Source organism: Balaenoptera borealis, assembly GCF_965194805.1.
Source record: "Balaenoptera borealis genome assembly, chromosome: 1".
NCBI lineage: Eukaryota > Metazoa > Chordata > Mammalia > Artiodactyla > Balaenopteridae > Balaenoptera > Balaenoptera borealis.
Window position 1 is genome coordinate 179,848,935 of NC_138860.1, and position 202,964 is coordinate 180,051,898.

The window sequence follows — 202,964 nt, forward strand, 5'->3', positions numbered from 1 at the left end:
ATAATTGTTGAGCCAACAGGTGGCTTAAGCCGCCTGTAAGCCTGCAGATGTCCAGGAGGGATGAGGCTGGGCAACATGCTGCCGAAGTCGCCCTTTCTGCCAGCTTTTTTTTTTTTTGACTGTTTTTATTGTCATTATTGTTTTTGGGGAGGTGAGATGGGCCATCTCAAGAATTTCCCTGTGCCTTGTAAAGGATTAATTTTCACCTGTAGCATTATGGGGGACTAATAACCACTCCCTTTCCTCTGTGCCATCATGTTTTATTGCTTTCTTTCATTTCGCCATGAAGAAACCTGATGCGAATATTCTAGAAACTGCAGCCTGGGGGGTGGGGATGGGGGACTCAGGGGGAGGGCAGTTCATTCTCCCTGGCAACAGGACTGGGCTCAGATGCCAGAGAGGGCCACTGGGTGTGGGATCATGGGAGACGCTTATTTTTACCCCTGCTTCTTAAGACATTTATGGACTTTTCACACTGGCATAAGCAAAAAGAATGAAAAAAAATTATGGTGATAATAGCTAATATTTATTGAGCATTTACTTCATGCTGACTTTATATGCATTATCTCATTTAACCCTTACAACCACCCTCCGGGGTAACTACTCTTATTAGTCCTATTTCCAGATGAGGAACTGATATGCAGAAAAGTAAAGTAAATAAGGTAATGAAAAATTCAAACTACCAAAATTTTAAGAGATTGGCAATAGAAAGGAAGGTCCTACCAATGCCATAATGTGGATGAACTTCAAAAACATGATGCTTAGTGAAAGAAGCCAGACACGAGGGATCACATATTGTATGATTCCATTTATAGGGAATGTCCACAAAAGGCAAATCTAAAGAGACAGAAAGTAGATTAGTGGTTGCCCAGGGCAGGAGGTGGAAACAAGGAGTAACAGTAAATGGCATGAGAGATCATACCGGGAGAGGTGACATATTCTAAACCTGATTTATAGTGATAGCTGTGCAACTTGGTTAATGTACTAAAAACCGTTGAAGTGGGTGGATTGTATGATATGTAAAAAAATGCCTCAATAAAGTTGTCAAACCAAGAAATGTAATTAAAATGTGAAAATCTAACATTTATTGAACACCTCTTAGGCACTTTACAGGAATTTTTTCCAGTGCCAACAGCTCATTCAGTTGTTTACCTAAACTCATCTTTGTTGAGCACCTATTATGTGCCAGGCACCATGCCAGAACATGGGGGTACAGTGGTGAACTGGACCTGGTTCATGTTCAAGATCCCTGCCCTGCTGGAAATCATGGTCTAGCAGGCGTTGGGGGGTAGGGCGGGGGTGGGGTGGAGATGACAATGAAAAAGCCAGCAATGGCAAGAGAGTGTACCTGGGGCTGTCATGTTGTAGGCATGGTGCTGGTAAAGCCCAGAGGAAGCAACCCCATTCAGACCTGGCAGGTGCTGGGAGGACAGGGAGGCTGGGACCTGAAGGATGAGGGGGTAGTTAGCTGGTGAAATGGCAGAGGGGTAGAGTGGGGAAAATGAAAGTTGTTTGACCATTCATTCATTCATTCATTCTTTTGTTCATTCATTCAGTAACTGTTTATTGAGAGCCTGCCAGGGGCCTGGCACTTTGACGGGGCAGGTGGCAGAGGCAGAGGGTATAAAGGCCTTGTGGGTGAAGTCATACCCATTTCACTGATGGGCCTCAGAGAGGTAAAGTGACTTGCCAGTTTACACAGCTGGAGCAGAGATACAAACCTAAGCCAACTTTTGTTCAAAAGCCCATCTCTGGAAGAAGAGGCCAGGCAGGTCAGACACACCGCTGTGAATCTGAGGGCCATGGGTAGGTATCCTGCTAAGAAAACCCATCCTTGATCAGCAAGTGGAGGCTGGCATCCTTCCTGGGGATATTCCTTTGTCTGTTGGAACAACCCCTCCCCCCACCTGGTGAGGACCCATCTGTAGCCCCTTTGGATTATTGATGGGGGAGGTGAGGGTACCCAGGGCTGAAGGGAAGGGACCACTGATTTCACTGTCTGGCTTGGGGTGGTACCGAGCATTGGACAGGGAGTGAGGGCCAGAATTCTAGACCAGACTTTGCCACTAATTATCTGGGGCTAGTCCCCACCCCTCTCTGGGCCTCAATTCTCTTGTCTCTAAAATGGGAGCATTGGGCTTGCTGCACTCTGAGCTCTTTCTGGCTGACATTGATGACCACGACTTCTGGCTATAGAAGTCTCAGGAACTATATGGGCTGGAAGAAGGGTGACCAACTCATCCCGGTTTGCCTGGAACTTTCTGGGTTTTAGCATTGAAAGCCCCACATCAAGGAAAACTCCTCGATCCTGGGCAAATGGGGACAGTTGGTCACTCTAGCTGCAAGGGCATTAGGCTGGCCTCCCCTCTCATCTTGCCCACAAAGAGCAAGATACATAGCATCTCACTTTTGCACCTATGTGGCCACAGAACTACTTTCTAGCCACTTTGTTTGTACAAATCATGTTTCTAGGACTCAGTTGAAAAGCCCTTCAAGTCCAGGTACCACTTCCTCCATTTCCTTCGGATCTCCTGGCCTTGCTCAGCCATCTCTTCCTGGTCAGGCTTCCCTCCCCTGCACTTCTTCCCCCGTCTCAGGATGGTCCGTTGGGTTGTCTGTCTCCATTAGCTCCCCCAGGGCTCCTGGAGCTCTTGCATTGCTCACGGCTGTTTCTCTAGTGTTAGGCCAGGGTCTGTGCTAAAGCAGGAGCTCAAAAAATAATCTTGGAATGTCTGGGTCTCTCCAGGCCCAGGACAGGGCTGGGTGCCTCCCACCCCACCCCACCCCTCCAGGAGGGCTTCACACTCCAATTCCAGGGCAATGCTGTTGGCAGGACAGATCCTTCAGAGAAAAGACAGCAGGGAATCACTCCCCAGGTGTGGCTTCTTAACCCTTTCTGTGGGTTAAGGTCCCTTAGGCATCTGGTGAAGCCTGTGGCTCCACCTCATAATAATTTTTTAAAAATTGCATTCGGACAACAGTGAAAACAATTTTACTAAAATACAGCTATCAAAGTACTAAAAAATTTTGTGATATAGTAACATGTGTTAATACATTAAGTAAGATTTATTGGTGAGTCGAATATGATCTTAATTTCAGAGTGTGGTAGCTTAAATGATACTTTGAGATATATAGAAACTGAAGGTGATGTGAAAATACCTGTGATTTCTATTAGTGACAAAATCACAGGGACTTCTACTTGTTGCCTGCATTCATGATCAAGGGAAATGCTGAATGCCATTTAGGGATTAGTGAAAATAAAGATATAATTTTTGTCCATGGCATGGACCTCTCAGAATTCTATCCTCATCCCCCCCCAGGGTCCGTGAACTCCTGTTTTAAGGCAAAGGGTTTTGATTCTTTAGGTTAGATAAACAAGAAAATCACCAAGAGAGGAGAGAACAAAGAGTGAAGAGCAGTGATCACATTGGGTTGGGTTAAAAGAAATGTTTCAAGACAGGTGAGTTTCAGCTTGGAATGTTGGAAAGGTGAGCCTATTTTCGAAAGGGAGCAAGGAACTGGGGTTGAGGGAAGGAAACCTAGGGAGGGTTTGCTCCTGTGACTGAATCAAAAACAGCCGACTAACATCACAGCCACGACCTCACCCCAGAGCATGCCTGTGTCTCCTTTGTGTCTCTTCTGTCACTGAGAACACCAAGCCATTGTCCCTGTGAGACAGGGTACCTGCCCGCAAGCTTACTCACAAAGAAATGGAACAAACACAAAAGTTAATAACAAGACAAAAATTAAATTGCAATTCAAAAAATGCAGCCTGAAGAATGTGGAACATGCCACATATCTGGTTATGTGCACACAGTGCAAGCCGCAGGCGTTCAAAGGTGCGGGTTACCTCCCCTCTGAGGTTTGTGGTGAGGATCCAACGGGGAAATGGACAAGAGGCCACCAGCATCGGTAGGCCGGTTAGAGCATGTGTTTGGGGATGGATAGCTGTTCCTCTGGTCTCAGCGACCTCTGTAAAATCGGGATAACAACTATGGCACCTGACATATACTTAGCACTCAATAATGGGAACTACTATTAGCGTTCAAAAAATAACCATAGATGTTTGCAAACCGGTTTAAGAGACACCAGGAGACTGGAGAACTTCGTCTTTACGGTGGTAAATCTGAAAACAGATTTGAATGAATGAGTGAATGAATGAATGAATGCGTCCTCTGGTGGGCTCCGCCCTCTATACCTGTTCTGCCCTCAAGCTGCCCCCCCAAGCAGTTCGATGACCCGCTCTGGGGTCAGCTGCATCTCGGCGTATGAGTGTGCGGTGGTGGGGAGGTGGTCATTCAGGGTGGGGGAGCGGCAGTAGCCCAGGCTGAGCTTGCGGGTGTCACATTCCGAGAGGGTCTTCGCTCAGTCTCCCCACTCCTGTCCCCACCATCCGTGCGGCGCATCTTTGGACCCGAGGACCAGCGGGCTCGGCATTGCCCAGCCAATCCCGGGATGACGAGGCCCGCAGTTAGAGGCGGGGGGCAAGCGGTAGAGGAGCGCTCCCGGGTCCACCGCGTGGGGGACCTGCCGCTGGAAGCGCTGCCTTATCCTGGGAAGGTCGAACTAGGCCGCCCCAGGCTGGAGTGGGGGTGGGGTGCGGATGCACCTTCGGAGGCTCTGGTCCCCCGGCTCTTCCAGGCCGAGGTCTCCCTCACCCCGTGGTAATCTGGGGCCGGGGAGTTCGGGTGGGGTGGAAGAGAAGCGGGGTCTCCTTGACAGAGGACGTGGGGGAGGGGACGTCCTAAAGGGGGAAACGAGCGCTGCCGAGGCTGCTTGTCCCTTTAAGAGGCCGGGCTGGCTCTGCGGCGGTTCCGCCTAACCGCGTGCCTGGTGCAGCTCTGCGGTCTGTGTCCCCGGGCAAAGACTCCGAGCCGGGCTGGACGGCAGGACACGGCGCAGGGGAGGGAGTGGTCCAGCCCGGAGCTGGGCGGAGCCAAAGCTGCAGACAGCGAGTCCACAGAGCCGAGAAAACGGTGGAGCCCGGGAATGGGAGGAGCCACGGGGCCGTGGGCGGGGCCCGGCGCTGCGGGCCTCGGGGACCCTGCCTCCAGCTTTGGGAGCGCCGCAGAGGAGGGCGGGGTGGGCGGGGCGAACTTGGGGGCTGGGCCTGTGTCTGCAGTGGGCGGGGCCCGCCGCAGAGGGGCAGTGCCGGCTGAGAGTCCTCTGCGCGCTAATACCGCGGTGCCTCCACAGCGTCTCTGACAGCCCCGGCGCCGGGACCAGCGATCCTCGATACCTCGCGCAAGCCGCCGCGGCCTCCACCGCGGCCCGAGTCCAGTTCCTCGCCTCGGCGCCCATATCCGGGGGCGGTCCGGCTCGCCGTCTCTGCGGAGGCCGCATCTGGCGCGCATCTGGAACCGCCCGGCCCGTCGCGCTGGATCCCGCGCCCTCCCTGGCCCGGCCGCGCCGGGAGCCCTGCCCGGAGCTGGAGCCGCACTTGGAGCCGCGGGCCCGGGGCCCTGAGCCGCGCAGCCGGCGCATGGTGAACTCGCTGATATTCGGAGAGATGGCCTTGGCCTTCGGCTGCCCGCCGAGCGGTGCCGGGGGGACCTGCCCCGGCGCGAGTGGCGGCGGCGGGGCCGGGCCAGGGCCATCGCCGGTGACGGCGGCGCTGCGGGACGACCTGGGCTCCAACATCCACCTACTGAAGGGGCTCAACGTGCGCTTCCGCTGCTTCCTGGCCAAGGTGCACGAGCTGGAGCGGCGCAACCGGCTGCTGGAGAAGCAGCTGGAGCAGCAGCAGAGCGAGCGCGAGCGGAGGCTGCGCTACAAGACCTTCTCCCGCGAGCAGGCCGTGCAGACCGGGCCCGAGCTGCTGCAGCCACCCGCGCCCGGCGGCGGGCACGGCAGCGGCGCGGCGGCCGGAGCCAACGCCAACGCCGCGGCCCTGGGCGGCCTGCCCCCCTGCGGCGGCTCGCAGCCGCAGCACTACGGCCGCCTGCCCGGGACCATCTGGAGCTACACGCAGGTGCGGCGCACGGGCGGCGGCGGCGTGGAGACCGTGCAGGGCCCCGGCGTGTCGTGGGTGCACCCCGACGGCGTGGGCGTGCAGATCGACACCATCACCCCCGAGATCCGCGCGCTCTACAACGTGCTGGCCAAGGTGAAGCGCGAGCGCGACGAGTACAAGCGGAGGTGAGTGGGGCCCCGCTCTTGCCCCCGCACTCCCGGCTGGCGGGGGGGGTCTTCCCTGTCTCCGCGGCCAAGGAATGTGTGCGTTCGGGAGGGGCCGGGGGCGGCAGCTGGTCCTGGCAGGTGGGCTGGAAGCTGTGTTTGCAGAACGCCCTACACACGCTTGGAAATCTCAGTTATCTAGTTCCAAGAATGGGAGCGGGCGCTAACTATGGTGGGGGACACCTCCGCTCCGTCACTGGACCAGGCACGTTGTTTTCTAGGTGACATAATGACCATTGGTGTTTTGCGTGATCTCATCTAATCCTCATGGCAACGCAAAGTGTAGGGCATTCTTATCCTCATTTTGTAGATGAGAAAACCGAGGCACAGAGATGCAAGTGACTTGCCTAAGATGGCTTGGCTAATAGGTGGTGAAGCCAGGATGTGAACTACTCCCGGCTAGTCTGTCTTCCAGCTTAGGTATTTTCCCAAGGATGTAGGAGGTGGGCTCTCCTCTGTCAATGGGTGAAAAGAAATAACTCTTAAGTAATCCACTGGCTTCTTGTTCCTTGAATTAAAAAGTCATGTGTTTAAGAATGGTTGGATCTGTCCACTGAGGCCAGGGTCTGCTGTCTTGGTCTAGCTCTGTAAGGTCCAGCTGGCTGGGCTGGATAACCAGACCTACATCAGACTGGCCACGAGCTTTTAGAAACAGCTACCTTCACCTCTCTTCTCTCCACCCCCAATTCTCATGGTTTTTTGGACCCCAACAAACTCAGCCCTAAAGGCCCACAGAAGGAGATAACCTTAGGCTGGAAGACTGGGCACTGAATGGACCCAGACCACTGTCTCTGGCTGGAGTGTGGCGCAGACTGCCTGCTGAACTGGCTAGCACATTCCTGCCCAGCCCAGATTACCTAGCTGGGAAACTGACATTGCTTCCTGCCTGCAACCTGGCTGACAGTATTGTCAAATCGGCCTTCTGATAAAAGTAGAGGGGTCTATCTGTAGCATCTCAGGCCTGGTTGGGGGCAGGGCCCTCTGCTGTCCCAGGCATGGGCAACTCTGCATTGGGAGCTGTGGCTCTGAACTTCAGGGCTTGGAGGATGCACTGAGAAGCATCTTTCCTCCATTCCTCGAGTCCTAGCGCTCACATGAGCAGAGAGAGCTGGGCATGGGTCTCCTTCCTTTTCCTCTACTGGCAGGCTGGCCACTGGGCAGGATTCAAGTGCCAGCTCCATTACCTGCCCGTGAGAACCACTGGCTGAACCAAGTGGTCACTGAACCACTCGGAAGCCTGTTTACTTATCAGAGAAATGGGAATAATAAAATCCATCCACAGTTGCACAAGGCGTGAGTAGGCTGGTGATGCTTTTTGGAAGGTATAAAGTAATCAACTTGACATTATTAAAGATGATTGGTTTTGTCAAGCTGTCAGGGAGCAGTTGCCTGGAGAATCAGGTCTCTCATGCAGGGCCTGGCTTCCTGGGGGTAGGTCTTGGACCCTGCAGGGAGACAAGCTACTCTTCTGGGCTGGTTGTTTCTCCTGAGGACTTGAGAATGGCCTGGTGCCTCGCCATGGGGAGGCCACCTCTCTGCCCCTAGCGGGCAGCTTCCTTGGGGTGGGGCAGAGAAACAGGCACTTGCTCTCGATGGTGAAACTCGGAGGGATGGGCCCTTCTGTCTGCCACTGTTGATTGTGTCGTCATGCCCCAGGCTTGCGCTGTGTTTGTTTTACTGTGTGTGTGCTTTTTGGACCTGGCTACTAAGGAGATGAAAAAACTGTGCCCAGTCTTAGAGGGAGATGGGTCGGCATTGAGCAATGCCCTGTTCAAGTTGCACCCAGGGTGTGGGGTGTGATGTCAGCTTCTGGACTGGCCTGGAATGACATGGGCGCTGCTGAGACAGGTGGAGTGCGGCTGTCTCTCTTCCCGCCCTTCTGGGGTGTGTGTGCACCTTCTCTTCCCCCATTTTTTTTCTTTTCTTGTGAATTGGGGAGACGCATCTATTCTGAAGTTGATTCAGGGCTCAAGTTGGATTTTTTCAAAGCAAGTTTACTCCCTTCTTTGAGCCTCAGTTTCCCTATCTGTAAAAGTGGGAGGAGGGTGGTCTAGAACTGTCCTTGAAGGCCCCGGCTGCCTCAGAGATGCCTTAGGCAGTTCCTTGAATATTAAATAAAAGCTAATATTTAAAAAAATGTTAAAATGGTCATAAAAGCGTGCTCAGTCACTTTTAAGTTCTTACTGTTAACTCACGGAAGTCTACTTAACATTGATTTGTTAGTACTTGGCCTCAAGTTAGAGCCTTCCCCTGCCTTCTCTTTGTCGGAAGAGTACTCTGAGATTACAAAGCAAACTGCTAAAAGCTGGTCCCGTTTGTAGCTACTAATCTGTGTGAGTCAGGATTTTCTTGATACTCTGCAGCCAAAACCAGAGAGAGAATTAAAGCGAAGGTGGACCTGTCATCCATAATCCCAGTTCTAAATGTTAATGGATCAAAATAGCCTCATCAACCTCATGGATTGAATTTAGAATAGGTAACTGTTATATCGTTGAGCCTACAATATAAATTTATACAAGTAACATTCTGTTTTTACTTGTTTCTGTATTTGGGTTTCTCATAAGAATTTTCTTTTGGGAAGAGGGCAGGCATATGATCAGCTTTTTGAAAAGCTTAAGAGCCACTGGGTTAGATGATCTCAAAGGGTCTTCCCAGCCTTGACAATATGTAAATCTGAGTTTGAGCTCCCAGCGCACTTCTGATCTCCTGTTCATAAGAGAATGAGACCAAGGTGTTTACCTGGACTCTTGGCCACTGAAGCCTTCAGATCCTTCCAGGATGTCTAACACGGAGCCCCAAGCAGTGACCGACAGAAGGAGCCTGTGCCGGGAAAGGAAAGGTTCCAGGCTTTCCTCTGGTCCACCTGGAGGAACTCACAGCCTTGGAGATGTTCATTCTGCTTCTCCAAAGGGCAACCTGGGTTGTGTAGCTCAGTGTTCTCCAAGCTAGGGACTTTTGGGGTTCCACCTCCATGAACTGTGGCCATATTCATGTACCACCATCCATATTATTACTTATGTAAAATATTTTATATAGCCTTATGGGGTATAATTTACATATCATAAAATTCTCCCATTTTATGTGTACAATTCAATGATTTTTAGCCAGTCCACTGAGTTGTGCAACTATCAACACAATCCAGTTTTAGAACACTTGCATAATCTCAAAAAAGATCCTTTCTGCCCTTTTGCAGTGAATCCCCGTTCCCACTCCAGACCAGGCACCACTGATATGCTTTCTATTTCTATAGCTTTGCCTTTCCTGGGCATTTCATATAAATGGAATCATACAGTATGTAGTCTTTTGTGTCTGGCTTCTTTCACTTAGATGATGCTTGTGTGGTCCATCCATGCTATAGCTTATATCAGCAGTACATTCCTTTATAATGCTGAATAATATTCCACTGTATGGGTAGAGCACATTTTGTGTATCCATTCACATACATAGTCAATAAAATGTAAATTTAAAAAGTCACCTGTGTGCTATGTCACATCATCTTGTGTGCTGTCAGTGCTACGGGATCCGTGCTTTGGAAACACCAACCCAAACCAGAGCCCCTGGCCTGGGGTGACTGGGCCCTGGCCCTGATCACTCCTGCTTTGGTTTCCTTTTGGTCCAATCAGCTCTGAGCTCTTTACCATGAGGGAAATGTGGTCACTGAAACTGTAGCCGACAAGGTTGTCAAGCATTGATTTGAAAACCAAAACAAACATCTCTACCCTGTCACCATGCAGTCATGCCACCAAAATATCCTGTTCTGACTTTGCAAGCTGGGGGGCCTTTCCCTGGGAGATTCCTACTGAAACTAGATAAACTTTAGACAGGCAGAGAGTTTTCTAAATGGGCATCCTAGAGATCCAGACTCCAGGTCTGGCTCTACCATTAGGCGCTGTGTGACCTCAGGCCAATTCCTGCCCTCTCTGAGCCTTAGGTCCCCCACCTATACACAACACGTTTCCTTTAGGTGATCCCTGCCAGCTCACTCTACATTTCGGTCTGTGACTTGGAGGGGCCCAGTTCAGGGCTGCTCTTTCTGCTTCCTGGGATGACAGTTTGGCCTTTCTCTGTTCCGGGCCTCCCCCTCTCCTGCCTCAGGCCCCGTGTGGTTTGGAACCAGCTGGTTTTGTTCCCTCCCCTTGCAAGTTGCTGAGTGTCTGTGCCCCTGACTCCAGTCAGCCTGAAAGTCTCGGTTTGTTTTCCCTGGAGCTTTGTTTGAGAGCCAGGAGGACCACAGTGATCATTTAGCATAGTGGTTTTCAAGTGGACTCTTTGGAGCCCTGGAGTCTAGAAGAGGGTGTCTTGGGGTGATTCTGGGGATAGTCCGGGGGGCTGACTACCTAGGATTCGGCCAACATCAAACACAGCAGCTCCATTTTCATGATTCTCAGATTAATATTCTGAGGGAGATTCGATTGGAAACCAGGGTTTTACAGTTTAGAAGAAAAGAAAGAAAGAAATCGCTGATTCAGCTGAATACTTTCATTTTAGAGATGGGGAAACTGAGGCCCAGAGGGAGCTGACCCACAAAGCCGAGCCAGGCAGAACTTCTGTCTGCCATTGAGAGCTTTCTTCCCTGCCCTGAGATGATGCCCGCATCATTTGCCTTCCACTGGGGCTTGGCAGAATTCTCTCCACCTTTTTATGTGTCTGCCTTTAAGCATTTTTAAAAAAGCCACTTTCAGGGATAGGAGGGACTTTTGTCACAGCTATTTCTGATCATGAGCCGGAAGCGGCTGGGCTGTTGGCCCGAATGGAGGGCTCCAAAAAGGGCTGGTGGGTGAGCCAGCTTTAGCGTCCCTTGCCTTTTCCCATCATGCGCTGGGAGGCCCTTGAGCAGGTGGGTGCTGGCCCCTAAGTGCCCCAAAGCCACAAGACTGCCCTGGAAAGCTGGTCAGAGGGCTTCGTTCCCTGCCACTTCCATTGTTTCCGAAGCTGCTGATATGGATTCTTTATTTCTGATTTTCCTGGGAGGCAGCCTGGGATGGTGGAAAAAGGGATTGAATCCCGGTTCTGCCACTCTCTGTGTGACTATGGGCAGTTGCATGGCCTCTCTGAGCTGCCTGAACCACTGCTTTGTGTAAAAGAGGGAGAATAACACCCCTAGGGATCGGAAAGGAGTAAATAAGCTCTTGTGTTAAGACACATGAAGCTCCCGGGACGTCCCCCATCCCAGAGCCCTTCCCCCGTCCCAACCCGCCCCTGCAATATCTGTTCCCTTCATTTACAAGGATTTCTCAGCACAGCGCTGAACTGCCTGACACATCCATTTCAGGACCCGTCGTCGCTCTCTGTCCCGTGGAAGGCGCCTGAGATGGTGCTGGGGGCAGAGGGAGAAAGGGCTACTTCTTTGTCCAGCATCTAAGGAGGCTGTTCTTCCTACTCTTAGTGGTTGATTTGTGCCTCCGGGAATCTCTGGCCACCCTCCGCCCTTTCTTCCAACCTCCTTTAAAAGAAACACGCCCCCCGCCCCCCAACCCCGCCCCGCCTTCATTTAGCTCCTCAGTATTCCAAGTCTCTTGGGTTAGGCTGGCAGACTCTTTGGGAACAAATTTGGGAGGGCTTTTCAGAGCCTCAAGCTAGAAGGAGGGGGATGAGGTCCCAGAAAAGAAAAGGAAACAGGAAGCAGGAAGCAGGGATACAGCTGACACTGAAGATTCCTTCTCCCAGGAATTTGAGGCGGGGCTTTTGCCTTGGCCACCGGATACAGGCCCCTGGGCCCCACCAGCTTACATACACTTACACACACACACACACACACACACACACACACGCACGCACGCACGCACGCACGCACGCGCTCTCAGGCTCTCTCTCCAAGCCTGTGCCTGCATCCCCACATGTGTCTGTATTTGAAAGACATAGAAGGGTAGACCCAGAACTTGCACACATCCTTTGCTGCCAAGAGATGCATGAACTTCCAAGGGAATTGATTTGAACCATGCCACGTGTCAGTGATACCGGAGGCTGCGGACTTTGCATGTGGAGTCCCAGCTTTCGATCACATTGATGAGATGCAACCCGGTTGGCACTCCGTTTGTTTCCCAGGTCATAGATGGCAGGAGGCCCACGGCAGGGAAGGAGGCAGCCCTGTTGTTCCCTCAGGATCAGGATATGTTGCTCTCCCCTGACTTTCTTGCATCGGGCATTCCTGAGCACCCACTGCCTCCCCATCACAGGACCGTACACCCTGAACTGTAACTGCCTGGGATGTATCTGCCCCCTCCGCTGACGGTAAGCTCTCTGGGGGCCGGCTCCGGGTCTGTCTTCTTCGTCTTCTACACAGAGAACCCATCCAGGGCCTGGGCAGAGTCCATGCTGAGCGAGTATTTGTGTAGTGAGGGGCGCTCTGTGCCCAGCTGCTGCGTGCTGGTAGGCCCCAGTGAGGCTGGGTTGACACAGTAACCGACACGCATGGACTCTACATCCGGCGGACTCGCAGCTTGTGGAGGGCAGGGTCTGGACCTGGAGTCAGGAGACCCGCGCTCCGGTCCCAACACATCAGTTCAACAAGTTTGAATGAATACCTGTCTCCTGGTGCCACATGCTGGGCCGCCAGTGCAGGAGTTAAAAGCTGAACGAGCTTGGGCTATCACTTTGCCTCTCTGAGCCTCAGTTTCCTCATCTGGAAAAGGGGGATGCTGAGATCTGTGTCCCAGCATTGTGAGAGCAGTAAATGGGCTCACAGAGCTACAGTACATTGTAGGTGGTGAAGTTCCAAGAGTTACACAGCCAGATTTCACAGGGCAGAAGGGGTGAGCAGTGCTGGCTTTGTGAGGTGGGCGGAAGTCAAGAACGGGGCTTGGACCTGGGGAGAGGGTAGTCCATGACCTTGCTGGCAGCATCTGGGGGTTGTGAAGCCTCTTGGCAGGACTGGTGCTTAGAAGAGGTGCTTAGAAGATTCCAGGCCAGGTGGGAGGCTGGTGAAGATTTCTGATGCTGCCGCCTGCCTGCCAGGGCAGTGCCCTCCTAACCCCAGTGGGCACCCATGCTTGGCTTCCTGGGCAGGATGTAGTTTCTTGCTCTAGTTCTTGGTACAAAAGTAGTTGTCACCCAATACTAAATCTGGCAAATGCTTCAGGTTCCCTTGAGGGCCTGTGGCCTGGCTGAGCCCCCTGGGGTGTGGCAGGGGGCAGTTAGAGCCCTGTGGAGTCTAGGTCGTGGTCCTGGCTTGCCTGGGGTGTGAGATAAGCTTCCTGTTGCCCACCTGGGAATGGGGACACTGGGAAGATGGGCTCGCCCAGTGCCCTAGGAACGCTGTCGTCTCTGTAACTTTATTGGAGTGATCTGGATTCTGTGCACGCCATTTAATCTCTTGCACCTTGATGTGTTGCTCTATAAAATGGGGATAAGTTTTCTTATGCGTTCTGCTTCCCAGGGTTGTTATAAGAATCAGTTGAGGGGCTTCCCTGGTGGTGCAGTGGTTGAGAATCCACCTGCCAGTGCAGGGGACATGGGTTCGATCCCTGGTCCGGGAAGATCCCACATGCTGCGGAGCAACTAAGCCCGTGCGCCACAACTGCTGAGCCTGTGCTCTATAGCCTGTGAGCCACAACTACTGAGCCTGCATGCCACAACTACTGAAGCCCCGCGAGCCTAGAGCTCGTGCTCCACAACAAGAGAAGCCACCATGATAACAAGCCCGTGCACCGCAACTAGGGAAAGCCCGTGCACAGCAACAAAGAAAGACCCAACACAGCCAAAAATAAATAATAAAATAAAATAAATAAATTTAAAAAAAAATAATAAAATAAAATAAATCATAGTGAGTTCGTAGCCACCATTAAGTGAGTACCTACTACGTGCTAAGCTCTGTGATGAATTCTTTAAATAAGTGAGATTTAATTATTAGAGCAATTCCAAGAGGTAGGATTGATTCTGTTCATTTTACAGATGCGAGTTTCAGAAGGGTGAAGAACTCCGCCCCAGATCTCCCAGTGAGTCCAGCCTGGGTCTCCAGACCCCAAGTTCAGTGCTCTGCCCGGCAGAGACGCAGGCTGGCTTCGTCTCGTGCGGCCTGGAGGCTGGTGAAGCTGGCACAGGGTGGAGGAAGCAGGCGGGAGGCAGGCTGAGGTGTGGGTCTCCCCGGCGCCTGTCACAATATTGCCGGGCTGGTGACGGAACAGGAGGTGGCCACCATGCTGGGAAGACTTCCTGCTGTGACTTTAGAGTAATTATTTATGACGAAGCCAATGAATCACTGGCAACGCAAGCAGATGAGCCTCCTGGGCTGCCATAGAGGGCGGGCCAGCCCCCCTGATCTCTGAGGACTGAGCTCTGGGGATGGGGAGTTCCTGGGGTGGCAAATCTAGGCTGGGAGACCTGGGGGTGAGGGTGGGGGAAGGGATGGCGAGCTAGGAACACGAATTGTTACCTGTCAGGCACTTTCCATGTGATCTGATTTAAACCTTGTGACAACCCTGCACGATGGAAACCGAGGCTCAGAGAGGAAAATTAACTTGCCCCAAGTCACATAGCGAAGCCAGGACTGGATGTGGGTCTCAGACTCTAAGTTTCAATGCTCCTTTTGTCACACCCAGTGCCTGAGCACTCCCAGGGCAGTGGTCAGGGGCTCTCACTGCCTGATGACGAGCAGGAGAGAGCAGTAGACATTCTGGTGGCCGGAGGGAAGCTGGCCTCCACCCTGGGCTCAGGTCTGACTTTTGCTTTCGGTTGGTGCTGTGAACTTTGCCAGGGTATAGGGAACTTGTTACAGTCATTCTGTGCCTCTTGTTGGGGAAGATGAGCTTGCTGGGTGTGGGTGTCTGAGAAACCAAGGTTCTGTTCTCTGGATGGTGGCTGGGCACCCACCGTGTGCCAGGCCCCATGCTGGGCACCGGGGTGAAGCAGACACAGCCCCTGCCCTCAGGAGCTCGGTGTCTGGGGACACAGGCAAATGGGACAATGTCACATGACAAGTACCTGCCCAAGTAGTGCCTATGCATACTAGAGGCACAATAAATAGTAATTAATTTTAAAAATATTTATATACCATGTACCCTTTGCCAGGCTCCATTCAAAGCAGTTTACGAGTATTTAATTTATATGGCCTCATAACAACTCTATGAGTTGGAGACTATCATTAGCCCATTTTAGAGATGCTGAAACTGAGCCATAGAGACATTGAGGGAAGCTGGGCCAAGACAGGAAGTGGCGAGCCAAGATTCGAACCCAGGAAGTCAGGCTCCAGATCCAACCTCTTATCCTGTGTGGTACCCAGGAAGGGGCATGTGCATTGCAAGCAGCTTTCCTGCTCTGAGCCTCAGTTTTCCCTCTGTGTAATGGGGGTAATAAATCTGGCCTCATGAGGCTGTTTGGAAGATTAAGCTAAGTGATACCTGTGGAAGCATCTTATAAACTGTTGAGTGCTGTGCCCGTGGTGACTAAGTGATCGGAAGCCCTGGGCCACACCCACACTGCTGTTTCTTTTCCAACTTCCCATGCAACCTGGGGCTACTTGAAGTTCCATGAAAGGTCTTGTCCTCCCCTTGCCTTTATATCACATCTCCCCTAGATCCCAAGTCAAAGGACAAAAACCTTTGGAACTAAACAGCTCGGAGCAGAGCGTTTGTGTGGAACTTGGAAGCTGGGAAGAGAGGAGTCCAAGAGTGTCTCCACTGCTTATCAGCTCCGTGACCTTGAGAGAGTCCTTGCTTCCTTATCTGCAAAATGGGGATGGATAGGCATATTGCACGGGTGGCATGAGAAAGGGACTGAGGTGACGGCCCTCAGACACTGGCAGCTGCTGTGATGATTTTTTTAATTAATTTTTATTGAAGTATAGTTGCTTTACAATGTTGTGTTAGTTTCTACTGTACAGCAAAGTGAATCAGCTATACGTATACATATATTCCCTCTTTTTTGGATTTCTTTCCCATTTAGGTCACCACAGAGCCTTGAGTAGAGTTCCCTGTGCTATACAGTAGGTTCTCATTAGTTATCTGTTTTATACATAATAGTGTATATATGTGCCGTGATGATTCTTCAGTGAGACTGGGGGTCCTGGGGAGAGGAGCAAGGGGGCACTCCGGTGGCACTGGGGCCCTGGCCTGGGCTGCGCTGGGTCGGGGCTGTCTCCGGGGCGGCTCTGAGATGCTTGCTCAGCGCTCTCTGGCCTGCGTGCTCTGACTTCAGGATGTGCAGGTGCACACAGCCCCCTGCTCATCTGCTGCGCGATGGAGAGACACCCCCGCAGTGGAGACACTGCCTTCCACCCTCTTAATTGGCATTTTTATTACTTGGGTTATTTAAGGAGTTTCTTGGCTCGCTGCCATCTGTTTGCCGTCTAGGGGGAGGGGAAGAGCTGGGTCTAAGTGGACCTTGTGAAATTCCCCAGCAGACAGGCCTCTGTCTGGGCAGAGTTGGTACATCTTCCCGGGGCCCACTGGCACCCCCATTTTGTCCCCGCCTGCTGTGGTTAATGGGAAGAAGGCCATCCCGGGGCAGGGTGTGGGTGGAGACTGAGACTGGAATAGATGTGGGGAAAGCTTGTTGCAAAGTCAGAAGAACACTGGACCAGAGAGAGAGCCTTGGAGCACTAGGCGGGACCCTGGTGGGACCCTGTAGTGCCTGAAATCCAGGGATTCTGGAAGACAGCTGAGCCAGCTTAGGGCCAGTCAAGGAAGGCTTCCTGGAGGAGACATCAGCTGAGTTGTGTTTTGAAGGTCCAGTAAGAGTGGAAGAGAAGGGGGAAGGGTGCTGCTGGTAGAGAGAACAGCTTGTGCAAAGACCTGGAGCTGAGATTGCCATGCTGGTGCACAACCCAGGCCCGGGCCGGAGTCAGGACACAGCCAGAACCTGGCCTGCCTGCTCTTTCTTCTCCCCCTTCCTGGCCTACCTCCCTCCTCATGGCCTTCTTGGCTCTCTTTGCTCTGTTTTGCTGTCTCTCCTCCTCTCTCCTTTCCCTCTTTCCCTTCTTTCTTGTTTTGGTCTCTGTTCCCTATGGCTGGAGGCAGGGGAGGGCTGTGAGGGGTCTCTGTCCCCCACCCCCGCCCAATGCCAGGCCTTGGTGGGGGGCCCTTTGTTTGCTGCTGGGGCTTTGTGAGCCCGTGCATGAGCCCGTGGGTGTGCGCGTGTGTCTGTGAGTATGGGGCTGAGAGCCTCTTTCTACCCCCTGTGGACTTGGAGGCTCCGGGGTCAGGACCCCACCTCTGTCCACTGCAGACCCCTTGTACTACGGGCCTGGGGTCTTGACATCAGGTTGGGGGACAGGGGAGGTTGCCTGGTGAGAGGGATAGCTGCCAGGTTAGAGGTCAATGCCGTCATGGGGGCCTCAGCCTCCCCGACCCCCGTCAAGGTCTGGGCCTATGATTAGACACCGGTCGGGGAGTGAGCTGGGGAGGCTAGGCTGCTCACCTTACCTCTCCCGCCTGACTGCCCCACCTGCCCCTTCTCCCTCACACCCATGCCTTCCTCATACCCCCTGGTGGGCCCAGCGGGTTTGAGGCTCTCTCTGAGGTCATTTAATCCATCCCCCTGCTTCTAGGAGACGTCGTTCCCCTGTCATCCCAGATGACTAAATGTGCCTGGTGTCTTTTGAAGAAGACCTTCTGAGAGTTCGTCCCTCAGTGTTTTATCTTTTTCTCTCTACCCCCACCCACATACCCATGACCATTTTACAGATGAGAAAACTGAGGCCCAGGGAAGGAGAGCAGCTCCCTTGAGGTCACACAGCACAGTAGGGGCTAGAACCCAGGTCCCCTAAACAGGATTCCTTTGAAACCCTTGGGCTAAGGGATCCTTCTGGAGGCTGCTGGTCCTTTAAGGAGGGCTTTGGAAAACTTCCAGAGGCCAGAGAACGTAGAGTGAAGAGGCCTCGGAGCCTGTCAAAGTGGAGCCCACACAGACTGAGCCCTGCCCCTTGGCCAGACATCCGGGTCCTCAGTGCTGCAGATGAGGCTCTCTTGGCCGACAAAAGAGACATCTGAGGTCACCTTGGGTTTGTCTCCTTGTAACAGGAGGCAATCCCCTGAGCTCGGCCTGGCGTTGGCGCCTTGGGGTGTTGACTGACTGGCTGACTGACCTACTGTCCCTGTCTGCCAGCCGTGTGCTCAGCTGTGCATTTCTCTGTGCCTTGGTTTCCTCTTGTATAAAATGGGATGACGAGACCCACAGGGTTGTTGATGAGCCTGGCCCACTGAGGGCCATTCCCATCCCCTTTTCTCTGGGGTGAGCCCTGGAGTTGGAGGTCTGAGAAGTTTGCCCACAGTGAGGAGTTGGGTGAACCACAAAGACCGATCCCCCAGTCTTTACAAAGACCATGTTTCTTGAGTCCCCAGCCTGGGGCTGGGCCCTAACAAATAGTATGTTTGGATCTGTACACAGTTTTATATGGAAAGTCTTAATATTACATTGCAGCTGGTTTGACACTTGCCTTTAAAGAAAGTATTGATGTTTAAAACATCAGGACTTATTCAAGTTGGGAAAACTGGGGTCAGAGCTCACCAGGCTACTGACAGCCACGATTAACCTACACTGAGTTCAGGGAAGCCCCAACGTGTAGGTTGTTCCTTTCTGGGCCTTAAGGCATAATACATCCATGGGGAATTAAAAAGAAATTATTTGTTCACTCTTCCTCAGTTGCATTGTCAGCCTGCAGTCAGGGCCTTCACTTGGGTGGGAGCTCTGATCCTGGAGTGAGATCGCCTGGGTTCCCATCACCACCCCACACCTCAGTTTTCTCATCTGTAAAATGGGGATGACAACCTTAGCTCACGGGTTGTAAAGAGGGTTCAGTGCGATGGTGCATGCCGAGGGCTAAGTGTGGTGCTGGCCCCCTGAGCTGTTATTGCTCTGTCCCTTCTGTCTCATCCTGGCCCTCACCAGCTCCCAAGGCCCCACACAGTGAGAACTGCCTCTTCCCTCCCCGTTCGGGCTGCAGAGTGGCCTTTGTGTTCAGAGCACTTCCTTTCCCCAGCAGAGCTGCCTGCTTGGCTGGCAAGGAGGAGGTCACATCCCCTGTCCTCCCCAGCAGACTGTCAGCGCAGGGTCACTGGTAGGGCAAGACGTAGCATTCGAGGCTGTGGCCAGCACAGTGTGCCACCTGGAGCCTGTGGCTTCCAGTGGCCTTGCTGGAGAGTGGTCTTGAGTGGGGAATCTCTCTGTGTCCCTGCCTCCCTGGGGAGGGGCCCCCTAAGTCCCAGCATCCTTGTGCAGATACGGAGGCAGCCTTGGGACCCATCCCTGGCCTGAGATCTCACTGTGAGGCAGGGGCAGAGCTGGGATTTGAACCTGAATCTGGTGGACTCTTCCAGAATAATTCCGGCCGCACTCCCAGGCTCTGTCTTTCAGGTTGAGGAATGGGCTGCATGTTCCTGGCCCTGGCCCTTGGGCTGAGATACAGGAGTTCAAGTCCTATCTTACACCTCAGGGATCACCAGGGCAGCTGTTCTTCCTGAAGGCCATGGGAATATGGCTCCCGGGTTCTTGTCCAGCCCACTGACTATCTCTGCGAGGCCTTGTGGGTGAAGCACCCGCTCCCAGACCTTGGCAGAGAGGTGACGTTGAAGGCTGTCCTGGCATTGTTTTTCCAGAGTTGATGTCAAGGCAGCTGGTTTAGGGTTTCGCCTCTGAGACAAAGGCTGCTTTGTAGCTTCTGCTGGGTTTAAGTCCAGGCATATCACCCTCCCAAAGTAGGAAACGATGTGGAAGGGATTGCAGAGAAACTCTGGGAGGCTTCACTCACCCTCAGCTCCTCCAAGAAGGAAGCCAGGATCTCATAACCCCATTATACTCCTCTCACTGTTCCCCGAGCACATCCCATGTGCCTGATGCTGTGCAAAACTTCATGGATGTTTTGAACTGCACAAGAGTCTTGAACCTCGCAAGACTCTTGAAGGGTAGCTGTGGTTAACGCCTACTGTACAGATGAGGAAACAGTCTCGGCAGGTGAAATGACTTGTTGCTTGTCATGGCCAGAAAGTGGCAGAGCTGGCATGTGAACTTGGGTCTTAAAAGATCGTCCCTGGGGTTCCATCACTGTTCAGTCTCATTTCAAACCCAGCTTTGGGAGGGTGCTTCAGGAGGTTGAGGCGCCCCAGGGGGAGGCTGGAGCAGATAGGTCTCATGGCTTTGGGGATCCATAGCTTCTCTTCTCAGGATTCAGAGTTGGGTCACGGTGCTTGGAGCATGTGTTGCATATTTAAGAAAGTGTGTGTGGGTGTGAGCACAAGTTAGAGAAGGGGGTTGGACGCTGGAAGGTCTATAGTCACGGGAAGGTGATTCCAGGGAGCCCTTGAGGGCAAGTGTAAGGAGTCATCCCAGGGGACACCTAGGACCTTCTGCTCTTCTTTTTGAGGAATTACTTCGCTTGATCATTCATTCATCCATCCATCCATCTATTCATTCATCCACCTATCCATCCATCCATCCATCCATCCACCCATCCATCCATCATTTTTAGGGTGCTTGTGCTTGGCCCCATGCTTGGGCCCTGGGGATGATGCAGCATGGACTGGAAAGGCAGACTCCTGTCCCTAGGGAGCTCGCCAAATGACTGTTAAATCAGAGCTGCAAGAGTCCTTAGAGATGTTCGATTTCTCCCCCAGCACACACTTTTCAGAGGGGTAGTGACTTGCTAAAGGTTACACAGCAAGTTGGTGGAAAACCTAGGACTCAGAACCAGGTCTGTGGATCCCAGCCCCATGTTCTTGCATCTCTGCTGTGCTGACAGACGGCTCCACTCCTGGCTGGCAGCCCTCTCACCTGGCCCTTCCTTCCTTGGCTATTTTGATGTGTTCTTGGGCTTTTCTGGAGTCCTCTGCAGCCTCTCTCCTGAGAGACATCCAGAGATCCTGGTTGGACCAGCGTACAGGCCCCAGGCTGGAGCTGGGCCTGGCTGTGCTCTACCCTGAGATGACACCATTGTCCACTTGGAATGTCAGGTTGGCTGGGCACCCGAGTGCAGAGACTCTGAGGCCCTGCTTTGCTTGTGGACTCCAGCTTGCTGTCCCCAGAGGGTCTCCAGAGGTCATCTGTTCCTCCCTCGCCTTGAGGGTAGGACCTCTGCAGATCCCACTTAAAGGTTTTACTGCCTGGGAAGGACATTCCAGGGCCTTCTAGCATCCTTGTAGGCTTTTCCATTGGGAAATGCTTCCTGGTCTCTAGCCATAATCCCATACGCTGCATTTCCCCGTGCTTAGCCTTCCATCGAGTAGGGGAATGGGTGGGCACTGCCTGGTGAAGACCCTTCCTGAGTTCTCCAGGCAGCATCAGTCCCACACTGAATCTCAGAAGCTTACCTTCTTCCTGCCTGAAGTTCCTCTTGACTCATATACATGCTCTTGTTGGGACATGCTTTTTGTGTAGAAAGGATCTGGCTCGTCCCTCTAGGATTCCACAAGTTCCTGGGGGAGCCGGGGTGGGGGGAGGGGCAGGGGGAGGAGGTACATTCCTTCTCCTGGAGTCACGGAGCCCTCTGAGCCGGAAGTGGCCCTGGAGCCCAGGGATCACCCTGGCCCCACCTTTCCTGATGGGGAAACTGAGGCCCAGAGAGGTTGAGCAGATGTCTGCGGCCATTCAGACAGCCTTCACAGGGCAGTGCTGTTTCTGGGGTTTGGGTCGGGGAGTGGGTTTTCCAGCCTTCAGACCTGGCAGTCCCTGCCCCAGATGGGTGTTCTGGAAGCGAGGCAGCTGGCTTCATTACTCTCCGCAGCTGGGAACCAGTACCCGCCCCGCTCACTCTCTGGGTTGGCAGATTCCTGGCGGGCCAGGCCTCCCCTCGGAGCCGGACAGTGGCACCTCCTCCACTCCCACCTGCTCCGTGGTTCCCTCTCACCCCACTGCCTCGCTGACTCCCTTTTGGCCCCTGGGAGGCCTCTCACCTCCAAGGGTGGAGGGCAGGAGGCCTAGTGTTATGACAGTAATTAAGTTGCCAGGGGGATGTTAGCTCCCATGCTGGGGCAGGAAGGGTTAATAAGCAGCTCGGTCTGCTGGGGCAGGACTCCCAGCTGGTGTCCTGGCCCCTCAGGCCAACCAGGCCATCTGGCTTGGCAGACATCACACCAAGTTTCATCTGTCCCAAGGCAAAGTCACCAGGAGGAAGCTGCCTGCTGCCTTTGTGGGCCTGCTGGGGTGGGCGTGGACCAGCCGTCTGTCCCTAGGAGGCCAGGCAGGTTGGGAAAGGGCCCACCACTGGCAGGATGCCCTGGGGGGGTGGCTGGCGGAGGGAGAGCCTGAGCTCCCAGGGATGGTCAGAGCTTCCTTGTGCAGATGGGTCCCGGGACGGGCTGGAACGCAGGCAGAACGGGACTTGCACCCAGGCCTTGCTTGCTGCTCTGCCCCGGGGCTTCAGCTCACACGCTCATCCATTCATCCAGTGCATAAATACCAGTTGAGGGCCTGCATGTGCTGGGTACTTGGTATCCAAGTCTACCAGACAGCGCCCCAGTCCCAGTGTGGGGGAGAGGGACCCAGAGAATGAAGCCTCTGAGGGACAAAATGGCACATCTCAGCCAAGCCCAGGACCCTGGACCCTGGACCAACCCCCCAGCCCCAGCAGCTGGAAGTGGGGTCTGCTCACTAAGGTGAGCAAAGTAACATGAGATGCTTGGTACTCATGATCTTGTATAATCTTCACAACCCAGTGAGGTAGATACTGTTGTTACCCCATTTTACAGGTGAGGAAACTGAGACTCAGAGAGGTAAAGTCACTTTTACCAGGTCACCAGCTGGGGCATGGCCATGGCTGAGTCTGTCTCTCTGACTTGCAAATCTTTTGAGATAAAGGGGCAGCAGTGGGGCTGTGTGAGTGGCCTCACCCCTTCCCCCAGGCTTCTCCTTCTCGTCCCTCTGTCTTGGACCATCTCCTTTTTGGCTTCTTGCTGAGTCCAGGCCAGGGAGTGTGTGGCTGGAGGACCAAGTCTCAGGGGGAGAGAGGCCCCGATTGGGTTTGAGTTGAGAAGGGAATCTGTGCTGGTCCCTTGGCGGGGCTGGGATTGGTGATCCTCTGCCTCCTCCCCCTGGGCTGGGTACCTGGCAGGATCCAGGCAGCTTGGGGATCTTTAGTGTCTGCAGGATACCTTGCCCATCTGAGGCTCCTCGGGACTGAGCCAGGCCTAGGAGAACCTCACTTCAGGGACCCTCTGTTGGGGCCCAGTGGGGCCCAGGGTAGGGCCTCTGTGCTTCGCTCTTACAGTTTGGAGGTGATGCCACTTGGGGTCCATTCTGATCCCCAGGAGACTGAGGTACACGCTCCCTGACCTTCTCCATCATGACGCCACCTGGCACAGAGAAAGGAGCCTAGGCTTTGGGGTCAGAGAGACCCGTGTTCTACTGCAGCTCCATATGGAGAGCAGAGGCAGGCGAGTCTGGTGGTTATGAGTTTGGGCTCTGGAGCCAGACTGCCTGGCTTTAAGTCCTGGCTCCACCACTTCTGAGTTCTGTGACCTTGCACACGTTGCTTCAATTCCCTGGGCCTCAGTTTCCTCATCTGTAAAATGGGCATAATAATAGCACCTACCTCATAAGGCAACGTTGTGAGGATTAAATGAGTTGATAGTGCCTATCACATCCTAACATTTCATATTGTTAACTATTATGATTAGGGGACCTGGACAAGTCGCCTTACCTCTGTGAGCCTCAGTTTCCCCATTGGCAGAATGGGGGTGAGGAAACTAGAGGCTCCAATAAGGTGTTCTGCCAGGGGTGTTACTGTCGCAGAAGGTTCTCTGGGAGTCTGCTATTTTTGACCTCTCTCTCCTCTAGAGGCGTACCCCAGCCCTGTGGATGGATGGGAGGAACGCTGTGTGTGCGTGTGTGTGTGTGTGTGTGTGTGTACGTGTGTGTGTGTGTGTGTGAAGTGCCCTTCCCACTGATTCACATCACGTTGAATGTCAGGGCTGCGTGGTGGCAGGAGGCTGGTATTAAGTCATGAGTCCATCCCCTTGAGCTGTGTGTAGTCACTAATCCCGCTCGGGCGCGGGTGACTGCAGTCTAATTACCTGTCCCGCTGTGCCTGCAGCCTTCCCGGCCAGTTATGACACTGATGGCGCTCCACATGCAGGTGGTGCCTGCCATGACCCATCCCTTGTTGCATCAGCTGCACATATATTTGGTTCCCAGGGACCTTGTCACTCTTCCCTCCTTCCTTCCTGGTGATTGCTCAGGACTGTCCTCCTTCCCTCAGCAGCGGCATGGCAGGAAACACACAGGCTCTGGGCTCCTGTCCCTGCTCTGCCGCTGCCTGGCTGTGTGACCTTGGGCACGTCACTTCACCCCTCTGAGCTTCGGGCTTCTCATTTACAAATGGCCTGGGCTTCTGAGCATCCCCTTCTGAGGTCCTGAGGGCCCATGTTCTGTGATTTTTTTTTTTCCCCCATTACGCCTGGAGCCTGATGTGCTTGCCAATCCTCATTTAATCCAAGAGGGGGGCCATTCTCCTCCATTTCACAGATGAGGAGACTGAGGCGCAGAGAGGTGACCTGCTCAAGGCTGCAGGGCCTTGGTTTAAACCCAGGATGAGGTGTGTGCCAACCCTTGCCTGGTGGGGTCTGCTTGGTTGCCGACCCCTCATTGGTCCAGGTGTGCTTAGCTCGGAGTGAGTGACATGGCTGTGATGGGGAGATGGCGTTGAGCTGCTGACCAGCAGTGCCGTGCATTTACCTGCAGGGCGGTACGGTCACTTGAAATAAACAACAGAGAGATCCAAAGTGCACATTAGGTTTCCAAAATAGCCTTGGGAGTTGCTGTTTTTCCTCAAAGCTATAAACATATCCTTGGGGTGGGGCTCCCCCAGCCTCCTGGGCACAGACCCCCTGGACCTCCAGCTTCTTGGCCTGGTGTTCAGACCCCCTCCTGGCTTCTGGATTTGAACAAGAGATGGAGTCCCAGAGGCTGAGAGCTGCTGACACCAGGGATGGCGGTTGGGTGGAGGGTCCCCGGGGGCTTGGCCAGGCCTGGGCCGAGAGGCTAAGTCCTGGGGATGGAGAGCTGTGAGCACTAACTTGCCCATCGGGGGCCCCATGAGAGGTAGGCCCAGGCGTCAAGGTGAGGGAAGGGGATTGTTGGAGGAGAGTAGAAGAGCTGGCAGGGATTGTGGAGGTTGTCTGGGAAACTGAGGCTGACGGGGAGGGGCGGGGTGGGCAGGGAGGTCATGTCCAAGGCCACACAGTGAGTTGGTGCTACACTGACTCCAGATTGGGTCTCCTAAGGAAGGCCCTGGAGGGGACCTTCCATGGGCCCTTTATCCACCGAACATTTATTTGGTGCCTACTGTGTACCAGCATCTATACTGCACTCTGGAGTTGCAGCTGGGAGCCAGAGATGGGTCTCATCTTACAAGGGCTGAGTTAAGTAGAGGAAACGAACAGATGAACAGATAACCTCAGTAGCAAGTGACCAGTGCCTTTGGAGTACAGAAGAGGGGTGTTTGACCCTGACTGAGGAGCCAGGGAAGGCTTCCTGGAGGAGGGGGTATACAAACTGAGGCCTGAAGTTGGCATAAGCTTCAGAAAAAGCTTCAGAGAAAGAAATGACAAAGTGGCGTGTAGAGGGAGCCTTCCAGGCAGAGTATACAGCACAGGCAAAGGCTTGGAGGTGTGATGCAGCTTGTCAGGCCCGGGGCTGGAGGTGCCCTGGGGGATGCTGTTTTATCTTGCCCCACCCTAGCACGTGGCCACTTGCTCCAGGGCTCATCACACACCAGGTGGGAATGTCTACCCTTTTGGAAGAGAGGTGACGGGGCCCATTTCTCATATAAGCCTGATCGCCCAGCCCTTGCTCCTTGGGGAAGGCAGAGTGCCACCCAATGAGGGCGAGGAAGGACAGTATTTATGGTGGGGTCTTCCTCCACCCATGGGAGTGGCAGCCTTTTGACTAATGGGGAAACCGAGGCACAAAACAATGTTGCTGCCGAGCTGGAGTCAGGACCCAGGGACCCTGCTTTTCCTTGGCTCCCTGGGCGGCTGCTGAGCCCCATGAGAGTACAGCTTCGTCACACCCAGCGCTTTTGAGGGGCACAGAAGCCTTTTCCATGTCCATACCCTTGAGACAGTAACCCACTCCATGGAGGTAACTGGACAAATATGCAGATATGTATGTACTAAGATCCTCTTCGCAGTGTTGATTAGATTGCCAGGACTTGGGAATGACAGTGCAGGACCCATTAGATCAATGGTGCCACGGCCACCCGCTGTATCACCTGCTGGGAAGGGGGCTTGCTATGTGTTGTTAAGTGGGAAAAGCACACTTGAAAATCGCACATGGTCTGATCCCATTTTCACTATTAAAAGATCTCATACAAGAACAAAAAATCTCATAAGAAAACATTGGGAAGGGTGTGCAGCCAGTGTTAATGGCGATTCTCTCAGGGATGGAGGATTGGGTGGGTTTTTAAATTCTTTTTTTGTTTGTTTGGCTTACCTGATTTTTTTTTTTTTTTCTGTTTCTTGTGTAATCGTAAAATACTCAGGCAATTTAAAATAAGGGAAAACGAATGGGTATTTTTGTCTTAATGGCTTTGGTTTTTTTGACTGGGAGATACATTACATGATTCGAAATTTAAACGATACAGAAGAAATTTGGATGCATGCTACAACCTGGATGAACCTTGGGGACATTATGCTAAGTGCAATAAGCCAGTCACAAAAAGACAAGTACTGTATGATTTCACTTATATGAGGAAACTAGAGTAGTCAGATTCCTGGAGACAGAAAGTATATAGAATGGTGGTTGCCAGGGGCTGGCGGGGAGGGGGAATGGGAAGTTACTGTTTAATGGGGACAGAGTTTCAGTTTTGCAAGATGAAGAATTCTGGAGATGGGTGAGGTTTACATAACAGTGTAAACGTACTTAATGCCACTGAACTGTACACTTAAAAATGGTTAAAATGACAAATTTTATATTATGAGAATTTTACTACAATTTAGAAAATGGTACAGAAGGGGACAGAGTGACGAGTCTCCCTCCCACCCTGTCCCCAGCCACAAGGCTCTCCCTCTGGAGGCAACCGCTGTTTTCAGTGTGGTGGTGGAGACTACTTGCTTTCCGTCCTCCTGCCCTGGGTACCATGGGCAGGGGCAACTCGGATGAGGCCCCTTCACTGATGGGCAGAGCAAAGATGCCTTCCACTCCAAGAGCCTGGGATGAGCACCCCCTCCCATCCCCACTTCCAGGGCACGAGGCAGCGGTGCCCAGATCTTCTAGCCCTGTTGGGTTGGGGGATTGAGGACCCAAGGCTGTGGGGTGGGGCAGAGGTCCTGCCTGGGGAAAGCCCCGGAACTCGCTGTCCCTCTCGCGGTGGGAAGAGAGCGCTCTTAATTCAGTCCTGTGCCTCTAAGTGGGCACTTGGGAAGTGTTTGTTGAATCTGTCGTGGGGGAAAGAAGACGGAATCTAAGCCAACAGCCAGAGGGGTCGGGCTGGGTGGACGCTGAGGCTGCTGGGCTGGGCGTCCCAGAAACACCCCACACACACTCACTGGGGCGTCCTTGGTGCCGGGTCTCATGCCAGCGCTGGAATATGGCGCTGGATTGGACACGAGGGAGGTGAGACATCCTCCTGAGATGAGACAAGCCTCCAAAGACTTGTTTGACGGGCCCATGTGTCACCAGGTGTTGAGAGCAGGGAGTCTGGTTTGGTACCCGGGGTTGCTGCCTGGTGCCTGGGGCCCTGGCCATCCACTCAGCAGAGCTGCCACCCCAAGCTGAGCTGCCCATTCTCCATGGCAGGAGAGACAACATAAAGACCACGTTCCGTGGCTAATCAGTGCCCACCTATTGAGCGTTTACTAGGAGCTGAGCTCTGTGCTAAGCGCGTAACGGATGCCGACTCATTTAATACACCAGCCCCACAAGGCAGGTGCTTCCACTGGCCCCCACCTTAAAGATGGGAACCAGGAGCACAGGAGGTTCAGTGCTTTGCCTCAGCCGTGTAGGGGTGGGACGGGTGGCAGGGCTGTGGGCAGGTGTGTCTTGGCCAGTGGAGGTGCAACGCTAGGGCCTTTCTCCACCTGGGTTCTAGGGCCCAGGAAGTGAGTAAACAGGCAAAGCAAATGCCCTGGCTAAGCGGCTCTCTTCCAAGTCAGTGACTGTGACCCAGGGGTACACATCGGTGCTGACCCCGGCAGGGTAATTTGGGGGTGTTTCCTGAGCAGCGTACTGGGAAGCATGGTAGGCAGTGGGGTTTACGGAACCGATGAGATGCGCTGACTACCGCGAGGCTGCTCACACATGGGAGTCAGATGGACCTGGGCCTGGAGCAAGTCATTTCACCTGGGCCTCGGTTTTCTCACCCGTAAAGTGGGAAGGATAACGCCTGGTTCACAGAGCTGTGGTCGGAGTAAAGTGACTAGACTAGCACAAAATAAGCATTTTACAGTGAAAGCAAGTCCTCCCTTTCTCCAGGAGAGCAGAGTCTGATGAGAGAGGCAGAGAAGTGAATATTTACAGCACCTGGATGCCATGAGGAAGGCATGTGCTGGGGCTGGAAATACTAGGATGGGTGTAGTGACTCATCCTGGGGAAGTCCTGAAGGGCTTCCTGGAGGAGGTGATGAAGGTGTCGCAAGCCTAGAAGAGGTTGGAAATGGTGCCCCAGAAACTTGACGGTGGCCTGCACTTTGGGACACAGATTCCTCCTCACCATGAGATGCTCATTGAGCCACTTTCCTTCTCGGAGCGGCCTGCTTGGTGGGGGACAGTGCCCACTTGGGTGTGGTTTCTAGACAGAAGCACTGGAAGGATGGCAACCTAACCCTCCCCCCTCCCCACCCAGAGTTCTGGGTTACTGGCATCCACAGAGCTGCCGGGTCCCCAAAGGGGCTTTCAATAAATGACACCAAAGTGGGAGTGATGCTGGACACCTGGGCAGATATGGACACTGGGTAACTGGAACGGAAGACTGGTGTAAACAGCTGGAACCTCAGATTGGCATTGGGACAGGTGACCAGGGGCACCTCTGGGGCTGGGAGAATGGCCTTCAATGCCTTGTGCCTGCTGGGGTGGCCCCATGAGAACAGCTGGGCTCTGGCTGGCGGGACCCCTCCTGCCTTAGTCTCATCTGCTGTCATGGTTGCCCTTGTCAGGACAGACTTTAAAGCCTGAGCACGTGCCCATTCATTCTTGGGGCACGTCTGGGGGCATGGAGGGCAGAAGCAGGACACTTGCTGGGTTTTGCTGTCAGTGGAATCGGCGGTGTCAGCATCTGGCTCCCTTGGCCACCCCCACCCCCCTGTGCCCCTGGTCCCCCAGCCAGGTGACGGTGGCATCTAGCTCTTTCCCATCATCATCATCAACATGATGGTTATGGCAGCATAGAGGCTGTGGGGTCAGCCGGCCCTGGGTTCAGGTCTGGCCCTGTCACTTGCAGCGTGGTCCAGGACCATTCTCCCAGTGTCTCTGACCATCTGCTGTTGGGAGGTCACGGGGGCGAGAATGATGTCACTGACTGCACCTGTCATACACGAGTCCACTGACTATTTGCAAAATCCCTGTGAGGTGGGTGGTCTTACCGAGGCTCAGAGAGGGTCAGCAGCTTGCGCCAGGTCACAGAGCTGCAAGATGTACAGCTGGGGTTTGACCCCAGGACCTTGTGGCTCCAGAGCCCCTGCCCATCCCTCCACTACACACACTGGTTTGAACCCAAAGGGTGACGTCCCAGCTGGCTTTGACACTCTGTGGTTTATCAGATAGCTTTGCCGTCAGCATGGGGTGTTTGCCCAGGCACTGTGGAAATTGTTTTCTGGCCTGGCTGCGTGGGCCCTTCGAATTTATCCAGTTTGACACCATTGCATTAAGAATGGGAAAGTGATGCTAGAGGAGGGGAAGGGACTTGCCCAAGGTCGCACAGCAAGTTAGGGGCAGAGACAGGACCAGATACAGGGCTACCTGCACAACGCTGGCTGCCTCGTTGCCTGAGGGGGTGTGGGTCTGGGGAATGCGGTCCAGGGAAAGGCTTGCGAGTCTCTCCCTCCCTCCTCTCTCAAGGCCTGGTGGCTCCCCGCGGAGGGCCCCAGAGGCCAGCCAGCTGCCCTGTAAAGGGTACCCGTGGTCACTGAAACAGGTAGGGAGAGTGGGGATGACTTCATACAGCTCAGCCCCGCTGTCCATTGGCCAGGCTTGCGATCAGCAACTTGCTGGGAAAATTCATTCGCCACCTCTCTCAGTTGCTTCTAGATCCCCAGAGGGTCAGGATGGAGAAGTGTCCCTGCTTAGGTGGTCCGGGCCTTACGCACCCACCTGTTCCTGCCTCCCCCAGACAGGCGTAGGCAGGGCAATGCCAGTGATGAGAATGGCCGTCCAGCAAGGGCGCCCGTGTACCTTCGCTTGAGCTCGTTTAATGTCCATGAGCCCTGCAAGGTAGGATTGCTACCCCCATTTCACAGAGGAGGAAATTGAGGTTTCTAGCTAGTGGTAAGCAGGCCTTCCAGGGACCACATAGTGGCAGATGGCTTTCTCAGTTTGCTGCCCTTCTCAGTGGGGCTGGTGGAGGCTCCTGTAGCCTTTGATTCTATCAGGCCCGAGCAGCTCGTGGCAAGTGCTGCAGAACCAATCATGGAATGAGTGAGTGGACAAACGTTGAGTCAGTGCATGCTGCCATCCCACCCCCTGCTTGCTGGTCACTGGTGATGAGGGCCTGATGCTGTTACCCAGGGTAACTCTGGATGGCGGTGACGTCCCTGAGGCTGTCTCCTCTTTCGGGCTCCAAGGAAGGGCCACATCCAGGGTCTGCACATCACATCCAGAGGGACTCTTAGAGATCATATTACAGATGGGGAGACTGAGGCCCAGGTGGAGAAGGGTCTTGCTGGGATTGTGCAGTGAATTAGCAACAGAGCCGGGACTTGAACCAGGATCTCCTGCCCCCTAGCCCAGAACCCTCTCCTCCACTGGGTGCTTCCCCATGGACCTTAGACCCCCACCCACCCCGAGTATCCTTGCACAGACCTCTCCGCTGGGATCCCTGGAGGCGCCTGGTGTTTCAGGTTGAGAGCAAGTCCGTGTGTGTGCGCGTGTGTGCGTGTGTGTGTGTGTGTGTGCGCGCGCAGTGGCAGCATGCTGGGAGAGGTGCACACTTGGTACGGTGGCTGCTCAGCCCGGCCCATCACCAGCTCACAGCCTGTGCTCTGGCCTGCCCGGGCAGTTCCTGCCCGCCTGTAATGGAATCGGCTGCCCTGGTTAAGTGTTCACATTAAATTAATACCTCCTCTGCAGAGACAATCAGCTGGCATTTAATTTGTGTTTCCTTCTGAGCAACAAAGTACAGCTGGGCAGCTGGGCCTCTGATCGGCACGTCTGGGAGGAGTCCCTTCCCCGGATGAGGGGCTGGGTGCCGATGGGAGCACCGGAGTCCACAGGGAGGGGGCCGGGAGGTACCCGTGAGAGCGGGGCTCGGGGGGATGGAGGGCCTCTCCGCTCACAGGCTGGGCGGCCCGGCCCTCCTTTTACTGGAGAGAGAAGATACAGCAAAACAGATGAGAGGAGGCAGTCGGGAGATGAGGCTCCACGTGTTTCAGCGGTGGGCTGCCCGAGAGGAGGATCTCGCTCAGAGAAAAGTGGGTTCTCACCATGTATCCCTGGCTCCACCCCACTCCCACTGCCCTTTTGCTCATCTGTATTTTTTTATTCTGCCACAAACATGAATTGTTTGTGATTTTCAACAAGGGTGGTGGCGTGGAATGAGCAAGTTGACCCAGTTGTGATTTGTAAGCTCTCTAGGGGGGGCTCAGCAGAAGCTAAGGGGTGGGGGCCCGCCGAGTGCCCACTCTGATCTGTTACCCATCGGCTTCTGCAAAACTGCATTTGAAGAAGGGTCCCCCTGGTCTGCCTCATCCTCCAGCTCGGATGTAAGTCTAGAGAAGGACCTGCCAGTCAGGGCCCCAGCTCAGCCCCAGCTCTGCAGCGAGGGTGGGGCAAGGCACGTCCACGCGGGGAGGGGAAAGGCACCTCTGCATCTGTGGGTGGGCTCGCACAGAAGCCAGGGGCAGCGCAGAGCCCCGGGGACAGGTGGGCGGAGTGGCTCCAGCACACCCCCTGGCAGCCTGCAGCCGGCTGTGCTGCTGTGGGGTGAGATCCCCGTGCCCGGGTGAAAATTGCCCTCCGCCCATCTGCCCTCTGCCAGAGGCAAGACCCATGCTTGGCCTAGAATGAAGTTTTCCGCTGACAGCTCTGGCCTAGCCTCACCTGAGTTTGCTTTCCATCACCTGAGTGGGTCGGCCTGGGCGTGCCGGCGGTTCACCTTCCCTGGAAAGGTGCGGACCATTCCTGTGGGGCCCTCCCAGCTCTCTGTGGTCTGGCCACTGGAGCCAGCTGTGGGATTCTGCAGTTTGAATTGAACCTCGGAGCATCAGTTGTCTGCTATGTGCCAGAGGTGGGACTGGGTGTTTTCACCCACACCACCCCACTTCATGTAGTTCTCACAACCCACCCTCGAAAGGGGTGGTGTGCTTCCCATCTCACAGATGAGGCAACTGAGGCCCAGAGAGGGTAATTGACTTTCTCAAAGTCACACAGCTGGGAAGCGGCAGGGGCAGTATTCGAACCCAGGCTCTTGCTCCCCAGGAGTCTCTAGGACTTTCTCTTCAGAAGCCCCAGGGCTATCCCAGGAGCCTAAGTTGTCTTCCTGGGGCTGCACCCACTTTCCTCTGGAGCTACAGCCCCGGAGCTTCTTTCTGTGAGTGCACAGGAAGTGAAAAATCTGTGAGTCAGTCCCGCTGCCAGTGACTTCAGCTTGGCTTTCCGCCCCTCAGTAGGCCAGGCTTTGTGGCCCCTTTCCGGTGGGCTGTGTGTCATCCTGAGCTGATGGGGGAGGGGAGACACTGGCCCTGAGTGTTAGCTGGGGGTGGGGGCTGGCAGTGAAGCTGCCGATCCCCTCCCCCCAGTGGCTTGCGGAGACTTCTCGTCCGTCACGTGGTCCAGCGGTGGCTCCTCAGGAATGCGGGGAGACCACATCTGGCTGAGGCGGGGCAGCTACCTCCCCCTCCTGGCCACCTCCTCACACATGTGCTCCTTCTGCTAAGATGGTGGCTGAGCCCCGCCGAGATCTCGGCAGCGGTGTAGGGCTGAGGAGTCATTTCCTCTCCCCGCTCATTGCCCTGACATCCCTGCTTTCCCATCCCGGGCCTGGAGCTGTGGGAAGTGGGAGAGGGAAGCTTTCTCCTTCTCCCTGCCCGCTTCCTGCCCTGGCCCGCCCTCCCGCTGGCCTGGCCTCTCCCAGGGGAGGTTCAGGAGCCGAGTGGACGGAGCAGCGGAGTCCCCCAGCCGGGGCTGTGCAGATTGAGGATGTCCAAGGGGCCCTGGCTGGGGAGGGGCAAGCAGGGGGGCTGAGGAGTGATTGCTGCTTGGATCATTCATTCATTCAACAAATCCATTCAATAACTGTTTGACTCCTTACCAAGTGTGGGTGGGTTTAGGTGTAGGGAGAACAGCAGTGAGCACAGAAATGGTAATTATAACCGGTTCTCTGGCTGGGGGAGCGGGCAGACCCCCAGCTTTAGACCCGACTCCTCCAATGACTTGTATGGTGGCAGCCATCCTGTGCCCCTTTTCCCACCTAGAACAGGTGTCTCCCCCATGTTTCCTCTGTGCTCCAACAGGCCAGGGCACCTGGCCTGGGCATCAGGGTGCTACCGGCACCCACATTCTCATTCCCGATTTGTGGGCTCCCCAGTCTGAGCCCCTGCTTGTCCTTTGCATTGGCACAGAGGCCCTCCAGGACTAACCCTTGTCCAGCACTGCCGTGTCGTGGATCACACCCAGTGGATTTGGACACTGGTAAGCAGAGGGATTGGGGTGACTGAGTCCAGGGGCAGGAGGCTGGGCTGGGGCCGGGAGGTGGGCCCTGGGCTCCAGTCCAGCCAGAACCAGCCCGTGACTGGGGGCCAGTCACATGACCGTCAGAGAGTGCGGGAACAGAATGGCTTTTCTGGAGCGAGCCTGGGGTATGCTGGGCTCACACTGTGTCTCATTTACAGATGGAGAGATCGAGGCTCTGAGTGGGGGAGGCAGAGCCGGGGGTCAGACTCGTGTCCTTGCACCTCGCTCCTCATGAGCGCTGCTTGGGCTGGGGGAGGGGAGGGCACTCTGCTGTCCACTCCCTGGGTGACCTGCACCTCAGTTTCCTTATCTGTACACTCAGAGGCGTGGTCTAGGGGAACTCTGGTCCCCTTTTCAGCTTTCGCTTCTGGAGATTCTCTGAGTCTCTTGTTTCCATAAAATAGAAACAACCCCCCCTTGCTGGCTGTGTGATTTTGGGGGAGCTGCTTCATGCTTTTGGACTTTACCTTCTTCATCAACGACATGGAGGTAATAATAACCCGACTTAGAGGTTACTGTGAAACTAAAATGAGGCTCTGCCTGTGAAGCCCCCGAGGACGGTGCCTGGCACATCGTAAGCACTCAGTCTGTGTTAGCTGCCCTATCACATCATCATCGTCTTGGCATCAGTATCACCACCACCATCATCCATCCCACCTGCTTCAGAGGCTGGCGTGAGCATCCATAGACCGAGAGCATTTTGAGGAGCTGGCATGCGTACAAGGCTGTTGTTGAAGGGTGTCTGCAGATGCGGGGAGAGTGAGAGGATGCTGGGGGGAGATGCTGGGGGCGAGAGAAGGTCCCTGTGATGTGGTTGGGGCACGAGCTAGATCTGGGGCCTGAGCACTCTTTGGAGGTAGAGAAGATGGAGGGTGGTCCGTCGCTGTCCCTGGCATCGTGGGCCAGCTCTTTGGGTGAGAGCCATGCTTGATGAGATGCCACAGCCAAGCCGCCTGGGAAAGATGGCATCCTGAGGTCTGCTGCCTCAAGCCTGAGCTCAAGGAGGGAAAACAATGGAAGTGGCTGCGGAGGCTCAGAGAAGAGATGACATTTGAGACAAGCCTGGGAGAATGGATAGATTTCAGGAGGCTGAAGAGGAGGGAGGGAAAGGGGAATCGAGTTACCTCTGATTCTCTGTTTTCTCATCTGCAAAATGGGGACCATCCTTAGGGGAGGGTTAAGTGATATTTTATCTTTTTTTATTATTAATTAATTAATTTATTTTTGGCTGCGTTGGGTCTTCGTTGCTGCGCATGGGCTCCCTCTAGTTGCGGCGAGCGGGGGCTACTCTTCGTTGCGGTGTGCGGGCTTCTCATTGCAGTGGCTTCCATTTGTTGCAGAGCACCGGCTCTAGGTGCGCGGGCTTCAGTAGTTGTGGCACACGGGCTCAGTAGTTGTGGTGCACGGGCTTAGTTGCTCTGCGACATGTGGGATCTTCCCGGACCGGGGAACGAACCCATGTCCCCTGCATTGGCAGGCAGATGCTTAACCACTGTGCTACCAGGGAAGTCCCTTATCTTTTATATGTATATGAAGGCCCAACATGGTGTATACCACCCAGAAGGTGACCAATAAATGTCCCTCTCTCCACTCCCTTCGAGAGAAAAGAATCTGGGGACTTCCCTGGTGGCCCCCACCACCAGGGAAGCCCGCACACCACAATGAGGAGTAGCCCCCGCTCACCACAACTAGAGAAAGCCCATGCGCAGCAGCAAAGACCTAATGCAGCCAAAAATTAAAAAATAATAAAAATAAATTTAAAAAAAAGAACAGGATTTGGAAGTTTTATGAGCTGGTGGGTCAGGGCGGGCAGGGGTGGATCTAAGTGATTCAGGCTGTCTTGGCCTTGGCTAGAGCTGTCTGTGTGCACTGGGCCTTCATTTTCCCACCTGTAAAATGGGGAGGAGGTTTCTCTGCAGCTTCACAGCCGCTGTGTGAGCTCCTGTGCTCAGCAATGGGCCACACGTGAAAGTCAGGAGGGCAAAGGCTTAAAGGACATGACATCCACCAGCCCCTGACCCATTGTAGGTGTGTCCCCTCTTGGTGGCAGCTGGCTACTCCCTGGCCTTCCTGCTGGCCTGTCTTTGCTTATGTTGGTCCTGCTGCCTGAAACTTCCATCCTGTTGAAACCTTACTCCTGTGGGCAGATCCAGATCAGGAGAGGGGGCCGTGCCTGGGAAGCAGGTTTTGGAATGTCAGAGCCCACAACTTGGTTGACCAGTTTTTGGTTAAGCTGCATGCTCCCTCTCTCTGGGCTGAGTTGCAATAAATGCAGGGCATCTGGGGCGCCTTAAGAAACATCACTCATCCATCCTTTCACCCCAGTCAGCCAGAGCAGCTGAAGGGCAAAGCTTTTCTGCACTGTCAACATTGAAGCTGGCAAAGCCAAGCTTTCCCGCTGCGGCTGGGAGGGGAGGTCAGCGTAGGCAGCGGGTTTGGTCTGTCAAGCCAGCTGCTGTCAACACACAGGGGTCCTTCTTGGGTCTCCTGGGGGCAGGTGCACTGGCTGCCCACCCATCCAGCTCTGGTAATAAAAGGCCCATGAAGTCATTTGTGCAAGCTCATCTGGGGTGCAGCTTAGAGAGGCGAGGGGGCCACCAAAGTGCCTTCTGCAAGGGAGCTCATTAGAAATGAGCCCCACACCAGACCTGCTGAATCCGGGTCTGCACGTGAACAAGCTCCCCGGGTGATTCCCATGCAAATCACAGTTGGAAACTGGATGCTTTAGAGCATGAGCTTGGCTTGAGTCCCATCCTTGCTTACTAGCTGTGTGACCCTGGACAAGTTACCTCACCTCTCTGAACCTCAGCTCTCTCATCTACAAAATGGGTTTGGGGAAAATTTCTTTACCCGAGAGTGTTAATAATTCGCATGAAAGCCAATGAGATGTGTACAAGGCACTGAGCCCAGTGCGTGGGACTCAGACTGTGCTCGCCAATCAGTGGCTGCTGCTACTACAGCTAATGTGTCTGGAGATCCAAAGACGTGGCTTAAGTTCTCGCTCTGAGTTGACTTGAGACAAGTTGCTTTCCTTTGCTGGGCCTCATTTTTCCCGTCTGTTCAATGGGTCTGTTGACCCCTGCCCCACCTTCCTCACAAGAAGTTTGCTTAAAGGAAAAGTGAGGAGGGGCTGGGCCTTATCCCCAAAAGCCCGTCTTGGAAATGGGTGTGTGTGGGGGAGACATGTCCCTGGGTGCCCGCATCTTCAACCCTCACTGCCCCCTCCTCTGCTGCCCCTGGTGTTCCTGCAAGATGCAGTAGTGAGGCTGGCCTCAGGAGCCAGGCTGCAGCCAGCGCCACACCGGGCTCTCCCTTGTCCCTTCTCTGCTCAGCGGCTTTGGAATTGAGCCCCCTGCCCCACTCAGGGCAGCGTGGCCAGTAAAGATGATTCAGCTCGGGACCTGTGTTCTGGGCCTTGGCCTCCCTTGAGGGGAGCCCCAGATGCCCCATGCTGCTGGGCGAGGTGAGGGCAGCCTTGAACTTCTCCCCACCTGGGATTCCTGTTCCCCACACTGGGCCTGGGGCTGGACTCAGTTTTCCTATTTGTACAACGAGGGTGTTCAGTGAGATGATCCCACCTGGGTTAGATCCTTAGATTCTCTTGCTGCCCCTCCTTAGCTTCCTCTGTGTTCCTCATCCCTGCCAGGACCCCTGTCCCAGCCCCACTGCCCACTGGGTTCTGAACTCTGCAGCCCACAGAAGATCTAGGCCTGGCCGCCACCACTGGGGGCTGGTAAAGACCGAAGGGAACGGGGCATGGGGGGTGAGTGGCGAGTCTGTCCTCTGGGAGCCCTGGCCAGGGCCGTCGTGTCTCCTGTGGGAAAGAAGAGGAATTTTCCTCTGTGTGTGCAAACAGTATCCGTTTTCTCTTGCTTCCAAAAGCTGGTGACGTAACCCACTCTTCAGCCATCCCTCCCCTCTGGCCTATTTTTAGCTGGCCCCGACAGCATCCTAAAAGGCTTCCAGACCTGCCTGCTCTGAGGCCATGTAGGGAGGCAGCCGTAGGGTGAAGAAAGAGAGAAACTCCTGGTCTGTCTGTCCCAGGATGGGGGGTGGAGAAGGACCTGTCCCTCTGGGGAAGGAGGGGCATCTGGGTGGGAAGTGGGTTAGGGCTCTGATGGGTCCTGGGTCTACAGGAAGCCTGGCAGGGTTACAAGCACTCAATCTGGAGTCTCCAGCCTGGGTTTGAGTCCTGGCCCCACTTGTCCTCACCCTGACCTTGGGTACCTGACTCTGCCTTGCTTGCTTCACCTGTAACGTGGGGATCATGGTGGCACCTAGGCTAGAGGATTGTTTTGAGGATTGAATTACATCACGTAGAATGGTGCCTGGTACAAAGTAAGCACTCAGTTAAGGTGGGCTGGTATTGTTGTGGTAACTAATTATTATCATCCCATCCTGCCTCCGGTTAATGCTGGAGGTATACTCAGAGCCCCCATGTGCCTTCTCCCCTTTGTCCTTTCCTGTTCAACTTCAGCCCACGTATACACAAACAAGATGACATATGTAACGCCCCTGGAATAGAGCCTGGCACTTAATAAGCATTAAATAAGTGAGAGTTATATTTATTTTTTGTTTTAATGTAATAAAACAGACCTGGGTTTGAAGTCCAGCCCCACCCCCTAACTAGCTGTGTGTCTTTGGGGAAGGTGTTTAACCTCTCTGAGCCTCAGTTTCCTCATCTGTAAGATAGGGATGATAGCAGCTAGGTAGGAGATGTCTTTGTTGGTTAGGGTAGGTGGTAGGACAAATTGACTCCGAGATTGCGATGGTTGGCACGATGAAATTTGTTTCTTGTGGTTGCAAAGGAGAGCCTGAAAGTGGTGCTGGCTGCAGCCTTGCTCCTGAGAGCAGCTTCAGTACCATGTCTTACAGGAACGGAAAGAGCAGTAGCATTTGTACAGTGCTTCACAGTTTGTGTGGGGGGCTGGCGGTCCCTCCTGCCGTCATCTCCCGGTGGTGCTGTGCTCATGCCTGGAGCCTGGCACCCGTCACCACCACCTGGTATCATGGGTCACCTGGCTGTCCCACACATCTAGCTCCCTAGACTGGGAGTTCCCGAGGGGCAGGCAAGGATGGAGTCGCTGCTGCACCTTCCTTGCCCAGCCCGGGGACGGGCCCAGGGTGGGTGCTGGCATTGTGTCTGAGGCTGGACTGGCCTGGGGAGGCCACCCTCTGACCACCTGTCCCTCTTGACTCTTGCAGATGGGAGGAGGAGCTCGCCAAGCGCATGAACCTACAGACCATGGTGGACACGCTGCAGGAGGTGAGAGGTCCTGACCAGCAGAGGCTCGCGGGAGAACCACGTGGCCAAGGGGCAAAGCCGGGGGCAGTTCCCAGCACAGCCTCTGTACTCTGCTACCTCCTGCTGCCTCAGTCTCTCCTCGATGGAGCCGGAGGCCTCTCCCGCCTCCCTTCCTTCGGGGCTGGGAAGGCACCAGCACAAGAGTTGCAGAAAAGCTTGGGCACAGGAATCCTGGTGCTGCCCCCGGCATGCAGGAACAGACTCGGGGCTGAGTGCCCTGCACAGGGCGGGTGGCCACATCATCAGGTGGGCTCCCAGCCCTGGCAGGTGCTCAGCAGCGGGCATGAGGACATTCTTTTGCTCTTCTGGCTCGGTGGCTCTGTGTTCTGGGCCCTGCTTCTCACTCGCCTGCTGTGTACGCCGGGCAACAAACTTTACCTTCTCGGCCTCTGTTTTCCTATCAGCCAAATGGGCACAAGAATGGCAAGTCCATGAGAAGGCATGGAAAGCTCTTTTAAAAAAAGAGCTTTAAAAGCAATTTTAAAAAATTGTCTTCTGATATTTAAAGTATTGATCCTCTAAATAAATAAATAATTAATTAATAACACCCCCCCCCCAAAAAAAAGAAAGAAAGAAGAAAGAAAGAAAATAAACACTGATCTTCTAAGGAAGTTAGAGACAGATTAAAATAATGTCAATATGCAGAAGGAAAAGGATGAACGTCCCCCCACTCCGCTTTCTTTTATAAGAAAAGTACTTTTTGCTTTACACACATAACATGCTCATGGTCAAATACCTGGAAAATTCAGAAAAACACAGAGAAGAAAATAAAACTCTCCTCCAGTTCTCCCCCCTCCACTGTTGATAAATTGGTGTGTGACCTTCTGGTCTTTTCTGTGCAGACACACACAAGCCCGAGGTGGGGATATTCGGTTAGGCTGGCACATGTGACATTGCCATTCTGGAGATCGAAGATGGTCAGAGATTTTGGCAGTTTCACGTGAATTGACCTACTACTGGGATCCCTTTTACATCCACTTTTTCTCTTGATGTCTGCCATGGATTTTTCCATACAATAAATAATCCTTGGAGAAGTGTTTTAGGCTGAGCGATGCCCTGTGCTGAGCGAGGGCTGAGTGGGGACCCAGGCTGGGACGAGGTCTTTGGCACCCCTTCCTTCCCTGGCACAAAGGCACCCGGCTTGGTTGGATGTCAGGTGTCCGGGGCTCTGGACCCAGGTGTCCATTCCCCTCCCCTCCAACAGGGAGACCAGCCCCCCTAAAACCTCCCCCATCTCCATCCCCCGTAGGCAGCGCAAGAGGCAGAAGCCATCCAGGAGGAGATGAACGAGAAGATTGAGCGTCTCAAGGCCGAGCTGGTGGTGTTTAAGGGGCTCATGAGTGACGTAAGTGCCACCGACCGCCACCCCCAGGCATCATGACTTCCGCCCACAGCCATCATGCAAAACGCTTCATTCACTCCAAGGCCCCGGAGCTCGGCTTCTAGTTAGAATCCTGGCTGGCTGCGTTTGACCCGTGAGGATGGCGGATGCATCGGAGACCAGGCCCCCCTCCCTGCCCCCTCCCCACTTCCGCTTCCCTTGGTCTGAGTAGAGATGCATTAATCCGCTGCTTTAACCCATCCCGCCCTCCCTGGGGCTCTTCTGATGGTCTGTGTGCGTTTGCTCCATCTCCTGCCAGCTCACCACGGTGAGGGCGGGTGGTGGCCATGGGCCTCTGTGTCTGGGCACAGTGGCGGCCAATGGCAGGTTGAAGGAGACCCCGGGTCTGATCTGCGCCGGCCTGAGAGGCTCCCCGGGCCAGCGGCCTTCAGCAGGGTTTGCTTTGTAAAGTCGGGACAGGCCAGTGTGCGCATCCTTGGGACGATCGGAGTCCCTCTGAGTAACCGTGGGCAGGGGCAGCTGATGGCAGCAAGGGCCTCCTTCCTACTGGGGACCTGGTTTCCTGCCACCTTCAAGCAGCGGGTAGTATGTAGAGAGAGTCTCCACAAAGGAGAAGGAGCCCAGTACGGGTGACTCAGCCTGGAGCAGTTCTGGTCCTGAGAGGCGTGGAGCTGGGGTGGCTGGAAGAGGCCATGTGGCTTCCCCTCACCGGGGTCCAGGGGACCCCCCATCCTAGGCAGCCCCAACCATCAGCCGTGGGAGGAATCTCTGTGTGGGGGACAGGGGGAGCAGGCCCGGTGGGAAAGCAGGGGGGTCTTTCAGCAGTGGGACTTGTCTTTCTTTTTTCTCTGCTCTGACAAAATAAACACTGACGCTGTATCTGCTGAGAGGATGCCCTCCAGCCCTTAGGGTGACCGGCAAACACACTGTCCACTCGGCGCCGAAGCCCTAGGCTCCCACAGTCCCTCCGCCCCCTGCCCTGAACCCGAGCAGCTGGCCCGACCCTTCAAGTCCAGAAAAGGCTCAAGGACCCCCGTGGACTGCGGGGCCTCCCGCCCGACACCTGGGGGTCTCCCCACCCCTCTACCCAGTCGGAGCCTGGGAGTGCCTCCCCTCCCCCATGCTTGCTCCATCCCGCGCTCACGTAACCCCCTGCTGTCCTCCCTGCAGCCCATGACAGACCTGGACACAAAGATCCAAGAAAAGGCCATGAAGGTGGACATGGACATCTGCCGCCGAATCGATATCACGGCCAAGCTGTGCGATGTCGCACAGCAGCGGAACTCGGAAGACGTGTCCAAGATCTTCCAGGTGACTAGGGCTGCCCTGCTCACCAGCTGCCACTCCCAGCCGCCCACCGCCCTCCACCCCTGCCTGGCCACCCAACCCCCGTTTTCCTCGCACCCTGCCCACGCCCCTTCCCCCTACGAGGTAGCGTTTGCCCAACCCTCTGGCCTCCCCAGGAGAACGTAGAATCAGGGACGCATAGACTCATAGGCACGTCTGACTCCACCATCAAGGCTGACCGCTTCATCCAGTGGCTGAGGACACCGCTCACCCGGGCGGGGCGGTGGGTGTGACAGGCTCCAGGAAGGACATGGCAGAGCTGGGAGTAGGACTCAGGTCTCTGGACCCTCCAGGGCTCAGTCCATCCATCCACCCTGGGTCCACTGCCCTGCTTCCTGCCTCTTCCTCTGGGAGCCGGAGCTGGGTACAAATGCCATGGTCGGGGAGCCCTGGCCAGGCTTTGGGAGCGCTTGGTGAGCTGGCCTGAGCCCTGGTCCACGAGCCTCAGAATTCAGAAGAGGGGCTGTTGACTCTTTTTCAGTCCCACATCGAGACTCACTCCACCCCCCCTCCCCCCATCCAACCAGCAAGCGTGTGTGTCCCAAGCGAAGGCGGTGGGTTAGCACTGGCAAATGTCCTCCAGGGAGGGCCTGGGGGCTGGTCCAGCTGCCCAAAGGGCGTGCGTCATTCTCTGAAGGCTGCTTCTTGAGTTTTGGGTTGTGGTTTGGCTTTTGCTTGAGCCCAGGGCAGTATGGCGTGTTGTCGCTTTAAGTATGTGACTTTGGATGGAGTGGGGTGAGGTCTGGGCTTCCCTGGGGCCCATTGTCCACCTCGTGCCTTCTTGCTGCCCCTTTGCGGGGAAGCAAGGGACCATCTCAGCCTTCATCTGGTTTGTCGTGTCTTGTCTGCTTGGAGTGGAGGAAGCTTGTTGAACCTGGGGCTGCCTGCCTGTCAACTTTGCATGGGAGCAGGAGGGCTCTGGGAAGCGTGGAGCCGTCTGCGCCTCTGTAAGGGGTTCTCCGTCTCTCTGGCTGCCTCTGAGACATACCAGGCGACTCAGTGCCCCAGTCTGGCCCGCTCTTCTCCCCACATGATGGGGCTGCCTCTCTGGTGAAGGGGTGAGCTGAGCCAGCCCAACCACCAGGCGTCCCAGGGCAGGGAAGGGTCCAGGCCATCTGTTCCTCCATCCTGCATGTCTCCCCACCTCATGCTTCCTGCTAACGCCGCCTGCTTCTTAGAGGACCCGGCATCTTTCCAAGCAGTGGCTGCCCCAGCCATGCTCCATCCATCCTGTGGGACGCCGGCTCCCTTCCCCGTCCACTCCGCCCTCCATCCCAGCAGAGCCTCCCAGTGACCTTGATCTTTTCCTTTCCGGGTCAGGTGGTCCCTAAAAAGAAAGAGCGTAAGGTGGCTTCGGACGATGACATCTCTGAGCAGGACGGGGAGGTGAACCGGTTCTCAGATGACGAGGTCGGCTCCATGAACATCACAGACGAGATGAAACGCATGTTTAACCAGCTGTGAGTATCCCTGCTGCCTGGGGGCTCCTCTCCGTTTCCCCAGGTTGGGCAGGGCTGGGGTGGCAAACTGGTGACCTGGGCCGGAAGTAGCCTGCAGATGTCTTGTTTGGCCAGCACGGTGCTCTGAAAGAATTTGGATTCGGAGTTTCACATTTTCAGAAAGGGTCAAATTGGTAATGGTGGTCATATTTGTGGGCAATTCTATTTTTTTTAATTGAGATAATATAACTGACGTGTAACATTCTGTTAGTTTCAGATATGCAACATCATGTTTTGGTATTTGTATATGTTGTAAACTGCTCACCACAATAAGTCTAGTTAACATCCATCACCATACAAAGTTACAATTTTTTTTTCCCTTGGGCTGAGCTGCTGCCCAGGTTAGTGGCAGAGTTGGGCTGAATATGGTCCGTGGTGGGCTGGAGCTGGCTCGCACCAGCTTGTGAAAGCTGATTGTACGCATGTCTGCCCACTCCAGGTTTAGCGATGGCACATCAGTAGCTTAATATTTGCCACGATGGGAAATTGTCAGGTGCTACCAGTCTGGGCAGCCCTCTCCCACCCCTGCGGACAGCCGATTTACTAGAACCTGGCTGGGTACAGTCATCTGGGGCAGGGATGCGTTGTAGCCTTGGTGTACCCAGTGCTATACTTGCAATCCTGATCCATCTTTGGCTCTAATCCGTAGAGTATCCCGGTGTGGGCTTGGGGAGGGTAGGGGTGCAGCTGTGGGCATTGGCTGACTCATCTAAGGGCCTTGAGTCAGAGAGCAGGCTGGGACCGGGTCTCTGGAGTCCACCTTTCTCCCTGCCCCACTGGCCTGCTCTTGCCTGCTCTCTCCCCTGAGCCCTGAGGACTCAGCTTTTGCCCAGGACTGGAGTCCTCCCTCTCCACCCCTACCTCCCCCACCCCTTGCGTCTGAGTCTCAGGGCCCAGCACACTTTCTGGCCTGATGTCCGTTCTCTGGAGTCCTGAGTTTCCAGCAGCAGGGCTGGCTGGATTCGAGTGCTTGCCTCTGGTGAGCCATCACCGACCTTCCAGGCCCCTCCAGGAGGGCACCTCCTATTAGCAGGTGCTCCTGCCATCATACTCATTTCAAAAGCTAGGGGCACAGGCCTCTCCTAATGCTTCCTACAGTGCTCGGGACTGGCCTAACATGGTAGAGTCCCAAGATCACTCTGCCCAGCCCCTTCATTGCACAGGTGAGGCTCAGAGAGGGCTGGGCAAGTTGGGACAGAGCCGGGCCCCTGACTACCGGTCCAGCACTGTCTTCGTGCTCAGAAGAGATTTCCCTCTTCTGTTTCCTTGCCACACCATCCCCACCCTGGTGACTTGTCAGGAAGACGGGAATCGGACCTGGGTGGGATGGGTTTGCCCAGCACTTACCTCTACTTGCTGTTCCCTTGAAACAGCATTGAGATGGGGCTGTGTTTGGGACTTTGCTGTTTTGAGGGTGACAAGGAGATTCCTAGACTCTCGATTCATCTTTCACCATCTCCCCCCACACCCAGTTCTCATAGTCTCATCTTTCGTTGATGAGAGGGGCTTTGGAAGAGAACCCTTGGTCGGGTCTAGGTTTTCTGAACGTTGCTGTGGGCATTTCTGAGTGTAGGGCAGGGTTGTATGCCCCAGAGACCCAGGCTGGGTTCATTTGGTTGAATTAAAGGGCTTCTTTGAAGAAATTGTTGTCCCTGGTTTTCATAAAGTCACCAGGAATCCATAGGCTGCCCAGGAAGTGGGGTGAGCTAAAAAGCTGTGCTCCCAGGTGTATGAAAGGGCTTTCTTTCCAATGCTGCTAAAATGGGCACCTGAGCGTTGACAGGTCTGAACTGGGTTCAGTATCCAATTAGGTTGATCTGGTTGTAAAGTTGCCTAGTTCAAAAAAAAAACGGCCAACCTCTGATCACCCCTCCACCCTTGTAGTTCTAGCCAAGGCCACTCAGACGGCACCAGGGCAGGGCCCTGGCCCCCTCCCGCTGACATCTCCGCGGGCTACGGGCTGAGACCCAAGCCAGAGCCCCCACCGCCCCGGGCCATCTCCTCTGAACTCCTTGAATAATGCACCCGTGTCAGGGCTGTTTTGTTTTGATCAAAATCAGTTGCTTGGGCTTCAGGCCGAGAAGGGGAGAAATTTGCTACTTTCTCTGCACAGTGGCCAACCCTCCTGCTCAGCCCTGCCCTCCAGATCTGGGGGGAGGGGCGCGCCCTTTCTCTTGTGCAGGCAGCTTCCTATCCTTTCTAGTTCCCCATTACTCAGCTGGGGTTTCCTTCTTGTCCCAGCCGCTGGGAAGGAAGTGAGGTCAGCAGTCTAGTATGTGAGGTGGTGATGGGTCGACGACGCTTGACCCAGGGGCTCGCCCCGGAACTGTCTTGCTGGGGGGGTGGGGTGGGGGATGGGCAGCACCTCACCCTGCAGCCCTGCCCCAGCTCTGGTCCCTGGGTGCAGGGAGCCACCTGCAGGCTCCCGCAGGAACCGCTTCTTGGTGGGGAACCTGGCTCCCGGGGGTGCTCTTGGGCTCTGCCCGGTGGCTCCAGCCTGGTCCACTGTCAGCAGGTTGGGAGCAGTGTCCTGTAGGATCCAGAAAGTAGTTGAAGGAGTGAGCGTGGGCAGTGGGGAGAGCCCTGGGATGGGAATCAGGACATGGGACCCACATCTTCCTCTGCAGCTGATTCACTGGGTCAAGCAGTTTAACTCCTGCAGGCCTCAGCCTTCCCATCTGAATAATGGGCATATTGGGCTGAATGATTTTTACAGTCCCCTCCAGTTGGGGTAACCAGTACACCTCCAGAACCCCTTCAGTCCCAGGCACACCTGTATGGTCCATCACCCTACTTCCAGTTCTAGTGAATAGGGAAGCCCAGAAATCACTCAGGCTTTGCATTCAAATCTGATTTCCAGCATGTATTATTCTAGAAGTCCACCTAATCCCTCTGAGCCTCAATTTCCTTACCTGTAAAATGGGACTAACAATCATGCTCACCTCACAGGATTGTTGTGAGGATGGAATGAATTGCATTTTAATACATGCATGGTGGCCTGTCCCGTGCCCAGCACATAATAGGTGCTTGGTGATGTTTTGATGGGCAGGAAAAAGCCATAGGAAACAGAAAGATCTGGCTTTCAGCCCTAGTTTCTTTCTTTTTTTTTTTTTTTTAATTTTTATTGGAGTATAGTTGATTTACAATGTTGTGTTAGTTTCAGGTACACAGCGAAGTGAATCTGTTATACATATACATATATCCACTCTTTTAGATTCTTTTCCCATATAGGCCATTACGAAGTATTGAGTAGAGTTCCCTGTGCTATACAGTAGGTTCTTATTAATTATCTATTTTATATATAGTAGTGTGTATATGTTAATCCCAATCTTCCAATTTATCTCTCCTTCCCTTACCCCCTGGTAACCATAGTTTGTTTTCTACATCTGTGACTCTATTTCTGTTTTGTAGATAAGTCCATTTGTACCCTTTTTTTTAGATTCCACATATAAGCGATATCATAGGATATTTGTCTTTCTCTGACTTACTTCACTCAGTATGACAATCTCTAGGTCCATCCATGTTGCTACAAATGGCATTATTTTGTTCTTTTTTATCAGCCCTAGTTTCTGGTACAGCCTAGCTTAGTGTGGCTTTGGACAAGTGAATTATTCTTTCTGAGCTGCAGTTTCCTCATCTGTAAAATGGGAATAATAATAATACCCACCTTTCCAAGTTGCAGAAAAGGTTATATGAATCACCTCAGGCATAGCAGGGGCTCCAGGAATGAGTTATTAAATGAAAGGAAAACAGTCACAAGATTGGACTCGGGAGGAAAATATCTTTAGTCTCCATTAATGAAAGCCTGGCATCTTTAGGAATATACATTTTAAATTGTATAAATAATATGTAAATAAACTCTGCATTTGAAAAGAGTTAAACTCCAAGGAGAAGGCATGTGTCCCCTTTGGCCACCACCCCTGCCTTTTTGGATGGCCACCTGGCAGGAGCCCAATCATCAGGGCAGTGTCCCTTGCTCTCCCCTGTCCAGGCCCCTGGAGCCTGGCTCTGTTCACTCATGCCCTCCTGTGTCCCCCCCAACAGGCGGGAGACCTTTGATTTCGACGATGACTGTGACAGCCTGACGTGGGAGGAGAATGAAGACACACTTCTGCTCTGGGAGGACTTCACCAACTGCAATCCGAGCATTGACCTGCAGGGCGAGGTGAGCCGGGCATGGCTTCTTAGAGGCTGGGAGGTAGGCGCCGGGAGCACCTCCTTTCCACGATCCCGCATCCCCCACTCTTTCCCCGCAGCCCTCACCACCCAGCTAAGTTGTCCCCTCTGTTCTGTTTCCCCAGCAAGAGGAAAACCTGGGCAACTTGATCCATGAGACTGAATCCTTCTTCAAGACGAGAGACAAGGAGTACCAGGAGACCATAGGCCAGATCGAGGTGAGGCGTTAGCTTGTTCACATCACCCGGTTGTGACCCTCGAGACTCACGGTGATTAGGTGCCCGTGTGGACAGGGGCTGGGAGAGCGAGGCAGACACAGGATCGGAAGTCAGGAGATCTGCTGATTCCCTGCCTAGTGCTGGGCAAGTCACACCCCTCTTAGGGCCTCAGTTTCCTAATCTGTGAAATGGGGTTGGTGATCCATGTTTGCCCCAGAGAGGTTTTTTTTTAAAGTTACTGACTGAGATGATGATCTCAAAATAATGAGAACTGACATTTGAGTGACATCAAGTGACACTGGGCACTCAGCCCTTTAAAAATACACCCTCCATGGTATCCGCATACCCTATGTATGTACCTAGAGGGACCTGGGTGCCTCCACGCTATGCAGTAGGTACTGTGTGCCCCATTTTACAGAGGAGGAGATGAGGTTAAAAGAGGCCAAGTGACTTGCCCAAGGCCCCCCAGCCAGGAACCAGCCTGTAAGCCCAGTTCTCCCAGCTCTGGAGCCTGTGTGCTGTGCCACATCTATCAGTGAGAGTCACTGCTGTTGTCACGCTGGAGAAAGAGAAGGCCAGCTCCTTTCCTGGGGGATGTATCACTTGGTAGAGGAGAAGGGTCAGAAACACGAGAGACTTCAGGACTTTTCTAATCCAATCCACATAAAGGACTGCGGGGATGCCGGACAGGGTGGAGTTGCTAGGGCTGCCCCAGTGGTTGCTAAGCAACCATTCACCTTCCAGCAGAAGTGGTTCTAGGGGCCCTGCACCAGTATGTAGAGAGCAGAGAGCAGAGGGAGGGCCCTGAGGGCGTGGTGTCCTGGGGTGGCCCCGATGCTGCCACCGCCACTGAGGACGGGAGGTTGCTGAGTGGTCTGCCATGAGGGAGGATGCCTTGGCCTCCCCTTTATGCCATGTTGGTTCCTCTCAGCTGGAGCTGGCCACGGCCAAGAGCGACATGAACCGACACTTGCATGAGTACATGGAGATGTGCAGCATGAAGCGGGGCCTGGACGTGCAGATGGAGACCTGCCGCCGGCTCATCAAAGGCTCCGCAGACAGGTACCCGGCCTTGTCCTCCCTGGCAATGCAGTGGTGGCATCCTTGGGGTGGGTGGCGGGATTTGTGGGGCTGCAACTTATAGCCTGGTGGTTTCACCTGCCCAGGCCATTGGTCCATCCGTCCATCCACCTGTCTGTGCATCCGATGACTATTAGCCTCCTACTGTGTGCTAATGCCTTAACACATCTAATCTCACGTGACCGCTCACAACAACCCTGTCCCCATTGATTCAACAGCTACTGTTGAAGGCTTGCTCTGTGCAAAGCCATGGGGATACAGTGATGAGCAGAACATTCGCAGCCCCGGCCCTCCTGGAGCCCACGCCCCACTTCCTGCTGAGCTGGTGGGTGGAGGAGGTGGCCGGGGCTCACCTGTGTCCTTAGGAAGCCATTTTCCTTCCTTTCCCGTCTTCCAACGCAAGGCCATATGGGACTGTCCCCGGGAGACTGACATGCATCAGGCCTCTTTTATTTGCTGGGGGACACCAGAACCACGACAGAGCCCCTGCCCTCAAGGAACACTCAGCCTTTCGGGGAAGACAGATATGCTAATAATAAAATGAGATAATACACATAAAATGCTTGGCATGAAGCACAGATATATTCATTATAATTGTTTCTCTTATCATGACGATATTCTTGCAGGCTGTTGTTTGGGCTGTAAGAGAGGGAGAGGCAGGGGGAAGTTGCGTGTGTGTGGCCCTGGGCTTATTAGCATGTCACCTTTAGCTCATTGATTCCCAGAAGCCACTGTTGTTTTTTCCATTGTTTGGATGGAGGAGCGGGCCCGTAGGCAGGGAAAATAGGTTGCGCCAGGCCCCCCAGCTCAGCAGTGATAAAGTGAGAATTCAAAACCAGTGCTATTAACCACTGTCCTGTGTGGCCTCCCTTTGGGCTCTGAGTTAATTGTCCAGACGTGTGTCAGGTGATGGGAGTGTAAAAACTGAGCTTGACCCGTGGTTTCTGCTCCCAAGGAGCTCTCAGCACCAAGCAATTAGAGAGGCGGGTGCAGGGCCTCCCAATAGGTCTCCATAGCCACGTTCAACGCCTGGGCTTTGAAGATTCTAAGGCACGTGGTGCAAGGGCGGGCCTCGGGGCAGGATCCCCCTCTGAGGCTAGGTTTTCCAGGAATGGCTGCTCCGTCTTTCCAGCTCTTTGAATCCCTTCAGAGGTCCTCAGGCTGCCCTCTGATGTCCCCCATTCTCTTGTGCCTTCCAGGAATTCACCGTCCCCTAGCTCCATGGCCAGCAGCGACTCAGGAAGTACAGACGAGATCCAGGATGAGTTTGAGCGGGAGGCGGATGTGGAGCCCATGGTCAGCTGATGACTGATGTCCCCCAGCCCGTGCCTGGTGGTCTTGGTGATGGGGCCTCTGCCCGCCTCTCCCCACGGGGCCAGGAAGTGGGGCTCCAGCCCTCGCCACGCAGACTTCCTATGCCCTCCCTTCTCTGGAGGCCCCAACGGACCGCTGCTTCCTTCCTTCCTTCCGCCCACCACCAACCAGTGCCCCTTCTCCATCCACCCACCCAAGGAATGGTGCTGTCAATTTCTATTGTTCTCCACATTACAAATGCAGACTTCTGTCCGGACGATGCAGTGTTAACTGTGCCTTTTCCCTTAAGCTGAGCCACTTTGAGCTCCAAAGAATTATTCCTAGCAGGTGTTTTTATACAAAACTCTAAGGTGAGGGTGCGGGGTGGGGGGGGGGCCCTGGCGTGGTACAATGCCGTTTTCTACCCTCCCACCTGCTCCTCTGATTGGCCATAAGCTCTGCCCTCCCTCCTCTGCTGGAGTTGGACTTGGGATGGCCCACCTCCCCCCAGGAAGGAGCTGTTTGCCTTTGCGAGCTTTCCAGGCCTGGGTGGGGGAATTCCTGAGGGTTTTTCACTTACTGAAAGAGAGAAAAGATGGAAGGAGGGAGGGAAGACAAATTTTTCTTTTCTTTCTGGATCGAGTGGCAAAGCAGAGGGCCAAGGCACTGTGGGGGAAGGCGGAACCTCACTGTGTTTAAACTACTATGCAAAAAACAAAACAAAAAAAAAAGCAGCTTGCCTTATACCATTGTGGAAAGTAGGCCCTCTCCTAGATCCCTGGTTTTCCCCTGGAGCTGGGAGGGAGGCAGAAGCTAGGGCGATCTCTCTCGCAACCTCTGAGGGTGAGCACTGACTTGGGAGGGAGTTTGGTCAAGGTCGTTAGCGAGGCCTGGGCCCCGTAAGGCCCTCGGCCACCTGACTGCTTGCTTTCTTGGGACCTCTGTGGGTTGGGGTTGGGGAGCGGGTCTTTTATTGCCCTGATGACTTGATGTTTTTCCCAGCCAACAGTAAGGGGTTATAGATCTGTAATTTCTCTGTGAGAAAGTCTGGAGGGGGCCAGGCCTGGTATCTACCCCCTCCACCTCGGAGCTGGGTCGGTACCGCCCGCCGCCATCTTGGTTCTCCACTGTGCCGCGGTGGCCCACTCTTTGGCCACTGGCAGGCATTGGGAAGGGAAGGGGAGGGAGCCAGCGGGGGCTGCTGGCAGAGAGGAGGTGGTGAGAGTAGGAGCTCGAGTAAGAACCGTCCTTGTTCTGCTCATGGACATAAGCTCACCTTTTTCCATAATTCCCTGATTGAGCAGTTGGGGAGTTCAGCTGAGCCATATCTCCCCAGACTTGAGAGGGCCTGAGTCAAAGGGCACTGTGTGGCGGCCACCCCCAGATCTCAGCTTGGAGCCAGCAGAGCCAGCTTTGCTCGTTTTTTAAATTTCTTTTTGGACCCACTACTGTGGGTGTGATTGCTGATTTTTGTTTTGGTTGGCCCAGGAGCTCCCCCTGGAGGTCAGAGGAGCAAAATGTGCCCAAGGCCCAGAGCTCCTTGCTACCCACTGCTTGTGTCTGCAGGCAGAGGGGGAAATCTGGCCTTGTGTAGATCAGGCCCCCTGTCTTTCCTCCCAGGGTACCAGTGATCTGTAAGGACCTCCTCTCTCTTCCGTTTTCCCCCACCTGTTTTGCAGTCTTAAAATCATTGTACATAATATTCATATTATATAAATATATATATATATATATATATATGGAGAGAGAGGAGATTGTTAGTGATTGTGTGTAATTTTATTTATCAGAACTTGGTGGCCTTTATTGTGAGTTTTTTCCTTTTTTGTTGTTGTTGTTGTGGAGGAACCTCCTGCTGTTTCCCTGTGAAAGTCTGGCTGAAAGTCTTCCATTCCCAGAATCTCTTATTAGCCAAATAGTCCCTTGTTGGGTACGTGGAGGGACGAGGTTTTGGAGGAGAGATCACCCCTTCTCCTCCTCCTCACTGACCCTTGTTCTCAAGGTTACAGGGTTCAAACATATCAGATTATTATTGTCGTTATTGTTATTGTTGTTTTAGTTTTAGTTTTATTTTAACCAAAGGTTATCAGAGCCAGTTGGGCTTGGACCTCAGCTGCTGAAAAGATTTTCCGTTTCTGGGAGGCCGGGAAACTGGCCGCCTCTCTGGCCTCCTCTGCCCAGGGTGAGGGAGGCATTGAATGCCGTGGACAGGTAGGCAGAGTGGAGGCCTGCCCCAGGTTTTTCCTCAAGGTGGTGGGAGGGTGACAGACCTATCTTTAGAGTTAAGACAGTTAGGCAACAATGTAAGTATTTGGGGGTAACTAAGGTTACCATGGTGACTGCTGTCCAATGGTATTATTTTTGCTTTCCCCCTTGGATACATAGAATATTTGTCTCTGGGGACTAGCGTACTCTGAATTTATCTGGGGAGTATGGAAATGGCAGGAGCCAGAGTCAGATGCTGGCCAGAAAGATCCGTCTTGCTGGTTTTCAATAGCTGTTCTTGCTGGGGAGCAAGGACTTGGGGCTGTTGGATGGGGGGACAGCAAGAGTGTTAGTGACCTGCCTTCAGGGTGCGGTCCTGGTTTTGGCCTGGCTGCCTCCCTCCCCACCAAGTTCTTTTTTGAGTTAGTTGCCAGTGGGCCCCGCTTGTACCCTTGCCATGGGCCCACAGCTTGCCGAGAAAGACCCCAACGCTCGCTGGGGCAGCACCAGGTCCAGTTGGGATGAACTGGTCCATCCTTTGTAAAGATGTAAATACTGAATTTTGGTTTTCTATTTCTCAGCCCAGTGTCATATTGACATTGGTATTTTAGAATTGGTCTCAGATGGGCTCTCCTGTGCTGCCCTCTCTCACTCTCCTATTTTGGGGGGTTTTATAAAAAGAGAGGATTGGGGAGGGACAGGGAGAATAGCTTCCTTTGGGCTCCCTGTTTGTGGAACACACACACACACACACACACACACACACACTTCTCTGAGACTCTGAACAGGGAAAAAAATGATTGGCAAGTAAACACATTTTGTTTTCTTGTGGCAGTATGTCTAGAGGTCTCTGACAGGCCTGTCCATCATGGACTTAGCTCTATGGATGTAGCTCAGATGACCTTTGGAGAATCAAACCACTTTGGCTTGGGATGGGGGAGAGGGTGTGGGGCAGGGGATCATGTAAGGTGTAACTTAAGCTAAATGTAATCTATTTATAAAGCAAGAGACTCTCATCTATTTTTATGAAAGGAAAGTTTTTTTTTTTAAATCTAGGGTAGGCAGTTATGGTAGCCCAGCATTTTTCTGTGGACAGATGCATGTTGCTGCTGGATTTAATATAATCAGTACCCCTCACCTGTCTCCGCATCCTCACCACCTACTCATCCACACCCACGAGCGGCTTCAGCAGAGTGTAGGTCACCCCTCACCTCATTTCCTTGTCCCTTGATCCCCCAGCTCCTTGGTCCTTTGAAGTCCAGGGGGCTGGGCACTTGTGGGCGTGGGTGGGCAGTGGGGAATTCAGAACGGAGGTGGGTGGTGGGAGGGAAAGGGGGCACTAGGTAGGGGACAAGCTCTGCTTCAGAGGGTGGGCTCCGATTAGTTGCTCAAACTCTGGTCTGCCAAGATCCATTGCCAAGTCAGCTGTGTTTGGAGAGAGCTGAGAAGCAGTAGGGTGTGGGTGGCAATGGGCTGTTGGTTCATGGAGCCCACAGCTTCCTTGGGGCCTGGGCCTCAGTGGGTCCAAGGTTGTCAGGCAGCTGGAGCAGGAGTGCAAATGCCATGAGATGCCTACAGCCCAGCCCTGGCTGTGCCAACCCCAGGCCAAGGCCTGGGATGTAGTCCTTGCTGTGCTCTTCCAGGGACCTGGATGAGGAACTAGGGTGCTGGGAGCTTCCTGGGTCCTCCACCTTGAGACACTAAGCTCTGGTTCTAGAAGGGCACTCTCCTAGAGTGAGGAGTCTGGAAGCAGCCAGGTGGGTGTCGGTAAAGGCAGATTCTCCCTGGAAGGGAATTTTCCATGAGTGGAAGATTTCCAGGCTCAGGGTGGGCTGCGTGTTAGTCTCAGGCTAAATCCCTCACCATTCCCTCTGCCAAGCCCTCAAAGAGATAAGGCAAAGGCAACCCCACCCACAGACCCCTTCGTGGACATTTTAGCATCTACCTGATTTTTAGCCCCATCCAGGGAGACTTTCTATCCTGAAGTCCCATCCCACCCCACTGTTGCTGTTTGTCTGCCAGCTGGGTCTAGTGTCAAGGGGAAGGGGGGGTTTATATTCATTGAAAGACTACTGATCCTACCGGAAACCAACCTGTTTACTGTACTGTTGTAAATATCATGCCCTTTATATCCTGTATATTGGCTTCTTTTAAATAAAGTGAAATGTCTTAGAATTGATGGTGCCTTGTTTTTTTTTAAATTAAGGATAAAAAAATTAAGGATAAAGAGGTGATGGGGAGGGGCAAGAGGACGGTGGGCCACATAACCACTAAAACAATTAGCTGATTAGTGATCAAATAGGGAAATTTCACATCACCTGTTATATTTGCATCTCACAATAAAATCTTTGGAAGTAGTTAAAGCAGGAATTATTATACATATTTTACAGAAGGGGAAGAGAGCCAGAGAGATCACAGAGTGAATAACTGGCATAGCCTGGTTTGAAGTTGAGGTCCTGTTAATCACATCGACCCCATTTCATAAACCTCCTCACAGTGCCCTTGAAAGGCTACCTCCTAGGCTCTGGATTTGACACTGTCCAATATTCTAGTTTCTTTCTGTTAATGGCTGAATTCAGGGAGACATTGACCTGTGTGAACTGGGCCCATGACTAGGGTTTTCTTCAAGGATGAAGAAAAACAGCCACTACCAATTCCAATTAACTTTTTACCATCTCTAAGACTTGTGCTTAATGTACAAATGGCTCTCCGAATCTGCAAGTTTCTCATCCTTGGATAGGGAAGGCTGACTGTACTGTGCCATCTTATGTAAGTGACTTGAGCATCGTGGATTTGGTATCTGCAGGGGCTGCTGGAACCAATGCCCCACCAAGACTGGGGGACGACTGTAGTTTCCTTTCCCACTCCCCACTCTGTTTAAATTCTCCAAAGTGCCTTAAAGAGTGTGCCCTCCTGGAGAAAGGAGTAGCATGAAATAATGAGGGCGTTCTAAGGTGGGTATTATTACCCCCACTTTACAGACTTGGAAACTGAAGCCCAGGAAAAATTACGTATTTCGCCCTTGTCATAGGGAGAAACCATGATCAGCAACTGAACTCTGACTCCTAAGCAAGTTCTTGGTACACGCTGCTGGAGGAAATATAAACAGATATATTAGAAGAGAGCGTTAGAAAAGCTGTAACAGTACTTTAGGAATCGAATGGGTCCCTAAGATTCCATCCTCTGGAAGACTTCAGAATCTGAGTTTTAAATAACGTTCACGTGTTCATCATGCAGAAAACTTCCCCGAAAATTCAAATTTTGGTGCGGGGCACAAAAATAAAGCACAGGAGCAACTGGTTCCGCGTCCACAGGCTTTGAAGGAAAGCCTGAGCATAGACTGGCTCCGGTTTTATCTTTTATTGATCGTAATTTGCAAAGAAGCAGGCTGATTTATCTAAGCGCTAGGCCTCAGGAAGCTGGGTGGCCCCGCGCCAGGCCGGGAGGTGGAGGGCGGCTGAGTCCCAACCAGGAGGCTAGAGCCAGGGGCAGCAGGCTCATTCCAGGGGCTGCAGCCCCCGAGTTGAGGTAGGGGGCTGGCCGCTATGCGGCCCTGCACGGCCGAATATTCTGGCAGCCACTGGCCAAGGACAGCAAGAGTGGTAGCGCTGGGACTCCAGCTGCACCTGACTAGCAGACCCACTGTCCTTCCGTGCCGCCTCACACGTGTCCCATTCCCGCTCTCTTATTGGCTGCTTCAGCCCCTCTATCCCGGCCTAAGAAGGCGGCTACATGACCGCCCCTCTGATTGGTCCAGGAGCTTCCATGTATCATTCTGATTGGTCGATGGAGCTCACTCCCTTTTGCCCTCGGCCCCCTTTGGAGGGCGACTGGGTCATACCATAAAGAGAGGAGGGGGAAGTGTGTACATTTCAAGGCTTCTCTTTTGGGCAATTTTGCCCTATGTCACATAACATCCTTTATCATGCCCTCAAAAGGGAATTATCTTATTAGCAGAAGGTAAATACAGAGGCGTTTCGGTTGAGCCTGGCTTGGAGGACGGCTGGGGTGACATGTTCCCCCCGCCAGCCGAGGTGGTGCGCTCAGGGCGGGGCAGCGCAGTAGAGCCGCTCCGGGGGCGAACGGTCCAGCGAACAGCAGTGCCGAAAGCTCAAGATGCTGCTGCCGCCCCTCGCGCTCCGCGGCGCCCTGCTGGCTCGCCCGTGGAGGGCTGCCGGGTGAGTGAGCACCGGGCCTGGGGAGGCCCCTTGCAGCGCCTGCTGGCCCGGGGTCCCGGGAGTCACTGGGCGCTCCCTCGCCCCCGAGCCGGACTCCCTCCCTGCCATACCCTCGCCGGGTTTCCCAGGGTCTCCGCTCCGCCGGGGGTCACGTCCTCTGATGCCGTTCGACCCCCACGCAGGCCTTCCTCCCATTGCTATCCCCCCGTCTTCCAAAGGTCTTCCTTCAGCTAGGGGGACCCCCTTCCCGAATCCTGCAGCGGGGTGGGGTGCCTCGGTGCCCTGTTGGCTCCCACGCTTAGAAAGTAGCCGCTTAATCACTCGTCCTTCTCCTGATACTGGATCTTCGAAATTTGCCCACCGCCGGAGTGCAGTGCCTTCCTCCCAGGGCACCTCTTTTTAGCACACCCCGCTTCTCACCTCCCCACCCTCGGTCTCACATTCAGGACCCTACCTGGGTCTTCCCTCTCTTCTGTCCACCGGCATTTCTATTTCTCTCTTTTCTCCTTCCTCTTTTTTCAAGTTAAGTGTTGGGCAGAAAAAAGGACTCCTTTCTTCTGATAGGTGGAATAATAATACTTATGGAGTGCGTTGAACGTGCCAAACCTGTGCTACGCACTTGGGGTATGTGCCTTATTGTGATGATTAATAAATAAGTTGCTACATGTAAAGTGCATTGAACAGTGCCTGGCGCATAGGCAGTGCCGAGTTGCTATTAATCATGACCGTCATTATCACTCTTATTTAAACTTCTCCTGTGGGTAGCTGTTATTCCAAATTACAGATGAAGAAACCAAGGTGCAGTTTCAGAGTGGAGCTGCCCTGCAAACACAGATTTGCAAACCCCCGCACTGTGGAGTTGGGTTCCTGGACCCTTGCCCACTCAGCGACAAATGTTCTCAGAGCCCCTTTCTGCCTCTGGGCTTGGTGGAGAAGGTAGGTAGCACACAGATCCTGCCCCAGAGGGGCTCACAGTCTGGAGAGGCTGCACCCCTATGGACCCGTGTTTCTGTCCACCTCCCTTTCCGAACTGGGCAGCTCCTGCCCCCAGTGTTTGCCTGACCTCTAGGACTCAGCAGTTACGTCTCGCCTGCTGAGCTATGCCCTTTCTGAGTTAATCAGTGTCCTAAGGGATGGTGCAGGGGTGCCCTGGGCACGGATGAGTCCCAGCGCTGCTGTGTATTCTCTGTGGCGGGGTGGGATAAGGAAGAGGACATGGACAAGAAGGGCTCTTTTTCCAAACTGAGGACGGGGGCCACGCTCACTACACCCTCAGCGTGGTCCCATTTGCCGGCCTCTCCCTGCACTCTGAGACCATCCCTCTCAGACCCTAGATGGAAGCCACATAGATTCACCTGTTTACTGAGTACCTACCGTGTGCATGTGCTTTGCTAAACACTGCAGGAGGGGGGGTACCCAGGGGATTTACACGTGGATGGGAGCCTTCCAAGAGTTTTCAGTGTAATGAGGAAGAAAGCCTTAAACATTAAAAAAACAAACAAACCCTCTAATATCTGGTAGAAAGAAATCCCTATTCTGAAAAAAAAAAATAAAAGCTCATAACAGCAATAGTTATCAAGCAATCAAGTACCATAGGCCTGATTGTGCAGATAAGCCCTGTATTATTACCATTTTACAGATGGGAAACTTATCTGTCTGTTAAGACAAATGTGAGACTAAAATCGCAGTCAGACTCCAGACTCATGCTCTTAATTACAAAGCCTCCTGAGTGGAGAAAAAGCATTTTGCGATCAGAGAAAGCGTTTTGCAACCAGATCTGCCGGTTCAGGTTATTTCTTTGGATACAGCAGCTGACCCGCTGCCCCAGACCGGGTTTCCAACCTCGGCAGTATTAACATTTGAGTCTGATAACCCTTCGCTGTGGGGCACCGTCCTATGCATTGCAGGATGTTTAGCAACATCCCTGGCCTCCACCCACCAGATGCCATAGTATCCCCCAGTCGTGACAACAAAATAATGTCTGCAGACATTGCCAAATGTCACCTGGGGGGCAAAATCACTCCTAGTTGAGAGCCATGGTTCTAGGAGAACAGTTTTGGTGTTTGGTCACTTGTTCATTTAGTCGACAGATATTTAGAACACTCCTGTGGCATGCCATGTCTGCATTTATGGAGAAACAGCGTTAGGACGTTTTCAGTGATATCTCTCAGTGTCCTGCACGAGAAGATCTAGTGCTGAGAAAAACCATCTCTTGGGGAACTGGCATGGGTGATGTTCTGTAGTGTTTCCCTTTCTGCCTGGAGTGCCAGGAATCTCAACCAATTTTTAAACATACTCTTGATTGTGCATTTTCTTTTTATTTAATTAGTAGGTGTCCATTGTACAAAGTACAGATAAAGCAAAAAAGGGTTACAAAAAATCGCCTGGCAGCTCACCACACAGAGGGAACCACTGCTGTCACTTTGATTACTAGCCTTTTAATATTCTAGGAACATATATGCTTTAGAAAAACAACATAAAAATGGGCTCCCCTGCAAATCCATTTTTGTAGCTTGCTTTTTCACTTGAGACTTCTCTACCATGTTATATGTCCCCAGGGTCTAGAACTGTGACTGCCACCTGGGAAGCCCTCAGCAAACATTTGGTGAATGAAAGAATGATTACGTGATTCCTTCCTTGCCAACAGAGATTTATCACAACCAGTCTGGGAGACAGTCACGACAAACACCTGGCCTTTACGGATGGCCTGGGGATGGTCACTAATGGCTACCATTTACCTTTTACATGGATGATGTTACTTAGCTCCTCAGCAACCTATGCTGTGGGTGTTACTATACCCACTTCACGGATTAAACAGCTGAGGCCTGTGGAAGTTAAGGAAAACTTGTCCAAGGCCTTAAGCTGTAAACACCAGACCTCCCAATTGATTGCCTTTTGTCTCCTTTGGCCCTGACGTGCCTGCCCTTTTCTCTATTTCATTAACTTTGTCATGGGTGTCCTCTGCAAATTCTCTTTGGAAAGAGCCACAATACACATTTATATATAAATTTAATAAATAAAAGAACTAACCCAGGCTCATAGGAAGCTTACAATCAATGTTAATTTTTGTCCCGTACATACTCTTGTATCTGACCTCGCTGGGTGCCGGGGTCCAGAGGTGACTCCAGTTCAGCCCCACCCCCCAGTGTCAGGGGGCTTGCGGGCTGGAATTCCCCTGCAGAAATCCTGGTAACTTTGGACCCCTCTCAGCCCACCAGCCTGTCTAATTTTCCCAATTTCAAAACCCCCCAGTGCTTGTCCCAGCCTGCCCGCCCCTGGGATGGGCAGAGGCTGTGCTGGGCTGGGGCCTGGTACCTCCCACCATTCCCTGGACGTACTCTGCCCTTTCACTCCTCCAAGCGGTGGCCAGGGCAGTGCCTCTTGCCTGGAATGTCCTCCCCTGGTGAACCCATGCTCACCCAGCACTTTGTGGCCTTGCCAAGGCAGCTCTCCTTTGGCCCTTCAGTGCCCTGTCTGTAAAACGGGAATAATCCTATTAACAGGCATGTAGCACAAGGATTAGAGATGATGTGACAAGTGGCTTGGTGGGGGCCTGGGACTCAGTGTGCGCTCTGTGAATAAATTGAGTAAAAGAATAAGTAGAACCTACAATGATAATAATACTTGCTTCTAAAGGTGTCAAAATCCCCACTCAGGCAGCAGTCGGCACCAGCACACGGACCCTGGGGAACTTGGCTTCCGGTGCCCAGCACCTGGCTCGGCACACAGCAGGTGCTGAACAGTTGCTGTTGGAATGGCCCACAGGACAGCCTGGGGTGGATCCTGGCTCTACCTCTTAGCAGCTGTGTGGCCCTGGGCAGGTTGCTTGACCTCTCTGTGCTGCCTCTTGTTCCCACGTGGAAAAGAAAGATAATAGTCGCTACCTTGTGGAATTGTCTTGGAGAGTAAACGAATTCATACGCGAAAACCACTTTGAAGAGTGGCCAGCACCTAGAAAACTTAATAAGTGTTGCTTCAAGCATTATTTTGATCCCCTCCCCCACTAGCGGGTATTGTTATGCAGTGAAAGCCCTGAGCTTCACTTCCCACCTCAGGGTGGCCTCTTTGCTCAGGTGGGAAGAGAGGAGGTGTCAGCTGGGCGATGAGGAGGATGAACCTGTCCCATTCAGCTGGCCAAAGGTGTCTGAGATGCTCCCCATGTTTCTGCCAAAGCGTGTCTCCCAGGTGAGGAAACCTGGGTTCAGAGCCTGCACCGTCACTCCACCAGCTGTGACCATGAGCTCTTAATCTCTGAACCTCAGCTTCCTCGCTGTACAATAGAGGTAATAAGAGTTTGCAGGGTAATATATTTGTAGGGTGGATTCAATGAGGTCATCACTTAGCACTATGCCAGGCATGCCGTAAAAGCTTCAGAAAAGTTCTTTGAACTGGGCTTCAGGCCCCTCCCTTCTGACCCTGCCCTGGGCTCTGTACTTTCTCTCAGCTCACCTCCATCACTGGTCCCTTATCTCAGTGATAAGGAGGATTGGTCTTATCAGGTCCCAGATAACAGCCGAAAAGCCCGGAAGCTGCTGAACAAAGCAAAGGCAATTTCCTTTCTAGTCCTCTCCTTGGCCTTGGCTGCCCTGACCCCAGCCGCTGGGGACCTGCATCCAGCCAAAGAACATTGGCCTGGGAGTCCCGTCCGTCCCGGGGGCCTGGTGTCCACTTGTGTGTTATTGTTTTAAAGGTATTTCTCAGATGCTTACTGTGGTCTGGGCAGTGTGGGAGCACAGACAATCAGACCTCTGTAATGAGGGTTGTCACCTGTGAGATGATCTGATAGGGGTCCCATCCAGGCAGGGCAAGGCTGGTATCCCCTGCAGAGGGAGATGGGCGTGGGGTGGAGTGGGGAGACCAGGGTGGCAGGATTGCAGCAGATGAGGTGGGAGGGGGTGGGGGGTGATGGGAAATGAGTCTGGAGGCCTCAGTAAGGATTCTGATTCTTTTCTTTTTTTGGCTGCGCCACGTGGCATGCGGGATCTTAGTTCCCCGACCCAGGGATTGAACCTGTGCCCCCTGCAGTGGAAGTGCGGGGTCCTAACCACGGGACCGCCAGGAAGTCCCAGGATTCTGATTCTTTATTGTAGAAGAAATGGGAAGCCAGTAAGTTATGAGCCGAGCACTTACCCTCCGTCTCTCTGTGTTGATCATATTTTCATGTTAAGACTATGAAAACCAGTAGCTGCTACCTTTTAAGCTTCTGCCCTGGGTGGGACACAGGACTAAGTTTATTCCAGCAGTTTTGAGAGGAGCTTGGAGTCAGTGGAGCCAGAATGACTGTTGTAGTTGTCCAGGCAAAAGCTGATGGTGCCTTGGACCAGGGTGGAGGCGGAGGGGCGGCCTGGGAGCTCAGCCCCTGGCAGCTCAGCCCCTGGCAGCAGCCCCCTCAGTTTTCCCCTTTGTAAATTTCAGAGCTTGCAGGCTCTGTAAATTTCACACGTTGCAGGCTATGTTTTGGTGTTGCAGCCTTTTTAGCTCAGATCCTGGTACCTGCCGAGAGTGGGGAGGGGCAGCTGGGGTCTCAGGCCCAGGCCGTGAAGTCCCCAGGTGCGCAGAAGGGGCACCCCGGGTTGTTCGGGGAAACTGAGTCAACTTCAGACTCTGCCTTATGCTTCTTTCCTGAAGCGGGAGGGCTGAGAGCTGCCCTAAGAAGGTTGGGTTGCATTCACCTCTGTGTCCCAGAGCCAGGCACCTGCCAGGTGTGATGAACACACGGCTTGGGTGAGCCGTTTGACCTCATCGGAGCTATCTCTGCATCCTTGCCATGTGGGATAGATATGTGCTGACTGACTGACTGAATGAATGAATGGGAATACAGTCCTGCCTAGAAGGGCCTCGCAGATCCTTGTAGAGGCCCCAAGTCCTGCGAGTGGTTCACGCTGCCTTTCCCTGAGCCAGTGAAAGGGTGCTCATGTTATCCCAAAGGGCACATGAGCCAAAAAAAAAAAAAAAAAAAAAAAAAGAAAGTTTGTCAGGCATCCTTGGATTATTTTTGGCTCTAGTTGACTCAGGCTGATCTTTGAACTAGTCTCTGTTCCCTAAGCTACGTTCGGACTGGTGGACAGTGGGGCCAGGGCCTGGAGACTTTCCAGGCAGAGAGAAAGCCACAGGGGCATGTGATCCTGAGGTCACAGTGGACCTCTGCCCTGGGGAAGGTAGGGGGAGACCTGTAGGATTTCTGTTTCTGACGTTGCTTGGGAGGGAACAGGGAGAGGAGGGCTGGTAGCTGCTACCTTTTGAACTTCTGCCCTGGTGGGACACTGGGCTACGTCTATTCCAGCAGTGTTTGCTGAGCCCCCAGACCAGCCCCTGACCCTCGGGGGTGTCTGGGAACCAGTTTGCCTTTGAAAGCCTGGCCTGGTGGAGTAAACATTCTGGAAGACCTTTACAGTTTCTTAGGAAAACCTAAGAGCAGGAAGGGTGAGGAGAGGCAAGGCTTGTCATCCTTACAATGACCCTGTGAGGAACATGGTGTCACCCATTCTTCAGGTGAGGAAACAGAGGCCTGTGGAGTTTGTAATAATGTGCTGAGGTCTCAAGCAGGTGTGGGGGTCCGTCCGGGCTCTGTCTGCTTCCAGAGCCTTTGCTTTTCACACCCGCCAGGACATGGGGTCAAGAGAGGGCTTGGGCCGCCCCGCTTCTGGCTCCCAGCCCAGCACGCAGCGGCTCTCTCCTGGCTTGAAGAGGACCAGGTGATATGTGATTCACTGCTTTGTGGTGGTGTGCTGCTACTGAGGCAGAGAGAGAGGCATCTGGAACCTTCCAGATGGTAGGGGGTGGAGGAGTAGACGCCGCCCTCCCCTTTCCTGCCGGGCTGTTGAGACCTGTGGCCACTGAAATTTTCTGGCCTCTCCATTCTTCCCCACCGCAGTAGGTGGAAGGGGGCCGTGTGGATTTTCAGTTTTTGGGCACACGTGTAGCTTTGCGTTATTATTTCTTCAGATCTCCAGAATAACCCCAGGAGATGGGTGTCTCCGTGTTATACCGAGGAATCCAGCTGAAGGTCACACAGCTGCACAGAGGGTGAAGGAGCCTTGCATTTCTTCCTCTGTTTGGGGAAGGGTGGGGCCTGAGGCTTGCTGGCTTCCTTGGGTGTGGTGGGTAGGGCTGGGGTGGACCTGGAGGGAGGAGCAGGAGAAAGCCCCAGGGCTCACTTTGCCCTCCTGGGCAACCGGCCCTGCTCCCTCCCCCGTCCGTTCCCTCCCCTTCCACTGCACAGGCCCCTTTCTGCTCTTCCTGACTCAGGCTTCCTGCTCTGGGCCTTTCCCCTTGCTTGTCCCTCTGTCTGGAACGCTCTTCCCAGCTCTTCTCAGACCTCCTTCAGGTCTCTGGCAGAGGTCATCTCCTCCGAGAGGCCCTCCCTGACCACCCCCGCTGAAGCAGTCCTGCCCTTCCCGTTCCTCATTTTCCTATCCCCTTTGTCACCGCTGTGTTCCTTTCTTACCTGCGTCCCCCACTGGAGGTCAGCTGCATGCAACCACAGGCCTTGCTGTCTTGGTCACCGCTGTGTCTCCAGAGACGGAGCGGGTGCCCAGTAACCTTGTAGAATCAATGAAGGACCCGCCCTCACGGCCCCCGCTTTTGTGTCCTTCCTCCTGGCCTCCCAGGCTGGGTCTCTGAGCCCCCAGACCCGGTCTCAGTGAGAAAGAAAAAAAAGTGCCCAGTACTCGTAGCCGTTCTGTTTGGATCTCTTGGGCATAAGCAACCTCGCAGAAACCCAGCCTCAGACAAGGTCACCGGAGGCCATGATGAAATGGACAGAACAGGCCCTCTTTTTAGTTTTGTCTAAGCACAGAGGTCACCATGCCACCCCCAAAGTACCAGGCGTCCCCCCCTCTCGCCAAATGAGAAACTGCTACTCTTTCACCCCACCGTAGAATTGCCAAGCTTCCTGATCCAGAGCCAGCCCCAGCTTCCTTAACCCTCCCCAAATTACCCTACTATAACCCAAATCCTATAACAGGTTCTTTCCAACACCTTCATCCCTGGAGGTCCTATGGTCCCCCAGGTGTGTGTCCTCCCTACCTCGGCAACCAGTTATCCGACTCGACCACCCACGGGTGCTGCCCGTGGGGTGTTGACACCAGGGGGAGATAGATCTGGGTTTTTCTGGATTCACATCCAGGTTTCTCTTGATCTTGATCTTGACCTAGTCTTTTTACTTTTAGGATCAAAATTACCTTATTTCTATCACGGTGCCACTGGCGAGGCCCTTTGGATGCCACGATGGTGTTATCAAATCTGATGTGCCCTAGGTGGGCTTTGTCCTCATTATTTTCCTCATTTACAGATGGGGAAACTGAGGACTGGAGGGGAAGTCCCACCACTGGGGTTCCTCCAGTTCTGGAATGACTGACTCTTTTTGTTTTGTTTTGTTTTTGAAAAATTTTAAGGCTGTATTTACAACTCTTTTCATTTAAGTATATGTTATTTTGTTTATATACCATTTTCACCAGTATTAAGACAATAGAATACTGTGTGGCTTATTTGGGATCACTTGTGAACAATAATTCTTCATTAACAAAAAAATTTTTAAATTGAAGTATAGTTGATTTACAATGTTGTGTTAATTTCTGCTGTAAAGCAGAGTGATTCAGTTATACATATATATACATTCTTTTTTTAAATATTCTTTTCCATTATGGTTTATCACAGGATATTGAATATAGTTCCCTGCGCTCTACAGTAGGACCTTGCTGTTGTTTATCCGTATATCCATACGGTAGCTCACATCTGCTAATCCCAACCTCCCACTGCATCCCTCCCCCAACCCCCTCCCCCTTGGCAACCACAAGTCTGTTCTCTACGTCCATGAGTGGAATGACTGACTCTTACCCACCTGTCCTCCCACCTTGGGACCCCCAGACACATTAGGGGTGGAGGCCACTGGTGGGCACTAATCAGTGAGGTCATACAGGTTAAGATTGAATGGGGTCTGCAGAGCAAGGAGTTTTTGGAGCTCAGCACCCAGGAATCGGACCCCATACCCCAACAACATCTCTCCCTGTGTCTGTAAACCGAGCTCAGAGCACTCCTCCAAGTTCACGGCCCACCTCTTGGCCCTTCTTGCCCCCCCGGAGCTCAGCGCTTTGTGCCAGGGGAGTCTCAGCTGTTTCACATTCTGATGAGACTGAACTCTGGAATGCTCTGACTCTCCTGCTTAGAGAAAGAAGTAACTCGGGTCCGTTTGGAAGAAAGTCTGCATTGTGGGGAAATAAAGGGAGAATAAGCCTTCTCTATGTGCAAAACACTAAGCCATGGTTTTGCACCTATGAATTTAAACTTCAGGCAACCAGGGACTTCTCTGGTGTTCCAGTGGTTAGGACTCTGCGCTTCCATTGCAGGGGGCACAGGTTCGACCCCTGGTCGCAGAACTAAGATCCCATGTGACGTGCAGTGCGGCCGGGAAACAAAACAAAACAAAAGAAAGCAAAAAAACTTCAGGCAACCATGTGAGTTTCTATGATTATTCTCACTTGATAGGTGGAGAAATAGGCTCGGAGGAGGCAGGTCACATGCCCGAGGACACAAAGTGGCAGGATCTGGACTTGAACTTGGGTTTTGGATCCCAAGGCTGGTTCTCGTCTCCCAGTTCTGTAGTTGCCCTGGATTTCAAGATGCTGGGCCAACCTAGGACCCCCTGTCGGAGATAGAAGGGCTGGGGCTGGTGGTGGCCGCTGCTGACCTGTCCACCTCTGTTCCCCACCCTTGCTCCCCAGGCTGTGTTGGAAGCACGTCTCCTCCCTGAAGGTGGCCAACGAGCCCATCTTGGCATTCACGCAGGGCAGCCCTGAGCGAGATGCACTGCAGAAGGTAATGGGAGGGTGGGGGGCACCCAGTGGTGTAGGGCCTGGGGAAGAGATGGCCTTCAGCAGCCCCCATGATACCTCTTCGTGCCGACAGCCACCCACGCCTTCCTGCCTCTGCTCCCAGCCCCGGAAGGAAACTGGGAATCTGGGGAGAGCTGTGCATCTGGAGGGGGGTGGGGGACCTGGGAGCAGCAGGGTGGCAACCTGGGTCTCTTTGGGGTGCCAGGTCAGGGGTCATAGGTCCACAGATATTTTATGCTTAAACACATTCTCCCGGGAATTCCCTGGCAGTCCAGTGGTTAGGAATCTGCGCCTTCACTGCCGAGGGCGCAGGTTCAGTCCCTGGTCGGGGAACTAAGATCCGCAAGCCGCAAAGCCGCAAGGTGCGGCCAAAAAAGAAGAAAAAGAATTCTCCCATTAATTGCCAGTGTTCTAAAATTGTGAGATTTCACATAAATTTCAGACACAGGTTTTTAAATCTTATCTCTAATGGGAAGACCTGGCAACACTGGCCTTACGTTCCTGCAGGACAGGAAGTGACAGTGTGGGAGCTGAGTCTGCCCCTGCCCCTGGGGAGGAAGCACAGCGGCTCTGACCACAGACCCCGCCCGGCCCCCTCCTCATTTCTGTTCCCTCCTGGGCGTCCGCGTTGGCAGACTGCATCGGGGTTTTAGGCGGGAAGTAGAGGGGAAGGAAGTGCTCATCTGACCTCTCGTCCTCTCCCCAGGCCTTGAAGGAGCTGAAGGGCCGGACGGAAGCCGTCCCGTGTGTGGTGGGGGACGAGGAGGTGTGGACTTCGGACGTGCAGTACCAGGTGTCGGTAAGTCCAGTGGGCGGGCAGGGCTCAGCCTCTCCCCTGAATCTGGGGTCTGTCTCTCGGGCAGCACATAAGCATGCAACATGGGGTCTCTGCCTCCAGAAGGACTTAGAGTCCCTGCAAGGTTTTGAATTCCGTGCACCGGTATAAAACTTCCAAAGGCAGTCTTAGGGGACCCTCGTAAAAGGTGCCGACATCGCGCCTGCCAAGAAGAAGTTAAAAACAGCAGCTGCCCCCAGCTTTGCCATCGCTTTGGAAAAGTTGACCCACTCACCAGCCTAGGGAGTAGGAAGCAAGGATAGAATGTCAGAATCAAGGAGAATCCTTCCGTTAACAGATACACACTACTATATATACAGTAGATAAGCAGCAAGGATTCACTGTCTAATACAGGGAACGATATTCGATATCTTTTAATAGCCTGTAATGGAAAATAACCTGAAAAAAAATATGTATAACTGAATCACTTTGCTGTACACCTGAAACTAACACAATATTGTAAATCAACTATACTTAAAAAAAAAAGATAATCCTTCCAAAGAAAGTCACCAAAGTCCTGGTCTGTATTTGGGAACCAGTGGTCTAGCTGACAATGAGCTCAGCAGAGGTAAGCACCCAGGGCGTGGCCAGGTGTCACCTCCTCCTAGAAGCCCTCCTGTTGGAGCCCAGACTCCATCCACAGACACATCTGTTGAGACCCTGTCCCCTCTGCACAAGCTCCTCCCTCAGTCCCTGCCACCCCTCTTGGAGGCTGGAAGAGCAGGAGGTTAGCTGCCCATTTTACAGATCAGGGGAGAAGCTCAGAGACAATCAATGACCCTCCTGGGGTGGCACAGTTAGATACGGAACAGGGATGATGGATCCAGTTTCCCCAGAACCATATCCCCTTGATTTTGATTCAAATGAATTCATTCACACCCTGACTATTTCTAAAGGGGATTTCAAAGCAGAGTGTTAATTAGCATATGGCAGCAAGATAATATTCTTGCTGTGACCTGCTGGTCACAAAATCCTGAGGCCCTAGGTGCTTGCTGGAGATGGCCACAGATTTGCCTTTAGGCCTCCTGGTCTGTAGCGGAGAGGCGAACACATCACTTGCCCTAGTCAGAGTGTTCCTGAAATAAATCCCCCACTGTGTGGTAGGAGAAGCACAGCCATTTCTGATACTGGGCCCAGAGAGAAATTTCTCCTGAAAGTGTCAGAAGGACACAGTGATGTGACAAGTCCCCACAAGAGTCACACATCTCATGCACGGATGTTTCGTGGGGCTGCTTCTCACACACTGTCGTGTGGGCCGAGGATGTCATCAAAGCCCAGTGCCTGAGGATGCCCAGAGGTCGCCCTGCAGGCCCCATGTCCACTGCTGGGGTGGGTTTTCCATCCAGAGCTCAGGCTGCAAATCGATAGCTGGAAGCTTTGTTTCCAAAACCTAAACATGGGGTGATTTCATGTACAAATGCAAATGTCTGGCTTCTCTTGAGAGAAGGAAGATGTGGCCACACAAGTGGCCTTCCTATGAGCCCCCATGTGGGGTGACCCTCTAGCAGCTCCAGTCCCCAGCCCAGCCCTCTCCACTCATCCCTCTTGCCTCTCTGGCCCTGGCAGGCCTCTCAGAGCCCCGGCCAGAGCAGTAGCTGGTCTGCCTGTTCCTCCTGCATTCTCCTTAAGTCTTTCTCTCAGTGGGGATTTTGCTAGATAATGAGACAGTGATAAGACAGCCTGCCTTTCCTAGCAAGTCCCTAGGAGGCATCTAGTCTGGCTTGACAGTTGAGAAATGGCACCCATACCGGTGCCTCAACTGTCAGTCTGTTCAAGAGTGAGAGTGACATTCTTTGGTGAGAGTTGGGGATCTTGACCAGGACTCACGGCTGAATGGAAGTCTGCAGTGCTTCCCCACAAGGTGGCCTGAGGGTGAACCCCTGGGTCTGCTCCAGCCCCAGGCAGAGGCACCACCCCATCCCTTTTTATCCCTTGTTATGGCCATGACAATTTTAGCCCAGAAAGGCTTAAAGCAGATATGCTCCTTGGCTATGAACAAAAGGGAAGTGTATGTGTGTCTTTGTGTGTGTACACATATATATACGTTTTGATGTTATGGATACATATGGAGTTTCCAGCTTTGTGCAAATGCAACCAGTTGCAAAATAAATGCCACGGTATGTAAACGAAGTGGTTTACTCTATGGCATTATTAGCTAGAAACCTGTTTAAAGTTGGAAAACAGTTTCTAAAAGGATGACTTTAGCTCTTTCTAGGAGGGGTACTTGTAAATCATGATAGTAAAACCCACCCATCCATCCATTCATCCATCCAAGCCTCCTCGGCCCCAGACCTCGGGCTGGATGCTGGGACACAGCGGTGAAAATGGCACATGGCTCTGCCCTCACGGTGCTGACCTAGGGGAGAGTGAGATTGGTGTACATGTCAGCAAAGAAACAAACAGAATTCCAGATGGTGAGAGGGGCTGTGGAAGGCACAGGTGATGGGCTGGAGATGTGAGGCCACGTAAGGTGAGGTGGTCCACAGGCCTCTCTGAGGAGGTGACATCTGAGTTGAACCCCAGGGATGAAGATGGGCTGGGGACTCATCGCCAGCAGAGGGGTCTGCGGGTGCAGAGTCAGGAGGGGGCTGGGTGAGCTGCAGAACAGAGAGGAAGCCAGTGGGGCCAGAGGATTCGGGTGTGGTTATTTATTTATGTGTTCGTTTATTTATTTTTGGCTGCGGGGTCTCGTTGCTGCACGCGGACTTTCTCTGGTTGCAGAGAGCGGGGGCTACTGTTTGTTGCAGTGCATGGGCTTCTCACTGCAACGGCTTCTCGTTGCAGAGCACGGGCTCTAGGCTCGCGGGCTTCAGTAGTTGCAGCACACAGGCTCAGTAGTTGTGGCACACGGGCTTAGTTGCTCTGCGGCATGTGGGATCTTCCTGGACCAGGGCCCGAACCCATGTCCCCGGCATTGGCAGGCGGATTCTTAACCACTGCGCCACCAGGGAAGTCCCACGTGTGGTTCTTGTTGGCTGTGGTTAAGAGCCTCTTCCAAGAGCCCAGGGAGCCATTGGAGGGGGTTAAGGAGGGTGAGACTTTCCGAAAAAGCCCATTGCTCGCTGGAATGCTTTCTGATATCAGGATAGAGGAGGGATTAGGAGTGTGGGCTTGGCAGAAGAAGTGAGTCCGGACATAGATGTTTGGAGGGCCAGGTGCCCGTGGGCAGCCAGGGAGCTGGGATGGGAAGGTGGGTGGAGGGCCACGATGAGGAGTCCACAGCAGGTGGGGGGCCTGGGAGGCCGGGGAAGGTGTCGTGTACGAAGCCGTGGGAACAGCTTGGAACAAAGCACTGAGGATTCCATGCGAGGTGGAGAGGCACAGTGGGCGTCTGGGGGGGGGGGTGTCTGCTCAAATTGATGAGCCCCTCGCCCGCCCCCACGCGGTGAGCCAGGGCAGCCTTTGAAATCGTGTAGTGCTGCTCACTGAGGGATGCTGGGTCCAGGGATGGGCACCTGACCCCAGCTGGGCCAGTCGGAATTACCTGCCCTGGAACTTGGAACCGGCAACAAGCATCTTTCTTTGCGGGGCTGGGAGCTGTGGGGAGGGCATTGAACACCTCCCCACAGAGGACGAGATAAACTAAGGAAGTGGGTCTGTTGAAAGATGCAGGACACCAACTCTCAGAGGAGCAGAGGCAAAGGAGAAGGAGCCTCAGGGTTTTCAGGCTGGGCCTCTCGAATCTTCCTAAGACCCAGCTGCATCCCACCCTAGTCACCATGAGGAGGCCCCTTTCTGCCCACTTGCTGGTTATGTATCTTTGAGCTGCTTGACCTCTCTGTGCCTCAGCTTTCTCACATGTACAATGGGGTAACAGTCATGCCGTGGAGGGATGTTGTCAGGTTTCAACGGATTAACCCGTGTCAAACACTTGGTGCCTGCACGCAGGAAACTAATGTTAGCTTTGACAGTAACTATCACTGTTCCTTAACCAGGGGCCTGCAGCTAGTTCATGTAAAAAAGAGCTAGTTAAAAGAAGGGAGAGGCAGAACTGTTTTTAACCACTGGAAGTTGTTCACTACCTTGTCAAGAGACTTTCTGCTAACCCACCCCGGTTGTCACGCAGGTGCCATGTGGGGTTTTGTGATATCACTGACTGAGTCCTGCCCACAGGCAAGAAAGATCCTGAGGGGTCCACACAACATCTTCCGTTATTCCTGATGGATTTCTCCACAAGGCGGTTTAGGGGCTAACGGTGGGCTAGTGTGGGAAGCTGGGCTCCAAGCCCCATGATGACATTGGCCTAAGAAACCCACCTGCTTGGAGTTTAGGAAGCCGGGACCTGGCATGTGCTTTGGACGGATCAGGAAACTCACAGGTCCCTGATTTAGGGGAGTGAAGGGCTGGCCCTTTTGCAAATGGGCTGAGCACACATCTGTCCAGATGGAGCCCTGAGCAGCACGTGCAGGGTTAAGGGGGCGGGCCCAGGGCCCCTACTCTGAGGGTTCCGAAGATGGCCTGGGGCAGGGGTCACCCACAGAGGCATCCTAGAGCCCCTGCGGCTGGATCAGCAACCGGAGGGCCCACACCTGGAGTGTCAGCACAGCCTGGGGTCCGCAGGCTCTGCAGGTCTGCACAGGTGTGTGCCAGGTGTCAGCCCAGAGCGGCTCCCACGGCCTCGCTCACCTGGTCTCTGTAACCGCCCAGAGCCCGACCTCACCTGCAGCTCCCCCGGCCTCCATGGCCACTGCAGCACCTGAATATTTTTCCAGACACTGGGATTTTGATAACCCCCTGGTGGGCACTTCTGGTTTTCATTTCCCATACCACCTCACTGACCTGGCCATGTGTCATCCTTGGAGCCCTGGCATTTGGGGCCGTGGCGGCGTGAGGGCAGGAGCTCTGTTACCGGGATGTATTGCTGATTGGGGTGTCCGCAGTCCACTGGGATTGGATGTGCTGAATCGAAGGGCCCGGGTCCCCAGCTTCTCGGCCCCTAAGGGTCACAGGCCAATCTCAGGTATAGACAGGATACAGGTGACCATGCCAGGGGGGGCCACTTTGCACTCAGACCAGACCAGTGCTGCCCAGTAGAACTTTCTGAGATGATGGTGGAAATGTTCTGAATCTGCTCTGTCCTCTTCGGCAGCCACCAGCCCCACGTGGTTATTGAGCACATGAAACCTGGCTTGTGCCACGTGAGTTGAAGCTCCAGTAGGCATGTGTGACTAGCGGCTGCCTCATTAGATAGGAAGCCCCTAAACATTCCATTGGAAGACTTACAGGTGGCGAAAGTGCTGATAATTATGGTGTAAAAAATAGGTCGGAAAAGAAGTGGTGTTCCCCCCGCCTTGTCGCCCAGGCTGACGTTCAGCACTGCCGGGTTCTGTTTGTAAACGTCTGTTGGGCTTCATCCCTTTTAGACAAGTTAATCTGCGTCCCAAGCAAGAGGCTCGAGAAGCAGTTGCTCTGTTCCTTTAGGGCCTTGGAGGGTGGCAGAAATCCTGAGTGTTTCACGACGCAGTGCATCGCCTAGGGCCTCCCGTGGTGACAGCCCACCCCCGAGCCTCACGCCAGACCCAGGTGTAAGGGCAGGATCTATGTTGGGGAACTTTTCACCTGTGACCCCATTTGGTCCTCCTCTCCATGCTTTCCCTGATGGGGAGACTTGGAGAAGGAAAGTCAGTTTACAGAAAGCTGCACAGCTAGTAAGGAGGGGGCAGAGCCGGGATTCGAACCTGTGTCTGACCAAAACGTCCATGCTTTCCCTCAAAGACTGTTCTGTTCATACCTTTCTCCTGCACTGTGAACCTTCCAGAGCTCATCAAACAGCAGGTGCCCCCGTAACTCTCAAGGTGGAGAGGTCATCGTGGGCCCGGGCGATTGGAGAAGGCATCATGGGGATTGGAGGGCAGAGAGCGAGTGGCCTGGAATGCCAGCTCTGAGCCCGGCTCCATCCCCACCTGCCCTGGCACCTCCCTCCTGGACAGCGGCCTCACTCTTCTCTCTTCTTTCAGCCCTTTAACCATGGACACAAGGTGGCCAAGTTCTGCTACGCAGACAAGGTGAGTCCCTGGCGACTTTGGGGTTGGGGTGCTACCCCGTCTTGTCTGGTTAGTTGCTGACATGGGGGTAGAGGTCAGTCACTGCTCCCCTCTCGGGCCATGGAGGGTGGGGGTGTCTGGGGGGCGGCTGGCACTGAGGGCGTCCCCGGGCACGTGTCTTTGACTGGGCCAGGCGTGCCGGGGTTAACTTGAGCCTAATGAGAGCTGCTTTGGCCAGGGCTGGGACATGCCCGCACATGCCCCTTGTGAGGCTACCCTGATTTAGGGAGGGGGAGGGGGTTCTGGAAGGCTGAGTCAGGGAAATTGGAGGCATCGTGGATGGAAAGCCAGGCAGAGACTTGGCATCAGGGAGGGCCAGCGAGAGGCCACGGCGTCAAGGCGCTGGTGTCACGTGGTGATGAGGGCAGTTGGCAGCTGGGATGCCAGCGGCAGCTGTCTGTCTCTGGCTGCAGTTCTGGCCTGGCAAGGGCAAGGTCAGACCCAGACCTCAAGGGCTGGAGGCTCTGGACAGCGTGTTCAGGAGCACCAGGCCCCAGGAGTAAGAGGAGGCCCTGATGAGACCACGAGAGAGAACGGAGCAAGTACTTGGCCTGTTGCCCTACCTGGCAGGCCCCTCGGACTCCTCCAGACTGTAGCAGGGCAGGATCGGAGCCTGGGGCAGCCCAGCTGGCCATGGGACAGGGCGTCTGCCGCTGTAGGGGGAGGGGGCTGAGGGCCGAGGGAGCCAGGGGTCTTCCCTGGGTGAAGAGTGACCTCCAGATCTCTCCTCCCTCCCTCGCTCCTCTGGGACCCTTCCTGCTGCAGGAGGAAGCCTCCAACCTTTCCCTCTTCATCAGGCCCTGCTCCACAGAGCCATCGAGGCCGCCTTGGCCGCCAGGAAAGAGTGGGACCTGAAGCCTGTTGCAGACCGGGCCCAGGTCTTCCTAAAGGCGGCAGATATGCTGAGTGGGCCACGCAGGGCAGAGATCCTGGCCAAGACCATGGTGGGACAGGTGAGATGCCCACCGGCACAACCGGGGATGTAGGGGAGGCAATCGTACCCCATCCAATTCAGCAGGTGTCAGCTGAGCGGCTTCTGGGTGCCCACACCTGCTCTGCGTGCGGGAGCCCAGGAGGTGTCCTTGAGGGACCAGGCCTCAGAGAGGGGACAGACCTATATACTTTGTAGACAAGGTGGATTGAACTACTCTTGCGTGTCCTGCTCTGGAAATGGCCCCTCCCATCCACTTCTGTCCCTGCCCTGGACCAGGCCCTTGTCGTGCTTTGCCTGGACTGACAGTTGCCCTACACGGTCCTCCAGGCTCCATCAGACCTCTGCAGCCCTCAGAGCGGTTTCTGTGACACCTCCAGCAGGTCACTCTAGCCTTATGAACCACCGAGATCGCTCCCTCTGGCTGAGGGTCACGTCCCAAGTCCTGAGCCAGCCCCCAAGCCCTTCCATTCCCACCTCTGTCCAGCTCACCAGCCGCTCTGCCCTTTCCTGCCAGGCCATCCCGCCCATGATGTCACCAGCCTGGACCTAGCAAGGCTCCTGGACACCTCAAACATCCCATCTCCTGCCTCTGCCCCGGGTCCCCTGCCTGGAATGCTCCCTGTCTTCTCTGCCTCATGAACTCTTAACTGTCAAGGTGTAGCCCAGATAGCACCTCCTCTGTGAGGCTTCTAGAACCTTCTTAGTCCATAACGATCTGTCCTACCTTTGTGCCCGCCCCCCTTCCCCAACATGCTGTTCCTCTGTCGGTTATAGCTCAGATTCCATCGGGGTGTAATGACTTCCTTTGTGTTTGTTTCCCCTTTACAAGTTTTTTGGGCATAGTAATCACATGTTAGTGTTCTCTGTCTTTCTGCATCTTGCACCGTGTCTTCCTGGAGTCACAGAAGTGCCTGATAGATGTTTTTTGAGTTGAATGCCATGTTGAGCCAGGGAGTGGCGTTAGCAGTTGAGAGAGGGTTAGTTTCGCCTTAGGGGGTTTGGGTCACCCCAGCGCTCTTCCGGTTCGCCATCATGTAGTGAGAGCGCCCTCTGCTGCACGGAGCTGGTATGACAGCTCCACACCCGGCTAAGTGTCTCCTGATTCAGCAGAGCCCCTGGGGTGGGTGTCGGGCTCCAGAGTGTCCCAGGTGAGCCACACCTGGGCAGGAAGAGGCGCACACACTCCAAGACCAGGTGAAGGTGCCTCTTTATTTGCCTTAAGACTCAGGAGCTTGTCGGAAGCTGGTGGCCACGCAGAGCAGGAGGCAGTGCATCTTAGCTCAGCTTCCCCTGCTGTGCGTCCTGAGCAGGGTGAGCAGCTGCCAGTGACCCAGGAGGGGCCGCCCGATCCGAGAAAGCCCGATTCTTGCTGCCCAGAGTCCTTTCCCCACGGCTCACGTTCGCCGTCAGGAGGATCAGACAGTCTAAGGAAATGTTTACAGTCCTCAGGTCTCCTGGTTCTTGGCCCAAATGCACCTGCAACCCAGTGTCACCATGGGCTCAGGGTCCAGTGTCAGAAGAGGGCTATTGGGAGGCACGTCCTCCATCACTGACCCCCCGGCCCTCCCGCCTCACAGGGGAAGACGGTGATCCAAGCAGAGATCGATGCCGCGGCCGAACTCATTGACTTCTTCCGATTCAACGCCAAGTTTGCCGTGGAGCTGGAGGGGGAGCAGCCCATCAGCGTGCCGCCCAGCACCAACAGCGTGGTGTACCGGGGGCTGGAGGTACCCCCCGGTGGTGGAGCGGGCATCGGGGGCTGCTGGAAGCCCTGGGCTTGGCCTCACCACCTCCTCCCTCCCCAGGGCTTCGTGGCAGCCATCTCCCCCTTTAACTTCACTGCGATCGGCGGCAACCTGGCGGGGGCGCCGGCCTTGATGGTGAGCTGTGGGCAGCAGGCGGGCGTGGCGGGAACGGGTCACCACTCCCCTGTCAACAGACAGGAGGCCACGTCAGAGCCCCTGGGGTCCCAGCCCTAGTCGCGGGGAGAAGCACAGAAAGTGGAGGCAGCTGGGGGCTGTGGAAAAGGCTTGGGAGTCAGAGGCTGGTCTGGGTCCCAGCTTTGCCCCAGTCTGTCTGGGAGACCCCAGGCAAGTCCCGGCCCTCCTCTGAGGCAGTTTCCTCATCTACAAAGTGGAAATAAAAGAAAAACTTACATTACAGGGTCATGAGGAGCAAATGAGACCATGCTTGTGATGCATCTAACGCCAGGCAGGTCTGGCCCAGTGCAGGCTTAGCGTTATATAGGGGCTGCTACTAATGATGATACTTATAGCTCACCTTTGAGTGCTTGCTCTGTGCCTGGTGACTTATTTTTCAGGGTTGCAAGGCTAGCAAATGACGGAACAGGTATGGATTTGGGCTTGGTCTGTCTCTGGGCAGGTGGTCTCGAAGTCGATGGGCTCCACTCGTTATCAGGGGGAAGGTGGCCATCGGCTCCCAATCGATGGGGGAGATGCAGCCCTACCCTCAGAGGTCCTGGGTGGCTCAGGGCGCAGCAGGAGGAGGGCTGACAGCTGTCAGGGGCAGCTGGGTGATCTGGAAGGGTGCTCGTGCACAGGGCCATCCTCGTGCATCTGCACTCAGACAGATGCACACACACCTGGCACCCACGTGCCCTCGTCCAGGACACGTGCAGACAGAGCCCTGTGAGCACTTGCCCAGCCTCGCCCCGTGAGCACCCAGCGAGTTGGAAACACCCAGAACAGACCTGCCCGAGGGGTGCTGGCAGGACCGGTGGGCACAGGCTTCCGGAGGAAGGGAGCCTTTCGTAGCCAGAATGTGGGAGCAGACAGGGCAGGGTGTGAGCTCACTGACAAGGGCTTCTAGGGCCTGGGGTGCAGCACCTGGGCACCTGTAGGAATGGGGTTGGGTAGGGGACATTCTGGCCTGCATGGGGTCCTGGTGGCTCCAGGTGAGGGATGGCCATGCTTCAGGGTAGGGTGGGAGTTGGGGCTGGTGGCCCCTGACCTCATGAGTCATCACTGTGCCTCCCGGGCAGGGCAACGTGGTCCTGTGGAAGCCCAGTGACACTGCCATGCTGGCCAGCTATGCCGTCTATCGCATCCTCCGGGAGGCCGGTCTGCCCCCCAACATCATCCAGTTTGTGCCAGCTGACGGGCCCACGTTTGGGGACACTGTCACCAGCTCGGAGCACCTGTGTGGCATCAACTTCACAGGCAGCGTGCCGTAAGTCCCCGAGGTGGGATGGGCAGGGTGGCCTGGGGACGCTCACCAGGCCTCGTGACCCCTGTCCGGGAGCTGGGGCTGTGAGCCCAGAGGTCAGGTGCTGTGTGGCCCTGGGTGAGCCACTTCACCTCTCTGAGCCTGTTTCTTCACCTATATGACAGTAGTCATGATTCTTACCGTGCAGAGTAATCGTGAAGGCCAAACTAGTTAATGGACAAGAAGGTGTGTGACAGGCTGGAAGCGGCCTACAGGTGTTTGGTGATATGGATTTCGATGCCACCACTGTCCCTGGAAAGGGCACAAGGGAGCTTGGGATAAATTGGAGGAGGAGAGTCAGGAAGGCTTCCTGGAGGAGGTGGCATCTAAGCAGACGAGTAGTCCAGGCAGAGGTGGAGGAGAACGTTCTAGGAGGGGGAACAGCATATGCAGAGGCATAAGGCTGAAGCTGTTGGGCTCTGGGTGGTGGACGTGGTCCCGTGGGGCTGGAGTGTGGAGCTGGGGGCCGAGGGTCAGAGGGTGGGGGCAGGACATGGTTCAATCACAGCTGCTCATTCACTCACTCACTCACTCAGCTGGTGTTGATTGAGCCCCCATGTGTACCAGGCTCTGCCGGTGCTAAGATTGGGCAGTGAACATGTGGAGTGGACAAGGTCCTACCTCTTGGGGGATTTAGTCTTTGTGACTATAAGACCCCATGAGCCTGCTAAGGTGTCTGGACTTTATCCTGAGGATGATGGCAGCCACGGAAAGTTACATGCAGGGGGCGTGGCTTAATCAGACTTCTTTTGTTTCAAGCAGGGATTGCAGATGGTAGCTCTCCAGTGGGCCCTGGCAAGTGGCTTTGTGTTCTTTGACTCCTAATAGGGATGGACCAACCTTGTACCATTGGGACAGTTTCATGTAAAAATCCAAATATTGGGCCTCTTTTAAGAACCTGGTCCCACTGGGCCTGCATTTCCATGTGGCACCATTGGCTGGAGGCGGGCGGGAGGTCTCTGGTTCCCCCCGTCCTGACAGGCCCTGGGTCTCTGCCTACCTGGACGGCCTCACTCATTCTCTTTCCGGCCCCTCCGGGCCCCTGCGTGTGCAGCCTCTGATCTAGATGATCGCTCTGGCTACTCTGAGCACAAGTCTCCAGTGGGTGGAAGCAGGAGACGGGTTAGGAGGTGTCCACGTCCGGGGAGGGATGGCGGGTGCCTAAACTCGGTTGGAGTCGTGGGAACGGGGTGAGGTGGACTGATTCAAGTGAGGCAGTAGCAGGGAGACTCGATCACCTGTCCGTGGGGTCAAGGTCAGGGGGGTTCAGTGGGAACATCCAGGCTCGGGGCAGGAGGTGGGCATCATTCACCGAGGTGGGCAACCCAGATGGCTGGGCACCTGGGAGCCTTGGGAAGAAGGTGAATCACATGCTGGTCACTTTGAGTTTGAGGCCCCCATGGGTCATCTGGGTGGAGATGTTGGGGTCTGCACTCCGGGCCTTCCAGGTGTCCTAGGGACACCTGTGGTGGCTTCTCGCCCTCTCTGCCTGGCCTCAGGCTCCCCTGCAACAACAACCCCTGCTAAGGTTTGCCGGGTGGCGATGGCAGCGTTAGAATTGCTGAGGAGGGCTGTTTTCCAAAAGGCCTGCTCTGCCAGCCACGGGCCGCATGGGTCTCTGCCTGTTAGCGGGCGGAGCGGGCCTGGCCCCCATTTGCCATGCTCTGATGCGCAGCGGGCTTAAAGGTAGGAAAGTCATAAATTAGTATTAGCTGCTGTGTCGCCAGCTCCCTGGTGATTAGCATTTTTATTGTTTTGTGGTGCTGAGGTTGGTCACACTTGGAGCCCAGGGAGGAGGTAGGGGCCTGAGCTGCCTCTCCCAGGACCCTCCTTGGTTCTCTGGAGCCTGGGCGTGAGCTCGTGGTGCCCCTCGCAGACCACGGTGGTGCCTGTCCCCCATCAGGCACCCATAGCATACCCAGCACTGTCCTAAGCACTTGACTCACATTAGAGCCTCACAAAACAGCCCTGCCAGGTGGAATTGTTCTTTCCAGTTCCCAGATGTGGCACAGAATTTGAGGCTCAGAGAGGTTAAGCGGTGGGCGCAAGATCACACAACCGTGTATGCCTGAGTCAGGACTCGAACCCGGCATCCCCTGGCCTCAAAGCCTGGCCCTTCTCTGCACTGTCTTGCCACCAGGCCTCCCCTTGCTCCCTCCTTGTAGGCCCGGAGTGCAGCCCATTTCCAGCTGCTACCACCTACTGGGTTCCCCATCCCCATCACCACCACCACCACCGCTGTGACCCCTGCCCGCCTCCTGCGGGGCTGCTGACCCTAGCGCTCCTCCCTGGGCTTTCCAGCCTCTTCCTCTGGTAGGGCCTGCTCCCTACCCCCCAGGCCCCTCACCCTCTCAGGAGCCTGAGTCCGGCTCCCTAGTCACTGCCCTGTCCTCTGGTTTTAGCACCTTCAAACACCTGTGGAGGCAGGTGGCCCAGAACCTGGACCGGTTCCACACCTTCCCACGCCTGGCCGGAGGTAAGGGCCCCTCTCCCCGTGCCCTGCCCTACAGCCCTAGGGACCCCTCCCTGCCCTGGCCGCCATGAAAGAGGACGAGGCGGAGGTGATGCCCCCAGAGGTGGGGCGGCCCTGCGGGCGCAGAGAGCTCCTTCAGGGTGGAGCCCCTGCTCTGGCACTTACACAGAGCATTTATGCCTCAGAGGGTGCATTTTTTCTTTCATTCATTCATTCATCCATCCATCATTCAGCAAGTAAATTATTAAGTATGTTCATAGGCACTTTTTGGACACTGGGGATGCAAAGGATGATGAGACCCAGAGACCCAGCCGTTAACGAACCTCTATTCCAACAGCGGGAGGCAGACAGTAAACAACTAGATAAATGATGTCAGGGAGTGAGAAGGGCTGTGGATAATTAAAGGAGGGCAAAGAGGTGACAGGCAGGGACCCTCAAGGGCTGGGCGTGGTGGGTGACTGTGACTTAGGGTGGCTGGTGGGGTGGGGAGCCTCTTCAGGGAGGGAACGTTTGCGCTGAAACCTGAGCAATGAAAGGAAACCAGCTTCACAAAGGTCCGGAGGATGGACCATCATGGGCACCCATACTGTCCAGTAGAACTTTCTGCAGTAATGGACATGGGCTGTATCTGTGCTGTCCAATAGTATAGCCACTCGCCACGTGTGGCCGCAGGGCACTTGAAACGTGGCTGGCATGGCAGAGGAAGTGAAAGTTTTGTTTCATTTAATTTTAATTAATTTGAACTTAAATAGCCACGTGTGGCTGGTGGTTACCCTGTTGCACAGCCCAGATCTAGGCCAAGGAAATGGCAAATGCAGAGGCCATGAGGTGGGAATGAGCTTGTGTTTGAAGAGACAAGGCCAGTGTAGCTGGGGAAGGGAGGGAGGGGGGTGGCAGGAGGTGGGGCTGAGAGGTCAGCAGGGCCAGGTCTTGTCAAAATAATAATTTTCCCACAAAGAAACAGTTTCATGGTCAAGGACATTTGGCGTGCTCTGTGTTTAAAGTAAAACGGATTCCTCACCTGCAGGACTTCTCAGAGCCTTTAATGCACTAATATATGCATTGCTTATCTTCAAGAGCAAAGGCTGATGTGCAGTGTTTCCCAAACTCTTTGGACTACACAACCCTGTTTTGACAGAGGACCCCCTGGACCATGTTTCTCACGGAACACACTCCGGGAAAATGCTGAGACCTCTCGAGAGGGAGGGCTGTCCAGGGTCACACAGTGCAGTAATGGCAGAGCTGGAGCTGGTGGTTCAGCGTTCTTGCTCCTGGGGGTGAAAGGGGGGGTCACGGGGAGACTGGACCCCACGCCTGAGCGGGTGGGAACTTTGTAAAATTTTACTGAAGTATAGTTGATTTTATAATACTGGGTTAATTTCCACTGTACAGCAAAGTGATTCAGTTATACATATATATTTTCTTTTTCATATTCTTTTCTATTATGATTTATCATAGGATATTGAATCTAGTTCCTTGTGCTATACAGTAGGACTTTATTGTTTATCCATCCTATATATAATAGTTTGCCTCTTAAGCTGGTGGGAGCTGTGATGGGGGTGTCAGGGCAGGTGACGCTCCTCAGGGCCAGCTGTTGCATCTCCAATTTCCAGTTCCCCAGTGTGCCCCAGTCCAGCCTTCACGAGATGGGGGACAGTGAGTCCCTTGTGTGAGCTGTCCATGGTTTTCTGTTCTGTCTCCTTCCCACCATCTCCCTGAGGGAGAGAGACCGCTACTTACTCTACCACTTCCCCCCTTGAGTATGAGACTTTAATCTCTCTGTGCCTCAGTTTTCTTGTCTTTAAAATAGGATAATAATGGGAGGTTGCTGTGAGGCTTCAGTGAAATGGAGTTCAAAGTGCTTTGACCTGAGTCTGGCACTTAGTGCTTTGTAACATGAGCTGCTGTTAGCTGATGTTTAACTGAGTGAGGAAACCGAGGCCCGGAAGGTGGAGTGATCTGCCGAGGCTCCCTCATGCCAAGGAGATCGAGGAGGGGTGTCCCCACTATGGATCAGGAAGAGGGGCCAGCCCTGGCCGTGGACCTGGGGTGGCCCCCTCTCCTCTCGCTGGGTGGGGGTCAGGGGAAGGCTCAAAGGAAGCCGTGCCCACTGCAGGGAGTGGACCAGCTTTGGGGAGCCTTGGGTTCTGGTCCTTCCTCTGCCTTTATGTTGGGCAGCACCCCCAGGGCTCAGTTTTCTCATCTGTGAGATGGGGGAGCTGGTCCTGATGCCCCCTGGTACCCTTCACCCTTGCCTGGGCCTCCATTTTCTCATCTGTAGGGTGGGAGGACAGGCCTGGCTGATCAGTTTCTGGGAGGTTGTCGGGCTCCGACTCTGCCTTCTCATGCCCTTGTCCTCCCAGTACTGGGGCTGGTCGCAGGGCCCTGCGGACGGGTGGAGGCAGTGCGTTGGGCCCCTGGGCTGGCCTGGGGAGCCCACCCCCTACTCATGCTCCTCCACCCCCCCGCCCCACCCCTGAAGAGTGTGGCGGGAAGAACTTCCACTTTGTTCACTGCTCGGCTGACGTGGACAGCGTGGTGAGCGGGACCCTGCGCTCAGCCTTCGAGTACGGCGGCCAGAAGTGCTCAGCCTGCTCCCGCCTCTACGTGCCCCGCTCGCTGTGGCCACAGATCAAAGGGCGGCTGCTGGAGGAGCGCAGCAGGATCAAAGTGGGCAACGTGAGTGGCGCAGGCCTCCCCGCCACGGCCCAGCGGGGGGCTGATGGGATTGAAGGCTGGGGGGTGTGTGCGGGGAGGGCGCTCCCTTTGTCTCCGACTCTGTCTCCTCCCATGTCTCCCTTGCTTCCAGCCTGCAGAGGATTTTGGGAGCTTCTTCTCCGCCGTGATTGATGCCAAGGTATGAGCAGGAAGCAGGCCGTTCCCGGGGTCCCGTGCCTGGACTGGGTGGGAGGGGTAGGGACAGCTACAGGGGCGACCCAGACCTGCTGCTTCAAGCAGGGCAGCCTGATAGCCACGCACCACCCCTGCCAGCTCTGAAAAGGGCAGAGGCATCCTTACCCAGAGGGCAACTCGCCTCCCGCACACCCTGCCCCAGGCTCGACAAGCCCCCTTTAAGTGCCTGTGTTCACACGCACACATACAAATAGGCCTGGACACCGCATGCATCAACCCGAACACGCACGTACATGCACAGCCGTGAACACGTTCATTTAGATCTCTGAGCGGGAGCATGCCTGTAGATTCACCCACGTAAACACACGCACACCCGCATGCACACATATCCTATACAGAAACATTTGTGTACAGGTTCATACGTGTATATAGGCACGCTTGTGGGTCTGCATGCCCAAGCACATACACATAACAAACATCCATATAATGCAGGCATATGTGTGCCTACATACGTAAACCTAAAAATTCATGGCCATACGTTTATATGTGTGTTTGTGATGTTTGTAGTTCTAACACACACATACACACACACACACACACAAGCGTGCACATCTGCCCTTGTCTCTGCCCTGGCTCAGCCAGGCCTCGACTTTTGCTGTCAGGGCCCCCTCCCCCCCCTCCCCCCACTTCAGAATTTGGGCCCTTCAGGGACAGGTGTTTGGGGTGAGTGTGTCAGGGGGCTGCTGCTGGGAATGGCCTCCAGCCAGCCCTTGACGCCCCCTACCCCACCCCACCCCCCCAGTCCTTCAGCCGCATCAGGAAGTGGCTGGAGCACGCCCACTCCTCGCCCAGCCTCACCGTCCTGGCCGGGGGCCAGTGTGACGACTCCGTGGGCTACTTCGTGGAGCCCTGCATCATCGAGAGCAAGGACCCCCAGGATCCCATCATGAAGGAGGTGATGGGACGGGCGGCCCGGGGCCGGGAGGAGGCAACCTCTCCCCCGAGCATGGCACACGCACAGGGCCCTGGTGCTTCACGGGGCGTCATCCCATCTCGCAGATGTGGAAAGCGAGGCCCTACAAGGGGACCGTCTCACACCCGGTGAGAGCAGAGCCAGGCCCTGAGCTCAGGCCTCCTGACCCCAAATCCAGTGCTCTGTCTTCGACACTGTTGACCCGGGCTGGTGTCATGGCACTTGTGCTGTCCACAGCCACTGAGGCCCCTGCGGCCATCTCAGTGGCTGACACTTGTAGACTCTTAACTGTGGGCCGGGCATTTGACAGAGATGAGGTGGGCATATCGTTCCCATTTTACAGATGAGAAACTGAGGCTCCGAGAGGTCAGGGCGCTTGCCCAGGAGGACAGTGCAGGGGTGGGGGTCTTCCTCCAGCCCCTCGATGGCAGAGGGGACGGTGATACCATCGGGCAGTTCCTGGGCCGGCTGTTGCCAGAAGTCTCTCCTTTCCAAGGGCCTGGGCCCTTGGCTCTGGGTGTGGGTCTGGCTGGCAGGGAGGCCAGAGACCCCTTGGATCTTCTGCCAGGTTGGGGTGGGGTGGGCAGGGTGGAAGCCATCCCCGAGGGAACCCAGCGGGAGGCAGCGCCTGGCCCTTCCTGCAGGGGCTGAGGAGGGGGATGGGGAGAGGCGGAGGCCAGAGCAGGGAGATGGGAGGCCTCGGGGTGTTGGTCCAGGTGGGGCCTGACCCTGGGGCTTCTCTCCCAGGAGATCTTCGGGCCTGTGCTGACCGTGTACGTCTACCCGGATGACAAGTACAAAGAGACGCTGAGGCTGGTCGACAGCACCACGAGCTATGGCCTCACGGGGGCAGTATTTGCCCAGGATAAGTGAGTGGCCACAGCCCCTCCACTCTAGTCCCGGTGTCCTGTCCCCACAGGACCCTGCTGTCCCCGGAGACTGCCCTCCTGGGCGCTGATCCTAGTAATAATGCTGCCCTTGCTTCTCTCCATTCTCCTCACCTCCGCCCTGACCGGCAGGTAGACACAGGCAGTGGGCTCTTTGTTAAAATGCAGATTCCAGGGCCCCACTATTGGCTGCTGAATGTGGGTGTCTAGGGGTGGGGCCGGGGAATCAGTGCCTTTGACCTGCTCCCCGGGTCTGATGGCGCTGCAGAGTGGAAGACAGAGGCTTGGGCCCAGGTACACTGCTTGTCTGGCAGAGGCAGGATTCCAACTTGAGCACCGGGTCACTAAACCTGAGGCTTTGCCCTTTCCTTTCTCTGTGGTATTGCTTGTCTCCCCGTGTCTGCACTAAACCTGAGGCTAAACCTGAGGCTTTGCCCTTTCCTTTCTCCGTGGTACTGCTTGTCTCCCCGTGTCTGCACTAAACCTGAGGCTTTGCCCTTTCCTTTCTCCGTGGTACTGCTTGTCTCCCTGTGTCTGCCTTTAAGAATGGAGGTGGGATTGGAACCTGAGGGGCAGGCTGGGGGTCTGGAGGTTCCCCATCTCCCAAGGGCAGGAAAATTGGACCAAGATGGGCCACTCCCTCGAGTGCATGCAGCCTGACCCTCATCCAGCCCTCACAGATGCCCTGCGAGGGAGGCATGCTAACCCCCTTTTCAGAGGAGGGGGCTGAGCCTCAGAGACTCCCAGGAGCCTGTCAAGAGCCCAGAGCTGGCGGCTGGCCTCATGCTCACCAGGGTGGCCCATGTGGGCTGGGACGGGGGTGTTGGAGGTTGGCCCTGGGTCTGGAACGAGGGTGAGCTGGCTGCCCTCTTACCGCTGCCCTGCCTTGTAGGGATGTTGTCCGGGAGGCCACAGAGATGCTGAGGAACGCTGCCGGCAACTTCTACATCAACGACAAGTCCACTGGCTCGGTGGTGGGCCAGCAGCCCTTCGGGGGGGCCCGAACCTCTGGTGAGTGGGTCCCCCTTTCCAGAGGGGGGCCAAGTTCCTGGCGGGAGACCCTCGGTCCTTCATCTCAAGGGTGTTAAGAGGAATAGCAGTAGCACCATTTACTGAACACTGTGGGCCAGCCCTGTGCTAACTCAGAGTCCTGCCAACAGCCTCCTGAGCTCAGGTGCTGCCATTCTTCTTCCCATTTTATAGAGGGGGAAACTGAGGCCCAGGGAGGTGAAGTGACTTGCCCAAGGGCACATGGCTAGAGAGTGGTGGAGCTGGGATTTGGGTCCCAGCGCCCACACCTTTTACTGTCATACTCCAGGCCACCGTAGTCCATCCCCCTCCTGTTTACAAATAAGGAAACTGAGGGTCGGCAAGGGGCGGTGACTTGCCAGAGTTCCCAAGGGCCGGAAACCAGGTCTCCCGACTCCCAGTCCAGCGCCCTCCACGGTGCTCCCCTGCCTCCCGGACACCTCTTGCAGGTGGTGTGCAGGGACCTGGGGAGCATGGGCGTCCTGCCTGCTCGCCGGCTCCTGCCTTGCTCGACCTCCGGCTGAGTGCCCTCCGCACAGATGTGCTCGGGAAACCCTGGCCGCTGTGACTGTGTTAGGGTTAGTTTGGCAGTTTGCTGCCCATGCTGGTGCCCCATTTATTCCATCAGCTCCTCCCCACTCCTTTTCCCTCTGCCCAGAGCCGTTGTATCTTTCTGGAGATAAACAGAGCTGTCTTTTCCACAGGGACTAATGACAAGCCAGGAGGGCCCCACTACATCCTGCGGTGGACGTCACCCCAGGTCATCAAGGAGACCCACAAGCCTCTGGGGGATTGGCGCTACCCGTACATGCAGTGAGCCCTGCTCGGCGCCTCCGCCGTCCACTCGTCTGTCTGTCCAAACGACTGACCTCAGTGCACTGACCCCACCCCAGGCCCTCCACCCTGCTCCCCACGGGACGACCCCCTTTCTAGGGCCGAGGCCTGCCCCCTGCCCGCCACTGGCCTTACCCACCCTTGGAGTCAGATGCCGGGCTCTGGTTTGAGATCATGCTGTGGGGAGAACAGGGCCGCCACCCTTGACCCCATCGGCTGTCCTAGAAATTCCATCTGGTAGGTGTGACCTTGGTGCCCTGCTGGTTCTCCATCTGTCCCCTTCCCTTTCCTCTACACTGTGGCCCAGTGGCTCAGGGACCTGAGGAATGGTGGTAGAGTAGCTCACGGATCCGTGGAGGAAAAGGAGGCAGCTCTGGGGCCCCTGGCAAACCTCACCACCCACAGAGGCCCCCGGCCTTGGCCCCGGCTTCTCCGGGTCTCCAGGATTACGTGTGGCCACAATGGCCTACAGGGCTGGCAAGTCGTGGCTGCAGGGCATGGGGGCACCAGCTGGCCTTGCCCTCTTTAGTCCGGGCGGCTCACTAGCTCTTTGCCTAGATATGCCTGTACCAGCAGGTACCTGTGCCCAACCAAATGCCTTAGACCCCGTGTGCCTTGCTCCAGAGTGCCTGAGCTCACCTGAGACCCACGGATTCCTGGCTATCTCCATTTGGGGGTCTGGGGGGACTGCTGCAGGCCACCTGCCAAGGTGTGGGATGTGCTAGTCCTTCCTGTTTGGGCTGTGAGATTGGCAGACTTTGGGGGGCCCTTCCTGCTGCTTCCCTTAGCTCTCGGGTCCTGCCTCTAGAGCCTGGGGTTTCCTGCAGGAGCTCAGCACCCACTGGCTGTGGTTGAACAGGCCCGGGTACATGTTGCTCCCACCTTCCCCAGCACCCTGAGACCTCTCCTTGGGTCCCCGTCCAGCTCGGGCTGAGGCTTGCCTCTAGAATCATCCCTCCTTTGCATGTTAGTGGCTCTGTGTGGACTGGCCCCTAGGAGGCCTGTTCCTTGACGCAGCCAATCGGTGGACACTTGCAAATGCATCCTGGGTAGATTCTGGGTGGCCAGTGAATGAGAAGTGGTGACTTTGGAGGACAGTTTTTAGGGGGCCCCGGAAGGGCTGGGCCCTCCTCAAGCACAGCTGGCATGGGGCCCCTGCGGGGCTGGAGTCGCCATTCCTCAAGTGCACGGTCACACACCTTGGCCCCCGGTCAGGGGTGGGTCCTGATGCTGCCCGGGTTGTTTCCCACAAGGGGCCAGGTCAGGCAGCGGGGGCCGGAGGTGTTCCTGATTCTACTGGTTCTACACTGTGAGGTGGCAATAGGATCCGCCTGATGCCACCTAATAAAATGCCTCTTACCTAACCAAGTCGGTGGTCTTTCTGGTGGGGTTAGTGGGGACTGGTCACCTTCTACGTCCTACGGAGTTGCCAGTGTGTCATTAGGTGTCAGGAGGGCAGCGCCCTTGGTGTGATGGAAGGAAGGGTGAGCGCTGATGGCCGGAATCCCTGCTGTGTGTGGCAGGAACTCTGGTGCCGGAGGGCCTGGGTTCAAATCCCGGCTCCAAAAAGTTGTGCAATCTCTCTGACCCTCTGTCTCTTCATGTCTTAGATGGAAATAACCACACACACACACACACACACACACACACACACACACACGCACGTGTGTGCACTCACATGCACACAGGTTGTCTTGAGAATTCAATGAGTTAATTCATATAAGTGCTCAGAGCAATGCCAGCTAGGTAATTAATGATTCAACAGTGTTACCCATTTACCCATTGTTATAACAACCACTGTTATGTGCTGTGATAGTTAAGTTTATGGGTCAAGTTGGCTGGGCTGTGGTGCCCAGATACCTACTTAAGCATTATTCTGGATGTTTCCATGGAGGTGTTTTTTTGGATGAGATTAACATTTAAATCAGTGGACTCTGAGGAAAGCAGATGACCCTCCATAATGTGAGTGGGCCTCATCCAGTCAGTTGAAGGCCTTAACAGAACAAAGGCCGGTCTCCCCCAAGCAAGAAGGAATTCTGCCCGTGGCTGCCTTTGGACTCAACTGCAACTTCCTGCGTCTCTGGCCTGCTGGCCGGCACTACAAATTCTGAACTTACCAGCCTCCATGATCACGTGAGCTACTTTCTTACAATAAATCTCTCTCCCTGTGTCTGTCTCTCTCTACGCCTCATAGAGGTTCCGCTTCTCTTCAGAACCCTGAGTCATACACGTGCCAAAGAGTATGCATATGTTTTTTTCACTCACAAGTCTTATGAAGGAAGTACTGCTGTGCTCCCATTTTGCAGATGAGGGTACTGGGATGTAGAAAGGTGAAGGGACTTGCTGAGGGTATGCTATCTGTGGGGTGGAAACCCAGGTCTGTCTGATTCCAAAACCCATTCTCTCTCTTCCACCCAGATGTCCACACATGGCTCGCAAAGATCTGCTTAGTTGGCCAGGTGACATGGCAGGGAGCAACTGTGGCCAGTTAGCTTGAGCCTGGAATCCGTGGGTCCAAACCCACCTGGGCCAGCTGACTTGGAGGGGAAGACACGTGTGTCCTGACCTGTCTCCACCCACAGATAATGTAAACAGAGCTGGTCCTAAACCACACAGACACCACCCTGTCTGAGGGTCCATTGTTTAGGGCTGTTGGCTGGAGGATCTCAGAGCTGTGGGAAGGGGAGGGGACTCAACCCCGGGCAGAGCCCCTGCCCTGGCTCACCCAGGGGCTGCTACTGATTTGTGCCAAAGGGGGCTTGAGTCAGGGACAAAGGGCAGCACCCAGAGTGCTCTGACTGGAGCTCACGGAAGGGAAGGGAGGCAACTGCCTTTTGTCGTCGGCGGGGGGCGGGGTGGGGGGTGGGGGTGGTACATAGGCCTCGTTAACCTTGCTGAATGGAGTGACTTACTCAAGGTCACACTGAGACAGCCGCAGAGTTGGCTGATGACTGGCCAAGTGTTTTACCTACCTAGTCTCAGAGCCTTGACGTTGACCTTACCAGGTAACTATTACAGCATTCTATGGAAGGGCGAGTGGAGGTCAGAGGTAGAATGACGAGCCCAAGGTCACATAGCTGGTTAGTAAAGGGCCGGGTTAGAACCCAGGGCTGTGGGTGCCGCAGCCCACGCTCCTCTCCACCTGCTCCATCAGGTCCCCGACTCCCAGCTATGCCTCTACCAGCGTCATTTTACCCTGGTGCCTCTGACTCCACTGAACGAGGTCAGGGGGTGGCTCCAAGCTGTCGTTCACTCCGTTCTGTCTGCCCTCCCTTGTCCCCCAGGCTTGGGGCTGGTGGCTCCCGAAGGCCCAGTGCCCACCCGGGTGCCAGAGGCCTCTTTGCATGGTCACCGCAGTAAGTCCCCATGTCCACGGTGGCCCAAGGAGCCTCTTCATTTCCCTGCTGTGGCCGGGGGCCCTGCCACAGGTCTGGGCTGGAGCGTGAACCATTTGACTGAGGCTGGATGTCCCTGCCACCGCGGTGCCGCCAGTGGGGTGTGCACGCTAAGGAAATGAGGGGCCACCTGTGCCCCGGTCACCAGGCAGACCTGGAGCTCCTGGGGGGCAAGAGGAAGCAGCAGGGTGCAGACCCACGCTCTTCACAGAGTCACGCCTTCGTTTTCATTAATTCCCCTACCGACACATTCATCATCAAAGTTCCCGTAGGTCCTCTGTCTAGAGGCGCGTAGGAAATAGTAAGAGTCACCATTACTTGAACGCAGGCTGTGTGCCAGGCATTGCGCTAAATGCTTTGGACGTCACACCCTCAGATTCTCACCGCAACCCCCCAAGGTACATTCCGTTAGTCCCATTTTACAGATGAGGAGACTAAGGCACACATGGGTGAAGTAACCAGTGCACCAGTAGGAGATGACTGCCTGGGTTTCTGTTCCTCATGTCTGCCTGCCTGGGCACTGAGCACAGCCCTGATGTCCTGCCTTAACCCCTCTTACCTGTGCCTTGGCCTCCCCAATCTCAGAGCTGACGTTTCTGTGGGAGCTGGGGATCGAATGACATGTTTTAGAGCAAAGTGCCAGGTCCCGTGCCCTGCACAGAGTGAGATGCTCAGTGAATGAGAACTTACCTTCACCCACCCTCTCAATACCCTCATCCTGGATGCCTGTGCCCAGGAAGGAGATGAAGCTGGGCTTCCCTGAGCACCTATCCATGGGCAGGTGCTCCTGCTAATTAGCTTGGACCACACCAGCCTGGGAGGGAGGTAAGTATTATCTTGGCCCCATTTCACAGATGAGGAAACTGAGGCTTAGGGAGCCTCAGGGAGACTTGTTCAGTAAGGGACAGGTACAGGGGCAAGAGCTGGCTATACCAGCACCCCCTTGTCCTGGTCCCTCGAAGGAATGCAGCAGCTTCTGGGTGGGAGCCATCCAGCAGGTGGATGGGAGTAGGTATGGCTGACACTGGCTCCAGACATAGCCAGCCTTGTCCCCCTCCCCCGGGTTGTTGACAGCTACCCTGGATGGTGGAGCGGGTACCATATGACCCTAGGTGCCGGGGTACATGAGCTTTCTGTTCTGGGGCTCTGCCATGCCCTCCCTCCAGGCCCCAGGTGCCCGGCAGGTACTCCTCAGCCTCCCGAGCATTTAGCACACAGAGGCCTGGGAGAAACGAGGGAGCTGATGTTCTGCTGGGCACCTGCTTGGTGAGGTGCATCCGGGCAGGTGTTGTCGGAAGGAGAGTGAGGCTTGTGGAGAGATCTGAGTCTTAGGAAGGAGAGTCATACAGAATCATAGACCCTAGCCCTTTACTGGGCCTAGAATCGAGGGACCCATGCCAGTTCCATACTAGGACAAAAGCCATCAACGCTGTAACGTAATATTCACTATCATTTATTAAGTAGGTGCTTGATGTATCCATCCCATTTAATCACCCTTGTCTGAGGTGGCTGTGTGCATTTTACAGGCGAGGAAGCTGAGCCGAGTCAGGGCCTGCTGGTTGGCTCCTGTCCGGTGGTGCAGGCGGGGCCCTCCAGAGCCCCACAGAACAGGACCAGCCCCCTTCCCCATCCCAGCCCTTTATGCTCCCTTTAGCCACTATCACCTTTTTGGCTCTTATTGGGCTTGTGGTCATTTGGAATCTTCAGATCTTTTTCTGAATGAGACACAGCTGGCTTGAGTGGATCTCTGGACTCAAGAAGGTGTCCCAACCACAGCAGAGTCCCTCCTTCAGGCCTTAGCTGACCCCTAGTTCCCCAGCTTCTAGGGGTCACCCTACCCACTACACTTCTGACATCTCAGAGGGGTGACCAGTGAGGCTGGGTCCTCTGATAACCAGCTCTGAGGCCTCCCCTGTGCCCTCTTCCAAGGTGTCTCTGAACCAAGCCAGCTGGCTCAGGGGCTGTGCAGCTCCCAGACCCTCCTTGGGGAAGCCCTGCCTGCCTACCCCTGCTCTACCCTCAGCTGGATTGGAACTAGGTTTCCAGCTGCCCAGTTTTGTCCTGGAGGAGGCAGTACTGGTAGGAAAGAGACAGGGGAAATGGGGGGGGGGGGCAGAGAAGCAAACAGAGGATGTACAAAGGTGGGGTAGGGGAGAGGAGCCGATGCAACCCCCAGTCCCTGGGGTCATGCCCCTCTTGGGGGCTCCCCCCTGCGCTCCAGGCCCCTCCAACCACCATGGCAGGGGGAGGAAGGAAGTTCAGGGCAGCCCCCTCCAGCCTAGAGCAAACATGGCCAGTTCCTTTCTGTAAGCACCCAGGGAAGCAGATGTAAGGCAAATGGGCAGCATCTCCCGGGCCCCCATTTCCATGGCTCGCCCCTGCCCCATGAACTTTGCATAAGTCTGTCATGGTTCTCCATCACCTTGGCAACCAGTAGCCACACAGGTGTGATCATGGGGACCTCAGGCCCTGGACTGGGCCATGAGGATGGCAGTGTGTTCAGCCTGGGCCACCGTGGGGCATGTGCTCTGGGTGCAGCCCTGAAGGAGAACTGCAGGGCCTTGGTGTTCCTGGACATTTGTTCTCAGGGCAGCCAGTGCCCTAGCCTCAGCCACTTGCCCTTCTTAGGTGATGTCAAGGCTAGAGGGGACCGCGGAGATCATCCAGCCCAGGACATCTCAAGGGTCACGGACTGAGCCTTGTGTCATCCTGGATCTGGGCGCATGGCTGCATTTGTAGGCGTGTGCATTAGTGTCCAGGGCTTTCATCAGAATCTGAAAAGGATCCTTGCCCCTGAAATGTTAAGAAGCACTGAGTCCATTTTACAGGTGGGGAGACTGAGGCCCAGAGAATGGAAGCCACTTGTCTGAGGGCAGCCTTCAGGTTGGGGTGGAGCTGAACCAGAAGCCAAGACTTCTGACTTTCCATCCAGGGCTCCTTCTTCAGATTTTAGTCTTCAGAGAAGATCATCCATCTGGACTAATAGCCCCCACTAAGCAGGGGGACCCCATCATTCCTTCCTCATTGGAGCGCCTTGGTCAACACCATTCCCTGAGTCCCCATTAGGGTCTTGGATTCCTCCAATCCACATACTTGCCACGTGGCTTTGAATAAGTTACTGTCCCTCTCTGAACCTCAGTCTCCTCATCTGAAAAATGGAGAGATAATAACAGCACCTCAAAAGGTAGTGAGAATAAAATGGGATGGCAGCCTGGCGTAGAGTGAGCCCTCCAAACGTGTTAATAATAGAAATAACTTGTGCTCATTATCACCATCCTCCTCCCATGCTTCGTGGCACAGACGCTGCCTCCCCCATGGAGCTCTTGGCTGGCCCACGCCTTCCCTCCTCCTTACCCCTTCTTGGCGGCCAGCACAGCGTGGGTCATCATAGAGCTGTCCCGACATGCTTTTGACTTGATTGGAGTCCAGGGGAAATCCACCTGCTTTTCTGGCCCTTTGGCGACTGGCCCTCTCTGGGCCTCAGTTTCCCCATCTGTATAATGGGTAGGCTTGTGGAGCTCTGCAGGCCCTCTTAAATCTGATACAGTACGCCACACTATGGGTGGCCCTGGTGCCCCTGGCATCTTCCAGCATGTGCTGCCTTCACGAGGGCCCTGATTTCTGTCTCCAGACTGCAAGCCGTATCCCTTGTGTGTCCTGGCTGTGTCCCTTGTGCCCCACCCAGCCCTGGCACATAGTGGGCTCTGCTAGTGCCCTCTGGATGCATGGTTTTCTCAGCCACTCTTGTACTCCACAACGCCACACCCAGCAGGCTCCAGTTAACTTAGATGTTCTTTTTCTCTACCATCCCCTTACCCCCAAGCTTTGCTAAATAATCTGAGTTGACTGGGAGTCTCCAGAACATTCCAGGGCCACCCAGCAACTGGCATCTTTATTCTCTTCAAACTGACGCACACACTCATTGTGCCTGGAACTGGTCCTTCACCAACACCTTGGCCTTGAGGTGGGACCTGCATTGGGAGAGGGCGGCACCAGTCCCCACCCCCGTGGTGGGTGTAACGGTGACAGCTCCTGAGGGCAGAACACACCCGAATCAGACAGTACAGGGTTGAGAGCTTGGCAGCCTGGGTCTAAATTCTAGTGTCATTGGGAATTCCCTGGCGGTCCAGTGGTTAGGACCCGGTGCTTTCACTGCTGTGGGCCCGGGTTCAGTCCCTCGTCCGGGAACTAAGATCCCGCAAGCTGTGCGGTGAGGCCAAAAAAATTAAAATAAATAAATAAATAAATTCTAGCGTCACTACCTATTAAATGTGTGATTTTCGGCAAGTCGCTTAACTGTTCAGCCTCAGTTTCCTCACTTTAAAAATGGGAGTAATAATGGCTGCTTTGCAGGGTATCTAAACGATATGATGCATAAAAAGCGCTTGGCACCGTGCCTGGCACATAACACATCCCAGAAAAGTGCTGTTTAGTTACTGTCTTCACGACTCCCTAAGTAGCTGGCAGGGCAGAGGACAGTGGTCTCGGGGGCTCCTAGAACGCCACCAGGGACCGCGTTCCAAGGAGGCCAATGTCGCTGTAGTTTGGGGCACACAGTGCAGGAGAGAGCCGGGGGGAAGGATGGGTGAGCTGGGGTCAAGCTGGGGAGGCCTTGAAAGCCAAGGCCAGGGGCTCAGCTGTGATCCTGCAGCAATGTGGCGTCCCAGGGGGTGTTAGAGCCAAGGAATGATAGACTCAGAGCTGTCCTTCAGGGATTTAAACTGTCAACCTGAGGCAGACGGGGAGGTCCAGACCGGAAGGTATAAGGGTCTGAGCTTGGGGTGTGGCAAAAGGGGGAGGAGTCTGGAGAGAACCGATAGACACGGTGAATTAGCGCTGGGGCTTTTGACCTGCTGTCACGGAGGGTGAATAAGGGCAGTCCAAAGAGGACCTCCCCATTGTACAGATGAGGAAACTGAGGTCAGGAGAGGGGAGAGCTAGGACCAGAACCCACACCTCCAGACACCCTGTGCAGGGCTCTTCTTTTCATTCTATGGGTTGGGTCTCCCCCACCCCCCACTGGTTTACATACACCCAGAGAGGGCCAGGGCCAGGCCCCAAATCACGCAGCAAATCCTGCATCTTTCCACAGCACCCAGAGGCCTCTCCCTGTTGTTTTCAATGTCTGTGGGTTGACTCCACCCCAGGGGAGGTCAGGGGCGAGGGAGGGGGTGCTCCCTCTGGAGTTGCTAAAGACACAGCCAGTATCCTTCAGGGTAACTTCGAGAAGATTTGGGCTCTTTCAGCTGGGCTCAGAGCCTGGGGTGCCCCCCGGGGCAGTTCATTTCATTACAAGAAAGGACAATCTTGCACTCTGGCAAATTCACCTTTCTCCAGGGTCTGCCCTGCGCCCCGCAGTTCACACATGCCTTTTTATTTAATCCCCACACCGATCTCATGAGGCTAGAATTATTATTCCTATTTCAGTAGCAAACAGAGGCTCAGAGAGGTTAAGTAACCTGCCCATTCTCACACAGCACACAGAGCTGATGTCCAGTCCAGGCCGGCTGGAGTCATGCTGCCTCAATGTTCCTCGAGTGTAGACACACACGTCAGCAGGAGCTGGTCAATGATGTAGGTCCGTTACCAGGGGCGCAGTGCTGATACAGATGGAAGAGTCACTGCAGCGCAGAGCAGAAGTGGTTCCCGTGCACTGGGGTCAGGAAAGGGCTCTAGGAGGAGGTAAGGCTCCAGCTGGCCCTTGAAGGAGGATCAGGGCTTGGCAGGGGTGGGCAGGGGGACAGTACTGGATTTCCAATCCCCTTTTTGCCCTTGGAGCCTCCTCCCTCCATGAGCCTGGGCCCCAGGAGCAGCATTCAGGCCTGTGACATATCCACCTAGGCTGGGCATTTTATAGCAGGCCCCCAAGGCTCCTGCTAGGCCATATTGTTGGGGCAGGAAAGGACCAAAACAGCATTCCATGGACAAAGGTCTTTGATTAAAACAGGTCCCTGATTTGCTGGAGCCGTCTCCCTCCATTCCACTCCTTGGGGGCAGTCACCTTCAATGTTAGGAATTTTCAACTTTCCTTTCTGCCAACACCCCTGCCCCTGGGTCCTGGATCCAAGGGGGGATACCTAGAGGGGGCTCCCTCTGCAGAGGTGATGATGGATTATTGGGCTGACAGATGGCCCCCCTCCCCCACCCCCACTTCCCAATCTCTTTGCTGCTGTTCTGCTGCTTTTACCAAAAGCAAGGTGCTCGCGATGTAATATGGCATGGAGGTTAAGAGCCAGGCCCTGAGGTCTGGCTGTGTGATTTGAATCGCAGCTCTGCTGGTTGTGCAACAGACACTGAGTTTCTTAACTTCTCTGTGCCTCAGTTTCCTCACCTGTGAAATGGGGTTAGTAATAGTCCCAGTTATTGTGAGTGTTAAATGAGATGGTGAGTGACAAGCACTCAGCGTGATGCCTGGTTCTTAGTATCAGTGGCTGCTGTTTTGGAACAACTACTATGGGTCGGGGCGGGACACATGACCACGTGCCAGCCCCAACTTGGTCAGGCTCTGGAGTGTGGGCTCCATTTGCCCCCCGGCTCTGTCTCCTGATGGGAGCATCTATGTCCTTTACTCCCAAATGTTTGAAACATCAGGGAGTTGTGACCTGATCTCATCTAAGTGGCAGAAGGCGTAGGTGTGGCCAGGTTAGCAGGACATGCTCTGTCTACTGCCAAATGGGGTTCTCCTGGACCACCCAGGCTCAGCTGTATCCTAAGAAGGGATCATCCTAATTCCAGCCTCCTCCCCTTCCTCCAGAGCCCTCAAACCTCTCTACCTGTGCCAGGTGCTTTCCTGCTCCACGGACAGCGAAAGGACCCATATGTAAATGTCTGTGCAAATCCCCTGATGTTAGGTTGCCAGCTCTCCAGGGAGGCAAAGCCACCTCTGGGACCTCTACTTCCCAGCCATGGGAGCCCAGGGCAGGGTGGTCTGCTCCCTGATCTTCCTGCTGCGGGCCCTGGCTGAGCTGGCTGAGAACTCGGAGTTCTACTTGCTTGGGGATTACCTCCTGGGTGGCCTCTTCACCCTCCATGCCAACGTGAAGGGCATTGTCCACCTCAACTACCTGCAGGTGCCCAAGTGCAAGGAGGGAGTCTCCAGTGTGAGGCTGGAAGTGATGGTGTGGGCGGGGTGGGAGCCGAGGCTGGTCCTGTGGTCCTGGGGAGGCCAAGCCAAGCCCAATGGGTCAGAATGCGTCTCCTCATTCATTGCCAAACCCCCATCCTGGATGCACTCCACTGGCTCTCAGGGAGGCCCGGCACAGTCCGTGTTATTAAAATCTATGGCGACTATGTCCTGAAATTTTGAAACCTGGTGTCTCAATGTCACATCTCTTACTAAAGAGTTATGGGATGTTTGAGCCTAGAGGGGTCTTAGAGACCATCAAAACCAACCCCCTTCCCTCTGGCAGCAGCGGGACTCCCAGTGAGTCCATGCCAAGGCCCGGCTGTTATACCTTTGGGAGGCAGGTTCTCAGACTGGAAGGAAGGTTTGTATTTTCCCAGGGCTGTGGTTGGGTGGGCAGGGGTGTTTCCAGGACCGGGGGTGCTTTCCTCTGCACTCCATCCCCTGTGAACCCACTGGGGTGGCAGCATCATTCAGAGATTGAGTGGGCCACCTTCGGGCAGGCATGAAGGCTGGGATACTGGAGCCAGCCTGGGATTATAAAATAGTGATCTTGTGCAGAGAGGGCGAGGCATTCTGAGAAAGAGAGAGAAAGGAAGGAGAGTGCAAAGATGATTAAAGCCTGACTGTAAGAAATGAACCATTTATAAGATGTTGGGGAAGATTATATGTTGGCTTGAGAATGGTGAGGGTGATGGTACTAAGCATGATGTTGGATATTTTGATGCTTGTGATGATGGTGGAGAGTCTAGAGAAATGATGGTGGTGATAGAAGTGATGGTGATGTAGATAACGTTGGTAGTAGTAATACTGGTGATAAGGAAAATGGAGTACGGTGATGATGGTGGCGGCAGTGGTGATGGTGATGGTGGTGGTGGTGGTGATAGTGAAGGTGGTGGTGGTAGTGATACTGGTGATGGTGGTGGTGGTGGTGATAGTAGTGATGGTGGTGGTGGTGATTGTGATGGTGACAGTGATGGTGGTGGTGGTGGTGATGGTGATAATAGTGATGGTGGTGGTGGTGGTGGTGGTGACGGTGATGGTGATAGTGATGGTGGTGGTGGTGATGGTGATAGTGATAGTGATGGTGGTGGTGGTGGTGGTGGTGGTGATGGTGATGGTGATAGTGATGGTGGTGGTGGTGGTAGTGATGGTGATGATGGTGATGGTAGTGGTGGTGGTGATGATGGTAGTGGTATTGATAATGATGGCCACAGACATGGGGTGACTGTGATGGCAGTGGTGATGATACCCATAATAGGAATAGTAGGTTATGATGGTCACAGTGACGATAGTGATGATGGAGGCTATGGTGGGTAATGGTGGTCACATTGGTGGACATTGATAGAGTGATGACGGAGGTCATAGGGACGGTAGTACTGGTGGCAGTGGTGGTGACTGATGGTGGCCACAGAGATCATAGTGTCAGAGGTGGTCATAGGGACGATGGTGATCTCAGAGCTGTGAAAATGATGTGGTAAAAATGCCAGAACCCTCTGGAGTGGTTCCTTCTTGGGCGATGCCTTGGCTTTCCTACTGCAGGCAGGAGGAACAGGCTGGCTCTCCCCTCCCCTCCCCTCCCCTCCCCGCCACTCCCCTTCCCTCCTCACTCTGGACCCGTTGCTCACTCCACCCTACTGCGGCCTCTCCAGGTACGAGATGAAGGTGCTGGGCTACAACCTCACGCAGGCCACGCGCTTTGCGGTGGAGGAAATCAGCAATGACATCAGCCTGCTGCCCAGTGTGCTGCTGGGCTACGAGATGGTGGACACCTGCCACATGTCCAACAACGTCCATCCTGTGCTCTACTTCCTGTCACAGGACGACTATTTCCCGCCCATCCAGGAGGATTACAGCCACTACGTACCCCACGTGGTGGCCATCACCGGCCCTGACAACTCCGAGTCCTCTATGACCGTGGCCCACTTCCTCTCCCTCTCTCTCCTTCCACAGGTGAGGCCCCTGGGCCCTGGGAGAAGGGGCTGGGCAGGAGGGCAGCCGAGTGCTTTTCCTGAGGGCTCACCACCCCCACCCGTCCCGGGGGTGTTGGATCGGGGAGCGGAAGCAAGGTCAGGACATCCACCCCAGCCCTGGCAAGGTAGCCAGCCTATTGGTTCAGAGCTCAGGCTTCGGAGGCAGAAGGACCTCGGTGTGCATCTTGCCTCTGAGTCTTGGCCATTGTGAGACCTTGAGCCAACCTCTTAACTTTCCCAAGCCTCAGTTTCCCCATCTCTAAAGTGGGATGATAAGAGTCCCAGCCTTGGACTGTCTGAAGATGAAAGCGTTCAGTTTAGGTAAGAATTTCTAGTGCACAATAGGTAGTCAGTAATGTTCCTGTTGTTACGTAAAGCATCTTGCGCGAGAATAAAAACTCAGAAAGTGCTCAATATTATCCTGTATAATTGCCTAGCACAGAATCTGCCTCACAGCAGGTCCTCAAAAAAGTGCTATAGAATTACTGCTGCTATGCTAACTATTTTCACCATCATGATCAAAAAGGCGTAGTCCAGAACTGGCATAAAATATCTGCTTGTTAAAGAGCAGTTAGCACAAGACTCGGCCCACAGTGGGTAGTTACAAATACTGTAAGTTTTGCTGTTGTTTTTATTATATCAAGCACCAAGGATCTGACTCAGAGTAGGTGCTCAATCAGTGTTAATATTCTTATGTGAAGAATCTAGTCCAGGACTGAAGTAATTCTTTCATTCATTTAACAAATATTTATTGAGCACCGACGGTGCCAGGTATTGCTGTAGGTGTTGGGGATGCCGCTGGGGAAATGCACAGAAATTTGCCCTCATAGAGTTTATCTTCCAGTGGGGAGAGACAGACGATCAATGTAAATAAGTATGTGATATAGGATAATGGGAAGTGAGAAGTGAAATGGATAAAAGGAAAAGTCAAGTTAAGGTTAAGGGAGGTGGGGCGCGTCGGGGGACAGGCGGAGTGGGTACAGGGAGATTGGATGGAGGCTTGAAGGAGGTGAAGGAGGAAGAAGAGCACCCACGACAAGGGGTCAGCAAATGCAGAGGCCGGGAGGTGCCTGGCGTGTTCATGGAACTGGGTGAGCAGAACTGGGACTAGTGGGAGAGAAGGAGGTGAAATCAGAGCGGGAAGGGCTGGGGTCAGTGATGGCGCCCCTTAGGGACCACCGATGGACTCTGGCTTTTCCTGAGTGGCATTAGGAACTGTTGGAGGGTCTTGAATATGTGACTGGTGTGTATGTGTGAGCAGGACCGCCCTGGAGCCATGCTAAGTGTAGATTGGAGAGGGGCGAGGGGCGAGGATATTGCGGTAACTCGTAGCAGGAATGATGGTGGCTGGACTAGGATGGTGGGGGGGTGGTGTAGGCACTGAACGGACACACTGTGAAGGTAGATCCCATGGGGTGTGCTGATGGCTTGAAGGCGGCATGTTTGAGAGAGACGAGCCAGTGAGGACTCTACAGTTCTGGCCTGAGTAACTGGAGGGATGGATTCACCATCAGGGGAGATGGGGAGATTGTGGGCGAAGCAGGTTCAGGGGAGACAGGAGTTCAGTTGTGGCTACGTTAAGTTTGAAATGTCAAGGAGGCAGTTGCAGGTATGAGTCTGAAATTTAGCAGAGAGGTCCAGGGCAGGGCTATTGGGAGTTGTCAGCATGGATATGGTATTTAAAGCCAGGAGCCTGGATGAGATCACCAAAGGAAGGGGAGCAGATGGAGAAGACACAAGGACTGAAGGTTGAGCCCTGGGGTCCTCCAAGGTCAAGAGGTCATAGAGGAGAGGAGAAGAAGCAACCAGTGAAAGGGGAAGAAAACCGAGACTGTGCCATCCCAGAGGCTGCGGAAGGAAATGTGACTAATCTGAGGATGATGATGGTGAGGAGGAAAGCTTTATGCTCAGGGGCACACAGTAGGCACTCAGTAAATGTTACTAGATCATGAGAATGATAATGATGGAAATCACCTAGCCTAGGGCTTGGCACACACTAAGTGGTCAACAGTGTTGCTAAAGGATGAGGTGGGGCTGACGTCGATGAGAAGCATCTTGCCCAGGGCCTGGCATGTGGTGGGTGCTCACGAAAGTCTACCATGCTGATGACCATCGTGAGATGGTGTACATCACTTAGCCCAGGGCATGGCACACAGTAGGTGCTTGGTAAGTGTTACTACAAGGATAATCACGATGATGTTAACGTAAAGCACCTAGCCTAGGGCCAGGCCCATGATAGATTCCTGTGAAATGTTATTTCAGTAATGACCATGGTGATGATGGAGCAAACCACCTAGTTCAGGGTCCAACACATAGTAGGTTCTCATTCATTGTCATTACTGTGATGTCCATGATGATGGTGGAGTAAACCACTTAGCCCTGGGCGTGGCTGGCGCTGTGTGCTCCTCAAACGCCATAAGGATGATGGCGGTGGGTGGAACCCCACTGGGGGGGGCTACCCTGTGAGACCCTCGCTAATACCTGCTGGACCCTCCCCTCCGGCGGATCACCTACGGTGCCATCAATGACCAGCTGCGTTTCCCAGCGGTGCTGCGCACGGCGCGAGGTGTGCACCACCAAATGGAGGCCATGGTGCGGCTGCCGCTGCACTTCCGCTGGAACGGGATCCTCGTGTTGCCAAGCAGCGATGACTACGGCCGCGGCAACAGCCAGCTGCTCAGCGAGCGCCTGGCCCACCATGACATCTGCATCGCCTTCCAGGAGACGCTGCCCATGCCGCAGCCCGACCAGACGATGACGCAGCAGGAGCCTGAGCGCCTGGAGGCCATCGTGGGCAAGCTGCAGCAGAGCGTGGCGTGTGCTGTGGCCGTGTTCTCGCCAGACCTGGCCCTGTTCGACTTCTTCCGCGAGGTTCTGCGCCAGAACTTCACGGGCGCCGTGTGGATCGCCTCCGAATCCTGGGCCATCGACCCGGTCCTGCACCACCTCACCCAGCTGCAGCGCACAGGCACCTTCCTGGGCATCACCACCCAGAGCGTGCCCATCCCGGGCTTCAGCGAGTTCCGCGTGCGCCGCTCCCAGGTCAGCCGGCCCGCGCTCAACAGGAGCAGGCTGGGGGCCACCTGCAACCAGGAGTGTGACACCTGTATGAACACCACTGAGTCCTTCAACTCCATCCTCACGCTCTCCGGCGAATGCGTGGTCTACAGCATGTACTCCGCCGTCTACGCCGTGGCTCACGCGCCGCAGAACCTCCTGGGCTGCAACCAGACCGGCTGCCACAAGGAGGTGGTCTACCCTTGGCAGGTGAGGTCTGGCCTGTGGAAAGCCAGGGCCCCACGGAACAGGTGCAGAGTCCGTGGTTGCCATGGAGACCGCAGAGCTGCCCACTGCTCTGCTCTATCCTCCCCTTCCCTTGGTGGGTTCTGGGCAAATGGGTGGGAGAGGCCATGGATCACGCCCTGCCTCCAGACACATAGGAGCCCTTCGTGGTGACAAAACAAAATTCCTTAAAAAAAAAAAATTAACTTAATCATCACCATCCATGATAGTCTGTCCTTGGAGATTTGGGTGAAATTCCCTAGAAGGAAGCCCCGCAGGCCGGAGCCCCATGTCTCCCCGCAGCCTCTCCAGGGTGGAGGCCCTGGGGATGAGCTTGTGTATTCCCATCAGCTCTCAGGTTCATCGTCCCAGTTCGGCATCACCTTGATTCAGGCCTGGAATTTAAAGCTGCGTTTTCCTGGTTTATGCACAGGCACACACACACCCTACCTTGGGCCTACGGAAGGTGTAGAAGGTTTTACTGAGGATCCAGAGGAGCAGAGGAGATATACACCAGAGACGTATGCTTTCTACTCGTCATTAGACATCTCTGCTTAAATAGTTCACTGACTTTTTCATAGTTTGGAACCAGCTGCCTACTCTATTGCTCAGTCACCCCCCACCCCCGTCTTTATCCTCCCCTGATACCCCTCAGGCATCTCTGATACAGCCCATCCGTTAGGAGGCAGGTGGTGATGATCTGAGCAGAGCTTTGGAATCAGGCAGCCTGGGTTCAAATCCCAGTTCTGCCACCACTAGCTGTGCAACTTTGGGCAAGTTATTTAATATCTCTGAGCCTCAGTTTTCTCATTTATTAAACACAAGGAGTAATATGTATGCTGCTGAGTTATTATGAGGATTAATAATAATGTATGTACATTACCTGGTGCAGAGTAGAAGCTGAGTGTCTCCTCCTCTGTTTCTGACACCAGTGTCTGGCCTTAGGAGAGAGGGTGGGGCCTGGGGGTAGAGCCACTGCTGGGGTTGGGGGTGGGGCTAGGTGAGGAAGGGGAAACAAGGCTCAGACCCAAAAGGGGAGCCAGGAGAGACCCAGGCCCCTGCCAATAATAGGCCCTGCCTACTCAGGAGAATTACAGGGACATGCTTTCTGGCCCCATGTATTGGAACCCTGGAATCCAGGCTGCTCAGCCCAGCTTGGCCAGGTCGCCGCAGGGGTGTGACATGGACACTAGTGCTGGCTCCCCAGGGGCCGTTGCCATCCTGATCCTCATCCTCAGGCTGACCACCGGGATGGAGCCTCCCCAGTCTCAGCTCCCAGGACCATTGCTCTCAGACCCAGCAACCCGTGCATATGCGAAAGAGACTTCAGCCAGGTCCTCACTCTCCCGGCAGGGCAGGGAGAAGGCTAGAGATCAAATCCCTGGGCTATCTGTCTGTCAGTTCCTGAGATGAGGTGAGCTCTGGGCCCCCAAGATGTAGTCCAATAGACTCTCTCATTTATGGAGGAAAGACCTACGAGCCAGACTGATTTGATAACTAAGCTGGAAGCCCTTTTGGGATCAGCCCAGAGAGGTTCAGTGACTTGCCCAAAGTCACACAGCAAATTTAGGACAGAGCTAGGACTGGAATTCAGGCCGAAGGATGTCCTAGCATGTTCTAGTTCATACCAGCTTCTGCATAGTGAGAATGATGGGGGATGGGGCGGGGAGAGACTGCAAAGAGAGTTGGCTCCAAAGTGTGGGGCAGCAGGCAGGACCCAGGGGGCAGGGGAGACCCCAGTAGGTGGGAGAGACAGTGGACTCTGGACCCCTCATATTGGATCCCAGAGGGATGGCCGAAGTGACTTCCAGGGAAAAGGAATAATATTGACATCTCAGTAGGAGGTGAGAGCTGACTATTTTCCAAGCACTGTTCTGAGCCCCTAACAGAGATTCACTCATTTATTGCTTCAGAGCCCAGAAGGTCAGGCCATTTTGGCCCCCACTTTGCAGAAGAGGAATCTGGGGTTTATAGAGGTTAAGTGCCAGGTCCAAGGCCTCACAGCAGGTGGTAGATCTGATGCCTAAACCCAGGTGCATCTGACTCTAAAGCCAGAGCTCTCAGCCACTGCCTCCAAACTGCCACATTTTTCAAAGTTTTGGAAATCAAGGCCCGTGGGCTGGTAGCATTTCTCCCAGGTCTGGCCCAACCTCTGATGCCAGCTCCACTTCCCTTCCCTCCGGCTCCTTTAGCTACTTCCGGATATCTGGAAGGTCAACTTCACCCTCCTGGGCCACCAAATCTTCTTCAATGAGCAAGGGGACCTGTCCCTGAACCTGGAGGTCATCCAGTGGCAATGGCACCTGAGCCAGAACCCTTTCCAGAGCATCGCCTCCTACCAACCGTCGAAGCGGCAGCTGAAGGACATTTGTGACATCTCCTGGCACACCCCTAACAGGACGGTCAGCTCTCAGGAGGGGGTGGGGGAGGGGACTGGAGGCCAGGCCCCAGAGCTCATGCTGGGGTGGCAAGGACCCTTTTACCTGGGATTCGTTCTCGACAGCTGGTGGTGTCTGTTTGTGGGTGTACTGTCTGGGGTCCCAGCCTTCCTCCTCTGACGGAGAACTGTACAAGTTCAGGACTTTCTGGCTTCTCAGGACCGAGGGGCTCAGGACATGTGTGTGTTAAAGACTTCAACTCTCATGCCAACCCTGGGAAATAGATGCTACTCTTCTCCCTATCTTATGCGTTAGAAAACTGAAGGCACAGAGTGGTTGCGTGACCTGCCTAAGGGCACACAGCTTGTCCGTGTCTCTCTATACAGCACTCAGGCTACACCCTAGCAAGGAATACTCACATTTTGGGGATGATAGTTCTTCTTTCCACCATGTCCGACATCTGTCAGTCTAAAGCTCCTTTGTTTTACCCTCTTTCTATAAAAAGCTGTCAGAATGCTGCTGGGGAGGGGAGGATAGAGACCCAGCCTTGTGGGGTGAGGGAGGGAATCTAAAAACTTTTCAGTCTTCATCACTCTCCCCACCTCCACCTGACCCCTGTTCCAGAGGCATTTGGTGCTGCTAGTTTCTGAGCTTCTGGGGGATTTTTATGGAGTACATTGTGTTGGTGTCTTTATTAGTTTGCTAGGGCTGCCATCACAAAGGACCACAAACTGGGGAGCTTAACCAACAGAAACATATTGTCTCATAGTTCTGGAGGCCAGAAGTCCAAGATCAAGGTGTTGGAGGGTTGATTCCTCCTGAGAGTTGTGAATGAGACTGTCCCAGGTCTTTCTTTTGGCTCCTGGTGATTTGCTGGTCCCTGTTGGCTTTCCTTGGCTCCTGCTGCATCACCTGATCTCTGCCTTCATTTTCACATGGTGTTCTCCCCGTGGGTGTGTCTGTCTCCAAATCTCCCCCTTTTATAAAGACATCAGTCATATTGGAGTCGGGACCCACCCTCCTCCAGTATGACTTCATCTTAACCAATTACATCTGCAGTGATCCGATTTACGAATAAGATCACATTTTTAGGTCCTGGGGTTAGGACTCTAACATAGGAATTTTGAAGGGACACAAGTCAACAAATAAGTGTCTTAGCCTGGCTTTCCCCCAGAAAGCAGAGCCTGAGACAAGGGCTGATGTGCAGATGGTTTATCCCAGGATATGATCTGGGGGAACAGGAGTAGGAGGCTGGGGAGTATTTAACAGGGAAAGAGGGAAAGGGAATGTTCTCAAGCTGGACGCTGCTGTGAGCAATGGGATCTCAGTCTTACCTGAACCTTCTCAGGAGTCACTTTAGAAAGGTCCCCAAGGGTGGGAAGAGGATGGCACTGATCCGTTGGCTCCGTATCTCCCAGTGGTCAAGGGTTGTGCCAGGGGGTATGAATTCCCTGGCATTTCCAGGTCGCGCTCGTGTGATGCCCAGCAGCTCTCTGTGGGCGTCTCACCCTGCAGCCCCTGGGCAGAGAGCGGCCAGTTTGGTCTCTGCACGAGGGGAGTCGAGTGAACCCAGCCACAGGTCCTGCTGCTGCCCTGGGCCCCGGGTGGACCTGATTCATCCCTCTCTTTCTGCCACCGTCCATTCTGGATTCCCTCGCCCTCAGCCATTGGCTGCTCTATGTCATTGGCATGTGGGGTGATCCAGACATTCATCCCCAAGGTGTCAGAGGCTGTTGTCACCTTGTCCTTGCTGGCTTGTGGTCCGGTGGCTATCTAGTAGCAGTCATCACCGGGCTAGAAGCACCAAGTGCCGCCTTGGGGAATCGCCTGGGTCCCAGTCCTACTCTTTCCTACCCCTAGCAGCACCCCTAGCCCCTCCCGCTAATCCAAGTCATTTACCTCGCCTTGCTTGGCTTTCTCGTTCGCTGGCATGAGACCCCCTAAATGACCAGGTGGTAACCATAGAGCCCTATTGTGTCTGCTGGTGGGAGTATTCCCCCTTTGGAGACCATACTTTATTCTAGCAGAATCCAAGGTTCTGGAGATGGGAAGTCCCATTTCTACAATGGGCCTCTGCAAAGAATGGTGAGTGTGGCCAATCCTTTTTACACCCTGTGGTTGCTGGACCCACGTCTTCTAGAATGATCAGGTTCCATGTGCATTCTGTCATGACAGACAGTAGCACAGTACACAACTCTGCAACAAGGTAGTGAATGTGATTTAAGATCTTTCTTTTTTAATGTGGGCATTGACAGCTAGACACTTCCCTCTAAGTACTGCTTTCATTGTATTTCAGAAGTTTTGTTACTTAAAAAAATTATCTTTAATTATGGTAAAAAAAAACCCCACAAATGTTACCATCTTAAATGATTTTTCCCAATGTTTTAATTGTGGTAAAATACACATAACATAGGCTTTACCGTCTTAACCATTTTTAAGTTGACCGTTCAGTAACATTAAGTACATTTATACTGTTGTACAACCATCACTGCCATCCATCTCTAGAATACTTTCATCTGGCAAAATTGAAATGCTATGCCCATTAAACAGTAACTCCTCCTTCATTCCTCTCCTCCAGCCCCTAGAAACCACCATTCTACTTTCTATCTCTGAATTTTTTTAATTTTATTTATTTATTTATTTATTTATTTATGGCTGTATTGGGTCTTCGTTTCTGTGCGAGGGCTTTCTCCAGTTGCGGCAAGCGGGGGCCACTCTTCATCGCAGTGCGCGGGCCTCTCACTGTCGCGGCCTCTCTTGTTGCGGAGCACAGGCTCCAGACGCGCGGGCTCAGTAATTGTGGCTCACGGGCCTAGTCGCTCCGCGGCATGTGGGATCTTCCCAGACCAGGGCTCGAACCCGTGTCCCCTGCATTGGTGGGCAGACTCTCAACCACTGTGCCACCAGGGAAGCCCTCTATCTCTGAATCTGACCGCACTAGATACCTCATATAAGTGGAATCATACAGTATTTGTCTTTTTTATTACTGGTTTATTTCACTTAGCATAAGGTCCTCAAGGTTCATCCATGTTGTAACACGCATCATAATTTCCTTCCTTTTTAAGGCTGAATAATATTCCATTTTATGGATATATAATATTTTGCTCATCCACTCATCCATAAATGGACACTTGGATTGCTTCCATATTTTAGCTATTGTGAAATTAATACTGTTATGAATAAGAGTATACAAATATCTCTTCAAGACTGCTTTCATTTCTTTTGAGTATATACCCAGAAATGTAATTGCTGGATTATAGATTAATTCTATTGTTAATTTTTTGAGGAACTACCATGTTTTCCACAGTGACTGTACCATTTTACATTTCCAGTGGTGCACAAAAGCTCACTGTTCCAATTCCTCTACGTCCTCAGCAACACTTGTTATTTTCTGTCTTTTTGATAGCAGCCATCCTAATGGGTGTGAAGTGGTCTCTCACTGTGGTTTAGATTCTCACTTTCCTAATGATTACTGATATTGGGTATCTTCTCATGTGTTTCTTATCCATTTGTATATCTTCTTTGAAGAAATGTTTGTTCAAGTCTATTTTTTTCATTTTTGAATCAGGTTGGTTTTTTGGTTGTTGTTGAGTTTTAGGAGTTCTCTATATTCTGCGTATTAATCCCTTGTATATCTTATTTGCAAATATTTTCTCCCACTCTATAGGTTGCCTTTTTACTTGGTTGATAGTATCTTTTGATGCATAAATTTAAAATTTTTCATTAAGTCCAATTTGACCATTTTTTTCTTTTGTTGCCTGTGCCTTTGGTGTCATCTCCAAGAAACCATTGCCAAAGTCAGTGTTGTGAAACTTTTGCCCTGTGTTTTCTTCTAAGAGTTTTTATAGTTTTAGATCTTCCATTTAGGTCATGGATCTGTTTTCAGTTAATTTTTATATATGGTGTTAAGTACAGGCCACCTCATTCTCTTGCCTGTGGGCATCCGGTTTTCCCAGCATCATTGGCTTAAAAAACTATCTTTTCCCCATTGAATGGCCTAGAAACCCTTGTCAAACTCATTTGACCATATATGTGAGGTTTTATTTTTGGACTTTATTTTATTCCATTTGTCTGTGTGTCTCTTTAGTCTGGTACCATGCTATTTGATTACTGCCACTTTGTAGAAAGTTTTGAAATCAGGAAATGTGATTCCTCCAGCTTTGTTCTTTTTCAAGATTGTTTTGGCTATTCAGGGTCCCTTGAGATTCCAGATGAATTTCAGGATGGGTTTTTGTATTTCTGCAAAAAAACCTCATTGGAATTTTGATAAGAACTACATTAAATCTGTAGATTGCTTTGGGTAGTATTGACATCGTAACAATATTAAGTCTGCCAATCCGTAAACATGGGATGTCTTTCCATTTATGTATGTTTTCTTCAATTTCTTTTAGAAATGTTTTGTCGTGTTCATTGTACAAGTCTTTCCCTCCTTGGTTAATTCCTAAGTATTTTATTCTTTTTGATGCTATTGTAAATAGAATTATTTTCTTAATTTCCTTTTTGAGTTATTCATTGTTAGTGTGTAGAAAACAACTGATTTTTGTGTGTTGACTTTGTATCTTGATACTTTGAAGAGTTCACTTATTGGTCCTAACAATTTTTTTGCAGAATCTTTAGGATATTTTACATATAAAATTATATCATCTGTGAGCAGATAATTTTATTGATTACTTTCCAATTTAGATGACTTTATTTTTTTCTTGCCTAATTGCTCTAGCTAGGACCTCCAGTACTGTGTTAATAGAAGGGGTGAAACTGCACATCTTTGCCTTGTTCCTGATCTTAGAGGAAAAGCTTTCAGTCCTTCTCCATTGAATATGATATTCACTGTTCGCTTTTCACATAGAGTTTTTATTATGTTGAGGTAGTTTTCCTTTACTTCTTGTTTGTTGAGTGTTTTTTTATCATGAAAGAGTCAAATACTTTTCCTTCATCAATTGAGATGATCATGTGTTTTATTACATTTATTTATTTATTTATTTTTGTTTGAAGTATACTTGATGTACAATATTATATAAGTTACAGGGGCACAATATAGTGATTCACAATTTTAAAGGTTATACTCCATTTATAGTTATTATAAAATATTGGCTATATTCCCTATGTTGTACAATGTTTCCTTGTAGCTTATTTTATACATAGTAGTTTGTACCTCGTAATCCCCTACCCCTGTATTGACCCTCTTCTCTTCCCCTTTCCCCACTGGTAACCACTAGTTTGTTCTCTATATCTGTGAGTCTGTTTCTTTTTTGTTATATTCACTAGTTTGTTGTATTTTTTAGATTTCACATATAAGTGATACTATACTGTATTTGTCTTTGTCTGACTTATTTCACTAGCATAATACCATCCAAGTCCATTAATGTTGTTGCAAAGAGCAAAATTTCATTCTTTCTTATGACTGAGGAACATGTGTTTTTTTCCCCTTCATTTTGTTAATGTGGTGTATTACACTGATTGATTTTTATATGTTGAACTATCTTTGTATTACAGGAATAAATCCCACATGATCATGGTGTATAATCCTTTTAATATGCTGCTGAATTCAGTTTGCTAGTATTTTGTTGAGAATTTTTGCATCAATATCCATAAGGGATATTGGTTTGTAGTTTTCTTTTCTTGAGCCTTTTTGACTGGCTTTGTTATCAGATTGATGCTGGCCTCATAAAATGAGTTAAGGAGAGTTCCTTCCTCTTTAGTTGTTGGTAGAATTCACCAGTGAAGTCATCAGATCCAGGACTTTTCTTTGTGGGGAGATTTTTTGATTACTGATTCAATCTCCATACTAGTTATAGGTCTATTCAGATTTTCTATTTCTTCGTGATTTAGTATTAGTAGATTTTGTGTTTCTAGGAATTTGTTTCATCTAGATTATCTAATTTGTTGGTGTATAATTGCTCATAGTACTCTCTTATAATTGTTTTTATTTCTGTAGAATCAGTAGGAATGTCCTCACTTTCATTTCTGATTTTAGTAATTTGAATCCTCTCTTTTTTTCTTAGCCATTTTAGCTAGAGGTTTGTCAATTTTGCTGATCTTTTCAAAGAAACAACTTTTGGCTTAATTGATTTTCTCTAATATTTTTCTACTTTCTAATTTGTTTCACTCTGCTTTAATCTTTATTATTTCCTTCCTTCTGCTAGTTTTGGGTTTAGTTTGATCTTCTTTTTCTAGTTCCTTAAGCTGTAAAGTTAGGTTGTTGATTTGAGATCTTTCTTGTTTTCCAATGTAAGTGTTTATAGCTTTAAATTCCCCCCTTAGCACTGCTTTGCTGTATCCCATGTTTTGGTACATTGTGTTTTCATTTTCATTCATCTTTAAGTATTTTCTAATCCCACTTGTGAGTTCTTTGATTCGTTGGTTGTGTAAGAGCATTGTTTAATTTTTACAAATTTGTAAATTTTCCAGTTTTCATTCTGTTATTGATTTTTAACTTCATCCTATTGTGGTCAGAGAAGATACTTTGTGTGATATCTATCTTTCAAAATTTATTCAGACTTAATTCATGGTTTAACATAAGGTCTGTCCTTATCTGGAAAATGTCCCATGTGCACTTGAGAAGATGTATATTCTGTTGTTGTTGGGTAGAGTGTCCTATGTATATCTGTTAAATCCAGTTGGTTTATTGTGTTGTTCAAGTCCTCTATTTCCTTACTTATTTTCTGTCTGGTTATTCTATCCATTATCGAGAGTGAGGCATGGAAGTCTTCAATTATTACTGGGGAATATTATGTGTTGAATTGTCTTTTCTCCCTTTAATTCTGATGGTCTTTGCTCCATGTGGCTCTCTTGTTAGGTGCATATCTGTTTATAATATATCTTCTTGATCTATTGACCCTTTTATTGTTATAAAGCTCCTTCTTTTTCCCTAGTAAACATTTTTGTTGGCATTCCCCCCACCACCCCCTGCCCAGCTTCTTTTGAGACATTATCTTTGTTTTTTTACATTTTGAATATTGTATACCTAAGAGTAATTTTTTAAAAGTATTTATCCCACTTGGTGTTCTCTGAACTTCCTGGATCTGTGATTTGGTATCTGTCATTAATAATTATAAAATTCTCAGCCTATATTCCTTCAAATATTTCTTCTGTTCCTTTCTTTCTTCTCCTTTGGGTATTCTCATTATATGTATGTTACATATTTTGCAATTGTTCTATAGCTCTTAGATATTCTGTTCTCTTCTTTTCACTTTTTTTTTCTCTTTGCTTTTCACTTTGGGATGTTTCTATAGAGATATCTTCAAGCTCACTGGCTTTTTCCTCAGCTGTGTCCAGTCTACTGATGAGCCCATCAAAGGCATTCTTTATTTCTGTTACCATAGGTTTTAAAAAAATGTGTTGCATTTCCTTTTGGTTCTTTCTTTCAGTTTCCATTTCTCTGCTTACATTACCCATCTTTTCTTGAATGTTGTTCACTTTTTCAGTTACAGCTCTTAGCATATTAATCATAGTTATTTTAAATTTCCTGTCTGATAATTGCAAAATCTCTACCATATATGAGTCTCATTCTGATGCTTGTTTTGTCTCTTCAGACTTCCTTTTTGTCCTTTAACATGCCTTGTAATTTTTTGTTGAAAGCCAGACATGATGTATTTGTTAAAGGAACTGAGGTAAATAAATTTTAGCATAAGGTTTTATGTTTATTTGGGCAGGAGTGAGGCTATGTTTACTCTTTGCCATAGCAAAGTGGTGTCAGAGGCTAAAATTTCCTCTAATGTCTCCCTTTTTGGGTCTTCCCTGCTGGTTTTGGGTTTCCCTAGGGACTCCTTCTTAAACAGAATTTGAGCCTTGCAGTTCTTTTGGTTGTAATCCCCTGTTATTATACAGGAGCCTGAATGATGTGGTGGTAAGATGTGGGAGGAGGGGAAGAATTCTGGAATCATCTATGACCAGGTTTTATTCTTTTGGTAAGCCTGTGCCCTGGGCTGTGCCCTCCACAAGTGCCTCTCAGCTCTCCCCACCTTCGGTGAGACAGGAAGGCTAGAGGGGGGGCTGCAGTTGGGTACTTCCTTTCCCCTATGTCAATTCAGCTGTGGTAAAATAGTTTCCCTTGAGGGCAGGCCTTTGTTAAGGAGAACAGGATGCTCTGGGTGTATTTCAGAATGGTTGCTTTTTCCTCTCCCCTTGCTGGAGAGCAGTCTTTACCCTGAGAAGCTGGTGGGGCTCCTGAGGTTATGGATGCACCCCTAGAGGTCTCTCTCAAGCTAGTCTGAGCTCAGTCCCAGCAACTGGTCATTTGCTGTCTAGCTGCTCCTACCAGTTTCTGCCTCCAGCAGCATTTCCTGCTCCTGCTAAGCTGTGACTCTTTGTGTGCACCTGTCTCCCCAGTTTTGGGATCTGTGGTTTGCCCCATGACCCCAATTCTCTGATGGACCTAAGAAGGGTTGTTGATTTTTAGCTTGTTCAGCCTTTTTCTTGTTGTGAGGATGGAGGAGATGACTTCCAAGCTCCTTACATGCCAGAGCAGAAACCAGAAGTTCCCCATTCTCTCTTGAACCTACACCAACAAGGCTTTCCACCACATCACTCTTCTGAAACTGCTTTTGTGAAGGTCACTGATGTCTAGATATTGCCAATCCAACCATCATCATCGTAGTCAACCTGTGAACAGATGTGACACAGCTGATTACGTCCTCTCTTTGGAAACAATATCTTTACTCGAATTCTGGGCCAGTCTCTCTCTTGGTTCCCCTACAGCTATGACTACTCCTTCTAAGTCTCCTTTCCTGGTCCCTCCTTATCCCCTTGACCCTTAAACCCTGGAGGGTACAAGAGTTCAGCCAATGGACTTATTCTCTTCTCTGTCTACATGACTGGAAATATGATCCATAGGTTTATAACTTCCAATTTTATATCTTCAGACTGGACTTCTCCCCTCAACTTTAAGTCAAATATTCACCTACTTACGCAAAGTTGCTCCCCCAAAGTCTTCCCATTCCAGTAAAAGGTAACACCATCTTTCTGTTGTTTGACCAAAAGCATTGAGTCATCCTTGACTCCTTTCTTTCTCATCCAACCCAGCAGTAAATCTTGTCCAGCCTACTTTCAAAACACATCCAGAATCTGACCACTTCTCATCTCTTCCACGGCTCTCTCTTTAGTCAGAACCGCCACCATTTCTCAGCTGGGCTATTACAGTAACACCCTGCCTGGTTTCCTGTTGTGCCATTACCCCTCATGATCTATATTCAGACAGGGCAGTCCTGTTAAAACGAAGGTCAGATCCTGTCACTCCTCTGCTTGGGATCCTCCAGTAGCTTCTCATTTCATTCAGAGTAAAAGCCAAAGTATTTTGACTCCAACTCTTTGAACAGATCCGCTGTTCTTCCTCTTGCTCATTCTGCTTGAGCCACGCTGACCTTGCTGCTCCTCGACTATGCCAAGTCTCCCAACCGCAGGACCTTTGCACATGCTGTCCCTTCTGCCTGAACAGATATCTTCATGACCTGCTCCCTCCCAGCCTTTACATCTTTGCTCCAATGTCACCTGATGGATGAGGCCTTCCTTCCCTTCACCCAATGTGAAAGTGAAATCAGCTCCTCCATCATTTTCCATATCCCTTGCATGGCTTTATTTTCCTTCACACTATATAACACCATCTGTTGTATCACAAATTTATATGAGTGTTGTCTCTCTTCCCCATGAAAATATTCATTTCATAAGAACAGAGACTTTGCCTCATTTGGTTCACAGCTATATTTCCAGTGCCTGGCATCGGTATGTACTCAATACCTTTTTGAATGAATGAATGTGTGAATATCAGGTTGAGACTCCATGGGTAAGAGGTAGGATTAATTTGGTTACTTAGGGGCTCAGAGTTAGTGAAGAGATGAACTTGGAGGAGGGGGAGAATACATGGCAAGGGAGTGGTAGGGTGTAGGTCTGGATAAGGTGTGTGTGTGCTTGTGTGTGTATGTTGGTGTGCATATGCCTGCACATGTGTGTGGCCCCACAGGAGGCAGAAAAGACCACAGAGGGAAGGCTGGCAGGGGATCAGACTTAACTTGGCTGATGGAGAGGCTCTTCCATGAGGTTTCAGGGAGAGAACAAGACATCCAGAAACATCATCTGATGCATGTGCAAGAGAGACTAGAGGGGTGGCACAGGAAAGCAGGTGATCTCTGAGAGGCCAGAAGAGAAGGGCTCTGAGGTCGAGTGGTCCTACCATGGCTCCTCGTGTCTGGGCCCTGGGTCCTTTATCTGTGTTCTCGTGCAACGCCCTCCTCATTGGTTGTCAGAATGATTTTTATACAACCTGAATCTAATCAGGCTGCTCCCCACTCAAGAGCCATGGCTGCTTCCCACCGCCCCTACATTTTTAGTGTCATAGTTCAGTCTTCCACCCTCCCCATGCAGCCTGACTTCAGCCAGGCTCAGACACACCCTCTTCCCAAGAATGCCATCCCCATCCTCTCCTCCACCTCATTGCTCTTACTGTTTCCTCTACTTGTAATTCATTCATTCATTTAATAAACAATCATTGGAGGCCTCCTCTTTGCTGGGCACTCTTCTAGTTTCTAGAAATATAGCAAGGACTTCCCCGGTGGCACAATAGTTAAGAATCTGCCTGCCAGTGCAAGGGACATGGGTTCGATCCCTGGTCTGGGAAGATCCCACAGGCTGTGGAGCAACCACTACTACTACAACTACTACTACTACTACAACTACTACTACTACTACATGTGCCACAACTACTGAGCCCACATGCTGCAACTACTGAAGCCCGCACGCTTAGAGCCCGTGCTCCGCGACAAGAGAAGCCACGGCAATAAGAAGCCTGTGCACCGCAATGAAGAGTAGCCCCCGCTCGCCACAACTAGAGAAAGCCCGCGTGCAGCAACGAAGACCCAACGCAGCCAAAATAAATAAATAAATAAATAAATTTATTTTTAATAAAAGAAAAAAGAAATATAGCAGTAAAAGCAATAGACATGGCCACTGGCTACCTGCTCTTGCTCACCTGAAAACCCCTGCCCCTCCATAAAAGATGTGTTAATTGGGACTCTTGGTGGTAAGTGACAGAAAACAATATAAGCAAAAAGTTAGTTTATTGCCTCACATCATTGAAAATTCCAGGAGTTGACCTGAAGGTGAAGCTTCAGGCAAGGCTGGATCCAGGGTCTCCCTCTCTCCATCTCCCAGATCCTTCCTCAGGCATGTTCTCCCCCCGGAAACCAGCGGGCTGCTAGCAGCTCCAGAGTCATATCCTATTCACTCAGCAACCTCAGAAAGTCTCCGTCTCAACAGCTGGGTGCTGTTACCCGAAGAAGGTGGATTAGGTCTTTGCTGGGCGAAACTAAGAAGGTGCCTACAGAGGTCCAGTTCTAATGGCAATCCCAGCACCCCTTCTCCTCCCAGGCAGAGGCCAGTTCCCCTCCCCTGAGCATCCTGCTGGGGATGAGTTAGAGAGGGTAAGGGAGCCCCCAGAGAGTGGGAGAGAGGACTCAGGGTCTTTTGCTCTCCTCCCTCCAGATCCCTGTGTCTATGTGTTCCAAGGACTGCCAGCCTGGGCAAAAGAAGAAGCCAGCTGGCATCCACCCCTGCTGCTTCGAGTGCATTGACTGCCTCTCTGGCACCTTCCTCAACCGAGCTGCAGGTGTGATTCATGGGCCCACATGTTGCCTTGCCACTGCCCTGCCCTGGGAGGGGTGTGGTCTCCAGGTCCCTTCACCTTTGGCAGGGTCTCTGGGGTCTCCCCCATGGTACATAAGTGTCCAAAGGCCAAGGATTATGTCTTTCCCACCAGAGGGTGAGGTCTTGGGAGGGAGGAATTATAGTTATTAGACTCTGAGTCAAGGAGACCTCGGTTCAAATCCTGCCTCTATAACTTCCTGGCTTTGTGACTTTACCTGGCTGGGCCTCAGTTTCCTCATCTGTGAAATGGGGTTGTTGTGAGAAGTTGATGAGCCAGGGGGTGTAAGGGACTCAGTGAGCGTTGGTCGCCCTTAGCTCTCTCTCTCTCTTTCTCCTGCCAGGGCCTGGTCCAATGCAGGCCCAGAGGATGTAGATGCTGAGAAGGCAGGTTCGGCTGATGGGAGCTGCTGTGGGGTCTTGCAGGTGAATTCGACTGCCAGCCCTGCCCAAGTTACGAGTGGTCCCGCAGGAAAGACACCTCCTGCTTCAAGCGGCAGCTGGCCTTCCTTGAATGGCATGCGGCACCCACCATCACTGTGGTCGTGCTGGCTGCCCTGGGCTTCCTCAGCACCCTGGCCATCTTGATAATCTTCTGGAGGAAGTTTCAGACGCCCATGGTTCGCTCGGCTGGGGGGCCCGTGTGCTTCCTGATGCTGACGCCGCAGCTGATGGCATACATGCTGGTCCCGTGTATGTAGGGCCGCCCATGGTCTCCACGTGCCTCTGCCTCCAGGCCTTCTTCACGCTCTGCTTCACCGTCTGCATCTCCTGCATCACCGTGCGCTCTTTCCAGATCATCTGCATCTTCAAGATGGCCAGACGCCTCCCACGCGCCTACGGCTTCTGGTCCGCTACCATGGGCCTTACGTCTTTGTGGCATTCATCACGGTGCTCAAGACGGTCATCGTGGGGAGCAGCATACTGGCCGTGACCACCAACCCCACTGCCCACACTGACCCTGATGACCCCAAGATCACGACCCTGTCCTGCAACCCCAGCTACCACCAGGGGCTGCTGATCAACACCAGCCTGGACCTGCTCGTCTCCGTGCTGGGCTTCGGCTTCGCCTACATAGGCAAGGAGCTGCCCACCAACTACTACGAGGCCAAGGTCATCACCTTCTGCATGACCTTCTACTTCACCTCTTCCGTCTTCCTCTGAGCCTTCATGTCTGTCTATGAGGGGGCGCTGGTCACCATCCTGGACCTCTTGGTCACTGTGCTCCACCTCCTGGGCATCACCCTGGGCTACTTCGGCCCCAAGTGCTACATGATTCTCTTCTACCTGGAGCGCAACACGCCAGCCTACTTCAACAGCATGATTCAGGGCTACACCATGGGGAGGGACTAGCACTCCTATCATCTGCCCATTGGGATGAGGGCCTCAGCGTTGGGAGATGGAGGCAGGGGCTTGCTGGTTCAACTCCAGATGGATGCAAGGAAGCCACCCCCAACGATTACCACCGTGCCCTGGTATCTGATTTGGCGTTCCTCCGAGGTTCTCTGCGTCCTGGCCATTTTTACCCACCTAGCGATGGATGCCTAGAAACATTTGCCCTTCGTTCCTTTCCCTCGAGCTGTTTAGCTTGCCAGGCAATGCCACCCCATTCTAGAAAAACAACCCAAGGTGACCTATTGGTCTCCAAGGACGGAGTCCCGTTTGGCAGCCTACAGCCGCCATCTGGTGGTCACTGTGGGTACCTGCAGGTTCACGGTGAAGGGACGCCTGCTGGAGGGCTGGGCTGGGGTTGGAGGATGTGAGCTCAAATAATGCTGCCCTGCCTCATTCACTAGCTGCCCGTGTGTCCGCGTCTCATCCCCGAGATTCCCCCAGAGCACGAATCCCCGGCTTCTCTGTTGTCTCTGAGTACGGCTGAGCCCATAAATGCTCGGGAATAAACCTCGCTTGGGTGAAACGAATGAGATTCCTTCTTGTTTTCCGGAGGTCCCCTAAGAAGATGTGGACTCGGAGACCTTGGTTTCAATCCCAGCATTGCCACTTCCGAGCTGTGTACCTTGGGCCAATTATTTACTGCCCCTGAGCCTACACTTCCCGGTCCCTAAAATGGGAACATTGAAGGATCAGAGATAAGGGGTGCAAAGTGCATATATTAGGTACTCAATAAATGCCAACCGTTGCAAATCCACACGTCCCTGGAACCATCGGGGGCAAAATAAGGCTGTGCTTCCTTTTTACACCCTGATGTCCGTGGCATATCTTCTAGTCCATGGCACTAGCCGCTGCTGGAAACTGGCCCCGACCCAGTAAATTCTGGGTGTTGTTATGGGGGTGCTCGAGCCTCTCATGTGCTCCAGAGCCACTGTGTACCATGGCACTGCCAAGCCTGGGAGAGGCTGCTCTGCTGGGTGTGGCCGTGTGCATGTCCACCACCCCCGATGGTGGCCTCCAGCTGCAGGAGGGGCCCTGCCTTCCCTGTTCAGGGGCCAGACCTGGCCTCTGACAGCTCACCAGGGAGCCAGAACTTCCATACTGAGGCCTCCAAACTGCTGCCTGCCCAGAGAGGTTGAGCGACTGGCTCAGGTGCACCCAGCTCCAAGTTGGGAGAGGGAGTGTCAGAGCCTCAGTGCACTCAGGCAGAGAGATGGGGGCCCTGAAGAAGCCATAACTGCGGTGACATGGTGGCCTTCTCAGAAATTCCCTGGGAGTGACTGAGAGCTTGGCCAGCGCCAGCCCCGGCAGGAACAACTTCCCTAAGCTTATTTGCAGCTGGGAGGGCAGGACTGACTCCTCCTTGTCCTGAATTTACCTCTTTCATGCTTCAAGGTGGTGGGTGGCAGGATCTTGGCTTGAACCATCTGGGATTTGGGGCAACGGCCTTCATATTTTGGGCCACTTCTCCGTGGACGGTCCCTGTTTCTCTTCCCTAAGCCTCTTTTTGGAGCCTGGCACAGAGCAGGTGCTCCATGGATACTGATGAACCGCTAAATCACTGTCGGCTTCCTCCACCATCCCCTCCACCACCCCTTCCCCAAACCATCACATCATTCATTCAGTTCATCCTTCGTGGCCTTGGGTACTGGAAGGACGCAACAAATATTTGTACTTACAATTGATGAGGACAACAGCTAACATTTATTGCCCTCCCTAAGAACTGTACTGTAATTTTATCCATTTATTCCTCACCAAACTCTATGAGTTGGGTGCTGTTAGGGTCCTTATCTTACAGATGGGGAATAAAAGAGACTCAAAAGGGTTATGAAACGACCCCAGCCCCACACAGCTCACCCCCGGAACCACAGCCCTCTGTGGAGTGAGACCCAGACAGACCTGCCTGGAAAGCTGGTGCAGGGGAATAGCAATCACGGTTGCGTGGAGGGGATGCGGTGTCCCCACCAGGGCACTGTGGTGTGCTGGGGGGCTTCAGATTTTAGAGAGATGGCTGGTGGATGCAGTGACCAGGGAAGACTTTGGGGGAAGCTGGCATTTGAAGAGAGCCTTGAAGGACAGAGAAGTTTGGGAAGGCAGGAAGTATGAGTGTTGGGGGAGGAGCGGGGCTGGGGGAGGGGCGGGGTGGGTGGGACAGGCAGCAGAGCAAAGGCAGAGTGGAGGGAGGCCCGCAGGAGCAGGCGGCTGAGGGTGGCTGGGTTGTAGAGCCGAGCGTGGAAGGATAGCTGGGGCTACACGTGGGGGACCCTGACCTAGGGATCTGGACCTTGTCTTCCCTGGTGGCCACTGTCGGCGTCCCCTGCACAGGCTGGCTTGCCCTGCTCCTGGGGTTGCCTGAGGTGCTGTCCCTGGATGTCCCTGACCTCTGTGACCAGCCTCCTCTCTGGCTCCATCCTCTTCCCACAGTCTTGGGTGTTGGCCTGGTGGGCTGGAGACTTGCTGGGACAAGACCCCAAGGACGGACTATTGGTGTGACCATCCCTTTTCTGTCCCCTCCGCTTGCCTCGCAGGGGAGCCCGGAGCCTCGGCTGAGACCCCATCCAGCCCTGAGTTTCTGGGGAGCAGCTCTGTGCAGTCTGTTCCTGGATGTGCCTGTGTTCCGTCCCCCTCGCCCTTGGGACCAGCTTGTCAGAGGCTCAGGGAGTTTTAAGCTCTTAATTCTCTTTTCTTGCAAGCTTCTGATGCCTTGGTTTAAACATTTTTTTTTAAGAGATAATGACCTCATTTTCCTGGTTCTGCCTCACAGACCACCATTAGAGAGAGAATCCTGGAATCCCACTGACCTCAGAGACATCTGCTCCGCACCGCCTTCTATAGCCACCCCGAGCTGAGAGCTTAATCCCTTCTTGTTCCCCTCCAGTGACGGGAGGCTCACTGAGGACCACGCCAGTTACTATGTTGATAAAATTCTTCTTAGATTGAATCAAAACCTAACTCTCCGGGATTTTGAAACATCTGTGGCCACTAGTTTTATTTTGGGGGACCACAAATTAAATCTCATTCCTCTTTCTCATGAAGGTCTTTTATATGTAATAACAAAAAGCATATTGCCTTTGAAGGAGCACCTACTGTATGCCATGTGCTTCATACACATTATCTCTAATCCCCAGTATGACCCTGCCTGATGGGTACCTGTGACCCTCGGTGGCCACGTGCTGATACCTCCCAGCATCCCCTTCCTCCCTCCCTGGCAGCCCCTGGTCTCCCAAGGGAGATCTATGTGGTTATAGGGAAGCTGCCTCCCGTGTCCTGGCTCCAGGGGATGGAGCAGGTGACCCAGGCCAAGCCAATCCACACACACCCTTCCTTTGGCTGCAGTGATTGGCTCAGGGGTGGGCACATGACCTGGGTTGGTCCAATCAGAGCGACTTTCAGGATGCTTGCTGGGATAGCTTCTTTTTGAGGAACCAGCAAGTCTGTTGACCCAGGAGCTGGGGGCAGCTCTTGCAGGACCACAAGGCAAGTCAGCCTTAGAGGCAAAGTGGAGGGATGGAAAAACTGGGTCCTTGGAAACCTTTGAGATGATGGATCTTGCGGGCAGGCAGCCCCACCTCAGAAATCTCCCATTTCACGAGTCCATTAATGTCCACTATTGCTCAAGACAGTTTGACTTGGATTTTCTGCCCCTTGCAACCCAATGCATCCTTACCCTAGGGAAGAGGAAACTGAAGCTCAGAGATGCTGATTAACTTGCCCAGGGTCACCAGCTCATAAGTGAGGGAGCTAGGATTTGGGTTCAAGGGGTAATTGGGGTGGGGATCAGCTATTGTGCTCTCCTCGGATCATTTCTCTTTTGGTTTAAAGGTTCTCAGTTGCTCTTAGGACCTGATTGTGACCACCGACCCGGACCTCTCCTTTGGTCCTCTCCTTACTCTCTGACCCATAACCATCTCTCCTAGAGCATCTCTCCAGCTTTCCTCTCCAAGGCCCCTGTCATCCTTCCCAAATCCACACTCTGGCCAGCTGATTGACGTCCCCTTATTCCAATCACAGTCACAGGTCTGCCCTGCTCAGAAACCTTCTGCGGCTCCCCAGTGCCTACACGATCCTGCTCCAACCCCTTCGTGTGCCAATCAGATCCTTCAAAATCTGGACCCTGCTCGCCTCTCCAGTAGGCCCCCAGCTAGTCCCCAAACACACTGCTTGGTTTCACACCTTTATTCAGACCCTTCTGTCTTTTCCCCAGTGGACTTACATTTGTCCCCTAAGGCCCAGTTCAAATGCCTCCTCCCCTGGGAAGACTTCCCTGCCTTAGGCAGAGGGCTTCCTTTGTGCTCCCATAGCTGCTTGAGCTTAACGTCTGTTGGTCCAGCACTTGTGACATGGCTACTGCTTTTCTGGTCTGCGACCACCTGCGGGGGAGGGCAGGAACTGTTCTCTGTGCAGCCTTTTTCTCCCCTGTGGTCTCATTTCCAATGCTTTCGTTGCTCAAGGCATTGCTGGCTGAGCAGTGAGATTCCCCGGGGCCTTATGCAGGGCTGGAGTGGACCTGGTGGGAGCTGGCTGTGATCTGGGGCTGGGCCAGGAGAAAGGTGCTGCTTTCCCCAGTGGCAGGGGCTGCGGGGGGAATGGAGAGGGTGACAGAGGGCAGCCAGCAAGCTGGAACTGAGCCTCCCAGGCAAGCACAAATCTCTAGTGCTGCCTAGTCTCCAACAGTTTACTTATCTCAGGTATACGTTATATAACTCTTAACTTGGAAAGAGAAAATCCCAAAGACTAAATTCCATTGTTTTAAGAAAGAAAAAGCAAATATCTGTTCCAGTTTCACCAGTTAACAGTTTTACTTGGGAAATTTCATAGAAATAGTAGGATATCTTTCTCTAAATCTCACTTTTTTAAAAAATTTTTTTATAGTGGGTAATGTGAAGACTTCAGATGAAATAGATTGAGAAACTGATTGGAAATTGAATGCAAACTAAGACCACTTGACTGTTACTGAAATGAATAGCCCAGTTTGCTTTTTTTTTTTTTTAAAGAAATTCACGGTCTTTTATTTATTTATTTATTTATTTATGACTGTGTTGAGTCTTCGTTTCTGTGCGAGGGCTTTCTCTAGTTGCAGCAAGTGGGGACCACTCTTCATCGCGGTGCGCGGGCCTCTCACCATCGCGGCCTCTCCTGTTGCGGAGCACAGGCTCCAGACGCGCAGGCTCAGTAATTGTGGCTCACAGGCCCAGTTGCTCCGCGGCATGTGGGATCTTCCCAGACAGGGCTCGAACCCGTGTCCCCTGCATTGGCAGGCAAATTCTCAACCACTGCGCCACCAGGGAAGCCCTAAATCTCACTTTTTGAAGAAAAAAAAAAAAAAAGGCAGCATCTCCATCACTCAGACCAGAACCCTCTGCATCATCCTGACTTCTCTTTATCTCTCATCCTACATCCTATCTGTCAGCAAAACTGTTGGCTCTACCTTCAAAATATATCCTGGTTTAAACCTACGTTCCAGCAACAGCCTCCTAATGGCTTCTGCCCTCGTCCCCATAGTGCCCAAAACGGTTCTCTAAAAACCTAAGTCAGTTCATCGCCTTCCTCTGCTCAGTACCCCATGGCTCTGCAGCACCCTCAGAGGAAGAGCCAGAGTCCTTATGTGGGCGTGTGTCAGACCCACAGGGCTCCCCGCCACCTCCCTCCTACACTCCTCTGCAGCCACAGTGCCCTCCTCACCATTCCCCAAACATGTCATGTTTCTGCCTCAGGGCCTTTGCACTGGCCATTTCCTCTTCTTTATTTTTATTATTTTCTTTAATTTTTATTTTATATTTTTGGCTGCGCCGTGCAGCATGAGCGATCTTAGTTCCCCGACCAGGGATTGAATATGGGCCCCCTGCATTGGAAGAGCAGAGTCTTAACCACTGGACCTCCAGGGAAGTCCCTGTTCCCTCTTTTTGAAATGTCCTTCCTGATAGTCACATGGCTTGTTCTCTCATGTATTTTGTCTTCCTGTTTAAATTTTTTTCTTTAACACTGGCCACTAACACACTATATATTTTACTTCTTTGTCTTGTTTATTGTGTTTCTTCCCCAATAGACTATACATTGCACAAGGGCAGGGAGTTTTGTTTGTTTTGTTAACGGACGTATCTCAAGCATCTAGGTAAGTGCCTGGTACAGAGTAGGTGCCCAACAAATGCTGGTTGAATGAATGAGTGAAAGAAACAGAACTATAATGGGTTGTGAGGTCAGAAGCCAGAGAAGCAGGGGCAGGTCGGGAAGTGTGGACGGTGACGGTCAGGCTGAGCAGTTCAGGTCTGTGAGTGAGGTGCATTCACTCGTGCACCCCTTCTCTCACTCCCTCGTTCACTTATTCACTCCACAAATGCTTACAAAGCACCACTAGGGTCAGGCGCTGTGTGGCCCCGAGGAGACACCACCCCAGACATCAGTCCCTGCTCCCAGGCACTCGTGTTCCAGTGGGGGACCCAGGACTCCATGTGACACTGTGTGAGGGGTAGGCTCCAGGTGCTGCAGGAGCACCCAGAGTAGACGCCTCGCCTCGGGAGGGGGAGGAAGGTGCCCCGAGAAGGTGACATCGGGCCAAGACCTGAGGGGTGTGCAGCCGTCGGCCCAGCGAGGGGGGCTCGGAGGGCGCACCAGGCAGGGGCCAGCCTGAGCAGAGGAGGAGCCGGTAGGCCCAGAAAATAGAGAGAGGGGGTGTGGAGCCGAGCTTGAGAGTGAGGGTGAGTTGTGGAGGGGGGAGGGGAGAGGAGGAGGGATGGAGATGGAGAAAGAGAGAGAGGGAGAGGAAACTAAGAGGATAGAAGAGAGGAAGGGAGGAAGGGAGAGAGGGAAGGAGAGAGAGAGACAGAGACAGGGAGATAGACAAACAGAGGCAAAGACAGAGACAGACAGAGACAGAGAGAGAGAGCGCACCTATCCAGCTGTGTGGCTCTGGGAGAGTGAACTCACCCCTCTGTGTTGCAGTTTCCTCTCCTGTGAAATGGGGGGATGGTCACAGGACCGCTGTGAGGATGACACGAGCTGCCCTTGTGAAGCACTCAGCAGGCTGCCTGACACAGAGTGAGTGCCCGGCAGGTGTAAGCCGTTTGGTCCTAAGAGGGAAGTTTGAAGGGTTTCTGAAGGGAGAAAGCAGGCCGTGTGCTGTGAGACAGGAGGCGGGGAGGCCCCTTGGGCATCAGGTCCAGGTGAGTGAGGACACAGGTGTGGACCTGCGGCGGCCGTGGACGTGGGGCGGCCGTGGACCTGGGGGCAGCTTGGCCCTGCAAGGAGGAGGGGGCTCCTGATTTGGGCAGCCGCTGGTTGGGGAAGCTGTCAGGTGGGTGGGTCCAGCCCACTTAAGAGTCAGAAGGGACCCCAGAGGGCATTCACACCTCCCCCCTTGCTTCTGGGCAGGCCTGGGGCCCAGCCTGGTGGCCAGCGCTGACCCGCTTTATAAAGGTCTCCTGGGCAGGCTTAGAGCACTAGATGCAGGGAACCGGCAGAAAGAAGCTTGTGATATCCGGGAACTTGGGACCACTTGGGTGGGTCCCCATCCTGGCTCACTGCATAACCAGAAGCAATATTTCCTCCATCTCTCTGGGAGCAGGAGGTGAGGCGGATTCTCCTTGGGCCTCAGATCTCCCCCATAAGACCCCCAAAGGAGACCCTCCGAGCAGCGGCCATGGGGGATGTCCAGGGTGGGCCGGGAAGAAGGGCCGGGCCCCTCCTGCCCCTTCTGCAGGGAAGATGGGAGTGTGGGGTTTTCCATACAATAACGCATGGGCCCATCTGCTTCCAATTAGCAGCTCCGGGGGAGCCTAATTGGCAGATCAAACCATTCGATGTTCCACATTAGATAAGTAGTCAGAAGAGCCCCAGCAGAGTCTGATACTTTTTGGACAGAGCCCAAGCCCTGTGTTGACCACCGTGGGGCCTGGGGTGCTAATGCAAACCAGATCCTCATGCACAGAAGTGGCAGGATATTAACAAGTGTCAAAAGGCTTTGAAGAGCCTGGGCAGATGCGGCTGTGCCTCTGCCCCTGCGCTGAGGAGGGGCGCCTGGGCTCCTGAAACTTAAGCTTGAACTTCAAGGAGGAGGGAAGGGCTCTTGGAGAGTGGCGTCCTGACCCTGGCTGTGGCAGGGATGTCCGAGAGCCAGTGGGTCCTGCCCTGGCAAAGACACATGGTGGAAGGCTACGGGCTCAAAGAGGGGAGACCTTGGTTCTCACTCCCTGCATGACTTGCTGTGGGCCACATGACATAAACGGACTGGCTCTAGCTGCGTGACTTTGGGCAGGTGGTGTTACCTCTCAGAGCCTCAGCTTCCCCATCTGTAAAATGGGAGAAAACCATCTAGGCTTATTCAAGGTGGATGGATTCCATTCAGATCCCAGCTTTGCTCGTGACTACTTTGGACATGATACTTAACCTCTCAGAGCTTTACTACCCTCATCTGTAAAATAGGGTTAATAACCAGAACCATCTTATCAGCGTTGCTGTGAGGGTCAAATGAGATTTACACATGTAAAGTACTCAGACTGCGCCTGGCCTATGGTAACTGCTGTATAAATGCTAGCTGTTGTATCAGTCAGTGTGTGCTAGGTTATGCTAGCATGACAAACATCCCCTGGATCTCAATGGTTTACAGAAGCAAAGATTTCTTTCTTTCTTGTGTGGGCTCACTGCAGCTCTTCTCCATGTGTCTTCTTTCCAGGATCCAGGCTGAAGGAGCAGGCCTGCCTTGAAACACCCTACTCTCACAGCAGAGGGAACAGAGCGATGGTAAAAGCACATCATGCCTCTGAGGCTTCTTCTTGGGGTGTCATATGTCACTTGTGCTCACATTTCATGGGCCAAAGCAAGTCACGTGACCTGGCCTGGTGTTGATGGGCCGGGAGATAAATCCTCTCAGTGGGTGGGGCAGTGAAAGTGAGGACGGGCAATGTGATGGATCACGGTCATGAGTATGGTTAATTCAGGGGCCATGGGGATGTGGAGGCGGGGATTGTCATTACCCAGATGTTTTATCTCAGTTTGGTTCGAATTGTGGCAAAATGGTGAGTTTTTCAAACTTTGTTGTTAGCGTGCCTCCGCTCCCTTGTTGGTACCCACACCCAGTCTGTCTGATCCCTCCTGCTGAAGGGAAAACCTCACAGAATAAATTCACAAAAGGTGAAAGTCAGTATTCATCTAAGAGGAACACTGAGGGTGATGTTTGGCATGCTGCTCGTGGTGGAATTAGGCATCAGCCAGAAGGAAGAGTGTTTTGCCAAGGAGGTCTCTCAGCACATGGGCAGAAGAACAAGCCTGAAGAGGATTGATCGGGCCTGGTTACACCAGGCATCTGGCCTCGGAGCTGAGCCATCAGTAGCAGTGAGGCCTGATTGGAAGGGTCACCCCCTTGATTTTGCTTTGAACCATGAGCCGGACTGTCCCAACCAGAGACCTTTGAGACCTGCCTTTAGGGGGACCTCTGAAATGCACCTGTGCACTCTGTAGCTCCTTTCCCTATGGCTGGAATCTCAGGCTCCTGGGGAGGGGCAGACTTGCCCACCCGTGGGCTCTGGACTGTGTTAGTCCTGCCTCATGCCTGATCCCAGCCCTGGGGCTCCTGCCCAGCTGTGATGTCGGGGCAGTGTCCTTGAACATGAGTCATGAGCCCCCATGAGTGGGGGTGTCTTGCATCCCGCCCGGTACATTTCCAGCCCCAGGGAGGATCTGGTTCATGGCTTTCTGATGTTGGTGAACTGAAGGTGTTTGATGAAGGTAAATGGCAACCATGATAGTGACAACAGGTGCCATTTATGGGTGTTTCCTGTGACCCAAGAGCTGTGTGGAGCATTTTACACCCATCATCCCATTTCATCCTCATAGTCACTACCTGAGGGTTGTTATTATTCCCATTTTACAGACGGGAGAACTGAGGCTCAAGGGAGTCTTGAGTCATTCATTTGATAAAGGATGGAGTTGGGATTGGGATCCAGGTCTTCTGACTCTAAAGTAATAGTGGAAGTGACGCTTCTAGTGGGTAGGGTGGGGATAACATTGTGGTGGCCTTCGTAATGATGCTGTGTTAACAGGTAATATAACAGCGGTACAAATCGTCACCGAGGAGACAGCTCTGGATTCAGAGCTGGTGGAGAGGTGTGGAGGAGGGCAAACCTTGTATGCTAATACATGGGGTTCCTTCACACATACATCATTTTGGTTCATCCTTATGACACCCTTGCAATGTATACAAAATTATATATTATAAATTACATATTTTCTGAAGAGGAAATTGAGGTCCTGGAGGGTATAGTGACATGTCCAAGGTCTTAGAGCAAGTGGGCAGCAGAGCCAGGGTTGAACCTGGAGTTGAACTTGGTGTTGGTGATGGTGGACACAGTGGTTATACTGTTGTCAGAATAGCAATGTCGGTGGTTGTTACTCAACTGGGGTAAAGGAGAGTAGGCTACAACAAAGAGACCCCCCCGAATGCTTATACATGGCAGAAGTTGTTTCTCTGCCATGTAACAATCTGGAAGTGTGCGGGTGAGAACTGGTGGGCAACTCTGCCACACTCCACATGTGGATCCAACTCTGGGCCCAGCGTGGCTGCTCCAGCTCCCACCATCACATCTGCATCACAGTCAGTGAGAAGGTAAGTGGGAAGAGGATTACATGCTCATTCCTTTTCAGGCACAACCTGAAAGTGGCAGACATAATTTTCTCTTACATAGCATTGGCCAGAATTTAGCCATCTAGTCACATGCTGCTACAAGAGAGGGTGGGAATGTGGTATTTAGTGGCATCTTTGGTGGACACGGAATGCATCACCTAGATCCCCTTTCAGGACTGAAGAACTTCTTCCCCCCGCTTCCGGGAGGGCTGCTGGCTGATAGTCCTCAGTCCTCCCTAGAAATGGCTCTTGGCTGGAGAGAGCTGTCTCGCCTAAAGTTACATCCCCATCCAGTGGGGAGCTTACAGGCAACGACTGTAGGCTGTGGGAATCTCGAGGAATGTCAAGGCCAGTCTCTCAACTGTAGAAAACCATCCAATCTTCAGAGGTCCTTGTGGGATCAGCCAAGGCCTTTGTTGAGCTGGCTCTGCATCCAGCTTCTTCCTCTGCCCAATCCCATTTCTTTTGCTTCCTTTCCGCAGGTGTCAACCTCGAGGGCACTCCCCAGTAAACCTGCCCACTAATCTCAGAGTCTGCTTCTAGGAGAACCCAACCTGCATCCATCAAACATATTTGGGAGTGCTGTTGTAAGGGAAGTAGGGGAGAAGGCCTACTGATGGGCAACAGAAATCTGCTTCAGGAATGGTGGCATCATGGCGGGGCTAATTGTGGGGATGTGAGAGTGTTGATAGCTATGATGGTGTCATTCATGAGGCTTGTTGCCATGGTGATGGAGGTCATGGCCATGATAGAGAGTGGGAAGCCATGGTGTTACAATGTTGATATTCATTCACGTGGGGGTAGGCTTACCTGGCTGCTGGACCCCAGCTCTGAGAAGCTGCTCCCTCCTGGCCTTCACCTCACGAGTGGGCTCCTGTAGGGGCTGCTCTCTTCCTCTCTCTGACGTTCCATGTAGATGACGGTCAACCTGCTTCCGGGCTCCTCAGACTCCCTAGTCCCTCTTCCTTCTAGCCAGCCTTGAGAATTACCCTGCCCTGGATGGGGTCCTGTCTACTGCTTCTAATCTCCCATCCCAACTCTGGGTCCCTCCAGTCCTCCCAGCTCTACTTCCCTGATGACTAACTGAGCCGCTTGGCCCTCTCTGGGGGCTGACACTCAGCCTCACTCTCTTCAGCTAGATTTCTGAGTTCAATGTCAGCTGCAGGGGATCCGCTTTCTTCCCCGGTGTAACCCAACCTAGATCTGGCTCAGTGGTGATGGTAGGAAGGTTGGCGAGGTGTGGAAGGTAGTGATGGTGATGATGGTGGTGGTAATGACAGTGATGGCAGGGTTTATGTTGGTGGTGATGGTGTTGATGGTGGTAGTTATGGTGATGGTGATGGTTTGCTTGTGATGGTGTTGATGGTGGTGGTGGTGGTGGTGGTGATAGTGGTGTTGGTGTCGGTGTTGGTGATGGTGGTAGTTATTATGGTGGTGGTGATGGTGTTGGTTGTACTGGGGATGCTGGTGATGGGGAAGGTAGTGAAGGTGGTGGTGGTGATGGTGGTGGTGGTAATGACAGTGATGGCAGGGTTTATGTTGGTGGTGGTGCCCTTGGTGGTGATGGTGTTGATGGTGGTAGTTATGGTGATGGTGATGGTTTGCTTGTGATGGTGTTGATGGTGGTGGTAGTGGTGGTGGTGATAGTGGTGTTGGTGTTGGTGATCGTGGTAGTTATTATGGTGGCAGTGGTGGTGTTGGTTGTACTGGGGATGCTGGTGATGGGGAAGGTAGTGAAGAAGGTGGTGGTGATGGTGGTGGTGGTGTCAGTGATAAGGATGTTAATTCTGGTCCTTTCCTTTCCAGATTAATGCCTTCATTAAGTTTCTTTTTTTAGAGGCCAAAAGCCAAGATCACTTGTCCTTTCTTATACCAGCAATACGTAGACCTCTCTCTTTGTCAGATCTGGGTCATTAGGTGATCCATCCAGATTCTGGCTGAAGTGGAGCAGACCATGGGATAGAATAGAGTGGGGACAGAGTCTGGCAGATAGAGCTATGCAACTCTTCAGCCCCTCATCATCCACCCCCTTCTCTAGAAAAGGGTGGGCGGGTCTGACCAGGCCCCTGACCCTCTGTCACCACAGTCCTAAGGGGCAGGCCTCCAGCTTGTGGCACAATATAGAGAGAGCACTGGACAGGGAGTCAGGAGACTGGGTCCGGTTCTGACTCCCTGAGTCACTGAGACCGAGTTTGCTGCTCTGAGCCTCAGTTTCCCCACTTGCATAATGAGGGAGTTGAACGGGAGCTGAGGGTTTCAGCTGTTTCTTACAGTGGAACAAGGACTGCTTCTGGGGCCGCAGTGAAGCAGGATGTTCACACCGGGGTCCCTTAGTGACCCGGCCTGGGTGGGTCCAGCTGGCCCTCCGCCCTGTGTGCAGTTTGATCACCCAGGGGACCAGGTAAGAGAGCATGAATGGTTTGGTGTAGCTGACTCCTTTACAGCTGAAGATGGGTTCGCTCACAGCTTTGCCTGTGTGTGTGTGTGTGTGTGTGTGTGTGTATCTATCTTCAGAACAGGTCACAAATACGACCTCTTCTGGCCTGACCCATCCTGATCTTACCCTGGGTTCCTGGGTAGCCCCTCCCTGGTCTCCAACCTTCTGCCCATGCCGCCTCTACAGTTTATTAACTACATATTGTCCAAAGTGCCCTTCAAAACTTAAATCAGATCTTGCCACTTCCCTGCTCAAAACGACTCCCATCCCATCAAAGGGAAAGCCACAGTCCTGCCAGGGACCCACAAGGCCCTGCCCGATCTCCTTGTTCCCTCCCTGACCTCCCTCCTCCTCCTTCCCCCTCTGCTCGCTCTGCCCCAGCCACACCGGACGCCTCAGTTTTCTCCAACACATTAACCTGCATGGCCCCACCTCAGGGCCTTTGCACAGGCTACTGGCTTGGCCTGGAAGACACATCCATGCACCTGGTCCCCTCACCTCCTTCAGGTCTCTGCTCAAACATTCCCTCTCAGTTACACCTCCCGAGCCTCCTTCTGTTCCTAGCCGCACCCTCCATCCCATACACACACACTTCTTATCCTGCCTCTGTGCTCTTTCTCTCCACAGCCTGTATTGAAATCTGGCGAGATGTGTCTTTTGCTAATTCACTTTATTTATCTGTTTCCTCAGTAAAAGGGAGTTTTATTTGTTTTATTCTCTGCTGTATCTTCAGCACTTGGGATGGTGCTTGGCCTATAGTAAGTGCTCAGTAAATACTTGTTAATGAACTCCTGGGTGTTTTCAGATCCGTGTTGCTGTGGGCCGTCAACACTGCTGAATGGATTCAAGATGCAAACACTGCCCTGGCCAGTATCTGGTAGTGGGGGCAGAGGAGAGGGGCTTGGGCTGGGGGCCACTGTCCCAGGGGTGAGACCTGGGTCAGTCACTTGGGGGTGATGTGAAGTTGGGCAAATTAGGGCACTAAGCTGAGCCTTGTTTTCCTCATCTGTAGATGGGATAAGAAGGATCCATCCTGCAGGAGGATGGCCCCAAACTCCTTAATAAACTGTTAATAGGGGCTTCCCTGGCGGTCCAGTGGTTAAGACTCCACGCTTCTACTGAAGGGGGCACGGGTTCAATCCCTGGTTGGGGAGCTAAGATCCCGCATGCTGTGTGGCGCGGCCAAAAAACCCCAGAGAAAACCATGATTCAAAAAGACACACGCGGGGCTTCCCTGGTGGCGCAGTGATTAAGAATCCACAAGCCAATGCAGGGGACACAGGTTCGATCCCTGGTCCGGGAAGATCGCACATGCCGCGGAGCAACTAAGCCCGTGCACCACAGCTACTGAGCCTGCGCTCTAGAGACCGTGAGCCACAACTATTGAGCCCGCGCCTAGAGCCCGTGCTCCGCAACAAGACAAGCCACCACAACGAGAAGCCCGCGCACCACAACGAAGAGTAGCCCCCGCTTGCCGCAACTAGAGAAAGCCTGCATGCAGCAACGAAGACCCAACGCAACCAAAAAAACAAAAAAAAAATTAATTAATTAATTTTAAAAAAGACACATGCACCCCAATGTTCATTGCAGCACTATTTACAATAGCCAGGTCATGGAAGCAACCTAAATGCCCATCAACAGAGGAATGGATAAAGAAGATGTGGACATATATACAATGAATGGGTTATTACTCAGCCATAAAAAGGAAATAAATTGGGTCATTTGTAGAGACGTGGATGGACTTAGAGAGTGTCATACAGAGTGAAGTAAGTCCGAAAGAGAAAAACAAATATGACATATTAACACATACATGTGGAATCTAGAAACATGCTATAGCTGATCTTATTTGCAAAGCAGAAATAGAGACACAGACGCAGAGAACAAATGTATGGATACCAAGAAGGAAAGGGGGGAGGGTGGGATGAATGGGGAGATTGGGACTGACATATATACACTATTGATACTATGTATAAAATAGATAACTAATGAAAACATACTGTATAGCACAGGGAACTCTACTCAGTGTTCTGTGGTGACCTAAATGGGAAGGAAATCCAAAAAAGAGGGGGTATGTATATATGTATAGCTGATTCATCTTGCCGTACAGTAGAAACTAACACAACATTGTAAAGCAACTATACCCCAATAAAAATTAATTTAAAAAAAGAAAATCTACCTCACCGCAAAAAAAAACAAACAGTAGCTACTAGGATCTGACCATTACTATTATGAAGATCTATGACATCCATGACTTAAAAGGAGGGAGGCAGGGGTAGGGGTTGGCCTAGCGCTTGGCTAAGGAACCTGATAGAAGCCACCTTGTCCCAGGCATCCTGAGCCTCCTGCAGTGCTCTCTGCTCTGGGAGGAAGGCCTGACAGACCCTTTCAAGGCCTAACTCAGTCACATCCACCAGGGATGTGAAAAGAGCCCCCCACCTTAGAAAGGGTAATTCTGGGCCCAAGGCGATGAAGGAGCCGGCCACGGGGAAGACAGGAGTGCTGGGCTGGGACACAGAGGACCTGAACCAATTCCTAGCTGGCCATTGGCTCCTGTGACCTCGGGGATCCCTCCTCCCTCTGGGCCTCAGTCTCCCCATCTGTAAAACAGTGGACAGGTCACCTCCACTCTAAGGCTGCTTCCCTCCTGCATTCAGCAGGTGTCCGCACGGTGGGACGGGAGCATGGTGCCACAGCCAGCCAGGGCCACCTTCCCAGCCACCTGTGGTCTCCCTCACAGCCCTCATCCCTTTGCGGTTTCTTGCCTGGGCCTCCCAGTCTCTGAAGCCCCCTTTCACAGGGGGTCAGGTGTGGGCATTCGTGTGGAAGAACACGTGATCTGTACAGTGGGCCTTCCCATCCTGGGCAGGACTCAATGTGTCTCCCATTGCTTCACCCCAAGAATTTGAGAAAAACACTCCATTTGTGAGATGGCCGTGCCCCTCTTCCTGGGGTGACCAGTGGATCTCATCACTCCCTGACTTGGGGCCCCAACTTGGGTACCAACCTTCCCAGGAGGTTCTGACCAGGAGACCCATTCTGGACCACAGGACTGGGGTGTCCCTGTAGTCTCAGCTTGGTCTCAGGATCTCAGGTCCTTAGGGAAAGCCAGCTGAGGGCCAGGCGCGCTCTCTGCGGGGCAGTTCCAGAAGCCGGCGGCAGGTGGTGCTGTTGACCCCGTTCCTGGGCAAGGGGAGGGCCAGGAGTCTCCCGGTCTCCCAGCTCCAGGGCCTGGCAGAGCTGCTGGGGCCTGGGGTCCCCTCTCCTAGGAGGCCGGACTCTCGGGCACACCCTCCATGGCCCATCACTTGCCCTGGGGAAGCTCAGACTCACATAGACACATGCGCACACCAGACACACAGGGGCACACACAGGCTGTTCACCTCTGTCTGCCTGGTGCCAAATGCCCAGCCTGGCGGTCTTCACGGATCACACATGTGCTTCCGTGTAGCCCACGTGGCAGGGGGCCTGCCTGGCTGGGGGTGTGTGAGGGGAGGAGGGCTCATGGCAGGGGATGCTTGTGTGGGCTCCTGTGGGTCAGCGTGAGTGCACGAGAGCTTGTGTCTGTGGTCTGTCTGCACATGCACACGTGAAAGGTGTAGCATGTGGGTGTGGGTGCACACGTGTGTGAGTGGGTGTTGTGTGTGTGTAAGCCCTCCAGCGCCCTGTCCCTCTGGGCACGACTATTCAGCTGTGTGTGGGGAGACGTGTGTGTCTACAGCTGCCCACACAGGTATCTGTGCACACGTGTTTGGCTGTGTGTGTGTGCTTGTGTGGGCAAATCTCAAACTCCTGGCAACCTCTGGGCTGGGCTGATGGATGAGAAGGAATAATAAGTGGTCTGAGGAATAGAGAGGGTATAGACAGACAGGCTGCAGAGACGAATTAACCTCTTTGTTGGTGCCCAGAGACCCTGGCCCGGCAGGGAGTGACCCAGCGGTTCTCAGGCTGGGAGCAGGCAGCGCTGCCACCATGATTAAGTGCACTGAATTATGTGTGATGAATTGCCAGGCTCTTTCACACACTGTCTCACCTAACATCCTCCTAATGTCCCCCTTTTACAGATGAGGAAACTGAGGATCAGAGAGGTAGAGGAATTTGCTTGTGGTCAGACAGGGCTGGTGGAGCTGGGTCTTGAGCAAAAGTCCAGCCCTAAGACTTGTCACTGAATCTCCTCTACGCCAAGCAGGTCTGGCTGATGGGCTGTGACGCTGATGAGTGTCAGGCCCCAAGCCTGGGATGGGACCGGAGGACATTTTCAGGGTCAAGGGCGAGATGAAGGAAAAGAGCCATGACTCCTGGTGTCAAAGGAGGCAACTCAGACAGTGGAAAATTCCCAGCTCTGTGGCAAGAGTGGCCTGGGAGCGTTGGCCTCTGCCTGCAGCGAGGGGTCGGCCTCTGGGAGCCTCAGTTTCCCTGCGTGCTGAGCCCCGACCTGGTGCAAGAAGCCTTGTTGGGTACTGCCCGCCCCCATTCATTCAGCAAAAGTTTATTGAGTACCTGCTATGTGTCACGCGTGGTTCTAGATGCTGGAGACACAGCAAGGAACAGGAAAGACATGGTCCCTGCGCTTGTGAAAGCTAAGTGCCGTGAGAGACAGGAAAAAAAAAACCAGCACAAACGAGACCTGTTCAGACCGAGGTAAGTGCCAGGAAGAATGGAACTGGCAACGTGACAAGCAGTGGCCGGGCCGCTCTGCACAGTGTGGTCAGGGAGGGTCTCCAGGGGACGGCCCTGGGGCTGAGGTGGGGGTGGGGGCCAGGAGGGGCTGAGCCGAGGCAGCAGCAGGTGCTTGACAGGGACTGTTGGGATGGTGGCCGGAGGATGGAGCAGGCCTCGCAGGCCATGGCGAGCCCTTGAGATTTTATTCTCAGAGCAGCGGGGAAGCCATGGAGAGGTTTAAGCAGGCGAGATCTGATTTGCCCTTTAAAGCTGGTCTGGATGCCATTCAGAGAACGTTCCGTGGCGGCTGATGATGCTGCAGAATGGGACTTGCACAGGTGCGGCAGAGACTCCCTAACCCCTTCCCTGGGCCCGCAGGTTTGGAACACAGGAGGCCTGGGAAGTTGTGCTTTGAAATTTGGATCCTGGAGCAAGCCCTCCTCCTGCTCTCTTCCTTCCCATAGGTCCTGTGTGCCCTGTGACTTCCAGCTCTTTCCCTGAGCCGGGAATTTTCTTATGCCTGGAGATGTTTTCTTCGCCACTGTGGATCCTGGGAGTGAGGTCTCCAGGTGCAGACTCTCTATCCTGCACAGAGGTCAAATCCCAGCTCGTTTCTTATTGGCAGGATGACTTTGGCCAAGTTACTTCTATGAAAGCCTCAGTCTCCTTGTCTGTAAAATGGGGATGATGATGCTTCTTAGAGTATCAGACAGTGCTGAGGCTTAGATGTGATGGAGCACGCAAAGGGCTCAGTACAGGGCCAGGCACGTGGCCATCAGAGCTCCGTTAGTGTTCGCTGTTGCTATGGTGTTGATTACTTAGTTACCTGAATGCCTGGCGTGGACCCTTTAACACTCTGAACTGCAGTTTCTCCACCTGTAGAATCAGACCCACTTTGAAGGTATAGCCAGAAATTCAAATGAGATGTGGGAAAGTGCATGGCAGACTAGGTACTTGGAAATGTGGCTTTAAGGTGCTGCCCAAGCTGGCCCAGCCTTCTTTGGGGGGCAGGCACCTGGCCACCTCTGCACAGAGGTGGCTTCCCGGGACAGGGGCACAGCCAGGAGGGCTCCACGGGCCATCCTCTGACTCACCTGGGCTCTTCCTCTATCTGCCCTCCCTCCAGCCCCCTCCTTCATCCTCCAGTGTGTCCCCAGGAGTGAGCCTTTGGCAGTCTCCCTGAGTCCCTTGCCTTCCCCCAATTTGCATGTTTAAAATATATCTGCAGACACATCTTGCAACTAAGGCCCAGCCTCCCTCCCTCCCTCCCTGCCGCGTCTCTGGGAGCTGAGCTATCTGCGTGCACAAGAGCCCGGAAAAGCATATCCACTTGCTTCTCCAGGTCAGCATCTTCTGAGATGCCCTGCTCTTATTTGGGGGTGTCAGGTTTTTTTTAATCTCCCCGTCTTTGCCTGCACCCGTGGGCCGTGCTCTCTCATTGGCTGCTGGGTGATGCTTTCAGATCACAGGCCTGACACTGCAGTGTTTGTGTCTCTGTGCTAGGCAGGCACAAGCCCGAGCAATCGATTCTCCCTGCGTAATCGCCAAGCACCGTCCATAACACTTCATCAGCCTCCATCAGCCCTTTGGGCTGCTTCCTCTGGGCCTCACGCTGGGTTACCCATGCCCTCTCTGCTGTGACTGGGTGCTCTCTTTCCAAATTCCAGAAAGAATCACCCCCACCCCCGCTCCCTACTCCATCCTCCTTCTACTCCCCATGAGGTAAGTAGGGCTGCCTCAATTTCTGGTCACCTCCATCTTCCTCTGTGTCATCTTGCACCAGCCACATTGTGTTCCCTTTAATTCCTCTAAGAGGAGGTGCCATCCCACCTCAGGGCCTTTGCACATGCTGTGTCCTTCACCAGAACTCCTTCCCAGTAGCCTCAACATAATCTCCTTTCTACCTAGCTCACTGCCACTTGGCATTCAGGTCTCAGCTTAACTGTTACTTCCTTCAGGAAGCCCTCTTGGATTTCCCAGCCTAGGTTAGGTTATTCCATTCCACTCCTTTTTACACTCAGCCCGTTTCTTTCGTGCTCTGTCCCTCCTGTAATGATTTATTTGACATCTGTCCTCCTCACTCCATTTGAGGGGGCCTTGCCTCTGTTTTGTTTGCTTGTGTATCCCTTTGGCTCACATGGTGGTGCTCAATAAATGTTGATTGAATTGAATGAACGATTGAATGAATGCTTATTGAATGCAGTCTAACAAAGGCCTGAATTTTTGGCCAAGAAAAATTTCCTTCTGTAATCATGGGGAAAATGCTCCTCTCCAGGCCATCCTTCATATAATGAGGTGGCAAGGCTGGGGCAGGAAGAAGTGGTCCTGATGATGGATGTGATCATGGCTCCCAGGGCTTACTCCTCTGTCTTAGGCTAATGTTCGCTGAGCTGAATCTAAAAATGATGATGTGGCTGGTGGTGATGGTAGAGTCAGTGATGGGGAGGTTAATGGCAATAGCTCTTGGCAGTGATGGTGCTGGTGATGGCAGTAATGATAAGACCGATGCTGATGTTGGTTACTTTTTTGGTGGTGAAAACGATGACAGTTTTGCTGTAGTTTTGGGGTGGTGATACAAAGCATGTTTAAGAAGATGGACTTTGGAGTCAGACAAGCCTGGATTCCTCCCTTGTCTCTATCACTTTAGAGATTCAAGAAACCCTTCAGTGTCTTGGTTTCCTCATCTGTTAAATGGGTACAGGAGTACCTACCCCATGGGTGCAGGGCTGGGACTAGGGTTGTCGTGAGGATTAAATGAGGGGATTGCATGGAAAACTCTTAGCACAGAGCATGGCCCATGTGAGGTTTTGGGTAAACATGTGTGGAAGGAAATCACAGGGATGATAGCTCTGTGGTGACGGCCTCTGGACTGTTGCTGTTGCTGACGATGACGATGGTAGCATTTGTGACAAAGGCGTTGAAGACGGCAGCGTTGGTGCCTTTCCTGCTGCCGGTGTAGTTGATGGTGGTGAAGTGATGGTGGTGATGGTGACAGAGGGGATTACAATGTATTAATTCAACCTGTCAGTTAAAGACACAGCGATGTGTTTAGTGCCAGCACATTTTTGGGAAAAAATAAATAGAAGCCTTGATTTTCAGGCATCATCAATAAAGTAGCAACTATACACACACACACACACACACACACACACATGCACACACACACACACACACCACGGTATAAAACAGGTGGCCAGATGTCAAGTGGATGTTTTGCGTCAGAGGAAAGCCAGGGGATGGAGGATCAGAGAAGGCACCAAGCAGGAGGTGGTTTCAGGGCAGGAAAGGTGTGGTGCTCAGAGACTCAGGGAGCGGTGAGAGGCAGGGGGGAGAGGGAGTGGAGAGGGACAAAGAGAGAAGGCTGGAGAGATAAGAGCCATGGCCAAGGTGTGAAGGATGACGGTGCCTTGTGTCCCCACGACGTGCTGAGTGCCACGTGAGAACCCTGGTCTCTAGTCTGGAGCTCTGGTTCCAATCCCAGCTCTGCCACGATCCTCTGTGTGATCCTGGGCCAGCACTTTCCCTCGAAATAGTCCCTGGGTTCCCTGTGACTCCTAGGGGATTTGCTCCCATTTTAAAGATGTATACACTAGGCACATTTGGACTCTTGGTTTAGAAGGCCGGTGGTGACCTTGCAGAAGGCACCCTTGGGGTATCAGGACCACACGTTTCATGGCAGCGTTGAGTCAATTTGTGAGGAATGTCTGAGCATCCTTCCCTTCCTCCCATTTGCATGTATGAAATGTATCTGCAGATGCATCTCGGGCTGCCAGCCTCCCTCCCCGCTCTGCCTGCATCTCTGGGGGCTGAGCTTTCTGCATACACAAGAGCCCCCAGAAGCGCTTCTGCTTGGCTCCTCCTCACCAGTGCCTCCCATTCTGATGTTCACGTCCAAGATGTGAGTCACAACCAGAGAGGGCAGTGCCTTGCCCAATGTCACACAGCTAGGGGAGGCAGAACAGTGGCTTAAGGGGCACAGGTGAAAGCCATTGTGTGACTCCCACCTTACCCAGGGCTCTCCCCACACTGGATTGACCACAAGGGTGGGGAGCAGGTGAGGAATTGGGAAATAGGGACAAGGGGAACTAACCCTTATCTACCAGACACTGTAGTGTAATTAAGCCTGTGGACTTTGGAGCCAGAAAGGCCTGGGTTGGAATCCCAGCTTTGAATCCCATGGACTAGCTGTGTGGCCTCAGACAATCCACTCAGCCTCTCTGTGCCTCAGTTTCCTTGTCTGTAAGATGGAGGTGATAACGATGGGACCTACCTATCTCTGAGGATTCTTGTGAGGATTAAATGAGTTTGTACATAGCCCCTAGGACGGGCTGCCTGGTGGTGAAGGTGGCTGGTGTTACATGCCCTGTACTTCCTAGATTCACACCTGCCTCTTTGGATGTCCCCCTCTTTGACAACCCTCGTCCCTACTTTACAGGTGAGAAAACCGAGGCTCAGAGAAGGGAGGTGGGAGACTCGCCTGGCCAGGATTCATGCCCGGGCCTGGCTGGCTCCACGCCCCATGAGCTGCCTTGGCAGAGGGACATGCAGGGGTGGGTCTGGAGAGCTGGTGGCGGGTGGAGGGGTCTAGAGAGGGGAGTGGAAAGCATTGAGCCTGACATAAGGCCCTCAAGAATGTGATCCACTTCCTCTGGGGTCCCTGGGAGCCTGGTAATCCTGGGGCGGCTGGGATGTGGGGAAACAGCTGTGCTGGGTAGGGTGGAGGGGGGGAGGCTCGAGGACCGTGGGCCCCGCTTCTCCGCTTTTCCTACAGGGGTGGAGGCTACGGGACAATTTATTCTGGCAGAGCTAGAGCCAGGAGGTGGGAGAGGAAGCAGGGAGAGGAAGGCTCGAGGTGGTGGGGGAATCAGCCAGGTCTGAACTAGGCCAGTGGTGAGCCCACCCCGGGCAGCCCGGTCCCAGCTGTGGCCAGCTGGCCCTCCCGGGGAGGCGCTGGGAGACCAAACTTCTGAGCGTGACAAAGGAGGAGGGGAACAGGCTTTTAACAGTGTCTCAGCTGGAAGGGCCATTGGGAGTCCTCTAGCCCAATCCCCTTGCTTTACTGAAGAGGCCCAGAGAGGGACAGCAACTGGCTCAAGGTCACACAGGAGTCAGTGACTGAGCTGGGAATAAGCCCAAGGCCTCCTGGCTCCGAAGCTGAGAAATTCTCTGCTGCCCAAGCGGCACCCTATCCCTCCAACCTGCCGCAGGGCGGGAGGTTAACTGGACGGTGGACGCAGAATCCTTGGATTCATCTGAGCTGCACCAAGGGTGCCCCCTGCAAGGTCACGTGTCCACCACACTGAGCTGAGTCTAGAAGGAGGGAAACGTGTGGTCCAGCGGAAGTGGGCAGGGAGGGGATTTCTGGCAGGAGGCTCGGTGAGCCCGGGTGGGGAGGCAGGGAAGAGTAGTCATGAGGTACTGAAAGTATTTTGTTGCTTTTTGATTTTATACATGGTTTCTAGTTTTTCTAGTTTCTATTTTACCGTATTTTCTAGTTGAGCAAGCCCTTCACATCCTTTGTCTCATACAACCCTCGCCACACTCCGTGTGAGTAGACGTTCTCACTCCCATTTTACAGGTGTGGACACTGAGCTTCAGAACGGAAGTGCTTTACTCAGTCACATGGCAACTGATAATAGCAGCGAGCCTTTATAGACACTTGCTGAACACAGGCTCCCACCTGCGAACTCATCCACAGACCCCGTGGCTCCTGCGGGCCGTGGGCATTTGTCCTCCATTCCTCCCTTCCCTGCGCCCTCACACCCCATCCAGCAGCCAGGGGATGGTGCCTTCTGCACGTTTCCCAAATCTCAGCCCCATCTCGTTAGTGCCGCCGCGTCCTTTCCCCTGGATGACACCTACGCCCCCCTTGCTGGTCTCTGCCTCTGTTCTTGCCCCCTGCGGTCCATCCTCCACAAAGCAGCCAGGGGAGCTTGCCAGAGTGGGAATTCGGTCCTGTCACTTGCCCCCACCTCCCGCTACAGCCCTTCAGGACTTCCCATACTCTTAGAAGAAACTCCGTTTCCTGAACACGGTCCCCAGTGCGGCCCTGCTTCCCACTGCTCTGATCTCATCTCCCAGGGTTCTCCCCTTCACTCTCATCACCCGCTCCTTGCTTCAGACTCAGGGTCCTCCTTCCTCTTCCTTGAACCCACCAAGGTTGTTTCCACCGCAGGACCTTTGCACATGCTCGTCCTCCTGACTGAACTGCTTTGCCCACATCCAAACACGGTTGTCTCCTTGTCAGTTCAGCCGGCCTTTGCTCACCACCCTGGCTAATGCTGATCTCCAGTAGCCTCACTGGACTTGACTTTCTTAATAGCACTTTCCAGCATCTGAAATCATCTGGCTTGTTTCTTCTGTTTTGGGGTTTATGATCTGTTTCCCTGACTTAGAATGTAAATATTCTGAGAGCAGGGACTTCATCTGTTCTGTTCACTGCTGTAACCCCACTTCCTGGAGTAAAGCCAGCACATAGTAGGTGCTTGATAAATCCGTGATAACTGACTGACTAGGTGACCAAGGTTGTTGGGATCTGAAATGTCAGACATTTCCTCTCTATTATCCTATCTGGCTTTCTGACCCTGATTCACTGTTGCTGTCAGAGAGCAGAGGACACTTTGGGCCCAAACCCTGGTGCACTTCGACTCGTGCTTCTTCACGTAATATTCAAATTATGGACTCCTTGTTATGCACCGGGTGGCCTGAGAGGCCCAGAGGCAAAAAAGGCAAACAAAAAATAAGACCCTGCCTTCAGGGAGCTTAAAACGTAAAGCATAAGATAAGAGAGGTGGACAAAGGATCCTAACAAGCTGGAGGGCTTTAGTGAGCACCTACTATGTGGTCGGTACATTGCAAACCTTGTTACATTGAATCCTCACGGAATGAATCACTGTTCGAGGGAGGATGGGATAAATCCTCACAAAATCCCAGCACAGTGGGGACTCGTCTCCGGTGACAGCTGGGGAAGGCGAGGTATGCTGAGGACAGTGACGTGCCCGAAGTCACTCAGCGGGTGAGTGGCAGAGCTGGATTCAAATTCAGCTCTACTGAAATCTACTCTGAAATCTATATCTACCAGAGAGCAGTAGGTCAAGCCTGATTGGAATGGGGAGGATGCAGTTGAGTGGAGTCTAGGAGGGGAAGGTGTGGGCCAGGGGAAGTGGGCAGGTGGGGGATTCCTGGCAGGGGGCCCAGGAACTGCGGTGGGGAGGCACGGAAGAGCAGGACAGTCATAGCAAAGGGAGTGGCTTTCCTGGGGGCATTTAGGGGAGGAAGGAAGGGAGATGAGGGGGGAAGGTGGCCTGGCCAGACTCTTGTCATTTGTCTTAGCATCACGGTGGCACAGTGGGGTGACAAAGGGAGTGCAGGGTAGAAGTCAAACCCCAGAAACTTCCCAGCAAATTGGTCCTGAGGGTCAGATGCTGGTGTGTTGGGGGGTGTCTTCTCTAAACTCAGCTCCACTCCAGGGGTTTGGGGGAATGGGGAGGACAGGAGAGGCCAACGAGAAAACAATGTGATCGGGAGAGAATTTGAGGCTTAAGTCTGTAAGGCTGGGAAGCAGTAGCCTTGCTTGGTGATTTGAACAAGAGGTGGTGGGCACTCTGGCTTTTGGAGTTGCCAGACCTGAGTTCTGATCCTGCCATTTCTGGACTGTGGTCTTTGTGTGCCAGACGGCTCTGAGTCTGGAATCTTCATCAAGAGAATAACAGGAATTCCCATTGCTATGAGGACTAAAGATCTTAACAAACGTAATGTGCCCAGAAGAATGGCTGGAGCAGCGTTTAAACACTCAATAAAGCTTAGTTTCTAAGTCCACCCCCCATCCCCTCCCCTGCCCCATGGGAAACCCTAAAGGGGTTGCAAACAGACTGACTTGCCCGAGGAGGCTAGGTGGCTCCTGTAAAGGGGCAAAGTGGTTGGGTGGGGCTCTGGGGAACTATGTAGCCCGAACATTTTTTTCAAGAGAGGCTAGAAATATGGATTGTAAACCTCCCACAGCTACGGTGCGAGAACCCCCTCACCTCCCCAAATAAAACACCCATGGTCCCCAAGGCTGCCAGTCTGCAAAGCCTCTCTGAGCACCTGGCTGAAGAGATGTGGGGGTACCTTCTGAGATTGGGGTGGGGAGCACGGGGGGTGGGGGATGGATCAGTCCAGGGTGTTTGAGGCATAGAGGACTGTTAACTGATGAGTTAACGAGGGAGAAAAGCTTCCTTGACCTGGTCAAGGTCACAGTCAGAGCAAGTCACGGAGTGAGATTGGGACTGAAAGATGATGAGGTCTGGGAGCAGAAAGCCGGAATCTGGCCTTGGCTCTGGACAAGATTGCTGTGTGACCTTGGGCAAGCCCCTTGCCCTCTCTGAGCTTCTGTGACATGAGTGAAGAGGCTCTATCAACCGTTCTGGCATTCTAGGCTTTGATGGGGTGGGCACCTGGTCTCTACCCCTGAGCGGATGGTAGTGGAGAACTCCGGGGAGAGAGCCCCGCCTCTCTTCTTGGGTCCTGGGAACAACAGGAGGTCTAATCTGCTGTTGACATTCCGCTGGGTCTAGGGGCTTGGGTTTCTCCTGGCCTGTGTGATCCTCCGGCCCCTCGCAGCAGGCGAATGCTGGGATGGAGCACTTGCTCCGTGTCACTCTGGGATGGATTAGGGACCCTGGGGCCAGGGGATTGGGGGTGCTGAGAAGAGGGGAGTTGGGGGCAGGGCTGAGGGCCAGCTGCTGGCTGGGGGCTCTTCTTCCTTCTTAGTGTGTTTGTGGGGGATGTGCTCAGATAACCAGACGGGGCCTTGGAGATAACGATTGCTCATACAAGTCAACAGATGCTAACTGAGCACCTACTATGTGTCAGAGTTAGTAGGAGCTCAACAGTCTGCACTATCTCACCATTATTATTGCCATTTAACAGAGGGAGAAAATGAGGCTCGGAGAGGGGGGATGACTCACCCAAGGTTGTTGGGTGATGGTGGGGTTTGAATCCAGGTAGCCAGGCTCTCAAGCCCACACATTTAACTCACATGTGCTCATGCGGACCAACGCCGAAGGCAGAACACAAGAGCAATGGATGCAGCCAGAGGGGCGTGGCCTGGGCTACGAGGTGGGCATGTGATGGGGTGGTCGGTGTAGCCCCGAGGGGCCGCCCGGGGAAGCTGGCACTGGTGTCCTGGTGAGCTTCAGTGAGGGGTGGGGGGCACTGAGGGGTCTTCAGTGGGGTCTGGTTTGTGCTTTAAACAGCTCTCTCCCAGCGTGGTTCCTCGGAGGCAGACCTGAGTGGGGCTGTTCTGAAGGCCAAGTCCTGCTTTTTCAGGCGCTGACCCAGGTGTCCCCATGCTGGGTTCTGAGCATCCGTGGCTGGCATCTGCAGGGTGAAAAGAGGACCCGCAGTGGTCTGCAAAGACAGTTTCTCCTTGGGCTGCTGAGCTCCGCGGTGTCCTCCTTTTCTCTCCCCTCCTCCTTCCTCTCTCTTCCTTTCCCTTCATCCCTCCTCTGGTCTTGGTGCTAAATGAGTGACCGGAGGGCCCAGACACAGATGGGCACCACCTCTGTCCCCAGGAAACTCATGATTGGCTGGGAGGGCAAAGACGGGGACTTCAGTTACGGGGGTGCTAAGTCTCTAGCTGAGGCATGCAGGAGGCCGTGGAGACTGCTGAATAGCCTAGGGCACGTTGCTTCCTGAGACTGAGTTTCTCCGCATCACACCTCACGGCGGGAGTGAAATGAGATGTCCTGTAGAGAGCACCTCGTGCAGCCCGGCACACCAGCTTCCTGCATGCACTCATTCACTCATTCATTCATTCCCATAGAGGGCCAGGCACTCTTCCAGGATCTGAGAGCATCACGGGCAACATTAGTTATTTAATTACTCGATGCCAGGCATGATGTTAAGATGCTATATTCATTACCTCATCTGCTTTACACTGGTACTCCAAGTGGCAGATACTATTTTCATGCCCATTCTATAGATGGGGCATGGAAAGGTTAATTCCTAAGTGGCAGAGCTGGGGTTTGAGCCTAGGTCAGCCTGGAGGCAGAGCTCAAGCCCCAGTCCGTACTTCAGCCTTGACCTGGCCCTCAATCCCACATGCCCTGTGTGGGAATGAAATCTCAGAGTTGGTCTTTCCTGGGCCTCTAGATTGAAAGCTCCATGAGGCCAAGGACTATGTCTGGTTCTGCTCACCTCTGGAGCCTCTTGACCAGGCACATTAGGTACTTGAGAAATGAATGGATGGATGGATGAATGGTCGCACAGGCCAAGCCTCTCGGGAGTCCTGGAGGGGACCCTGTGGGCCATTCTCGGGGCAGGCCCTGGGCCCAGGGACCCTCTGCCTTGTGGCTTGGCTGTGGAGGATGATCTGTCTGGCCTCTCCACTCCCCAGCCTCCTCCAGGACTTACGGGGCTTGTGGATATGGGCCCGTGGTGGGATCCAGAGGGCCTCGGATAGAATATCAGTGGCTGAGCCCTTGAAAATCTGATCTCACCCCAGCCCACCTCCCCAAGTTTCCCCCCAGACCATCAATCAGCAGCAAGACACGATCGTATTTTATAGCCAGGCCGGGGTGGGGGGGGGCATGAAACCCAAGCCCCCACTCTGCCTGGGCTCCTGCTTGCTTATAAGGATCAAGGCAAACCCGGGCAGAGCCTTAACCCTTTGTGATCCTGTTCCTACCAGTGGTGGGCACAGATCTCCCACAAACCCTGCCAAACGAGGTCCCTCGGGGTAATGGAGGGACTTAACGGAAAGGTGGGTAGGTGTTCTGGGGTCTTGACTGCCCCAGGGACTTGCAGGAAGGCCTCTGGATTAGAGGATGGTTTCTGGCTTAAGGTCTGCCCATTTGCAGCTGTGTGAACTCAGGTGGGTTGCCTCCCCTCTCTGGGCTCACTCGTCAGCTCTAATGTGGGAATCCCAACAGCTTCCTGCTTATCTTAATAGGGGTTATCCTACTGTCTTTAACAAGGGTGAAAGTTGATTCTTGGTCTTGGGCCCCACGGTCTTTATAACAGGGTCCTTCCTGGACCCCTGGAATAGTTTATCTGTAGTAAGAGACTCTTACCTCTCTCAAGGATTGGTATTTCCGTTTTACAGACAGGGAAGCTGAGGCCCAGATAACAGTTTCCATTACCCCAGATCACAGCCAGTTGCACAGCTGGTGGACTTGGGTTGAGGGAGTAGAGAAGCTTGGAGTTGACCTGAAGGTGTTGCCCCAGCTCGGAACCCTTGGGAGTGACCTGGGATGAAGACCACATGGGCTTCTGGAGAACCAAGTCTGGTGGGAGAAACCCCAGGGTGAAGGGACTTGTTAACATTATGAAGGAGGTCTGGTGACACCCTCCCAACTTTAGGGTGAGCCAGTCCTCGGCTGGGAACCTTGCCTAGGTGACCTTGGAGCCTAATTTTATCATCCTTGAATGAGAAGAATAATATCACCTTGCCTAGTTATCTTGAAGCTTAAAATAATGACCACTCCCAACTGCTCCCTACTCAATGGACCCTCAGTTATCATGGGGCTACGCCAGTAGGGGCTGAGCGCCCTGTCACTGAGGGGCATTCAAGCAGACTATGGTTACGAGGTAGGGAGGCATCTTGGGGAAGGGGGTGAACGAGGTGACCCTGAAGACCCCTTTCAGTCCTGATGGGGGCAGGGGGGTGAGTGGCAGGGGAGGTGCTTTCTCTGGTGTCCAGTTACCAGCTCCTGGAATCGCAGAGGTCATTTTGGCAGCAGGGGGCGGGGAGGGCTCTAGGAGCAGTTTCCTCGTGGGGACGAGGCTCTGGGGACGCGAGTGTCACACCAACAGCTGGACGTGCTGGGTTGATGGATGGCTGTTAAAAAATCAATTTTCTGAAGCCCAGTCAGTGCGGCGGGCAGCTGGCTTTGGGGAGACTTGGGCTGGCGTCGGGAGGGTCTCTGTGCCCTGTAGGTGGAATTCAGCCCCCTCCCCAGCTCCAGAGGCCCTCCTAGGGGTCACCTCCCCTGCCTCTTCACTGGGCTGGACCTCAGGCTTAGAGACCCTGCCCTGCCCCCTTTCTGGCCTCATGGGGAGGAAAAGAAACCAAGTCCTCGTGGGAGGGTCAAGCCATCTGGCACCTAGTTCCGGCTCCGCCTCTGATGGGCTGTGTGAGCTCTCTGGGCCTCAGTTTCCCCATCTGTAAGTAGAGGGAATAGGGCTAAATTCCCCCCACTTCCCAGGGACCAGTAAGCCAGATCCTCCTTATGCTCCAGTCTCAGTTTAAACATCATCTCTTCATTTTAACTTAATTTAATTTTATTTTATTTTTGGCCACACCGTGCGGCATGCAGGGTCTTAGTTCCCCCACCAGGGATTGAAGCCACGCCCCCTGCAGTAGAAGTGCAGAGTCTTAGCCCCTAGACCACCAGGGAAGTCCCATAAACATCATCTCTTTAGAGAGATGGCCCCTCCCCTCCAACCACCCTAAGGCAGCCATCCTGAGCAGCCTGCTGGCTTTTCCCTGGCTCTCAGCACAGACCCAGGGGCTTTATCCATGCCTGGCCCTCCCATGAGGAGACGAGCTCCATAAGGAAAGGAGCTATGTTGAAGGAGATGCTGTTGTGTCTCCAGGGCCTACACTGTTGTGTCTGGCGCATAACGGGTCCTCAATCAATGATCGTTGAAGGAATGAATCGGTGGCAGGCCCTCTGCTAGGCGCTCTGGAGGCCCAAGAAAACAATGACAAGTTTCTGTCTTCAAGGAGCTAAGATGGGGGTGGGGGTGTGTTCCCAAAGTGCTTTGATTCTGGGGCTTCCCTGGTGGCGCAGTGGTTGAGAGTCTGCCTGCCAATGCAGGGGACACGGGTTCGAGCCCTGGTCTGGGAAGATCCCACATGCCGCGGAGCAATTAGGCCCGTGAGCCACAACTACTGAGCCTGCGCGTCTGGAGCCTGTGCTCCGCAATAAGAGAGCCCGTGCACCGCGATGAAGAGTGGCCCCCACTTGCCGCAACTAGAGAAAGCCCTCGCATAGAAACGAAGACCCAACACAGCCAAAAATAAATAAATAAATAATTTAAAAAAAAAAAAAAAAAAAAAAAAAAAGTGCTTTGATTCTGAAGCAGCGAACAGGCCAAGGAGGGAGGTGACCTGGAGCGCGGTGTGGGATGATGGGCAAGAGCTGACGGGGATGGGCTGGGGGGACCGCTGCATCTCGGCCCCTGGGGTTTTACAGGAGCATGCGCATTGCGATGGCCAAGTGGAAGTTCAGCCCTGGATGCAGGGCCGGGAGTCACAGGTCCCTCCTGCTGGACCAGGTGCTCCTGGCTTTCTTCGGCTTTTGCTCAGAGCCTTTGGCATTGCTTGAGTTCCTTCTTTTGGGAGGCCGCGGGATAGGGCATAGCGTCTGGCCTGAAACGCCCAGGTTTCAATCCCACTCACTCTGGGTGACCCTGGGGCAAGCTGTTAATTTCCCTTTTACACCCCCTCTGTGACCCCGCAGGGGGTTGTGAACAGAGATCCAGAGATCCACGTGTAAACCATTGGCAGGCATTGTCTCTGGCACTTAGCACTCAGCGGTCCAGTTCTCAAGGATCAAAAGCACATTCACACCCATATCTCAGCAGGGAAAAGTGAGTCCCAGGAAGAACTCCTGCATTTATGCAATATTTACTTGAATGCCCGACTCAGTGGCACATGAGTTGGGGAAAAGCCCTCCTCCCCCTCTGCCTAATTTCTCTGCTTTTGACTCGGTTTTTCAGCAACTCTACTGGAACCCCGCCTCCGCCCTTGATAAACCCAGGCTTGTAGAAAACAGACCTGGAAGGGGCCTATCTTAGAGGTCTGTGGCCCATCGAACCATTTGGCATATGAGCAAGTAAAGCCCGGAGAGTTCTGCCCGGCCAGAAGTGGACAGAGCCTGAGGGAGACAGAGCAGGCCACGATGTCCCCTGAGCAGGAAGCCACCTCGGGGAGCTGTGGGTGTCTCCTGACCATGACTGGGGACAGGCAAATGAAGGGGGGGACGGGCAAACGGAACAGGGGCGGGGGCTGGACAGCACTGTGGAAGGTCTGTTCTTCTTCTCTCTCTCTTTTGTCCTAAAAAAGAAAAAAAAAAGAAAGAAAAATCCCGGATCTCCCACGACTTGGAAAAATGGCCTGAATCCTGTGTCTGGCTCTGGAACATTTTATGGCCCTTTCCAGCCAGGGATGTGAAGCCCCTGGTGACATGAGCTCCCTTGTTCCACAGCCCTGGCCGGGGAGGGCCCATCCATCTTCCGCAGCTGGCGGCCGCGTGTGGGAAAGGCCCCGCTGGCGGGGGTGCCACCTGTTGCTCTCACTCTCCCTAAGCTGGCTGTTTCAGTCCTTCGTGGAGGCCGTGATGGGGGAGGGCCCTGGGGGGACCTCTGTCCCCGCTGCAGACTCTGAGCACCACCAGCATTGCCCGGGTGATGAGGCTGCCATGCGAGTCAAGGTCTGTCCAAGGCCCGGGCTCTTCGGCGGCTGTGCCACACTGCATCCCTCCCAGAAAAGGTGGTGGGCCCTGGAGCATCCCCAGAGGGGGAGGGAGCCAGCCCTGGCCGGGTAGGGGAGGCAGACATGTCGGTGGCAGTGACAGTGGGAAGCACAGGCAGCGAGGGAAGAGCAAGCTAGGCTGAAGGAACAGCCTCTGTGAAGGCCCAGAGACCCAGCAGGGCAGGGTGTGTTTGGGGAACTTTGTACAGGGTGTGAGGCAGGGAGGGACGCAGTCTGGGCCGGGCATGTAGGAATGGCCTTGACCATGCACTTGGACTAGTCCTGAAGACAATGGGAGTTACTGAGGGTTCTAAGAGCAGGAGAGAGACATGCTCAGATCTGCACCAAGAACCGCTCTGCTTCCAGGGTGGAGGAGGGATTGAAGATGGACAACGAGGCAGAGATTGAATGGAGCCAGATGCACATGGGCACACGCCCAGCCTGGACACCCCCAACCGTTGTCCTCTCGGCCAGCCACCTCTCCTGTTTCCCCACCATTGGAGTGAGGGGGTTGGACAGGCAAGGTGTGGAAGACCTTGGACCAATGCAAGCTCTTCCCCAGAGGTGCCGTCGCTCGGCGCTGGGAACAAGTGTCTTGCCTCCCTGAGCCTCAGCTTCCCTATTTATAAAGCATCAAACTCACAAGCAAGTTGGAAGCACCAGCTCACTGATTGGAAGGTGCCTAGCACCAGGCTTGGCACATACTAGGTGATCAAAGTTGGAGAATTTCTTCTGCTTTAAGCCCCTCCCAGGTTGAAATTGCTCTATTTCTGTGATGACTGTTATTGGGGCTTTCCTAGGGAAACAAGGCAGGGGCGTTGAAGGAAAATGGTGCCCCAGGGAGCCCTGAGTGGGGTGGAGGGAGAGGGCCGGAGCTCTGGAAGGGCCACTCAAGTTTCAGAGATCCGGGGACCTGCAGAGCTCCTAGGAATTTTCCCAGGCCAGGAGGCAGGCAGCTGGAAGCCATCCGTCCCAGGGAAGGAGAGAGGATCAGGGGTTCTGCCAAGGTCTTTCGCTGGGAACAAGAACTCGGGAGGGGAGCGGGATTCTCCCATCCAGCCTGGAAAGACGAAACCCTTCTGCCGGGGCAGCTGCTCGTGGGGATGCCAAAAACCCAACGGCCGGCCCCTGGGCTCTCCGGCCCCTGGGCTGTGACCGAGTTAAGGGGGCTGTTTGGAGCCCTGACAGCCCCGACAGCCAGGGGAGCAGACCTGGAATCTGCCACCTTCTGAGTCTGAACAGCCTCTGGCATAGACCTGCCCTGGGTGGAGGCCCAAGGACATTGCCCCTGGGGTGCTGAGGTTTCTCTTGGGTAGCCAGGGTGCCACAGACCGGGAGATGGGGAGGTGGGAGACAGTGGGGGTGAGAGTCCCACTTTGGAGCCGGCCAAAGTGGGGAGCCCAAGTTCAAGGTCATCACAGGGTCAGTATTCCCTACTCTGCAAGGTTGTTGTGAAGATTAGAGATAATACATGGGAAGAAACAGCACACAGTAGGTGTTCAATAGACGCTAATTATATTACTGGAGGGGATATAGACTAGTGATTAAGAGCGCAGGCTGAGACTGACTTTCTGGGTTCAAACCTCGCCCCTCCCACTTCCTCGCTCTGTTAATCAGTTACCATTCCTGAGCCTCAATCTACTCATGGGATGCACTTGAGACACTGCCTGGCAAGGCAGTGAGCCCTCCATAAGCACTAGCTGTTACTGTTATGCTTGTTGCTACAAACGCCCTATGAATACTTTGGGCCCAGATCTACAGAATGAGAACATCCTTTTTTTTTCTTGCCAACCCTAGTAACAATAACAGCTGCTACCCACACCTTGCCTTCTGGGTGCTGGGGGCCCTGCCTGATGACTTACCTTATCGCAGGAGTCTGCTTACCATGCAGGGATATAATGATTTACTGTCGCATTTGGACAGGGGAGGAAAGAGAGATCTTAGGTCTGGAGAGACTCACCTAAGGTCCCACAGCCAGGAAGTGCCAGGGAGAAGAGATTTCAGGCCAGCCTCACACAGTACGGGAGCAGGAGCAGGGAGGACTTCCAGGCACAAAGACAGCGGGGAGAGCACTGGGCTGGGAGTCAGGAGCCAACACTCTTTTTCAAGCACACCGTTAACTTTCTTAGTCTCATAGTTAAAGAAGAGGTGATAATAGCAGGTACTGCGTGAAGTCGGGATGAACGTTGGTTGAAATCATGTGTGTAGAGGATCTGGTACAGTGCCTGGCACAAAGTGAGTGCCGCCAGTGGTGGCGTGTCGGTAGGGAGTTTGCATTGTTGATGTTAATGGTGCTGTTGGCTTTTCTATTAATGTTGATGTGGTTGCTGCTGGGCTGATGGGGTAGGTGTGGCTGTTGTTGGGATAATCGTTGCTGTTGTTGTCGATGGTGGAGATGGTGTTGGTGGTATAATTGGTGGTAGTGTTGGTGACGGTGACGCTCTTGTTATTGGCATTGGAGTTGGCGGTGATGGCGGTGTTGACGCTGATGGTGTTGGTGTTAATGTTGTTATTGGTGGCAGTGTTGTTAGGAATAGTATTGTTGGTGTCGGCAGCGTGGAATTGCTTGGTGTTGGTGCTGAGGTTGTCATTGTTGGTGGTGTTGGTGTTAATGTTGTTATTGGTGGCAGTGTTGTTAGAGAGGAATAGTATTGTTGGTGTCGGCAGCGTGGAATTGCTTGGTGTTGGTGCTGAGGTTGTCACTGTTGGTGGTGGTGGTGTTAATGCTCTGACTGGTGATATTGGGGTTGCAGGGACTCACTGTGGTTATAGGTGGCATTACTGCTATTGGTAAGGTTGAAGTTGTTGGTGCTGAGGTTGTTCTTTTTGTTGTTATTGGGAGCGGTCAGGTTCACGTTGGTGACGTCGGTGCGGATGCTGTTTCTGGTGGTATTGGCGTTGTTGTTGGTGATGCTACCATGATCACTGGTGGTGTCAGTGGTGTTGGTGCTGATGATATTATTAGTGATATTGGTGTTGGAACTGGTGTTAACACTATTGCTGGTGGTATCAGTGTGGACGACGTTAGCCTTGGTAGTGTTGATGGTGGTGATACTAACATGATCACTGGTGTTGGTGTTGGTGGTAGTGGTATTAACATTATTACTGGTGGTATTGGTGTTGCATATTGATGGTGGTGATGCTAACATTATTACTGGTGGTGTTGGTGTTGGTCCTGACGTGATTACTGGTGTTAATGGTGGTGGTACTTACATGATTATTGGTGGTGTCAGTGCTGTTGTTGTCGGTGGTTCTAGAACGATTCCTGGTGTTTTGTTCGTACTCACATTGTTCCTGGTATTGGTGTTGGTGTTGATGATGGTAGTGCTGACATGATTACTAGTAGTGTTTGTGGTGGGATGGTGGTAGTGCTAACATGTTTATTGGTCTGGGTGGTGTTGCTGTTGGTGCTAACATTGTCACTGGTGGTGTTGGTGGTGGTGTTGTTTGGGGGATGCTTTTGTTTTCTGGGTCCAGCGCTCACCCAGCCAGACTGAAACAATGCCATGGCTCATGACTCTTCCGCTGCTCCAACCAGACTTTCCTTAAGGAGTCCGTGCCCTGCAGACACACCTGTGTGCTTTGCCATCTGGCTTCCTCTGCCTTTCCTTGTTTTCCTTTTGAAAAACTCTAGCCTGGCCTGAAAGAGCATTGCTCACTGTTCAGTTGGGATAGGGAGGGGATCGGGGTATCTGGCAAGGCCTGAAGGAGAAAGGGGGAACAACATGGGGTGGGGTTAGACTGGGGGAGGTGGGGCCCACAAAGCCTCTCCTACCAGGGCTTTCCTGTTCCCCCACTCCAGCCCTCAGACCCTCCTTCTTTCCTTCCCTCTTTCTATCTACCCTCCCTCATTCTCAAATTCACTTATTCAGCAAAGACTCCCTGGGGTCCCTCCATGCCAGGCCCTGGGTGGGCCCCTGATGTACCGTGATGAACAAAAGACATTTTAGACCATGAGTCCTGTGAGAGCAGGGAGCCCCTCTAACTTGTTCATTACAGTGTTCCCGGCTCCTGTTGGATGAGTGAATGAATGAATGAATGAATGCACAGATGAATTCCCATTTCTCAGGGGGCTCACAGACTGCCAGATGATCAGCTGGTGTAGTGGGAGTGGCACCCAGGGTTCAGAGCCTGAGGGAAAGAGGGAGGGATTATTTTGCCTGGAGGGGTCTGAGGAAGCTTTACTAAGAGGTGACAATTGATCTGGGCATTAAAGGACCAATAAGATCACCAAGAGGAGGGAAGTGAGAAGCGCTCGATAGTTGAAGGAGCAGACTTTACTGGGGGCCACCCTCCCTCACTTCTCCGGCCCTGCCTCCAGAGACTTGGAGGAGGTCTTGTGCCTCACGGCTGGTGAGCTGCCCCTCTGGGATGGAGGGGGGTGGGATGGGGGCTTAGTCAAAGCCTTGCTTGTGGGTGTTAGCATGGGCCAGAGTGCCGCTTGGGGATGTCTTAAAAACCTCACAGAGCCTAGAATGTCAGTGCAGGAAGGGCCCTTAGAGGATGGCCAGTCCAGTGGTTCCCAAACTGGGTTTCTGGGAACCCTGGGGTTCCACTGAAGCATCACTGGGAATGAGAGGGGGACAGAGGGGCACTAGCCTCAGGCCCAGCGGTACTTCTTTCATCGGATCTATCCACTTGGGTTCTGGGTAGAAACTTTTCAAAATGCGGATCGTATTCCATCTTCACCTTCAATGGCCCCTGTTGTTCTTAAAGATCAAAATTCTTACCTTGACCTACAGGGTTGGTACGTTCAGCCCCTGGCATCCTTTGACCCTCACCACACGCCAGCTGTCCCTGTCTCACTTTGTCCTCGAAGGCGGCATCCTCTGTCCCACCCCTGCTGCTCTGTCCTCCGGGACCCCTGGCCAACTCCTACTCCTCCAGGTCTCTGCTTCCCCAGGGAAGCCCGCCCTGGTCCCCAGGGGCAGTGCTGACTCCTGTCACTCATGCCTTCTCCTCGGTCCTTTCGCCGCTGGTCTCACACTTCTCAGTGAACTCCTGTGATGTCTGCCTTCCCCGCAGACCATCAGCTTCCAGAGGGCAGGGAGGGGGCCCGTTTCCTGCACTGCTCTGTCTCTGGGGCCCAGCACACAGTAGGTGCTCAGCAAATACTGTGAAGTAAACCATCTTTCCCAACCCTCTTGGGTGGCAGCTGGAGGCGTGAGGCCCAGAGAGGGCTGTGCGGGACCTGGGGTCGCACAGCAGGTCAGCGGTGGAGGCTGCCTGTGTCCTCCTGCCTTGCCTGTTCCATTGTCCCCTGCGGCCTCTCCAGGGCTCTCCCCCATCCTTCCTGGCCACATCTCCCTCCCCTCCCCCCACCCCCGCCTTAATCCCTGTGCTTCCCCTGAACGTTCCCTTGAACATCTGTAAACTGGGATGGGCATGGGAAGCTGGCAGTGGTCTCATCTCCCCTGTGAGGGCAGGAAGTCTCTCTCGCTGCCAGCGCTGGCTGCTTGGCCCGGACCGCGCTCCTCTAAGCCCCAGCCTGGGAAAGGCACTCCTGGCCCCAGTGTGGCATTCCTGGTCCAGCCTTGCCAAGGGCCTCAGCTGGTGAAGGCCAGGATATGGGGCGAGTGGCTGAGGTGCTGGCATTCAGGCTCACAGGGGGGTGGGGGCATTTACGGGAACCAGCCTTCTGCCCAGCTGCCCTTCCACTTCCAGGCTTCAAATGCAAGAAGCAGTGAGAGGGGAGAGGATTGGGCCAGGAGGCGGCCAGCAGCCAGGGAAAGATGAATAACGACACCAGAGAGGCCAGACTGCTTCTGGGAAACACCCTTGAAAATTGATTCTCAGTGTGGAAAACCAATGGGTGAAGCGGGGTCTTTTGGGGTCTTTTGAGCTTGTGGGCTGTGGCCTGCTCCCCTGAGTCCTCTGGGGCCTGCCGTTCCCAGGGAGGCTCCATCCTGCCGGGGTCCACCCAATTCCCAAGGTACTGCGCCCGTCTGGATACACAGGGCTGCGGCCAGCTAGACTGAGACAATAACAGTAATAATCCCTGATGTTGTTTGCTCAGCTCTCTCTACCCCATCGTGTTGCAGGCCGGATTTGAGGCAGATCATTAAATTCAGGCTCTGCTTTTCAAACAACTGAATGCTCTCACATAGTAGGTACACAGTGAATGGTTTTATTCCACTAGGTCTTCATAACAATGCTGAGAAGTGGTAAGTGTTGTTGATTCCCATTTTGCAGGTGAGAAAACTGAGGTTCCCAGGTTACAGTCTTGCCCAGAGGCTCCTAGCTGGTGTAGAGCAGACCTAGGGCTCTGTCTGCAGACCCCACTGCCTCTAATTGGGAAGTGTGTGGGACTCAGGCCAGAGCACCCTAGGGGTGGGTCTCGTGCCAGCAGCCAGGATAGAGTGTCTTTGAGACAGAAATTGTAGACTTGCGGTGTCACAGGCTCCAGAACAAGCAGGCAACCCACCAAGGAACACTTTCTAGTGTTTGCTTATTTTTTCTTCTGATTACTGCAGTAAGACACGCTTATTAGAGAAAATATAGAGATGTATAAAGAAGAAAATAAACCCGATCTAAGGTGGAGGCAGTGGGGGGACATTGAAAGTCAGATATTTTGGGTTCATATCTCCATTCTGCCCCTGGGACAGGCACTCAAATTCTCTGTGACTCAGTTTCCTCTTCGTAAGATGGGGATAAGAATTCCTTTTACTGTCATGTGAAGATTATAGGAATAAGGTAATGTTTGAGCAGTGGTCAGAGCTCATCAAGTTTACCAGCTTATGGCAGGGTGGCTCCCGCTTCCCCACAGTTATTATTCCATCACGAGGATCATGCTGTATATACTTTGAATCCTGCATTTTAAAAACCTTTCTATGGTGAAATAATTATAGATCCTCAGAAAGTTGTAAAGATAGTGCAGAGAGGTTCTGTGTACACTTCACCTAGTCTCCCCCACTGGTTACATCTCCCATAGCTTCAGTGGGATATCAAAACCAGGAAATTGACATTGACATTGAAACTGACATTGGATTGCCTAGTTCTCTGCCATCTTATCATGTGTAGGTGTGCGTAACCACCACTGTAATCAGGATACAGAACACAAGGGTCTCCCTTGTGCTCCACCCAATTTCTTCTCAGCCACCAGCCCTAACCTGACAACCAGGAATCTGTTCTCCGTCTCTATGATTTTGTCATTTCAAGAATGTTATATAAATGGAATCATACAGTATGTGATCTTTTGAGGTCTTTTTTTTTTTTTAAACTCAGCAAAATTCTCTAGAGGTTCATCCAGCTGTTGAATGTATCACTAGTTTATTCCTTTTTATCTCTAAGTAGTATTCCATGGTATGGATGTACCACTGTTTGTTTAAATATTCACTTATTGAAGGATAGTTTGGTTGTTTTAAACTTTTGGCTATTACACATGAACATTCACGTGCAGGTTTTTGTGTGGACATCAATCTTTATATCTCTGGGATAAATGCTGAGGATGGTAATTGCTAGGCTGTATGGTAAGTATATACCTAGCTTTTTTGAGAGACTGCCAAACTATTTTCCAGAGTGACTGTATCACTTTACATTCCCACATGAGAGCTCTTTTTTCCTCATCTTCACCAGCATTTGGTGTTGTCACTATTTTTTATTTTAGCTGTTTTAATAGGCACGTTGTGATATCTCATCGTGGTTTTAATTTGCATTTCTCTAATACCTGGTGATGCTGAACTTCTTTTTATGTGCTTCTGTGCCATCCTGAATCCTGATTTTTTTTACCCAGCATTAAACGTTAGCCCTTGCTGCCTGTGTTATTGCAAACCCTTTATAAACATTATTCGTGATGACTGCATAACCCTTTATCATATTTAATTTCACCATTCTCTTATTCTCCCTGTTATAAATAATGCTGTGATGAACGTCATTGTGCATAAATCATGGTCCACATAACACACCACTCACCTAGAACAGATTCCCAGAAGCAGAATTCCTGGATCAAAGAGTGTGGACCACTCTTAAGGCTTTGCTGCACATCACCAACTGTCCTAAGGGAGGTTTCTTCCCACTACCCTCCCCAATTTTCCCATAACTTCTTTGGCAACAACTAAATGTTTTAGAACACAGGGAAGCATATAACATTCTCAAAAGGAGATCATATCCTGTGGCCAGGCTTTTGGAGGTTAAATCCTGGCTCTGCCATACACTTGCTATGTGACCTTGGGTAAGTTACTTAATTTCTCTGAGCCCCACTTGTCTTGTTTGTACAATGGGGGTAATTAAAGAATCTTCCTTTATAGGGTTATTGTGAAGGTAGAACGGAATGCTCTCATAAAGAACACAACATAGCGCCTGGCACATAGTAGATGCTCAACAAATCAATGTTTACTACTGTTATCATCATCATCGTCGTCGTCAGGCCCTTTGCCGGGCACTGGGGACACAGAGATGAATGAGGTAAAGACTGTGTTGTGCTCATGATAACAGTCAAGAGAAATGTGATGAAGTTATGTGGTTGGTGAAACAAAGTGCTCTGGGAGCCCAGAGGAGGGAGCGATTCTCTTTGTCTGGATCTGGGGAGCAGAAGGAAAGCTGAGGGGAGCTGGGGAAAGCATCACAGACAGACTAAGAATGGAGAATGCTGAGGCGCCCACTGGGAGGAGGAGGGCGTTCCTGGTGGAGGGAAGAGGGGGCACCGGTGGGTTGGTGGTGAGAGACGAAGCAGCAGAGGAGGCAGATTTTTGACTCTGCTGCAGGGTGGAGGCTGGGTCGGAGAGATGGGAGAAGAGGCAGGGAGATGGTGGAGGCTCCTGAACATCCAGACAAGGTGTGAATCACAGCCAGACGCAACCTCAGAATCCCTCAGCTGGGAGATCCCCTAAAATGTCCAGGGACTTCCCTGGTGGCGGAGTGGTTAAGAATCCGCCTGCCAATGCAGGGGACACGGGTTTGATCCCTCGTCCGAGAAGATCCCACATGCCGCAGAGCAACTAAGCCCGTGCACCACAACTACTGAAGCCTGTGTGCCCTAGAGCCTGCACACTGCAACTACTGAAGCCCGCGCGATTTAGGGCCCACCTGCTACAACTACTGAGCCCGCGGGCTGCAACTGCTGAAGCCTGTGCGCCTAGAGCCCGTGCTCCGCAACAAGAGAAGCCACTGCAATGAGAAACCCGTACACCGCAACGAAGAGTAGCCCCCGCTAGCCGCAACTAGAGAAAGCCCATGCACAGCAACGAAGACCCAACGCAGCCAAAAATAAATAAAATAAAATAAAATATCTAGTCCTCTCACTTTGCAGTCGTGGAGGTTAGACCCTGAGAAGGCAAGTGACCAGCCCAAGGTCACACAGCATGGTGGTGGCAGAGACAGAATTAGAGCAAGCAAGGGGGTGGATGAGTGAGCTGCTCGCCCTGTGACAGAAGACTAGGCGACATCCCAGGCTGTGGACCCCACCTAGCCCCTAACCTTTGTACCCCTTCCCCACACTGCACCCAGCCTTTCCGCTGGAGCTCAGACAATCACATCACTGAGACCTCCCAAGCTTCCTCCCCCACTGGCCTCTCTGGAGGCCACCTTCTTGGCCATTAGCCAGACTTCGCAGCTAAAATCCGAGCGACTAATAGAAGTTGATGGCTGAAAGGCCTCTCTGCTAATTGGGGCCTAATCAGAGGTGGCTGCAGCCACAGCTGGGCTGTGGGAAGGGTGCAGCCTGCAGTGCCGGCCCCCTGGTATCCCTCCTGCCACCGTCACAGAAGAAGAGGACCAAGTCCCATACGGCAGGGTCTTCATGGACCCCCATTCATTCATTCATTCCACCAAGATTTATTGGGGCGACTACGTACCAGGTGCTGATGATATAGCTGCCACCAAGAAGGACATGCGGCAGGCAGCGACGTCCTGCTTTCACAGAGCTAACTGTCCAAAAGCAGAGTCAGATGGGAAGCAGGGAGATAAGACAATGTTGGCTGGTGACAAGTGCACTTGGAAAATAAAGCAGGGAAGAGGCTGGAAATTTCTGGGGAGTGGGGTGGGGCTGTGTTGGAGATGTGTGATCAGGGAAGGTGACATTTGAGCTGAAACCTGAAGGATGAGGAGGAGGGAGCCAGAGATCTGGGGGAAGAGCATTCCAGGCAGAGGGAACAGCAAATACAAAGGTAGAACTTGGAACCAGGAGTCAGAAATCCATGACTTTCTGGGTGGTCTTGGGTCAGGCTGTGGTTCTCCAGATAGGGTTGGGCTTGCTTATACTTCCAAGCCTTAGCTTTTGTATAGGTGGAAACTGTGAGGGCTGCAGGGGGTTGGGGGAAGGTGGAAGAGAAGCTGGGATTTCATATGGGAGCTGCGCAGCTCTGGCAGAGGTGTGGAAAGTCCAGCCGAAGTCTGCTGGGCTGTGATTGCAGGCAGGCTGGAGGCCCCAGCTTCACACTCTCTGGCTAACTGAATTAACTCTTTAGCACTTTAGCAGCCAATGTACCCAGCTCCAGGCTTCTCACATTTGCCCAACTCTGGCAGTAATTTAGGAAAGGGTATTTAATTTCTTCAAGGTGGCTGGAGAAGGTCACCCAGCAGGTGGGGCCCCTGAGGAAGTAGACCAGATGTCTCCAGGAATGACTGGCCCTCAGAAACTGGGGCAATTAAGGACAGTCAGGTGCAAAACTGGGGTGAGAACCAGTGCTCTCCTCCTATCCTCACCCCAGAAACTCCCAGAATGATGGGGAGAAATAGTCCCTGTTTAAAGGGACTCCCTATGTGATGGGAGATATGCAGCACCTGCCCTGGGAAAATTGTCTAATGGGGGAGGCACAGCCCTGATCCCAGAAGAGTTCTTGGTCTGATTTAAAAAAACAAACAAACCAACAAATGTAAAAACACATACCAAGAAACTTACGAAAGAAATCAGACCTGGTTGCTGAGGACCTCAAAGGAGCACTGCAGGTGCCTTGTTTTATATGAACTTTGTGGCAGGCGTAGGGGTGCCTGGTCATTTGGGCCAATTGCTTATGGACCTCAGATGTGGCTGGAGGTGAGAGGGGGTGGGGCACGAGGGGTGAAGAGAGCAGGCTCCGCGGCTTTGTACTTGGCTCCAGCACCTGCCTCTGTGTGACCTTGAGCATGCTATCTGACCTCTTGCGTCTCAGCTTCTTTCATTTGTAAAATGGGAGGTGGTGGGACTTCCATCAGTTTATACCTGTAAAGTGCTTAGACCAGGCTCATAGTAGCAAATAACTCTTATTTTGATGATTTGTATTCTCCCCATTTTGCAGCTGAGCAGACAGGCTTGGGGAGGGGCAGAGATTTGCCCAAAGTTTGTCAGTTATCTGTGGCTGCCTGGGACTTGAACTCAGACCTCCTGACTCCATGCTGGGTCTTCTTTCCACTGCTCCCTCAACATGGCCACATGAACAACTTCCCAGGATCCTCACAATCGCCCTGTGAAGTGGTCCAGGGAGGTATGGGTGTCCCATTCTGCAGATGAGGAAACTGAGGCCCAGAGAACTTTGACCACCTGGAGGTAGGAACCATGTCTTATTCACTGGAGCATCCCCCACCCTTGGCCTGCAGTGCATGATCAGACAACATTTGTTGAAATGAAGAAGAAAAGAGGCGGGGATTGGTGGGGGCAGTGGTCGGGAGCTTAACGTTCCCCTGGGCTGGAGCTGAGGCTCCAACTCAGATCTTCTGCCTCTCGGGTCAGCGTCTCTCTCTCTCTCTCCATCTCACGGCCCATCCCAGATGCAGACATTTGAATTAGCATCCTGCCCAAGGCCCCTCTTCTGGCTTAATAAGTCTCACTTGCAGCCCATCTACTTGAGCTGGTGGAGGTCTATGTGAGGGCAGCGGTGGTGGCGGGGGTGCCTCTGGGCACAGACACGGAGACCTCACGTCCAGGGCCTTGGGAAACCTCACACCTGGCTGGGGAAGATGACAAACACAGCAGAACAGTGTCTGTGACATCCTGTGAATTAATCTGAGCATCCTGGGCCTCGGGCAGTACAAGCAGTGGCAGCGGGGGGATCCTGTCTCCAGCCTTGATTAAATCAGAATGTTCTGCCAGCCTGTGCCTGTTAGTACACCCAGGAAGGGCAGTGAAAGTGGAGAAGATGTGGCTGACACGTGAGGGGAGAGGGGCACCAGGGCTGTGGGTGCAGGGCTGGGCCCAGGCTCTGAGCAGCCTGGAGCAGAGAAGGCTTTGGGCCTTGGAATCCCCATCTGGTCAGTGGGGCTGCTCACTCCCACACGCCCTCACCTGGTGATGTGAGCTGCCTCTGGGGCTCCCAGGGGAGCACTGGCTGAGCAGGTCCACTTGGTCTCTGTAGATCCCGGAAGTATTCATTATTCTGTGTGTGCAGAGGACAGCTCTTGAACTGGGTATTGTCGGCTGAGTAGGAGTTTTCTTGGCTCCTTCCCACCACCCTCATCTCTAATCTCTGCATCCCCTGTGGCTGGCTGATTCACGCCTCTATGCCTCTGCACATACTTCTCTCTGAGCCACCCGGCAAACTCCTGCACATGGTGGAAATAAGCAAGTCCAACCAAAGGAGAAAAACAAAGGCTATTTATTCCGAGCTTGCTATAGCAAGGAGTCAGCCACTGTCACTTGTGTTTTGGCAGAGATTCAAAGGCAGGCAGAGAAGTGGGGAAACTTTATAGCGGGAAAAAGCGAAGGCTTCAGGTGTGTCCTGATTGGAGGCCATTGGCACAGGGAATCTGCAGATGAACTAATCAGAAGCAGGGCATCCTATGTCATGGTCAGTGGAGCATGTCTGGCTTTCTCTGGTTGCTCCTAAGTTGGAAGTGAGGGCAAAAATGAGGGAAGCTGCCAGTTATTAATCATGTCCTGGCCATCTGGGGCCAACTGTTATAAAGTTCTTGTTTAGTGTCATGAATTGTCACTCAAGATGGCAGGCTGGTTTCCTGCAAGGCTGACTGATGGCAGGCTGACTTCCTGGGCTGTTTATTGTAGATAAGGAGTTGGTTTCCTGGGCAGGTTGTGGGTCAATGTTCTATTTTTATGTATGGTGTGGCCATTGTGCATTTGTATAATCAGTCTCTCAACATCTTTAAGAACAAGATCAAGGGCCACCTCCTGCAGGAAGCCTTCCCTAGACTCCACCATGATCTGTGCCGATGTCCTTCCTCCATGCTTCCAGACTCCCCCACTCACATGGAGACGTCGAGGCTCTTAGTCCAGACAATTAAGGGTTTGAATCACTCCTTAGCCGTGTCTGCCCTGAGCAAAGTGACTTAATCTCTCAGCTTCCTCATTGGTAAAATGGAAGGTAATGATAGTATTATCAGGAAGATGAGTTGAGATAATAAATATACAGCGTTTAGAGCACGGCTGTTGTTATTCGAAGTATTATTATTACCTCCACTCCAGCAAGATTCAGCGCGGATGGGACCATTTGTTTATGAATCTCTCTCCCCCTTAGACTGTCATTTCCAGGTCCCCCCTCCCCTTCAACCACCCGGCTCCCAGTGCAGCCAGACACTACACAGGCATCTTTACCTGCTGGCCTCGTCCCTACTGAACTCTGAGCACCTTGAGGGCAAATCGATTTCTTATTCGTCTCTGTTCTTAATGCCTCATTCAGCGTCTAGCCAGGAATGGGAGCCCAGAGGAGGTTTGCTGAATGAGTGACTACATGAGTGAGTGAATGAACACACAACGTGGTCTCTGAACCACCCTGCCTTCCTTTTCCCACCCACCCGCCTGAGCAAGCCCTCCTCTTCCTTGGTTCTGACAGGTGGTGTGTGTGGGGAGGTGGCTGGGACTCATGTCCCTGGGGGAGGTTTATGCTTTAGGGGGGTTGGGGAAATGGGAGGAGGATGGGGAGAAAGGTGAGGGCTTCAACCCAGGGCAGCCTTCTGACAACCAGAGCTCTGCAGTGGTCAAGCTCCCTCCAGAGGGGATGAGTTCCCTCTGGGGGTGTGTAACCAGCATCAGAGGTGCTACGGATGGAGCCTTTGTTTAACTCATTCACTTAACTTTTATATGCAGTTTTTCACTTATTGAGCACCTCTATATACCAGGTACTGGGGTGGGCTCTCAGGGCAGAAGGGTAAGTAACACTGGATGGAAAACTTCAGATTAGTGATTCCCAAAGTGCGGGGTATGTGGAACAAGAGCCCCACATACCCTTCCTTGGCCAGAAGTGTCCACAGCTTCCCACTGACCCCATGTCACAAGACATTTCTGATGCAGCCCTCCAGCTCTCTCTCTCTCTCTCAAAAACCATAGAAAAAAAAAAAGAAAGCCATTCCTGGAAAAATATACCCCTAACTACAAAGACAGCCAGTTCTCACTAAAAACTCAGCTACTAAGAGTGTTTGGAAAAGTAGATGTCACCTCAAGGTGCCAAGGAGCTGGTGAGCTGAGCCTGGCTGTAAGTGGCCAAATTGTGACTTTAAAGTTAAATAAATTTTGTTTTATTGACATAAGACATAAACACAGAAAAGAGCACAAGTCATAAGCATACAGCTAGAAGGATTTTCTCCAGGTAAACACACCGGTGTAGCCAGCACTCAGATCAAGGAACAGAGCGCCACCAGCTCCCAGAAGCCCCCCTCATGCCCCTGCCGGTCACCACTCCCCCTCCCCCGAAGGTAACCACTTTCATAGAAATGGAATCACACAGTGTACACCCTTTCTGTCTGGTTTCCGCAGCTGTACTCTGTTCATTCATTCTCATGGCCCTGCAGTATTCTACCTCGTTGCATGAATAGACCTCAATTTATTTATCTGTTCTACTGTTGATGGACATTTGGATAGTTTCCAGTTTGGGGCTACTATGAATAGTATTGCCATGGGCACACAGGCTTTTGGTGACCGTAAGCACTCGTGTTGGATGGGTATCAAGGAGTAGAAAGGCTGGATCCTAGGGAAGGCATATGGTCAGCTCCATGGACACTGCCTAACGGTTTTCCAAAGTAGTTTTACCAATTTCCACCCTTGACAGCAGAGTAAGAGCGTCCCAGTTGGTCTACATCCTCAACAAAGCTTGGTGTCTCCTCCCCACTCCCATTCTGCCATGTAGTTTTAATTTGCGTTTCCTTAATGACATTGAGCACTTTTCATATTTTTTAATTTAATTTTTATTTTATACTGGAGCATAGTTGATTTACAATGTTGTGTTAGTTTCAGGAGTACAGCAAAGCAATTCAGTTATACATATACATATATCCATTCTTTTTCAGATTCTTTCTTCATATAGGTTATTACAGAATACTGAGTAGAGTTCCCTATGCTATACATTAAGTCCTTGTAGATTATCCATTTTATATATAGTAGTGTGTATATGTGTGTGTGTGTGTATATATATATATATTTTGGCTTTGCCACACAGCATTTGGAATCTTAGTTCCCTGACCAGGGATCGAACCCATGCCCCTTGCATTGGAAGCGTGGATTCTTAACCACTGGACCACTAGGGAAGTCCCAGTAGTGTGTATATGTTAATCCCAAACTCCTAATTTTATCCCTCCCCCCTCACATTTCCCCTTTGGTAACCGTAAATTTGTTTTCAAAAAAACAATACACACTTCCTGGTGGCCATTGCTGAAATAGAGAGAGAGAGAGAGAGAGAGTTTGATTGGATCACACAGTGATGGGAGAGGTTGGGGGAAGTTTTCCTGGGTATTAGCCTCCCAACGTATCTCAGGACTGTCTTTCCACTGAGTGGATTAACAGGCACTGGGCTAAGGGCTAAAGCAGGTCAGAGCTTAGGATTCCTCTTCCTGCATCTTAGCATGTGCCTTTGGTAACAATGATGAAGTTCAGGGTGAGCACAGACCCAAGTGCTAATTTTATGTGTTTTGCTTCAGTGACACACTCTATCGTGGGGTGGGCTGCAATTATAGGAGGGCTTGGACACTTCACTTATACTTCACTTAGCAAGCTAATTCTAATTGTCTTTGAATCAGAAATGAATGAGAACTTTTAAAAAGTCTTCAGTAGTGAAAAATATAACATTTAAATTTAGTCTTTCTGGGAAAAAAGCAACTACCATTGTCAGGTCACATGGATACTTTCTTTGGTGAAGTGTCTGTTCAAGTCTCTTGACCATTTTTCTATGGGTTTCTCTCTTTCTTATTTATTGGTAGAAAAAAAATTTACTATTCTGGACATGAGTCTTTTGTCATATATATGCAAATACCTTCTTCTTCTCTGTGAGTTGCATTTTCACCTTCTTAATGATGTCATTTGATGAACAGAAGTTCTTGATTTTAATATAGTCTAGTTTATAATTGTCTTCTTTCATGGTTAGTACTTTCTGTGACCAGTTGAAGAAATTATGCCTACCTCCAGGTCACAGAGATGGTTTTCCCTTTTCCTGTAAAAGTTTTATTATTTTACCTTTCACACTTAGACCTGCCATCCGTCCAGAATGACTGGATATGGTGTGAGGCAGGGTTTAAGAATCATGTTTTTTCCATGTGGATTTCCAGTGGTCCCAGTGCTATTTATTGTTGTTGGGGAGGGTGATGTGGATGGAGGAGATGTTTGTGGAGACAGTGGGGTTGGGGGAGCAGGGTGAGCAGGTGGGGGCATCTTTTCCCCTAATTAGCAGAGCAGTTATCTTGGGGCGTCTGTCCCATGATGCCTATCTCCTAGACCATGGGATTTAGGATTTGTCCTCATGCTGCTCCTTGTCAGAAGCCCATGCAAGAGGCTGTTCTCAAGTAGTAACTGCCCCTGCCCCTCCCACGTTGGAGGAGCTTGATTGCCCAAGGCTCTGAAGCGCTGGGTGGTTGAATGTCCGCTGTGAATACCCCTTTCTGGACAACACATGGCTTTTATTCACACATTTCTTCATTAATTTATTCACCCATTTCTCCCTCCCTCCATCCTTCTCTCTTTTCGTCTCCCTTCCTTCCCTTCCCTTCCTTCCCTCATTCCTCCCTTCCTCCTTTTTTCCTTCCTTCCTTCCACGGACATCCTATGTAAAATCCCAATCTCCCAACCGCAATTTCCTTCTTTCGTTTCCTCTTAGCATTGAGAACCATCTGATACCATATATTTTTTCCATACATAAATATTTTACTTATTTTTTATTGAGGCTTAATTTATATACAGTAAAATGTGCAGATCTTACATGCATGGTTTGAAAAGTTTTGACAAATGTATACAATCATGTTATCACCTCCCCAGTCAAGATATATAACATTTCTATCACCCCAGAAAGCTCCCTCGTGCCCCTTCCAGCCAATCCTCCCTGTAGAGGCAACTATTGTTCTGATTCCTATCACCATAGATTAGTTTTGCCTGTTCTTGAGCTTCATATAAATGGAATCCTACAGCAACACTATGTGTTTTACTTATCTTGTTTATTGTCTGTCTCTCTGACTAGAACTGTAGGAGTGGATTTTTGTTTGTCTTATTAATGGCTGAATTCCCAGCTTCTAGAATAGTGTCTGGCGCATACTTGGAACATATTTGTTGAATAAATGAATAAATGTATAAATAAAGCTATAGAGTTGCCATTTCACTCACCCATTTACTCATTTTTTCTCTAATAAGAGTCAGAATGAAGTTAAGCAAGAGGGCCCCAGAGACAGCCTGCACCCTGGCTCCAGCATCTATCTGCTCTCTGAACTGGGAGAAGTTGCCTCAGTTTGTTCATTTGTGAAATGGGGATATGAATGTTCCTACCTCATAGGATAGGAATCTTACTCATAGGGTAGGGTCGTAGGAATTGATATATATAAAATGATTTAGTAAGCTTTCATTAAATGTTAATGATTGTAATTAATTGATTAATCAACTGTTTGTTAACATACACTTAGAGGTCATCCAGGGCATTCATTCATTATTTGTTCAACAAATATTTATCGATGACTTGACTGGTGACACACACTGGTATTATAACAGTGAATAAGTCTAAGTCCCTTCTTCATGGGGGCTGACATTTTGGTGAGAGACTATTTTAGTATTACATATTAGTATAAGCTACTAGAAAAAATAAACCCAACAACACAGTTTCTTAAACAACTTAGAAGTTTTTTGTTTATTTAATTTTTTTCACCTTGAGTAATACTCCAGAAATAAGTGATTCAGCCCTGCTAGGGCAACTCTGCCATCCTTAGCATATTGCTTCTCCCTCTGGGTCCATAATAGCTGCTGCAGCTCCTGCTATCTCATCTGCAACCCAGCAAACAGGAAGTGGGAAAGGGCAAGAGAAGTGTCTATTGTTTCCTTTTAAGGCATGACCCAGAAGGGTCCTATGTCACTTTTATTCACATCCCACTGACCAGAACTTACTCATGTGACCACACCTCATCACAAGGAGGTCTGGGAAATAGACTCTCTAGCTGAAACTTCTAAGAGCTTGGGAATTAGTGGTTTGGAGCACTGACTTCATATCCCCATGTGAGCCAGACCCCTTGTGGGGTAGTTTGGGATATCTCAAAGCTAGGACTGCCAGATTTAGCAAATAAAAATACAGGATACCCAGTCAACCTGAATTTCAGATAAATTATATTTGGGACATATTTATACTAAAAAGGTATTCATTGTTTATTTGAAATACTGTATTTTATCCATCAATCCTGTTCAAAGCTCTTCCTTGGGTAGGACCCAAACCAGTCTTCTCTGGCTCTCCCAGTCCATCCTAGCTCTGCCTCCGAAGCCTAAGGGACGGTTAAGCCAAGACTTAACTGTGTACCTAAGGGGTGCTAAACGCTGCAGAAGGATGCAGAAAACGCAGCTGATGGGGCACCTTCTCCTTGGGGCATAGCCGTCAGGACAGGCAGCTGCATCTTTCCCATGAAGGTGCATTAAACGAAGTCCATGGTTTGTGTCGTGGGACAGCTGATCCAAGGCAGCCTAGAGGGGCCCATCCCAGGAGTCTCATCGCAGTGGGCTGAGGTCTGCCTGAGAAGGCTTCTTGGAGGAGCTGAGCTTTGAACTTGGGGTTTTCACGTGGTGCCAAGGCAAGGCCCAACTCCTAGAAGCACCCTAGCCCCGGTTCAAATCCCAGGTCTGCTCCTTCCTAGCTGTGTAACCTTGGGCAGGTCCCCTCACCTCTCCAAACCTGGGTTTTCTTATCTGTAAAGTGGGGATCAAAAGAGAACCCACCTCAGAGCATGGTGGTGAAGATCAGGTGAGACAGTGTCCATGCGATGCTCCCGGGACACCCTTATCTTGCAAAATAAGATCTGGACTAATGTTCCTTGTCTGGTTGTTGTAACTGTTTTTGTTGAGGCTTTGAGGGAACAAAGGATCGGGATGGTTATGCAGGGGGCAGCAGGACTCTCACAGCAGGATGGGGGTGGGAGGGAGTGCAAAGGCATATATGTAAAAGGGGTGGGGTCGTCTTCCTGGCTGCCCAAGGGGATTTGGTACCCCAGGGCTGGGCTTGGTGTCGTGGGTGACCCGGTTGGGGATGGATCAGGGCCAGCAGGACCCCGAAGGCCGGCAGTACTATCCATCCTCTTGTCCCCAAGCCCCTGCCCCTCGGTACCCCCTCACTCAGTTCAGTGTGCCTCTGGTTCCCACGGCCCGCTGCGTCCTAGCCCACCATAGCCACGGCCACGGCCACACTGTGGAATTTCCAATTTTCAGCTAATGTGCAGGTCGTGACAGAGGCTCAGAGGCCCTGGTCGGACATAATGGCAGAAGAATTGTAAATGTCGCCCCAGTGAATGGCAATGAGGAAGGGCGGGGAGGAGACGTTTTCCACTGGCCACGCGCAGAGCCCGGGAATACATTTGCTCTCCGAGTGTGTCGCATTAGATTTCCAGAGGTGCTGGGGCTCCAGGTACATGTCATTAGTAACAGTTTGGGTGATAATGAATCCTTTTATTTCTTTTCCTCACAGCTCATGAATACATAACGAGGCCCCACTCAGGCGCATCTGGCCTGGGCCCGGAGCCTCTGCCACCTAATCTCGTCCTGTTCCAATATCCAAGCAGCCCAGCTGGGGCCTGCCTTAAAGGAGCCGTGTGCCCGTTCCTGCCTGGGGAGGCCCAGCCAGGCCGGCCGAGGGGCTGAGCCCTAGCTGAGAGTTTGGCACCACCGAATCCCAGGACGTGGAGGAGGGTGGCAGAGCCGGGCAAGGAAGGCACCACCAGATCCTGACTCGGTTGAGAGCACCACGCAGTGCATGCAGCAGGCACTCAACAATGCTGCTTAGTGCACAGTGCCTGCCTGGCGAGGGGCGAACTGTCTGAAGGCTTTCTAGAGACCCCCTTGTTGAGCCTGGCCAGCTGTTCTATCAGGTGGGGTTGTGAGGTTGTGACCCCTTTTTATAGCTAAAGAAACTGAGGCTTAGAAGGGTGGGGGGCTTCATCTTGGGCTTAGCAAGGCAGGCCAAAGCAGAGCCCAGCTCCTCCCCAGCTGGCCATCATTTAGGGAGGTTCCCAGGAAAGGACATTTTATCAAGTGATTCTTGGTTTTATAAAATGTTCCCTACCAAGAATTTGGTTTCTGTATTCATCGTAAATCTGTGTAGTTTTATCACTTAACCGAGCAAATGCTTCAAGGAAGAACAGAGGGTTAGTTTTTTAAAATTGTTTTCCGAGATGTCTACAACCTTCTTTTCCAAAAAACTCCCTCCTCCCTCCTCCCCTCTTTGGCCCACCCTGTTTTCTTCACTGCACCCCGTCAGGTCCTCACATGCTCTCTTACATCTCACATTGTATTTGTTTACTGTCCCACGGGGATGTGAGCCCTGTACGAGCAGGGACTTTGTTCTCAACTGGATCTTCAGGACCAAGGACAGTGCCCACCACACAGTAGGTGATCAGCCTCCAGCCGCAGAACAACTAACCAGGTTGCGTCCCAGTCGTGGTCACCCCAAGGCTGGGCTCTGGACTCCATTGGCTCCAGGAGGAAAGACCTCCATGGTGGCAGGCCTCCAGGTGAGTGTGTGGCCTCGCAGCTGAGGCTCTCTGGGACTTTCAGGTGTGGTCAGACCTGGGTGACTTGGACACTGTGGAGGGTGGAGACGGAGCAGGCAAGCACGGCTCCTGGCTGCGAGGGTGTGGAGGGAAAGTTCAGACGCTGAGATGACAATGCCTTTGTGATGGCCTGGGTCTCAGCTCTCTGATGGTCCCTCCTCAGGTGGGAGGCACCCGCCCCCAGAGCCACAGGGATCTGATAATGTGAAGGTCACTCTGATGCTGGGACCCAGGCCAGGACATCCATCTATTGAGGGCTTGTTTTCTGCCAGGCAAAATTACAAACACATTAAAAACATTACTTAACAACTTAACTCTTCTGAGAGGCAAGTAGGTATTATCATGCACCCCATTTCCTTGTGTAAGGAAACAGAGGAAATGGGGTGCATGAGAAACTTAGGCAACTTGCCCAAGGACACACAGCAGTAAATGGCAGAGGTAGGATCTGAACCCAAACTGTTTGGATTCTGCATGCAGGTTCTTAACTACAAGACTATTCTGCTCTTCTGATATGACATTATAAAAAGGCAGATAGCATTATGAGGACCCTCTCTGCAAAGCCAGCCAACCCGTCTTTCTGGATCCACTGAACGCTGAGAAACTCGCTATGATTCCACTCCTAAATCTGAGCTGTGTTGGTGTGAAGTCTCTAATGGACCAGGGCCTGGGAGGCAGTGTTACAGTGTTAGGTGTGTGGGCCCTGCAGTCAGACAGACCTGGGTTGGAACCTTGGATCTGCTACTTAGTGCTCTGTGATCTTGAGCAAGCCACTTTCCCTCTCTGTGCCTCAGCTTCCTCATCTGTAAAATGGGTATGATACAGCACCACCTCGTAGGGATGCTGGGGGGATCAATGTGCCAATACATGGAACATTTTTAGAACGGTGCCCGTGATGCTCAAGGAGTGTTAGGTTTTTCTAGAAAAAGCTTGAAGGGGTGCAGGGGAGGCACTCTGGTTAGGGCTCCACCATGGTCTCGTCATGGTGATCACCTATCATGACCTCTTACCTCACCTTTCTTCCATCTTCCCATCTCTGCCTTCTGCCCCTGAACTTCCGCCCCGGCTAAGAAGTCTTCCCAGATTAAAGGACAGAGGGAGAATAAATGCCACCCCCTTGCCATCATCTGTACGCACTTGCCCATGGTCTGAGGTTTGTCTTGCTCAGACTTTGTGCCATAACTTTCAGGGGCATGCCTTAGGGCTGAGTGTCTGGTGGGCAGACTCGGCCCAGGGAGGCTCAGAAAGGCAGGAAACCGAGTGTCAGAGCCTTGGTATCCAGGCCTGCTCCTTATGGTGTCGGAGCCCTTGACCTAAGCCTCACCGCCCCGGCTTTGCCATCTCCACCATGCACTTGTGGGGAGGCAGTGTGATCTGGGGAAACTATACCCTGGGCGGAGGGAGAAGGCCTCGATCCCAGCCCCAGCTCAGCCACTGACTAGCTTTGTGACCTTCTGGCCAACGGCCCCTCTGATACTCAGTTTCTTCATTTATAAAATGGGCGCAATAATGCTGCTTCCTGTGTGGATATTGCCTGTGCTCAAAACAGGGGTCGGCACTTGGAAGTTCTCAGTAAACGTCAAGCTATAATTATAAGGATTATTTTATTTCCTTCTCCTGGGATGTCTCTGTCCTGTGGCCCGTTCATTCAGGGCCCTGCCTACACAGCCCTTGCTTGCCTGCCTTGCTGTGTTCACTCTTTAACCCATTTTGTGGGAGTTGCCCTGATGAGTCTTCTGAGAACACCTCTCTGATCATGGCAATGCCAAGCCCAGGAATCTTCAGTGGCTCCCTATTGCGTCCAAGACAAAGACCAAAGCACTTACTCTGGCATTCACAGCCCTTCACAGTCCTCAACTTCCCTCACAGGGCCCCAGGCAAACTCTTCACTCCCCACAGTCACCCATCCCACATGTGGCCGGTCCTGCCTCGTTCGTTGGCTTTCCTCTTGCTGTATCCTCCTCCTGGAATGCATTCCCCCTTCCAGCTTGAGTTTCACCTCCTGCAGTAAGCGGTCCCTTCACCTGACCTCCCTGAGCCTCTGTTTTCTCATCCGTCAAGTGGATGTCCACCGTGCCCGTTTTGTGGAGTTTCCATGACAACCGAATGTTCTAAAAGCACAGTAAGGACTTTGAAAATTGTCAGCGTGGGACACCTTTTCATGATCCCCCCCCCCACCCCTCGCTCCCGATTCCCCGGCACACAGCAGGGCGTGCCGAAGAGCAGCCTGAACAGCAGTGAAGCCCCTCGGATGCTGTCGGTGAGGACTGCCACCCGTGCCCTGTGCAACCTCTCCCGGCCTCGCTGTTGACTTTGGCACACAGCCCTCACCTGAGCTGCCGTGACCAGCCTGGAATTTCAAGCTGAGTTTGATTTGACCTGTTCCGCGGGTCTGGCCCCTAAACCAAACCATATTCCTGCTGAGGCCCCAGTGCCCAGTGTTCCCTGGGGAGCTGGGGATGAAGCCTGGCTGGGCTACCGCCTGGGGCCGCCTTCACCAACCCCTGCCCGGCGCTGCCTCCTGAACTAATTCCATAATCCTACCTCCTGCCTGGCCCCGGCGGCTCAGGAAGGCTCCTCTGGCAGGCTCTGATCCCACCTTCCTGCTCAGCCTGGGCTGGCAGCCCCTCGGCCCCTCGCCAGCCCACACTAGGGCCCTGCTGGGGCTCTGAAACTCATTTAGGCCCTGTGCTCTGCTGCCTTAGCACCCCGACCCTGGACCCCCAGCCAGGCCTTGTAACAGGATCCAGATGTTCCTTTCCCTGTCCCCAGGGTCCCTGGGATAATCCGTGACAGTCGGGGGGCCAGTGGGGGCAGGCACAGCTGCTGGGATAGAGGACAGAAACCGGGTATGAGGCCCAGGGCCCAGGGTCAGTGGAGGGATAAACATACACCCCAACCCAGGCACCCTCGGTCTACACAGTTCCACCCTCGTCCAGAAAGCATCCTCATGTCCCCAGCTGAGGGTGGAAGTGCTGTGTGACCTTGGGTGGGTTGTAGACCTCTCTGTGCCTCATCTGCCTCACCTGTTTGACCAGCTCTGACCTCACAGCATTGCTCTGCATAGGTGAAGGGCAGATTTGGTGCAGGAGCCTGGTACATAGTAGGTACTCACCAAACAGTCTTGGGGAAGTCACCTCATCACTTGGAACTTCTTTCCTTGCCTTTCAGTGTTTCAGGGAGAACTGGCACAGAGCAGGGGTTCAGCAAATGGCAGGTGCTCCCCTCTCGCCTTCCAGGGTCTCTGGCCAGCACACATGTGGCAGAAGGAGGGGCCAGCCATCTCCTGGAGTCTGCCTCAGAGGCCTAGACTAGCTCAGGGAGCCCCTCATCTAACGGGGAATCCAGGTCAGGAAGACCCAGGTTCCAGTCTGAGGTCCACCCCCAGGTGAGTCCCTTCCCCTGAAGGCCTCAGTTTCCCCATCTGAAACATAAGTCCTTTTCCAAACATCTTCGAAACACAGTTGATGCTCCATGAATATCTGTTGAATGATACTCGGGATGCCCTCCATCATTTTCTCTCTTCCACATTTCTGTGCCCACTGCTGCCCGCCCCCCAAATGAGGGCCACCCCTGAGGCACCCCTGGGGCACCCCTGGGCCTGACCACCTTCCCCAGACTCTTACAGCCACCCCTGCTCAGCAGAGGAGGGACTGAGGGCCAGGTGACGGGCCAGGAGGACAGGCCCCGGAGGGACCTCCTGGCCTTTCCAGGCTCCCTATGGAAGACGCCGGGGGGACAGAGTGGGAGACCAAGCTTTGGGTCGAGGTTGGGGTCTCAGCAAGTCATTCAACCCTTTTGTGCCACAAATTCTTCCTTGGAAATATAATAAGAGTAGTTACCACGACCTGAGGCATCACAGGGGTCAGGCACCGAATCAGGGCCTTTATGAGTCTGCTCTCCTCCATCCTTACCTGGATCAGGGACGCTCAAAGTTGTTGGCAGCGGCTGGGAGCTGGTTAGAAATGCAAATTTTCCAGCTCCATCCTAGACCCGCTGAATCTCCACCTCTGGAGGTAGGGCCCAGCAGTCTGTGTTTTAACAAGCTCTCCTGATGATGCTTGTTGGGAACTCAAGCAGGAGAACCACAGATCCACATCCTCCTCCTCCTCTTCCTCGCCCCAGGCCCTTCTTGTCCGCAGTCCCTCTGACGCATCCTTTAACAAGCCCACCCCTTCCCCAACAGACCACAGGGAACTTGCCCTACTTCTCAGGGTCTCCAGCGTTACCAGCTGTGCTCTTCTCTGGTCCGGAATCAGCGGCTTTTTGCCACACACCTGTGAGGTCCCTGCAGGCAAATGCCCTGCCCCTCCCCCAGCGCATCCCCCGCTGCACATGTACTCCAGTCTCTGAGATGGGTCCGCTGCCAGCCTACCTCTTTATACGTGGACAAATGCCTGGCAGCCATCAACAGACCACTCACCCTGTCCCCCTGCCCCATCACTGTGACCTAGTGAAATGAAGTGATTTAAAGCACTCACAGCCTGGGTTTGAACCCTGACTCCTTAGCATACTAGCAGTGTGTCCTCAGATTCGTTTCTTAACCTCTCTGTGTCTCATTTTCTCATATTTAAGCAGAGATAAGAATACCTATTTCTAGGATGGTTGCAAGAATTAAAAATGATAATATGGGTAAAGCTTAGGACAACACCTATCATGTAGCATGTACCGCATACGTGCTAGAAATTATGGTTCCCTGGGTCCTGTCCACACTCCACCCCAGGCTTACCTGCTTCTCCTTCCCTCCATGTACCAGGTCTACCAGCCAGACTGGGCTACTGTGACTCCCTGAACCTGCCATTCTTTTCCATGCCTCCCTTTGTATACGCTGTGATCTCTGTCTGGAGTGTTTCTTCCTCTTCACCTGGAATACTCCTGCTTGCCCACCCTTCCTGTTCCTGTGACTGATGCTTCTGCATTCACAGCCTGATTGGCTTAGCTGCCTGCCCCACCTCACCCCACACCTCGCCCCTATCAACATACACTCTGATCCTTTCCTCCAAGCCCTCAGTTCGCGGGTGCTTAAATGCCTAATTTGATGTTTGGCTTTTCTCCTACCATGTAAGTTCCTTGAAAGCAGAGTCTGCGTCTTATTTATCTCTGTATTCTGTCTGGCTTTTAGTGGGTGTTTAATAAATGTTTATGTAGTAAAAATTAGGAGTGAATTTAAAAAGATGAGTTAGAGTTATAGGGACTGACAAAGAAAGATCTTCAAGATATAGCAAGTGAAACTGGCGGAAAAATAACGAACGATATGATCCCATGTAATCACCCACCCCAAACTGCATATCTGTGTATATATTGAATGCCTAGAAAGGAATCTGGAAGAGTGAACACCAAAGTGACAACAGACATGGACTTGGAGAGGGAGACTAATTTCAATGGTGGGTGAAGGGGTCTCTGTCACCTTGTCTTGTTTGAACTATTACAGAGAGAAAAAATTGAACTGTTATCTGTGTCTTAAAAACAAATTAAATAGTTCTCCTCCTCCTGTAAAAGGCTGACATGGAACCCTTGCCTCACTCTGCTCTAGAGTCAAACTGGACATTCCAAGCCTTTTCTGCCACAGGGCATTTGCACTTGCTGTTCCTTCTGCCCGGAATGCCCTTCCCCAGCTTCTGGGTGGCTGCCTTCTCTGGATCATTCAGGTACCTGTAAATATAGCATCCTCGGAGGCATCTAATTCAGCCTGTCATCCTCTGCTCTTTCACCATGCTGAGTACACCTGCAATTATTATTTTCAATCTTTATTTGTTCAGTTGCTTACTGTCTGTCTCCACTTACTAGAACATAAGCCCTCTGAGGTCAGGAACTGTGACCATGTTGTCCCTACTACACCCCAGTGCCCAACACAGCTCTGGGATATAGTAAGAGCTCATGTAATATTTGTTGAATGAATAAAATCCTCTTTAATGGTCTTTTTTTTTTGGTCCAGTGTTCTTGAGCTTTTGGGGGGTGTGTGCATGTCTCTCTCTCTCTTTTTGTGTGTGTGATGTGTGTCTCTTTTTTCTTATCTTCTCTAGGTCAAACCTTGACCATCTAATACATTCCCTGCCCTTGGAATCCTGGGGCTCTCACTAACTTAGGCTCCCTTAAAGAACTGCCCAATGGTCCAAATAAGCTTTTCAAGCAATGACAGCGAGGAAATGCAAGGCTAATCCTGTGAAACCCCAAAGCTTCTCAGAAGAGATGGTTCAGAGACTGTTCTGATGAGCACGTGGTCGGTGATGACAGCATATCTGTGCTTTCAAGACCAATGCGTTCTTTGTTTTCCTTAAGTGTCACAATTTTTAGCTATTGACTCATACATCCACATGATTCAAAATTCGAAAGGACAAAGGCATCTCTCCCTGTCCCCCTTTCTACACGACAACCCATGTAACAAGCTTCTTATGTAGCTGCCAGAGTTTTTATATATGTTCAAGCAAGCACACGTATACATGTTCTATTTTTCCTCTTTCATACACATACAAATGGTGATATACTATACACGCAGTTCTGCATTTTTTTAACCTAACTGGATCTCTTGGCGACCTTTCCGTGATTAATAACTAAAGGGCATCCACATATTTCCTTATGGCAGCAGAGAGAGACAAATGCTTTCTTACATGCAGTGGTCCAGCTGATGTTTACCAGGCTCCTGCCTAGTGAGCTGAGCCTGGTGGTAAAGGTCAAGAAACCAGGGTTTGGGTCCCAGTTCTGCCACTGGCCCTTGAGTGAGCAGCTGAAATGGAACCTCCGTGCAGATCTGCAAAGGGTACAATCCCAGCACCTGCTTCGTGAGTAGTGAGGATTAAGCAAGGTCATGCGTGTCGGGGTCTTAGTTCTTACACATAAGGTGCTCAATAAATGGGGGCTGCTTTGACATGTATTATTAATTATAAAAATAAGTACTATTGTTCAGTCCCAATTGCTCAGCCAGGGGGTGAGGACTGTGCATCCTGTGACATGAGTGTCCTGTTGAAACTGGAACCCTCTGTTTATTATTATTTTTTTTAAAAAATTTATTTATTTATTTATTTATTTATTTATTTATTTATAGCTGTGTTGGGTCTTCGTTTCTGTGCGAGGGCTTTCTCCAGTTGCCGCAAGCGGGGGCCACTCTTCATCGCGGTGCGCGGGCCTCTCACTATCACGGCCTCTCTTGTTGCGGACCACAGGCTCCAGACGCGCAGTTTCAGTAATTGTGACTCACGGGCCTAGTTGCTCCGCGGCATGTGGGATCTTCCCAGACCAGGGCTCGAACCCATGTCCCCTGCATCAGCAGGCAGATTCTCAACCACTGTGCCACCAGGGAAGCCCTATTACTATTTTTTTAATTGAAATGTAGTTGATTTACAATGTTCTGTTAGTTTCTGGTGTACAGCAAAGTGATTCAGTTATACACACACACACACACACACACACACACACACACACACACACACACATATATTCTTTTTTCATATTCTTTTCCATTGTGGTTTATTATAAGATATCGAATATAGTTCTCTGTGCTATACAGTAGGACATTGTTGTTTATCTATTTAATATTTTATATATACTTGTGTGTATCTGCTAATCCCAAACTTCTAATTTATCCCTCCTCCACCTCCTTGCCCCTTTGGTAACCATAAATTTGTTTTCTATGTCTGTGAGTCTGTTTCTGTTTTGTAAATAAGTTCATTTGCGTCATATTTTAGATTCCAAGTATAAGTCATATCACATGGTATTTGTCTTTCTCTGTCTGACTTACTTCACTCAGTGTGATAATCTCTAGGTCCATCCATGCTGCTGCAAATGGCATTATTTCGTTCTTTTTTGCAGCTGAGTACTATGGAATCCTCTGTTTGGAAGAAGCCATGCTGATGGCTCATGGGAGGTGGTCTTGGTGCATCTGGGCAACAAGGGCCCTGGGAGGCCATCCACACTCTGCCCCTTTCATGTGAGAATGGGAAGAGGAGCAGAGGCCACCAGATGAGCCCAGGAGTCCTCCTTGTGCATCGGGAGACAAAGGGCTGAGAGCTTTCCTTTGCAGCCTCACAGCCTTTTTTTTTTTCTTAGTCACTGGACACATTTAGGCTTGAAGCTTTTTGGATTTTGTTAAATTCCTTTGCTCCATTTTCCTTTCCCATGTAGAGGCAACTTCTGCTTTCCTTGGAGAGTAGTCATTAACAAGAGGTGATAACCAAGAAGAGGGCATTTTTTTCCTCTTTCTCTCACTTACTCTTTGTCTGTCTTTTGTTTTATGAATTTCTAGTTATCAGAGTAATAGAGCGTCTTTTGGAGAGTAAAAAGCGAATCCCCATAATCCCGTCCTCGATGGCAGTTTCCATGAACACTTTCATACTGTCCCTTCCGGTCTACCTTCTACGCACTTCAACATACTCGAGATCATATCAGAACGCCAGTTTTCTACTCTAAATTATTTGGGTCATTGTTGGAGCATCACCTTTCCCCGTGTGGTTAAGAATGTCGTAAATGTCCATTGTAATGGCTACAGAATAGCTTATTGAGTGGAAATACCATATTTCCCATTACTATCTTCCTGTTGTTGGACCTTTGGGTTGCTCTCATTTTATTTCAGTTTCCTGAGCATTCACTTAAAAGAGCTTTGCCCCCATCACAGTTTCTTTTCTCTGAGGCTTGGATTCCTAGGGGTGGAATCCCTTGGCCAATGATTATGAAGGAGTTTAAGGATCTTGATTCTCCCTGCCCCCATGATCCCCAATCAGTTTCATTTTAATATGTGGCTTAGCAATTCCTGCTTCCGTAACAGACAGGGCTCTGACCTGAGTGACATAAATTTCACATTTGTTTCCCCAAAAGCATCTCCGAAGTCCCTGAATCCAAAACCATTAGAACCTGGTGCAAACGACTTTCTAAGGCATCCATGACGGCCCTGACCAACTGTCAAAGCAGCTAAGGACAGAAAATTCTGCCACGTGCAGCAGACCTGTGTTCCAACCATTCCCATCTACCACCCCATCCCTGTCACTTTGTAGCTGTGTGATCTTGCAAAAAAGCTTAGCCACTCTGAGCATCTGTTATCTTTAAACTAGAGTTAATCCTCCACTCATCTGAATATTGGTTGGTGATTTCTTAAGGTCGCTACAGTTCTAAGAGGACCGTACATTCACTCATTCGTTTACTCAATACATATTTAATTAATGTTGTGTCAGGCTCTGGATTTGATTCCTCATTCCCCACAGTTCCATCTATACTCATTGCGTCAACAGAGACATGAGCTGAGGTCAGACAGTCATGGGTGTGGTACTTGGGCAAGTCATTGAACTTCTCTGAGTATCTATTTTCTTACCTGTGAACTGGGAACAATAATGATACCTGTAAGGTGGCTGTGAGGATTAAATGATGTACTGCATGGACTTAGTAAGCATCCAGTGAATGTTAGCTAGAATAACAATTGTTAACCTGCTATTACATTGCATAAGAGGGTTTCAAACAACTTACAAGATAGTCATCTTGCTCCATATTCAGGATGACCAATTGCCTTAACTCTGTTCCACTTGTGTGGCGGAAGAGGGAGGGGAGAGGCTGATATTGCCTGGGTACATACCAGAAGGTTCTCCAGGGCTTGTTCATGGGGCTTGTTTTCACCTTCCCACCGAGGGTCTGGCCACCACCTTGTCCATGACAGAATCAGATACAGGAGAATTGAGGGTTAGAGGGCTTCAGTGGAGACCAGACAGATTGAATGTCTGAACGAGGCAGCGCCTGCATGTTAGAATAATGTTATAATCAAGGGTGACAATGTCATAATGTTAGGATGTTAAAATGACTCAATGTGTGGATATTATAATAACCGATAGAACATTATACTAGAAGAACTTTGGCTTTGGAAGGGCTTATTGAAGAGGATTTGGTCTTTTGCTGAATCTGTAGATAGGCAAAGCCATAGCAAAAAGGCAGTATAACTTTTTGGGGGCTTGGTAGTAGTAATTATAGACAGAATTGTGAGGGGGAAAATTCAGAAGTGAGCTGGTGCCATTTTTATATTACAGCATGCACGTGGGAACAGAATGCAAAATTAGAATGCATTTTAAAAATTATTTATTTATTTGGTTGCACTGGGTCTTAGTTGCGGCTCACCGGCTCCTTAGTTGTGGCACTCGGGCTCCTTAGTAGTGGCATGCGAAATCTTAGCTGCAGCATGCATGTGGGATCTAGTTCCCTGACCAGGGATTGAACCCGGGCCCCCTGCATTGGCAGTGTGGAGTCTTATCCACTGCGCCACCAGAGAAGTCCCTAGAATGCATTTTTAAGATTAAAAAATGTGACCATTTAAACTAATGTTGGTTTGGGGTGGGCTGTTTGGAGTTATTTGCCTTCTCCAAATGCCCTGGGCACAGCACCCATGGTCCCTCTTCTGTACCTTGGGAGGCTTGTGGAAATATGAGCAGACCATTGATTTCAGATCAGACCTTCATTCTACAGATGAAGAAGAGGCCTAGAGATACCCAGTGATCTGGTCAAGCCACATGGGAGGCTGTGCAGAATCACAAGTGGAATCTGACCTCCTCCTAACTATGCATCCCCTATCCTCCCACACCTACTGCCTCAGCTGCTCCCTGGGTCATGGTCTGACCAGAGTGCCACGGGGATGCTTGGTAACACTGTCTCCTATACTTGGCATCAGTGAATTCTGTCTTGGAATAAAGCTAATTGTGCACATGTCATTCTCAACCCACTAGCTGTTGACATACCTTTGTTTCCTGGGACAACCACAATGTTCATTGCAGCTCTATTTACAATAGCCAGGACATGGAAGCAACCTAAGTGTCCACTGACAGATGAATGGATAAAGAAGATGTGGCACATACATACAATGGAATATTACTCAACCATAAAAAGAAACGAAATTGAGTCATTTGTAGTGAGGTGGATGGACCTAGAGTCTGTCATACAGAGTGAAGTAAGTCAGAAAGAGAAAAACAAATACCGTATGCTAACACATATATATGGAATCAAAAAAAAAAAAAAAAGGATATTTGGTCATATCTTTTTACTGAGAAAAATAAATAGTTGGGAAAATAGAGTCATCTGGTCTACCTAGAACACTTGAATATGGCAGTTTTTAAGAGCCAGGTCTGCAGTTCTGCCACTTCCTAGCTGTGTGATCTTGGGCAAGTAACATAACCTCTCTGTGACTCAGTTTTTCCATTTTGTTAAATGCGGCTAAAAGTAGCCTCATAATATTTTTGTGCAGATTAAATGAGAAAATGACCCTTGTGCAGTGCCTGTAACAGAGAGCAGATACTTAATAAACATTATTCTATTTATAGTGATAATTTGTAATAATTTAAAATAATAATCTTTCCTTCCTGCTTCCCCTCAGTTCCTACCACCCCTCCCTGGACGTTCACACATTCATCTTTCAATATGCTGGTGTCTGCTTCGCGCATAGTAACTTGACTCACTCCCAAATACCAACATGTTTCTAAGTGATAAACATTATGGGGCTTGGGGTTTCTTGATGAACTGGAAAGATTTTTTTTTAATATCTCAAAATCCCTTAGCAAGCTGGGAGCCACTGCATGAGGGCAGGAAGTTCACACCTGCTGAAAGCCTGCCGCATGCTCTCAAAGTTAGTTCTCACAGCCTATATGTAGAAGTATCATTACCTCCATCTTCTAGGTGAGAAAAACAGAGGCACAGAAACCAATTTATTTGGCCAAGGTCAGAGAGCAAGAAACAGATGGAGGTTAGATTCTGAAACTCTGAATGCTTGACCCTAAAACCCATTCCGTTTCCACTAGGACAGCCCATTTTGCTTTCTGAGCTGGAGTATGACCCAGTTTTCATCTGGCCCTGGGGTCAGAAGGCAGGTTAGTGGGTGGAGCATAAGGTAGGATGGAGTCAGAGGAAGAGGATATGGTCCAAGTTCACAAAGTTCCATGAAGTAGCTTCCAGACAAGCAGCTGGGAAACATGGCAATGGGTATGGAATTGCTTTGGCAATTTCCTGCATGGGTCTAGAATACCTGGTTACTTCCTCAGTAACGCACTATGTGTGTTCTTTGTGGGTGACGTCCTCCATGCAGGGCAGTTGCAAGATGGGATGGAGCTGAAGCAAGCGAAAGTGCTTGGAAAACAAAAGCAAACATGCTAAGAAAAAGCCAGCGGCTCTAAGCCCTGCATCTTATCATCTGTGTTTCTCCTCAGGCTCCTTTTACGTCTCAAAGAGAAGGTAGAAGGATGACCATGCTGAATGGAGGACACTCGGGCCAGGCTCTTGACTAGCCCAGGATGGACTGCTGCTGAGCCAGAATTACCATCAAGGAGGGAAAGGCAGGACGCAGCTGGCAGAGAGAGTGAAGTGAGAACACACAACTGATAGGAACCAAGTCTTGAGGGCAGAGGCGGGGGGTTTGGGGGTGCTGAGGCCCCCACAGCAGATGATGGGTCAGGGCAGGAGGCTCAGAACCAAGACCGAGAACCAGGTGAAAGGTTGGAGGTCTGCTTTTAGGTGATTTGGATGCAGACCTAATGGTCCAAGAGGTCCATCCACCCAAAGCTCAGACCAAAGGGATGGGTTGTTCAAGATGGCGGGCTTACAGACACAGGGAAAAGACGGATTAGCGTAGGAATGACCTTCATCAAAGTTACCCAGCTTGGGCATTGAACATAGAGCCCCATCCAGGAACTAAGACCCACTGGCCACCTCCCCCCTCCACTCCTGCTGAACCCCAAAGTTCTTTATCTAACCTATGGGGGCTGGAGCAAGCCACAGGCAGCGGTTGCTCATCCTTTCGTCTTCAGCCATAAAGAGACAACAGGATGGAAAAATAATTAAAAAATAAGACTGGAGGTTGTGGAGGCAGGTGCATTGGTAGGGGAGAGCGGGGGGCTGGGGAAGCGATTTCCAGAGAAGAGAAGGATGGAGGGTCGGAGTGGCTGGCGTTGAGATAACCAACAGATGCGATTCTTCAGATAAGCGTAGCAATTTAGATAAATCTCAGGCTTTGGAGCGGGTCGCCTGCGTCCCCTCTCCTCCGTCTGCCTTTTTTCAATTTTATCTCTGAGCCAAGGCAGGGGGAGGGGGAGGGCAGGGAACTCTGAGGAGTGAGGAGATGGGAGATGGGGGGGCAGCGAGGGGGGCCAACTTCATCTTCGGGGACTTTGGCTTTTCTTTTTAATGTGTTTTTCCCAGAAGGTGGGAAATGCCAACACACACTCGGAGACCTAGAAGGCGGCCTATGTTTTTTAAAAAGCGGCGGACAAAAATCAAAATATTTGAAAATGTATTTCATGGTAATTATGTCATATTTCATGGGCTGGTGCCACTACTGAAAGAGAGGCTGAATGCCTTAATTTGTATAGAAATTGTAATCATTTGTTCATTTCAAGGTGAAAATTGCATTTTTTAATTTAAATTGTATCCTGCATGATAGTCTATTATCTAGTAAAATTGTCTCCATGTCTGAATGCCTTATATGCAGCTGCAATGCTTGTTACAAATCCACTTATATTCATAAAAGCAGGTGGACATCTCAGGAAATGGAAGCCGTTGTGTGTGCGTGCATGTGGATGTGTGTGCGTGCGTGTGGATGTGTGTGGATACGTGTGGATGCCGTAGCTCCTCTTGCCCATCTCACTTCTGCCTCCTCCCGCCCCCCCCCCCACCTACGACTCTCATGTCAGCATTTCCAGATCTGCTTAACAAATGATAATTAGTTGGAATAAATGAGGAAGCTACACAATGTGGAGGAACAAGCCCGGGACTGAGTCAGGGGGCTGGGCAGGGCTCTCTCTCCACCTTACTTTGCACCCCTGAGCAGCTTGCAGCCTTGATCCCCACTCTGGGCCTTAGTTTCCCCGTCTGTAAAATCGGAAGCTTGACTTCTCCCAAGTGAAGTTTCTGTGCTCACATGGCAGCAGGGTGGTTAAGAGTCTGGTTGTCTTTGCCTGATTGTTTTTGTCAATAGCAAGCTGTGTGATCTGACACAAATTCTTTAACCTCTCTGAAACTCAGTTTCCTTATCTTTAAAATGGAATAAAAACGAAATCTACTTCATCTGGTTGTTACCAACAAACGATGGCCGGTGGACCAAATCCGTCCATCACTTGTCTACACAGCCTGCCAGCTTACAATGGTTTCTGAATTTTTTAATGGTTGAAAAATAAATCAAAAACAGAACAACATATTGTGACATAAGATTATATAGATTCAAATTTGTGTCTATAAATAAAGTTTGACTGGAACACGGACACGCTCCTGGGTTTATATATGGCTGCTGTCACCCTTTATCAGATTGAGTAGTTGCGACAAAGCCCACATGGCCTGCAAAGGCTAAAATATTTACTGTTGGCCCTTTATAAGAAAAGTTTGCCAACCCTTGAAATAGCATAGGTAAAGTGCTCAGTCCAGTGTCTGGGATCTCAGAAGCATCAATTCTTGGTAGCAGTTACTACAGGGTGGGAGATTTAAGGAAGTTTGGGTGTCAGGAAGAAAATCAATCAACCAGTATTTATACAATAGTTACCAACAGTTTACCATCTGCCTTATAGACACAGAATTTCTCTTTGGGGCCAAAACCAGAACTGGGGCCTTGTTTTTTCAGAGGAATTTTACCCAGAGTTACAAAAAAAAAAAAAAAAAAATTCTATAGCATTTAAAATAAAAAACGGAAGTGTCAGAAGGGGCTCTGGACCAGAAGTTAGATGCTCTTTTCCATTCACCTACTCTGGGCCTTAATTTTCCTCGTAAAATGGATCCCTTCTAGCAAAGGTACAACTTCAAGTGCCCCATGCCACGTGTAAAGGGTTAGCATGTCCCTGGGCATATAGCAGCTGCCCAGATGGTTAATTCCTTGCTCTTCTTTCACTGGGACATATTCCTTGGTCATTGGAGGACCCTGTTTAGAAGCACCTACTCCCATCTTTTAGCCCAGCTCCTTCCTTCCATTCTCCCTCCCTCCCTCCCTCCTCCCCTCCCACCTTCCCTTTTTTCCTCCCTCCTTCCCTTCCTTCCTTCTTCCTTCCCTCCTTCATCCAACAATTTCCAAGCATCTCTATGTCCCAGTCGCTATCTTGGAGGAGACTATATGTGGTTCCTCTTAATTCCAGGCTCCCTTTGGCAAAGGAGAAAGACACCTGCACTCAAGCCCAAGCTGAGTGTCCTTTGGTGAGTGACTTTGTCTCTGAGCCTTGTTTCCCCAACCAGAAAATGGAACTAATAATTTCCCTCTTCCTCACAGGATTATGGGGGAGAATTCAAGGTGATGGTGTGTGTCAAAATGCCTTGTCAACTGTAAAGAGTCATGCAATTGCTATTTAAGGATTTACCTTTTCTAGGACTCAGGTTGGGGATGACTTGCCCGAGACCACACAGCTAAAAAGTAACCTAGATGGGTTTTTCATCAATGCTCCAGTTATGGACAGAACGTTTTTGTGTCCCCCCAAATTCATATGCTGAAGTCCTAACTCCCAATGTGATGGTATTTGGAGATGGGGTCTTTGGATAATTAGGGTTAGATGAGGTCATGAGGGTGGGGCCCCATGATGGGATTAGTGCCCTTATAAGTAGAGGAAGAGACCAGAGCTCCAAGTGCACAGGGGACAGGCCATGTGAGCACACAGTGAGGAGGCAGCCTTCTGCAAGCCAGGAAGAGAGTCCTCACCAGAACCTGACCACACTGGCACCCTGACCTCAGACTCCCAACTTTCAGAACTGCATGCAAGTAAATGTCTATTGTTAAAGCCCCAGTTTATAGTAATTTGTCACAGCAGCCTGAGCAAATGAAGCCACTTGGACTCTCACCACCCAACACACTTCCTCCCTGGACATTAATTTATGAAGGGAAGAGAATGCCATCCTTCTGTTTGTAGCCTGGGGGAATTTCGGGTAGGAGAGAATTAGGGTTAGAGTTCCAGGGTCTCAGTTTCCCGATTGATTGTCAGTATTGGCCGTGTGACAGAATCAACTGGGGAGCTAAAAAGAAAAAATCATAATAATAGCAGCAGTAGTAGTAGTAGTAGTAGTAATAACAATGCCTGAGCTTCATTCCCAGAGGTTCTGATTTAATGGGTCCAGGGGGGGCCTAGACATTGGTATGTTTTATCGCCCCACCCCACTCACCCATCCCTCTGTGATCCACACAGAATAGTTGTTGGGTGGAGGCCCTTCCCCAAGCAGCAGCCGTCTGAACATGTGATGACCCTCATACTCTCCCATCGGCCCAGGGGAAGTGAACAGGTGCTGGGGTGGTGGGACCTGTTCGCATGGCAAGTCCATCCGTGCCTCATACACATCCGGAATTCCTGTAGGGCTCCCAACGCTCTGTGCCAACTTTTTGAGAGTCCGAGGATGTTGAAATGATTCAACCAGAGTGGATCCTGGGGCTGGAGGGCTGGGGCCTCAAGCCTGCCTGCCTGCCTGGCTGGGGAGCATCTGTATCGTTGAAGAGGGGCTAATAGTGGACTGATGGGCAGTGGCGAGGAGTCTGCAGATGGGGCGCTTTCTTGGCAATCTTCCAAGCATGTTTAAGCATTAATAACGGTATTTACCAATTACTGCCGGCCTAGAATCTTCTAGAGGCTTTGCTTACGTCATCTCACTGAGGACCTACTATGTGCCGGTGTGTTGCCTCATCCCCTGCCTCTCCTCTTGGCTTCTGGCACCATCCTCCCTTGCTTGTCCTCTTGTCCCCAGCTGCTCCTTCCCTGATTCTTTCCCTGAATTCTTCTTCTTCTTCTTCTTTTTTTTTTGAACTCTAAAGGCTGCAGTAACTGCAGCCCAGTCCTTGGCTCTCTTTTCGTTTCTTTTCTACCTCACTCACTCCCTAAGTGGTCTCAGCCAAACTTCAATACCAACCAAACTTCCAAAGTCACCCGTGGAGCATCACCCACCCCTCCAGATACAGGATTGTCAGGCGGTGTTTTCTCCACCTGGGAATTCTCGGCTCTAGCGTGGCTGAACAGGCCTGTTGAATCTCTGCTCCATATTTTATTAAAATAAAATCCAAACTCTTTGCCAGAGTCTACAGGACCTCCCATTATCTGGCCCCAGCCCATTTCACCCGATTGGCGGACTGAACAAATGAATGAATGAATGAATGAATGTTTTGGGAAGGGCCTGGACTGAGATTTAAGACATGGACTCAAGCTCTGGTTATTCTGGAACTTTGGACAACCACCCTTGTCCTCTCTGGGCCTTTGCTTTTAATATTTGTTGGAATAAATTCTCCTATGAAGTAGGTATTGTTACACCCATTTTATAGATGGAAAAAAATCATCTTGGAGGGGTTAAGTCCAATGTCAAGGTCACCCAGTGGTAACTGAGAGGGCTAGGATTTGAACACAGGTCCATCTGGTTCCAAAGCCCACGCACAATTTTCACCGTGCTTCTGCTCTGATTGTGCCTCCCATCCCAGACCCCTCCCCTGGTCTCCAGGTTGGGACAAGAGACACATACAGCTGCTAATGGAACGTCTCCTCCCCCTTCCTTCCGGCTGGGAGCTGGGGCCCCTCATTCTGCAGCACCCTCCATCCTCCAGGACCTGGCCACTCCCAGACCAGCTGCACAAGCGTGGAGAAGATACTTTATAAGCCACAGTGTACCCGACTGAAAACGGACACGTAGCCCCATCCATCTGCCTTCCGGAAAGAACCAGATCAACTGGTACTCTGTCTGGTAAAGATGGAAAAATTCCGTTAATTTAGTGAGTCTGGACACAGTGTGGGATGACTGAAGTCTCAGTCTCCCAGCCTCTGTGTGATGGAGCTAACCCCCTCCTGATCCTCCTCTAATCCTGAATTTCTCAACTTTGGCACTATTGACATTTGGGTCAGATAATTCTTTGCTGCAGGGGCTGTTCTGTGCATTGTAGGAGGCTTAGTAGCCTCCCTGGTCTCCACTCACTAGATGCCAGTAGCAGGCCACTCACCCAACTGTGGCAACCAAAATGATCTCCAGGCTGCCAAACGCCTCCCGGGGGGACCCAAATTGCCCCTGGTTGAGAATCACTAATCCTAAGCATAGCCTGGTCCTTATCTGTTCTATCTTCCAGGAAGATAACCATTATCCTAAATGGTTATTTTCCATGCATCAGGCTTCTAACGCCTAATAGCTCATGTTGAGCACCTACTAAGTGCTAGGCATAGACAAACTCAATCCTCACAGCAGCCCTTTGGAATGGGTATTCTTATTATCCCATTTCACAGATGACGAGACAGGCACAGAGAAATTAGGTGAGTCACCTGACCTCTGTTCCTGCAGACCACCTGCTTCAGCTAGGCTGTCTGCTGGGCATGTGCCCATATTCACGTTCTCGTTCATGCCTTGCAACTTTGCAAGTCACGGTGTCATGATGCTCAGATTCCGAGGAGGAAGCTGAGGTTCATGTGGTTTCCATGAGCTCACCCAGTGTCCCGTAGCCACTGCAATGGACAGAGCTGGATCTGAACCCAAACTTTATGGTAAAGCCCATTATCTTCCCACCTCTCCCGGCTGCCTTTTAGAGACTTGCAGACATATTTTCAGCTTGATGGACCCTTAGATATCATTCACTTACTCAACAAATATTTATTGATGCCCATTCCATGCCAGGCCCTGTGGTTAAGAATGTGGGCTCTTCCTCATCTATCAGAGACACTTGCTGAAATGTCTAAGGATAAGATGAGGTGGGATCTGGGATTTGCTCCAAAGTGTGGATGTGGAGGGGAAGTGGGCGAGTGTACAGATGAAATGAGCTTGGTGGTGAGTTGAAAAGTATTGAAGCCAGGTGATGGCTACATCTTTACTCTTGTAGAATTTCCCATCATACAATGCGTTTAGAAGTGTGGATACTGATTCCTTGTCTGGGTTCAAATCCCAGCTTCACTACCTTTGGTATGATCTTGGGTAATTTTCTCTCCTTCTTTACACCTCAGTTTCCTCATCCGCAAAGTGAAAGGATAATAATTTGTAGCTTGCAGGGTTGTTGTTAGGATTGAATGAGATAATACCGAGTATATGTGATAGTTCCTGAACAGAGTAAGGACCTGGCTGAGAGCAGGGCTCCTCTGGGGTCACAGCAGCTTGTCTTTCTTCACTGCAAGGACCTCAGTGTCTGCAAGGGGATGGGGAGACCCAGCCTCATCACAGAACTCCTCCTAGCAGTATCCTTGGTCCCCCTCCAGCCCTGGTCACCAGCGAAGCTCTACGCCCTATGATGGCCCTGGAGAGACTCTAACCCCAAGCTGTCCACAGAGTTAGGTGAGGACAAAACTCCTAATCCCCATGAAGGACTCTGAGGCCATGCAAGTCCCCTCTTGGCCTCAGCGGTGACAAAGCCTCATCTGGAATTCCTAATGGCCAAACTGCCAGCAAGATCCTTGCCGAAGCCACAGTTGAAAGGCCGCTCCTGCCCATTCAGCCCTCTCCCCTCACTCCCTCTGTTCTCCTGGGGGGACAGCCCCATTCCTTCATCATCAGCTGTCTGCGCTGGTTGAATTATTTCGATGTTCTCAGGCTCTCAGGAGTTGGCACGGGATGTTGGGAGCTCTCCAGGAATTCTGGCCGGTTACAGGGCGTGGATGGACTGACTCCGTGAGAACTGTTTCCCAATCAGTGCCCATCTACTTCCCCTGGGTTGATGGGAAAGGATGGGGATCATCTCATGCTCAGAAGGCTGCTGCTTGGGGAAGGGCCTCCACCCAACAGATATCCCACAGGTGGCCCTACATCTCTCAGACTGCCTTACAGCAGTAAGTTGGAGCCATGCGGCCAATTCCAGGAGAGGAGACGATGGGTAGCTTCTGGGCTGAGGCGATTAAGAGCCATTGTGCCTCAGCCCCACTTCCCTTCTCAGCTACAGTGACCTGGGGGCCCATGCATTCCAAATGGTGTAGGAACACGAAGGAGAAAACAAACCTTTATTGTGTAGGGCCACCAACCTTTGGGGATTGTCTGCCTTTGCACAGAGCCATGTCTCTCCTGGCAGATATAACAGGGGCTGTCCAAAGGATCAGCCCCACCTCCAGTGTCCGGAGACTGCAGGTAGGCCACGTGGGCAGTCAGCCTTGGCTTCCCCAAAAAAACTCTGCACAGCAAGGTTCAGGTGAGCTTTCCCGGTTGGCAATAGCCTGTGTGCACAGGTATCGTCATACCTATTTTCCAGAAGGAGTTAACAAGATCTGTGACTCCACAGGGCAAGAAGCTCTGTGTTTGGAGCCCTCCTGGATTCTGTCCGAGCATCTCTTTTCTAGGCTGTTTTTAATCTGCATCCTTGAGCTGTCCTAAACCATAATCGTGGGTGGAACCACTTTCAACGAGTTCTGTGAGTCCTTCCAGCAAATTATTGAACCTAAGCATGGTCTTGGCCACCCCAAAGTCTGAAAGGAGTGAGAGTCAAAAGCAAGGGTGATCTTGTGGCCTACACCCCTAACTTCACCGTGTTTGTTCTCCTGTCATGGAGGAACTATAGCTGAATGTGACACTGGGTGAATGGACTTCGCGTGCTCTGGAGATGGGATTCATGGGCCAATCTGTCCTCCTGGGACAAAGTCACCAGTGTGGAAAATGGCAGTGAGATCCCCCTTGGACAGCCTTGGGCTTATCCAGCCGCGCCTGATGGCCTCACAATCCCACTGCTGGGTGCTACGCCAGCTCTGCAAGGGGGCTGGTGCTGCGATGTTCATTTAGCACTGTCTGTGGAGATGTGGGGTGTGTGGAGCTGGAGGCCACCCGGGCGTGCACCCCTCAGGGGTTGGAGAGGTAACATCTACATAGCACACAGAGCCGATGCTCCAGCACGATCACGTGGATGAAGTTCAGTGTCACCTGAGGACGGAAGAAACAGAAGACAATCCACAGCACAAAGATATTTATGTAAATTCGTAACGCACACAAAGCTGTTTTTCAAAAATCTGTTTAAGGATGTACATTCAGCATGGAGGATGCTAATGGATGAAGAAAATGATAAAAATAAGACAATGAAAATTAACATCTGATTGCAGATTATAGAACTATTGGAGATTATAGAGCTATAAACCATAGTTTATAAAATTACTTGTGCAACTTCGTGGCTTATGTGTCTTGGTCTCTTTGGGGGTCTTTGCATTGCACTGCCCCCCTTTCTTGACTTTCATTTCAAGCACGCATGGCAGCCAGCATGGCTTTCAATGAAGTTCCTATGTCTTATGTTTCCCTGGTTTCCCACCTGCCTTCAGCACCCCGTGAGCCTAGATACACTGTTGGGTAGACCTCAGGCCTCCTCCCAGAGAGTCAGCGGGTCTCAGTCCTGATTGCAACTCAGAATCGCTTGGGACATTTAGAAAATTACCCACCCCACCCCACCACAATGTTGATGTAATTGGCTGGGGTGGGGTCTGGTACTGGCCCTTTAAATGGCCTCCAGGTTGCATCCAGGGATGGGAACCACTCATCCCTGGGCTTCCCTCGGTCAGAGTCCCACTCATTGCCAGTGAAGTTTTCTATGTGTCTCTTCCCAACTTCCCAACTGTTTCTGAACCACCTTGAACAGGACCTGCCATAGACCAGCCTCTCAGGAAAATGTTTCTTTGAGATGAACTGTTTTTAAGCTGTTCAAACAGATGGGAAACATAGGTCCTTATTCAGTTCAGCCTGGCACTGCAGTCATAATTTTTTTCAGCCACCCCAGATTCAGCTTCTAATTCTCACTTGGATCCTGGTCCTCTTTCTTACAGAGAAAGAAATATCTTCTCTTTTGTTTTAAAAGTTTTAAACAGCTGGGATCCACTGCCTTGTCAATCCACTGCTTAATTGGGAGGCCATGGGTTTGCGGTGGTAAAGCCAGTGTTCAGGGCAGGCTCTGGGATCATTTGGGCCTGGGCTTGACTCTGCTCCGCCACTGCCTAGGGATGAGACCCAGGGACCCCAACTTCTCATCATAAAACGGGCTGCCTTGAGAATGCAGAGCGATAGTATAGGCAGAATGCTTAGTGCAGTATCTAGCACATATAAACTTGTCATTAGCACGATCCATGAAAATATTGAGTCGCTATGTTGTACACCTGAAACTAATACAATAGTTTAAATCAACTATACTTCAATTGAAAAAAAGCTATGTGAGCCCCCAACCCCCCAAAAAGCATCATTAAAAAACCACTATTTTTAGCAGCTTCTTCTGGTGATGTTTGGCACTTCCAAGCATTAAAACTGCCTGCAGAACTTGGGGTCCAAGAAGGCACAGAAGCCTGGGGTCCATGGGCAGAAAGTTTATGGACCAGCGGCCACAGGGACCCCATTCACCTGCAGGTGGAAAGCTCTAAAACCTTGTCTTTCTGGCCATAGTACCAGGAAAAAATGTTCCTGTGAGCCAGAGAGTATGAGAGAAGTCTCTATTTTTTTCTTATTGTTTTAAAAAGCTATGCCCTGAGGCCAACCCTGGCAGAGGAGCTGCACCACCATGAGGGCAGTGGTGGCAAGTGGATGCCTGAGAGTAGGGAAAACCTACCCCTCTGAACAGAGAAACCAGGCAAAGGGGCCTCATGTTGTGAAGAGTGTGGGAAAATCCCAGGGTTTTATTATTTTAAAATCTTTTGTGCTGTCTCCCTGAAGGTGGGTGAAGTCACATGCAACTATGTGACATCATGGGAGGCTAAAACACTGAGAGAACCCTGTTTTTCTGGTTGGAAGGACCAGAAAAGGGGCCCCTGGGAGTCAGAGGATATGGCGGAAATCTCCAAGAGGAGAGAAATGGGGACGGGGAAAACCTAATTCTGCCTGTGAACTGACGCAAGCATCTGTTCAGGCTGCGTGTGCATGGAACACAGATGAAAACACAAAACAACATGAAAACACAAAACAACAAGGACCTACTGTATAGCACAGGGAACTATATTCAATATCTTGTAATAACTTATAATGGAAAAGAATCTGAAAAAGAATATATCTATCTCTAGACAGATAGATAGATACTTATAGATATATCTGAATCACTTTTCTGTACACCTGAAACTAACACAACTTGTAAATTAACAATACTTCAATTAAAAAAATGGTTTAAAAAAACCTACAAAAAGATATGCTTTTCTATTTGTTCAAATCTTATTCTGTCTTCCAGTAAGACTTCAGTTTTCTTCACATAACTTCTGTGGCTTTCTTTTAAAATTTATTCCTAAATAATTTCATAATTTTTTCATTACTGTGAATGGAATATGTGTTCCTACTTCTGCTTTTAGGCAATCACTGCTTAGAATAAAGAAAATCTATTGTTTGTTGTATAGTTATCTTATATGTAGCCACCTTAACAAATTTTTTTAAGTCTAGTTGATTTTTTATTAGACTCTTTGACTTTTTAGATTTTTCTATCAGCAGCCAAAATACAGTTTTATGTTCAATTTTCTCATCTTTATAGTAAGTCTTTTCTTAGTGCTTTCATTAGCCTTTGCTTAATAATAAAAAGCATAGTTCTGACTTTAATAAAAAACAAAATATAGCAAAGACTTTGAAGACTGAGGATGATATAAACCACTATTCAAGTCCCAGACCAACCCCTGAATGGCACTTGAATAGGGCAGACCCAAACAACATAGCAAAGGCTTTGAACACTGGAGTGAGGTTGAAACCACCATTCACAGAAGACAAGACAGATCTTGAGATCTGAATTTAAATGGGTTGATTGTCTGCTAAATTAAAACAACAAAACAAACAAACAAACAAAACCCCCTATTCTCCAGAGGATTTTTAACAGGATCCAGAGACTCAGAATGTAATATTCAAAAAGTTCAAAATTACTTGACATATCAAGAACCAGAAACCTCTAAACCAGTTCTCAAGGGAAAAGACAACCGATGCTAACTTCTAGATGACCCAGATATTGGAATTATTGAAGACTTTATATTTATTATCATACCTCATGAGGTAAAGTAAACATTCTTGAAATAAAGGGAAAGGTACAATAGAAATTCTAAGCAGAGAAATAGAAACTACAAAAAACAACCAAATGGAAATTTTATAACATACAATATCAGAAAGAATTTAAAAAGTCACTGGGTGAGTTTAATAGCAGAATAAAGATAACAGAGAAAACAGTCACTGAAGTTGAGAACAGATCAATAGAAATTATCTAATCCAAAGAGCAAAGAAAAAAAATTTTAAAAATTAACAGAGCCTCAAAGGCCTGTGGGACTATAAGAAAAGATCTAATATCTATCATTGGAATCCCTGAATGTGAGGAGTAAGAGATAATAGGAAAAATATTAAATAAAATATAATGGCTGAAAATTTCCCAAACTTAAGTGAAAAACATACATTTACAGGTTCAAGAGGTTAGTGAGTCCCAAAGAGGATAAGCCCAAAGAAAACCATGCCCAAATACAACCTAATCAAACTTCTGCAAATAAAAGATAAAGAAAAGTCATTAAAGCAGTCATAGAAAAACTACATGTTACCTAAAAGAGAACAGCAGTTCAAGGAACTGTGAATGTTTCATCAGAAACCATAGAGACCAGAAGACACTGAGACAACATCTTTACAGAAAGAAAATAACCATCAACCCAGAATTCTATATCTAGCAAAAATATCCTTCAGATACGAAGATGAATTAAAGATATTAGATGAAGGAAAACTAAGAGAATTCTTAACCAGCAGACATGCGCTAAAAGAAAGACTAAAGGAAATCCTGGCTGAAGGAAACTGATGTAAGAGGGAAACTTGAAACTTCAGGAATAAAGGAAGAGCAGCAGACATGGTAGATATCTGGGTAAATATAACAGACCATTTTTTCCCTCTTAAGTTCTTTAAAATATATGCTTGTTTAAAAAAAGTATTACATTATTTGGGAAGGTTCAATGTATGTACATGTAACACATAAAACTATAATGTCAAGGGTTGTAGGCGTCTATGTTTTATAAGAAGTTGTAAAATATTAATGCTAAGTAGACTGTGAAGAAGTTAGGTATGTATATTATAATCCCTAGACCATTCACTAAGAACTAATATAAAGAGATAGAGAGACTTCCCTGGTGGTCCAGTGGTCGGGACTCTGTGCTTCCAATGCTGGGCAAGGGTTCGATCCTTGGTCAGGGAGCTAGGATCCCACATACTGCACAGCACAGCCAAAAAATTAAAAATAAAATAAAATAAAATGAACCTTTTGAACAAACACTTCGATGTGTGGGGAAAGGCCATTAAAAAAAAGAGAGAGAGGGCTTCCCTGGTGGCGCAGTGGTTGAGAATCTGCCTGCCAAAGCAGGGGACACGGGTTTGAGCCCTGGTCTGGGAGAATCCCACATGCCGCGGAGCAGCTAAGCCCGTGAGCCACAATTACTGAGCCTGCGCGTCTGGAGCCTGTGCTCCGCAACGAGAGGCCGCGACAGTGAGAGGCCCGCGCACCGCGATGAAAAGTGGCCCCCGCTTGCCGCAACTAGAAAAAGCCCTCGCACAGAAACGAAGACCCAACACAGCCAAAAAGAAATCAATCAATCAATCAATAAATTTATTTTAAAAAAAAGGAGAGAGAGCCAAAAGCCAAGAGATAAACGAAAATGAAACACTAAAATATATTTTAAAAATCCAAAATAAGGCAGGAAGAAAGGAACAGAAATTAAAAATGAGGTTACAAGCAGAAAAATAATGAAATGGCAGACCTAAATCCAACTACATCAATCATTACATTAAATGCATTTCAGGAGTTTATTCTTGAGTTGTTATTTATTATATCACACTGTCCTATTTAGGAAGATACCAGGGAGAACCTTCCTTTAGCAAGTTTCTTAGTTCTCATTGACATTGGTACTTGGGTAACTTACCAGGTTTCCCATGTTCCATTGGCTATTAGGAAGCTACAGGAACCTCCCCATAATGTTAATAAGCACTCCTACAATAAAAGATTCTGTGGTCACATAAGTCTGTGAAACACAGGGCTAAAGAAGTTAAATACATTTCTTTATTCTGTCTCATTTAATCTTCGTAACTACCTTGGGAGTTGATATCATCATTATGCCAGTTTTATAAATGACAAGAAAACTGAGTCTTCAGAGAAGTTTAGACTACTTGCCCAAGATTAGCTGGTTGTGACATTAGGTTGGGAACATAGAATGTCTGACTTCAGAGTCTGCCCTCTTAAGAATGTAGAAAAATTATGTATATAAAGTCCCTGGCACGTAGGAAATGCTTATCCTTATGGCATGGGTAGCTCAAGGGCTGGCCTCAAGCCTGGCTTCACAAAAGGAGGAAGTTCTATAGGGTCAGACAGGTGTGACCCAGCCCAAAGAATCAAGGAATACAGCCATCCCTACCGCACCACTTACCTAAGTCCTTCTGATTGGAGATGCTCGTGCTGGCACCAGTCTTATCCAGAGCTGCTCCTGATGACCCACAAACCTCATACTGATCCCCTAATCCTCACTCTAATTTCTCCTAGATCCTACTTTCCTCTCTTTGAGGCTTTCTTCAAGAGATAAATTTGCAGGGCTGGGGAAGGGGGCTTCACGGACTTCAAATACATGGAGGTAACTGCTTATTGGTCACCTGTGTACCCACGGAAGTAGAGGAGGTAGAACCAAGCAGACAATTTTTTTTTTGCTAAATTTCTTGTATAATGGGTCCCAGTTCTTAACTCCCCTGTGATAGAATTCGACATCCATACCCTTTCTGTGCTTCAAGATGTGTGGAATGGACCTCCCCAGCCCTTGACTTTGGGCTTGCCCATGAAACTTGCCATGGCCAATGGGTTGTTAGTAGATCTGATAAGAAAGAAGCTTGAAGTGGGGCTTGAAACGGGACCCCCCCCACCCACAATGCCCTTAGAACTCTGGTGATCTGTAATCATGGCCCAGTATCTGCCTTCTTCATGGTCCTCCCAGAACAGTTATTGTCAGACTTAGAGCCTGAAGCCCAGCTGCCCATCTGTATTATTTTTCTGTTGTTGCATAAAAAAATTACTACAAACTTAATGGCTTAAGGCAACTCATTTATTATCTCATAGTTTCTGTAGGTGAGAAATTTGGGCACAGCGTAGCTGGGTCCTCTGCTTAGGATCTCACCAGGCTGAAGTCAAGGTGTTGGCAGGGGCTGTGATCTCATCTGAAGGCTTGATGGGAAAGAATCTGTTTTCAAGCCCATTCAGGGTATTGGCAGAATTCAGTTCCTTGTGTAGGGCTGAAGTCCCCACTTTCTTGTTGGCTGTCAGTCAAAGGTCACTCTCAGCTCCTAGAGGGTAACCTCACATCCTAGCAATGGCCCTCTCATAACATAGCATTTCATTTCTTTAAAGGCAGTAGGAAAACCTCACTCCAGTCTGCTGTGATGGCGTCTTATGTAATGTAGTGTAACCACATGAGTGACTATCCCATCACCTTTGCCAGATAACATAACCATGTCATGATAGTGACCATCTCATCACCTTCACAGATCCCACCCACATTCAAGGGCAGGGGACTATATAGGTCATGTACAACAAGGGGCAGGAGTCTTGGTGGAGAACAGAGAGTTATGCCTACCACACCATCCAAGCCAAAATTAGCCAGACCGTGGTCAACCTACCAACAGGTGAAGGTGAGAATGAATGCTTGTTGTAAGCCACTGGATTTTGAGGCAGTTCATTATGCAGCATTATTGTGGCAATGGCTAGCTGATACACTTCTTTTCAAGAAGCATTGACCTCCTAGGTCATATTTCCATTCTGGGGAGGCAGCTTGCTATGATGGGCAGGGCACTGGACCAGCGAGGTCTGGGTTTGAATCTCTGCTCCTCCCCGTCTTGGTTGGGGGGCTTCGAGACAGTTACTTCACTTCTGTGGATTCATTTCCTTACCTGAATAGTGGGACCCACAGTGCCTACCTCATCTGGATATTGGGAGGGTTACCTAGAACAATAGATGAAGATCACCTGGCACATAGTAGGCGCCATAAATGTTAGTGCCTTATCTCTCTAAAGCTCATAGCCAACATGCCCCTATTTTCAGAGGATGAATATGACATGGATTCCAGGAGGGGCCACTGCATTGCTGATACCTGTGCGTTGCCTGGGTGCTGTCTCATCACCAGATGAGGGGCTGACCTGCAGGGCTCTTTGACCTTGAAAGGACTCTCCGTTTGAGCCAGATTGTAGAAGGCAGCCTTCCCTGGTTTCTGTGGGGTAGAGACCCTGGGCATCCACCCTCAGACAAGACCCCAGCTCTTTCTCTCTTGCACTTTAATTTTAAATTATTTTGAAATGTGACATGGAAGCCTTCTTTTGGAGAGCTCAGTTTCTTCCACTAACCAACAGTGTGAACTTGGGCAAGTGATCTTAACTTTCTGACACTTGGTTTCTTCCCCAAACATTAAGGGTGAGATCCACACCTCACAAGGTTTCTATGCTGATGATATGACAAAAAATTGTGTGCCTGGGCGCATCACAGAAGCTTCGTAGACTGTGTGCCCATTCCCACAGAGCAGAGGCTGTCTATGTCTGTCCTTTTAGCGCCACTCCCTGCCCCTCCCTCCTTCCAGGAGAAGAGCACAGAGCAGGTGCTTAAGGAAATATTTGCTTTCACTTTCTCATCTTTAGCCTCATTTGATCCTAGTGTAAACCCTCTGTGGCAGGTGGAGGTGGTGGTCCTGAGGGTTGCTTCCAATAGTTCCGCTTCCCACCTCCCAGGCTCAGGGTGGACCATGCTTCCCTGCTCCCTTTCAAGTTCACGTGGCCATAGGACTCGCTTCATCAATGGAGGGTGAACAGAAGTGTCCTGTGTCACTCGGGTGGAAGCTTTAGGAGGCACAGCATGATTCAATACCTCTCTCTTTCCTTCTGGTACCAGCGACAAGTAACACTCAAGATAATGCCCATTCTCTATCAGGCTGACTCATCAGAGTCTTGAACATGAATATGAACAAGAAAAAATGTAAACCTTTGGGGCTTCCCTGGTGGCACAGTGGTTGAGAATCTGCCTGCCAATGCAGGGGACACGGGTTCGAGCCCTGGTCTGGGAGGATCCCACATGCCGCAGAGCAACTAGGCCCGTGAGCCACAATTACTGAGCCTGCGCATCTGGAGCCTGTGCTCCACAACAAGAGAGGCCACGATGGTGAGAGGCCCGCGCACCGCGATGAAGAGTGGCCCCCACTTGCTGCAACTAGAGAAAGCCCTCGCACAGAAACGAAGACCCAACACAGCCATAAATAAATAAATAAATAAATAAATAAACCTTTGGTATTTAAGCCACCGAGATTTGGGGTCGTTGGTTACTGCCTTCCAACCTGACATAGTGGGACAGACTTTATCTCTGTTCAAAGGATCATGGGAAGTGGCTTGCCTACAGTCCCACAGAGGGCACCTGGGACCAAGGGCAGGGCTTTACCTGAGAAATCACATTTGATTCATTCCAGGGGCGAGAGTGGAGGTGACTGGAGGCTTGAACGCACTCTCCCTGGTGCCTCTGGGAAGTGACTCTCTGCTCCCTGCCATAGCTGTTTACATGATCAGGAGCAGGAGTGATTCTCTGCTCAGAGTAAGTCAATGACAGCCTGGGGAGTGGACAGGACAGAGTTCTGGAAGCTGTATTCTTGGGAGGACTAGACATTCTAGACTTAACTTTGTAACAGACACGATTATACTCAGAAGCCCCAGTCTCTGTTCTGTTTCCCTCCCCATCTCAATGGCTCCATTTATCTCCTGTCTCAGGAGCCTCTTTCCTTCACTAGTAAATTTTCTCAAGGAAAGGCAGTGAAACTCACCCACCATAAGGTGTGCCTGACAAATGAGACCAGGAACAGAGATGGCTATGTTATGTAGCATTGCTGTGGCAGTAGCTGACTGATACACTTATCTGATTAATATCCATCTTCTCTTTTATCTTAGGTACAGAAACCTGACTTTATTCTGGATATAGTAGTGTGCCTGGGCAGGGGACTATGTTTCTCAGCTTTCCTTGGAGTTATAAACAAAGGTTGTTGAGTGGGATCCATAGGAAAGCTCTCTAAGAGGGGGTCAGAGAACTCTCTGGGGGTCCCCAAGGGCAGGGCTGTGTCGGGAGCAACTTGGCATCCTACACTCAGCACATTGTGTTGCTTCCCTAGCACCGGTGATGGGCAGCTCCAAGCCACCTGGGCACTCTCTGGGCTGCTTCAAGACCAGCCTTTGGCTCAGTTTATTGTCATGGTAACCTGGAAGATCCTTAGATATCATCTAGCCTGCTTTTTAAAAAGTATACTGGGGCTTCCCTGGTGGCGCAGTGGTTGAGAATCTGCCTGCTAATGCAGGGGACACGGGTTCGAGCCCTGGTCTGGGAAGATCCCACATGCCGCGGAGCAACTGGGCCCGTGAGCCACAACTACTGAGCCTGCGCGTCTGGAGCCTGTGCCCCGCAACGGGAGGGGCCGCGATAGTGAAAGGCCCGCGCACCGTGATGAAGAGCGGCCTCCGCACCACGATGAAGAGTGGCCCCCACTTGCCGCAACTAGAGAAAGCCCTCACACGAAAACTAAGAGACCCAACACAGCCATAAATAAAAATAAAATAAATAAATAAAGTATTTAAAAAAAAAAAAAGTATACTGAAATAAGGCCTGAGAAGGGAAGAAAATTGTCTCAGGGCCCACAGAGAGTCATATGCAGAGGTCAGGATAGAACTTGACTAGTTCTTGACTCTCCCCCATATCTTCCTGATTTACTGAATGACAATTTCTTGGTTGGGGTGGTAGGTAGGGAGACAGACCTGGGGTGAAACGTAGTTGGGAGCCCTGGTTCTGACATAAACTGCCTGGATTCCATAGGTACCGAGCTCATCACGGGCTTGGCAGCCTTCCCATTGGTCTGAACTTGGGAAGAGAACTTCGCTGGATTGGATGGACTCAGGTCCTTCCTTCCCACCCACCTTACCAATCTTTCATGTACACTTTCTCCCCAAAACTCCTCCACCTCGCTTCTGCCCCGTTCAGATTACCCACTGGAATGACACAGGTGCCCTGGTATAGAGCCGGGGGAACACATGTGGAGTAGATGGTGCTGGTCCTGCCCAGAGGCCCTTTTACTGCGCCAGCGCACCTGTCCCCTAACTGATGTGAATGTTGTTGCTAAGGGCTCACTTCCACACCTTTTCTCTGGAGAACTGCCCTCAGCCCGTAGGAGCCACTTTAACCAGAGGTGCTTAACCACGTAAGCCCTTTACCCACCATCCACATCCCCAGGGACAGCCAGCAGCCAATGAATGACTGAATTGCGCAACAAGAGTCCCCTGGTCTTAAGGTGAGACTAACTCCATGCTACGATTCACACTCCAGAGCTCCCTCCAGCATCAGGTTGGGGCTAGACTCCAAGTAAACCCTCCTCTTTGCCAGCTCCTTCCCCTGCCCTATCTTGCTTCCTTTACTCCCTTATGGATTTCTCTTGAGGGCTTTCCCTCAATAATTCACCTGCCCAGAATTTCCACATCAGGCCCTGTTTCTAAGGCAACAGGTAAGCTTCTGAGCTCTCTCCCACCTTCCAAATTTTATATACTGGGACATGACCACAGAGGGTTCTAAGTTTAGCGGCAGGAAAATTTGTCCTGGTGAAGAGAACTGAGGCTTCCCCAGAGAGATACTTGAGAATGGCATCCATTAATCAAATCAAATGAGGCTTTCGCTATGTGTCCAGCATCTGCTTAGCACTGGGGGACCTGGTGGGTCGCAAGAGAAATGCAGTTCTTACTCCTCCACACCCTCTAAATTACGTCAAAGCTCTTGACCGCCCCCAGCCTCTTTTAAGGGCAGCCGCACCATGATGATCAATTGAGTACACGGAATCTTGGAGACGCTTTTAATTTCTTTTTAATGTATATGTAACAGTTAACGCCTGAGTTACAGAGGAAGCGCTTACAAGCAGGTAGTTAAAGCGAATGCCAGTTTCTCTTTCTAGTCTACTACTTCATATAGCTGAATAAATTATGGTGCGATTATATTTAAACACACACCCTTGCGCTCACACACGCCCACGCGGACGCCCCACTCACACTCTCATGCACACACACTCACTCCCACATGGAGGAAAATGGCTGTGAGTCAAACACGGAAGCAACCAGTTACTAGGAAGAAGGAATGATCTAGAGTGCTATGCACATAGTTCCCAGGTAGGGGATTGGCCTTGCTAGAGCTGGCAGAGAAAGCATTCGATACACAGATATCTCTGAGCATTTCAAGATGGCAGCTGAAGGACCCCCATTTGGCCTTGGTTTGGTGCCTCTGAAGGAGGGGAGAAGATCTGTCGACCTCAAAAAGCATCCAATAGTGAAGGGCACATTCAGGAACTTGAGGAGAATATCAACCTGAGAGAGGCCCCGGAGCATGTCTTTTTGGGGGCCATCAAGGAGTTTCCCAAGTCCCAGGATCCAAATCTCAGAATTCTTCACCCGCTCCATCTCAAACA

At 51.9% G+C, this 202,964-nt stretch overlaps 3 protein-coding genes across 3 annotated transcripts; all 3 read left to right on the top strand.

Moving 5' to 3' along the window:
• The first annotated feature begins 3,024 nt into the window (after nucleotides 1-3,024).
• On the top strand, nucleotides 3,025-54,557 carry IFFO2 (intermediate filament family orphan 2). Its single transcript, XM_082402949.1, has 9 exons — nucleotides 3,025-6,138; nucleotides 39,126-39,186; nucleotides 40,475-40,570; nucleotides 41,738-41,878; nucleotides 43,235-43,374; nucleotides 47,458-47,578; nucleotides 47,715-47,807; nucleotides 48,739-48,869; nucleotides 50,087-54,557. The coding sequence occupies exons 1-9, from the start codon at nucleotides 5,483-5,485 to the stop codon at nucleotides 50,190-50,192; spliced, it is 1,545 nt and encodes a 514-aa protein (XP_082259075.1). The 5' UTR covers nucleotides 3,025-5,482; the 3' UTR covers nucleotides 50,193-54,557.
• Nucleotides 54,558-56,402: 1,845 nt separating this feature from the next.
• On the top strand, nucleotides 56,403-87,844 carry ALDH4A1 (aldehyde dehydrogenase 4 family member A1). Its single transcript, XM_082402944.1, has 15 exons — nucleotides 56,403-56,560; nucleotides 66,283-66,376; nucleotides 67,100-67,192; nucleotides 73,186-73,233; nucleotides 74,070-74,225; nucleotides 75,784-75,933; nucleotides 76,012-76,086; nucleotides 77,208-77,395; nucleotides 79,834-79,907; nucleotides 82,387-82,583; nucleotides 82,714-82,761; nucleotides 83,560-83,712; nucleotides 84,478-84,599; nucleotides 85,510-85,628; nucleotides 86,351-87,844. Exons 1-15 carry the CDS (start codon nucleotides 56,499-56,501, stop codon nucleotides 86,461-86,463), a joined length of 1,692 nt encoding a protein of 563 aa, XP_082259070.1. The 5' UTR covers nucleotides 56,403-56,498; the 3' UTR covers nucleotides 86,464-87,844.
• A 4,425-nt stretch (nucleotides 87,845-92,269) lies between these two features.
• Nucleotides 92,270-119,483, top strand: TAS1R2 (taste 1 receptor member 2). Its single transcript, XM_082378528.1, is given in 9 exon segments — nucleotides 92,270-97,158; nucleotides 98,541-98,951; nucleotides 101,477-102,238; nucleotides 104,446-104,655; nucleotides 116,104-116,227; nucleotides 116,689-116,946; nucleotides 116,949-117,110; nucleotides 117,113-117,423; nucleotides 117,427-119,483. Coding segments are annotated over 9 exon segments (2,805 nt in total). The 5' UTR covers nucleotides 92,270-96,780; the 3' UTR covers nucleotides 117,616-119,483.
• The last annotated feature ends 83,481 nt before the right edge of the window (nucleotides 119,484-202,964 follow it).

What these genes read in the sequence shown, in the direction of transcription:
- IFFO2 (XM_082402949.1), top strand. Translation starts at nt 5,483, where the DNA reads ATGGTGAACTCGCTGATATTCGGAGAGATGGCCTTGGCCTTCGGCTGC. An exon ending in TGGTGGACACGCTGCAGGAG is followed by an intron (nt 39,187 to 40,474) that starts GTGAGAGGTCCT and finishes CATCCCCCGTAG; the next exon opens with GCAGCGCAAGAGGCAGAAGC. An exon ending in AGACCATAGGCCAGATCGAG is followed by an intron (nt 47,808 to 48,738) that starts GTGAGGCGTTAG and finishes GGTTCCTCTCAG; the next exon opens with CTGGAGCTGGCCACGGCCAA.
- ALDH4A1 (XM_082402944.1), top strand. Translation starts at nt 56,499, where the DNA reads ATGCTGCTGCCGCCCCTCGCGCTCCGCGGCGCCCTGCTGGCTCGCCCG. An exon ending in AGCGAGATGCACTGCAGAAG is followed by an intron (nt 66,377 to 67,099) that starts GTAATGGGAGGG and finishes TCCTCTCCCCAG; the next exon opens with GCCTTGAAGGAGCTGAAGGG. An exon ending in GCAGTATTTGCCCAGGATAA is followed by an intron (nt 84,600 to 85,509) that starts GTGAGTGGCCAC and finishes CCTGCCTTGTAG; the next exon opens with GGATGTTGTCCGGGAGGCCA.